At 43.1% G+C, this 287,274-nt stretch overlaps 7 protein-coding genes and 1 pseudogene across 12 annotated transcripts in view; 5 read left to right on the top strand and 3 right to left on the bottom strand.

Moving 5' to 3' along the window:
- Positions 1–108,938, top strand: part of SPTLC2 (serine palmitoyltransferase long chain base subunit 2) — a 110,987-nt gene extending 2,049 nt beyond the window's left edge. Inside the window, exons 2-12 of the mRNA XM_004055516.5 lie at positions 17,749–17,943; positions 36,099–36,253; positions 38,310–38,458; positions 44,706–44,830; positions 52,747–52,840; positions 58,103–58,208; positions 59,723–59,942; positions 62,998–63,124; positions 93,557–93,692; positions 96,789–96,918; positions 102,548–108,938. Coding sequence (XP_004055564.2) covers positions 17,749–17,943; positions 36,099–36,253; positions 38,310–38,458; positions 44,706–44,830; positions 52,747–52,840; positions 58,103–58,208; positions 59,723–59,942; positions 62,998–63,124; positions 93,557–93,692; positions 96,789–96,918; positions 102,548–102,667 — 1,557 coding nt within the window. The 3' untranslated portion in view covers positions 102,668–108,938. The remainder of the gene's footprint in view (positions 1–17,748; positions 17,944–36,098; positions 36,254–38,309; positions 38,459–44,705; positions 44,831–52,746; positions 52,841–58,102; positions 58,209–59,722; positions 59,943–62,997; positions 63,125–93,556; positions 93,693–96,788; positions 96,919–102,547) is intronic.
- A 6,969-nt stretch (positions 108,939–115,907) lies between these two features.
- Positions 115,908–141,480, top strand: ISM2 (isthmin 2). Its single transcript, XM_031001601.3, has 7 exons — positions 115,908–116,166; positions 129,889–130,131; positions 130,244–130,486; positions 132,092–132,437; positions 136,038–136,178; positions 136,428–136,511; positions 138,636–141,480. Exons 1-7 carry the CDS (start codon positions 116,026–116,028, stop codon positions 139,151–139,153), a joined length of 1,716 nt encoding a protein of 571 aa, XP_030857461.3. The 5' UTR covers positions 115,908–116,025; the 3' UTR covers positions 139,154–141,480.
- Positions 141,481–145,307: 3,827 nt separating this feature from the next.
- Positions 145,308–156,990, bottom strand: AHSA1 (activator of HSP90 ATPase activity 1). 2 transcript variants are annotated; one of them, XM_019009566.3, is made up of 9 exons: positions 156,494–156,990; positions 154,961–155,151; positions 152,524–152,606; positions 152,007–152,124; positions 150,062–150,150; positions 149,081–149,209; positions 146,590–146,691; positions 146,266–146,317; positions 145,308–145,703 (listed from the first exon to the last, which is right to left on the bottom strand). In XM_019009566.3, the coding sequence occupies exons 1-9, from the start codon at positions 156,571–156,573 to the stop codon at positions 145,531–145,533; spliced, it is 1,017 nt and encodes a 338-aa protein (XP_018865111.1). In that variant the 5' UTR covers positions 156,574–156,990; the 3' UTR covers positions 145,308–145,530. The 2 variants fall into 2 exon arrangements, with proteins under 2 accessions (XP_018865111.1, XP_018865112.1); XM_019009567.2 differs by having other exon boundaries at positions 156,781–156,901.
- On the top strand, positions 156,788–188,167 carry VIPAS39 (VPS33B interacting protein, apical-basolateral polarity regulator, spe-39 homolog). 2 transcript variants are annotated; one of them, XM_019009564.3, is made up of 20 exons: positions 156,788–157,268; positions 160,667–160,759; positions 161,369–161,471; positions 163,440–163,586; positions 165,020–165,058; positions 165,415–165,479; positions 166,222–166,278; positions 170,458–170,550; positions 171,655–171,688; positions 172,162–172,264; positions 173,731–173,758; positions 176,938–177,011; positions 178,911–178,986; positions 179,440–179,574; positions 180,531–180,572; positions 180,902–180,991; positions 185,076–185,162; positions 185,746–185,835; positions 186,368–186,472; positions 187,206–188,167. In XM_019009564.3, exons 2-20 carry the CDS (start codon positions 160,667–160,669, stop codon positions 187,224–187,226), a joined length of 1,482 nt encoding a protein of 493 aa, XP_018865109.2. In that variant the 5' UTR covers positions 156,788–157,268; the 3' UTR covers positions 187,227–188,167. The 2 variants fall into 2 exon arrangements, with proteins under 2 accessions (XP_018865109.2, XP_055217052.2); XM_055361077.2 differs by lacking the exon at positions 156,788–157,268 and adding an exon at positions 157,427–157,445.
- Positions 177,180–241,765, bottom strand: SAMD15 (sterile alpha motif domain containing 15). 3 transcript variants are annotated; one of them, XM_063698056.1, is made up of 4 exons: positions 240,074–241,765; positions 238,689–238,787; positions 227,892–228,183; positions 177,180–177,784 (listed from the first exon to the last, which is right to left on the bottom strand). In XM_063698056.1, the coding sequence occupies exons 1-4, from the start codon at positions 241,763–241,765 to the stop codon at positions 177,774–177,776; spliced, it is 2,094 nt and encodes a 697-aa protein (XP_063554126.1). In that variant the 3' UTR covers positions 177,180–177,773. The 3 variants fall into 3 exon arrangements, 2 of the variants coding, with proteins under 2 accessions (XP_063554126.1, XP_018865108.3); XM_019009563.3 differs by lacking the exon at positions 227,892–228,183; XR_010130800.1 differs by lacking the exon at positions 177,180–177,784 and having other exon boundaries at positions 228,140–228,183; positions 239,947–241,765.
- NOXRED1 (NADP dependent oxidoreductase domain containing 1) lies at positions 189,404–224,753 on the top strand. The gene is made up of 7 exons (XM_055361082.2): positions 189,404–190,680; positions 191,946–192,117; positions 202,854–203,047; positions 209,335–209,515; positions 210,105–210,256; positions 210,823–211,045; positions 224,389–224,753. The coding sequence occupies exons 2-7, from the start codon at positions 191,963–191,965 to the stop codon at positions 224,561–224,563; spliced, it is 1,080 nt and encodes a 359-aa protein (XP_055217057.2). The 5' UTR covers positions 189,404–190,680; positions 191,946–191,962; the 3' UTR covers positions 224,564–224,753.
- A 59-nt stretch (positions 241,766–241,824) lies between the features above and the next one.
- Positions 241,825–284,167, top strand: TMED8 (transmembrane p24 trafficking protein family member 8). 2 transcript variants are annotated; one of them, XM_004055503.5, is made up of 6 exons: positions 241,825–242,248; positions 267,426–267,504; positions 272,702–272,831; positions 275,342–275,468; positions 275,682–275,987; positions 277,193–284,167. In XM_004055503.5, exons 1-6 carry the CDS (start codon positions 241,825–241,827, stop codon positions 277,408–277,410), a joined length of 1,284 nt encoding a protein of 427 aa, XP_004055551.2. In that variant the 3' UTR covers positions 277,411–284,167. The 2 variants fall into 2 exon arrangements, with proteins under 2 accessions (XP_004055551.2, XP_063554127.1); XM_063698057.1 differs by having other exon boundaries at positions 242,078–242,248; positions 275,327–275,468.
- On the bottom strand, positions 259,157–259,758 carry LOC134757199 (broad substrate specificity ATP-binding cassette transporter ABCG2-like; annotated as a pseudogene).
- Positions 284,168–287,274: the final 3,107 nt, after the last annotated feature.

Genomic DNA, 287,274 nt, shown 5'->3' with positions numbered 1-287,274 from the left:
AAATTTTGTATTTTTATTAGAGATGGGGTTTCACCATGTTGGCCAGGTTGGTCTCGAACTCCTGACCTCAGGTGATCAGCCTGCCTTGGCCTCCAAAAGTGCTGGGATTACAGGCGCACCAGGCCGAGGTATGATTTTTTTGGTCTTTTTGGTTTTTTTTGAGACGGAGTCTCGCTCTGTCGCCCAGGCTGGCGCGATCTCGGCTCACTGCAAGCTCTACCTCCCAGGTTCACGCCATTCTCCCGCCTCAGCCTCCCAAGTAGCTGGGCCTACAGGCACCCGCCACCACGCCCGGCTAATTTTTTGTATTTTTAGTAGAGACGGGGTTTCACCGTGTTAGCCAGGATGGTCTCGATTTCCTGACCTCGAGATCCGCCTGCCTCGGCCTCCCAGAGTGCTGGGATTACAGGCGTGAGCCACCGCGCCTGGCCGGTATGATTTTTTAAAATGAAAAAGGAAGTCAAGAGAAAGGTGTTCACACTTCAGCGGTGCTTTGTGTTCAAATGCTTCTTTCAATCCCTATGAGTTATGTTCAGATTTAATAGGAAATCAAGGACCTTTCTCCCATAATCTCTAACAATTTAGCATTTATAGAATGATATTTCTTCGGAGCTTGCCAACTAATAAGGTGAAGAAATATCAAGGTACTAACATGACATTTTAAAATCTGTATGAATAACATTTGGTTGACTTTTGGGGACATGTTGTGTAAAAGTTTCACTCAAGGCACATTGGTGGCATTTGGAAGAACGGTCTGTTGGAATGCTGTGAGGGCTGCAGTATCCCTTCTAGAAAACTACTTCTCACCAGTATTTTTAATACAGACTTCAGATCTGGAGCTTTCTACACTCTCAGATGGAGGAATATTGTCTGTGAATATTTTTCTTTCTTATACAAAAGAGAGATCTTGGTAACTACATGAGAGCAATACAGTATCTTAACATTTTTTAAAAGTTGTTTTCATTTTTAATTAAAGCGATGTGTTTGTGCTCCAACCTCTACCTATCTTTCCCCTCTTTCTGGGGGGGAAATGTTGCCAACTGTGCCATCAAAAATACGCATACAGCTGTGTGTCATGCTTTTACTAAAATATGAATTTAGAGTATAACATGGTTGAGATGTAAATTCTTTTCCTCACATCTCCCACCATGTCTTTTAATGAACAGGAGAGAAGTCAGAAACGTCTAGGATCACTTTACACTCTCAAGAGTATGTTTCTGTGCTTGAAGGGATGAATGAATGTATATAGTAAAAGAACAACTCTTGGATTTGGGTTTAGAATTTGATGAGCTAGATGCTGTGTTAAGGAGTTATGAAACAATCACACATTGCTGTTTAGTGATGACAGTAGACACACAGTTTTCACAGTAGTAACAGTTGAACAATAGAGCAGTAATTTTTCCTCTCTGCTATACAGATGAGTGGGAGGAGCACAAGCCTTTATTTGAGGTAAGGTGTGGCAATTTGCCCAAGGGAAACTTTTACATTAGCATTGGAAAGAACCTTTGGGAGTTTATTTAATTCAGTCCTTTATCTCTTTGTAGGAGTTTATTAAAATCAGTCTTGATAGAAAATTCTATACTGTTTTTAAAGATCTCCAGGGGATTTGCAGCAAGTTTTTCTCTATAGCAAATTGGATTATTATTCCATGATCTTAATAATTTCTTCCTGTGGATTTAACATTTGATGAAATAAATGCCATGTTTTGGTTGCACCTGAAATATAGTAGTTTGTTTGTGTGTTTGTTTTTAAAACTCCACGTTAACAGCTCTTTTTAAAAGAGCTTCCATTTCTTTATAGAAGTTTTGAGATTTAGGTTTTCCTTTTACTTTCCTCAATTAGTTAATAAGTGTGAAAGAAAAAAAGTTATCTACCTTTGAGACAGTTTTGACCCTAACTTTTTCCCCTTTGGGTGTAGTTTTAATGAGATATTAGAAGGATGAGAGCTCTCTGGCTTACAGAATAAAAAATTCTATCTCAAGGAATTGGGGCAAAAGTTGTGTTCTTATGTGAAATAATAAGACAAGAAAGTAGAAAGAACAAAGTGTTAGTCTTGCTTCTTAGAAGGAGGCAAATAAATAACTAATGAAGCTGGTTTACTAAATAGCTACTAGCTTTTGTTTCCACTGAGGGAGAAACAGTAACTGGGGATTTATATGTGATAGTTAAGGAAAAGGAGACGATAGTTATGAGGCTAGAACGGTAGAAATAGTTAGAATAGTCATATATCTATTTAGATTTAGCAGGTCCTGATAAGATACCTCAGATACCCGAAGGCTTTTCAGAAATAATGTAATTTACAACTTGGAGGACAAGATTTTCATTTCAGTTTTCACTCTAAGGGGAAGCATATCTTGATTCTTACATAGCTGCATCTGAAGAATTCCAGAGTTATTTGAGGTACTCAGGAATTTTCTTTAACAGGAATTCTTGGGAAATGTGTAAGCAGCTATGTTCTTAAGATAGTATTTTAGAACTAGGATGTTCAGAAAAGTCAGACTTGCCCACTTTTTAGGGTTTGCCCATGTGCCATAGAAATTTGCACTGCTTTGAGCAAGACAGTTAATTGGTTGATTTAATTAGATTCAGTTTTTGGAAGAAAGAAGCAGTGTTTATTGGTAGAATAGGCAATTCAGAGGGATGGGTAGAGGCACTGTTTGCATTCTGAGTGGGTGTGCCATACTTGATTAAATAAATGGTTTGTGGACTCAAAGTCAGTTCCCTTCTGGGTAGTTTCTGAGAAGCTTCTGTAATATAATTCACAATTTGTGACCGATAAAAAAGTAAGTCCTTTGCACTTGACCCATTTACTGTTAGAAAATTTATCTTAAGTTTGTCTTTAAGACTGCTTTTTATTGCAAAGCTTGAGGCAGCTATTCTTCCTTTTTTAAAAAAATAATTTTTACTTCTCATTATAGAAATAATACATGTTTAATGTGGGATCATAAAGCATTGGGATAATCTCTGCGTTAGGTTTTTTTTTTTTTTTTTGAGATGGAGTCTCACTCTGTCGCCCAGGCTGGAGTGCAGTGGCGCCATTTCAGTTCACTGCAGCCTCCGCCTCCCGGGTTCAAGCAATTCTCCAGCCTCAGCCTCCCGAGTAGCTGGGAGTACAGGCATGCGCCACCACGCCTGGCTGATTTTTGCATTTGTAGTAGAGACAAGGTTTCACAGTGTTGGCCAGGCTGGTCTCGAGCTCCTGACCTCAGGTGATCCACCTGCCTCGGCCTCCCAAAGTGCTGGGATTACAGGCGTGAGCCACCACGCCTAGCCGGAGGTTTGTTTTTTAATGTGGTCTATTGTAAATCCATCTGCTACTTTCTGATAATTTCTTTTCTTTCTTTTTTTTTTTTTTTTTTTTTTTGGCGAGATAGGGTCTCGCTCCAGCCTGGCCTGCAGTAGCACAGTCATAGCTTACTGCAGCCTCAACTTCTCGGGCTCAAGCGATCCTCCCACCTCAGCCTCCCAAGTAGCTGGGTCCACAGGTGTGCACCACTACAGTGGGCTAATTTTTTTTTTTTTGAGACAGAGTCTTGCTCTGTCACCCAGGCTGGAGTGCAGTGGCGCGATCTTGGCTCACTGCAAGCTCTACTTCCCAGGTTCACACCATTCTCCTGCCTCAGCCTCCCGAGTAGCTGGGACTACAGGTGCTCGCCAACACACTCGGCTAATTTTTTTTGTATTTTTAGTAGAAACGGGGTTTCCCCATGTTAGCCAGGATGGTCTCGATCTCCTGACCTTGTAATCCGCCCGCCTCGGTCTCCCAAAGTGCTGGAATTACAGGCTTGAGCCACCATGCCTGGCCTTTTTTTTTTTTTTTTGTAAAGATGGGTCTTGCTATGTTCCCCAGGCTAGTCTCTTTTTTACTTAAAAAAACAAACAAACAAAAATAAGTAAAAATATATATATATATAAAGAGAGAGGGAGACAGAGAGAGAGGGAGAGTCTCACTATGTTGCCCAGGCTGATCTCAAACTCCTGGGTACAATCGATCCTCCCGCCTTGGCCTCCTGAAGTGCTGGGATTACAGGTGTGAGCCACCGCACCCAGCCACCCAGGCTGGTCTCAAACTCCTGACCACAAGCATCCTCCTGCTTCAGCCTACCAAAGTGCTGGGATTACAGCCACTGTACCAGACTATTTTGTGATAATTTCTAAATACAGTGAAATATGCGATTGTACTGAGACTATGGGTGTGATCCAGTCTTATTCCAAAAAATGCGTATTAAGGGCCGGGCACAGTGGCTCATACCTGTAATCCCAGCACTGAGGGAAGCCAAGGTGTAAGGATTGCTTGAGCCCAGGAGTTCAAGATCAGCCTGGGCAACGTGGCGAGACCCCATCTCTATTTAATTAAAAAATAATAAGGTATATGACCAGGTACCGTGGCTCACGCCTGTAATCCCAGCACTTTGGGAAGCCGAGATGGGCGGATCACTTGAGGTCAGGAGTTTGAGACCAGCCTGGCCAACATGGTGAAACCCCGTCTCTACTAAAAATGTAAAAATTAGCCGGGTGTGGTGGTGCGTGCCTATAATCCCAGCTACTCTGGGAGTCTGAGGTAGTAGAATCTCTTGAACCCAGGAGGTGGAAGTTGCAGTGAGCCAAGATGGTGCCACTGCACTCTAGCTTGGGCGACAGTGAGACTCTGTCTCAACAAAACAAAACAAAACAAAACCTCAGTTAGATACCATTTCACACCACTAGGATTGCTAAAATAATAAACCAGGTATTAAGCGTTCATGCGGATATAGAGAAATTAGAATCCTGATACATTGCTGGTGGGATTATAAAATGATGCAGCCACTTTAGGAAACAGTTAAACATAGAGTTAGCATGTGGCCCAGTAATTCTACTCCCAAGAAAAATGAAACATATGTTCCTGCAGAAACTTGTATATTAATTATAATAGCAGCATTGTTGATTGATTGATTGATTGATTGATTGATTGATTCAGGGTGTTACTGTTACCCAGGCTGGCAGGACATGGCTCACTGCAGCCTCCACCTCCTGGGCTCAATCAATCCTCCCACCTCAGCCTCCCAAGTATCTGGGACTACAGGCATATGCCACCATGAGTGGCAAAATTTTTTTTTTTTTTTTGAGACAGAGTCTTGCTCTGTTGCCCAGGCTGGGGTGCAGTGTGGCTCACTGCAACCTCCACCCCGCTGGTTCAAGCAGTTCTCCTGCCTCCGCCTTCCGAGTAGCTGGGACTACAGGCACGTGCCACCACGCCCAGCTAATTTTTTATATTTTTAGTAGAGATGGGGTTTCACCATGTTGGTCAGGCTGGTCTTGGACTCCTGACCTAAGTGATCCATCCGCTTCGGCCTTCCAAAGTGCTGGAATTACAGGCGTGAACCACTGTGTCTAGCCCCGCGTTATTTATAATAGCCAAAAAGTAGAAACAATCCAAATATCTATCAACTGATGAGTAGATAAAATATGGTATATCCATATAAAAGGATATTATTCAGCAATACCACTGAAGGAATGCAGTACTAATACATGCAGGAGAATACTACATTGTTCATGGCCATGTGTTTATATAGTGAAAGTATTTAAAAATACAGGGGAATGATAAACACCAAATTCCCAATTCTTCTGAGGAGGAAAGGAAATATAGCGTTTCCCCAGGACAAACTTCTTAAAAGGATTGGAGAACTACTTAAACATGTCAGATCTTGACACTGTCCTGATGGCCTCCTGTCACTAATAACAAAATACAAAATAGGGTTTACAAGGCCCACCATGAACTTTCCCATCCCTCTCTGACTTCATATCCTGCCAGGTCACTGCTTTCTAGCCAATCTGGGCTTTCTGATGTTCCCCAAACACATTGCCATCAAGCACCCCTCCCTGGGGCCTTATTATTATTATTATTATTATTTTGAGATGGAACCTCAATCTGTCACCCAGGCTGGAGTGCAGTGATGCGATCTCGGCTCACTGCAACCTCTGCCTCCAAGTTCAAATGATTCTCCTGTCTCAGCCTCCCAAAGTGCTGGAATTACAGGCGTGAGCTACCACGCCTGGGGTCCCTGGGGCTTTAGCCTTTACAGTTACCTCAGCCTGGAAAGCTTTTTCACAGAGTTCTCTTCCCTACTCCAAGTCCATCTGCTTACACCTTACCTCCACCCTGTTTAAAATGCTCTTTTTCCACGATTTTATTCTGATTGTAGCAGTGTGATCTGATACAGTATATCTATTTGCTTATCTGTTGTCTGCCTCTCTCACAGGAGTGTATTTCTAGTGCTCGGATCATGCCTAGCTCATAGCAGGGACTCAATAAGTATTGAATGAATGATAACTTTAATGTTTTATTTAATGGAAAAAAGATCTAAAGCATATAAGCTAAATCTTAAGTTTTGATAAAGCTAGATGTTGAATACAGTTTTATTTCTATTTTTTGATGATAATTACTGTGTCATATTTCATACATACTCTGCTGGTTGACAAAAACTAGCTCCCTAAAATAATGTTACAGACATAAGTAAGAAATGGATTGTGGTGACACACAAGCTGTTAAAGAAACCCATAGCCTAATTTATAGTGTGTCAGGTTTGCAAGTGGTTTAAAACAATAGCGGTTTACTGAATGTTCTTACTAGCGTGAGGGGAGAGCTTGTGAGAAGTAGGAAGAGGCCAGAGAAGGTCCTGGGGTCTGGCACACTCTGATATGCTTCATCACCTCTCCCTAAGCTCTCCCTACAGGGCAGTGGGGCCAGTGGTGACTTCTGCAGCACGCTCTCCATTGTCTTACCAAGGGCTTCAGCTGTGAGACACCGGTTGGTGCTACAAGGAAGGGGAAATGTGTCAGCTCTTTCCTCTGCTCTTTTCTCACATTGATTTCAAACGCCAAGAAGCTGGGCTGAGAAACCGGGCTTGTGATCCTGGTTGTACTGCAGTCCACCATGTGCTGGAGAGCTCTGCAGGTTGTGCTAAAGGGTAGTGTCTTTATTGCCTCCTGTATAAGGTTGACTTTTACATAGGCAAGCCAGTTATTTCCAGGACAACTAAATTAGTTGGTGCAAAACCTCATTTCCTAGAAACACATTTTCTTAGTAGAGGAAACCCATATAACCATTTGTCTCCATCTAAGTGTAGCTAATAACATGAATAACAAAAATAGCTAATTATTTAAATAGCAAAAATAAGTATGGAAGATGAATTTGAAGTAAAATTCTAATATTAAGCCACTGATTATTTTAAAACAATCAGATTAAGTTGTAGTACCTCTGAAATAATTAAAGGAAAATTTGATTCTTAGAAAATCTCAATTCATTGGAAAGCCATGGAATTAATAAAATAAAAAAAGAAAATCTCAGGCAATATAAACTAAGGAATGGCAAATGGAAAATGTATTGATTGGTGGAAAAGTAATTGCGGTTTTTGACATTGAAAGTAATTACTTTTGCCATTACTTTTAATGGCGGAAACCATTTAATGGCAATTACTTTTGCACCAGCCTATAAATAATTGGACTCTAGTTCCAACTTTGATATTTAGCTTTCCCATGACTGTTGACAAATTGCTTAATCTACTTTCCTTGATTTTGTCAGTCAAATGAAGAGGAAGAGACAGCTTGAGAAACATTTGTAAGAGAAATGCTTATTACTTTGTATATGTTTTTCATCTTACATATTAAATATAAATTCCTTTAGGTGATATTCTTTAAAATGATTTCCTTACTCCCTTTTATATTTACATCCATTTTCTCTTTAAAAAAAAACAAACAAAATACTGCACAATTCTTGAAGACAAGGATTACCTCTTACCTCTTATTTGTTTCATGAAATATAGAGTACAATTTTTTTTTTGTTTTGTTTGTTTTTTTTTTTGAGATGGGTCTTGTTCTGTCACCCAGGCTGGAATGCAGTGGCGCCATCATGGCTCACTGCAGCTTCAACCTTCTGGGCTCAGGAGATCCTCCTATCTCAGCCTCCCCAGTAGCTGGGACTACATTCGTGCACCACCACATCCAGCTAACTTTTGAAAATGTTGTGTAGAGATAGGGTTTCACTATGTTGTCCAGGCTGGTTTTAAACTCCTGGGCCCAAGCAGTCCTCCCGCCTTGGCCTCCCAAAGTGTTGGGATTACAGGCGTGAGTTCCTGTGCCCAGCCTAGAGTGCAGTTCTTGACATATAGATAGAAATTAAGTATTTGTAGAATGAGTGGAAAAAAAAATGAAATGATTATGTTGATTTTGAGTTTCTCGGTGGAATAGGGCTTTGGATTCCTAGAAGAGACTTTAATGTTGAAAAATTATTTTTGTAGTTTTGAAAATGTTAAAAAATTGAACGTGAGAAATCTCCACTTCTCTGGGCATGTGAAATTAAAGGGAGGGATGATCAAGTTGTGAGAGATTCCCTAGGCCAGCAGTGCTGATGCAAGAAGGTGAACATGTAGACTGCTATATTCTGTACCTACACACACACACACACACACACACACAGTCCCCTCCCTCCTGGGAAAGCAAAAGTTGTTGTTGTTGTTTTTTGAGACAGAGTCTCGCTCTGTTGCCCAGGCTGGAGTGCAATGGCACGCGGTTTCGGCTCACTGCAACCTTTGCCTCCTGGGTTCAAGCGGCTCTCCTGCCTCAGCCTCCCGAGTAGCTGGGATTATGGGCGTGCGCCACCATGCCTGGCAAATTTTTGTATTTTCAGTAGAGAGAGGGTTTCACCATGTTGGTCAGGCTGGTCTCGATCTCCTGACCTCATGATCAGCCTGCCTCGGCCTCCCAAAATGCTGGAACTACAGATGTGAGCCACTGCGCCAGGCAGCAGAAGTTTTTGACGATTTCTAGACAATGTGTGTAAAGACCTTTAGAGTCTAAAGTTAATGTTTGCATTTTGCAGTCTTAGACAGATACAATGAGGTATAAAACACCTCTATCCAAACAACTGAGTTGGACTGGGCTGAAGATTTAAGTCCTTCAGTTCGGTGTAGTATCCCAAGAGTGGGATCCGTTGTATGTTTGTTACAGGCCACTCCCTCTAGCTTTATCTGCTAAGCACTGTGAGATTGTGCTTAATTTCACTTTGCCTTTCTAGTTCAGGCCTCCAGCCTGGAGGTGAATGTCCTGTGTAGAAAACTGGCCATAAATTTAGGGCTGTTATGGAATTTAGTCTGTCATGCCAACCCATATAGCTGTCATAAGTTCTGCTGGTTTTTCTTTCTCTTGGAGTTCTGCCTATGGCAAGCCCCAGTTATCATCACTCACGCTAAAGCTCTACAAGTACCACAAGGAGAGAGGAAATGGCTGGCACTTTCAGCTCACCTAGAGAGGCCTCTTCTCCCTCTGGAATTTTAATTCTGCTAGTCTTCTTTGCAATGCATAGAAGACAGCTCTTCAATCTTTAAAGCCATTTATTTATTTGAATAATCTATATAGTTTTATCTAGTTGTTACTGTGAAAGCGCTAGCTTGCCTCTCTCTATTAAAGCTAACCCGGAAGTCTCATTGTTTTTTGAATTTTTGTTGCCACAAACATGACATAAGAATAAGTTTGTTCTGGGCCAGGCATGGTGGCTTATGCCTGCAATTCCAGCACTTTGGAAGGCCAAACTGGGAGGATTCCTTGAGGCCAGGAGTTCAAGACCAGCCTGGGCAACATAGGGAAACCTCATCTAAAAAAAAAAAATTAACCAGGTATGGTGGTGGGGACTTGTGTAGTCTCAGCTACTCTGGAGGCTGAAGTGAGAGGATTACATGAGCCCAGGAGTTTGAGGTTACAGTGAGCTATGGTTACACCACTCTACTCCAGCTTGGGCAGCAACAGAGTGAGACCCTGTCTCTTTAAAATAAATAAATAGGCCAAATGTTTAAAGTAGAAAGTCAAAGTGGCCAGCCATTCCACTACAAGATAACCAGTGTTTTCAATTTGATTTATAGCATTCCAGATTAGCATGTGTGTGCATGACTTTGTCATTTTACCTTTTTTTTTTTTTTTTTTTTTTGAGACAGAGTCTTGCTTTTTTGCCCAGGCTGGAATGTGGTTGCAGGATCTTGACTCACCGCAACGTCCGCCTCCCAGGTTCAAGCAGTTCTCCTGCCTCAGCCTCCCGAGTAGCTGGGATTACAGGCATGCACCACCACGCCCGGCTAATTTTGTATTTTTAGTAGAAATGAGGTTCCTCCATGTTGGTCATGCTGGTCTCAAACTCCCGACCTCAGGTGATCCGCCCGCCTTGGCCTCCCAAAGTGCTAGTATTACAGGCGTGAGCCACCGCGTCTGGCCGGGAAATATTCTTTAAAAATTTCTTGAAGCCCTTAAAGTTTACAGGCTCTGCTAACATGATAAATACCCAATAAAAATGTAGAAAATAAGTTCTAAGAGATTTTAATATAGAATCATTATCTGTTAACTGTTTTAGTTGAGAGCAACAGAAACTGAGTCTGGTTAAACTAAGCAAAGAGTGATTTATTGGAAGGATGATAGGTATACAAAAATGGGATGGGGGATGAAATTGAACACGTCTCAGAAAGGCAGGAATTGGCACAGCTCTTGGGACCTCAGTGGCAGGAGTTTGTGAACCCTTTCTTCAGGACATAGGAGACCCACTGCCCTTCAGACTCTCTCCCCATTGACATTTTAAATCCCCATAAAAGAGGGTTGTTGGATTTCTTTTGGCAGAGGTGTCTATGCTGTATCAATCAGTTATGGTCCAGGAAATATGGTCACAAAGCATACACGTGACCACCAGGGGCCCATCCCTGCATATCAGGGAGTATTCCCAGAGAAGGGAAGTTGACACAAACCGGATTGCCTCTCCAGTGGTGTGCACCACAAAACCAGATTGGAGCACGTGGTGGGGGCAGAGTGGAGGGGATGGTATTACAGGCTCAGAGCATGTCAGCAGTGGAGGAGAGCTCAGATGAAGATGCAGAATTTGTGGCAGGGCTGCATTTGTACTCCAGTCTTCAGGCTCTTGCATCTCTTACACTGCGATGCTTATCTAGAGATGGAAAAGTGTTACAGCGGAGGCTTGGGTGGCCAGTTAGTGTGATAACTCCTGGGCAGACATCAGTGCCCAGTGTGTACAGGATGCCATTGAACTGAAATGGAAATGTTCCACTCCATATATGCTTGAAGATCTCCTTTTGGGGGTTTTCAATAGGAAAATGGTAATGTCAAAATATAAATGTGTTTCACAGCTAGTTTTGGAAACATTTTTCATTCCATTCCACATGAGATACTTACTGACAAAAACTAAGGAATTTATGCTGCCTACAAGAAAAACTATGCTCTTCTACTTTTCAGAATTTCCCTGCTGAAAAAAGGAGACACTTCTGGACATACACATTCAGAGCATGGTATAGCCTATGTGATTTGTGTAAAGCTCCAAACTGTTCTCTCTAGTATGTGTGATATGCAGTAGGGAGAGGCCAGTACATTTCAGTAAAATTGCAAGGACAGTTTCAGCAGAACTGATTTTAAGGAGCAACAGAAACATAGCACTTGAAAATGAATAGAGTTCGTTTAATGGACAAAGCATGATAACAGTTCTTTGATTGCTGAAGAATAATGGGTGGTTCACATTAGACATTAAGTTTTTAAAAATAAAGTTCCAAACCATTCACCAGCTGGGCAGGTTCTGTTATCCTGCTGTAGCATGCAGCTGGAATGTGCTTATTTGCTTAAGGAAATTATGCTTTTGTGATTTTGTATTCATATCAGAAATGTGTGCTTCTGTTTCCTAATAATTACTTCACTGTTATTGGATTATAACATAGTTCTCACGCCTGTAATCCCAGCACTTTGGGAGGCCGAGGCGGGCGGATCACGAGGTCAGCAGATCGAGACCATCCTGGCTAACACAGTGAAACCCCGTCTCTACTAAAAATACAAAAAAAATTAGCCGGGCGCAGTGGCAGGCGCCTGTAGTCCCAGCTACTTGGGAGGCTGAGGCAGGAGAATGGCGTGAACCCGGGAGGCAGAGCTTGCAGTGAGCCGAGATCGAGCCACTGCACTCCAGCCCGGGCGACAGAGCGAGACTCTGTCTCAAAAAACAAAAAAAAAAAACATAGTTACTCCCTGTCCTTTCATGGGATTCTTGAAACCTTTATTCAGGATCATTTCTTCTGAGTCAGTTTACAGTGCAATAAAAACTGTTTTATTTTAATTATTTTTAAAAAATTTTCCTGAAACTTAAGAGACAGAAGGCAACATATAATCCAGGGTTTTCTTTTGCTATAGAGGATATCATTAGGACGTTTGACAAAATCTGAATAAACTTGTAGACTAGGCTGGGCACAGTGGCTCATGCCTGTAATCCCAGCAGTTTGAGAGACCAAGGCAGGAGGATAGCTTGAGCCCAGGAGTTTGAGACCAGCCTGGGCAATGTAGTGAAATCCCATCTCTACAATAAATCAGTAAATATTTATTGTATTAATCTTATGTTATCTTATGTTAATTTTATTGTGCTGTGGTCCCAGCTTCCTGGGAGGCTGAGGCCGGAGGATCACTTAAGCCTGAAAGGTAGAGGCTGCAGTAAGCCATGATCACACCACTGCACTTCATCCTGGGTGGCAGAGTGAGATGCTGTCAAGAGAAAAAAAAAAAAAGAAACAAACCTTTTCAACCTCCTTAAAATTCTCTTGTGCCCCACAGGAACCTCTTGGACTAAAGCACAGAAAGTCATTACTAATTCTATCTGGAAGCCAGAAAATAAGGTGGAGCCAAAGATGACTCCAAACTTGGGAGACTGGGTAGACTGGATGGTGATGCTGTTGACCAAAATAGGTAATAGAAGAGGAGTATCGGGTTTTAACTGAGAGGGAGGGTTAGGATGGTGAGAAGAAGTTCAGCTTTAGACTTGCTGAGTTTGAGGTGCCCATGAAGTCTAAGTGGAGCTATGTAGAAGGCAGGTGGAAATGCGAATGTGGAGTTCTGGAAAGGAATTTGGGATTGCAGTGTAGACTTGAGCTTACTTGTAGCATCTAAGGTCTAGCTGAGAACTCCTAAGTAGATGAGAATTCACTAGAGAGGCTATAGATAGTGAGGCAAGTTTAAAGAGAAGGGTAGAGACACAGAGAAGGGGGGTGGCGAGCAGCCAAAGCAGGCGTCCCCGCAGTTGACTTGCCACCAAGGGAACGTGGGTGAATGACCAAGGCAGGCGTCCCCACGGAGATCAGACACCAAAGGAACGTGGGTGAATAATCAGAGAGGCATCCCCGCAATGATTAAACACCAAGGGAAGGCTGCCTTCCCAAGTCCGTGACCGGCACCAGGGTTTTGGGTCCACGGATAAAATGTGTCTCCTCTGTCTCTATCAGAAAATGAAAGGAATTGAAATTAAGAGAAGGGAGAGATTGAAGGGTGGCGCCAAGATTGAAAGGAGAAAGAGGATGAGGGATAGTGAGAGAGGTTGGAGAAGAGAGTGGAAAGACTGCTTACCCGATTTAAAATCGGTGAGATGTTCCTCGGGCTGGTTGGTCTGAGGACCTGAGGTTGTAGGTAGATCTCTTCACGAAGTGAGGGTGAGGACAGGGGACTGGTCTCCTGAAGGAGTCCCGCTGACCCTGGTCTTTGGCACCAAATGTTTCACGTGTGCCTGTGAAGAGACCCCCCAAACAGGCTTTGTGTGAGCAACAAGGCTGTTTATTTCACCTGGGTGCAGGTGGGCTGAGTCCAAAAAAGGAGTCAGCAAAGGGTGGGAATTATCATTAGTTCTTATAGGTTTTGGGATAGGCGGTGGAGTTAGGAGCAATGTTTTGCAGGCAGCGGGTGGATCTCACAAAGTACATTGTCAAGGGTGGGGAGAATTATAAAGAACCTTCTTAAGGGTGGGGGAGATTACAAAGTACATTGATCAGTTAGGGTGGGGCAGAAACAAATCACAATGATGGAATGTCATCATTTAAGGCTATTTTCATTTCTTTTGTGGATCTTCAGTTGCTTCAGGCCAGCTAGATGTATACGTGCAGGTCACTGGGGATATGATGGCTTAGCTTGGGCTCAGAGGCCTGACAATATATACTCGTAAAAAACAAGAAAAGAAAAATCAGTTTAGAAGGTTATAAACAAAAAATATGCCATCTTGTCCCACCCCACTCCTTACCACATTTTCTTGTGTCTCCTTCCAGACAATTTTAGTCTTACGGAAACATATGTATTACACATATGGCTTATCTTTTATTATACTTTCCCATTATTGCTTTGGTTAGGAGTGCCTTTTCAGCTGCTTAATAAACATAGTTGACAGCCCACAGGCATGTGGACAAAATGGCCCATTAGTTTGATTTTTTTTCCTTCTCTTGTTCTGTAATGTGTTTTATGGTGGTGTGCTTATAGTCTTGTCGGAAAAAAATTTCTTCCTTTGCATTTTTATTTTCTTTTACATTTTCTTAAACAGTAATATTACTGTTCAAGCAAACATTTCTTGATATTCCTAAATCTTTCCTTGATTAATAATGCTAATATAGTGTCACATTCTTGTTTGCTTAATGTGAACAGACTGTGAACAGACTGATACAAAATGTTATTAAGTGTTAACTATTTATTAAGACTTCATAAATACTACCCTGGGTGCTAGACGTGCAATAATGAGCAAAACAGACCTGGTGTTTTTCCTCATGGATTATTACCTATGTATAAGAGAGTAATACCATTATTGTTTGAATCATGTGAAAGATAAGATTTAGCATCAGTTCTTAAAGGTGAAGTGATTTTGTTCTCTCAGAGTTTAAAGACTTTTCATCGTGGAGAGGCTCGCGTGTCAGTTGGCGTGCCCATCTGCCTCCCTGTATCATCAGTCACTCTGTTTTGACTGAAGCCACATTCCAAAGTCACTTCTTTTCACAGGTTCTGAAGGTGGAAAAAAAGAAACCCCAGCCACTTCTTAGTTGAACCTAAATTCTTTAAAATACATTTAATTTTGAATAAGGCTTTGGTAAAATCACACAGTTCTTCATAATGGTTTAGCATCCTCCTTCCTAGAGAGTCCAGCCTACAGTATGAATTGACCTGATCCTGCCTGTGTGGGTGTGCCTGAAATCAAGGCGGATATCTTTAAAAGAGACCCACCCATAGCATTCCTGACCTGTAAACTTGCTGCATGTTGGATTGAGACTGCGGGGGGCGGGGGGGGGGGGCGGTGCTCTGTAATTTCCAGGCTTTTTAATGATGCGTACAGTTGAGAGTAAATAGTTTAAATAATTTCATAGTTAGGGAGAGTTCAGCACTGGTATTAAACAGAGTTCTTAAGGCAAAATATTTTCAGATACAGTTTTTAAAGAGATGATCAGAATGTTAATTTTTCTTGTCTTTTAAATTGCTTTTCATTTTGCTTTGCCCAGCTTAATAACTTTTTTATATTGTTATGTTGTTAATTTTTAAACAATTTTCTGTCTTAAGATATTGGCTCAATTTTAGGTATTCTGTTCTAAACACATTACAGTCTTATTCCCGCATAAAAGTTTAAGTATTAAATATTGACACCAAACTTTTTCTCCTGTGTGGAAGAGATTGATGAAGACCCAAATGAGTTTGTGAATAGTTTTCAGAAGTTATTTAGATCATCAAGTTGAATCAGTACCAACAGATTCCATCCATCTGCCATGCCTATCTGAATGCCTGTACTTTGTCACATACAACTGTGTCTTTCCGAACTATTCCAGTTTGTAACACTGAAGCAGCTTTCCAAAACTAACATTACCGGGATAGGATATTCTAAAATATCTTTACCCCTTGGATATGTATAACAATTGATTGTATAGTTATGTAAATTTTATTAATTTGTTTTTATTTGTTTATATCGTATCTCTGATCAGATTGCCTGAGAGGGCAAGAAAGGATCTTTTAGTTCTTTGGGACTTTTCGTAATGCTTAATTGACGATATGCCCCTGGTAAATTTTGTTTAACCATCCTCACTGCAGTTGTTCCAAAGTTAAGATTAAAGTTAACACACAAACTTGTCTAGCAGATTTCTTCTATAAAGCAAGATTTCCATTAAAATTGACCAAGAAGCAAAAAGTTTTCATCTATGAGATCAAAAGTAAAGTAGCTTGGTTTTTGTATATTAAAATCCAGGTATCCCAAAGGTTAAAACAAGGGATAATCTTACAATGTTTGGGAATGAATACTTAAGATGAAGGGGGACAGAAAAATTCATGACAGTTACTAACAATTTTTCCCCTTGTTTTGGGTTTCACTTTCTTTTTACTTTTATATAATGCTGGGCCACACTTTTTTTTTTTTTTTTCTGTATCACCTAGGCTGTAGGGAAGTGGCACGATCACGGCTCGCTGCCATCTTGACCTTCTGGGCTCAGGTGATCCTCCCACCTATCTCCTGAGGACCTGGGACTACAGGCATGTGCCACCATGTCCAGCTAGTGTTTTTGTTTTTTGTTTTTGTAGAGGCAAGATTTTGCCATGTGCCCAGGCTGGTCTCAAACTCGTGGGCTCAAGTTATCTGCCCACCTTGGCCTCCCAAAGTGCTAGGATTACAGGCATGCGCCACTGCACCCAGCCTGGACCACACTTATATAAACATCTTAGTTTTTTGCATGATTACTTGTGTTATCACTACCAACAAAGGTTAATTTGAACTACGTGTTTCTACAGGGGCCTACTGCTGATAATTATTTGGAATACTATGGCTGGGTGGCTTTAAGAATGTGTGGTAGTAAAACATTTACAAGTATTTTACATTCTAATAAAGCTGAATTTACTTTTGAACTTTTGATCTCTTCATCTGTAAGCCAATATAGTACTTTTCTGGGACAGGCTTTCTCTTTGTTGATTTATATTTTTTGCTTTTTTTATTAGAACAAAAGAAATTATGCTAGCATTTTAGAATCTATTTAAGAAAATCAAATAATGATAAAAATCAGTGTTAGGTGGTGTTCTTATGCAGTCCTTCTTGCTCCCCTTCTTTTACTGTTCATCTGAAGGGCATATAATTTATAAGTTATTTCTACTGAAAACAAGTAGCCCTGCTTATCTCTTAGTTTTACATTTGACTGTTGCTTACAAAATTCTTTTTTTTTTTTTGAGATGGGGTTTCGCTCTTGTTGCCCAGGCTGGAGTGCAATGGCTTGATCTCGGCTCCCCACAACTTCCGTCTCCAAGGTTCAAGCAATTCTCCTGCCTCAGCCTCCTGAATAGCTGAGATTATAGGCATGAGCCACCACACCCGCCTAGTTTTGTATTTTTAGTAGAGATGGGGTTTCTCCATGTGATCAGGCTGGTCTCGAACTCCCAACCTCAGGTGATTCGTCCACCTCGGCCTCCCCAAGTGCTGGGATTATAGGCGTGAGCCACCGTGCCTGGCCTAAAATTCTTTTTTTTTTGTTTTTCTTGTTTCCAGTGAGGTTGGAGCTTAGAAAATTCCTTTTTTTTTTTTTTTTGACACGGAGTCTTGCTCTGTCACCCAGGCAGGAGTGCAGTGGCATGATCTTGGCTTACTGCAGCCTCCACTTCCCAGATTCAAGCAACTCTCCTCTCTCAGCCTCCCAAGTAGCTGGGATTAGAGGTGTGCACCACCAATCCTGGCTAATATTTGTATTTTTAGTAGAGACGGGGTTTCACCATGTTGACCAGGCTGGTCTTGAACTCCTGACCTCAAGTGATCTGCCCGCCTCAGCCACCCAAAGTGCTGGGATTACAGGTGTGAGCCAGTGCGCCCGGCGGAACTTAGAAAATTCTTAAGGTATAATTCAGCAAATCTCTAAGGACCTAGATTTTAGGTAGGAATGTTTTTCTTGCCATGATGGAAATAAACATTTTTAACCTCTCTTTTAGATCCATCATGTTACACAAAATGGAGGACTATATAAAAGACCGTTTAATGAAGCTTTTGAAGAAACACCAATGCTGGTTGCTGTGCTCACGTATGTGGGGTATGGCGTACTCACCCTCTTTGGATATCTTCGAGATTTCTTGAGGTATTGGAGAATTGAAAAGTGTCACCATGCAACAGAAAGAGAAGAACAAAAGGTAACTGTTAGAGAGTTTTTGATTCTGTAAATAGAAGCCTTTTATGGAAATCTTAGTATTTTTGCACAAAAGTTTTTTCTCAGAAATTTGGGTACACATTAAAATTAAACTATTCCAGATGCAGTTAAATGAAAACATTCTACAAAGAAAGCTGAAAACAAGGTTAAAGATATCAAAGCATTCATCATGGGGTTAATCAAGAAGAACCTAAGGAGGTGGGGGGCACTATCCCTGTTTTATGGATTAGAAATCAAAAAGTCACAAGTTAAACAACATTTCCCAAGATGCCAGGTGTCAGAGCTGCTGTGTGGACAGAGGACTGTGAAGTGAAAAAGCCATGCTCTTTCTGTTCATACCAGCATGCTGAATCCCAGGTTGTGTTTACCATTTTCTGAAAAGGTTGTATTTTTTGGAATTAATAATGTGTTTTCTCATAGATACATTATACATAGTTGGTTGATTCACACATCAGCTCCTCTCCCCAGACAAACAAGCTGTAATACAGAATGTGGCCAACCGATTCTATTTACAGTAAACAACACTCTTATTTTAGGAATGGCAAACGTATGAGCATGGTTGTCTGGGGAAGAGGACTTCATTCACTTCACTTTTCTCTGCATGTTCCTTTGTACCTCTGAAGGGTTTTTTGTTTGTTTGTTTGTTTGTTTGTTTGTTTTTTTGAGACAGAGTCTCGCTCTGTCAACCCAGGCTGGAGTGCAGTGGTGCAATCTCGGCTCACTGCAAGCTCTGCCTCCTGGGTTCACACCATTCTTCTGCGTCAGCCTCCCGAGTAGCTGGGACTACAGGCACCTGCCACCACGCCCGGCTAATTTTTTTTTTTTTTTTTTGAGACGAGTCTTGCTCTGTCGCCCAGGCTGGAATGCAGTGGCTCAGTCTCGGCTCACTGCAAGCTCCGCCTCCCAGGTTCACACCATTCTCCGGCCTCAGCCTCCTGAGTAGCTGGGACTACAGGCGCCTGCCACCGTGCCCGGCTAATTTTTTTTGTGTTTTTAGTAGAGACGGGGTTTTATCATGTTAGCCAGGATGGTCTCGATCTCCTGACCTTGTGATCCACCCACCTCGGCCTCCTAAAGTGCTGGGATTACAGGTGTGAGCCACTGCGCCTGGCCAGGTTTTTTGGTTTTTTTTACTTGTTATTGACTTGAAGCTCACTTCTGGAGTTGTATACATTACATATGTTTTACCTAGTCTCCATAAATAAATAAAATGAGGGTTAAAGATGCCTAATTTTACTAAAAATAAAACAAACCTGTGTGTTCTTGGCATGTCCCACATGGCGAAAGGTTGTCTTTTAGCCCAGGCAAATGTACCAGATTAGAGAAGGACTTAAGACATTAGAGGTTTTTTGTGGTTCCTGTGCGTCCGAGGAAAAGAGGCAGGTGTGGGGTGAGCAGAGTCAATGCTGAGACGAGCCAGTGAACATTGATTGTAGAAGAAACAATTATTCAGGTAATGGATAGTGGTCGTGTGCAAATGGGAAGAGTACATCACGAAAACATTGTCAGTTACTAGGAAGACAAAACCAGTCAGTAGATACATGGATTCAAAAGTGGCTCCTGGGAGAACTCAAGATTAGGCATCCTTTCTCTCTCATCTCAACCATCTTGTACTCCATCCGAGCCCCAGCACAAGTTGGCCATCCTACTCATTGCCCTGCAAGTTAATTTCACAAAGAAGGTAAATAAGTTTTTTGAATGCAAAGCCCTGCATTCAGAAGTTGGTCCAGTAACCCTAAGTAATTTTTATCTTTTAAAACCCAAACACATTTTTAACATTTTTTATTTTATTATTATTATTTTTTAGACAAGAGTCTCGCTCAGTCGCCCAGGCTGGAGTATAGTGGTGTGATCTCGGCTCACTGCAACCTCCGCCTCCCAGGTCCAAGCAATTCTCATGCCTCAGCTTCCCAAGTAGCAGGGATTACAGGCATGTGCTACCACTCCCGAGATAATTTTGTATTTTTAGTAGAAACGAGGTTTCACCATGTTGGCCAGGCTGGTCTCAAACTCCTTGACCTCAAACGATCCACCTGCCTCGGCCTCCCAAAGTGCTGGGATTACAGATGCGAGCCACTGTGCCTGGCCCACATTTTTAATACGTTTTGATCCCCCTTCTCCCCCTGAGCATGTCCACCCAGAGTGCATCTACAGTACGTTGATTTTGTATAGCCCTCAGTGACAGCTTACCATACCCTTCCTAGGTTGTACAGTATTGTAGTTCCTTGTTCACAGGCCTGTATCCTCCTACTAGACTGAGTTGATGGCAGTTATGACTGATGGTAGCTGAAGTTTTATTTAAATATTCAAACTAAAAACTCTTTATCTGCAGGGACCTCTCCTAGTGTAGATGCATAGTCGAAACTTGATAATTGACATGTATAGCTGGTGGTGAGGGAAGTGCTGATTGTGGTGCAGACAGCACATTCCTGGATGAGGGGATAGTATAGGCAAAGGCATGAAGAATGTTTGGGAGAATCTGGAATGTAGACAGAAGAGAAATTGTGTTTTGAAAATCAAAGTAAGAAGTTTGGTAGGCAATGAGGAGTAGTTTTTTTGGTTTTGTTTTTAAATAGAGACAGCGTCTCGCCATGTTGCCCAGGCTGGTCTCAAACTCCTGTGCTCAAGCGATCCTCCTGCCTTGGCCTCCCAAAGTGTTGGGATTACAGGAGTGAGCCACCATGACCCCAAGGGCAGTTTTTGATCAGGGGATTTTTCATACAGCTTGCGCAGCTGGTGCTGAAAGTGTGATGAATGAATGAAACCAACAAGATGTATCTGAATTACTTTGTGAGTACATTATCTTTGGAACTTGTTTCATGTTTACAGAAAGTAAATTGGTGGTTTAAGTGTTGGGAGCTGCCTGTGTATCCTTTGTGTGAAAGAATTAGAACACACAGATTTTATTCTTAAGTAGTTTCTAATTTTGTTGAGGAAACAAACATTTGAAAGTTATGGGCCTTTGCAAAACCATTATACAAGTAAATAATACTTAGATTATATGAAGATATAGAACAAAAAAAGTATCTGAGTAGCATAGGGTTAATCAGGAAACAATTCTTGGAGGAAGTAATACAAGGAAATGGGAGGCTGAAGAGAGCATTTGCCTCTGCAGTTTATGGAGAGGATTGTATTAAATTATTCAAATTCATTTCAATAGAATATTCCCAGTAGATAACATTAGCATTTAAAACAGCCAACTTCTGCCATTTTACAAAAATTCAGCTTTTAGAGGGAAAGGAAAAGTCATTCCTGTGATACATCATGTTTGTTTTCTAATGTTTGATTAGAAATGGGGAAAGAGGGAGGCAAATTAAGTGTTAAACTGGAAGGAGGTGAGGGAAAGTGGTTGCTTGGGATCATAAAATGCAAACATAATGTTGCTACTTCCTCATTTCACTGAGAGAGTGGTATTCATAACCACATCCTGGTTTTCTTCCTCATTTCATTATAAAAGAGAGCCCAGTTTAACTATGTTAATTCTTTGATGTAAGGAAATACCGTATGTTGCTTTGAATACAACTAAATCACATGATCATACCAATAAAGATGAGTTACCATGAGTTTGTTCTATTTTATATAAATTGCATAAAATTCTTGGAATTCTTTACCCCTTAATCCTCTGTTATTCGTGGTGTTTTGGATGAGAATGTTGTTTTTCTCAATCTATGGATTATTTCTTTGTGATGTGAGGTGAAGCTAGTGGTTCAGAAACACGTACGTGACAGATACAGCAAAAGCTTGAATTAATAAAGATGTTCTAGGCTGAGGCAGGAGGATCACTCAAGGCCAGGAGTTTGAGACCAGCTGACACAACATAATGAAACCTCGTCTCTACACAATGAAAAAATTTAATTCAGAAAAAAATATTCTAATATTTAGATAGGAAATAGCTAGGAACGTAAGGAGTAAATTATGGTAGGTAGTTACCACACACTGACAAAATTTTAAACTAACATTTTGCCTCCACAGCTTGTTCATGATCAGATATTTAAAAATGGGAGGACCAAATACCACATTCTCACTTATTTTTTTATTTTTTTAATTTTTTTTTTTTTTGAGATGGAGTCTCACTGTGTTGCCCAGGCTGGAGTACAGTGGCGTGATCTCGGCTCACTGCAATCTCCGCCTCCACGGTTCAAGTGATTCTCTTGCCTCAGCCTCCCAAGTAGCTGGAATTACAGGCATGTACCACCACGCCCAGCTAATTTTTTGTGTTTTTAGTAGAGACAAGGTTTCACCATGTTGGCCAGCCTGGTCTCAAACTCCTGACCTCAGCCTGCCTTGGCCTCCCAAAGTGCTGTGATTACAGGAGTGAGCCACCGTGCCTAGCCTGTTCTCACTTATAAGTGGGAGCTAAATGATGAGAACATATGTATACAAAGAGGAAAACGACATTTGTGGTGGGTAGGAAGAGGGAGAGGATTAGAAAAAATAACCCATTGGGTGCTAGGCTTAGTACCTGGGTGACAAAATAATCTGTACAACAAGCCATTGTGATGCGAGTTTACCTGCACAACCTGCACACGTACCCCTGAACCTAAAATAAAAGTTACAAAAAATAAGTAGATTAAAAATGGGAGGGATAGGATACGGGGAAGGGACATTATATGTTTATATCCCAATAGGCTTATTTTCAAGATACAAAAGAAAGAAAGAAATTCAAATACATTACTAGGAATTCCCAGAGGGATTTTATTCTTGACCTCCTTCAAAAAGTAGCGTACAGCCGGGTGCGATGGCTCACACCTGTAATCCCAGCACTTTGGGAGGCCGAGGTGGGTGGATCACCTGAGGTCAGGAGTTCAAGACCAGCCTGGCCAACATGATGAAACCCCATCTCTACTAAAAATACAAAAATTAGCCAGGCGTGGTGGTGGTCACCTGTAAGCCCAGCTACTTGGGAGGCTGAGGCAGGAGAATGGCTTGAACCTGGGAGGCGGAAGTTGCAGTAAGCTGAGATCTTGTCACAGCACTCCAGCCTGGGCAATAGAGACTGTCTCAAAAAAAAAAAAAAAGTAGCATACTAAGAATATTCTGGTACCTGTCATTTTGGTGCATTAAGCTAGGGGATTGATCGTTTCGTTTGTCTTCTTTAATTCTGTGTATGATTCTACATTTAAAAAGAACACAACTGGCTGGGCACGGCGGCTCACGCCTATAATCCCAGCACTTTGGGAGGCCAAGGCGGGCAGATCACCTGAAGTCAGGAGTTGAGACCAGCCTGACCAACATGGTGAAACCCCGTCTCTACTAAAAATACAAAAATTATCTGGGGCGTGGTGGCACATGCCTGTAATCCCTGCTACTTGGAAGGCTGAGGCACGAGAATTGCTTGAACCAGAGAGGTGGAGGTTGCAGTGAGCCAAGATCACACCATTGCACTCCAGCCTGGGCAACAAGAGAGAAACTCCGTCTAAAAATAAATAAATACATACACACATACATACATACATACATACATACATACATACATACATACAGAAGAGCACTACTTAGCTCCCCCAGAATCATCTGAACCTGGGAGGTGGAAGTTGCAGTGAGCTGAGATTGCACCACTGCACTCCACCCTGGACAATGGAGCGAGATTGTCTAAAAAAAAATAAGAAGAATGAAAAATAAAGAGCACTGCATTTCATTGTTTTGTGTTAGTTGCTGGGCACAGGACAGCAGTAGTCTTTTTAAATAATTGACATATCATAAAGGTTACCTATTTAAAGTGTACGATACCATGGTTTTTAGTATATCTACAGAGTTGTGCAGCCAGCACCACAATTTAATTTTGTAATGTTTTTCTCTTCTGAAAAAGAAACCATGAACCATTAGCAGTCACTCCTTCCTCATCCACCCTCCCCACCCTCGGCAGCCACTAATCTACTTTCTGTCTCTATAGATTTACTATTCGGGACTTTTCATATAAATGGACGTTTCATGTAAATGGGATCATACAGTGTATGTTCTTCTGTGTCTGGCTCCTTTCACTTGGCGTAATGTATTTGAAATTCATGTTGTAGCATGTATCGTTACTTCATTGCTTCCTATTGCTGAATAATATTTCATCATATGGAGCAGTCATCCCTACTTACTATAGGGATTTCTCACTGGTAAGAAACTATACTCAAAATAAACCTTTCAAAGAAGTTTTGTGTAGTAGGTTTACCACTGTATCTGTTTGGACTAGTGGCAGTAGGTTTACCTCTGTATCCGTTTGGACTAGTGCCAGTATTAGGTTTGCAAGAGTTTCCCTGTTACCTGTTTTCCCTGTTTTTCATGCCAGGAAAGCTTTTCCTTCAAATAGTCCCATGGCTAGTTCCCTCACTTCCATTTTATCCTCTGTTCTACCCAGGGCACCCCAGCTAATTTGCAGCATGTCTCCCCCTTTCCTTTTTGCTTTTGTTTCTGTTAGTATTTGTCACTGTCTAACATACTTTATTTATTTTTATTTTTATTTATTTTTATTTTCTTGAGACAGTGTCTTGCTCTGTTGCCCAGGCTGGAGTGCAATGGCACGATCTCGGCTTACTGCAACTTCTGTCTCCCAGGTTCAAGCAATTCTCCTGCCTCAGCCTCCAGAGTGGCTGGGACTACAGGCATGTGCAACCACACCTAACTTTTGTGTTTTTAGTAGAGACAGGGCTTTGCCATGTTGGTCCGACTGGTCTTGAACTCCTGGGCTCATGTTATCTGTCTGCCCACCTCGGCCTCCCAAAGTGCTGGGATTACAGGCGTGAGCCACTGAGCCTGGACTAGCAAACTTTGTTTTTTATATGTTTATCTCTTCCACCAGAATACAAATTCCAAGAGGGCAAGGATTATTACCTTTTTGTTTACTACTCTGTACTACAGAGTGCTTGGCACATATTAGACGCTCGGTAAATGTTTAAGATACAAGGCCAGAGGCCAGGCGTGTTAGCTCACACCTGTAATTTCAAGCACTTTGGGAGGCTGAGGTGGGAAGATAGCTTGAGCGCAGGAGTTTGAGACCAACCTGAGCAATGTAACAAGACCCTTTCTCAACAAGAAAATTAAAAAATTAGCTGGGTGTGGTGGCCCACACCCATAGTCTTAGCTACTTGGGAGACTGAGGTGGGAGGATCACTTGTACCCAGGAGTTCAAGGCTGCTGTGAGCTGTGATTGAGCCACTGCACTCTAGCCTGGGTGACAGAGTGACACCTTGTCTTTTTTTTTTTTTTGAGACAGGGTCTTGCTCTGTCATCCAGGCTGGAGTGCAATGGCATGATCTCAGCTCACTGCAACCTCTGCCTTCCGGGTTCAAGTGATTCTCATGTCTCAGCCTCCTGAGTAGCTGGGACTGCAGGTGTGCACCACCACGCCCAGCTAATTTTTTGTATTTGTGTGTGTGTGTGTGTGTGTGGAGACGGACTCTCGCTCTGTCGCCCAGGATGGAGTGCAATGGCGCAATCTTGGCTTACTGCAACTTCTGCCTCCCGGGCTCAAGCGATTCTTCTGCCTCAGTCTCCCAAGTAGCTGGGATTACAGGCATCCGCCATCACACCTGGCTAATTTTTGTATTTTTAGTAGAGACAGGGTTTCACCATGTTGGCCAGGCTTGTCTTGAACTCCTAACCCTAGGTAGTCTGCCCACCTCGGCCTCCCAAAGTACTGGGATTACGGGCGTGAGCCACCGTGCCTGGCCATTATCTCTTTAAAAAAAAAAAGAAAAGTTTAAGATATGAATGGTATTGTGAGTGGTGGTAACAGTAACAACGTAAAGTATTTTGAAGTATTTGTAGTCGAGGTGGGTGTGTACATACACACATGCACACACAAACATGCAAATGACTGTTTTAGATGTAGGAAAAACCAGTGTTTTTTTATCTTGAAATCTCATTCTACGCTTTCATGGACAGCATACAAACAGCAAGGAAGTGGCTTCCTGTTTTTAACATTAAAAACAGGAAAGGACAGACGGTGGTATGACCTATATGAACAGTAAGGAAAGTCGTTAATTAACCATGGTTGAAAGGTTTAAAAGTTGTAGTCTGAAAACCTTTCATTGAGTATTTCACCTACTTTTCTTCATTAAGTAGAGATAAAAACAGAATTATTGGTTTATAAAATACTTTTAGAATTTATAATTCTTTCCCTTTCCCTTTTCTTTTTCTTTTCTTTCTTTGTGTTTTTTGTTTTTTTTTTTTTTTTTTTTGAGACAAGGTCTTACTCTGTCACCCAGGCTGGAGTGCAGTGGCACAATCTCAGCTCACTGCAGCCTCGACCTCCCTGTGCTCAGGTGATCCTCCCACCTCAGCCTCCGGAGTTGCTGGAACTAGAGGCACGTACTACCATGCCCTGCTAATTTTTGTATTTTGTTGTAGAGACTGGGTTTTGCCCCCAGGCGGATCTTGAACTCCTGGGCTTAAGTGATCCGCCTGCTTCAGCCTCCTAAAGTGCTGGGATTATAGGCATGAGCCACTGTGCCTGGGCCAGATTTTTTTTTTTTTCTTTTCAGAGACAGGATCTTGCTCTGTTGCCCAGGGTTGAGTGCAGTGGCACAATCTCAGCTCGCTGCAACCTTCGCCTCCCATGCTCCAGTGATTCTCCCATCTCAGCTTCTTGAGTAGCTGGGACTAGAGGCGCACGCTACCACAACTGGCTAATTTTGTTTTTTGTTTTTTTTTGTAGAGACAGGGTTCCGCCTTGTTGCCCAGGTTGATCTTGAATTCCTGAGCTCAAGCGATCCACCTGCCTTGGCCTCCCAAAATCCTGGGATTATAGGCATCCACCACCGCGTCCAACTATAATGAATTTTAACTATGTGATGACTCCATTTTCAACACTTCCTCAGGTGGGAATTATTTGGGATTTAAAAATTCTTAATTTAAGTTTTGAAACAACTTTGTCATGTTTCAGTTACTTCTAAATCTATCTCATAAGGCTATTTCCTTCTTTAGTAGAAAATACATTTTCCAGCTGGGTGTGGTGGCTCATACCAATAATCCCAGCAGTTTGGGAGACTGAGGCAGGAGGATTGTTTGAGGTTAGGAGTTTAGACTGGCGTGGGCAACAGAGAGAGATCTTGTCTCTACAAAAAATTTAAAAATTAGCCAAGCATGGTGGTGTGCACCTGTATGTAGTCCTGGCTACTTGAGAGGCTGAGGTGGGGAGATAGCTTGAGTCCAAGAATTTGAGGCTGCAGTGAGCTATGATCATGCCACTTCTCTCCAGCCTGGGTTACAGAGTGAGACACTGTTTCTAACAATAACAACAACAACAACAACAACAAATATTGCCCAAATAAAAATTCAAAACGTTATAGATTTTTTTTTACTATCTTGTCTTTGATATGCAATATTATGTTTATAATGAAACGTCTTGAAATCTTTTAGTAGTACTATCATACCAGCAAACAGCATTAGTTATTATTATTATTATTTTGAGACAGAGTTTTGCTCTTGTTGCCCAGGCTGGAGTGCAATGGTGCGATCTCAGTTCACTGCAACCTCCACCTCCCAGGTTCAAGAGATCAGCCTTCCGAGTAGCTGGGATTACAGGTGCCTGCCACCACACCCGGTTAATTTTTTATATTTATAGTAGAGACGGGTTTCGCCATGTTGGCCAGGCTGGTCTCGAACTCCTGACCTCAGGTGATCCACCCGCCTCAGCCTCCCAAAGTGCTGGGATTACAGGCATGAGCCACTGTGTCTGGCCTTCCTTCATTTTAATAATAATGGATATTGAGGCTTTTTTCATTTCTTGTCAGTGATGAATAAAACTACTATAAATGTTCTGATATATGCATTTCCTGCATGTAAATATGAGTTTCTCCAGGGTTGGAATTATTGAGTTATAGAGTTATAGAGTATGCATGTCTTCAGTTTCACTAGATAGTGCCAAATTGTTTTCCAAAGTTATTGTACTGGTTTGTACACCTACCGGCTGTGTTTGAGAATTCTTTTTTTTTTTTTTGAGACTGAGTCTCGTTCTGTCACCCAGGCTGGAGGAGTGCAGTGGCATGATCTCAGCTTACTGCAAGCTCCGCCTGCTGGGTTCACGCAATTCTCCTGCCTCAGCCTCCTGAGTAGCTGGGACTACAGGCGCCCGCTACCACGCCCAGCTAATTTTGTTTTTGTATTTTTAGTACAGACGGGTTTCACTGTGTTAGCCAGGATGGTCTCGATCTCCTGACCTCGTGATCTGCCTGCCTCAGGCTCCCAAAGTGCTGGGATTACAGGTGTGAGCCACTGCACCCGGCCAAGAATTGTTCCACATCTCTTTACTAACACTCAGTATTGCCAGAATTTAAAATTTTTGCCAATTCAATTGGTATATATGTACTAGTGTCTCATTGTGGTTTTAATTTGCAATTCTCTATTGCCCAGTGAAGCCGAACAGCTTTTTATATGTTTAATGACCATTGGAAGTGCTGATTTCATGAAGTCTCTGTTCAAATCTTTTGTCCGTTTTTCTACTGGGTTTGTGTATTTTTCTAAGTGGTTTTTAGGAAATATTTATGTATCCTACAAGTATGTTGCGTCTACCATCCCTCTTTTGTGGCTTGTCTTTCGCTTAGCATAATGTTTTCAAGATTCATGTACCATTGTAGCAAGTAACAGTACTTCATTCCTATATCACTGTATACTATTCTGTTATGTGGATATACCACATTTTGTTACCACCTTTTGGCTGTTGTGAATAGTGCTTCTATGAACATTCACATACAAGTACTTGTTTGAGTATCTGTTTCCAATTGGTATGTACCTAAGAATGGAATTGCTGGGTCACATGGGAAGTCTATATTTACCTTTAAAAAAATTATTTTTTGGCTGGGTGTGACGGCTCACACCTGTAATCCCAACACTTTGGGAGGCCAAGGTGGGTGGATCACTTGAGGTCAGGAGTTTGACACCAGCCTGGTCAACATGGTGAAACCCCGTCTCTACTAAAAATACAAAAATTAGCTGGACGTGGTGGCGCACGCCTGTAATCCCAACTACTTGAGAGGCTGAGGTACGAGAATTGCTTGAACCCAGGAGGCGAATGTTGCAGTGAGTCTAGATTGCATCACTGCACTCCAGCCTGGGTAACAGAGCAAGACTCCATCTCAAAAAAAAAAAGAAAAGAGAAAAAATTTATCACGTTCATCGTTGTCAAAGCCTACATGTACCTTTGAGAAACCAACACACTTTTCCACCTTGGCTGTGCCATTTTGCATGTCCACCAGGAATGTATTAAGGTTTTTCTGAGTCTTATAGTTTTATATTTTACCTTTAGGGCTATGCTCCTTTTGAGTTAATTGTATAAGGTGTGAGGTTTAGGTCGGGTCATTTTTTTGGCCAGTGGATGTCCTAGTGAGAAAGTTTTTAAAATAAGTATGGCATTTAAAAGTAATCTGTGAAGGTCTAAATACTTTATAGTTTTGTAGATTTAAATTTTTCTCCCACTTTTTCCTTTACTTAGCAAGTTTTAAATAAAAGTAAAGCTGAAATAAATTTGTTCCTTTAAGACTGCTAGAGTTGGTTTACTTGTCCGAGTTTTTTTTCCCCTGCACTGGATGCATATAGGTCAAGGGTCGAACTTTAAATCATCCTGACCTTGAGAAGACACTGAGACAGTTCTAAGCATGTTTTCCAAGCTTTTTATCCTAACATCAAAGCAGTGATTATTTGCCTCAAATGCTCATGTTTGAGAGAAATTTTGCCTTTGTTAAATCGAGATTGGTGCCCCAGACTCTAAAATAAGTAAAAGTTATTAAATTAGAACTGACATTGAGAATTCTTAATGGAATTAGTAGTAACACTACCACTAATAGTGTTAGTTTGGAATAATACTAGTCTCAGTTTTGGCTTTGTCACTGCATTGTTATGGGACTTGGACAAAGAATTTAAATTTTATTCAGTGACTGTAAAATACATCTAATAAGTTATTAAACATCTATTTCTCAACAATAATTACAATGACCACGTTGTTGAAATTGTCACATTTTTGGTAGAGTTACCAAAAACACTGTAGGTCATTCAAGCCAACAGAGAATTAGGCATTTATGGCTTTGTGGAGGGGCGAGAGCAGTGAGGTTAGGGCCTCCCTCCCCTAACTGGGCAGCTACCCCAAACTAGGAAACTGCTCCTGCCGTGAGTACTCTGAGTGCTGGCATCACAACTGTCGCACTGCCAGAGGCTGGTGAATAGGCAGTGGCACACAGAATCGCGCTGGTGCCGATCCAGCACTGAGGTCTGCAGGGGCTTGCCTCCTACGCTGGTGCAAAGCGTGGCCCCTGCCATCCAGCTGTTGTGTGTGCTTCTCACTGGTAGACCCTACATCACATCCGCAACCCGATCACAAGGGTGTCCAGGAAATACAGTTTTTAGCCTTCCAGCTCCTAAGTGTGTGTGTGTGTGTCTGTGTGTCTTGTGGGGGGTTTGTTATGTGTGTGTTGGTCATATGCAGAACATAGGAAAAGAATGGGAAGGACAATAGCACAGTGGTCTTGAAGTGCTTTGAACGCTATCAAAGTATTTCAGATTGATTTAGTAGCATCACCAAATAAGAGGCAGTGTGGCATTGGGGTTGGGAGCACAGAGTAAAGTTAGAAGGCCTGGATCATCAGTTCCTGGCTCTGCCTCTGGCTGCTTTCCTAAGTGGGAAAACCATTTAGACTTTCTGAAAGTGTAGGAAATGATATCTTCCTTAAGAGTGTGCAGAGTATGTACATTTACATACTTACATATATAAGTATATAAATATGTGTGCATGTAAAGCACTTGGCAAGTGCCTGGTATGTCATAAATACTCAGTAGATGGGCACTCTTTCTGCTGTTGTGATTATTCATCATCTTTATCATCATCATGTAAACATATTTGACTATCTGTGTTAGACCAGAATAATGCTTAACAAAGGGACAGTTGTTAGAAAGTGGACTTCAGAAAGTGATAGCATCCAGCTTTGCCCCCTGTGTTCTTAATGCTTGTATAGGTGCTAGAATAGGTGGTACTTATGTATATTATATTAAACGATATAGGATATTTTCTAGAAGGCTTACCTTAAATAGGCTTAACCAGTAAAGGATATTTATTGGCTTCTTATTGAGATGTCCCTAGACTGCTTTTGATAAGGTCTTCATTGATCTCTAAGCAGCAAATCCAAGAGTTTGAGTTGTTCTCTTGAGTTGAGAAGGCTCTTAAGTGAGGAGTATTTCAAGCCCAGTGATCCAGCATTTAGTCGCGAGTAGGTATTGTTTTCCCTCTACTTACATGTGCTAGGATATGGGATTTGTGAGGATCTTCAGGAAGAATGTTTATGAGTATATCCTTAAGGCTGCTTGGACTTGACTTTATCATTGTCACTCCCTTATCAATTAGGTATTCACTCCTTCTCTGGACAAACACCCTTTTATAGTACTTATATATTGTATTTATTTATGTGTTTCTCCACTACACTAAGAGTTCTTAGGGAGTGTAGAGGTTGTTCTTACTCATTTTTATTCCCAGTGCCCAGTTTAGTGCCTGGAAGGTACTGCTCAGTAAATGTTCAATAACTGAGTATTAGGTCAATGATGATGAGTATTACATAAGCCTTAACTAAAGTCCCTTCACAGTGACCAAACTGAGGAGGAGGAAGAGAGTGGTGGAGATGGGGGAATGAGGGTCGGAATAGTGGGGCTATCACTCTTTGCGGAGAGAACTGTCTTGTTCTTTAACGTATCCTGAAAGTCTGGCATACAATCCAGTATGTATCGAGTACTCACTAAGATATATTTGAATGAATGAATGAAAAGATTACCCCCCTAGTTTAACTGTGGTCTTAGAATATTTAAAGTTAACCTGATATTTTTGGAAATACACTCCCATTGCCTAGAACTGGAACTGCAAGTAGTGACCCCTCCCCTCCTTTTTTTCATGGCTAAGCTGCAGGGAGTTTGGTTTGCTGCCCTTCTGATCTTTTTTAAAATTATTATTATTATTTATTTATTTATTTATTTATTTATTTATTTTTTGAGACAGCTTTTCACTCTATTGCCCAGGCTAAAGTGCAGTGGTCCGATCTTGGCTCACTACAGCCCCAACCTTCTGAGCTCAAGTGATCTGTCCACCTCAGCCTCCCACGTTGCTGGGACTACAGGCACATGCCACCACACCTGGCTAATTTTTGTATTTTTTGTAGTGACAGAGTTTCACTACATTGCCCAGGCTGGTCTCAAACTCCTGGGCTCAAGCGATCCACCCGCCTTGGCCTCCCAAAGTGCTGGGATTACGGCGTGAGCCACTGCGCCCAGCCATACCTATCAAATCTTTTTGCTGAACCTACTGACTGAGATCAGAGCTACTACCCTGGAGCTTAGCTAAGGAGTAAAGGGGAGCTGAGATTTCGGCCATAAGTCCGTCTTTCCTACCATTCTATGCCACCCACTTTTGGTCCCTAACATCTCTCGTGACAGCTTCTCCTCCTTTACCCTGTGCTACTGTGACTTAATCATTTGTTAAGGAGAGATGGAAATGCCTGACCATGGCAGGCACAATTCTTTGTTCAGGAAATTGGAACCCATTGCTTCCTTCCTAATCCCAGAGCTGTGCCTCTGGTTTTCTTTGTTTAGCCCAAGGCTGAGGGGTGAAGCTCTACTTCATTCTGGCCTGCAGTCTTTTTTCTATCTTGGGGTTTGATAATCCCTCTGGTATTTGGAGCAGACTCTAAGGTTTTTCTGTTTTATATAGTAAAACAAAAAATATTGCTTTTGTTGCTAATAAAAATTTGTCTGTAAGGAAATATTTCTCTTAATATTGGAGTTAATACTTTGAACGTTAATGTGCAGTGTTTAGAAAGGTTATAAAGAAATGAGATCAGCCTGGCGCCGTGGCTCACGCCTGTAATCTCAGCACTTTGGGAGGCTGAGGCAGGCAGATCCTTTGAGGTCAGGAGTTCAAGACCAGCCTGACCAACATGGTGAAACACTGTCTCTGCTAAAAAATACAAAAATTAGCCAGGTGTGGTGGAGTGCAGTGGCACAATCTCAGCTCACTGCAAGCTCCGCCTCCCAGGTTCACGCCATTCTCCTGCCTCAGCCTCCCGAGTAGCTGGGACTACAGGCGCCCGCTACCACGCCCGGCTAATTTTGTTTTCGTATTTTTAGTACAGACGGGTTTCACTGTGTTAGCCAGGATGGTCTCGATCTGCTGACCTCGTGATCCGCCCGCCTCGGCCTCCCAAAGTGCTGGGATTACAGGCGTGAGCCACCGTGCCCGGCCAAAATTTTTTTTTTTTAAATTAAAAAAAAGAAATGAGATAATCAGTACTGTCATTTCCTTCGTTAGAAGGGTTAGTACTGTTACGCTTTTTGACATGAATGAAAGGAAGACTACTTTTTGTTTTTTCCTTTGGGAAATAAATGCATGGATAATAACAGCCAAATAAGTTTTAATTAGAATTGGATATCTCTATTCCTATTTTCATTCAACCAGTATACTTGTTGGAAGGCTATCAAAATGGACATGCCATTTAAATGAAAAATTTCCAATTGTGATAGACATGTTATTTATGAATATTTTCTGTCCTGAGGAAAATTAACTATTAGAACCAGCTGTAAAAGAGATGGTGGCTGGGCATGGTGGCTCACACCTTTAATCCCAGCACTTCGGGAGGCGGAGGTGGGTGGATTGCCTGAGGTCAGGAGTTTGAGAGCAGCCTGGCCAACATAGTGAAACCCCGTCTTTACTAAAAATACAAAAAATACAAAAAATGGTGGCAGACGCCTGTAATACCAGCTACTCGGGAGGCTGAGGCAGGAGAATCGCTTGAACCTGGGAGGCAGAGGTTGCAGTGAGGTGAGATCACACCATGACACTCCAGCCTGGGCAACAAGAGCGAAACTCTGCCTCAAAAAAAAAAAAAAAAGAGAGATGGTATCAGGTACTGCAGATTCTTAGAGTAGCTTCTGACTTTGCTCAGCCTTATTTATAAGATTTATCTACTGGGAGGCTCATTCAATAGGCACTTGAGAGTCCGGTGTCATAGAAAGTTGTTAATTTTAGAGTTGTATGCAGCCTTCTTTAGCAATGAAAATCTTTTACAGAATAAGGCTTAAGCTTTTTCAGTGTTTTTGACTGATTTAGTTAACAGCTTAATTTATATTGGCACCAAGCCCAGATCTGATGGTTATAAACTCAGTAGTTGGCTGATACAGTAAAAACTGTAGTTTCGTTTTCTTGTTGTTTGGTTTACCCTTTACATTCAAGAGTTTAAGTAGATCTCATATGGTCTGGTCACATGTGTTCTGAGTAGTGGTCATACCTAACACCAGGCATAGCATTTCTGCTCCACTGTGACTTGATTTTTTACAGACTTAAGTTTTAGTACAACTTAATCTCTCAGAGGAAGGGTTAAGTTCCTGAGCATAGGAATTCATTTTGGGAATGTATTTTCTTTTCTTTCTTTTTAAAAATTTATTTGTAGAGACAGAGTCCCACTATGTTGCCCAGGCTGGTCTTGAACTCCTGGGCTCAAGTGATCTTCCTGCCTTAGCCTCCCAAGTGTTGGGACTACGGGCGTGAGCCACTGTGTCCTGCCTTCTTTTCTTTTTGAGACAGGTTCTCGCTCTGTTGCACAGACTGGAGTGCAGTGGTGTAGTCATAGCTTACTGTCATTTCAGATTCCTGGCCACAAGCAATCCTTCCACCTTAGCTTCCTGAAGTGTTGGGATTACAGGCATGAACCATTGTACCTGGCCTCTTTTTTTTTTTCTTTTTTAAAAAATTCCTTTCTAAAGGGAAAAGAACCTAAGGTGGGTGGCTTCCTATAACCATTTTTTTTTTTTTTTTTTGAGATGGAGTCTCATTCTGTTGCCCAGGCTGGAGTGCAGTGACCACGGCCCACTGCAACCTCTGCCTCCCGGGTTCAAGCCATTCTGCTGCCTCAATCCTCCCGAGTAGCTGGAATTACAGGCAACCGCCACCATGCCCAGCTAATTTTTGTATTTTTAGTGGAGATGGGTTTCGCCGTGTTGGCCAGGCTGGTCGTGAACTCCTGAGACTTCAAGTGATCTGCCCACCCACCCACCTCGGCCTCCCAAAGTGCTGGGATTACAGGTGTGAGCCACCACACCCGGCCCCTATATCCTATTTTATAGTGTTTCTTGTTTATTATTTTCTCTTTGGATTTGTTTCATTTTGATCCTTGAAAATATGCAAAGGATGGAATCTTAATTTTGGAATTGTTTTTCTTGGTTGAAATTGGAATTATGTGGTTTTTATGGCATTTCCCCTAATCTGTTAATGTGGGGGGAGGCTTATGGGGAGGGAAGAGCAGTCTTTTTGAGATTATTAGGGAGGGAAACCATTTAATGACAGAATTGTATGACTACATTTTATTTTTATGAGGACTACTTTGTTAATTTACATTCTTGTGCTCTACATTCATGAAGTCAGTTATTTGAAACCATGTAATATATGTCAACTATTAAAGTTAAGTGACTTTTATCTGATAAGAGTTGTGTTAAAATAATCATAGAGAATTGATGCCTTTCCAGATGTTTTCCTGATACATCAGGGTTTTTGTTGTTGTTGTTTTTGCTGTTATCCAGCCTGGAGTACAGTGGTGCCATCATAGCTCACTGCAGCCCCAGTCTACTGGGCACAAGGGATCTCCCTGCCTCAGCTTCCCGAGTAGCTGGGACTACAGGTGCACTGCACCTGGCTAATTTTTAAAATGTTTTTATTGAGACAGAGTCTCGCTATGTTGCCCAGGCTTGTCCCGAACTCCTGAGCTCAAGCAATCCTCCTGCATTGGCTTTCTAAAGTCCTGGGATTACAGACGTGAGCCACCAAGCCTGTCCTGATTTAGCAGTTAATTAAATATAAGTGGCCTCTCATTCTCAGGTGCTCTTACAGTATGAAAATGGAAGTTATAAAGTTTGTTTTTAAAGTAACTGAGTGAAATGATAGACAGTGGAGACTTGGAAGGGTGAGAGAGTGAGGGTGGATGATGAGAAATTACTTAATGGGTACCATGTGTGTTATTTGAATGACTGATACCGTAAAATCCCTGACTTGTCCATTACACAATCTTGCACGTAATGAAATTGCCCTTTTACCCCATAAATTTACATAAATAAAAGATCATGTCATCTGTTAAAAAATTTTTTAATAAAGTAACTCAGTTAAATTTATGGTATGTCACCATTTCTTGGCAGGACTTTGTGTCATTGTATCAAGATTTTGAAAACTTTTATACAAGGAATCTGTACATGAGGATAAGAGACAACTGGAATCGGCCAATCTGTAGTGTGCCTGGAGCCAGGGTGGACATCATGGAGAGACAGTCTCATGATTATAACTGGTCCTTCAAGTGAGTCTTGGTTGGGAAATTATTTCTTGACAACAATTACAAAAGGGTTTCTTCATTTGAGAAAATATGTTATTATAAATTGAGTATTCTCTCAAAATAGGAGTAGCAGCTGAGGATACAATATGATTGGTTTCCTTACATATTCTTCGTTGTTGAGCTTTTTAAGATGTATCTTTCTATTACATTTGATACTGTGTTGGATTATAGTTCAGAACAAAATTTGGCTTATTTATTTATTTATTTTTTGAGATGGAGTTTCGCTCTGTCACCCAGGCTGGAGTGCAGTGGCGTGATCTCAGCTCACTGCAACCTCCGCCTCCCAGGTTCAAGCAATTCTCCTGCCTCAGCCTCCCGAGTAGCTGGGACTACAGGCATGCACCGCCACACCTAGCTAATTTTTGTATTTGTTTTAGTAGAGATGGGGTTTCACCATGTTGGCCAGGCTGGTCTCGAATGCCTGACCTCAAGTGATCTGTCCCCCTCAGCCTCCCAAAGTGCTAGGATTACAGGCATGAGCCACCGCGCCCAGCCTGGCTTCTTTATTTTTAAAAATAACTCCTATTGATAAGAAACAGTATACAAAAGTTTAGTCTGTTTTATTTTTGGTCTTTACTTTAAAAAAAAAAAAAAAGAAAAGCTATCCTTTCCATTATGCCACTTATCAGAATCAAGTATCCAAATTTATTTCTGGATATTTTGATTTCTCAAATGATTTAAGGATGATATGTAGAGTGTTTTTACTTAAATGGATTGAATAGTTTGGAAAACTTTTTGTATTTTTAACATTGTATTTGTTTGTTTGTTTACTTATTTATTTATTTGAGTCAGAGTCTCGCTTTGTTGCCCAGGCTGGAGTGCAGTGTCACAATCTTAGCCCACTGCAACCTCCACCTCCCAAGTTCAAGTGATTCTCCCACCTTAGCCTCCCTGGTAGCTGGGACTACAGAGATGCACCACCATGCTCAGCTACTTTTTGTATTTTTAGTAGAGATGAGGTTTCACCATGTTGGCCAGGCTGGTCTCAAACTCCTGGCCTCAAGTGATCTGCCCACCTTGGCCTCCCAAAGTGTCAGAGTCTTGCTCTGTCACCCAGGCTGGAGTGCAGTGGCACCATCTTGGCTCACTGCAAGCTCTGCCTCCTGGGTTCACGCCATTCTCCTGCCTCAGCCTCCCGAGTAGCTGGGACTACAGGCTCCCGCCACCACACCCGGCTAATTTTTTGTGTTTTTCAGTAGAGACAGGGTTTCACTGTGTTAGTCAGGATGGTCTCAATCTCCTGACCTTGTGATCCACCCACCGCGGCCTCCCAAAGTGCTGGGATTACAGGCGTGAGCCACTGTGCCTGGCCTACAGCTTGCCTTCTTAGCTTGGTCAAATATTAGTGACACCCCTTCTCATGTGTATATTCACAGCAAGTTTATTATGTGTAGTGACTACATTGTATTTTACAGTATACATGTGCCATGGTGTGACAGGTTGGGCTGTGTTAATAATCTCAAAATCTCAGGGAATTAAAACAGTAACAGTTTATCCTTATCGATACTTCATGTTCATCCTAGGTTGGTGGGGCCCTTGAACCATTTTGTCCTTAGTTAGGGGCCCAGGCTGCCTCAGCTTCCATTGTATGAAATGTCACTGGTCTCTGTATCTGACGAACAGATGTGGCAAATTGTGCAGTGGCTCTCAAAGGATCCTCATGTGTATATATTCTCATGTGCGGGAGTTACTGAGTCAGAGTATGTATATCTTTTAATGGATAAGTACTGCCAAACTGCCCTCCAAAAAACAAACCTGATATTCTTATGTACAGTGTCCTGTAAGATAAGGTGACTGTCCTGGCCAACACTGGATATCATTAGTTTTAAAATCTTTGTCACTATTAATAAATGAAAATTGATTATTTTAACTTCCATTTCCATAATTGGTAGTGTGTTTGAGATTTTTTTAATATAGACTTTGTTCTCTCTGCTTCCTTTTGTGTCACCAGTTCATTTAATATTACATGTAAGTACTTTTTTGCTCATGAGTTTCACTGTTTTATGCTATTGATGCACAGGTATACAGGGAATATAATAAAAGGTGTTATAAACATGGGTTCCTACAACTATCTTGGATTTGCACGGAATACTGGATCATGTCAAGAAGCAGCCGCCAAAGTCCTAGAGGAGTATGGAGCTGGAGTGTGCAGTACTCGGCAGGAAATTGGTAAGTGAAAGCTGTATTTGGCCAGCTGCTGTTTTTGACATTGTTTTAGTCAGGGGCAAATAATAGTAATATTGACCTAGAGTATTAAATATCTACACTTTGTCATGTCATTTAGATAAGGTGAAGAATGCTTTGTTTTTCTGAAGTGTGATGGATGATTTCAATGCTTTCAACACATTTTGAGATGTGTTTATCTTTCCCAATGTGTTATACATATAGAATGTCCCTCGAAAAATCCTGCCAGTGTTTGTTTCATTTATAACTTTAATGTTGATTTCATTGGCTTTTGCAAATGTTAGTGGTTAAGAGTGCCACTTATTAGGACGTTGGGCATATGAGAGTTAATCTGCTTTCATACGGGTACATGGGGGCTAATAATAATTCCTGCCTTATAGAGCTCTTTTAAGACTTAAGTAAGCTAATCCATGTAGAGCACTTGGAACATAGTAGACAATAAATATAAACTCTTTTTATTATTGTTTTAAGTTTGTAAAATATAAAAGAGTAATAACTTTATATAAAGAGATTCAATTTATTTTAATTCAGAGGAAGATTTCAGATTGTTCCAATTTGATTCAGAGAACTGACAACCCTGGAAGTTATGAAAACTTTCCAAATACTTATTACTGTAAGCACAGTAGATTAAAAGAACAGTTCATTGTTAGTTATTTCTCAGGGTTCTAGGGATTGGCAAGCACAGTTGGGTGCTTCTTACCCAGGGTTCCTCTCACGGTTGCACTCAGTGGTGGCTGTATGGCTGGAGACATGAAGCCTTCTTCATTCACATGTTTCACCTAGGCTGCAGTGGCTGGAGCTCTGTGTGGCCTCTCCATGTTTCTAGCTTGGGTTTCTTCATACCATGGTGGTCTTGGAGAGTTGTTCATCATGCATGGCTGCAGGCCTCTAGAGCAAGCATGCAAAGATACCTGACTGAAGCCAGGCACGGAGGCTCATGCCTATAATCCCAGCACTTTGTGAGGCCAAGATAGGAAGATCAGCTGAGGCCAGGAGTTCGAGACCAGTCTGAGCAACATGGTGAGACCCGGTCTCTAAAAAAATAAAGATAAAGTAGCCGAACGTGGTGGCGCATGCTTGTGATCCTAGCCATTCAGGAGGCTGAGGCCAGAGCATCCCTCGAGCCAAGGAGTTTGAGGCTGCAGTGAGCTATGATCGTGCTACTGCACCCTAGCCCATGACAGAGTGAGACACTGTGTCAAAAAACAAAAACAAGGATACCCAGTTGAAAGTTGGAAGGCTTTTTATGCCCTAGCTGTACAGGTCCCAAAGTATCACTTATGCCTCTTCTATTGGTCAAAGCGTCGCTAAGGTCAGCCCAGATTCAAGGGTTGTGGGGATTGCCCTCCTCCACCTCCAACTGGGAAGAATAACAAAGAATTTGCATCCATATTTAATCTTCCATAGCAACTCTGTCAGCTCACGAAATTTAAAACAACATGAAGAAAGGGAAAAAAATAAAATTGTGTAGATTTTTATATCTATTTATTTAGATAGCTAGATACATGGATATATAGATAGATTGATGCATAGATGGATGCAGGGTCTCTGTTGCCCAGGCTGGAGTGGGGTGGTGCAGTCAGCTCACTTCAGCCTCAAACTTCGGTACTCCAGCCATCCTCCCACCTCAGCCTCCTAAGTAGTTAGGACTATAGGTGCACGCCACCATGCCCAGCTGATTTTTTAATGTGATTTTTGTAGAGATGGGGATTTCTTTCAAGAGGCTATGTTGCCCAGGGTGTTCTTGAAATCCTGGCCTCAAGTGATTCTCCTAACTCAGCCTTCCAGAACACTGGGATTATAGGTGTGAGTCACCATGCCTGGCCCCACCATCTAATTTTAAATATTTTCATTCCTCCTAAAAGAAACCCTATACTCAGTAGCATTCATTGGATACTGTTTCCCTTCCCCCTACAAGTCCTTGGCAACCAGTAGTCTACTTTTTGTCTTTATAGATTTGCCTATTTTGGACATTAAATATAAAAGGAATTGTATAACATTTGGTCTTTTCTGTCTGGCTTCCTTCACTAGCACAATATTTTCAAATTCATCCATGTTGTAGCGTGTAACAGCACTCCATTCTTTTCTATGACTGAATAATAATCCTTTGTGTGAGGGTGCCACGTCTTGTTTATCCACTTATCACTTGATGGTCATTTGGGTTGTTTCTACTTTTTGGCTATTGTCAGCAGTGCTGCTGTGAACGTGGGTGTACAAGTTTTTGTATGATATATTTTTGTTTCTCTTGGGTTTATACTTACTAGTGGAATTGCTAGGTCATATGGTAACTCTGTGTTTGACATTTTGAGGAACTGCTAAACTGTTTTCCAAAGAGACTGTACTGTTTTACAATCTCTCCATCAATGTATGAGGGTTCCTATTCATTTTTATATCATCTTCCAGTCATCTTGTTTGTAGCCCAACTTTAACCCTTGATTACTTTGCTGCCTGTTCCCTCCGGTTTTTAAGCTTCTCTAGGGTTCCATACAGTGAATTTACTTGGTTTTCAAAGGATTCCACTCTATAAGGGCATACATATGACCTTCTTCTAACTCTGTCATTTTCCAGTTGTATTAGTTTCCTGTGGCTGCTGTAACAAAATATCAGAACAGAGTGACTTAAAACAACAAAAATGTCTAGTCTCATAATTCTGTGGGTTATAAGTTTGGGGTCTAGGTGTCAGCAGGGCCATGCTCTCTGACGCTCTGGAGAATCCTTCCTAGCTTCTGGTGTCGACAGCAATCCATGACGTTCCCTGGCTTATAGCGCATCACTCCACCACACGGCTGTCTTCCTGTGTGTCAAACATTGTCGTCTTCTGGCTGGGCACAGTGGCTCATGCCTGTCATCTCAGCACTTTGGGAGGCCAAGGCGGGCAGATCACTTGAGGTCAGGAGTGCAAGACCAGCCTAGCCAACATGGTGAAACCCTGTCTTTACTGGAAATACAAACATTAGCTGGGCGTGATGGAAGGTGCACGCCTGTAATCCCAGCCACTCTGGAGGCTGAGGCACGAGAATCTCTTGAACCTGTGAGGCAGAAGTTGCAGTGAGCCGAGATCACACCACTGCACTCCACCTGGGCAACAGAGCGAGACTCTGTCTCAAGAAAAACAAAAAAACAGCATTGTCTTCTGTATTCCTTCTGTGCATGTCTATCTCTGTGTCCAAATTTCCCCTTTCTATAAAGACATTAGCATCCCCTTAATGGCCTCATTTTATTTATTTATTTATTTATTTAAAAAATCTTTGTAAAATTTTTTTATTGATACATAACATTTGTACGTTTGTGTGGGGTACATGTGATGTGTTGTTACATGTATAGAATGTGTATAGAATCAAGTCAAGGTATTTAGGGTACTCGTCACCCCAAGCATTTATTATTTTTATATGTTGGGATCATCAAGTCCTCTCATCTAGCTTTTTGAAATATACAATACATTGTTTTTAACTATAGTCACCCCTACTCTGCTATCAAACATTAGAACTTATTTCTTCTAACTCTATATTTGTACCCATTTACCAGCTTTTCTTCATCTCCCCCGCTCCCCCTACCTCATCTCAACACACATCCTTCCAGTATTGTTTTACTTGCTACCTCCATGAGATTAAACTTAGTGAGGAAGGCATGTTAAAAGCTGACATAGGCCAAAAGCGAGGCCTCTTACACCAAGCAATTAGCCAAGTTGTGAATGCAAAAAAAGTTCTTGAAGAAAATTAAAAGTGCTACTCCAGTGAACCCACAAATTATAAGAAAGTGAAACAGCCTTTTATTGCTGGTAGAGAGAAAGTTTTAGTGGTCTGGATAAAAGATCAAAGCAGCCACAACATTCCCTTAAACCCAAATCTAATCCAGAAGAAGATCCTAATCGCTTCAATTCTATCAAGGCTGAAAGAGGTAAGGAAGCTGCAGAAGAAAAGCTTAAGCCTAGCAGAAGTTCATTCATGAAGCTTAAGGAAAGAAGCCATCCCCACAACATAAAAGTACAAGGTGAAGCAGTGAATGCTGATAACTTCAGCAAGTTATCCAGAAGATCTAGCTGAAATAATTGATGAAGGTGTCTACAATAAATCACAGATTTTCGATGTAGATGAAATAGCTTTAAATTGAAAGAAGACACCATCTAAAACTTTCACAGCTAGAGACAAGTCAATGCCTGGTTTCAAAGCTTCAAAAGACAGGTTGACCCTACTTTTAGGTGCTAATTTTAAGTTGAAACCAATGAATGACCTCATTTTAATTTGATTACCTCTGGAAAGTTCCAGTTTCCAAAGAAGGTCACATTCTTCTGGGAATGAGGACGTCAAAATATCTTTTTTGGTGGAACACAGTGGAACCCGTAGCATCATCCTTCTGTATATCTTCCATTTTCATTAATTGTGTTCAGAATTACAGATGTCCACTAATTAATAAAAAAATTGAGCTTTTAGCTTTTATTTCTTGGTTATCCAGTTGTTTTGTGATGATTTTCAAGAGGAAGATGGGAGTAGAACATTTTTATTTCCCCCTGCCTTAAACAGAGTTTCTAACTGGCACTCCAGAAATGACAAGCCTTGTGATCTAATCCTGTGGTTAAAGGAGCATTGTGCAGTGACGACATATAGTAAGGATACATTATGCCTTTATGGCATTTGATATTTTATAAAGTGCTCGGCTGGATGCGGTGGCTCACGCCTGTAATCCCAACACTTTGGGAGGCCAAGGTGGGTGGATCTCTTGAGGTCAGGAGTTTGAGACCAGCCTGGCCAGCATGGTGAAACCCTCTCTCTACTAAAAATACAAAATAGTCAGGCGTGGTGGTCCGCACCTGTAATCCCGGCTACTTGGGAGGCTGAGGCAGGAGAATTGCTTGAACCCAGGAGGTGGAGGTTGCAGTGAGCTGAGATTGCGCCACTGCACTCCAGCCTGGGTGACAGTGCGAGACTCTCTCTCTCAAAAAAAGAAAAAAATCTCAAACATATTATCTCTTTTGATCCTCACAACAATGTCATGAGGTAGATAGGGCAAATTATTATTGCTATTTAGAAGTATTTAGCCCAGAGAGTTCCTAAGGGCTTTGATTAAGCAAGCCTTAAGGACACATGGCATCCAAGTTTAGCATTCTTCTTTCCTGCATCTTTTCTCTATGTAATGTCATTTAGTCCTTAAAGATTTGAGTACCAATATAAAATTGCAGTACAAATTTACCAGTCAGTTCACAGTGAGGGAAGAAACTTTTTTTTTTTTTTTTTGAGTCAGTCTCGCTCTGTTGCCTAGGCTGAAGTGCAGTGGTGCGATCTCAGCTCACTGCAACCTCTGCCTCCCAGGTTCAAGCGATTCTCCTGCCTCAGCCCCCGAGTAGCTGGGATTACAGGCACATGCCACCATGCCTGGCTAATTTTTGTATTTTGAGTAGAGACAAGGTTTCGCCATGTTGCCAGGCTGGTCTCAAACTCCTGACCTTAGGTGATCTGCCCTCTTCAGCCTCCCAAAGTGCTGGAATTACAGGCGTGAGCCACTGCACCCTGCCAGGAAGAAACATTTTTACCTATCTCTTGCTGTATAACAAACCATCTCAAAACTTAGTGGTTTAAAACAGCAACAGATTTATTTGCTCATGATTCTGCAATTTAGGGAGGGCCTGATGTTATCTTAGCTCCATGTGGTATTGGATAGACAATTATGACTGTGTACAGGGTATCCAAGATGTCTTAACTCACGTTTGACACCTCAGCTGGGTGGCAGGAAGGGCTAAGGGCTGGCTGGGCATCTCTGTTTCTCTTTCTCTCTGTCTCCCCCTCTCCTTACATCTTTTTCTCCTCCTTCTTCCATAGTCTCTTATCCCTCAGTTCCCATCCCCCCGCCCATGTTCTGTTTTTGCAACAGGCCAGTTAGATTGTTTTACATAGCAGCTGACTTCAAAAGTGTAAAAGCAGATTTTGCTAGGCCTCCTAAGGCCTAGACCTGGAACTAGTATGCACAAACAGGAATGGGAGAAATTTTTGGCAGCCCCCTTTGGGGAAATTCCACTGCAGGTGCTGAATCAGATTTTATTCAACTATTGTGTTCTTTATGAGCACATACTACTCTTCACAATATTATGAAGAATATTACTCTTCATAATATTGACTCCTTCATAGATCTTAGTCTGAAAAGGACACAACACATACACTATGATTTCTTTTAATAAAGTGATGAGTAATTCTTAAATTCAGGATTTTGTGATACTGACTTTATTAACTTCTTCACACAGGAAACCTGGACAAGCATGAAGAACTAGAGGAGCTTGTAGCAAGGTTCTTAGGAGTAGAAGCTGCTATGGCGTATGGCATGGGATTTGCAACGAATTCAATGAACATTCCTGCTCTTGTTGGCAAAGTAAGATACTCTGTCATTTATGAAAACTCCCTCATGTATATCTTCTTTTGTTTTGAAAAGCAGTCAGAGTGAGCCAAAAGCTGTTGTAAACTTTAGGCTAAACATAGTTTAGCCAAAGATATTTCTACCACAAATTGTTTTTCTTTTTTTTCGAGATGGAGTCTTGTTCTTTCGCCCAGGCTGGAGTGCAGTGGCGCCATCTCAGCTCACTGCAGACTCTGTCTCTTGGATTCAAGCGATTCTCCTGCCTCAGCCTCCCAAGTAGCTGGGACTACAGCTGTGTGCCACCACGCCTGGCTAATTTTTTGTATTTTTAGCAGAGGCGGGGTTTCACCATGTTGGCCAGCCTGGGCAACATAGTGAGGCCTCGTCTCAATTTGATTTTATTTTTTAAATTAAAAACAATTTGTGGCTGGGCGCAGTGGCTTTGTAATCCCAGTGGCCTGTAATCCCAGTGCTTTGGGAGGCCGAGGCAGGTGGAGTTTGAGACCAGCCTGTGTTTATATATTTTTATATATATATATAAAATATAAAATATTATATATATAATATTATATTGTATATTATACATAATGTATGTTACATATTATATATATTACATATTATATATATAATATATATATCATATTATATATATAATATATATATATATCCCCAAGTGGGTAGCGGGTGTGAGAGGGCACAGTCTGTATGTAAATGTAAATTATATTTCAGCAGATTGGTACTCTCATCCTGAAAGGCCCCTTGAGGTTATTTATTCTCATGTTTAACATGACACCTAGGAATGGTATATTGAAAACGTGGTGGATTAACTCAAGCAGGAGAATTGAGTTTTTGTTTTTTGGTTGTTTATATGGTCACACTTAGCTGTGTGACTGTGAGCATGTCAAATAATCTTTCTGATCCTCCAAGTTTCTTTTGTAAAATGAGGTGGTTGAGCTAGATTAACTCTAAAGTCCTTTTTAGTTATGCAGTGTATGGGTCTGTAAGGTACACATGGGACAAATAGAAAACAAACAGCAAGATAGGAGATTTAAACTCACCTGTGTTGATAAACATTAAATATAAATGGTTTGTACATTCCAATGAGAAGACAAAGATTGTCGGATAAAATTAAGTAGGTTTCCTAATATAAAATAGCAACCTATTTTAAATATGAAGACACAGAGGTTAAAAGGAAAAGGATAGAAAAAAATACAGCATGCAAATAATAATCAGAAGAAATGTGAAGTGCCTGTATTAATATAAACAAAGATTTCAGAGCAAGAAATATTTCTGGTGATAAAGAGGAACATTGTGTAATGATTAAGGAATTAATTCATCAAGAGGTTATAATTTTAAATGTGTAGGTGCTTATCCCATTTATACCTAATGTTCCATTATTGGAACGCTAAGCATGTGGGAGTTATTTATATCCTACTGCTCAAGGTCATCGCCAGGGTCTGATTTTGCAATTCAAAAAATTGTAACCTGTGGCATAAATGTGTTATTAACAGAGCTTCAAAGTACGTGAAGCAGAAATTGATGAAACTAAAAGAAGTAGACAAATAGAAAGTTGTAATTAGAGACATTGTAATTAGAGACATTAACCCCTCTCTCTCTCTCTTTTTTTGTTTTTTTTGAGACAGAGTCTCGCTCTGTTGCCCAGGCTGGAGTGCAGTGGTATGATTTCGGCTCACTGCAAGCTCTGCCTCCTGGGTTCACGCCATTCTCCTGCCTCAGCCTCTTGAGTAGCTGGGACTACAGGCGCCCACCACCACACCTGGCTAATATTTTATATTTTTAGTACAGACGGGGTTTCACCGTGTTAGCCAAGATGGTCTTGATCTCCTGACCTCATGATCTGCCTGCCTCGGCCTCCCAAAGTGCTGGGATTACAGGCGTGAGCCACTGTGCCCTGCCCTAACCCCTCTCTCTTAATTAACAGAAGAATGAAACAGAAAATCAGTAATGATATAGAATGTTTGGAAAACACTGTCAACCAGTTGACCTAATTGAGAGTCATGAAACACTTCACTCAACAACAGCAAAACATTTACTACCAAAGACCATATTCTAGGCCATTAAGCCAGTTTTGGTAAATTTGAAAGTATTAAAATTATTCGAAGTATGTTCTGTGATCACAGTGGAATTTAAATTAGAAATTGATAACACAAAGATATCTGGAAAACCTTTGAATATTTGAAAATTAAACAACATATTTCTAAATAACCCATGGGGCAAAGAAGAAAAAACGGGAAAATAAACATATTTTGAACTAAATGGAAATATGTAACCTATTACAGTTTGTTGGATGAAGCTAAAGCAGTGCTCAGATGGAAATGTATAGCATTAAACGTTTATACAGGTTGAGCATTCCTAATCCCCAAATCTGAAATCTAAAATGTTTCAAACTCGTAAATATTTTGAGTGTCATCATGACAGCTCAAAGAAAGTGCTTAGGGGTGCTAAACCAGTAAATATAATGCAAATAATCCAAAATCCATAAAAATCTGAACTCTGAAACACATCTGGTCCCAAGCATTTTGAATAAGGAATATTCAACCTGTATTAGAAAAAAAGTAAAGCAGCCAGACTCCGTCTCAAAAAAAAAAAGTAAAGCTTGTAGCTTAAAAAATTAGAAAAAGAAGAACAAATTAAACCCAAACTAAGCAAAAGGAAGAATATAATGATGATAAGTGCAAAAATTAATGAATTAGAAAATGGACAATAGGGAAATGAGTGAAACCGAAGCTGATTCTTTGAGAAAATGAATATAGTTGATAAATCTCTGGCCAGAATGGTCAGGATAAGAAGAGATAAGATGCGTATTACCAGTAACAGGAATGAGAGAGGGGGCATCACTACACGTCCTATGGACATTAAAGGATAATAAGGGAGTAATAAGAACAACTTCATGCCAAAATACCCAACAACTTAAATAAAATACACAAAATTCCTTGTAAGACATAAATGTATGGTTCTTTGACTTCACGTTATGGTACGTTGCTGTCCTGCATTTTGAAGTACAAGCCTGAGATTCTTGTTAGAATTTTTAACACTGGAGGATTAGAGAATCTCATCTTGCTCTTCTCTCTGTATGCTTACAAGCTCTAACAGAGGATTATCTAGAATTAGACGTTTTCTACACAGACCTGGAAGATACAACCATAAGGATTTATATTCCAGGGCCAGGCGCGGTGGCTCACGCCTGTAATCCCAGCACTTTGGGAAGCCGAGACGGGCGGAGATCGAGACCATCCTGGCTAACAGGATGAAACCCCATCTCTACTAAAAATACAAAAAATTAGCCGGGCGTGGTGGCGGGTGCCTGTAGTCCCAGCTACTCCGGAGGCTGAGGCAGGAGAATGGCGTGAACCCAGGAGGCGGAGCTTGCAGTGAGCCGAGATCGGGCCACTGCACTCCAGCCTGGGGTACAGAGCGAGACTCCGTCTCAAAAAAGATTTATATTCCAAATCAAACTATAATTGAAATATTATTAAATATTGTTTAATCTGTTAAAGACAGTAACTTATCCAGTTTTAATGATCCTTTGAATCTGATACTGAATTTCCATGTGAGGTGGTTAATTGCTCAGTTTGATGGCAGGGTGGGGCAGTATATTGATTAAGTTCTGGAAGCAGACACTTGTCTTATTTAATAATTATTTTGTGGCCGGGCGCAGTGGCTCACGCCTGTAATCCCAGGACTTTGGGAGGCCCAGGCGGGTGGATCACGAGGTCAGGAGATCGAGACCATCCTGGCTAACACGGTGAAACCCCGTCTCTACTAAAAATACAAAAAATTAGTCAGGCATAGTGGCAGGCGCCTGTGGTCCCAGCTACTCGGGAGGCTGAGGCAGGAGAATGGCGTGAACGCGGGAGGCGGAGCCTGCAGTGAGCCGAGATTGCGCCACTGCACTCCAGCCTGGGCAACAATTAGTATTGCTATTATTATTTTGTTACTGTGCTTGTGACCTTGAGCAAGATTCTAAACTCCTGAACAAGAGTTTCCTCATATGTAAAGTGGGAGTGATAATAGTGTCTGCTACATAGAATTATTGTGAGGATTAATAGTAATAATGCTTTTAAATCTTTTAACATGATACCTGAAACATTAAGCGCTTAGATGTTAACTGCTAGTATGAATATCTTTTATTTTTGAACCAAAGATTTAATAAAGCTTCAGAATAAGTTCTAAGGGAAAAAGACAGATTGATACATTGAAATGGTGAATAAGGCTGTCTAAAAAAGGCTGTCTAAAAAGAGTTCCTTTTTGCCAGAAAAAAAGAACATAATGCTTTTGCAGGTTTGCCAGAAAAATATTTAGCTGGAAAGAGGAGAAAATAAAATTTTGTGTGGAGGGGAAGGGAAGGGAGGGTTCTTTCTAAGATAGAGTTGAATGCCAAGAGTGGTAAGTAAAGAATTTGACTTGCTGAAGAGAAATCTGACTTCTCTTTATTTTCTCCCCCAGTTTCGCTTTTTCAATTTTAACACTTTTTTGAAACTTTAATTTAGACTTACAAAAAGAGTTACAAAAGAGTACAGAGAGTTCCTGTATACCATTCATTCAGCTTCCCTTTATGTTAACATCTTGCATAACAGTGGAACTGTTTCTTACAGCTAAGAAATTAACTGTGACACAATACTATAACTAAAGTACAGGACGTATTTGGTTTTCACCAGTTTTTCACTAATGTCCTTTTTCCGCTTCAGGATCCAGGTGAGGATCCACATTGTCTTTAGCTGTTGTAGCTCCTCAGTCTCCTCCAATCTGGGATAGTTCCTGTTTTTCTTTGTCTTTCATGACCTTAATACTTCTGAAGGGTACTGGTCCCTTATTTTGTAGAATGTCTCCAATTTGGGTCTGTCTGTTGTGTTGTTATGGTTTGATTGAGTCCGTGCGTTATTGAGAAAGCTACCACAGAAGTGATACCATTCTCAGTGAATCATGCGAGAGACTATGTGGTTTCGATACATATTACTGATGATGTAAATCTTAATCACTTGGCTCAGGTGTCAGCAGGGATTTTCTACTACCAACTTACTGCTTTTCCCTTTGTAATCACCATATATTGTGGCAGAGATACTTTGGGACTGTATATAGCATTTTGGATTAAACTTTCACCCACTAACTTTAGTATGCGTCTCTGATCTTGCCTGTGGCAGTTATTATCTTGGTGTTCTTTTTTTTTTTTTTTTTTTTTTTTGAGATGGAGTTTTGCTCTTGTTGCCCAGGCTGGAGTGCAATGGCGCCATCTCGGCTCATTGCAACCTCCGCCTCCTGGGTTCAAGCAATTCTCCTGCCTCAGCCTCCTGAGTAGCTGGGATTACAGGCACCCACCACCATGCCCGGCTAATTTTTTGTATTTTTTAGTAGAGATGGGGTTTCACCACGTTGGCCAGGCTGGTCTCAAACTCCTGACCTCAGGTGATCCAGCCACCTCAGCCTCCCAAAGTGCTGGGATTACAGGCGTGAGCCACCGCACCCGGCTTACCTTGGTGTTCTAATGGTGATTTTTCTATTTTTCTCATTCTTTCTATACTTACTAATTAGAATTTTTGTGTAAGGAAGAGTTCTTGCTTCTCCCTTATTTATTTCTATCGTTGTGGGTTTGTGAATATTTTTATTATTTGGCTTATAATTCAACACAATTGCTTCTTTTTTGTTCCTCGAGTTTTAGTTTTGGCCATTGGGAGCTGCTTCAGGTGGGTACCTGTGTCCTTTGAATATATAATAACTTTTTTTTTTTTAAAGCATTCTTATACTTTCTGGCATGATAAAACGCTCCAGGATCGTCTTATATTTTCCCTATCCCAGTTTTGGAGTTAACCAGTTCTCCAAGAAGCGCTGGTTCTTTTTTTTGGAGAATGATATTTAGAAACCAAGGTCTGGGAACTAGGTGTGTTTATTGCTGAAGGAGTGTCACTGCTTCTCACCTCTCAGTGACTAGAGCTAGAAAATGTATGTATATATGCGAACTCATGCATACACACACATCTGTGTGTGTGTGTGTGTGTGTGTGTGTGTGTGTGTGTATGCATGCATAAAGATTAGAAAGCCAGGAGTCTATTGATACTGCCGTCTCTAGTCTTCTCCTTTTCCTTCGTCTCCTTCTTCTCCTTCTCCTCCTTCTCCTCCTCTTCCTCCTTTTCTTCCTCTTCCTCCTCCTCCTCCTCCTTTTTTTTTTCCCCCCAGACAGAGTCTCCCTCTGTTGCCCAGGCTGGAGTGCAGCAGCACAATTTCGGCTCACTGCCTCACTGCCTCAGCCTTTTGTGTAGCGGAGATTTCAGGCGCCTGCCACCACGCCCAGCTAATTTTTTTGTGTTTTCTTTGTAGTAGAGTTGGGGTTTTGCCATGTTGGCCAGGCTGGTCTCGAACTCCTGACCTCAAGTGATCCACCCACCTTGGCCTCCCAAATTGCCAGGATTACAGGCATGAGCCACCATGCCTGGCCACTTCATTTTTAATCTATGCATTTTTAACCAGGTAGCTTTTTTATCTTAATAAATACTATGTCCATAAAAAAAATTTCAAACACAACTACTGTTACAAGTTTCTTAAGTATTCCTTTAAGAATATTCTGTAATAAATAAGCATGTGTATATATATATAGTTAACCCTTGAACAACATGGTTTGAACTATGCAGGTCCACTTACACGTGGATTTTTTTCAATCAAATATGGAGCAGAAATACAGTTTTCAGCCAGGCACAGTGTCTCACACCTGTAATCTTGGCACTTTGGGAGGCTGAGGCGGGTGGATCACCTGAGGTCAGGAGTTCAAGACCAGCCTGGCCAACATGGTGAAACCCCATCTCTACTAAAAATACAAATATTAGCTGGGCCTGGTGGTGGGCTTCTGTAATCCCAGCTAGTTGGGACGCTGAGGCAGGAGAATCGCTTGAATCTGGGAGGCAGAGGTTGCAAGTGAACCAAGATCGCACCACTGCACTCCAGCAACAAGAGCAAGACTCCATCTCACACACACACATACACACAATATAGTATTCATGGAACACAAAACCCAAGTATATGGAGGGCTTGCAGGTCCCACAGGGCCAACTGCAGGACATGAGCATGGATGGATTTGGATAAATGTGAGGGTGAGGCAGTTCTGGAACCAAGTCCTCCTGTAGACTGAGGGATGACTGTGTGTCTTTGTATCTTCTCTCTTCTTTTTATTCTCGTGGGAGCATGCTATATACTTTCTGCACCCTTTTCATCTAATTGGATATTTTGAGGCTATTTTTGACAGAGAAAAACCTGTTTCTGAGTTGAGATCTGACAGGTTGAAGGGCCCCCTGAGAGATGAAAGAGTAAGAACTGCAGTGAAAAAAAAAACAAACCGAGATCTTCAGCCTTTTGTTGCCTTAGCAGAAACTGATGTTTGTGTGTTAAAGCAAAGCTTGTTTGGGGATTTTTTAAAACAAAACTGAAGCCTACAGTCCATGCTATGTGGGGAAAAAGTTAATAAGTAGGATCTTCCCTGGACTCTGGATATGAGTAGTAGTGAGAGAATGCACCATTTCCATAGACATGACCCCATCAGCTGCAATTTCCCACAGATAAACAGAACATTATACTAAAACTACATGGAATTCTCTCACGTAAAGAAACCAAAACGTTTTAGAGACGGATGTGTCATGTTTTAGATACAAATAAAGACCTGTTGCCATATATCTGAATATTTACATCAGTCATGGGACTGAAGATATTAAATTAAAAGGCTAGAATTTTGCATCTACTTTTAAGGTGTCTTTACAAAAAACAAATGATCGTGTACACCTTTTTCCTCTTCTTAAAATTGATCACTGTGCTGTTGTGCACGATTTCCTTAATAAGATACAGCTATTAGTGTTTGTGGCATTTTGTGATTTGTGTAACTAACCCTTTCCCCTCCAGCTTCTTACCTTTCTGTTCCTGTGATGTTGCAGGGTTGCCTGATTCTGAGTGATGAACTGAACCATGCATCACTGGTTCTGGGAGCCAGACTGTCAGGAGCAACCATTAGAATCTTCAAACACAACAGTGAGTTTGCTGAAGAATTCACTGCTGGCCTTGGTTTTACTATTCTTTCGATCCATGGTGGGAGTTAACATTAGTTATATTAGCAGTTGAAAGTATAAATGAAGACAAAGTAGCAACATTTAAAATGTTCTTCCGGTCCAGTCTTTTAAAATTAGAGGTTGATGGAAGCCTCTTGTACAAATATAATACTATCCTTTTATTTGACCATGAAGTTTTCCATCCCATGTCCTTGTTTACAGATCCCTTACTCAAATACATTTACTCGATGACTGTAGTGTATCTTGCCATAAGACTAACAGTATTTAAGTGAATAAATCAAGATCTCTGACTGGTTAATGAAGAGACTTAATAGATAAGCCAGTCCTTACAATATAGTGGACAGGTGCTGAAGTACAGCTATGAATAGATGCTGTGGGAGCACAGAGGAGGGTGGCCCTGAGCCAGACCTTTCCTCCCTCAGTGGAAATATCTTTGTGTATTATTAAAATGATTATTTAGAATAAAAATGCATAACTTTCATAGTTAAAACACACACATAGGCAGAAAAGGTGACCAAACTGTATGTTAATAGCATCTTTTCCCAAAATGTGTACAGGCACAGACAAAAGTTTGGAAGAATGTATACCAAAATGTTAGGTGTGTACCCCTGGATGGAAGGATCATAGATGATAACATCATTTTTGTTTTTGTTTTTCTTTTTGTCTTGTCTAAAATGTTTTACAGTGAGAAATGAGATCTTATTAAATATCACTGTGTAACCTGTTATTTTCTTTTTTTGGGGGGGGGGCTAGAGTCTTGCTCTGTCACCCAGGCTAGAGTGCAGTGGCTCAATCTTGGCTCACTGCAACCTCTGCCTCCTGAGTTCAAGCGATTCTCCTGCCTCCGCCTCCCGAGTAGCTGGGATTACAGGGGCGCGCCACCACACCTGGCTAATTTTTAGTATTTTTAATAGGGACGGAGTTTCACTGTGTTGGCCAGACTGGTCTTGAACTCCTGACTTCAGTTGATCCTCCTGCCTTGGCCTCCCAAAGTGCTGGGATTGCAGGTGCGAGCCATCATGCCTGGCCTCTTTTTACAATACACGGTGATTGTTGTTTGTCATTACATGTAACTCTACCTCATTCTTAAATACCAGTGTGGCAGTTAGTGCCTGGGTGTGCCCTCATTTAATTGCCCCCTCAATTGGACATTGGGGCTGTTTCTAAATTTTTCTACTGGGAACAGCACTACAGTTACAGTTTTGTACAATCATCTGGTTAGTGCCTTAGGATAAATTTCCAGCAGTCTCAGAATGCATGGTTAAAAGAGTATACATTTTTAATACTTTTCCAAATTGCCTCTAAGCATTATATGAACTTTTTTTTTTTCACTTTTATTTTAGGTTCAGGGGTACATGTACAGGTTTGTTATATAGGTAAATTGCATGTCTCGGGGGTTTGTGTACAGATTATTTCGTCACCCAGGTAATCAGCATAGTACCTGATAGGTAGTTTTTCGAACCTTACCCTCCTCAACCTCTCCTGCCTCACTCTCAAGTAGACCCCAGTGTCTGTTGTTCCCTTAGTCGTGTCTGTATGTACTCAGTGTTTAGCTCCCACTTACAAGTGAGAATATGTGGTATTTGGTTTTCTGTTCCTGTGTTAGTTTGCTTAGGGTAATGGCTTCTAGCTGCATCCATGTTGCTGCAAAGGACATGATCTCATTCTTTCTTATGGCTACATAGTATTCCATGGTGTATACGTACATATATATATATATATTTATTTTTATTTTTATTTTTATTTTTGAGACAGAGTCTTGCTCTGTCTCCCAGGCTGGCATGCATTGGCATGAACTCAGCTCACTGCAACCTCTACCTCCCCAGCTCAACCGATCCTCCCATCTCAGCCACCCTAGTAGCTGGGACTACAGATGTGTTCCACCACGCCTGGCCAAGTTTTTTGTTTTTTTGTTTTTTGTGTTTTCTTTTTGTATTTTTTGTAAAGATGGGGTTTCACCATGTTGCCCAGGCTGGTCTTGAACTCCTGGGCTCAAGCAATCCACCCACCTTGGCCTCCCAGTACTGGGATTATAGGCATAAGCCACCACGCCTGGCCCACATTTTTTTAATCCAGTCTACTGTTGTGGACGTTTAGATTGATCCTGTGTCTTTGCTGTTGTGAATAGTGCTACAATGAACATACACATGCTTGCATCTTGTATGAATTTTTCCTCAACAACATGAGATTGACTGTTCCTACTCACTGGCCAACATAGGCTACAGTGAATCATTTTAAATCTTTCCAAATCTAATGAGGAAATAATATGTTAGTTTTTATTTCATTGCTTATTAGATATAGAACAACTTTTTGCATTTTTACTGTTTTTTAAACCCTACTTGTAGGCTAATGTGTTTGTATTTCTTTATAAATTGGCCATTTTCAAATTGTTTCTATTTTTTACTGATTGTAAGAGCCCTTTATATTAATTATCTTTTCCTTTATGTTGCACTATTTTATTATTATTTTTTTGAGACAGGGTCTTGCTGCGTCACCCAGGCTGGAGTGAAGTAGCAGAACCACAACTCACCACAGCCTTGACCTCCTGGGTTCAAATGATTCTCCTGCCTCAGTCTCCTGAGTAGCTAGGACTGTAGGCATGCACCACCATGCCGGACTAGTGTTTTTTATTTTTTATAGAGACAAAGTCTCGCTGTGTTGCCCAGGTTGGTCTTGAACTCTTAGGCTCAAACGATCCTCCTGTCTCAGCCTCCCAAAATGCTGGGATTACAGGAGTGATTCACCATGCCCAGACTGCACTATTTTTATATTTTTGACTTTGTTTTCAGTGTCTTCCTGTACAGACTCATGAAAATGTTTTTGTTGCCACACTTTCTGTTTTACGACTTTCGGATTTTACACAATACCCTCCTCGTTCTCAGATGATAATATTATTCTTTCATGTTTTCTTCTGGGAGTTTTGTGATATATTTTTTATTTAAATTTATGTGGAATTTGGGGGCATAACATTGGAGAGGTTGAATTTTTTTTTCTAAGTAGATAATATGGTTAAGCATTTTGCTATAGGTGTTTCTTTTTTTTGATACAGAGTCTTGCTCTGTCACCCAGGCTGGAGGGCAGTGGCGTGATCTTGGCTCACTGCAACCTCCGCCTCCTGGGTTTAAGCAATTCTCATGTCTCAGCCTCCCAAGTAGCTGGATTTACAGGTGCCCACCACCACAGCCGGCTAACTTTTTTTGTATTTTTAGTAGAGACAGGGTTTTGCCATGTTGGTCAGTCTGGTCTCGAACTCCTGACCTTAAGCGATCCACCCGCCTCGGTCTCCCAAAGTGCTAAGATTACAGGCGTGAGCCACCACACCTGGCTGATGCTTCTTTTATCTAAAATTTTGACCAGTATTATTTTTCTCCTCCTTCTATATATAAACAGAGAAAACTAAAATAATTCCTGTGTTTTTACTTGTCTTCAGCTGATCGCCATACATTGCTCTCTGCCTAAGAACTGGAGGCTTTGCAGGACTTGGGGAGGCCAAGGTGGGCGGATCACCTGAGGTCAGGAGTTCAAGACCAGCCTGGCCAAAATGGTGAAACCCCACCTCTACTAAAAATACAAAAATTAGCTGGATGTGGTGGTATGCACCTGTAATCCCAGCTACTCAGGAGGCTGAGGCTGGAGAATCACTTGAATCCAGGAGGCGGAGGTTTCAGTGAGCAGAGATCACGCCACTGCACTCCTGCCTTGGCGACAGAGCAAGACTCTGTCTCAAAAAAAAAAAACAAAAAAAAAAAAAACAAAACAAATGGAGGCTTTGAGTCAGGACGTAATTTACTTCTGTAGGGAACATCTCCTGAATCTTGATTAGGTCGTATGCAGATTTTTTTCTTAAAAATTACTGAATGTGTAAGCACAATCACAACCTTAGACTATCTTATTTGTGTTTGTGTTCTGTGTTTTTATTACCTTATTTCTTTTTCTGTCAAAATTGTTTTCTGCAAAGAGCAAAATCATGTACTTTTATAACTCCTTCCTCTAGTTACAAGCAATACAGAATACAAAATCAGATTTTATGATAGGGCCAGGCGTGGTGGCTCACGCCTGTAATCCCAGCACTTTGGGAGGCTGAGGCAGGCAGATCACCTGAGGTCAGAAGTTCAAGACAAGCCTGGCCAACATGGTGAAACCCCATCTCTACAAAAGTACAAAATTAGCCTGGCGTGATGGCGGGTGCCGGTAATCCCAGCTACTTGGGAGGCTGAGGCAGGAGAATTGCTTGAACCTTGGAGGTGGAGGCTTCAGTGAGGAGAGATCACACCATTGCACTCCAGCTTGGATGACAGAGGGAGACTCCATCTCAAAAAAAAAAAAAGATTTTATGATAGGATGTCTCCCACCCCTATTAAGTATTCCCCAGATTTAATGTTGCTGAAATTTGGGGGAGTTTTTTTTAAGGACTTCATTTCAGGGCAGGTATTTTAAGTATGAAATCTGTAGTGTGGCAACAATGGTCTTCAAAGCATTTGTCTTTAACAAGGAAATGATGATCATCATTAATGGCAGTAGCAGCCAAGTTGTTTCCAGGCCCATTAACCACCATAAGAACCAACAGAGCCACAAGAACTTGGTTGTTTATGGACAACTGATAAAGTCAAACGTGGAACAATTTCAACTGATTGTCAGGCTTGCTTAACACACAGACTTATACATGCCCCAGACGGGTGTATTTTTAACCCAGTACCAAAACTCTTTAACAAGCGTTTATTGAGTACGTCCTGGGTGAAAGGAAATGGAGCACGCACTGTGAAGTTTTTTTACGCCTTGCGTTTGTTTTTTTAGGAGGAGTATGTGTCTGTGATGGTTTATTCACACTCTCTCGCTCTTTTTTACACATTTATTTCTGAATGACTCACTGGGATTAGAGATACAGTTTGATTCTGTATTTTTCGATAAACACACAGAAGCTAACTTAATGGCAGGGTATTTAACATGAGACACTGGTCATTTTATAAGCAAGCTAATGAACTGAAGTCAACCACCACCGTCCTTTAGTCAAGTTTCGATGGTTTTGAACATTTGTTACATTTTGGATTTCAATTCAAGGTGGCAGTAATTCACCTATTTTGCCCTGCTTTTTTCTGCCCAACTCTAATTATGTCCTTTGCTATCTGAGGCATAGTTTCTGAATGAGAAATATATCTCTGCATTTCCGGAATAAAGTTAGGAAAGAGGAAGATCCAGTATAACTGTTCTTTTTTGTGCTCTGTAGATATGCAAAGCCTAGAGAAGCTATTGAAAGATGCCATTGTTTATGGTCAGCCTCGGACACGAAGGCCCTGGAAGAAAATTCTCATCCTTGTGGAAGGAATATATAGGTAATCCTGCTTTATTATTCTTACCTTTGTGACTTGGCCCCATGAAGTCATAGAATTTTTTAACTGAAGGGAACGTTAGTCTATCCCCCTCTGGAAACTAAGGAGACAGTGTTTATAAGTCGCTAAAATACCTGGAAACAGAGTCAGCATTAGAACAGAAGTCTTTTTGTCTAGTTCTTCGTTATTCTTTCCATAATACTACATGGTCACCAAATCCCCTTTCTATTTGGGTCTTTTATTTTTCTAGTTTGTAGAGGGAACCTATATGTAGGGGCAATAATTGCAATATGTATTTTAATATGTCAAAACAAATTACACACCATTTAATTTTAATAAATATTTTAGGCTGAGTGCAGTGGCTCACGCCTGTAATCCCAACACTTTGGGAGGCCAAAGTGGGAGGTCGCTCGAGGCCAGGAATTTGAGACCAGCTTGGGCAACATGGTGAGAGCCTGTCTCTATACAAAATAAATAAAAACTAAAAAGAAACATTTTGTTTTGGTTAACCTTTACAGCTTTTACACATATTTTTACCACCTAATTTTTTTTGTTCTTTTGTGTCATTTTAATTGCCTGTGCAATGTGATGCAAAGTCTCATGTTGCCTGTAATTACAAGCTTTAGAAGAATCTGCTGTGACCTTAATTATTTTTGTCGTGAATTAAGATTGCTTGTGTTTGGTGCTTGCTTTTTGTTTTTTGGTGGTTTGGGTGGCTTTTTTTTTAAGATGGAATCTCGCTGTGTCACCCAGGCTGGAGTGCAGTGGCACGATGTCGGCTCACTGCAACCTCCGCCTCCCGGTTCTCCTGCCTTAGCCTCCCGAGTAGCTGGGATTACAGGTGTGTGCCACCAAGCCCAGCTAATTTTTGTATTTTTAGTAGAGACGGGGTTTCACTGTGTTGGCCGGGCTGGTCTCGAACTCCTGACCTCAAGTGATCCGCCTACCTCAGCCCACCAAAGTGCTGGGATTACAGGTGTGAGCCACCGCACCCAGCCAGTGCTTGTTTTAAAAGTCCAGTTTTCTTTCCCCTAGTCTTTTGCCTTGCCATGGCTTCATCTACCTTTGTCAGTTTAAGCCACAGATACAGTTGTCAGACCATTTAAAACCCAATAAACTCAGCCGGGCAGGGTGGCTTATTCCTGTAACCCCAGAACTGTGGGAGGCCAAGGCGGGTGTATCACTTGAGGCCAGGAGTTCGAGACTAGCCTGGGAAACATGAAACCCTATCTCTACTGAAAATACAAACATTATCTGGGCGTGGTAGTGGCGGGCACCTCTAGTCCCAGCTACTTGGGAGGCTGAGGCACAAGAATCGCTTGAACCCAGGAGTCAGGGATTGTAGTAAGCCGAGATTATGCCACTGCACTCCAGCCTGGACAATGGAGCAAAACTCTGTCCCAAGAAAAAAAAAAAGAAGCAGTAAACTCAGTAATAATGAAGTGCCAAACTCCCAATTTTGATTTAAAAAGTCTCAGTGTATACGTGTATATATATATTTTTTCATGTTTTGCCAGCATGGAGGGATCTATTGTTCGTCTTCCTGAAGTGATTGCCCTCAAGAAGAAATACAAGGCATACTTGTATCTGGATGAGGCTCACAGCATTGGCGCCCTGGGCCCCACAGGCCGGGGTGTGGTGGAGTACTTTGGCCTGGATCCCGAGGATGTGGATGTTATGATGGGAACGTTCACAAAGAGTTTTGGTGCTTCTGGAGGATATATTGGAGGCAAGAAGGTAAATGAGCCATGAGAATGAGCGATTAGAGATAAAGTCACTGGCAATTAGATTTGGTACCTCAGGCCTAGCAGATGGGGCCCTGAACTGGGATGTCCCCAAATTTGCCTCTGGTTTAGGCTCACAATACCAGTGAGTGACTCTAATGTCTCCTCACTGAACTAAAGGCTGGTTCTGTTCATTGTTTGTTGTTTTCTTATTTGAGCTTCTTTCTAAGCTACATGCTGATCTGAGATATAGAATACCCTCTTGTGTGAAAGAACACACAGTGGTGCTCCCTGCCCGCCCCAGCCTTCTGTTGGGTTTGCATTGTGCTCACAGTTTCAAAAACAGTGGGGTTGTCATGGGAGCCCATGGGAATAGCAGGTCACCTTGCCCTTGGACACAAATATATCATGAGTGAACATGGAGACAGGAAGCAAAAAAGTTGTGCCAGCTGTGGGGTACTACAAAGCATTGTATTTTTCAATTTTTTAACTATGAAGTTGCCTTTTCTGGGTCTTTGTAGTCAGAAAAAAATCATACGGTGAATTTTGATGCAGGTAAGAATCTGTGGTGTGGTAGAAATGGTGAACCATAAAGACAGAGGCCTGGGTCTGAATATTTCTCGGCTTACTTTGTTAGACCTCAGGGAAAACATTTAACCTCCCAGTTTCCTTGTCAGTAAAATGGAGATAAATATGCCCAGCTTGTAAGATTGTAGTAAGGGTTTAAAAAGTAATATATGTCCATGCTACAACGTGGGTGCACCTTAAAAACATTATGGTAAGTGAAAAAAGTTAGTCACAAAAAGTCACATATTGCATGTTTTAAAATATGTGATACCTAGAATAAGCATAGAAACAGAAAGTAGATTAGTAGTTGCCGGAGGCGGAGGGGATAGGGAAATGGAAAGTGAATGCTAATGGGTATGAGGTTTCCTTTCAGGGTTATGGAAATGTTCTAAAATTAGTGGTAAAAGTGGCACAACTCTGGATATACTAAAAACCACTGAATTGTGCTTTAAAACGGTGAATTCTGTGGTATGTGGCTTATATCACAATGAAGCTGTTATTTTTAAACGTTGACTGCAATGTTAGGGAAAAAATGTATGTCAGGTATTTGTATATGGCACAGAGGAGGTGCTCATAAATGTTCTTAATTTTGCTTCACCACTCAATATTGGGAGTATTAAAGAATGATTATGCTGGGCACAGTAGCTCACACCTGTAATCCCAGCACTTTGAGAGGCTGAAGTGGGAGGATTACTTGAGCCCAGGAGTTCAATACCAGCTGGGCAACATAGTGAGACTTCATCTCTACAAAAAAGTAAAAAAATTAGCTGAGTGTGGTGGCACATGCCTGTAGTCCCAACTATGGGGAAGGCTGAGATGAGAGGATTGCTTGAGCCTGGGAGATCAAGGATGCAGTGAGCCGTGATTACACCACTGCATTGCAGCCTGGGCAACACAGCAAGACCCTATCACAGAAAAAAAGGTCATTCTTTTAATACTTGATTGCCTTTTAGAGAGAACTCATTTTCAGTGACTTTTAATCAGCTTTGATAGATTTTTTTTTTTTTTTTTTTGAGACCAAGCCTTACTCCATTGCCAGGCTGGAGTTCAGTGGCACAATCTTGGCTCACTGCAACCTCCGCCTCCTGGGATCAAGCAATTCTCCTGCCTCAGCCTCCCAAGTAACTGGGACTACAGGCACGTGCCACCATGCCCAGCTAATTTTTTGTATTTTTGGTAGAGACAGGGTTTCACCGTGTTGGCCAGGATGGTCTTGATCTCTTGACCTCGTGATCTGCCCGCCTCAGCCTCCCAAAGTGCTAGGATTACAGGTGTGAGCCACTGCACCTGGCCAGGTTTGATAGATTTTTATCTCAAATATTACCTTTTTGTTAATGGGACCAGGCTCACTTTGGAGAGTTGTTTTTTAGTAAGCTTTGTGGCTGTGAACCAAAGGATAGAAAAATAATACTCTGGGAGATCATTAAAGCTTTTGGTTTTTTTAGTACAATTTTTAATATTTTTGAGATAAAACTGTTTCATAGCCACATTTGTGTCCCCCTAATTTGTTCTGGTACATAAGCTTCTTGTGTGTGCATTTTAAAGATTTGGTGAAATCAAAAGATATCAGAGAATAGGGATATACAATTAAGTTTTTTTGAAATCCTTGTAAATGACAGAGTTTTACTTTATTCAGTGAGATGTCATTGGCATTTTAATAAAATACCTTGTAAATTTCTATTTCACATTTATATCATTTTATACATTTCTGCATATCTGGAGGAAGTTCTAATGCTCTTAAAGTTAATGTTAGAGAACTGTTATTTAGGGGTAGAAGGATGGGCTTTACAGGCACACAGAGCTGCAGATGACATTTTCTGTGATACTTGGAATTAAATCATTATATCTAAAAAGCAATCCAAACACCTTGTTTAATTCAGCCGTGTTCATTTATTTTTAACTTTTTTTTTTTTTTTTTAAGACGGAGTCTTACTCTGTCGCCCAGGCTGGAGTGCAATGGCGCAATCTCAGCTCACTGCAACCTCCATCTCCTAGGTTCAAGCGATTCTCCTGCCTCAGCCTCCCACGTAGCTGGGATTATAGGTGCCCGCCTCCATGCACAGCTGATTTTTGTATTTTTAGTAGAGATGGGGTTTCACCATGTTGGTCAGGCCAGTCTTGAACTCCTGACCTCAGTAGATCCACCCACCTTGGCCTCCCAAACTGCTGGGATTACAGGCATGAGCCACCATGCACAGCCATATTTCTAACTTTAAATGATACATTCTCCAAATTTAGAGGGGTTGTTTTAAAACTAGTTTTTCTCTTATGTTGTTCCATGTTTAAAAAACAAAACCAAACCTAAGAACTTTGCCATGTTTCTGACCCAGTTGTTGCCAGCGGTATGCTTCGACCATGTTGGTTGACCTTGTATCTCAGATTAGTGTCCCTATTCCAGTGCCATTGAAGTGAGGAGTCCTCTAGAACTTAGAAGGAAAGGACTGACATTGCCAGTGAATGCAAGAATTGTCTCTACTTATCTGCCTCTGTGAACTCCCCAGGAGCTGATAGACTACCTGCGAACACATTCTCATAGTGCAGTGTATGCCACGTCATTGTCTCCTCCTGTAGTGGAGCAGATCATCACCTCCATGAAGTGCATCATGGGGCAGGATGGCACCAGCCTTGGTAAGTCTTTCTTTTCTTGAAACATTGCGTAAGTCCACCTAGCAGCCAAACGTGCTGTTTTTCTTGAGCTTTTTTCCTAAAATAAATAGTCAGGTTTACTAATAGGCACAGCTGGCTGGTGTGTGGTTTCCATGGACACTTTTTTAGTGTGTTTGATACATATGCCATGAGAACGACCCTGGCTCACTTCCTACGGAATTTTCTTGTTTATAGATGGGAGGCTTTACTCTTACTATCCTACATACCCTCTTAACTCAGAGGTAATATACCTTCGAGGTTTTTCTTGAATTACATAATTTTATGTGAAGGTATAATTCACTGTTAGTGATGTTTCATTAACAGCATAGTTAAGAGCTGCTGTTTTCATAAATTAGTATTCCTGATTTAATGCCTTTTTAAAGAGTTTCTACTTTCATATATGGTAGATAATAAATGACATCCTGAATCAGTTTATTTTGTCTTTGATGGGATTTGTAGTCCCAAGTAGATGCCTTGATTTAAACATACTACTGTGAACAGTAAAGTTCAGTGTTCACTTTCTGACATTTGACTTTTATTCTGCAACACCAGAGGGCAGTATTGACTGCAGAACAGTGGTACTAAAAGGGGAGCAACTGGGTGTCTGTCTTTACTTTAAAAAATATTTTCATTGCATGTATGAGACAATAATTTCACTTGTCGCTTTTTTTTTTTTTTTTGAGACGGAGTCTCGCTCTGTCACGCAGGCTGGAGTGCAGTGGTGCGATCTTGGCTCACTGCAAGCTCTGCCTCCCGGGTTCACACCATTCTGCCTCAGCCTCCAGAGTAGCTGGGACTACAGGCGCCCGCCACCACGCCCGGCTAATTTTTTTGTATTTTTAGTAGAGACGGGATTTCACCGCATTAGCCAAGATGGTCTCGATCTCCTGACCTCGTGATCCGCCCGCCTCGGGCTCCCAAAGTGCTGGGATTACAGGCGTGAGCCACCGCACCCGGCCCAGTTGTTGCTTTTTTAATGCTTGTAAAGTCAGTTTGGCATTTGTAAAAGATTTCACATTATCAGCCATGAGCTCTCCACTCTACAGTTACGTAATACTTTATTGTAAGATTGATTTGGCTTGCATCAAATAAAGTGGCACATCTGATTTTGGTTGGTTTAAGACTGTTTTCTTCCTTTTTTTTTTTTTTTTTTTCTGGTTTTTGTTTTTGAGACAGAGTCTTGCTCTGTCTCCTGGGCTGGAGTGTAGTGGTGCGATCTCAGCTCACAGCAACCTCCGCTTCCCAGGTTCACATGATTCTCCTGTTTCAGCCTCCCGAGTAGCTGGGACCACAGGAGTCTGCCACCACACCTGGCCATTTTTTTTGTATTTTTTGTAGAGATGGGGTTTCACCATGTTGCCCAGGTTGGTCTTGAACCCCTGGGCTCAAGCAGTCTGCCTGCCTTGGCCTTCCAACGTGCTGGAATTACAGGTGTGAGCCACCACACCCAGCTGACTGTTTTCTTTTCTTTTCCTTTCCTTTTCTTTCTTTTGAGATGGAGTTTTGCTCTTGTTGCTCAGGCTGGAGTGCAATGGCATGATCTTGGCTCACCACAATCTCTGCCTCCCAGGTTCAAGCGATTCTCCTTCCTCAGCCTTCCCGAGTAGCTGGGATTACAGGCATGCGCCACCACGCCCGGCTAATTTTGTATGTTTAGTAGAGACCGGGTTTCTCCGTGTTGGTCAGGCTGGTCTCGAACTCCCGACCTCAGGTGACCTGCGTGCCTTGACTTCCCAAAGTGCTGGGATTACAGGCGTAAGCCACCGCACCCAGTCGACTGTTTTCTTAAATCAGAATTTTACCTTAACATTTTTTCTGATCTGTGCTAGATCCTTGTTATCTCTAATGAGAGATTTTTGGAAATAGTGAAATGTGATCATTTTCAGTTTTGTGAATTAATTCCTTGAAGAAGTTGTTTTATTAATGTTGCAAACACATAGTGGAGCCTGTGAATAGCTCCCTGTTAATAACAGCTATATCTCCTCTCCTTCTGATGTGGTGTTAGTGGAAACTGTGTATGAATCTGAGAGACAGACATATATACACACATATGTATACATACAGCTAGCATTTCTCTAGGTACTTCACATAGGCACACTTACCTTACTGATTCAGCACACAGGTTTAGGTGACTAAGAAATGGCTAAGAGCTATCAAAGTTAACATTGGATAATTTATTTGCCCTGTTCCAGAACATGGATCTGTGTGACACATTACCCCCAGATAAATGACTTATCTGTACTAAATGATGAAATCTGGGCTGTGCTAGTAGTGAGAAAATGAAACATGGTAATTATATATAGGCTTTGGATCAGCACAAGTTTTCTAGTTTTTGCCTCTAGCCACCCCCAAAGCTTAGTGGTGTGACACAACAGCCATCTGATTATGCTCACAGATGACACAGGTCAAGAATTCGGTCAGGGCGCAGCAGGGATGACTTGTCTTTGCTCTGTTGTCTGGGGCTGGCCTGGAAGACTCAAGTGTCTGGAAAGACTGAGATGGTTGGTGGTTGGGATCATCTGGAGGCTTTTCCACTCACATGTCACCTGGGCTGGAGTGACTTGGAGCCAGGCTTAGCTGAGGCTGTTGACCAGAGCACCTTCATGCGTGTATCTTCTCAATGTGGCTCAAGCTCCTCATGACATTGTGACTGTGTACCCAGAAAGGATGCTTCAGAGAGCAAGCATTCCAAAGAACCTGGCGGAAACCCCATGACCTTTTCTGACCTGTTGTTAACAAGCAGGTCACTAAGGCCATCCCAGATTGAAGGGGTGGGGAACTAGATGCCACCTCCCCAATTGGAGGCATGTCAAAGAATTTGTGGCTGGTTTTTTTTTTTTTTTTTTTTTGAGATGCAGTCTCAAAAATAAGGAGAAGTACCATGCTTTTTTAAACAACCAGATCTTGGGAGAACTCAGAGCGAGAACTCACTCATTACCCAAGGATGGCAGCAAGCCATTCACGAGGATCCTCCCCATGATCCACACACCTCCCACCAGGCCCTACCTCCGTCATTGGGGATCACATTCCATCCTGAGATGGACAAACATCCAAACCATGTCAGTGAATATATTACGTTTATCATTAAAACTTTGTTATTGTTGGATTCCAGAGTACATTAAGCACCTGGTATTGAAAGTAAGGCTTAAACATGTATATGTGGTTGCTTATTGTTAAATGTTTTCATCTTTTTGTGTGAAGAAATGTTGCTCTTTGGTGAGAGTACAGAGCCTTCAGAAAAGCTGCAGCATGTAAGGGAAGGTGAGATCCAGTTTCCACACGACTTTGTGAGCACTCCTTTCCCCTTCCTCCCAACTTTTTCCGCATTTCCCCTCCAGTTTCTATCCTTTTCCCAAGGAGGAACAGGACATGTGACTAGGTTGACAGATCTTGAAAGGCAACTTCACTAGGATCTCAGGTGAGATAATAATGAATGGGAATTGTGCTGCCAGGATGCCTGTACCTGGAGTGGGAATACTGAGCACAGTCCAGGGAGTAGAAAAAATGAGGCCTAGGAAATTCTGTTAAATTCCACTAGACATTTGAAATTCTAACTTTTACTTTACACATCACTAATCCATGTCCACTAATGGAAATTTAGCTGTAGTATCTACATATGAAGCAAGGCAAAGTGTTTGACCAAATCAACTAAAATTTTGCTTTTCTATTTTCCAGAGCTGTGCTTTGATGTATTTTATTTCTGTCCAAAGGTGTAGTTAACAATAACATGCATAGCACCCAGCTTAGTGTATGACATCTAGGATCCTTTCAGTAAATTTATTGAATGACTGAATGAATGCACGCATGATTGGCAATACCAGAAAATCAGTGGGTTCTTCAAGTACTTTATTGTAACATTGCTTGAATAGTTGAATGTTAAGCCAGAATGACCAAATTATGGAACCAAATTAACTAGATAGGTACATTTTAATAGATACATTTTTAAATAATGTCAGAACGCTTTATAGAGTTTTGTACTTCTTTTGAAAGGAACTGGGTCCTTGCAGGCAGCTACTGATGTAGGAGAAAAAAGACTACCCTGAGCAGATTGAGGTTTAATTAAAACTAGGTTTGGCTCATTTGAATTAATTCCAGTAATAGACTAGTTAATGAGGTGTTAAATGATCACCTTGAGAATACCGGGGAACTGTCAAAAACTAAGAGAACTGAGACACTTTAAAAAAAAAAAAAAAAAGACATTCCAGGACAATGCGGTGGCACATGCCTGGAGTCCCAGCTACTCAGGAGGCTGAGGCACGAGGATCGCTTGAGCCCAAGAGTCCTGGGCTGTAGCACACTGTGCCAGAGACGTGTCTGCACCAAGTTTAGCCATCAGTATGATGACCTCCCAGAAGTAGGGGACCACCAGGTTGCCTAAGGAGGGGTGAATTGGCCCAGGTTGGAAACGAACAGGTTAAAACTTCCCCTGCTGATCAGTAGTGGGATTACGCCTGTGAATAGCCACTGCACTCCAGCCTGGGCAACATAGCGAGACCTTGTCTCTTTAAAACAAAACAAAACAAAAAAACATTCCAAGATTCCCATGCAGAAGGGTTAGAAGTGTTGAAAAAACAGAGCCTTGCTGGGAGGGGGTCATAAAGAGAGACTTTCCTGCCTGTCTTCGGGGCTGACAGCTTTTAACCCTCCCGTCAAGCACCATACTTCCTGAGCCCAAGAACGTTTGGGTGTTGACTTTCTTCTTTGTTGTGCTTTAAAGTAATTTATTTCACTATTAGAAATTCATCGAAATAAAAATTAAGTTTTCTGGTAAGCACAGTTTTGTTCTTACGCACAGTACAGTTTAGCAGTTTATCTGATGCTGGGAATCAGACTCGCTTCCTCCTGTTTTGTGACTTTCTGCCTAGAATGCTGTTGTTTGAAAAAAAAAAAAAAAATACTTGTTTCAGCCAGGTGCGATGGTGCGATGGCTCACACCTGTAATCCCAGCACCTTGGGAGGCCGAGGCAGGCGGATCACCTGAGGTCGGGAATTCAAGACCAGTCTGACCAACATGGAGAAACCCTGTCTCTAATAAAAATATGAAAATTAGCTGGGTGTGGTGGCGCATGCCTGTAATCCCAGCACTTTGGGAGGCCGAGGCAGGCGGATCACCTGAGGTCGGGAATTCAAGACTAGCCTGACCAACATGGAGAAGCCCTGTCTCTAATAAAAATACGAAAATTAGCTGGGCGTGGTGGCGCATGCCTGTAATCTCAGCTACTTGGGAGGCTGAGGCAGAATTGCTTGAACCCAGGAGGTTGCAGTGAGCTGAGATCGCGCCATTGCACTCCAACCAGGGCAACAAGAGCGAAACTCCATCTCCAAAAAAAAAAAAAAAGTGTTTTACCATTTGTTAAACACTTATCAAGCAACAAGCAACTACTCTCTACATAGTGGTAGATATGCTGTGTGGGAGATGGAGAGTTGAACAATAGGTGATCTTTGCCTTTGAAAAAACAGTCCAGTGGTAGGGGTAAGATTCCCGGGAAGAACTAGTCTCAGAGGCACAGATAAATTCTTCCTTTGTTCAGCTTGTCTTTTCTCAATTTCCTCCTCCATTCTCTTCTACAACCTCCTCCTTCACTCACTCCCACTCCCCTAAAATCTTAAACTTCCTTAAACCAGCTAAGTTTTTGAAGCAAACTCATATTTTAGATTTCTTATATAATAACTTTCTGTGTAAATGAAATTTTTCTGTGGATACTGTCACTCTAGTAAATTATCAGCAATCAAAGAAAAATATTTTCCTTTTTTAAAGCAGCTTCTTGATTATTGAGCACAAAAGGCCTTTTAACCAATGGCTTAAGCCTTCTGAAATCAGCAAGCAATATGACCACCTTACAGGTGGAGAAATTTGAGCTCACGTATGGGACAAGTTTTCTCAATATCTTGTCTCCAACTAGAATGTAGCTTTTCTAACTCCATCTGCTTCTACTTCTGAGGTTGCGTGATGATAGTTAGCATTTTATTAAAACAGACTATTTTATAATCTGTTTCTAATTTTCTGCTAATTTTCCAAAGTTTAATTGTGAGTAATCAGCCCAACAAATGAAAGCTCTTTTGGGCATTTGCCTCCCTGTTTTCTCTCCATGGATCAGTAGCCCTTTCCCCACCTTTCTGCTTCGGAAATGGATTCTGAATACTCAAGAGCTTTTGCAACATGGTGTGTCTATTTTTTATTCCACTGCTATCTTTTTCTTCCAAATCCAAATGCTATTAAAAGTTTCTTGCAACAAGAGCATTCTCTCCTTTTGTGCCTTGTTTCAGAGTTAGTTTGAAGCTAGCAATTAGGATGCCCAGTGTCTATTGTTTGTTGAAGAATAATTCTAACTTTCTAAACCTTCACATAATTGGAATTGCTTTTCTCCCCCCAGAATTATGTCTGAGGGCTTTATTTTTCATCAAATAGACTTGATCCTAGCTGTTCCCCAACTTTATAGTAGATACTTAATATGTATAAACCAGTGACCTGATAGATGGAGTCTGCTCAAAGTAAGAACCTGATACCTGGCCGGGCACGATGGCTCACGCCTGTAATCCCAGCACTTTGGGAAGCTGAGGCCGGTGGATCACCTGAGGTCAGGAGTTTGAGACCAGCCTGACCAACATGGCGAAACCCTGTCTCTACTGAAATACAAAAATTTTAGCCAGGCATGGTGGTGCATGCCTGCAATCCCAGCTACTTGGGAGGCTGATGCAGGAGAATGGCTTGAACCTGGGAGGTGGAGATTGCAGGGAGCCGAGATCACGCCATTGCACTGCAGCCTGGGAGACAAGAGCGAAACTCCATCTCAAAAAAAAAAAGTGCCCGATACCCTTCTAAGAGCTTGCCAGATTTGAAAGCTTTCCAAAAAGGAATTGATTTTTTTTTAATTGTCACCTATAGTTTTTCTAATTATCTAAATATTTTATTTGTATCTATCTCCCTGCTATCTACTTTGGCAGTAGAGTGAGGTGTTAAAGAAAAAATTATTCCTGTCACTTGTGAAACATGATAAGGCAGACTTCCTTCAAGGGGGCCATGGTAATAAGCATAGGGATGACTGCAATGGGGTCTTCCAGTGGGGGAGAGAGGGTGGGCTGCAGTCTGACTCCAATAAGGACAGATTAGGATTTACAGCCAAGGAATAGGGTGGGAGTGAGTAGATAGAAAAATACTAAGAGGAAACATCAGGGGTAAGGGGGATGCTTGCCTTCAGCATTCTTGTTGAAGGTAGGCCAGGGTGATAAGATATCAGGGATAGTCATGTAGGGGATTTTCTCTAATCTGACTTAGCAGGATTATTGCTCAAACTGGATTCTGCAAGAATGGAGAAGGAGGCGCAACGTCAGGACTTTATCAGAAAGGACTCCAAGAGGAGCCTGACTCAAGTTTGGTCAAAGGAGAGAGTCTTTGTCAGAGGTTCAGAATGACCTCATTAACATGAACTCTTTTAAGCCCCTGTTCTCAGACTTTGTCCATGGACCACCTGCATCAGAGGTACTTTTAGTACAGTAGTTCATACCTTGCTTACACATAGGAAAGCTTAAAAAAAATAGTGCCAGTGTTAGAGACCTTCTGTAGACCCATTGAGTATCTCGAGGCAAGTCCTCCCTGCCATGGCATGGTGTTATTTAAAAGCACCCCAGATGCTTCTCATGTAAGGCCCCATTTCAGAACCACTGCTGCTTGTTAAAAATGAAGATTCTAGTTTGTTCCACCCACCCTACTGAGTCTTGGTGGATGAGGCCCTAGAATATGCATTGAAAAGAAAACCTTAGGCCGGATATGGTAATCCTGACATTTTGGGATGTAATCGTAACATTTTGGGAGGCTGAAGCTGGAGGATCACTTGAGGTCAGGAGTTTGAGACCAGTCTGAGTGACATAGTGTGAGCCTCTGTCTCTACAAAAAATTCTAAAAATTAGCCAAGTGTGGTGGTGCACGTCTGTAATCCTAGCTACTTGGGAGGCCAAGGCGGGGGAATTGCACAAACCCAGCTATGATCACACCACTGCATTCCAGCTTGGATGAGAGAGGGAAACCGTATCTCTAGAAAATAAAAAAGAGGATTGTCTTTTTGACAATCCTCTTTTTTTTCTTTTAACTTGTTTACCTCAGAACCAAAGCAGCTCTACTGATTGATGGTAATTGAAAAAGGAAAAGAAACTGGAAGTCAAGATATAAATGAGGGAGATGTTTGGTTTGTAAGATGGGCATTTGCTGGCAGAGCTAAGTTGCCATTTTTGGCTGTTTCTGGAACTCTAAATGCCTGGGATGCTGACACTCCCTTCCGAACAGCTGGTGACTCTGGCTGATTGAATCAGTGGCATAGGTGGAGAAGTTAGAAACCAGTTAGGTGCAGGAGGAAAACAGAACTAAGCATTCAGAGATCTGTGGTCATGGTTCCTAAGGCTAGTTGGAATTAATTATTTTTGTTTTACTTTTTTTGGGGGGGCTGCTTGTATTTTTATAACCTATTAATCCTCAAATTACTTAGTACATAACCTACAAATGGCCTTGCCCACTATACAGTTGTTAAAATGTTTAGTATTAATCGTTTTGTAAAACTCTGATTTTCTAATTGTATTGCCTTCTACCTCTAAAACTGTTAACTTAAATCCAAGCCAAGCCTTTACCAGAGATTACCTTTATTTGCTAGCTGTCTTCATCTGTGGGTAGATACATTACTACAGTGTTCACGTTCCTTATCTCTTTGTCTCAGAGTAGCCTGTGATATGTTCCAGCCCCAACAGAGGACAGTAGAATGGTCCATTAACACTTTCTGAGGCCAAGATGGGTGGATCACTCGAGATCAAGAGTTGGAGACCAGCCTGGCCAACATAGTAGTGAAACCCTGTCTGTACTAAAAATACAAAAATTAGCCAGGTGTGGTGGTGCACGCCTGTAGTCCCAGCTACTCAGGCGGCTGAGGCAGGAAAATCACTGGAACCCGGGAGGTGGAGGTTGCAGTGAGCTGAGATCGTGCCACTGCACTCCAGCTCAGGCAACAGAGTGAGACTTGGTCTCAAAAACAAACAAACAAAAGACTTTCTGTCCTGCCTGTGGGTTGGCACCCGTTAAAACTCAGTTCCTTGATTTTTCACAGGCACTTGGCCTCTTTTCTGCCTTTTGTGGAGGGCCCTCTGTTTCTGGCTGTGCATTAGCAGCCATTCTTTTAAACTTCTGATTATATTGAATCAGCAACTTTAAGCTTGCCCCTGCTGCTTGTCGTACATCCTGTGGCAGTCCTCAGGAAATCCTAGTTTTTGGCATTGAAATGAATTAAAGGATTAAGCCACAAGAGGGTGGGGGTGATAAACCATGCTTTTAAGAGGAATTTACTCTGCAGTACTTGGTGTTAGCAAAAGCAGTTCTAGTTCTTACAGGAAGATAGGAAACCAAGGGGCTGCTTTAGAACAGCATCCCTAGGATATGAAGACGCAGATCTGTCTGCTTTGATGTTCTTTAGCTTGACAGTGGCCCTGGCTGAGCACTTTGATATTTGTTGCCAGTCTAGCAAAATAGGGGTTGTGTCTTGGAGATGGTAAACCTAGTTCCCATTATTTTGCTTCAGTGTTAGAAAATTACTGAACTCTTGCTTCCTGGAAGTCCCTTATAAATCTCCCTTTTACAAGACTGTTCTCTGGGGCACAAAAATGCCTTTGCTTATAAAGAGCCTGTTGAAGGTCCATTTATTTTCCTTTTCTTAACAGAAAGATTTTCCAGTGCCATTTAGTTAGGACTTACGGGAAACATGTTGTTAAAATCAATCTGTCCTGTTAGCTAATATTTCTTTTATTTTCATTTTGAGCTTTTAGATAAGACTCTTTATCTTTCTCTGAGATAATGTGAAAAAAAACACAAAAGAAATAAATTCAAATACCAGTATACTCTGGTTTTTAAAAATATCTTCACTGGCTTTTTTTTTCTTTACATGCTCTACTGTCCCTTTCACCCTGCTTCCTTCTTCACTTTTCACTTGGTACTTTCAGATATTCTTTGTGGGTTTTTCTTGTTTTTTTTTTTTTTTTTTTGGACACAGAGTGTGTCTCACTTTGTTGCCCAGGCTGGAGTGCAGTGGCACAATCTTGGCTTACTGCAACCTCCGCTTCCCAGGTTCAAACCATTCTCATGCCTCAGCCTCCTGAGTAGCTGGGACTACAGGCGTGTGCCACTATGCCTGCCTACTCTTTGTATTTTTAGTAGAGACGGGGTTTCTCCATGTTGGCCAGGCTGGTGTGGAACTCCTGACCTCAGGTGATCCACCCGCCTTGGCCTCCCAAAGCACTGGGATTACAGTCTTGAGCCACTGCACCTGGCCTAGATATTCTTAGATATATTCATGATGCATCCCATCTAGATACTTGTGATGAGTATATAATTTACTGATCTGGAAAGTGTGACAAGAGTTTAAAGTGTTGTCTGCTGCCTTCTCCCCCTACTTTAGAGCTGTTCAAAGAAAGTGACCATTGATCATTTTAAAAGATGAGCGAAGGAAAGACTGCTTCTTTTTTAAAAAAGAAAATTTGATGACTTACTTTTAGAACACATTTCCACATGGACCCCCCCTTCTAAATGGGTGTATATCCAGATCATCCAGTCTGTGTGCACAGAGTCCTTGCATTTCTAAGTTCAAAATAGTAATTTAAATGAAAGTAGGCCATCATAAGGCATTGCTAGGAAGAGTTTACTCTTGATAGATGAATGTGCTGCTTTTGGTAAGAATTAGTTTGTTATTTATATTTAAATTTTGTAGGCCGGGCCTGGTGGCTCAAACCTGTAATCCTACCATTTTGGGAGGCCAAGACGGGTGGATCACTTGAGCCCAGGAGTTCAAGACCGGCTTGGGCAACATGGTGAAACCCTGTCTCTACAAAAAAATAAAATAAAATACAAAAATTAGCCAGGCATGGTGGCTCATGCCTATAGTCCCAGCTACTTGAGGTGCTGAGACAGGAGGATCACTTGAGCCTGGCAGGCGGAGATTGCAGTGAGCTGAGATCTCACCACTCCAGCCTGGGTGATAGAGTGAGTCCCTGACTCAAAATAAATAAATAAATAAATAAATAAATAAATAAATAAAATGTTTTGCAAGCATACCTTCTGAGTACAGTTACACTTTGCCTTATTCTTAGATTTTACATGTTACACATATTTTTGGTTCTGTGAACAGATTATATATGACATATTTGTAATTCTAAACTACTTCTGCAACTAAACATGCATTATATCACTCATTTCCCCTCAGTGGAACTGGTATATATGGACTTATGCCAGAATTAAATGTTAGCAATGAGAGAGATCTACCTTTAAAATAATAAAATGTGCTGGGTGCGGTGGCTCACGCCTGTAATCCCAGCACTTTGGGAGTCTAAGGTGGGTGATCGCTTGAGGTCAGGAGTTCGAGACCAGCCTGGACAACATAGCGAAACCCCATCTCTACTAAAAATACAAAAATTAGCCAGGTGTGGTGGCGGCCGTCTGTAGTCCCAGCTACTCGGGAGGCTGAGGCAAGAGAATCACTTGAACCCAGGAAGCAGAGGTTGCAGTAAGCCAAGATCACACCACTGCACTCCAGCCTGGGCAACTGAGCAAGACTCCGTCTCAAAAAATTTAAAAAATTAAAAAATTAAAGTAAAAATAAATAAAATGTATTTCAAAATCAAATGGAGACCATCTCTTGATGATCTGGGCTGCTGTGCCTTCCTCTTCCCACATATACACAGCTAATTGAGAACGTGGTGTTAAATTTGTTTTATTAGCAAATAAGAACTCTGTCCATTACATTTTTTTGTATGTTTGAGGCCTTTTAAGGCATATTATTCCTTTATTGCTATCTGATCTTCAAAACATATCCAGAGGACCTTCTTATTCCTTTTTTTTTTTTTTTTTTTTTTTTTGAGACAGAGTTTCGCTCTTGTTGCCCAGGCTGGCAGGCTGGAGTGCGATGGCACGACCTCTGCTCACCGCAACCTCCGCCTCCCAGGTTCGAGCAATTCTCCTGCCTCAGCTTCCCGAGTAGCTGGGATTACAGGCATGTGTCACCACACCTGGCTAATTTTGTATTTTTAGTAGAGAAGGGGTTTATTCCTGTTGGTCAGGCTGGTCTAGAACTCCCGACCCCAGGTGATCTGCCTGCCTCGGCCTCCCAAAGTGCTGGGATTATAGGCATGAGCCACCTTGCCTGGCTTGATTGTGTTTTTTTATTAGTTCAAGCCACAATAAGAAGTTTATTCAGTCAGCAATCTGTTTTTGACTACTTAACCACGTGCCAGCTACAAAAAAATAACATATAGCTTCAAAAGCCTCTTAAGGGGCTGGGCACAGTGGCTCACGCCTGTAATGCCAGCACTTCGGAAGGCCAAGACTGGCAGATCACTTGAGGTTAGGAGTTTGAGACCAGCCTGGCATGACAAAACCCTATCTCTGTTAAAAATATAAAAATTAGCCAGACTTGGTGGCAGGCACCTGTAATGCCAGCTACTTGAGAGGCTGTGGCAGGAGGATCACTTGAGCCCAGGAGCCAGAGGTTGCAATGAGCCGAGATCACACCACTGTACTCCAGGCTGGGCGACACAAGGAGACCCCATCTCCAAAAAAAAAAGCCTCTTAAGATAAAATTTTCATTTTTTTGAATTCTCAGAATAAACAACAGTTTCTTAGTGTTAGATTACAATCATTTCTTAATACCACTTAGATCCTTCTTTTTTTTTAATTAATTTTTTCTCTTTTTCGTATCTGAGTGGGCCTTAGAGTTAGAAAATAACTGTCTCTTGTTGGCTTGCCTTTTCTCTTTTTCCTCAAGGTCTTTAATATCTCCCTAGAAGATAAAAAGGATATATGCCCATTCGTTTCTGTTTTTTCCCAATTTGATGATAGAAGAATAGGCCTTAAAATATTATAGGTCTTGTTACAGGTAAAATAACAAAAATAGAAAATAATAATAATATAAATGATCTTACATATGTAAATATAAAATAAGTTTTTAAAGACCGTGTGTTTAAGCATTTCATTAAGTGCTTTAATGGAGTATCCCATTTTCTTAAAACAACCTTATCTAGTAGGTAGTTATCATCATCATCCTCATCCCCATTGCCATTCCCATTTTGCAGATGAAGAAACCAAACTCAGAGGTTAAGTGACTTGGCTGTAGCCGTACAGCTACTAGATGCTCAAGCCAGGATACAAACGTAGATAGTCTGACTTCAGAAGTTTATATACCACAGGCTGGGGATGGTGGCTCATGCCTGCAATCCCAGCACTTTGGGAGGCTGAGGCAGGTGGATCACCTGAGGTCAGGAGTTTGAGACCAGCCTGAGCAACATGGCGAAACCCCATCTCTACTAAAAATACAAAAATTAGCCAGGTGTGGTGACGCATGCCTGTAATCCCAGCTACGTGGGAGGCTGAGGCACAAGAATAGTTTGAACCCGGGAGGCAGAGGTAGCACTGAGCCAAGATCAAGCCACTGCACTCCAGCCTGGGCAACAGAGCAAGACTCTGTCTCAAAAAAAAAGTTTATATAGAACCAAATTAAAGCTACTAATAAGTGAAATTCAGGAAGATGGTGAAATTATTAGTTCTCTCTTTCTTTCTGAGACCTGCATTACTGCTTTGATGTATGACATCCAAAATGACTGTCTTATTATTTCAAGTTTAAAATGTCCTCCATGCAAGCATATCTCTGTGCCTATTCTAGATTATTAGATGTGAGAATAAAATTAGCTCAGGTAGAGACAGGATCCCATCCCCGTTATGATGGGGTGTGCATGAGTGGTAGTTTTCAGAAAAGGAGGGTGTCTGCTTGCCATCTTGAGCACTCAGATTTGCAAAGGTAATTTGCCTCACCTGGATGATAATTACTGGGTGATGTGATGGTAGAGGTACTCTAAATTGGAGAATAAAGGAAAACCTCAAAAGCTTTGGAAAGTTCATAGCATCGTAGAGGGTAAAATATATGAAGCTTGTGTATAAACTGTAAATCAGAGCATTAGAGAATGAAGTGATTATATGTTAGTAAAGTCAGCTGTGTCCTTGTGTTATGTGTTAAAATTTTAATAAGAGTGTGCACAGGAAATAGAAAATGGAGAACTAGAAACAACAAGGGAAGTAAGATAGTCGCTCATTTCATTTTTCAAAGTTAAGGCTAAGCCGAAGGGTCGGAACATGTTGTATGGAAGATAGGAACAGCATGATTTTAAGAGAAGAATACATGAACAAGTGAAATAACAGTGGCCGTTTATTATCTTCTTACCATGTAGTTAGCACTGTTCTAACTGCTTTTCATTAAATTCTCAGAACAAGTATTAAATGTTAGACATTATTTTCCCTCTTTTACAAAAGGAGGAAGCTGAGAGGTTAAGGAAACAAAGAGGTTAAGTTGCTTACCCAAGGACACATAGTTACTAGTGTTGGAGCCAGTTTGAACTCATGGATCCAGTTCCAGAATGCTTTTTGTGTACTAGATATTTATTAATGTATTAGATGATTGTTTGCCTTAGTGTAATTGACTATATAGGTCATTTTGCTTTGTAATTTAAATTAGTTTGAATACATAACGTGTTTTCATTTTCCCAGTGTATTTCAACTTGGCTTATCTGCTCAGTGTTCTTGGGGGAGTTACTAGGGAAAAAAATATAACAGTATTTGTCCTCAGAGTTTGCAGTTTGTTCTGGCAACACTAGACCACACATAAACGGCATAAGTACAGTAACAGGAACTTATAAACAAGAGCAAATTAATGAATTACAAAGTAGAGACATGTCTTAAAATGTGCCATAGGGAATCTTTCCATAACTTTTTTTTTTTTTTTTTTTTTTACTTCTGCCCTTTATCTTTCATAGTGCTCTTTGGTTTCTTTGGGGTTTTTCAAGATAAGAAGTACATAGGCCAGGTGCAGTGGCTCACGTCTGTAATCCTAGCACTTTGTGAGGCAGAGGCGGGTAGATCACGAGGTCAGGAGTTTATCAGCCTTGCCAAGATGGTGAAACCCCATCTCTACTAAAATTCCAAAAATTAGCTGGGTGTGGTGGCAGGCGCCTGTAGTCCCAGCTATTCAGGAGGCTGAGGCAGGAGAATCGCTTGAACCTGGGAGGCGGAGGTTGCAGTGAGCCGAGATTGCACCATTGCACTCCAGTCTGGGCAACAGAGCGAGACTTTGTCTCAAAAAAAAAAAAGGGGAGGGGGAATACATAGACATTGGTAGAAAATAACAAAAACAAAATTAAAATTTACAAATTGCTTGTATTTACTGATTTGCATGATTTTCATCTAAACTGCAGAAAATTGTCCATAGGAGTTTTCACTAGTAGTATTTTATCTTTACCACTGATCTAATGGTAGAAAAAGAAATAGAGCTCTAAGAGAGGTTTTTTTTTTCTTCTTTTTAAAAGTTATCACTTGTCTTTTGTTTACATAGAAAAGTGTGGCTTTGGAATAAATTATATTACTTGACCCACCTCCCACAAAAGTTTTGCTTAAACCCGGCCTATAGGCTGGAAGGACTAGGATGAAAAGGGGTATTGCTAATGGATACTGGTTTCTTTTTGAGTGATGAAAATATTCTAACATTTGTTGTCATAAGAGGTGCAGAACTCTATACTAAAAAACATTTAACTGTGTGCTTTAAATGGGTGAATTTTATGGCACGTGATATATCTCAATAAAGCTGTTTAAAAAATCACCTGGTGACGTGAATCCATTGGTCAAAAATAAAGAGAAAAAAAAACAAAAAATACCTGACCTACAGTGAGCAAACAGTGTCACCTATAATAAATAACTGTAAAACTTTTTTATTGTGGTAAATATATATAACAAAATTAACCATTTTTAGGTACAATTCAGTGGCATTACATATGTCCAGTGCTGTGCAACCATCACCACTATCCATTTATAGAACCTTTTCATCATCTCAGAAAATAATTTTTAATATTCTAGTTCAAGTTTGGAAGCAGTAGTCTTGACCTACTGCATTTCAAAATCTAGGCTCTAGAAATACTTGCTCCACCAAAACTGAGTTGTGTCTCCACAGTTTTTAGCCTTTTTGCTGGTTTCCCCTCAAACCAACTTTTTGTGTGTTTCCTATCTCAGGTAATGGCATCACTATTCATGAAGTTGTCCAAACAAGAAATACCTATCGTCGTTTCTCTCCTTTATCCCCTGTATTTAGTCACCAGTGCCTATGGATCATGCTTCCTTAATGTCTTTGAACCTGTCTACTTCTCCATATCTCATTGTTATTTACTTGACTTAGATTTCTGTCCACTTTCACCTGGTTTTAATAGCCAGCCAGTCATAATAGTAGAGGAATCAGTCAAGCAAAAATGCTTTGGAAGAATTAAATAAGCAATGCTGAACATCAGGAATTGTAGATATCCGTACAGAGAGTTCCAGTAAAATTTTATGAGTCCATGACCCCTTTTCTAAGCAGTCTGGTCCATGTTGGTCTCATTCCTCATGCAGGATTCATTCATTCATTAAATATTTGTTTCATACCTTGTTTGTAACACTTCTGTCTGCCTTCTAAATGTATCCTCAGTCCACTTTCTACCACTTGCTACTGTGTTCATCCAAGCCACCGTCTTCCCTTCTGTGGTGTCTCTGCTTCCCTCTTTGCATCTATTCTAAATATGGATAGCTCTCAGTGTGATCCTGATGGGAGATCATATCTATCTTCTGTTTAAGAACCCTCCCCAAAGGCCTTCTCATCCCGCCTAAAGTCAGTGAAGACCTGTGGGCCGTTGGGATCTATCCGTCTGTTGACCTCTTCTATCCCACTCTTCCCCTCACTCGCTGTTCCATATTTCTTGCATATGCTGGGTGTGCTTTTTGCTCTGGGTCTTGGCAGTTTATAGAAATAGCACTTGGGGCTGGGTGTGGTGGCTCACAGCTGTAACCCGAGGCGGGCAGATCACCTAAGATTGGGAGTTCGACACCAGCCTGACCAACATGGAGAAACCCTGTCTCTACTGAAAATACAAGATTAGCCAGGTGTGGTGGCGCATGCCTGTGATCCCAGCTACTCGGGAGGCTGAGGCAGGAGAATCGCTTGAACCCGGGAGGCGGAGGGTTGCAGTGAGCCAAGATGGCGGCATTGCACTCCAGCCTGGGCAACAAGAGCGAAACTCCATCTCAAAAAAAAAAAAAGAAAGAAATAGCACTTGGCTGCATCAGGTCTTTCCTGAAACACTTCTTTAGTGAGTATTAATTTTGTTTGTTGTCCATCTCCCACACTGGAATGTAAGCTGCATAAAGGCAGGAGTTTTGTCTGTTTCATTTGCTGCAGAATGTCCAGGGTCTAGAGCAATATCTGGTGCATCGTGAGTGCTCAGCATATGTTTTTTTGATGACGTCTGCTTCCCTAGTGCACAATGTGTTCTCCCCTTTTTGTGTAGTCTTCTGGTGAGATTTTTGCCTTTGGTGAAATAAATTTCTATCTCTTCTATGTTTAGCATGTGTGTGTGTGTGTGTGTGTGTGTGTGTGTGTGTGTGTGTGTGTATACTGAAATATGTGTAATGTTTATTATTTAATTTTATGTACCAGATTTCTGTGTTAAAAATTTTTTATATCATAAAGTTAGACTGCCCTGAGGCTTCAGAAATGTTAGTAGCCTCCTAATTTGACTTCTTTAGTGTTTAAGTTTCTTTCAGAAATCCTGAAACATATCCACAACCACTGTATGTATACAGTTTCTTTTAACACTTATTTGGTGAATTTATCAATATGAATTTGTCATGTTTCTCAAAATGAGCACTTTTTAAAATTGGTAATATTGAATTTGATGAAACCTATTATTTATATGGGGTAAATAATATGAAGTGGAACAAATTTACATGTTCCCTTTGAGACTTTTTATAGATATGCATTTGTGTGTATGTGTGTGTGTCTGTGAGAGAGAGAGAGAGAGAGAGAAAGAGAGACAGGGTCTCACTCTGTTGTCCGGGCTGTAGTGTGGCGGCATGCTCTCAGCTCACTGCAACCTCTACCACCCAGGCTCAAGCAGTCCTCCCACTTCAGCCTCCCAAGTAGTTGGGACCACAGGTGTGCGTCACCACACCTGGTAATTTTTGTATTTTTTGTAAAGATGGGGTTTTGCCATGTTGCCCAGGCTGGTCTTGAACTCCTGAGCTCAAGGGATCCTCCCGCCTCGGCCTCCCAAAAGTGCTGGGATTACAGGCATGAGCCACTGCGCCCAGCCCATATTTATTCTAAAAGAAAGAAGTAGAGGTTATAACGGGAATTCAAAATTCAGTTGGCACCAGCAGACCCCAGAGACTTAGGAATATTTTTTGTTACTTTTGCTATCAAATCTAAACGTTCATTTGCCCAACCTACTTCCCCTTTCTTGAAAGAAGTAAAAATTACTTTTGGAAATTTCCTGAATAAATGGAGTCAGGAATCCCAGCAGTTCTTACTGTTAAAGGACTTGCTTGCACACGTAAAGAAGGGTCTGTTTACCTAAGGTTTATTTAGCTCTGGAACATCGTAAGCCCTGGTGCAAGTCCAGCCTTCCCGAAACTGTCTGCTTGCATGTACACTCCCTGCTCAGCTTCACCCCTTTTAAAATGAAGTCAAAACATTCTAATTTGGTAAAGGTGTTAGGTCCTGAGACATTATTACTTTGTCAATATTACCATATTTGCTTTTCAGAATTTCAGATTCCAGTCATCCTAGAGAGCATATTATTTCTACAAAAACTGTTTTAGGAGGACTTTGTTATACATTGCTATTATACTCACCCAGAGACAGTTACTTTTTTTTTTTTTTTTTTTTTTTTTGCAACGGAGTTTCGCTCTTGTCACCCATGCTAGAGTGCAATGGCACAATCTTGGCTCACTGCAACCTCTGCCTCCTGGGTTCAAGCAATTCTTCTGACTCAACCTCCCAAGTAGCTGGAACTCCAGGCGTGCACCACCACGCCCAGCTAATTTTTGTATTTTTTTAGTAGAGACAGGGTTTCACCATGTTGGTCAGGCTGGTCTCAAACTCCGAACCGCAGGTGATCTGCCCACCTTGGCCTCCCAAAGTGCTGGGATTACAGGCGTGAGCCACTGTGCCCAGCTGACATTTAAATTTTTTAATCTGAAACTGACCTTTTCTGTTAACATGAAGCATTTGTTCATGCTTTGCTACTATGGTGGTGTCATTTTAACTTTTTCTTTGCTGAATAATTTTGTACTCCATTGTATCCTCATAATTTCAATTGTATTGTCCCATAGCCCTCCAAAAAAGGCAGTCAGAATCAGATTTTTTATTTTATTTATTTATTTATTTTTATTTTTATTTTTATTTTTTGAGACAGAGTCTCGCTCTGTTGCCCAGGCTGGAGTGCAGTGGCACTATCTCGGCTCACTGCAAGCTCCGCCTCCCAGGTTCACACCATTCTCCTGCCTCAGCCTCCCGAGTAGCTGGGACTACAGGCACCTGCCACCACACCCAGCTAATTTTTTGTATTTTTAGCAGAGATGGGCTTTCACTGTGTTAGCCAGGATGGTCTCCATCTCCTGACCTCGTGATCCACCTGCCTCGGCCTCCCAAAGTGCTGGGTTTACAGGTGTGAGCCACCGCGCCCAGCCCAGAATCAGATTTTTATATTAAGTTACTAATTTTTTGTGCCAGCCGTCCATCAGCCTCCCCATCTTGGCAGGGTATGCAGAAGAAAAACCTAATAGTAAAATATCTAGGGAAAATGTCTTCATGAGAATTAAAGCAAATGCACAGATAAAAAACGAATATTTTTATTACCAGGATTTTCTATTCTGTGTATTCATTCACGTGAGCATTTAAAGAGAGAAAGGGAAAGAAGGGAAGGCCAGCTTTCATTTCTTGCCTCAGGACATTTAAGTTTGAAGTGCTGTTTTCCTAACACTTACCCCATCTTACAATACAAATTCCCGGAATACGCAGCACCAAAAATTTCAGTATTTTTCCAGATTTGTCTTAAAACCAAAGGTTAAGAGGAGAGTTCCTGAGCCCACACATGTAATATTTAGATGGTTCTGTTTTGTTGTTGTTGTTGTTGTTTTTAAGTAAAAGGGGTATTATTAAATAGTAGTTGGCTGTATTTAAAATCATCAATAGGGAGATGAGAAATTTAACCTCAATTCCATTTTTGTTTAACTTTGGGTGATTTTCCAAGTATTTTAAATTTTATTTTTATTCTTATTGAAGTATTGACATTCATACAATGAAGTGTACAGATCTTAGACATACAGTTTTCATAAATATACTCATCTAATCACCACCCAGATTGCAGTATAAAACATTCCAGGCCGGGTGCAGTGGCTCACGCCTGTAATCCCAGCACTCTGGGAGGCCAAGGCCAGCAGATCACCTGAGGTTGGGAGTTCAAGACCAGCCTGACCAACATGGAGAAACCCCGTCTCTACTAAAAATACAAAATTAACCGAGCATGGTGGCACTTGCCTTAATCCCAGCTACTCAGGAGGCTGAGGGAGGAGAATCGTTTAAACCTGGGAGGTGGAGGTTGCGGTGGACCGAGATTGTGCCATTGCACTCCAGCCTGGGCAACAAGAGCAAAATTCCATCACAAAAAAGAAGAAGAAGAAAGTCATGGTCCCTGTGAAGAAATAACTTTCAGGGCTTATGGTAGAGAACAGTCAACCAGGAAGAGTACCATCTTCCTGAGAAGCATATGGAATAGTCTAGAGGTATTTTTGGTCACAGACTAGGTTGCTGTGGCACTGTTGGCATGCACAGCCCAGAGGCCAGTGATGCTCAATGTTGTGCAAGGCACTAAACAGCCTAAACAACGAAGAACTGTTTTGCCCAAAATGCCAATAACAGTCTTACTGAGAAACTCTGGAAATGGTTGACTGAAATTTTGCAGGGTGCCCTCTTTGGAAGATGCATGATGGCAGAAATCCTAGATTAAAATGGGAAAGGAGAATGCAGGATGGAAGGAAATCTGTGGGCACCACCTCTTTCCCTGGGATTCTGCATGATGTAGTAGACTGAAGGAGGAGCAGTGTGATGTGGCGGAGGCGATGTTAAGGAAGAATTCACAGTAGGTAGATGAGTCTCAGCAGGGTGGGCCAACGTGCATTGTTGATTATTTGTAATGCAACAAAGTTACTCACTTATTCCTCTTCTAAATTCCTATGTTAAGTACTTAACATTCCCTTTTAGTCAATCCTAGCAATACAGGAGCTAGAGTACATCACTGAGTCATTCAAAGTCCAGTCTTTGAAACCAGAAGAACCAGGGAGTCAAGTCTTGGTTTCTCTATTTTAAGATATGTAACCTCACTGGGCGTCAGTTTAGTTTCTTAGCTGTAACATAACTCTTAAATATGCCTTGCTTCTAAAAGGGAGAGGTGGAAAAGCCTACTAAGTCTGTTCTTCCTCTCAGAAGTTACTTATATGGTGTATTGAAAGATCTTGTGGTTTAGGCCTGGTGGCTCACACTTGTAATCCCAGCACTTTGGGAGGCCAAGGTTGGTGGATCACTTGAGGTCAGGAGTTTGAGACGAGCCTGGCCAATGTGGTGAAACCCTGTCTCTACTAAAAATACAAAAATTAGCTAAGTCTGGTGGCGGGCACCTGTAATCCCAGCTACTCAGGAGGCTGAGGTACGAGAATCACTTGAACCCGGGAGGTGGAGGTTGCAGTGAGCTGAGATCGTGCCGCTGCACTCCAGGCTGGGCAACAGAGCAAGACTCCATCTCAAAATAAATAAATAAATTAATTTTAAAAAAAAATCCTGTGGTTTAAATGTTGAGCATGATGGAAATTTGAAATGTTTTTAGCCCAGGTTTGCTTATCTTTTTTTGAAAGCATTACCTGATTTCATCTGAGATTTTCTACTATGCACACTATTTGGAGTTCTTGGAAATGATGTAATAACAATAGTCACTCCTGTCTCCTCCTCCACATAAGTCCAAGATACCTTCAGCTGAGATGAGATTAAGCTGTTGTTCTAACATGTGGAGTTAGCTGTAGCACCATAAATGCAAGAGAATTCTCAGTTAATTTAAATTAATATAAATCAACATATTCTTTCATTTGTTTATGATAGACTATAAAGTACCGTCTTATCAGGAGATAAGGCAGGCTAGTAGTTGACTTGATAATATTTAGAGATGTAGTAACCAAAGCAAAATGTAATATTCCCCTGCTTAGAAATTGCTTTACTGGGCCAGGCAGGTGGGTCACATTAGCCCAGGAGTTTGAGACCAGCCTGGCCAACATGGTGAAGTCCCATCTCTACTGAAAATACAAAATGAGCCAGGCATGGTGGTGCACATCTGTAATCCCAGCTACTTGGGAGGTTGAGGCACGAGAATCTCTTGAATCCAGGAGGTGGAGGTTGCAGTAGGCCAAGATTGCACCACTGTACTCCAGCCTGGGCGACAGAATGACTCTGTCTCAAAAAAAAAAAAAAAAAGAGAAAGAAATTGCTTTCCTAGAAAAAGTGAAAAAAAGCAAACATTAATTGGGCCTAGCACTGTGCTATTTTCTTTACTCACTTTGCTTAAAGGGAGTCAGTACTAAGAGCTTCCATAATTACTTTGGTAATAGCCTTTGAAAACGTAGTTTGCTTTGACTTATCTGATGTTATAAACACTTGTGTAAGAGGTCTTTAAGATATAAGTTCCAGTTTTAGATTTCAATAGAGACACACAACACAGGCAAAGTAAACATCAAGGGTATGTAAGTTTATTTCTATCAGTGGAGAACATACTTTGTCATGTCCTGGTTTAAACTGTCCCAGAAAAGGCATATTTGTTTAAAAAAAAAAAAAAAAAAAAAGTTTTCAAAGAGAAACTTCACAGGAATGAAATGTGTTCCTTCTCTCTCTACAGTATAATCCAACCAAAGTAAAATATGAGAAAAGGTATACTTCCAAATAATAAAAATAAGGCTGGGCACAGTGACTCACGCCTGTAATCCCAGCATTTTGGGAGGCTGAGGTGGGTGGATCACTTGAGGTCAGATGTTCAAGACCAGCCTGGCCAACATGGTGAAACCCTGTCTCTACTAAAAATACAAAAAAATTAACCAGGCGTGGTGGCGGGCGCCTGTAAGCTCAGCTACTCAGAAGGCTGAGGCAGGAGAATCTCTTGAACCTGGGAGGCAGAGGTTGCAACGAGCCAAGATTGCACCATTGCATACCAGCCTGGGCAACAAGAGTGAGACTCTGTCTCAAAAAACAAACAAACAAAAAATAACAAAAATAAGACCTTTGAAACAGATGATTAAAGTAAAAGATTGACAGTTAGCTTCAATTCTTATAAAAAATTGTTAAATAAAAGATATGAAATAACCACAATTTGCTATTATAGTATATATTAGAGCTAGATGATGGGTAGTATTTTTCCATATTTTATCCTGCTTTATGTCAATTAATTCCTAGTTAATGCTGAAAACTAACTGAAACCATTCTTGGAGCTATCTATTTGAGGGACCCTGAGCTGATATAGAAAACTTTTACCTGCTTTGAGAATATAACCTTTAAGAAGAAAAGGGGGGGCTGGGCGCGGTGCCTCATGCCTGTAATCCCAGCACTTTGGGAGGCCGAGGTGGGCAGATCCCCTGAGGTCAGGAGTTCGAGACCAGCCTGACCAACATGGAGAAACCCCGTCTCTACTAAAAATACAAAATTAGCCAGGCATGGTGGCACATGCCTGTAATCCCAGCTACTCGGGAGGCTGAGTCAGGAGAATCGCCTGAACCCGGGAGGCGGAGGTTGCAATGAGCTGAGATCGCGCCATTGCATTCCTACCTGGGCAACAAGAGTGAAACTCCATCTCAAAAAAAAAAGAAGAGGAAAAGGGGTGGGGAAGTTCTTCAATTTCACATTCTTTCAGTGCACTGTAATTAATTGGAAAGTATAAGTTGGAGGAGTAGCAGTAATTTTATTTTATTTTCCCCAGGAAGACAGATTATATATCAGCATATTCAGGAAATCTAAGAAGATTAGGAGCTGTGTAATGAAGTATAATATGAGTTAGGAGATCAACTCTGGCTGAACATCCTTAATATTTGTGTCCTTTATTTTGAAAGATTTCAGTTAACAACAGAAATGTTATTTTTGAAGCTGCAGGCTCAAACATGTTTTTGTTGGTTATGGTATATAAGTTGTATAAAAGCTCATCAGCTAAACTGGAAATCATATTACTACTGAAGCAGGTGAGTGTATGCTCTATTCTTTGAAGTATAATGCTAAATAGTACTAGTTTAAGACAAAAATGTCTGCTGCCTTTATATTCCTTACTTCATTACATGGATCTTTTCCTGGCTTTCAAAAAACAAAAAAAAGCAGTCTTGAGCGTTCAGAAAATTTATAGAACACTGTCTGTTCTAAGTCGCACCTATCTAGGAGGGCTTATGGAGTTTATTTCAGTAATAATATAGTAGTTCCTTCTAACCTTAAGATTGCATGCATGGCTGAGAATCTTGAGAAATTTGGATTAAGACTTGATAAAATATTCCTTTTAAAAATAACTGAAAAGCAATTGGTACACCTTAAATCTGTTTGGCAGTGATTCATATAGTTCCCTAAATCTAATTCTGTTTTGTAAACGTGATTGAAGGTTATCAATATCTAGTGGTTATCAGTAGGTAGATAATTGTGGCGCTCCTTCAACCTCTACCCTCCATCCTTTTCAAGGCCTTCTAGTTCCTTAAGAGAACTAAATCTAGGCCTGGTGTGATGGATCACTTGAGGTCAGGAGTTTTAGACCAGCCTGGCCAACAAAGTGAAGCCCTGTCTCTACTAAAAATACAAAAAATTAGCCAGGCATGGTGGCACGTGCCTGTAATCCCAGCTACTCAGGAAGCTGAGGCAGGAGAATCGCTTGAGCCTGAGAGGCAGAGATTGCAGTGAGCTGAGATCGCACCACTGCACTCCAGCCTGGGCAACAGAGTGACACTCCATCTCAATTAAAAAAAAAAAAAAGAGGCCAGGCGCGGTGGCTCACGCCTGTAATCCCAGCACTTTGGGAGGCCGAGGCAGGTGGATCATGAGGTCAGGAGATCGACATCATCCTGCCTAACATGGTGAAACCCCATCTCTACTAAAAATACAAAAAATTAGCTGGGTGTTGTGGCGGGTTGCTGCAGTCCCAGCTACTCGGGAGTCTGAGGCAGGAGAATGGCGTGAACCCAGGAGGCGGAGCCTGCAGTGAGCCAGGAGCACGCCACTGCACTCCAGCCTGGGCAACAGAGTGAGACTCTGTCTCAAAAAAAAAAAAAAAAGAACTAAATAATCTAATGATGCTGTTACAGCATATTGATCTTTTATATCTATTCCTTCCTTCCTGAGAATAAGATTTATTGTAAAGAGATTGAAGACTAAAAATGACCTATTAAAGTTATCTACATTTTCCAAGAAATTAACTACATATTTACTTTTCTGTCTCTTCCATGCCAAGCTGTAGATTTTTTTTACAGTAGAGTTCCTAAAAATAGTTTTATTCTAACAAACGATATTGAAGAAGTCCAAAAGGACAGCCACACAGTTAAGTTTATTTGTAAAATTCAAGAGTCAGTACAGATTTTTCTCCTCCAAATTGCTTTTATGCTTTTTATCACCCTTAAAAGTAAAGATTTATGTTTGAAAAGTAGGAAAGAATTCTGACCTCTTTATATTTCCATCTGTGTTCTTTCGGAGCCAAAGATAAAAACTTCTTAAGAGCAGTATTTTTTTAAACAGTGCTAAACTTTATTCTTTGTTTCAAGTCTGTATTAGACCAGATACTTGCTGAAACCCTGCAGTGAAAAATCCTTGGGACTGAGCTACTACATTGGCGTTAGATAGCAATTGGTCTTCTTGCATAACTATTAACTGCTATTTTATATGATATTCAAGTCAAAGTGGGTAACTATGTTAAGATTCAGTTTCACTTTAAGAGCAAAGGATAACTATTTTCTAACGTGTAAATGCCAGGGCTTACTGATTTGTCTACATTTATTTTACTGCTTTTATTTTCCTGTTATTCTCTTTGAAATTAATAAGTTAAACCATAAGAAATTGCCTGCTTTAAGGTCAAAAATGGTAGCATGTTGGCAGTTTGATGGTTTAGCCTAGCAATTTTAAAGGATAATAGGCCACTTTATTTTTATATATTTATTTATTTATTTGAGATGGAGTCTCACTCTGTCACCCAGGCTGGAGTGCATTGGCATAATCTCGGCTCACTGCAAGCTCCGCCTCCTGGGTTCATGCCATTCTCTCGCCCCAGCCTCCCAGGTAGCTGGGACTACAGGCGCCCACCACCACGCCCGGCTAATTTTGTTTTTGCATTTTTAGTAGAGACGGGGTTTCACCGTGTTAGCCAGGATGGTCTCGATCTCCTGACCTTGTGATCTGCCCGCTTCAGCCTCCCAAAGTGCTGGGATTACAGGCGTGAGCCACCGTGCCCAGCCCTCCTTTTTAAATTTTTTTAATTTTTCTTCTTTTTTTTCGAGACGGAGTTTCACTCTTATTGCCCAGGGCAGAGTGCAATGGCGCAATCTCGCTCACGGCAACCTCTACCTCCCAGGTTCAAGCAATTCTCCTGCCTCAGCCTCCCGAGTAGCTGGGATTACAGGCATGCACCACCACACCTGGCTAATTTTGTATTTTTGGTAGAGATGGGATTTCTCCATTTGGTCAGGCTAATCTCAAACTCCCAACCTCAGGTGATCCGCCCATCTCGGCCTCCCAAAGCGCTGGGATTACAGGCGTGAGCCACCGTGCCTGGCTCATTTTTCATAAGTGACAGAGTCTCACACTATGTTACCCAGGCTGGAGTGCAGTGGCTGTTTACAGGTGCAGTCATAGCTCACTACAGCCCCAAACTCCTGACTCAAGAGATCCTCTTGCCTCAGCCCCCCAAGTAGCCAGAATCACACCACTGTGCCTGGCTTTCCTTTTTTAAAAATTGATACATAATAATATTTATGGGGTACATATGATATTTTGATACATGCATATGGTATCAAATACTCTGATCAAATCAGAGTATTTTGGATATGCGTCACCGCAAACATTTATCATTTCTGTGTGTTTAGAACATTTCAGCTCTTCTAGCTATTTTGAAATACATGGTAAACTATTGTTAACTGTAGTCATCCTGTGCTATCAAACGCTATAATTTATTCCTCTTATCTAACTATATGTTTGTACCCATTAACCAACCTCTCTTCAATCCCCCTTTCCCTACCCTTCCCAGCCTCTGGTAACCACTGTTCTACTCTCTACCTCCATGAGATCAACTTTTTTAGCTCCCACATGAGTCAGAACATGCGATATGTGTCTTTCCGTGCCTGGCTCATTTCACTTAACATCATGACCTTCAGTCCCATCCATGTTGTGCAAATGACAGCATTTCATTCTTTTCTTGGCTGGATAGTATTCCGTTGTGTGCATCTGCCACATTTTCTTTATCCATTCATCCGCTGATACTTAGGATGATTCCGTATTTGGCTCTTGTGAATAGTGCTGCAGTAAACATAGCTGTGCACACATCCCTTTGATACACTGATTTCCTTTTATTTGGATAAACAGCAGTAGTGGGATTGCTGGATTGTATGGTAGTTCCATTTTTAGTTTGAAAAAACTTTTTTTTTTTTTTTAACAGAGGCTAGTTAATTTGTGATTAGATAGCTAAAAGGTTTGTGATTTTTTTTAAAAGGTGGTGGCTGGGCAGCATGGTGGCTCACACCTGTAATCCCATGCCACAATCAAGGTTAGAATATTTTCATCGTCCCTCCTGGAAGTTCCCTTCTGCCCCTTTGCTATCAGCCCCCTTCCCATACTTTCTGGCAACCATGAATCTGTTTTCTGTCATTACAGTATGTCTTTTTAGAGTTTCATACAAACGAATTCATACAGTGTGCAGTCTCATGTCTGGCTTATTTCAATGAACATTATATTTTGAGATTCATCAGCATCGTTGCCTTAGCAATCATTTGTTCCTTTTCATATATTTCCTTTCTCTCCTCATGTTTCTTCTACCTTTTTGAACATATAGATCATATTTATAATGGCCTTTAACATCCATATCTACTAATACTCCATTATTTTTGGTCGGTTTTTATTGACTGACTTTTCCCCTGGTTGTATGTCATATTTTCCTGTTTCTTTGAATGCCTGGGATTTTAAAATTATGTGTTGGACATTAATTTTACATTGCTAGTTTCTGTATCTTGTTGTTTTCCTTTAGGTAATGTTGGACTTTGTTCTTGGAATCAATAGGATCCTTTCAAAGCTTGCTTTTAAGGTTAGGGTGGGTTCAGACCAATTTTTAGTCTAGGGTTCATTTATCTCCACTACTAAGGTGATAGGAGTAGAGTCCCCTTCTGAGGACTCTGTTAGATAACCCACATATTAGAAGATCTTTATATTTTGGTGGACAAAAATACAAACTATTCCCAGCTCCATGTGAGTGCAGGAATTGTTTGACCTATTGCTTTCTGATGGATCTTTTCCCCAGCCTCTGCTAGTTTCTTTTCATGCGTATAGAAATCAGTACCCTTCCCAAAGTTCAAAGGGACCCTTCAGCAGATCTCTAAAGCTCTCTCATCGCACCCCACCTCCCTGCTCCTGTACACTGCCCAACAAATTCTAGCCCCCGCAGCCTCCCCAGCTCTGATCTCAACTGACCACTCTCCACTCCGATCTCAGATGTCCTCAGCTGGCAAGACTGGGCCCTCCTTCCCTGTGCAGCAGCCTGTAACCTGCCTTCAGGCAGCACAGTCTGGCATTCCCCGTGGGTCAATGTCTAAAAGTCATTGTTTATGTACTTTGTCCAGTTTCCGATTGTTTACAGCAGGAAGATAAATCCAGCCTCTAGTACTCCATGGCCAGAAGAAGTCTCATCTTCTAAATGTAAATTAAGCATGTATTGATACTTCTAGGGGGAAATTAGGGGACTTGGCTCATCAGTTCCCAACATACTTAAATATAACACACTTTAATGTCTGCTTTCTTCTTTGTAACTTAAGCAATGACATAAATGATGCTCTTCAATGCTCATACTAGGCTAATCTAAGCTTGAGTGTTTTTCTGTGATCAACTTGAAATTATCTACATAAAGAGTATTAATTTTGACTTATTTGTGGCCAACTTATATAGAGTAGCTTCCCATGAATGATGGATATGTTAGTATTCTAATTCTAAGGACATTGTTGGCTATCTGTATGTCTGGTTAATTTGTCATAAGAACTTATGTCATGTATCATGCTTGGACTTTTAAGAATATGAACTTGCTGATTTTATAATCTATATATGAAAATTACTGCAGCCTTTTCTATTCATGAGTATTTATGGTTGAGAAGATTCTAAAACAGTTCTTAGCCCTTTACAAGCGGATCTTTTAAATTTATTGCTTTGCTCTGTATAACAGAACAATTGTTTGGATATCTTTTCAAAGATTGACTTACCATAATGTCAAAACCTGCCCAAATATTTAGTCAGTTCGCAATTGCAGACAGAAACGTGTGTTTTAATCTATTTGTGTTTTAGGGAAGATGAGCAAAATAGGATTAAAGATACGATTTTATACTATTACAGATATGTTACTGTTGTCTGGTAAGAATTTTAAGGAAACAGGCCGGGCGCGGTGGCTCATGTCTGTAATCCCAGCACTTTGGGAGGCCAAGGTGGGTAGATCACTTGAGGTTAGGTGTTCGAGACCAGCCTGGCCAACATGGCGAAACCCTGTCTCTATTAAAAATACAAAAATTAGCTGGGTGTGGTGATGTGCACCCGTAACCCCAGCTATCAGGAAGCTGAGACAGGAGAATCGCTTGAACCCGGGAAGCAGAGATTGCAGTGAGCCAAGATCGTGCCGTTGCACTCTAGCCTGGGCGACAGAGCGAGACACTGTCTCAAAAAAAAAAGAAAAAGAAAAAAAGAATTGTAAGGAAACAACAAAATGAAACTCAGAAGATGAAAATTTGGGGATCTAAAGGCTTCATCTCTGGTCTTATGTGTAAAATTTATTTGCAGCACAGTTAATTTGAATGAATCTTAAAGTTAGAAGATGTAAATTCTAGTTGCAGCTATGCCACTTGCTACTTGTAATGTGCCACACTATTGTGCAACTGTAGGCATGTTACTACCTTGGTGAGAGTCTCCCGACCTATAATATGAAGATAATCATAAATATCCTACCTACTGTCAAGGGATTTGTGGAGTGCTCAGTGAGGGGGTATGGCTGAAATTCTTTGAGGATGCTAATGCTCCATTAAACGTTTTTTACATTATTATAACTTCTGCTGTTAACAGGTAGAATGACAGAATACAAAATGAGACATTTTACATTTATATTCCATACGGTTTACTGTGTAAAATATTTTATGGTGAAATGGAAAAAAACGAAACAGAACTGATTAGATAGAATGGAGATAGAGGAGATTTACTGTCTTTTTTCCATTCCTTTTTACTTAGTATTATTTTGTTTTCTCTCACCGTGACTTTCCAGGTAAAGAGTGCGTACAACAGTTAGCTGAAAACACCAGGTATTTCAGGAGACGCCTGAAAGAGATGGGCTTCATTATCTATGGAAATGAAGACTCTCCAGTAGTGCCTTTGATGCTCTACATGCCTGCCAAAATTGGGTACGTTTTGTTGCAGATCACAGACCAGTCTGTCCTTATCCTTATCTGTGATGTGAGACCAGGGCTTATGTATTTTGTTAGGGAAAATGGTCTTGTCCTTACTGTGTTAACCTTCATTTGGTACATATGCCATAGATCAAATAGTGGATTCCAAATTGTAAACTATGTTAATTTGTTCTTCTTTCATTAAACATTTGAGTTTCATGTACTCTCTAGGGGCCTGGGATAGATCAGTGAATAAAATACAAACATCTCTGTCTTTGTGGAGCTTATAGTCTAGTAGGGGGCAACAGTCAGACAGACATAATAAACAAATGAACTGTGTACGATGTTAGAAGGTGTCAAGTGCTATGGAAAAAAATAGAGCAGGACCTATATGGGGAGTTGAGAGTGCCCTGTGGGCGGGCCGATAACACTATTAAATAGGGTGGTCAGGGTAAGGAAGCCTCCTTGGGAAGGAAAATGACATCTGAGCAAAGATTTGAAGGAGCTGACAGCCACTGGAGAAAGAAGCATCTGTGCAAAGGCCACAGTACAGAAGCAAGCTTGCTTAGCCGACGGAAGAGTAGCAAAGAGGTCCCTGGAATTGGAGCACCGTGCCCCAGGGCGAGCAGTGGGCCATGAGGTCACAGAGGTTTTATCAGAGTGTGTTATTGGATACTTACCAGGTGTGCAGATTACACCAGCTTCTTTGGTTTGTATGAGGCATACATAATGGAAAGCCCTGCCCTAGGATAGCTTTCAATGTATTTGAGAAGTCCAGATGTATAATGAAACCAGAAGACATTTGAAAAGCAAATGAATGGTAATTATACTGAACAAGTTTTATTATATGCAAAGTGGCCCTGAAGATGTAGAATAAAGGAGTGACCTGCTTAGTATAGGCTCAGTAAGAAAGGCACGTCTTGTTGGATGGGTGAGTTTTGAGCTGGATCTTAAAAGCATTTCTCCAGTTTGATTGAACTCATTGAAGGAGCAATTTTTGTAAATTTTTGAATCCCCAGTGTCCACCACAGTCTCCGACACTCAGTAAATGTTTACTGAAATGAATATGGGAGAGGAAATTAAATCAGGGAACCTGGAAGTAATGTGATTCAAAGAGAATGAAAGGGAAGTAAGGAAAAGGTGCTCCCTGAGAGAAAAAGAGGAATTTGGGTTTCAACATGAAGTCATATGGGCAGTTGGTATTATGGCTTCAGAGGGGATGGGGAAGGATTTTCTTCATTCTTCTTTAAGTGGAATTCTCATAAACAAACATGAAGAGTTATCAGATCCAAAGGACTCAGTCTAGAGCTCTCTCTTTAAAGAAGGCTGTGTCTCCTTTATTCTATATAGGTGCAACTGACTGTGTACACTTTAATTAGGAAAGATTTAGAGAAGGTAAAGAATTAGAATAAGGCACTAGACAGTTTGGGAGCATGTGCTGAAGATACAGGGCACCCAGGTTCATGCTGACACAAAGGAGGTATGTTGAGGAAGATGTACTGGTACTACAGAGAGTGGGAAAAGGCTGTGAAAAGACTGGCATTAATGTAATGCCAAATGTGCAGGATCTATATTGCCCAGGCTGGAGTGCAATGGTGTGATCTCGGCTTACTGCAACCTCCACCTCCCAGGTTCAAGCAAATCTTGTGCTTCCGCCTCCCCAGTAGCTGGGATTACAGATGTGTGCCACCACACCTGGCTAATTTTTGTGTTTTTTAGTGGAGATGGGGTTTAACCATGTTGGCCAGGCTGGTCTCCCAACTCCTGACCTCAGGTGATCTGCCCGCCTTGGCCTCCCAAAGTGCTGGGATTACAGGCACGAGCCACTAGCCCGGCCACATTTTTTTATTCTCAAACAAATGCTGTAAACAGCTTAAAGGAAAAGTTGAAACATAAGGGAGGTCAACAAGAGGAAAAGACAAAAAGCAACATAATTTGGGCCGGGCACAGTGGCTCACACCTGTAATCCCAACACTTTGGGAGGCCGAGGTGGGTGGATCACAAGGTCAGGAGATCGAGACCATCCTGGCCAACATGGTGAAACCCCGTCTCTACTAAAAATACAAAAATTATCTGGGTGTGGTGGTGCACACCTGTAATCCCAGCTGCTCGGGAGGCTGAGGCAGGAGAATTGCTAGAATCTGGGAGGCGGAGGTTGTGGTGAGCCAAGATCGCGCCACTGCACTGCAACCTGGCGACAAAGCGAGAGACTCAAAAAAAAAAACCACATAATTTAGTAGACAAAATTAACTAAAAGTTAGAATGTGTTATTTAGACAAGATACAGATGTGGAGTAAGGCCACAGGGCCTCCAATTTGGCTTACGATAGGGGTGGGGGATTGTTAAACACGAATTGTGTGGTCGGAGTAATCAGCTGAAGCCAGCGGGTGAACTGGCCTGACAGACACCAAAGGAAGCCCTGAATTCTGAAGCAGTGTTTTTCCCAAGACAATTAAAGAAATGCGTGATCTGGAGAGCTCATGCCAGTCAGCCATTCTGCTAGCAGAAAAGATGTGCCGTGTTACAGCAGATCCCCCACAGCTGCAGGATCCTCAGAATTTGAGGATTAATGTTAAACTGCCAAGCTTAACATTTCAAGGACCAGATTTTAATTAAATACAGGTTCATTTTGAAGCCTCTGAACCACTATTACATATCAGGGACACTTTTTTTTTTTTTTTTGAGACAGAGCCTTGCTCTGTTGCTCAGGCTGGAGTACAGTCGTGTGATCTTGCCTTACTACAGCTTCTGCCTCCAAGCTTGGAGAGATTCTCATGCCTCAGCCTCCTGAGTAGCTGGGACTACAGGTGCATGCCACTACACATAGCTAATTTTTTGTATTTTTGGTAGAGATGGGATTTCACCATGTTGTCCAGGCTGGTTATTTCAGTTTTGTGAAGGACACCATATAGGAGAAGACTGCCTTAGGATTGACTTTAAAAGTATTTGTGAGCTGTCAATTTTAACTTTAAAAGGAGTTAAAGGAAACTCCTATTAGAAGTCTCCAATGCCTGCATCACCAAAGAGTTGAAATCATTGAGGACAGCAAGTCCTCTGTAATGAGTGCTTTCTTACTCCTCCTGGTTTCTGTTCTTGTTTTCCCCTTTGCAGCGCCTTTGGACGGGAGATGCTGAAGCGGAACATCGGTGTCGTTGTGGTTGGATTTCCTGCCACCCCAATTATTGAGTCCAGAGCCAGGTTTTGCCTGTCAGCAGCTCATACCAAAGAAATACTTGATACTGTAAGTAGGCACTTTCACCTTGATATAAATATGTCTTTTATTAAAAGGGCCTGTATGTTAGATGAAATTCATAATATATTGATCTTGATGTTCTTGTGAGCACCTAAGACAGAGGGGGTGACAGTGCTACCAAAAACATTGGCATTTACAAAAAAACTGTCACCCACCACACCTGCATCATGAGAGCTCTGGAGAATTTTCCGGCTTTGTCTTGCTCCACTGTCTCCCTCACTATGGACTCTACAATTCTCTTTCCACTCTAGCTGTTTCTACACTAAGCTTTCTCATATGTTGTTCTGTCTAAAATTTTCTCTCTTGAGCTTTCTCTCCCCTCTGCCTGGCTGACTGCCACTCATTCTTCACATCTCCATTTAAAGGAAAATTGCTCAGGGGTGCCCCACACCTTCTTGCTCTGTGTTCCCTTGGAATCCTGAGATTCTCTCTTACTAAATTCTTCACACCTATAATTATTTAATAGCAGTCTTCTCCATTAGATAAATATTGAGGATAGGAATAAGTCTGTTTTACTGATTCTATATCCCAGCACCCACCACACTGCCAGGCATCTAGTTGGGGATCATTATTACTAAGCTTAATTATTTATGATCTCAATATATTCTCATCTCTATATATTCTCTTAATATGTTATTGTTGCAAGTCTAAGATTTCAGAGTTTAAATCAGTATTGCCGTCTGGGAGTTTATAAAGCTTTAGAACATGACATTTACATAAAGTTAGTTGCTAGAGATATCCATTAATGAGTTGGAGAGCTACTAATTTTTTTTTTCTTTTTTGAGAGAGAGTTTCGCCCTTGTTGCCCAGGCTGGAGTGCAATGGCGTGATCTCAGCTCACCACATCCTCTGCCTCCTGGGTTCAAGCAATTCTGCCTCAGCCCCCTGAGTAGCTGGGATTACAGGCATGCGCCACCACGCCCAGCTGGTTTTGTATTTTTAGTAGAGACAGGGTTTCTCCATGTTGGTCAGGCTGATCGCAAACTCCCGACCTCAGGTGATCCGCCTCAGCCTCCCAAAGTGCTGGGATTGCAGGCGTGAGCCACTGCCTGGCAAGAGCTACTAATCTTAAGAACATTATGAATGCTTCTTTATAAAAGTTAATTATAACAATTTGATGGACATTTTATATTCCTGAATAGCCGAAGACTTTTGACTTTTCTTCTCTGTTTCTACACAGCAAAATTTCTACGAGTATAAGCGTATTCCCTTTTAAAAAACAAAATTGTAGTAAGAACACTTAGCATGAGATCTGTCCTCTTAACAAATTTTTCCATGTCGAATACAGTATTGTTAACTATAGGCACAGTGTTGTGAGCATATTCTTAATCACATTCTGACAATATCCAATTAGATTCAACTTTTTGATATTGTATCTTTTTTTTTCTTTATTTTGATTATGCCTGTCAGATTTTTCCAATAGATTTTTCTCATTTCTCAGAAATTTTACTGGTGAATTTCTGTGATGATTTTTTTTAACCTAGAGATTTCAGCTTTCCTTTCCTTCCTACTCTATTGATGTTTTAAGAATTTTCTTTTTTCTTTCTCATGTTCACCTGTTAACTCAGAATTTCAATGTGCCTTTAAAAAAAAGTCTGTGTAACTATAACCAGTGTCTGTGGCAGTAATCCATGCCTTCTGACCACAACTTTGACTTCTGAGAACTGTACACATTCATGAAAGAATTTAGATGTAACCAGGATATCTCCTTAGGATATCTAAGGAGATTTCTGTTGCCAACAAGTATGTTTGCCAATTGAGAGTTCTAATCCTTTTCATAAGATTCTCTTGAGGGATTGTTGGGCTTTGCCTCCCATTTAGTTTTTTAAAGCATAAAGTGCATTTTTTGAAACCATGGATTTGTTAAAGTCATTTTGTCTTATGATGTTTTATGGAACTAAACATGTACTAGACCATTATGAGATACAAATTAATTTTCATTTAATAATGGGCCTCATGACATGATTCTGTATATAGAAAGTGCTGTAAAATACACACACGCACATGCGCGCACGCACACACACACACACATACACAGCTAGAGCTCATAAATGAATTCAGCAAAGTTGCAGGGTAAAAGATCAGCACACAAAAAATTAGTGCTTTTATACACCAGCAATGAACAAATGAAAAGAAAATTTCTTTTACAATTTTCAAAAGAAGAAAATACCTAGTAATAAACTTAATCAAGAAAGCCTTTCCTGGCTGGGTGCGGTGGCTCACACCTGTAATCCCAGCACTTTGGGAGGTCAGGCGTTTGAGATCAGCCTTGCCAACATAGTGAAACCTCATCTCTACTGAAAATACAAAAAATTAGCCAGGCATGGTGGGGGGCACCTATAATCCCAGCTACTCGGGAGACTGAGGCGGAAGAACCGCTTGAACCTGGGAGGCGGAGGTTGCAGTGAGCTGAGATCGCACCACTGCACTCCAGCCCGGGCGACAGTGCGAGACTCTGTCTCAAAAAAAAAAAAAAAAAAAGCCTTTCCCTTGTACACTGGCTAATTTACACTTGTACACTGTATTTTTAGATGTGTATATTGAAAACTATAAAACTTTGCTGAAAGAAATTACAGAAGACTTAAAGAAATGGAATGACATCCTGTGTTCATGGATTGGAAGATTTAATATTGTTAAGATGGCAGTATAGCAACCTACAGATCCTGTGTTCAGCATTTCTCAGAAAAAAATGGACTGGGAGACCCTAAGCCACTGGCCCTTTTTTGCAGAAATTAAAAGGCTGGTCCTCAAATTTATATGGAACTGGCAGGGAATAGCTAAAATAGTATTGAAAAGGAAAAGCAAAGTGGGAGGACTCACACTTCTTAATTTTAAAACAAAGCTAATTACTACAAAGCTACAGTAATTACAACAGTCGAGTACTAGCATAAGGATAGACATATAGACCAGTGAAGTAGAATTCAGAGTTCAGAAATAAAGTACAAGCATCTATGGCCAATTTGTTTTCAACAAGGGAGCCAAGACCAGTCAATGGGAAAAGAATAGTCTCTTCAACAAACAGTACTAGGTCAGCTGGATGCAGAAGAGTGAAGTTTTAATCCTACAGCATGGATAAACCTTGAAAACATTAGGCTAAATGAAAGAAGCCAAAACAAAGACTACGTAACTTACAATTCCATTTATAAGAGATGTCCAGAACAGGCAAATCATAGGGTCAGAAAATAGATTGGTGGCAGCCAGCCTGAGAGGAGGGGGGAGTGAGGATTGATACAACGAGTATTGGGTTGCTTTTTAGGGTGATAAAAATACTCTAAAACTAGATAGTGACAAAAGTTGCACAACTCTGTGAATATACTTAGAAGCAATGAATTGTATACTTTAAAAGTGAATTTTGCTGAATGTGAATTGTATCTCAAAGCTATAATTTTGTTATTTTTTAAAATGGGAAGCGCAAGGATATTGGCTCAGGGGAGCGGCAGGATGGCTGTCCTAGAGGATTCGGTTACTCAGCTCTATAATAAATGCATGTTTTTCTCCTAGAAACCCACCTTACCTGTGATCTAGAGGTTCTGTGTAGACTGTTTGTTAATGAATGGTGATGCATGTACTGGCTGCCTGTCCCTAACATACCCAAATACCCCACACAAGAGTCAGCACTCATTAGAATGTCATCTTATATTCACATGACACTGATTTGTCTGAAATATTTGGAGTGGGATCAAAGGAAATCTTGTAATCTAGATCCCCTTGGGCTACTGAGGATTTCTTTTTCTATCTAATGATTACTTTTCTACATTGATGAAACAATTCTAGATTCTTCTGAAGTTTATAAATGTCCATTACTTTGTGATCTTAGTCATGTGCACTTTTGTCTTATTATTATTATTTTGAGGCAGGGTCTCAGTCACCCAGGCTGGAGTACAGTGGCATGATCTTGGCTCACTGCAGCCTCCATCTCCCAGCCTCAAGGGATCATCCCACCTCAGCCTCCAGCATAACTGGGACTATGTCTGGCAATTTTTTTTTCTTTTAAGAGACGAGGTCTTACTATGTTGCCCAGGCTGGTCTCAAACTCCTGGGCTCAAGCAGTCTGCCTGCCTTGGCCTCTCAAAGTGCTGTGATTACAGGCTTGAGCCACCGTGTTCAGCCTTGACTGTTTTTTTTTTTTTTTTGAGATGGAGTTTTGCTCTTGTTGCCCAGGCTGGAGTGCAATGGCATGAACTCAACTCACCGCAGCCTCCGCCCCCTGGGTTCAAGCGATTCTCCTGCCTCAGCCTCCCGAGTAGCTGGAATTACAGGCATGCGCCACCACGCCCAGCTAATTTTGTATTTTCAGTAGAGACAGGGTTTCTCCATGTTGGTCAGGCTGATCTCAAACTCCCGACCTCAGGTGATCTGCCCGCCTCAGCCTCCCAAAGTGCTGGAATTATACAGACATGAGCCACCGCACCCAGCCAGCTTTGACTTTTGTCTTAAATTATTACATCTTGTCACAGAGGTCAGGTGAATAAATGGTCGATGGGTTCTCCCAGCTTAATTTCAGACTTAAATTGTTTCCATATGGGGCTTTCACTTATACCTCTTCTCAGAGGTACCGCTGTTGTGATAGCACATTGAAGTTCAGCTCTTATTTGCTTTTATATTTTTCACATTTTGAAATGAAGAATATTTTTTCTTGTGCTACAATACATCAGTAATACTGGTGGTTTTCTCTCTCCAAACACTGATTTTTTAAAAAAATGAAGTTTAAGACGCCAGGTGTGGTGGCTCATGCCTGTAATCCTAACACTTTGGGAGGCAGAGGCGGGTGGGTAACTTGGTGCCAGGAGTTCGAGACTAGCCTGGCCAACATGGCAAAACCCTGTCTCGACAAAAATTAGCTGGGTGTGATGGCACGTGCCTGTAGTCCCAGCTACTCAAGAGGCTGAGGCAGAGAATCTCTTGAACCCAGGAGGCAGAGACTGCAGTGAGCCGAGATGGTGCCACTGTACTCCAGCCTGGGTAATAAAGCAAGACTCTGTCTCAAAAAAAAAAAAAAAAAAAGTTGCTGGGTTCGTTGGCTTACGCCTATAATCCCAGCACTTTGGGAGGCCAAGGTGGTGGATCACTTGAGGTTGGGAGTTCAAGACCAGCCTGGCCAACATGGTGAAACCCCATCTCTACTAAAAATACAAAAATTAGCTGAGCATGGTGGCGGGCACCTGTAATCCCAGCTACTTGGGAGGCTGTGGCAGGAGAATCACTTGAACCTGGGAAGTGGAGGTTGCAGTGAGCTCGGATGGCGCCACAGCACTCCAGCCTGAGCAACAGAGCGATACTCCATCTCAGAAACAAAAGGGAGAGATGACAAATTGTATTCGGTTTTGTAAGTTCAGAGTGCATATAACTTTTTCTACCAAGCCTATCATACTTTGAATTATAGCCTTTATTCTGCATACCTGGCTATTCACAACCCATTATTCATGGTGAGCTTGAAGGCCTTGTTCAAAAAGCAGCTCCTTCCACAGCTGTATTGTAGTCTGATCTTGTAAATGCACTAGACATAAGTCCTGCCGAAGGATAATCTTGCCATGATTGTTTTTAGCAAAGTAAAACACCAGGCATGCCTGCATCCTACTGGCTCTGACAGACCTCTACTTTGTCTTGTGTATTTTAGGCTTTAAAGGAGATAGATGAAGTTGGGGACCTATTGCAGCTGAAGTATTCCCGTCATCGGTTGGTACCTCTACTGGACAGGCCCTTTGACGAGACGACGTATGAAGAAACAGAAGACTGAGCCTTTTTGGTGCTCCCTCAGAGGAACTCTCCCTCACCCAGGACAGCCTGTGGCTTTGTGAGCCAGTTCCAGGAACCACACTTCTGTGGCCATCTCACGTGAAAGACATTGCCTCAACTACTGAAGGTGGCCACCTCCACTCTAAATGACATTTTGTAAATAGTAAAAAACTGCTTCTAATCCTTCCTTTGCTAAATCTCACCTTTAAAAACGAAGGTGACTCACTTTGCTTTTTCAGTCCATTAAAAAAAACATTTTATTTTGTAACCATTCTACTTGTGAAATCACACTGACCCTAGCCTGTCTCTGGCTAACCACACAGGCCATTCCCCTCTCCCAGCACCTTGCAGACTTGGGCCCATCAAGAGCTACTGCTGGCCTTGGCTCTGCAGCCTGGATACTTACCTGGCCCTCCTCCCTAGGCAGCAAGTGCCTTCCACTTACTTCCCATCCAGGTCTCAGAGGTGGCCAACCTTGGAATCCTTATTTAACCATTCAAGTAATCAACGGAAGTTTTCACCCTTTAATCTTAAGTTTAGCCTTTTAAGAAAAACAGTAAGCGATGACTGCTGAAAGGCTTATTGTGTAATCTCCCAGGGGTTTGGTCTTATTCCATTTTCTTCTGGTCACCAGATGATTTCTTCCTTTACCATCAAATATTTCTTCATAATGGTCACAGTCTGAGGATGTGTGCAAATTCTGGTTTTTCCCAAGCTCTAACCATAACACGTCCCACCCCCTTTTTAAAGCACCCATATCCCACCCTGGTGAGAAGGCCACTCTCACATCTGAGTGTTGGGTACAAAGCTGCTCCATAGAGTGATGTGCACTCCTGGTGGGTGAGGGGCAGGGGCAGTGGCAGTGTGGAAAGAATTGATTACTCCTTGCAGAGTCTGTGGCTTGCATTTCCTACTGCTTTCTACGTTTGAAAATTATGACAGTCTCTGGCTAGGTCTGGGTCCAGATTAGGATTTAAACTGATAAAGGAAAATGTTGGTAAATCCTCTGCTCAGAAATCATTTATCATGTTCCTATTTAAGGATTAGGTTTATTAATTTAGGCCTCTTAGAAGCTAACCCACTTAAATATTACTCTTCTGAATGCTAGTTCTCTTTTATTCTTGATGTAGTCAATTGAATCTGGCATCTGGGGCTAGGGTCTGCCTGTCTATATTTTTTTTATTTTTTTCTGAGAAATTCTGAACACATAGATCTATTTCCTAAACTGACATTTTCTATTTTGACTGTTTTCATACTATAACCAGGTAAAGGGACTTCTTTCAGAGAGCTTTATACTGCCTGACCAAAGAACAAATCTGAAAATCACCATTTTAAAGTTATTTTTTCAGTTGAACCAAAGTTTAAGTGAAGAGGACTTTTGGCATATTATACCCAGGATCAGTTTGTCTTTTTGTATCCATCAAGTATTACAGGAGAAGGATTGGGAACAGAATGGAAAAACAGTGTATGAAAGTCATGTTACATGCCGAGTGCGGTGGCTCACACCTGTAATTCTAGCACTTTGGGAGGCTGAGGCAGGTGGCTCTCTTGAGGTCAGGAATTCGAGACCAGCCTGGCCAACATGGTGAAACCCCGTCTCTACTAAAAAGACAAAAAATTAGCTGGGCGTGGTGGCGGGCACCTATAATCCCAGCTACTCGGTAGGCTGAGGCAGGAGAATCGCTTGAACCCAGGAGGCGGAGGTTGCAGTGAGACGAGATTGTGCCACTGCACTCTAGCCTGGGTGACAGAGCAAAACTGTGTCTCAAAAAAAAAGTCATGTTACACATTTAAGTTTTTGAAATTGCTTCTTTTATCGGTAAAGATTCTCAATCCAAATTCTCCTGGGTGTGTTGTCATCAGCTGTGATATGTTTGTGCACATTACGTATAGCAGAGGATGTAAGCAATATTATTGTTTCTGAAGTTTTGTTTTTAATGTCTTGAGTATGAGTTATGTTTAGTCACTGTCAGCATCTGAGAACTTTAATAAGCCCTTGAGATATTCCAGAGTTTTATTTTACTTCTTTAAAGAACAGAAAAAGATGAATGAAAGAACCAAGGAGAGATGCAGAGACTATATTTAGCATGTATAGGTTAAAGTGAGAAGGAGGTTGTGGTAACTAAATAGGAGTCCTATAAAATCAAATACATTGTCAACCTTTCCTGCACATCTAGTTTCCTACCATAGAATCCCACTGGAATACCACATAGCTTTTGCACTGCAGTTACTATTTAATAATGTAAATGTAGGGTTTGTAAAAGTCACAAACTTATAAGCAATGAACTTACCTGCTAGTCTTTTTATTTTGGCTTGCATGAAGTCACTGCAAATTCAAATGTCACTACCGGCATTTAAAATATATCTATATCACTTTGTTGGTACAAAGTTATTTCAAGATAAGTAATTTTGTTACAAGTTTATTTTGAAGAGACAAATCTCCTGTGATCTATCCAGGACCTCTGTACTTTCTAAAGAACAAAATGTTATGTAGACATTATACATGGTTGGTTGTCTCTTCTTGAAACTGTAATGTAAATCTAGGGTCCAGTCATATCTTAGGTATCATCATTTATCCACGTACTTGGAGGAATACAAGTATATATAAATACAGTCATTGAGAATAAGTCAATTTGAGGCATACAAGAATAGTTTCATACACAGTTTAACACGGCCTGATTCAAGACTCTGATTGATAGGATTCAAACAGATACCCGTTAACCATGACTACCAAAACTGATCATCTGAGTCGACTGATAGAGGTGTGACTAGTCCTTAGCACTTTTTCTCATTCCTCTTTTTATTCAGCATTGCTATTACCTATTTCAGGTTTATAAGACCTCTTTCAGCAGATCACATCAGAAGCCAGGAAATGTATAGCTAGGAGATGTCAAAAGCCCATATGAGGAGTGGACCAAGCAGCAGTGGCGGTTTCTCCTCGCATCTTTTTTTTTAAAGCTTTAACTTAGCAGGGGCGTGGACTTTATAGCACTTTTTCAACTTTTTGCTTTGCTTTGGATAAGAAATCCTTACCTTTAAAAAAAGCTTCTAGTCTCCATAACCCCCAAAGTACTGCTTATTTGTTTGAAGAATCCAGCCATCGTAGTGCTTTAGTCACTATCGTAAACATTCATGATAGGGCAAGGATTTTAAAACAGGATTCTTGCTTCTGTAGTCATCAAGGTGAACAGAAGCATCCTACACAACCACTAAGGGCTCTATGTTTGTGTCATACCTCTTCAAACACCAAGGAGTTGAACATGCTTCCAGTGATTTGTCTCCGTAATGCCTTCTTCCTTTATTTGGCCTTTCTTTCTTTCTGTACCTTCAAGTTCTTGATTTTTAAAATTCCAACTCGAGAGAAAACCAATATATGGTGGTGCTGGGCTTTGAAGATAGCATATCAGACGCCTTGGTTCTGTTTGTACACTTAGCCTTACATTTCAGGAGGAGGCTTTTCATTAGGGGCTTAAGCTAGCTCCTTTGGCTTTTTAAAAAAAATTTTTTTCAAATTTCTTCATTACCTAAGGGAGCCTGCATCTAAATTTGTCAACTAATTCAGCCTAGCTGAATTTTCTAGTGTGTAATACACTTTGCTTCCTTCTTATTGGTGAAAACCAGGGGGATGAGTGGCTTCCATGGAGAGATTTCCTGATTTCTCAGGGAGGAAAAAAGTGATGACATTTACCACTACTTTTATGTTTTTCCCCTTTTTCCAAATTGATAAGGATTTCTGGTTCCTAATGATCCGGGATTGGGCAACAGTGCAGAACTGCCAGTCATGCTGTAGGCCATGAAGAAAGAATGTGAGTAATTGTTGTTTTGCGAGGATTTGTAGGGTTATGGGCAGTTGTTTGAAGCATTGCTATGACCTAATTCCCAAGGTATCTTTCCTCTCTTGGTGTTGTAGGTAAGCCAATGAGTTTTAATCTCTACTTGCTATAACCGTGTGCTTAGAAAAAGAGGTGAGAGTAGTGGTTTTCCTTCAAACTGTCCACATTCATGAAGATTATGAATTGTTAGGACAGCCAGGGCAAGATAGACCCTGTCTCTACAAAAATTTTTTTCTAAATTAACCGGGCATGGTGGTGCCTGCCTGTAGTCCCACCTGTATGGGAGAATCACTTGAGCCTGGGAGGTCAAGGCTGCAGTGAGCCATGATTGCACCCCTGCACTCCAGCCTGGGTGACAGAGTGAGACCTTGACTCAATAAGAGGGGGAAAAAAATTGTTAGGAGCTGGGTGCAGATGCAGCCTGCAATCCCAGCTACTTGAGAGGCTGAGGCCAGAGGATTGCTTAAACCCAAGAATTTGCGCCTAGCCTGGGCAACACAGCAAGACCCCATCTAAAAAAATGTTTTTTAAATCAGCTTAGCCCAAAGGGGTTGTGAATGGGGAGGTATAAAAAGCAAAGATTATTTTTTGGCTACTAAGCCAAGAACTTACAGGGATTTTTTTTTTTCAGTCCCAGAAACTACAGATACCCTGCTACTTGCTTCACGTGGATGCTCAGTGCCCAGCAGCCATCTTAATACATTAAACCAGTTTAAAAAATACCTTCCACGTGGAGAAAAGCATGTCTTTTTCTCGCCTCAACTTTATCCACATGAAATGTGTGCCCATGGCTGGGCGCAGTGGCTCATGCCTGTAATCCCAACACTTTGGGAGGCTGAGGCAGGCAGATTGCTTGAGGCCAGGAGTTCGAGAACAGTCTGGCCAACATGGCGAAACCTCATCTCTACTAAAATTACAAAAATTAGCCAGGCATGGTGGCACATGCCTGTAATCCCAGCTACGTCAGGAGGCTGAGGCACAGGAATTGCTTGAACCCAAGAGGCAGAGGATGCAATGAGCCAAGATCGCACCACTGCACTCCAGCCTTGGCGACAGACGGAGACTCTGTCTCAAAAAAAAAAAAAAAAAAAAGGTGTGCCCAGGCCCCTAGCCATTGCCATGTGCCCAGCCAGAGAGCCAAATTAGAGGGCTGGCTTCCCTATCACACAGAAGAAATGCTAGTGCTAGCCAATGATCCCTTTGCTTTTAATGTATAGAAAATACTGTTGTTTTTCTATAGAAAATACTGTCATTTCCAGTGACATCTGTTTTCTAAGCAGCTCTTTTCTAGGGAGGAAACCAAAGGGGCTAGGTTAAGCCCCTAATAGAAATGTTTTTTCTAATCTCTGGTGAGTCTGGAAGTGTCACATTCACAGTCCACCCTTGGGAGTGGCTTGGTGGAGCTGGGGACAAGTTTTTGTTTACTACATAGTGCACATGATAAATGGCCTTAAACTGTGATTCTTTCTGGTAGGATAAGTTATAATACACTGACCCTAAAGAATGCAATGGCTTTTAAACTGCAGTTACTGTGTTCTTAATGAAGCAATACCCAAAGCTCTGTTCTTTTGGAGCACTTGAGGGGAGGTTGAATGAAAGGTGCAAATAAGAGCAGTACCTTGATCTTATGCTTTCTGAGTGTCCTGCCTTGTTGCCATCTGCATGGATGAGTGAATGCTTTTATGCACGAGGAGACTCAAGCCAACTCAGAGTCTGCTTTTTCCAATGCTATTCCCAGGTTTCTTTTGCAAAGCTTGGTCTTTTGGCCCAGGTCTTCCTGGAAAGTGGAGTACATGTCACTGACTAGGGTGGCATGGTGTCTTTACCCTTAACATTAAGTCTTGTTACCTCAGTGATGTGAAGCCAATGGTTGGAATTATAAAAAGCATCCTTGCTGGTTCTTCACAGGACACTGGAACCCACCCTGTCGATTCAGCTAGCATGTCCACACAGTCTTGATGATCCCTCTCTGTAATAGGCAGCTAACATTAAGAGAAGGGGGAAAGAGAAGAAGAGAGCAATAGCTTATGGGAGAGCTGAGATCTTATTTCGTTGACCCATATTTTTCCCCTGACCAAGTTACCTGTAAACTGGAATTTGCAAGGGGATGCTGTGATGATAACCCCTTTCTATTGCTGTAATGTTCATATAACCTGGGAAACTGAGAGAAGGGGATGTGTAAATAAAAGCTTAAACATTTTAGTAATGTGTTAAAATGTCACTCTCTCTTACCCTGTTTCCCTTTTTTGCCAGATGATGATTTTTTAATTTTTATTTTGTACTTTACTGGATGACTGTGAAGCGATGAGTATTGGGTTGGGGTAGGTGTGTTGATTTTGAGAGTGCATGTTAAGAACTGAAGGGGAACTACTTGAGATGACTTAAGAAGCATCCCATGCAAATATCTTGTTTTGCCCTAATAAAATATTCAGAAAGATATATCCGCCTTTGTTCATTCAACCAATACATATTGAGTGCTATCTCTCTGATGGGCAGCACACTGAGCTTTGTGGTTCCTACTTGCTAGTAAACAGATAAGCACATGAACATACATGTCATTTTACAAACTGTTAAGTGCTATGGAGGAAAAGTAAAGAGCTTGGTAAAAGTAACCAGGCCAGGCGCGGTGGCTCACGCCTATAATCCTAGCACTTCAGGTGGATCACTTGAGGTCAGGAGTTTGAGACCAGCCTGGCCAACATGGCGAAATCCCGTCTCTACTAAAAATACAAAAATTAACCAGGCATGGTGGCGCGTGCCTATAATTCCAGCTATTTGGGAGGCTGAGGCACGAGAATCGCTTGAACCTGGAGGCAGAGGTTACAGTGAGCTAAGATCACACCACTGCACTCCAGCCTGGGCAATAGAGCAAGACTCTGTCTCAAAAAAAAAAAAAAAAGACAGTAACCATGATCTGGTTTAGACGGGTGAGAGAGAAAACTGAGGAAGTGGAGGGTCTGAAATAAAGTACAGTTGGAGCTTGATTAAAAACTGTATGGTGAGGTGAGGTAGTGGGGAGGTGGTAGAGGCAGACTCACTGGGCTTTGTAGATCTTGGTGAGGTCTTTCTCTTATGCAGGGGGTGGGGGTCAGACTAGTGAAAGGGCTGGGTTTTTAAAAAATTTTTTAAATTATTACTTAAAGTGGAGACAGAGTTTCACTGTGTTGCCCAGTCTCGAATTCCTGGCCTCAAGCAATCCTCCCATCTCAGCTTCCTGACATACTGGGATGACAGGCATGAGCTGCCACACCCGGCCCAGTGAGGAGTTTAAAGTATGGAAACAGATAACTCTCAGCGTTTTTGTAGACATGGACAATTTGATAAAGTTTATATGGAAATCTAAAGGACCTAGAATAGTCAAAACAATTTTGGAAAAGAACTTACACTACCTGATTTCAAGACTTTCTGTAAAGCTACAGTAATCAAGACACTACCGTTGGCATTAAGATAGTCATGTAGATCAGTAAAACATACTAGAGTCCAGAAATAGACCCACACATAGAAGGTTGGTTGATTTTCAACAGAGTTGCCAAGGTAGTTCCAGTGGGGAAAGTACAGATACTTCAACTAATGGTCCCAGAACAACTAAATATCCATATGGGCAGAATTGACCTTCAACCCTTAACTCATAGATATACAATAATTAATTCAAAATAAATCACCTGAACACAAAAATTGAAACTATAAAATGTCTAGAAGAAAACAGAAGAGAAAATCTGTGACTTTAGGAATGATTTCTGAGGACACAAAAAGCATTATTGATAAGTTGGACTTGATCAAAATGAAAATTTCAAAAGACTGAAAGTGAAAAGCAAACCCCAGGCTGGAGTAAAAGATTCAGAATACATGTATTTGATAAAGGCTTTCTATACAGACTATAAAGAACCCTTAAAATTTAGTAATCTATTCATAAAAAATAGATAAAAGATGGAAAAGACATTTCACAAAAGAGGTAAACTAATGTCCCATAAGCTTATGAAAAAATGCTTAACATAATTAGTCATCAGGGAAGTGCAAATAAAAACTACAATAAGATTCTACCACCCCAGCCTGGGCAACAAAGCAAGACCCCATCTCTACTAAAAAACTGAAAAATTAGCCAAGTGATCACACCACTGCACTCCAACCTGGGAGACAGAGCAAGGCACTGTCTCAAAAAAAAAAAAAAGCCTGGCATGGTGGCTCATGCCTGTAATCCCAGCACTTTGGGAGGCTGAGGCTGGCGGATCATGAGGTCAGGAGATCAAGACTATCCTGGCTAACACAGTGAAACCCCGTCTCTACTAAAAAAAAATACAAAAAATTAGCTGGGCATGGTGGCGGATGCCTGTAGTCCCCACTAAGAAGCCTGAGGCAGGAGAATGGTGTGAACTCGGGAGGCGGAGCTTACAGTAAGTTGAGATTGCACCACTGCACTCCAGCATGGGCGACAGAGCGAGACGCCATCTCAAAAAAACAAAAAACAAAAATTCTACCACCACTCCCACCAGAATGGCTGAAATTAAAAAGAATTGCAATATCAAGTGTTGGCAAAGATGTGGAGCAACTGGAGCTCTCATCAGTTGCTGGTGGGAATACAAATGGTACATCCACGTGAGAAAATAATTTGGCAGGTTTGAGACAGCAATTCCACTCATAAATTTAAATTTTTTATTTTAAAGTATTCATCTATTTATTTTGAGACTGAGTTATGAGACTGGCTAATTTTTGTATTTTTGGTAGAGACAGGGTTTCGCCATGTTGGCCAAGCTGCTCTTGAACTACCGGGCTCAAGGGATCTGCCCACCTCAGCCTCCCAAAGTGCTGGGATTACAGGCGTGAGCCACCACATCCGGCCCACTTATAGATACTTAAGAGAAATGAAAGCATGTCTGCATGAGGACTTACACTTGAATACAGTCACTATTCATAACCAGAAACAAAAAACCATAATGGCGAATGGATAAACACATTGTAGTATGTGCATATAATGGAATATTACTCAGCAATGAAAAGGAACAAATTACTGATACCTACAAGATGGACAAATCTTGGCCACATGCTGATGCTAGTGCACGTGGTGTATGGGGGAAAGAAACATGATGAGAGAAAGAAGCCAAAGAAAAGAATACATAAATATTCCATTCATACGAAATTCTACAAAAGGCAAAACTATTCTATGGTAACAGCAGGATCAATGGTTGCCAGGAGCCAAGGGTAGAAGGAGGGAGGTAGGGATTAACTATACAAAGGGACTATTAAAATGTAATTTTCCAAAAAGCATGAATCGGCGGGGCACGGTGGCTCACACCTGTAATCTCAATGCTTTGGGAGGCCGAGGCAGGTGAATCACCTGAGTTCAGGAGTTCAAGACCAGCCTGACGAATATGGTGAAACTAAATCTACTAAAAATACAAAAATTAGCTAGGCATAGTGACGTGTGCCTGTAGTCCCAGCTACTTGGGAGGCTGAGACAGGTGAATCGCTTGAACCCTGGAGATGGAGGTTGTAGTTAGCCAAGATCAAGCCACTGCACTCCAGCATGGGTGACAGAGCAAGACTCAGTCTCAAAAAAATAAAAATAAAAAAATAAGCATGAAGTCATGTCTCTCATGGATATAAAGATGAACACATGTTAGGCCAGGCACGGAGGCTCACTCCTGTAACCCCAGCTCCTCAGGAGGCTGAGGCGGGAGAATCACTTAAACTCAGGAGCCAGAGGTTGCAGTGAGCGGAGCTTGTGCCATTGCACTCCAGCCTGGGCAACAGAGCAGATTCCATCCCGAGGAAGAAAAAAACAACACGTGTTAAAGACTTTACTTATTAATGAGGAAACTGGTAAGGGCATTAAAACCAATTCAAAGGAGATATTGAAAAACCAACATTTATAAATCAGGAATATTGAAATTAATGTCCAAATGAAGGCAAATTTGTTTCTTCCACACTGGGAGAAGGAAGTCAATCAAACTTCTACAGGACAGGACAGATTGCACGTTTCTATGGACAAGAATTTTGTTCTTGCTACCAGTTACCTACAACCTACAGAGCAGTAGTTCAAAGGCAATGAAAGACTAGAATCAAATAGCCTGGAAGCATGTACACTATGTACACAATGCAGTTTTCCACTGGTGCACAGTTTTTTTCTACAGCGCACAGAAGGAAATTGGAATGGTGGGAAGGTTCTACATCATGATTGTGGTGGTGATTACACAGATGTACACATTTGCGAAAACTAAATGATTCAATTAAAATGGGTGTGTTTTATTATATGTAAATTATATCTCAATGAAGCTTATTTTAAAAAGGAAAAATAGGCCGGCCAGGCGCAGTGGCTCACGCCTGTAATCTCAGCACTTTGGGAGGCTAAGGCGGGCGGATCACCTGAGGTCCAGAGTTCAAGACCAACCTGGCCAACATGGTGAAACCCTGTCTCTACTAAAAATACCAAAATTAGCCGGCAGTGGTGATGGGTGCCTGTTGCCTGTAATCCCAGTTACTTGGGAGGCTGAGGCAGGAGAATCGCTTGAACCTCAGATGTGGAGGTTGCAGTGAGCCAAGATTATGCCATTGCACTCCAGCTTGGGCGACAACAGTGAGACTCTGTCTCAAAAAAAAAAAAAAAAAAAGGCTAGGTGCAGTGGCTCACACCTGTAATCCCAGGCTTTGGGAGGCCGAGGTGGGTGGATCACCTGAGGTCAGGAGTTGGAGACCAGCCTGGCCAACATGGTGAAGCCCTGTTTCTACCGAAAAAAAAAAAAAGAGTTTCGTTGCGGTGGCTCACGCCTGTAATCCCAGCACTTTGGGAGGCCGAGGTGGGCAGATCACCTGAGGTCAGGAGTTCAAGACCAGCATGGCCAACATGGTGAAACCCTGTCTCTACTAAAAATACAAAATTAGGCAAGCATGGTGGGGCATGCCTGTAATCCCAGCTAGCTCGGGAGGCTGAGGCAGGAGAATCACTTGAACCCCACGAGGCGGAGGTTGCAGTGAGCCGAGATTGCACCACTGCACTCCAGCCTAGGTGACAAGAGCAAAACTCCATCTCAAAAATAAATAAATAAAAATACAAATAAACTAGCTGAGCATGGTGGTGGGTGCCTGTAATTCCAGCTACTAGGGAGGCTGAAGGCAGGAGAATCGCTTGAACCTGGGAGGCGGAGGTTGCAGTGAGCCGAGATCACGCCACTGCACTCCAGCGCGGGGCGACAGAGCGAGATTCCATCTTAAAGAAAAAAAGAAAAGATAATCAGCTTCATGGGGAGTGGGGGAGGGTAAAAACAAGAGTGGGTGCAGCAGGACCAATTAGGCTATCTATAGTTGGGGGCGTGGCTTGGAGTCCAGTGGTGATGCTCTTCATGGAGACAGGTGCTCATGAATGAATGAACTCATTGTCTTCCAAGTGTCCTTTCATCTGGTGGAAGGTGCAGGAGTGTGGTAAAAAGACAAAATAATAGGCAGGATGTAAAAATATTTATACCAAAAAAAAAAAATCCTGAAAAAGAACAAGGTGGCCTTGCCTTTAGTCTAGTAAATGCAATATCGTCTAGCAGGTGCTCATAAACAGGGTTTCTTTAGGCTAACATTTGAGTGTTTACCATGTACCAGGCACCCTATTAGGTTGCACCATATGAAATTGCCAATATTCGACCTTTTGAACAAAACATGGCAACTTCATATAGTTCATTCTAATACAAATTCTCAACATGGAAACCTGGCTTCTCATTTACTCACATTTACTTCTCATTTACTCACATTTACTTCTCATTTACTCACACTTCTCACACTTGGTGCCCAGGTGAGAGGGGTAACCCCTCCTGCTCCCGGGCCCCCACACCTTTACAGATGACAAGAGCACGAAGACGTCAAATAATTTGTCCAATAATATCACCTACTTGGTAAATGGTGAAAGATTCCAGTCCCCATGGCCGAATCCAGACCCAGGTTGTCACCCCTGTGATGCACCATTCAAAACCCTGCAGCTGTGCCCCTGGGAATAGGAGTAGTTCCAGAAAAGCACACAGTCCCCCCACAGTCTTACTCTAACTTGACCCAGACCCAGCAGTTTACACCAGTAGCTGGGCTTGCTGTTCATCCTCTCTACCACCCCTGGGGATCCACCAACCCTGCCCTGAAACTTGAGTCATCCTTTGTGCGCCCTGCTATGGCCCCTGGGTGGGCATGTCCCCAATGCCTTGTGACTGCTCCTCACCGACCTGCCCCAACCCCTCCCCCTACCTGGTGTCACTGCGTTCACATTCCCAAGCTGCCCCGTCCAGATTGGCACTGCCTCTCAAGAGTTCCTGATCTTTGCCACAAGCTAAGGTTTTGTGTCGGTTGCTCAGAGGCAGGCCATCTTGGTGACCCTCGTGGCCTACGTCAGGATCCCTGCACCAAGGGTCCCACTGGATGAAGTGGGCAGTTTCACTGTTTCACCCAGGATACAACTAGGCGACGACCAGACTCCCGGCTGTCCTTCTGGGACTTTATCCTCACATCTCAGTCTCAACTTTCTCCTGTTTTGTTTTCTGAGACAGGGTCTCACTCTGTCGCCTAGGTTGGAGTGCAATGGTGCAATCTCGGCTCACTGCAGCCTCTGCCTCCCAGGTGCAAGCGATTCTCCCACCTGTGTGTGGGCCAGGTGCGCCGGATCTCGGGGCTCCCACCCGCTGGGACTACGGGTGCGCGCTGCCATGCCCGGCTAATTTTTGTATTTTTAGTAGAGACGGGGTTTCACCTTGTTGGCCAGGCTGGTCTCAACTCCTGACCTCAAGTGATCTTCCTGCCTCGGCCTCCCAAAGTGCTGGGATTACAGGCGTGAGCCACCGGCCGGCTCTCCGGTTTTTAAAAGTGCTCTGAGAACATTCCGAGGACACTGGGTGCAGAGTGGCAGGTGCTGGCTTGTGCCTCTGCTCTGGTCTCCACCTCCGGCAGTAGACTGGGAAGAGCCCTGGGGGAGTTACTTCTAGGTTTCCTCCCCAGCAAACCTTGCTCGAGGCATAACCAAACATCTGCCCGGCATCCGAAGACTCGCGCCACTCTCCCGTCGGGCTGCGCCTCCCTCGCCCGCGCGGCACCGCCGGTCCAGGTCGCGGTTGGAGCGCGGTCGGGGAGGGCAGAGGTGGCGTCGGACCCTCAGGGCCCCGCAGGAGTCGCAGCGCAGGGCCGGAGCGCGCCGGGCCGCAGCTTCCCGCGAACAGGAATTCGCTGGGGGCTGCGACAGCGACAGCGGCGGGGACTGAGGGCGGGGAGGCGGCCAGATCAAAGAGAGCCGCCCACAGGGTCAAGACGGGTCGGGGAGCGCCGAGGGGCCCCTCGGAGGAGGGCGGGGGACGTCCAGGTGCGCGGACCCTAGAGCTGTGCGGGCGCCCACAGGAAGAGCCGGGGCCAGAGAGGCTGTGCGAGCTGCACGCCCCCGCCCCGCGCGCCCCCGTGCCCCGCGCGCCCCTCAGGATCCCCGGGTCCCGCCCCCGGAGGAGGTGAGGCGGGGCGCGACTGGGTTCGCGGCCGCGTGCAGAGGCGCAGGCAGAGCAGCTTCGGAACCGAGACGATGCGTGCGCTCCGCGACCGAGCCGGGCTCCTCCTCTGCGTGCTGCTGCTGGCGGCGCTGCTGGCGGCGGCGCGAGGGCTCCCCGTGAAGAAGCCGCGGCTCCGCAGACCACGGCCTGGGAGCCTCACGAGGCTCGCAGAGGTGAGTGGCGGCGGCACCGGGCTGCGGAGCGCGCGGTCCCTCCTCCCCAGCCCGCCGGCTCTAGCCGTGCGGGGAGCGGGACCGGGACACACACAGGCAGCGACCCCCCGATGGAGAGAGGGGCCGGGGCCGGCCGGAAGCCCCCGGACACCGGGCGTTGCCCAGGTGCGCCGGACTTCGGGGCTTCCACTCCTCGCGCGTGGCCGCGAGCCGGACTGCCGCGGACCAGCCGGGTGACAAGTTTGACTTCTGTGCGGAGTGAGGTGGCCGACACTCCACGGTGGCCGGGCTTCCTCGCCCTGAGCGAACCTCGCCTGCAGCCCCCTTTCCAGGTGCGCGCTGGCTCGGAGAGGAGTCCCGCCGGTGCGAGGAATCTGGCGCTTTGCGGAGTGGCGGGCCAGGGCCGCTGAGGTTCAAACGGTCAGGTGAGCCCCTTCCATGAGACGAGCGGAGGCACAGTGGGGCTCTCCAGCCGCCGGCAGGGGTGGCCAGCCTGAGACTGGCTCTGTCCTCGTGGCCTGTGGGTGGGCGTTGGAGTATAAAACAGGAATGAGATGGAAGAGTGGTGTTGGCCATGGAGAGAAGCCATGGTCTGTCAAACCCTGTGTCTTCCAGTCACTGAGGGGTCTACAGTCCAGCTTATTGCCCCCTGGAATGCAGCGGACGTTCATTCCCATGGGGACAAAGACAGCCAGACTTGTATTAGAGTATGCAGGAGCAGTCCTATGTGGCAGTTGGTCTTAGGTCTTGGGTCCTGGGTCCTTCCATGTACTAAGCTGTAGGAGTCCCGAATAGCTCTTCCCATCTTGCCGTTTTTCCTTCCTTCCTTCCTTCCTTCCTTCCTTCCTTCCTTCCTTCCTTCCTTCTCTCCCTCCCTCCCTCCTTCCTTCCTTCTTTTTCTTTCTCCCTCTCTTTTATTTTATTTTATTTTTGGGACAGGATCTCTCTCTGTCACCCAGGCTGGAGTGCGGTGGTGTGATGATAGCTCACTGTACCCTCAACCTCCCAGACTCAATCAATCCTCCAGCCTCAGCCTCCTGGGTACCTGGGAGCGCAGGCATGCACCACCACACTTGGCTAATTTTTTTTATTTTTTATTTTGTAGAGATGGGGGTCTCACTATGTGTCCCAGGCTGGTCTTGAACTTCTGACCTCAAGCAATCCTCCTGCCTCAGCCTCCCGTAGTGCCAGTATTACAGGCATGAGCCATGGTGCCCAGCCATTCTTCTTCTTCCTTTTTTTTTTTTTTTTTTTTTGAGACAGAGCCTCATTCTGTTGCCAAGGCTGGAGTGCGGTGGCACGATCTTGGCTCACTGCAACTTCTGCCACCCGGGTTCAAGCTATTCTCCTGCCTCAGCCTCCCAAGTAGCTGGGATAACAGGCGCCTGCCACCGCGCCTGGCTAATTTTTGTATTTTTAGTAGAGACGGGGTTTCACCATCTTGGCCAGGCCGGTCTTGAGCTCCTGAGCTCATGATCCACCTGCCTCGGCCTCCCAAAGTGCTGGGATTACAGGTGTGAGCCACTGCACCCAGCCATTCTTCCCATTTTTGAGATGACGACACTGAGGGTCCATATAGGCATGCAGGGTGTGGGAGATTGTGAGTGAGTGAGTGAGAGCCAGAACTTGTCCAGACTGCTGAAACCCTCCAAAGGCCGTGGGAAGGAATGGGGAGACTGGCTGCACTTGAGGATGTGTCTGTAGACCAGTTTTGCTACCTTTTTTTCTGCCCCCTTAAGGAGTCTTTTAGGTTTTTTTCCTGTCCCCACTCCCCATGAATTTTTTTTTTTTTTTTTTTTTTTTTTGTGAGATGGAGTCTCACTCTGTCACCCAGGCTGGAATGCGGTGGCGCGATCTTGGCTCACTGCAACCTCCGCCTCTTGGGTTCAAGCAATTCTCCTGCCTTAGCCTCCCCAGTAGCTGGGATCACAGGCTCATGCCACCACGCCCGGCTAATTTTTGTATTTTTAGTCAAGATGGGGTTTCACCATGTTGGCCAGGCTGGTCTTGAACTGGCTGGTCTCGAACTCCTGACCTCATGATCCACCTGCCTAGGCCTCCCTAAGTGCTGGGATTACAGGTGTGAGCCACCACGCCCGGCTTTTTTTTTTCCCCGAGACGGAGTTTTGCTCTTGTTGCCCAGACTGGAGTGCAATAGCGTGATCTCGGCTCACCACAACCTCCGCCTCCTGGGTTCAAGCAATTCTCCTGCCTCTGCCTCCCGAGTAGCTAGGATTACAGGCATGCACCACCACGCCCAGCTAATTTTGTATTTTTAGTAGAGATGGGGTTTCTGCATGTTGGTCAGGCTGGTCTTGAACTCCCGACGTCAGGTGACCTGCCCACCTCAGCCTCCCAAAGTGCTGGGATTACAGGCGTGAGCCACCATGCCCGGCCGAATTTTTTTTTTTTTTTTCTGACGTGGAGTATTGCTCAATCTCGGCTCGCTGCATCCTCCACCTCCCAAGTTCAAGCGATTCTCCTACCTCAGCCTCAAGAGTAGCTGGGATTACAGATGCCTGCCACCACGCCCAGCTAATTTTTGTATTTTTTTAGTAGAGATGGGGTTTCGTCATGTTGACCAGGCTGGTCTCAAATTCCTGACCTCAAGTGATCCATCTGCCTTGGCCTCCCAAAGTACTGGGCTTACAGGTATCAGCCACCATGCCCGACCTCCCCATGACATTTTAATACCATAGATACACTGTCTATGTATTATAGCCCTTTGGAATGCCACAAACCACTGTAATATCTGAAGACTTTTTGGTCCCTCACAAGATCTAGTTATTGCCCCTATTGAGAATGCATCCTTTAGACTGGCTCTTCTCAGCCTCGGCACCCTCGTCATTTTGGGGCATATAATTCTTTGTGGTAGGGGCTGTTGTCTTATGCTTCATAGAACATTTAGCAGCATTCCTGGCCTCTACCCACTAGGCGCCTGTAGCACTTGCCTCCTCACGAGGACCAGCCACTCCACATGCTTCCTGTGGGACACCCTATCCCCACTGCCCGTAGTGGAGAATGACTGTTGTAGACAGATGAGGCCTCTCGCCAGTCCCTCCTCCTACATGGAGATGACAGTGATAATAAAATTAACTAAATTGGCATTGTTTCTGCTCACTTGGCATGAGTACTTTCTATTTTAGTACTTACTGCTTTGTATTGTAATTATTTTTAGCGTGTTTGCCAAATCTTCCCCTAACAAGAACACCCTAGAGGATGAGTTATTTCAGAGCCAAAATCATATCCTCAGCTCCAGTACAAAGCCTGGCAGAGTCATCAAAAACATGTGAAAACAAATTAGTGCCACAATGAAAAAGCAGAGCTTAGAGTCTAGGGCTTGGAGTTCTGGTCCCAGTGGGTCATTAATGCATGTGTGACTCACCTCGGATGATTTCCTCACATTTAAAAAGAGGGGCCTGCGTGGTGGCTCACACCTGTAATCCCAGCACTTTGGGAGGCCAAGGTGGGAGAACCGCTTGAGCCCAGGAGTTCAAGACCAGCCTGAGCAACATGGCGAAAACCCATCTCTACCCCCCAAAAAATACAAAAATTAGCTGAGCGTGATGGTGCGCCCCCGTAGTCTCAGCTACTCTGGAGGCTGAGGCGGGAGGATCTCCTGAGCCCAGGAGGCGAGAGTTGCAGTGAGCTGAGATCGCGCCACTGCACTCCAACCTGGGTGACAAAGCGAGACCCTGTCTCAAAAATAAATAAATAAAATGAAAAAAGAGAGCTGAGAGAGCCTAAGTCATCTTTATGGTCCTGTCCAGCTCTGACATCGTTCCATGAGTCTGCATGATTTGTGTTAAAGCTGTCTATGGCAAAGGTGTTAGTTTAAGGAGTCATGTTGAGAGAATGCAGATTGCTGTTCTAGGGACTTGGGTGGTGTGTCACAAATAACTGACCAGGCTGGGTGCAGTGGCTCATACCTGTAATCTCAGCACTTTGGGAGGCTGAGGAGGGTGGATCACTTGAGGTCAGGAGTTCAAGACCAGCCTGGCCAACCTGGTGAAACCCCATCTCTACTAAAAATACAAAAATTAGCCGGGCATGGTTGTGGGCACCTGTAGTCCCAGCTTATTGGGAGGCTGAGGCAGGAGAATTGCTTGAACCCAGGAGGCAGAGGTCATAGTGAGCTGAGATTGTGCCACTGCACTCCAGCCTGGGAGACAGAGTGAGTCTCCATCTCAAAAATTTAAAAAAATTGAAAAATAAAAAAGAAATAACTGACCAGCCCAAAGACCTTAATGAAGAAGCTAAAGAACATCAAACCCCTGGATCTAAAAGTAAAGGTTGCTGAAAGGGAAGTGAGCATTCTCTGGGCTTTACAGAGTCCATATGAATTACTTAACATGAGAATATTTCATTGTTACACCACTTTGACATGGGCATGATCTCCATTTTCCAGATGAAAAGTGGAGGCACAGAAAAGTTAAGCCTAGCCAGGAGCCAGGTCTGTCATTAGAAGGAGCTATGCTGGGGACCTTATGGTACATCTTTGCATGTCATGTTCCAGTCTGCTCATCTGAAGTCTTGAAAAGAATCATAGGGCCGGGCATGGTGGCTCATGCCTATAATCCCAGCACTTTGGGAGGCTGAGGCGGGCGGATCACGAGGTCAGGAGATCAAGACCATCCTGGATAACACGGTGAAACCCCGTCTCTACTAAAAATACACACACACACACACACAAAAATTAGCTGGGCGTGGTAGCGAGCACCTGTACTCCCAGCTACTTGGGAGGCTGAGGCAGGAGAACGGCGTGAACCCGGGAGACAGAGCTTGCAGTGAGCCAAGATCGTGCCACTGCATTCCAGCCTGAGCGACAGAGCGAGACTCCATCTCAAAAAAAAAAAAAAAAAGAAAAGAAAAGAATCATTAGGCTGGCCGCGGTGGCTCACGCCTATAATCCCAGCACTTTGGGAGGCCAAGGCAGGCGGATCACTTGAGGTCAGGAGTTCGAGACCAGCCTGGCCAACGTGGAGAAACCCCATCTCCACTAACAATACAAAAATTAGCCGGGCGTGGTGGTGGGCGCCTATAATCCCAGCTACTTGGGAGGCTGAGGCAGGAGAATTGCTTGAACCGGGGAGGCAGAGGTTGCAGTGTGCTGAGATCGTGCCACTGCACTCCAGCCTGGGCGACAGAGCGAGACTCCCTCTCAAAAATAAATAAATAAATAAATAAATAATTAACCTTGTGAACAAAATGTGGCCTCTGCTTCTCTGGGCAGGCCTGTTGCTGAGCCTCAGTTTACTCCCACAGTAAAATAAGAACCCATTCTGTCAGATGCAGTGCTGGGTGAAAAAGCACCAGACACACGGATGGTGACATCATCATAAAAAGAGGCTGTGGGCCAGGCATGGTGGCTCATACCTGTAATTCCAGCACTTTGGGAAGCCAAGGCAGGTGGATCACTTGAGCTCAGGAGTTCAAGATCAGCCTGGGCAACATGGAGAAACCCTGTCTCCAAGCAGAAACCCTGTCTCCTGCCAAGCGTGATGGCATGCACCTGTAATCCCAGCTACTGGGGGCTAAAGTGGGAGAATTGCTTAAGCCCAGGTGTTTGAGGCTACAGTGAGCTGTGATTGATTGCACCACTGCAGTCCAGCCTGGGTGACAGAATGAGACCGTGTCTTTTTTTTTTTTTTTCTTTTTTTGAGATGAAGTTTCGCTCTTGTTGCCCAGGCTGGAGAGCAATGGCACAATCTTGGCTCACTGCAACCTCTGCCTCCCAGATTCAAGCGATTCTCCTGCCTCTGCTTTCCTGAGTAGCTGGGACTATAGGCATGTGCCACCATGCCCGGCTAATTTTGTATTTTTAGTAGCTATGTTGGTCAGGCTGGTCTCGAACTCCCAACCTCAGAAGATCTGTCTGCTTCAGCCTGCCAAAGTTCTGGGATTACAGGCACGAGCCACCGTGTCTCGCCGACCCTGTCTTCAAATAAATAAATTAATTAAATAAAAGAGGCTGGGCCAAGCCAGGCATGGGTGGTGCATGCCTATAGTGCTAGCTACTTGGAGGGTGGGTGGGAGGATCACTAGGAGTTTGAGGCTGCTCTGAGCTGTGAACGCACCACTGTACTCCATCCTGGGCAGTACAGCAAGACCCTGTCTTGAAAAAAACAAAAAAACAAAAAAAAAACGCTGGGGCCAGTTTGTTGAGTGCTGGACAGGCAAAGAGTGACCCAGCTCTGTCTTGGGTATTTTCTGTTCTAGTTAGGATGAGAACACCACTCAAACAGCCGCCATGTGTGTTCCTTGTCTTGTTATCATTTTAGGGATGAGAAAACTGACAGCAGGCCCAGTAACTAACCCAAGGTTAATGTGTGGTGAGCCAGGATCCCCACTCAGTTTTGCTAAATTCCAGAGCCCCTGGGCACCTAAACCTGGCACCCACCACCTCCCTGGCAGGCAAGGGAAGACCTTGGCATGGGAGAAAGAAGAGCTGGGGACTTGGTGCCACAAAGGGTCGTTGAGGGGGTTAGAATTAGGCAAGAGAGGCTGGGTGTGGTGGCTCATGCCTGTAATTCCAGCACTTTGGAAGGCCAAGGTGGGAGGATTGAGGCCAGGAGTTCACAGCTCCTGTGAGCTGTGATTGCACCAGTGCACTCCAGCCTGGACTACAGAGTGAGACTCTGTCTTTATTTAAAAAAAAAAAAAAAAAAAGGTGGGGGGCTGGGCGGTGGCTCACGCCTGTAATCCTAGCACTTTGGGAGGCTGAGGCAGGCAGATCCCCTGAGGTCAGGAGTTCAAGACCAGCCTGGCCAACATGGTGAAACCCCGTCTCTACTAAAAATACAAAAATTAGCAGGGCTTAGTGACAGGGGCCTGTAATCCCAGCTACTCGAGAGACTGAGGCATGAGAATCGCTTGAACCCAGGAGGTGAGGTTGCAGTGAGCCGAGATTGTGCCACTGCACCCCAGCCTGGGTGACAGAGTGAGACTCTATCTCAAAAAAAAAAAAAAAAAAAAAAGACCAGGCGCGGTGGCCCATGCCTGTAATCCCAGCACTTTGGGAAGCCAGGGCGGGTGGATCACCTGAGGTTAGGAGTTGGAGACCAGTCTAGCCAACATGGTGAAACCCTGTCTCTACTAAAAATACGAAAAAAATTAGCCGGGCATGGTGGCAGCCACCTGTAATCCCAGCTACTTGGGAGGCTAAGGCAGGAGAATCACTTGAGCCCGGGAGGCAGAGGTTGCGGTGAGCCGAGGTCATGCCACTGCACTCCAGCCTGAGCTGCAGAGTGAGACCCTATCTCTATTTAAAAATAAATAAATAAACAGAGGAGACCTGAGAGAGGACTGTTCTTCCAGTCTGCAAAGACTATCCCACCTGGAGCGGGATGCGGGATGGGGGTGGTTTGTGCTGCCGCAGCAGGGGTTAAATGGCCATGAAAGAAGCGCTTGTTGAGGGTATAGGCTGAGACAGAACAAAGGGCAGAGGAAGGAGCCTGGGGTCCCTGAGAAACCTGAGGCAGTGTCATGAACATGGTGGGGGTGCCCACCCAGCACTTCAGTCCCGGTCCATTGTCCAGCCAGTTGCCTGGAAGCAGGGGCTGGATTGCCGGAGATTTGCAAGGTCTCACCTGCCAGGTGGGTGGCAATGAGAAGGATGTATTTCCTAAAGGCTGATTTTATTTGGTTGTGGGGTCTTTCTAGCCCAATCAGTGAGTGAGTGCCAGGGGAGAACTAGAACCTAGGTCTGTGTGGTGCCAAGCCTGTGGCCTCACCTGCTAGCCTTCTCCTGCAGCTGGCCACCTTCCTGGACCTCAGCTATGGCCTTCCTTATCCCTCCAGACCATTCAGCCTCTAAAGGGTTGGAAAAGCCCCCAGGGAGGGGGAGAGGGAAGGACAGGAATGAGGCCTGGAAGCTTGGCTGCTCAGAGGCCTCAGGCAAGTCTCCAGCCTCTCGGATCTCAGTCTCAGGTTGTTATGAGGATCAAAGGGAAGGATGGACGTGGAGAGTTGAACATCCTGTATAGTGTTTTGTTCATCCAGCACATTCAGCACTGCAGAGCAGCAGGCGGCAAACCAGAAGGTGCAGCCACTGCCTGGAGTTAGCAAAGCACAAGGCTTAAGAGCACAGACTCCAGCCATACCACTGACATCAAATCTCACTCTGCCAGCCCCTAGCTGTGTGACTCCAGGCAAGTTACTTTACCTCTCTGATCCTTGGCTGCGTTATCTATGAAGTGAAGATGATGCTCACACCTACCTAAAGTGTTGTTGTGAGAACCCAGTGAGTCTGTACATATAGGGTGATCGGCAAGACTGGCTACGTTTTTTTGGTTTACTTTTCTTTTTCTTTCTTTTTTTATTGCCTTTACCTGGGAAAGCCAACTGGCCGCATTTTTTGTGGGGCCCAGTGCAGAATGAAAATGTGGGGCTTCTTGGCCGGGTGCGGTGGCTCACGCCTGTAATCCCAGCACTTTGGGAGGCCGAGGCGGGCGGATCACGAAGTCAGGAGATTGAGACCATCCTGGCTAACATGGTGAAACCCCATCTCTACTAAAAATACAAAAAATTAGCCGGGCGTGGTGGCTCACGCCTGTAATCCCAGCACTTTGGGAGGCCGAGGCGGGCGGATCACGAAGTCGGGAGATTGAGACCATCCTGGCTAACATGGTGAAACCCCATCTCTATTAAAAATAGAAAAAATTAGCCGGGCATGGTGGTGGGCGCCTGTAGTCCGAGCTACTCGGGAGGCTGAGGCAGGAGAATGGCGTGAACCCGGGAGGCGGAGCTTGCAGTGAGCCAAGATCGTGCCACTGCACTCCAGCCTGGGTGACAGAGCAAGACTCTGTCTCAAAAACTAAAAATAAAAAAAGAAAATATGGGGCTTCTTAGCTATTTCCAAAGGGCAACAAACAGCAGAGCGTTAAACTAAATATGGGGCTCAGTGCAAAGATACAGGTTGCACACCATGAAGCCGGCCCTGTGCGGGGAGCACTATGCTTGGTCAGCGCTACTCTTATTACAGTGAGGAGCTTTGCAGCCTCCGCTGGGTGCCAGGGTGGGTTGGCTTAGAATAGTACATACCTAATCCCAGCTACTCAGGAGGCTGAGGTGGGAGTATTATTTGAGCCCAGGAATATCGAGGCCAGTCTGGGCAACATAGCAAGACCCAGTCTTAAAAGAAAGAATAGTACTTACCAATCAGCAAGGTAGTTGAGGGAGAATGAAATCCAGCCCTATTCCTCTGCCTGTGGCTAAAGAGGCCTGACTAAAGAGTCAATTGCTATTGTAGGCAGGGTCTCAGGCCCGGCTAAAGAGGCAATTGCTGTTGTGTGCTGGGTCTCCAGCACCTCCCACCAGCATGACTTAGTGTGCAGCCTGGCTCTGTGTGGTTGGGCCTGGGCTTCAGCAGCTAGGGCTGCGGGACCTGCACTTGGTGACTGAATTTAATTATCCAGAACAAGTTTCTGACCCCTGAGGCACAAAGGAGAAGGGAGAACAGGGAACTGTGCAGGGGCTGAAACAGGTTAGCAGGCGGGCTCATGCAGTGCAGTAAGGGTCTGTGGGGATTGGGACTCTGTTGTGTTAACTGGAAACACGTGGGTCAGGAGCTGCCTGGCCAAGCCTGGGAAGGTAAGCATAGGGGTGAGAGAGAGAGAGAACTGGTAAAGATATACCTCAGGATGTATCTCTATTTGGGCAGTGACACCACCCCCCAAAAGAATGGCCTTGTGTGTTTGTACATGCATGCAACTCCACATGTAAGCTTAGAAGGTGGAGAGAGGTGGTCTTGTGAGATAGGACTGGAGTTCTTCAACAACCTGGAGTCTCAGAATTCCCCTCAGAATGCCGTGAGGATACACCTGCCGAGTGATTTTGCAGCAGTGTTCGGGGGACCTGAATGAGGTGTGAAGAACTGGCATGTTGCCTGGCGAGGGGGGTGCCCCGATGGCTCCTCTGTCTGCCTTCTGAGTACCATCTGTCGCCACCTCTGGGTAACGTTCATTGCATGCTTACCACCTACAAGGTACTATTCTAATTCAACAACCCTATGAGACAGGAGCTGGTGTTTCCCTAAATTACAGAGGAAGGAACTAAGGCAGATTAAGTAACCTGCCGGAGGTCATGCAGCTAGTAGGTGTACATGTTGGGATTGAACCCCGGTCATGTGGACTCCAGCCTGAACTCATTTCCACCACATTCAGCTGAGATGAAAGTGGAGCTGCTCTGTGAAGACAGAAGGTGGTGGCCCACAAGGGGTTACTGTCACCAGTGTCTGTCCACGCGTGCATAGTGTGCACCAGTGCGCAGGTGTTGAGATCAGGCTGGGCTGAGCTGAATCCCAGTTCTCTTATTGTAACCTTTAAGACCTTACGTAAGTCCCCTACCCTCCCTGAGCCTCCATAGCCTCATCTTTAACATAAAGGTGATCACGCTCGCCCCTCAGGGTTGCTGGTGTTCATTTGTTTACGTGGCAGTGATTTATCGAGCTCCTATAATGTATCAGGCACTGTGCTCAGCACAGTATCCCACAGTGAACAAAGCAGACACAATTCCTGTCTGCACAGAACTTACCTTTGAGTTGGAAGAAGTGACAGATGGCATGGAAATTGCCTAGGAAGGCCTGGTGTGTAAGATGTGTCCAGAGGTTGGCTATGGGCTGGGCCTCTGGGTGCCCGGCCCTGATCCCCTCAGCCCTTCTGGGAGATGTACGTGGCTCACTTGAAGTGTCTGGAGAGCAAATCCTCCCTTCTAGCCCCAGAGCCTTTAACCAGGACTGGTGGAGTTGGCAGATAAATCCCCAGCTCTCCCTGCTCGAGGGGTATCGGAGGAGCCCAGGGGGATTGGCTGCAGGTGCCCATCATGGTTGCTGCTTGACTGCATCCTTGACTGCCGCCTCCTCTTCCCTGTCTCGCTCCCCTACCCTCTTCTGGCATCTCCTGGGGCCACCTTCCAGTGGAACCACCTACACTGGAACCCTTGTCTCGGGGTAGGCTTCAAGAGAACCCAAACTAAGATGAGACATTCCCCACATCTCTTTCCACTCCCAGGAGTTCCGCAAGGGCTGACGCACAGAGAGGGAGACTCCCAAGAGCAGCTCCAGAGAGGAAAGGTGGCACGTGTGGCTGTGACACTTGGCCAGGACCTCTCTGGCCTTTGCCCACCCTATGGTCTGACTGGGCACCAGGGAGAGGAGTGGGTAGAGAGGTCTGGAAATGAACATTTTGAGCACCTACTGGGTAGCAGGGCCTGGGCTAGGCTTAGTCCTGTTGTCATTCCCATTTTGCAGATGAAGAAGCTCACAGAGGCTTCTCTCCTGCTAGGGCCCCACAGGTTAGAAGCCAGGCTGCCAGCAGAACTCAGACCAGGCAGCCCAATCTACAACATGCTTGCTTTTCTTTTCTTTTTATTATTTATTTGTTTATTTATTTATTTAAGATGGATTCTCACTCTGTTGCCCAGGCTGGAGTGCAGTGATGCAATCTTGGCTCACTGCAACTTCTGCTGCCTCAGTTCAAGCGATTCTCCTGCCTCAGCCTCCCGAGTAGCTGGGACTACAGGCACCTGCCACCATGCCCAGCTAAATTTTTTTGTATTTTTAGTAGGGACAGGATTTCACCATGTTGGCCAGGCTGGTCTCAAACTCCCGACCTCAAGTGATCCACCTGCCTCAGCCTCCCAAAGTGCTAGGATTACAGGCGTGAGCCACCGTGCCTGGCCTAGAGCATGCTTTCTTAACTACAGCACTATTCACATGTGGGTTGGATGATTCTTGTGGGATGGCCTTGTGCACTGCAGGCTATGTGGCAGCATTCCTGGCCTGTGCCTACTAGATGCTAGTAGAAACCCCCTCTAGCTGTGACAACCACAAATTTCTCCAGGCAGTGCCACATGTCCCCAGATGAGAACCACTGCATAACCACTGTACCACCTGCCCAGGCAAGCCCAGCCACCACCAGGCTAGGGTATCCCAATCAGCCAAAAGGCTGCACAACCCTGAACACCTGCTGCTCCGAGACTGCCTGTCTCTATGCCCCAGAGACTGCAGACAGTGGAGATGCTGAGCAAAGTCACAGGCACAGTTAGGGCTTTGGTGGAATTGTGGGTGGGAGCTGCTAGGAAGCCAGCACTTAGGGATGCTCCAGGCCTCCCTCATTGGTCAGTGAAGGGGCTGAGTTGTTCCATTACTCACCCTTCCACCTTCCACTCATCCACCCTGCTGTCTAGACTAGAGGGCTTTGACTCAGCAAGAGACTCCAGGCTGGGGCCGAGATGGGCCCACGGCTGCCCTGGGACCAGGCGTTTAGTGCAGGAGCCCTGGAGCCAGGTGTTTGGACACCGCAGAAGGGGAGGTTAAAGAGGGAGAGACAGAAGATTCTGAATCTGTTTCCAAACTTTCAAGAAAAAAAAGTCAGTAAGAGTGAGAAACTAGGCTGATTAAGCCCCTGATTTTTGAAGGGGATGCAATACTATCACTTTATAGCATGCAGGTTAAGAGAATGGGCTCTAGGCCCAGACTGCCTGGTTTAAATCCTGGCTTTATCGCTAAATGTCTGTGCAACCTCAGGCAGGTTACTTGCCCTCTCTGTGCCTTAGTTTCCACTGTAAGACAGGTATGACAATAAGGATGTAAGACAGGGAGGATGAAATGAGTGATGAAGTGTTTAGAATAGTGCCTGGTGTGCAGTAAATGCTGTGGAAATGTTTGATAAATAAAATTCTCACAGTCCTTGCAGGGAAGAATGATTATCTTCAATCTGCAGACGAGGATATTGTCAAGTTGAAGAAGTTAGTAAGAGGCAGAGATGGGATTTGAACCCAAGCTTATCTGACTCTCACAACCAGTGTTTGTCAGCCATACCATACTGCCCAGGTATGAGACGGGAGGGGTGGCAAGGGTGTGGCCTGAGTGAAGCAGGGTCCACAGGTGGCAGGTCCCGGAGACTCATAAGGCAGCTCTGGGAGGTGCTCCTTTTGCCCTGGCATAGAGACCTGGGCAGTGGCTATAGCCTGGAGGCAGGTGGCAGCCACTGAGCCCCTAGTGCCCCACTGTCTGGGCAGATGAATGCTGAACAGGAGTCAGAGATGACATGGATCTGCTTTTCACTTACCATCTGATCTGAAGCAAGGACTGTCCCGGTAGGACACCATGGCCAGTGGCTGTTGGAAGGGATGAACTGGCTGAGTCAGCCATGCCAGCAGCCTGGAATAGAAAACGGAGCCAGGCCCCAGGCAGGCAGGCGGAGGAACACAGCCCTCATGTGGATGGCCTGGGTGGGGCCTAGCAGACAGGAGCAGGCTGAGGGGAAAGGCCAAGGCCTGCTGCCCACTCCCCGATAGGACCAGGTGCATCCCTGGGGGCCTTTCTGCTCTGGCCTGTGAGGGCTTTGGGGAGTGGGAGGCACATTGTCTGCAAAGGACACCACCCTCTGAAACAACTCTCTCCCCTTCTTGGGCCTTGGTTTCTTCATCTGTGAAATGACCCTCCTTTTCATGCCTTACACTGGCATCCTCTGTGAAAGCGCTTTGTGGACACAGTCCACTGTCTCACCAGCTACACCCTCACTTACCCGTTGAGGGCCTTAAAGCAGGCAGTGTGGAGATTTTACACTACAGATACACACTCCAGAGAGGTGTAAGTCACAGGGTGAGTTTATGACCCGGTCAGACCCCAGGGCTCCTGGATCTGCCTGGCCAGCCTTTTCCGGATCCCCGTGGGGTGAGCCCTGACCTGTTACCTTACCTTTCCTCTCTCTCCCTCAGGTCTCAGCCTCCCCAGGTCCTAGGCCTCTGAAGGAAGAGGAGGAGGCACCACTGCTCCCCAGAGCCCACCTGCAGGCAGAGCCACACCAACATGGACGCTGGACTGTCACTGAGCCAGCAGCCATGACCCCAGGCAATGCCACCCCTCCCAGGACGCCAGAGGTTACTCCGTTGCGGCTGGAGCTGCAGAAGCTTCCGGGATTGGCCAACACAACCTTGAGTACCCCTAACCCTGATACCCAGGTGAGAGCTACAGAAGGGGCCAGCAGCTCCTGGATCTGCCTGGCCAGCCTTTTCTGGGTCCCTGTTGGGTAAGCCCTGACCTGTTACCTCACCTTCCCTCTCTCTTCCTCAGGCTTCAGCCTCCCCAGATCCTAGGCCTCTGAGGGAAGAGGAGGAGGCACGACTGCTCCCCAGAACCCACCTGCAGGCAGAGCTACACCAACATGGATGTTGGACTGTCACTGAGCCAGCAGCCCTGACCCCAGGGAATGCCACGCCTACCAGGACCCAGGAGGTTACTCCCTTGCTGCTGGAGCTGCAGAAGCTGCCAGAATTGGTCCACGCAACCTTGAGTACCCCTAACCCTGATAACCAGGTGAGAGCTACAGAAGGGCCAGCAGCCCTGCAGACACCCGGAGAGGAGTGGGGCTGACAAGGTGGGCTCAGGATACCCTACATCCTGGATTCCGTGGAGGGTGGGGCTGCTGTGTGGGGTCAGAGGGCAGGCTCCCCATGCTCTCCCCGTGGTGTAGGGGGCAGAGGACCTGCCCCTCTACTTTCTAGCTGTGGGCCTTGGGCAAGTCTTTTGACTCTTTGAGCCTATGTTCTCTAGACCATGGCAAGAGACAAACAGCACCAACCCAGCAGGGCTATGTGAGCACCAGTGAGTGGGAAGTGCTTTGTAGGCTACAAGGGATTCCAGGAATCTAAGGAGGCCTCCTGGAAAAGACCTGCAGGTCTGATCCCCTAAAGAAGGGGTTCAGTATGGAATGGAGTAGGCTGGTGGCATGGGGGACAGCCACCTGAAGGGCTTTATAGGAGAGGAAATTAGAGCAGCTGGCAGAATTCTAGTTTCAGGCTCCACTGCCTGGCATGAGTCCTTCATGATAATAATTCCGCATGTTTGTGTAGCAGCTACAGTTTACAAAACACTTTCCCCAGAAGGGGAAAAAAGACCATAAAAGTATAAAACACAATTCTAAAATTATTTAAAAGTGTCTCTCTTCTTTTCTCTACTTACCTACACACACACACACACACACACACACATGCACACAAGCAAAAAACTGGAGGGTTTTCTGTCAGCGATAGAATATAGGTGATATTCTTTTTTCTTTTTTTTTTTTTTTGAGATGGAGTTTCGCTCTGTTGCACAGGCTGGAATGCAATGGCATGATCTCAGCTCACTGCAACCTCTGCCGCCTGGGTTCAATAAATTTTCCTGCCTCAGGCTCCCAAGTAGCTGGGTGCACCAACATGCCCGGCTAATTTTTGTATTTTTAGTAGAGACGGGGTTTCACCATGTTGGCCAGGCTGGTCTCAAACTCTTGACCTCGTGATCTGCCCACCTCGGCCTCCCAAAGTGCTGGGATTACAGGCGTGAGCCACTGAGCCCAGCCAGAATATAGGCGATTTTCATTTTCTTCTTCAGTTTGCTGTTTTTTTCCAAATTTTGTTCAGTGAACCTCATGTTACTTTATTGAATAGCCAAAAATAATGTTTCCGAAGTTCAGTTTCACATAAATGATTTTCGTTTACTTATTTTCCATCCATAATGTGGTGCAAGAGAGTTCCTCCGAGGGCTGCTGTGTCGGGAGCGCTCAGCTTCCAGCCCTACCATGAGGAATTGGAGGCTCAGAGCTGCCCAGGCCCAGCAGATGCATGCTGGCAGAGCCGAGATTCAAAGCCAGCTTCTCTTAAGCTAGTGAGTGTATCCCCAGCCCAGACCAGTTCAGTCCATACCTGGCATCTGCATATTAGGAGTCCCCAGGTGATTCTAATGCACCTCCAGGACATAAGCTGTGATTCTTGTGCCCTAAGAGGCCAGGAAGGTTAGCCAAAAATGTCAGCCAAGAGAAGACAGCTGGTTTGAAGGAAAGGTTGGGCCTCTCATCTCTGACCCTGACCCCATCATCCCTCGTCTCTTTGGAATGCAGCTCTAAGACCTCCTTCACTGGCCGGCCTGGCCTGTCTCCTGCAGGTGACCATCAAGGTGGTGGAGGACCCCCAGGCCGAGGTGTCGATAGACCTGTTGGCTGAGCCCAGCAATCCCCCGCCCCAGGATACCCTTAGCTGGCTGCCCGCCCTCTGGTCCTTCCTCTGGGGAGACTACAAAGGAGAGGAAAAAGACAGGGCCCCAGGAGAGAAGCGGGAGGAAAAGGAGGAAGACGAGGACTATCCTTCAGAGGAAATCGAGGGTGAGGATCAAGAGGACAAAGAGGAAGATGAGGAAGAGCAGGCGCTCTGGTTCAATGGAACTACAGACAACTGGGACCAGGGCTGGCTGGCCCCCAGGGATTGGGTCTTCAAGGATTCTGTCAGCTACGGTGAGCACCCCCATCTTGGCATCCCCAGCCTGCTCCCCTATAGGTACTGAGTGGAAATGGGGGTGAGGGAGAGGGTGGAGGCTTCCCAGGCAAGACCATTGAGGAAGCCAGGAGCTTAGGCCTTGTTCAAACACCATCATCAACTCAAAAGTAACATTGCCAATAGCTTGCAGAGTTTTTCCTGTTTTTTTTTTTTTTTTTTAATTTTTTAATTTGAGATTGGGTCTCGCTCTGTTACCCAGGCTGGAGTGCAGTGGCATGATCATGGTTCACTGCAGCCTCAAACTCCTGGGCTCAAGCGATCCTCCCACCTTAGCCTCCGAATAGCTGGAACCACAGGTGCATACCACCAGGGCAGGCTAATTTTTTTATTTTTAGTAGAGATGAGGTCTCCCTATGTTGCAGAGGCTGGTCTCAAACTCCTGGGCTCAAGCAGTCCTCCCACCTCGGCCTCCCAAAGTGCTGGGATTACAGGCATGAGCCACTGTGCCCAGCCTTTTTTTTTTTTCTTTTTTTCTGAACAACATTTGACCCTCACAAAAATCTCTGATATCCCCTAAGCAAAAGACATTTGTTACTATTATATTTATTTACATCTGTGAGTTTCCAAGGATTGAGAAATTATAAATTCCATCACTCATGACTGACCTTATTTTCAGATTGTGTGTGTGACTTTGACTCCTGACTGTGTTGCTTACCAGCTGAATGACCTTGGGCAAGATTCTTCAACTCTCTGTGCCTCAGTTCCTTCCTCTATAGAATGGGGAATGGTATAATCTTTACTACATGGAGTTGGCTGTAGAGAGTATTAAGTGAGTTAAGACATATACAGTGCCAGCATGGAGTAAAGAAAGTATTGGCTATTTTTATTATTTTTGTTAGAAAAAGACATAACAGCAGTACAAACTGTTCAGAAAATATTACCTTAAGCCTACCAGCCTCTCATGATGACAGATTTTTTTTTTAATTTTTTTGAGGTGGAGTCTCACTCTGTTGCCCAGGCTGGAGTGCAGTGGCACAATCTCAGCTCACTGCAACCTCCACCTCCCAGGTTCAGACGATTCTCATGCCTCAGCCTCCCAAGTAGCTGAGATTACAGGTGTGGACCACCACGCCTGGCTAATTTTTGTAGTTTTAGTAGAGATGGGGTTTCACCAACTTGGCCAGGCTGATCTTGAACTCCTGACCTCAAGTGATCTGCCTGCCTTGGCCTCCCAAAGTGCTGGAATTACACGCATGAGCCACCGTGCCCGGCCATGATGATGATTTTTATTTTTGCATATTGTGGTTCAGGTTTCCTCTGGGTGCAGACATGTTTTATGCATAGTTGCAGCCATTTCCCTTGGAGCCCTGGTGTCTTGTCAATGGACAGAGGTGCCTATGGTTAAGACTAAGTTGTGACAGGCTCTTCCCAATTCACTAAAATAATGTAAACTCACAGAAAATTTTCATGACAGCCGGGCATGGTGGCTCATGCCTTGTAATCCCAGCACTTTGGGAGGCCAAGGCAGGTGGACTGCTTGAGCTCAGGAGTTTGTGATCAGCCTGGGCAACATGTTGAAACCCTGTCTCTACAAAAAACACAAAAATTAGTTGGGCATAGCGGCGCCTGCCTGTAGTCCCAGCTACTCGGGAGGCTGAAGTGGAAGGATCACTTGAGCCTGGGAGGTCAAGGCTGCAGTGAGCCGTGATTACATCACTGCACTCCAGCCTGGGTGACAGAGCGAGACCCTGTCTCTAAAAAAAAAAAAAAAAAAAAAAAAGGAAAAATTTCCGTGTTTTTCAGCTTTTCTCCCATTAATTTTCCTTAAACTCTTGGCGCCAGTGCTGGCCTGTCTGTGAAGTGTAGAACCAGCTCTCAGTATTTTGGGGGTTTCACAGAAAGCACTGGGTCTCAGGCCCTGCACAGCATGAGGATTTGGGCCCAGCCACAGTGTATTTCAGCTCCCTCAGATCAGAAGTGGGTCCCTAATATGGGTAGCAGGGAAATTCTTTTTTTTTTTTTTTTTTGAGACAGGGTCTCACTGTGTCTGGAGTGAGACACAGTGGCTGTGGCTGGAGTGCAGTGGCATGATCACAGCTCACTGCTGCCTCAACCTCCCTGGCTCAGATGATCCTCCTGCCTCAGCCTCCTCAGTAGCTTTTTAAACATTTTTTGTAGAGATGGGGTTTTGCCATATTTCCCAGGCTGGTCTCGAACTCCTGAGTTTAAGTGATCTGTCTGCCTCAGCCTCCCGAAGTGCTGGGATTATAGGCATGAGCCACCATGCCCAGCCTGGGAAATTATTAAATATCTCCAGTGCAAGGGAAATATTGTCACCCTTGGTTTTGATTGACATAGAAACTATAGCTCAGGCCAGGTGGGTGGCTCACACCTGTAATCCCAGCATTTTGGGAGGCTGAGGCTGGAGGATCGCTTGAGCCCAGGAGTTCAAGACCAGCCTGGGCAACATGGCGAAACCCCGTCTCTACAAAAAATTTAAAAATTAGCCAGGCTTAGCTGGGTGCAGTGGCTCATGCCTGTAATCCCAGTACTTTGGGAGGCCAAGGCAGGCAGATCACTTGAGGTCAGGAGTTCGAGACCAGCCTGGCCAACATGGTGAAACGCCGTCTCTACTAAAAATACAAAAATTAGCCATGCAGTGGCTCAAGCCTGTAATCCCAGCACCTTGGGAGGCCAAGGCAGGTGGATCATGAGGTCAGGGGTTCGAGACCAGCCTGACCAACTTGGTGAAACACTGTCTCTACTAAAAATACAAAAATTAGCTGGGCGTGGTGGCAGGCACCTGTAATCCCAGCTACTCAGGAGGCTGAGGCAGGAGTATTGCTTGAACCCGGGAGGCAGAGGTTGCAGTGAGCCGAGATCACGCCACTGCACTCCAGCCTGGGCGACAGAGCGAGACTCCGTCTCAAAAGAAAAAAAAAAAAAAATTAGCCAGGCATGGTGGCGCATGCCTGTAATTCCAGCTACATGGGAGGCTGAGGCAGGAGAATCACTTGAACCCGGGAGGCGAAGGTACAGTGAGCTGAAATCGCGCCACTGCACTCTAGCCTGGGTGACAGAGTCTCAAAAAAAGAAAAATTAGCCAGGCCTAGTGACACGTGCCTGTAGTCCCAGTTACTAGGGAGGCTGAGGTGGGGGAATTGCTTGAGCCCAGGAAGTCAAGGCTGCAGTGAGCTATGATCACACCATTGCACTCCAGCCTGGGCAACAGGGTAAGACCCTGACACAGAAAAGAAATAAAAAAACCTATAGCTCAGAGATGTAGGGGGACTTGCCCAAGGTCACACCAATAGTGGTCAGATAGCTCCCAGCCCCAGGTATCATTTCCTCTTTATGCTGTGTTGGCACAGAGCAAGTGGCTAGGCGTTATACTGTCTTTTCAGGGCCACCTGATATATTTGCACAGGTTATTCACTGCAGAAGGGAATCCAGTTGAGGGAGCAGGTGGAAGCTGAAATCCAGCCCAGCTTCATTTGTGAGGCTGGAAACCCTGGCATGGGCTGCATCCACCTGAGGAAAGGGTGCCCTGTGCTGATTTGTACCAATTTGCCCTGTGAGCTATATGCACTCACCCCCAACTCCCTGTCTTAACCCAGACTATGAGCCTCAGAAGGAGTGGAGTCCCTGGTCTCCCTGCAGTGGGAACTGCAGCACTGGCAAGCAGCAGAGGACTCGGCCCTGTGGCTATGGCTGCACTGCCACCGAGACCCGTACCTGTGACCTGCCCTCCTGTCCTGGTGAGATGAGCCCCTACCCCTGCATAGGAGTGGCTGGTGCGGCTTAGGCTGGAGGCTTGGTCTCCTGGGAATGTGGGTGGGCTTGGGAGATGGGATGCAGGAAGCTCACAAACATGGTGGTCCTGCCTTGTCCCAGGCCTATTTTGGCTGCTGTGGGCACTGAGAGCCTATTGAGGTGGGGGGGTTTCCCCATCAGCGGCACTAAGGTGGCCTGCGGAGCCACCAGCCTGGCCTCCTTTCCTCCCAAAGGAACTGAGGACAAGGACACCTTGAGCCTCCCCAGTGAGGAGTGGAAGCTCCTGGCCCGCAATGCTACGGACATGCATGACCAAGGTGAGTGAGGGGCTAGGCTTGCCCCTGGTGGTTTGGGGAACGAGCTCTCAGGGGAGGGTGGGGTATTATTCCACGGCAGGAACCTGGCTTCTATCCACGAGGCAGAGAGCACAGCTTCCATCTGGAAGGTTTGCTTCCCCAAGAAGGGGCCCTGGCATTTCTGAGCCAGCCCATTGGCCTTTCTCAGACTGGTATTCCTACTGGGAAGGTCTTAATGGGAGCGGCAGAGCTTAGAGATCATCTGGTGGGGGCATATCCTATCCTCCCTGGCAGCAGGATGGGGTGGGGACGTTCTGACTTCCATTCCTTGGTTACTCTTGGGAGGCTCCTGGGCAGGCTCTGTCTGGAGAGGGGGATGCAGTGCAGTCAGAAATGGGTCAGTGTGCAGAACTCCAGCATTGCTCCTCCAGGCAGCTGGGCGTGGACCAGGCTTCTACCTGCACACTCTGAGTCTGTGTCTGTTGGTCTTACTTGCACCCTGCAAGGAAGGCAGGGAGACCAACCTTGCAGATAAGGGTTGCAGTCAGCGCAGCAAGAGCCTACTGAGCCTGCATCATGTGCCTGGCCACGGTGCTGGCGCAGGGGATGTCAGCAGCCTGAGGCTTGGTCCATGTCCTCAAGGAGCTCAGGTCCCATGGGGGAAAGACACACATAACCCATGTGAGCACTGCACTGCAAAGAAGGCCCTAAAGATTTGGGAGCAGAGAGGAAGGAGCAGTTTGTTTTCCGGTACAGGGGTGGGCCTGGGAAATGTGTGTCTCTTCCCCTCTCCTGTGTTACCATTTCCCAGGCTCCTCCTTCACTCCCAGTCAAAACCCAAATCCCAGCGTCTGGATCCTGGGGAAGGTTCCAGTCCCTTGGAGATGTGCAGGGCCTCAAACTATCAAAGTCAGTCCCCCAGTGTCGGGGGCTGGACAGCTCATCCCATTAGGATGAGGGCTCAGAAGGGAAAATGAGAAACAAGACCCAGTTAACAGCATCCACTCAGGCAGATTCTGGGGAGTGAGGAGCAAGGTTCTGCGCATTCCCACGTGGCCAGCCGCCCAAGGCCATTTTTCTTCTTTCTGCTGTTCCCTGGTGACTGCAGTGTTTTCCCCTTCCCTGCTCGCTGCAGGGCTCTGGTGAGTCTGGGGGGCACCTCTTTCTGGTTTATGAAGGCTCCTGGCCTCTGCTGCACTGTGCCATGGGGACCGGGTGAAATGGTGAGACAGAGTCTTGCTCTGTCACCCAGGCTGGAGTGCAGTGGTGTGATCTCAGCTCACTGCAACCTCCACCTCCTGGGTTCAAGTGATTCTCGTGTCTCAGCCTCCCGAGTAGCTGGGATTACAGGCATGCGCCACCAAGCCCAGCTAATTTCTGTATTTTTTGTAGAGACGGGACTTTGCCATGTTGGCCAGGCTGGTCTTGAGCTCCTACCTCCTGCCTTGGCCTCCAAAAGTGCTGAGATTACAGGCGTGAGCCATCGTGCCTGGCCCTATTCTACTTAAGAGAACCTCAGTCAGATGTACTTTAGCCTCAGGTTTTTGTTTTGAGGGATATAATTTATTTTAAAATTAAATAAAAATATAGTTAAAAAAAAAGGCCACGTTTCCCGAGGTGGAGATGGGGAGGAGAGCAGCATAGACAGAGGGGGCCACAGGAGGCCCAAAGTGGCCAAATGACTCACCCCAGGCCAGACCGCCTGAGAAAGGCAGCGTTCAGAATAAGAATGGGCCAGTGGCTAAAATAATGAAACCTTCTTACCAGTTGGTGAAAAGCTGCTGTCCCTGTCTCCACTCACCCCAGATCCTTTTCCAAGATCTCAGGATCTTTCCCACCATTCAGCACATGACACCTAAACCTTTCCCACCATTCAGCATGTGACATATGGCACCGCAGAGGACATCTGGGTCATTGCTCCAGCCCCTTGGCCTGTGTCTATTCTGAGCAAGAGCTTCTTGCTTCAGGTTGTCTGGATGGTGTGGGGTAGCCTCTTTCCGTCCCCAAGGCCCTACCAAGCCACGCCTTTGCACCAGCTGGGGCCTGGGCCTTCTCTCCCCATGCACTGGCCCTTAATCAGTCCCCGCCCCACACGGGCCTGGCTCTGTCACTGGCTTCCCTCCTGCACTTTGCGGCCCTTTGCAGATGTGGACAGCTGTGAGAAGTGGCTGAACTGCAAGAGCGACTTCCTAATCAAGTATCTGAGCCAGATGCTGCGGGACCTGCCCAGCTGCCCGTGTGCCTACCCACTGGAGGCCATGGACAGCCCTGTGAGCCTACAGGACGAACACCAGGGCCGCAGCTTCCGGTGGAGGGATGCCAGTGGCCCTCGCGAGCGCCTGGACATCTACCAGCCCACGGCGCGCTTCTGCCTGCGTTCCATGCTGTCTGGGGAGAGCAGCACACTGGCCGCCCAGCACTGCTGCTATGACGAGGACAGCCGGCTGCTGACCCGTGGCAAGGGCGCCGGCATGCCCAACCTCATCAGCACCGACTTCTCACCTAAGCTGCACTTCAAGTTCGACACGACGCCCTGGATCCTGTGCAAGGGGGACTGGAGCCGCCTCCACGCTGTGCTCCCCCCCAACAACGGCCGAGCCTGCACCGACAACCCCCTGGAGGAGGAGTACCTGGCACAGTTGCAGGAGGCCAAGGAGTACTAGTGACGGGGTTGCTGAACAGACACTGCAGGGAGAGGGCAGGCGGCTGCTGCTGTTGCACGGGAGAACTTTCCTGGTAGGGCCCTCACCCGCCCCTGCCCAGACAGGGTGAGGAAAGGGCTCCCCCAGTGAGGTTGGTCCGAGGCTGTGTGCCCTCTGCCAGCGACCCCGAAGCAGATATCTCAGTGGGGTTAGTGAGAAGGTTGAAGGGTATGTAGGGCCCAGGGTGGGTGTCCCTGGGAGCCCTGGAAATGTGCATATGTGTATGTGTCTGCCGGGGCCTCCCTCTGCTGCCTGCTGGGACCCTGGCCACTCATTTTTCTCCTCCTTGGGAGCTGGGCTCTTCTGCCCTGGCTCTGCACATAAGTGTTAGCCAGCAGCTCCAGAAAAATCCCGATTCCCGGGATCTGCCACGAGTCACTCCTACTCTACCCTGATGGCCAGCAGAGGAAGGGCCACTCTTCTCATGGGCACAGCCATCCTTTGCCAGGGGGGGCATCCAGCCCGGGTGGCCACCCCTCCTTATCTCTGGGTGGTGTACATGCCCTTCTTTCCCCACTCCCTGCCACGAGCCACTGCACAGGAGGCTATCTGTAGCCCCAAGCTGCCTTTCTGTTGGACACCAACTTTAGTCTTGGGCTGCAAGCCAGCCCAGCTGAGGCGAAGTGGACTCCAGGCAGGGAATGGGTTGCCCAATTCTGGTCCCTTTCCTTTGCTCAGCCCTCTCTGTTCTGCTGATTGTAGGGATGTGCAGGGCTGGGAGTTGGCACTCCCCCCGAGTGGGGAGGTGACAGCTTGTCACAGTAGCCAGGCTTGGGTGGGTTCATTACTAGCTCAGGACAGTGTGTCACACGTCTATAGTAAACCAGTTCTCTGGGAGGGGAAAAAAGCCCTGATTTATTGCATTTGGGCAGCTTCTGTGGTGTAAATTCTCCCAGCAGTGTCCCATGTCATGCTCCCAGCATCACTGAATGCACTGAATTCAGAGTTGGGAAGAGATGCACATAATCGCTCTCCCGGCACACCTCATGCCTCTTCCCTGCCTCCCCATCCCCCCGGCTGCACTTCCTTGCCTTCTATGGGGTTGAAATGTTGAAGTCTCAACTGTCTCTGTTCACAAGAGCCACCAAAAGGTAGGGGACTTCAGTCCTAGCCCCCAGATGGCCGCCCTGAAGCTCTCTGGGCTCCTCAGCAATAAAGCACTTTATTTTCAAATTCTGCCTGATGAAGACTTTCGGGCCCCGGCAGAGCGGAGGAGTGTAAGGAACCCTTGCTTATGGTCCAAGTCAAACTCCCATGGGTGTGCTTGTAATTTACCTAACCCACAGCAGGTTCCTTTTCATTTCCTGGACCAGCTGGGCAGGCAGAGCTTGTGGCATGCAGGAGTTAGACTCTAAATATCAGTTATCCTTATTCACACTGCCTAGGAGATGGACGAGGAGCTGGCTGGACCTCAGGGGCACATTCACTCTGAGCTTTGTCAGAGAGGTAAATCACTTTTACTCCACCAGGAAGTAATTTGCCGTCAGGGGATCCAACAAAGAGTTGCTCAAAGAACTACAGCTCTAAGGTGAGAGGTGGATCCGTGCTCTGCCTCAGTGGGCACCCCAACTAGACACTCCACTGTCACTCCTGACGTGGGGAAGGACAGGGATATATCAGAAAGCACAGTAAAGGAAGGTGTGTCCAGAGCCACCACTGGAGACACTCGGAGAGTCAGACATTTCCAATGACCATCACTCCCGGAGGTAAGTTTATTAGTCTGTCCTGAACCATAGTTTAAAAATGCTCTACCTGCAACTAGAAATATGAGAGGGTTAGAGAGGGCAGTGTCTCAGGCCGCCAGACAGGAGCCATGCTCACTCCCTTTCTCTTGTCTGAGGAATTCAGTAAGATTAGCACAGGCTAATTATTATTATTTTTTTGAGACAGGGTCTCCCTCTGTCACCCAGGCTGGAGTGCAGTGGCGCGATATCGGCTCACTGTAACCTCTGCCTCCCGGTCTCAAGTGACCCTCCCACCTCAGCCTCCCAAGTAGCTGGGACCACAGGCCCACGCCACCACAGCCCGCTAATTTTTTTTGTATTTTTGGTGGAGATGGGGTTTCGCCCTGTTGCCCAGGCTGGTCTCAAACACCTGAGCTCAAGCAGCCCACCCACCTTGGCCTCCTGAAGTGCTGGGATTACAGGCATGAGCCACTGCGCCCAGTTCGAGGCTAATTATTTTTCAGCAGAAACTTTTAAAAGTAACAAGACAGAGTAATCCCAGAGTCTGCTTTCTAAGGAAACTGCTAATTCCCCTCCTTTCTAATATAACTCACTTTGGCACTTAAACGTACTGTCTTAATCTATGTCTAATGGTTTTCTATTACCCATACTGAATTTAGCCAACCCCATTTTAAATCTGTACATTTAAAGTGGCATGCTAAATTGCTACCATGCCAGGCCACAGATGAGAGAAACTAAACAAAAGGGGCTGGGGAGTGGGTCGGCTATGAAATTAGGTTTATTTGAGCAATGCAAAGGAGAAAGACACTGCGCAGGTGGCTGCAGGCTTTAGGAGCACCTGTGTGTGAGGAGCAGTGCCAACGGCGGGAGCAGTGAGCCTGATGAAGGGAGGGTTTCCAGAGCAGCTGGTATCAGAGCCCAGAGGAAGCCCATGAAACCAGAGGGTCCCTCCACTCCGTTCTGTTCCAGTGTCAGTCACAGCACTGGCTTGACTAGCTGTTCTTCCTGTCCCCAACACCAGGAGTTCATCCATGGCCATGAATCCAGCATGAACACAACTGACTGTTTCTACCTTAACAGCTACCCCAGCAACCAAGATGGTTTTGCCCAATTTTACCCCCTCTGGTTTGCCTCACAAATGGCCCTAGGCTAGGCAAGACTGGTCAGATTGAATGCTTCCTAGAGTTTTAGGTAACCAGCAGTATAGAGTCTGCTGACCTCTGTCAAGAGGTCTTTAAAGAGAAAGATAGAATGATTAGATCCTTTGCCCCATTAGTCACAAAAGGGACCCAAATGTGCTGCTGTGGCTCCTTTACAATGAGGTTTTGTTAATATGTTGAGATGCTTCTCAAAGTGCATCCCTGATATTAGAATCACCTGGGGTATTTATTAAACTCTGTTTATGGGCCACACCCCACACCCACTGAGTAAGAATCTCTAGGAGTGGAGTCCACTTTTGTGCATTGTTCTTCCTCTCAGGCATGGAGAGCTCTTAGCCCAAGATATGCAATTTGGATTAAAATTAGCCAGCTTTTCAAAATAGCATTCTGGCTTAAGGGCAAACACTTGGGCTTTTGAATGGATTCAGCAGGGACTATTTGCTAAATGACACCAGGTGCCAGCGTTTCTACATGTATCATCTCGAACGCTCTCACAAGACATATGCACATTCTACAGATAAGGATATTCACCCAATTTGTTAGGAAGTGGAAGTTTTACTATTCAAACACAAAGTCGAAGTCCACAGTTTTATTTCTAGCTATGCCATTTGCTTTTTAGGTTCAGAGGGCTTACCAAAATGTTATCAGTAAAATGGCAATGGTAAGAATTGAATAGCCATCAATACTGGCACGTAATGGCAACTGCACATGTCACATGGCAGGCACTTAGCCTGGTGCCTTGGGTTTAATGAACGTATTGGTCATCTCTACTTGATTGATTCTAAGTGTTCTGGAACTGGTAACTTTCCAGCCAGGTGTGTGTGAAAAGGCTCACTTTTTCTTTTTCTTTTTTTTTTTTTTTTTTTGTTTTTGTTTTTTGAGTCGGAGTCTTGCTCAGTCACCCAGGCTGGAATGCAATCAATGGCGTGATCTTGGCTCACTGTAACCTCTGTGTCCCAGGTCCAAGCAATTCTCCCACTCAGCCTCCTGAGTAGCTGGGATTACAGGCACCTGCCATTATGCCCAGCTAATTTTTGTATTTTTAGTAGAGATGGGGTTTCACCATGTTGGCCAGGCTGGTCTCGAATCCCTGACCTCAGGTGTCTGCCCACCTTGGCCTCCCAAAATGCTGGGATTACAGGCGTGAGCCACTGCGCCTGGCCGAAAGGGCTCATTTGTTTGTTTGTTTGTTTTGAGACAGAGTCTCCATCTGTCGCCCAGGCTGGAGTGCAGTGGCTTGGTCTCGGTTCGCTGCAACCTCTGCCTCCCAGGTTCAAGTGATTCTCCTGCCTCAGCCTCCCGAGTAGCTAGGATTACAAGTGCCCGCCACTACACCCGGCTAATTTTTGTATTTTTAGTAGAGACAGGGTTTTGCGATGTTGGCCAGGCTGGTCTCGAACTCCTGACCTTGTGATCCGCCTGCCTCGGCCTCCCAAAGTGCTAGGATTACAAGCGTGACCCACCGCTCCCAGCCAAAGTATCATTTTTTTAATTAAAATTTTTTTTTTTATTATTGTTTTTGAGCCGGAGTCTCGCTCTGTCGTCCAGGCTGGAGTGCAGTGGCATGATCTCGGCTCACTGCAAGCTCCGCCTCCCAGGTTCACGCCGTTCTCCTGCCTCAGCCTCCCGAGTAGCTGGGACTACAGGTGCCCACTACCACGCCCAGCTGATTTTTTGTATTTTTAGTAGAGACGGGGTTTCACCGTGTTAGCCAGGATGGTCTCGATCTCCTGCCCTTGTGATCCGCCCGCCTCGGCCTCCCAAAGTGCTGGGATTACAGGCGTGAGCCACCGTGCCCGGCCCAAAGTCTCATTTTTTTAATCGTCTCTGTTAGGAGTCTGTTGGGAAGGGCCTGTTGATTTGATTCAAGCTAGACTCCAGGTTCTTCATCAAAAGGCATCATTTTGCACCCCTAGGAGGCAGATGTAATGTCAAACTAGATGTGGATTAGTTCAGCCCAGCACTCGTTAGTAATTCAAGCCAAAGATGGCTTTGGGAAGTGTAAATGAACCAGATCTTGAACTCTGCTTTAACCAGTTTTAGCCTGCAAGGTCTTGCTGCCACCCGATAAAACAGGCAATAAACAGACGAAGGAAATAGCTGTAGCTGCAGGAGGTAGCGTCTGGCTTAGAGGGCACTGACTCACGCTGGGGTGCAGGAAGTCAGGGCCAGGCTTGTCCAGGAGTGACTCTCCCTGTTCAGGTACTGTTACCTCTTCCTGCAATGTGGCAGTCTGAACCCACTATATCCCCAACACTTGGCTCATGGTCAGTGCCCAGCAAACTTAATGGTACCACATATTGTTAAATTAAGACAACAATTTCCTGAGTATGGGCTCTGCAGTTACAGTCCTTGTTGCAGTTATAGTCCTTGTTGCAAATCTCAACTCTGTTTGTTGGATCTGGGTGTTAAGAAATCCAAGGCTCACCTGTAGCAAATATGTATGTAAAATACTTATTTTTCAAGACAGTCTTATTCTGTCACCCAGGCTTGAGTACAGTGGTGCAATCTTGGCTCACACCTTCTGGGCTCAAGCAATTCTTGTGCCTCAGCCTCCTGAGTGGCTGGGATTACAGGCATGTGCCACCACATCAGTTAATTTTTGTATTTTTAGTAGAGATGGGGTTTCGCCATGTTGGCCAGGCTGGTCTCAAACTCCTGGCCTCAAGTGATCTACCTGCCTCAGCCTCCCAAAGTGCTGGGATTATAGACCTGAGCCACTGCGCCTGGCTATATGTAAAATACATGTATTTAAAAGCCAAGGCTTAAGTTCTTGTAAAACAAATGACAACAGTACCTACTGCGTATTATAGAGATCAACTGAGTTAATGCAAGTAAACAGTGTAGTGTCTGGTACTCAGTAACTGTGCAATGTAACAACAGAAGCTGCCACAAGTTAGGAATCTCCCACCTTCCCATATCCCAAACCAGCATCTGGTGATCACTTATCTTTGCAAGAGGGTGAGAGGCCATGGGCAGTGCAAAGTGAGAAGTCAACTGCACTGGCAGTAGAGGCATAGTGTTAGCACTCCCTACCCAAGTACCAACCCTCCCCTACTTTTATGGGTAAAAAGGCAGAAACTATTTACTAGTAAGAAAGACTAGCTCAGGAATGCCTGGTAGTGAGAAGCAAGCTCTGTGCCTCTTAATTACCTACACTTACCCAGAATAGAGACAAGGCTGTCCACCCCGTCCTTCTTTTTTGAATTCAAAACCTTCAAGGGAGCTCTCAATACCAGCCACTCAATCAACATAGGTTCCAGACACACATGTTTTTTAAATTATGTTTATTTAGCATATGTACACATAAAAGAGAAATTGCCCTCTGAACCCACCCAGCAGAAAACATGCACAAACCCAAGGTATATGTGGAGGGGAGGGGCCCCGGCCCCAAGTTAGCAGCTGGGACGATGCAATCCTGTGAGTCGCAAGCCCCAGTCAGGAGAGAGCTGGACTGAAGTGTCCAGCAGGCCGGAGTCCCCTGCCGCTGGCCCTAAAATAAGCGTGCGCCATAGCCAAAGGTCTGTTTAATGCCCTCAAAGTAGTACCGCTGCCAGCCCTGTCGCGTCCGCTCTTCCTCAGGAGCAGGGATGCCTCGACCTTCCATGCACAGCTCAGTCTCTCCGTTCTTGTCGATGAAGGTCAAGGTGATGGTGGCAAAGTGCCCTGGGAAAGGCAGAGGGGACGGAGGTTTCATATCTAGGGTTTCCATCTGAGTTTAAGACTGGGGCAACCTGGCTGGGCGTGGTGGCTCACACCTGTAATCCCAGCACTTTGGCAGGCTGAGGTGGGTGGATCACCAGAGGTCAGGAGTTCCAGACCAGCCTGGCTAACATGGTGAAACTCCATCTCTACTAAAATTACGTGGGCGTGGTGGCATGCACCTGTAATCCCAGCACTTTGGGAGGCTGAGGCAGGAGGATCACTTGAGCCCAGGAGTTCGAGACTAGCCTGGACAACGTAGTAGGACCCCATCTCTACAAAAAAAGTAAAAAAGTAAAAAAAAAAAAAAAAAAAGCTGGCATGGTGGCACACGTAGTCTCAGCTACTTGGGAAGCTGAAGCAGGAGGATCATTTGGGTCTGGGAGGTTAAGGCTGCAGTTTGCTGTGATTATGCCACTGCGCTCTAGCCTGGGTGACAGTGAGACCCTGTTTCCAAAAAAAAAAAAAAAAATTACAGCAAAGAGAAAAAGTTCTGGGGGTAATGGCAATAAATATGTTTACTTACCCTCTGGCCAAGATTTAAACCTCCACTTCATCACAATATGTTTCTCAGGGACCTAAAATAATCAAACAGCTCAGTCTATATTATATACTACAATGTACCCAGTCCTAGCTAGGATCAGTCATCTGCCCTTCATACGGAGTCTACCATCTGTGCAATTATATTACTTGCAAGAGAGTTCAAATCACAGCCTTTTTTTGAAAAACAAAATGTTTTATTAACAAAGAGATTAAAGCCTTACATTTTACCTATAGAGCTGAGAAAAAGAGAAATGTCACTCATCTGACCAAAGGCAACAACCTGAGTCTAGGGCCGGCAGGTACTCACCAGATCAGTAAATTCCCCAGAGACATTGCCATCTACCATGTGGAACTTTCCACCTCTGTCTGCTTCTAATGTTGCAGGAGCATGGGTAAAGGCCTGCACCAGCTGCAGGGAAAAAAAAAAAAGAGGCAGAACATACATGGCTTTCAGTGGGACCCAAGGACAAATGCCAGCTGAAGGCTGCATGCCTCAACTCTCATTTCCACCAGTCTGCCCCACAGGCGGGTCCAGGGTGTCCCTCTATTCTGTTTTAATACCAGCCAGGACTTGACTTCGGGAATTCTTTCTGATCTGATGATGCCATTACTTTGGACCCATTTACTTTTATTTATTTGAAATTGTATATGGTTCAGAAAGATATAAGAATGAGCTTATGAAAGAAAATTCTCAAGTAAATGTTTGAGACTTCTATTATCATTTCTGAGAACATGTCCCAAAATAGATCTATTCCATCTTTTATTTTATTTTATTTTTTTATTTATTGAGACGGAGTCTCACTTTGTTGCCCAGGCTGGAGTGCAGTGGCGCGATCTCGGCTCACTGCAACCTCTGCCCGTCCAGGTTTTAAGCAATTCTCTGCTTCAGCCTCTGGAGTAGCTGGGATTACAGGCGCATGCCACCATGCCTGGCTAACTTTTTGTATTTTTTAGTAGAGATGGGGTTTCACCATCTTGGCCAGGCTGGTCTTGAACTCCTGACCTCGTGATCCACCCACCTCGGCCTCCCAAAGTGCTGGGATTACAGGCGTGAGCCACCGCACCCAGCCCTTTTATTTTTTTTGAGATAGGTCTTGCTCTGTTGCCCAGGCCAAAGTGCAGTGGCATGATCATGGCTCACTGCAGCCCCGACCTCCTAAGCTTAGGTGATCCTCCCACCTCAGCTTCCTGAGGAGCTGGGACTACAGGCGCATACCACCATACCTGGCTAATTTTTGTATTTTTTGTAGAGACAGGGCTTCACCGTGTTGGCCAGGCTGGTCTCAAACTCCTGGGCTCAAGTAATTCACCCACCTCAGCCCCTCAAAGTGCTGGGATTAGAGATGTGAGCCACTGTGCCTGGCCTACTCCATATATATCAAATCAGTATCATTTTGCTGTGTTCGATTACCCAACAGTGCCGCTTTTACTTTTAAAAAGACTTTACTATTTTTTAAAGTAGGTAATACGAATACATGGTACAAAATTAAAAATAAACAGAAGGTTAAAAATGTTAGGAATCCTCCCATACAAAAGTATTTTAAAACTCTGAAAACTTTAGCTAGTTTGGAAGCAGAGATTCAACTGAAGTCTGTGTTGAAGTGCTAAATTCAATTCAAATGAAGACCACAGCTATGCTGCTAAGTCCTTCAAGGCAGCAGGCACAAAGCAGAACCAAGTTAGCCATCGAACGCAGTCTTTGGCATAGCCAGGTCATAACACATCTCCGGAGTCAACTAAGATAACTTTCTGAAGTACAGTACAATTTTGTTTATACACATCTTTTTAAATTTCTAGAAAACCCAGTCAATTGCTTCTCCAGTTCTTGGTTTTCTAAGGGGGAGAGAACTTATCACGAGAGTATTTTGGGTGCAGGCGCACAGACATACTAACACCCGTATACTACCTGGTACCTCTTAATTTATGGCTGTATTTACATTTTTGTTTAAAAAACAAGATCTTGATATTTTGTCCCACAGTATGTGGGAACTTCCACGTATCCTAACCGCCTTTACTATCAGATAATAAAGCTGAATACAGTCATGTTTCTCAACTCCACACTATAGCAGCAGAATGGCACAAGTCAGCTGTGCAACACAAAGAAGCCAGGAATTCTTCTGTGCTACAGAGTAACCAAGAATGGCCATTCACTTTTCTAGTAAGATTCACTCAGTGGTTTCTACTTATATGACCCAAAACTAGAACAGGCACGGTAGTGTGCACCTGTAGTCCCAGCTACTCAGGAGGCTGAGGAAGGAGGATCACTTGAGCCCAGAAGTTCAAGGTTAGTCTGGGCAACATAGCAAGACCAGGTCTTTTGTTTTTAAAATAAATAAATATGGCCGAGCACAGTGGTTTGCACCTGTAATCCCAGCACTTTGGGAGGCTGAGGCAGGCAGATCACTTGAGGTCAGGAGTTTCAGACCAGCCCATCTCTACTAAAAAATATGGTGAAACCCCATCTCTACTAAAAAACATAAAAATTAGCTAGGCGTGATGGCGTGTGCCTATAGTACCAGCTGTTCAGGACGCTGAGGCAGGAGAATCGCTTGAACCTGGGAGGCAGAGGTTGCAGTGAGCCAAGATCGTGCCACTGCACTCCAGCCTGGGCAGGTGACAGAGCAAGACTCCGTCTCAAAAAAAAAAGAGAATAGAGGGAGGGAAAAATTCACTTTGATGAAGTCCTCATGGCTCCAGTTCTGAGTACCTCTTCTGTACACTGCTGAAGGGATATGCCCCCAACTCAAGTCACCTAGAAGGGCAGATGGCATGAGGCCTGAAGGACAAGACTGACTTACCTCTTGGGTGGTAAACACTCTATAGAGCTCCTCTGGTGACGTCAGGAAGGTTTCCTTAAGAGTGATCTTACAAGTGGGGATTTTGACTCCAACAGGTCTGGCCTGGGTTTTTGAAGGAGCAGGCTTAGCCTGTGAAGGTGGCAGTGAAAATGATCAATACAGAGTAATGATACAACCTCAATCAACGTGGCTTCAGAGACAGTTGTACCATTCATTCTCATAAAAATGTTCACCTCCAAGGGTAATTATTCCAAGGGGTTTGAAGGGAATTTGAGTGTGTAGCTGTTTCAGTCATGAGGGTAATGATTCTGGAAACCTCCTCAATTCCCAGTAAAAATAACCACTCTACAAGGAAGACCCTGATAGTCAAATAACAAATCAAATCATTGAGATATTTTTGAAGAGCTCAGTGTAATTCTCAAACAATTTCTATGTTTAAATAGCTGGAAGCGGTTTTCTCCCCACTTCCAGAGTATCCACTTCACTATGCTGACAAAAGAGCAACAGGGCTCTAAACCAAGTGCTGAGCTTGAACCACAAAGTTCCATCTCTAGATAAAGTACTTGCTCACCCTGAAAATTGGGGAGATTGGGTGAAGACAGGGATGTAACTCCATTTCTTGATGGGACCTCTAATATCAAAGTATGAAATATCAACACACCAATTAGACTGAAGACTTATATAGGTGAAGACCATCCTTTGTTCATAACCTCCTAACTGGTGCTAAATGCAATCAAGAGTCAGACTTTTAACTGTCTGATAGCTCCTACTTGCTCTAGGGGTCTGCGATAAGTGAATTAAAACCAGGTTAAAGATGGGTGAATGAATGCATATTGCAGGCGCTCTGAAAAAGCACCATGAGCAGATCACAAGCTGGTCTGGCTTAGAGGTTAGGGACACAGAGAGCTGATACGTGGAATTAAGAAGGCGGTCTCTCAAGTTCCTTTGCAGACAGTCTCCCACCCCAGGAAAACCATTTACCTTGCGCTCCTCAGTTTTCAGTGCTGGCTGCCCCACTGGGTCTACTGACTCTCCATTCATTGTAGGTAAGATCATGCCCTGGGTGAACTCTGAAAAGATAAAATTCCAGCTCATGGAAGTTACTTCTTAGTAGCTGAGATCTGGAGTTTCATTACAGCTTGACAAACACAGCCATCCTACCACAGAATGAGGTTATGACCAGAAAAGGAAGAGGCTATTTTTACATCTTTACTTTTGGTCTATGCCAGACTGGTATCTGGGTATATGCCATAGAATATAGTATGTTCACTGGGATTATCTTTTTTTTTTTTTTTTGAGACGGAGTCTTGCTCTGTCGCCAGGCTGGAGTGCAGCCTGCACTCCAACTCACTGCAACCTCTGACTCCCTGGTTCAAGCTATTCTCCTGCCGCAGCCTCCTGAGTAGCTCGGATTATAGGCATGCACCACCATGCCCAGCTAATTTTTGTATTTTTAGTAGAGACGGGGTTTCATCATGTTGGCCAGGATGGTCTCGATCTCCTGACCTTGTGATCTACTGGCCTCGGCCTCCCAAAGTGCTGGGATTACAGGTGTGAGCCGCTGCACCTGGCCACTGGGATTATTTTTAAAAGCTTATCCTCCTGACTCAACTGGAAACATTATAACATATTAAGTGCATGTGAGGTCTACTATGGAAGGATGGCGTGAATGCCGTGGCACTTTGATGACTTCAAGAGTGGGTAATCTACCCAGCACCTATGGATGCATGGTTAGTGCCTTTCCTCCACTCTGCCTTACCTCTGCAGAAAAGCCACAACTAGTTATGGCACTGGTGTACTGGTCCTCCCCAAAAAGGTGTCTATCACCTTCCATCACCTTCTTTGATGGTTATTATACATATTCCAACACCAAGATCAGAATACACTGGCAGAAATGGAATCCCAGGGGAAAGCTGAGCTGACTTCTATTCTAAGCATCTAAATATCCCTGGAGAGTGATATCTTTGATATCAAAGATAGTCCAGACTGTATTCAAGTAATGAGTCCAGAGATGCCAAGTCTTTAGATTAGCGCTGTCCATTAGAAATATAATGTGAGCCTCAAATACAGTTTTTTGTTTTTTTGTTTTTTTTTTTTTTTGAGATGGAGTCTCCCTCTGTCACCCAGGCTGGAGTGCAATGGCGCGTTCTTGGCTCACCGCAACCTTCACCTCCTGGGTTCAAGCAATTCTCCTGCCTCAGCCTCTTGAGTAGCTGGGATTACAGGCATGCACCACCACACCCGGCTAATTTTGTATTTTTAGTAGAGATGGGGTTTCTCTATTGGTCAGGCTGGTCTCGAACTCCCGACCTCAGGTGATCCGCCCACCTCGGCTTCCCAAAGGGCTGGGATTATAGGCGTGAGCCACTGCACCCAGCCCATAGTGTAATTTATACTCACAGCACATCTCTTGTGTTTTTTGGTCATCCAGGCTGGAGTGCAGTGGCATGATCTCAGCTCATTGCAACCTCCCTGCCTCCTGGGCTCAAGCCACTCTCCCACCTCAGCCTCCCGAGTAGCTGGGATTACAGGCACGGGCCACCACATCCAGCTAATTTTTGTATTTTTTGTAGAGACAGGGTTTCACCATGTTGCCCAGGCTGGTCTCAAATTCCTGAGCTCAGGCAATCAGCCCACCTCAGCCTCCAACAGTGCTGGGATTACAAGTGTGAGCCACCGCGCCGGGCCCTCACAGCACATCTCAGTTTGGTCTAGCCACATCTAAAATGCTCAACCATCAATATTAGACAACACAGCTCCAGATCTTTCTCTTACTCCGAGCTTATGGACTGACTTTAAGATGAAATAAGCCCCCTCCCCCCAAATCTTTACCCATTTGCCAAAGAAAGGACTGTCCAGGCCCTTAACCAGAGTCTAACAGGTGGAAACTACCTCCTTAAGGCACACAGAACTACTCAAGGGATACCTGTTTTGAGGGTGCTGATGTAAATTCCCATTGCTTCTCTTAGAAGTTTCACCCCTTCTTCCTTCATTAAGGCCACGAGATTTGTGTCAGGCTCATCTTTGGCAAGGCTCACACTAATCTGGGTGAAAGATGAGAAGTAGGTGGTAAATAACTTGAGGGGCACCCTCATTATGGAATGTGGGGGCTGAGCAATCAGGTAACTGCTGACATTTCCAAAGGAAATGCATGAGTACTGCGGTATTCGTACAATCCCCATTAGTGTTCCTTCTTGAGTCCTCTCTGTCAAGTGGCTAATGTTAGTTAGAACCCATGTCACTAGCTAAAGTGAAGAAATTAAAGGAGTGCAAATTGCTCTAGAAGTTTCCAATGGCACCATATGCCTAGAAAATTATCTGCAGACTAGGGTTCTGAATGCTTGGACCAAGCCTGGGCTATGAATCCTGAATGACAGGTCACTTTTCTCATCTGAGAATAAGAGGATATAGAGGACTCGGATTAGGAGTTATGAAGCACGAACCTCCACTTCATCCACGCTGTTTTCATCAGACAAATTGGGGATCTCCACATGTCCTTTGTACTGTACTCCTGACTTAGAAGTACCTGTCAAAACCAATGCAATGTCATTAGTCCACTCCTTGGCAGGAAAGGTCTCTGCTCCAGGGTCCTAACTGCTACCTCACTTCTGCTGCTTTTGGATGGCTGAACTGATCCTCTTTATTCTGAGAATGCCACATGCCAGATGCAATCAACACCCACACCCCCAAAAGAAATGTCTTTCCTCACCAGGTTACTGGAAACCAACTATGTTATTACAATGTGGGACAAAGAGCTACAGATTTGGTACTAGCATGAGTTATACCATGAGAACTTGGGTCAAAAGCCAGTAGTTCTGCTAGAATACTTGTTTTGAAAATATCAATTTATTTCAGTGCAACTGAAATATTAGGGAACAATTTGATTATAATGAGAAGTTCATGTTTGCTTCTATGTGACTCCATCCATGAGAAACACTAGGTGAATACGGAAAGCCTCACCCAGCTACATAGGATACATAAAACACACACATCTCAAACACCTATCTGCCAATGACCTCAGTTTACAGCGTGTGTTGTGAGCCATACCCATCCTCAACTAGTGTAATGTTCCTTCTGATTGTGGATGACTCTCCTTCTACCATTCCATAGTAGTCCTCAAGCTGCAACCCTTCTGATGCCCACTTCCCCCCCCCTCCCCAAGACAGAGTCTTGCTCTGTTGCTCAGGCTGGAGTGCAGTGGCATGATCTTGGCTCATTGCAACCTCCACCTCCCAGGTTCAAGCAATTCTTCTGCCTCAGCCTCCCAAGTAGCTGGGATTACAGGTGCGTGCCACTACGCACAGCTAATTTTTGTATTTTTTAGTAGAGATGGGGTTTCACCATGTTGGCCAGGTGTGTCTCCAATTCCTGACCTCGTGATCCACCTGCCTCAGTCTCCCAAAGTGCTGAGATTACAGGCGTGAGCCGCCGCACCTGGCTTTGATGCCCACTTTCACAAATAAACTTCAGGTCTTTTCCATGGTAAAGCACCATATTTATTGTAGTATTCACCTATTTTTTATTTTTTTTGAGATGGAGTCTCACTCTGTTGCCCAGGCTGGAGTGCAACAGTGTGATCCCAGCTCACTGCAACCTCCGCCTCCTGGGTTCAAGCGATTCTCCTGCCTCAGCCTCCCAAGTAGCTGGGACTACAGGCACATGCCACCACGCCTGGCTAATTTTTTGTATTTTTAGTAGAGACGGGGTTTCACTGTGTCAGCCAGGATGGTCTTGATCTCCTGACCTCGTGATCCGCCCACCTTGGCCTCCCAAAGTGCTGGGATTACAGGCGTTAGCCACCACGCCCGGCCTATATTTATCTATTTCTTACCATTTAATGTGCACAAAACTATGCTACCAATTTTTAGTCCCTATATTAAAAAAAAAATTGTCGGCCAGACACAGTTCGAGACCAGCCTGGCCAACATGGTGAAACCCATCTCCAATAAAAATACAAAATTAGCCGGTCGTGGTGGCGGGCACCTGTAATCCTACTTGGGAGGCTGAGGCAGGAGAACTGGTTAAACCCGGGAAGTGAAGGTTGCAGTGAGCCAAGATCGCGCCACTGCACTCCAGCCTGGGTGACGAGCAAAACTCTGTCTAGAAAAAAAAAAGGAGGTCTCAGCAAGATGACACCGAAGATTCCTTCCATACTACTATGCTTCAAGTGTGCTTTAAAAACAAATTAACAAAAATCATGGACAGATAGATCTACTTTCACCCTTCTTTATGATATGACTATTCACTTCGGAAATGTTTATCAAAGCACAAATTTCATGCTTTGCCCCATACACAGACAGTAGCTATCTCATACTCCCTTAGCTTTAGTGCCTTTTTACATTCAGGCTCCCGACAGTCAGGACTGTCCAAAACGGTCATACGCATGACCTCAATTTTTTCCTAATGTCATACACAAGGGACATAAAACTAGAAGATAGATAAAACAGCCCCAAATTACTGTCACACACAAGCTTCATTAGCGCAGTGGTTTAATCTGTTAAGATTCACACTGAAGACAGTGCAAAAAGATCAAGACCAAAAAAATCCTCTCCTTCCTCCTTTTAAATCATTCACAAGATACATGTAGCTAGTCTGAAGAAATATCATCGTAGGTGTCCCAACAAAGACCAAGGCCCAAAGATGCAGTGGCCCGGCCACTTCATGGATGGGACTTATGAGACCCAGACACAGGAAATCCATTTAGCATCCCACAATGGCAAAGAAATTCCAGGACTCGATACTGCTTTACATAGGACTCCAAAGCAGCAACATCTGCCTTCTCCCTTCAAGGTCTGTAACTCCTCAAAACTGTTCTCTCCAGCTACTTAACAGGTTAAACAAAACACAGTTAATCTCTCTGACAGCCCAGCTTAGACTTACCTGTCCAGTTTAGTTTGACGCTCCATTCATAAAAGAAGATGAGTTTCCCTTTGCGATTGTTAATGGATGCCTCTCCATCAAGCTTACTCACTTCCGTCACCTCACACTTGCCTTCTTCATTTTGAACCTGCACTGCCAGGAACAGTGTTTTCAGCTTATCCGTGGACCAATTTGAAGCATCTCTCTCCGTCCTGCAAAGCAGAAACAAAGCTATGAACCAGCAGTCAAACGGAGGATACGCTGCTCTATGCAAGAGAATACGAGGTTAAAGGAGGCCTGACAAATAGTTTGAAAAGAACACAAAAACTCCCAGTCCCACTCCAGTATGTCCACAAACATGTCATTCTTTTTTAGGAAGACAAGGGGTTGCACACTGTCAACAAAGACAGCTGCTGTAGAAAATGGTATAAACTCAATGGAAAATTATGCTCTCCTTTCTCTGCATGATGGTGCGGGGGAATACTCGATACTTTAACATGGCGCCCCCATTTGACCAAGTGGAAAACTGCACATATTGCTGAGATCAGGAACACAGACTGGACCATGAAAGAACAGTACTTAGCTAAAAGGCCCAGAAAGGATTAAACCAATAACCCTGACCTCATTGGCACAGTGTTCTGACCTATCAGATTCGCACTTGTATTATAAACTTCCTACACATTCACTGCCCCCTAGATGGCCACAAAAACGTTAAGTCCAGGGCTTCAAAACAAACAACAAAAATTAGGTCAAGTACTCTGCATGTTAAGAAGAGAGAATACAAAGTGAGATATGGAAAAGAAACATCACTATCTGCCTTCCTACTTATCAACTATTAGAGAAAACAACAGCAAAAAAAGCTGCAACAAAGTAACGGTACAATACAAACACTACGAACAAAGTTCAGTGGAATTCAAAAATAAGGAAACATTACTTTGGGAAGATTTCATGAAGCAGGGCAGTTATTTTAAGAACGGTCAGGTTATAAAACCACGGCTGCTCGGCAACCTGGAGTTCCAACACACCCGACCTGATAGTTCCGGGTGAGAGGCCGCAGCTATCTGAGCTCCGAGCACCTGCACAACACGTTCTCAATCTCCCGCGGGACCGCTACAGCGGTCCCCTATGAATGACTTTTAATTTTACCGCAGGCCGCAAAATAGGAATTACAGACCCCTGGCCTTAGGCCTTTCACAGCTATCTCCCAACACAATCAAAGGAGGTTCCAGTCTCAGTGACTCCTCTGGCCACGTGCAGTAAGCACCTCCCTGCTCGGGCTGGATGCAGCAGCCAGGGCGTTATCCCCTAGTCTTTCTGACAACCCTCCTCTGGGGCGCAGCCCTCCACGTCCATCTCCCTCCCCTCAAACACTAAGAAGGTGACTGCGGAGTGGAGAGGCCTGGGGCTACGGACCCCTGCCATAGGAAGGACCCACCCCCATCTCCGGACACGGCTACCTCAGCCCCAGCTCTGTCCGGGCCGAGGTTCTAGGAACCCTGAAACCCTGGCCCGGCCGCAGGTCTCCCAAGGCCGGCCTGCTTTGCTGGCCCTCACCAGTGCCAGTTGTTGACGTTGGTGGCGTCCGCCCGCTCCTCCACGATCCAGCGTGGGTCTCCCTCACCCCACTTGGCCATCGGCTCTCCTATCGCGGCGCCACCAGCTCCGGAGCAGCCGTAGCCACAGCCTCAGGACCGCTTAGTGCCAGCCGCCCGGCAGCGCCTGGAAACTACTAGAAGCGGCCGCAAGCACCTCCTGGCTTGCTTTTCCCTCCACCCCCTCCCCGCCTTAACTTCCGGCTCCTCCCCACGCCCACCGGTTACTTCCGTCCCAACTCGCCGCACCGTGGGTTCCGCGTGATTTAGAGATCCTTCAGACTCCCTCGGGTTCTCCCCAAAAAGCGTCCCGAAACCCAACTGCTCATACAACCATTCCTCACCCATAGGAAAACAAAGAACACGTCTCATTGCTTCCCTGGACCCTAAATCGCCCTTGCTGAGCCTCATGGGAATTGTAGTCTTGTTACGTGACCCGCTGGATAACCGCGGAAGGTCGTGCGGAAAGGAGAGGAAATGACCTAGCACGGTGCTTGGGGTTTCTGGGGGCTGTAGTCAAGAAGCCTTGTGGTTCGTCGGGACAGCGCCTGACAGCAGAGGCAGAAGAAACTACGACTTCCAGCATGCCCTGCGGTCTCGTTATTTGTGTTTTCTCTCCGCCCTACGATTATTCCCTTCCGCCCCCTTCTCTAAGCTGCACAGCCTGAATAGAAGGGCTGGTCCAGCGGCGGCGGAGGCTGGCGCTGTCCTGAGAGGGAGGGCTCTGTGCGGAAGAGGTGAGGGTGTCCCAAGCCCCTTGGGTCGCGTATCTGGCTGAGTCCAGCCTCTCCGCATCTTGATCTTTTCCCCTCTTCTAGGGGGCATGCCTACACCCTACGACTACAGGCCTGATTGTCTTCTTTCAGTCAGGGCGACCCTTGGGCGCTGGAGTACGCTTGGGATTGGGGCTGCGAGTGAGCACCAGCGATTGGTTCGGAAGCGGACATTTGGTTCAGAACGAGCATTTAACTCTGCCAGGGATCCGCTGGGCTCTGACGACTGCGGTAGATCCATGGCTTCCTGGACGTTCACCCGTAGAGTCATCCTAGCTTAACTCTTGTTCCCTGGTCTCAGTTCACAAGCCTCACCTGTATCTTCCTGGCTCGGAAGATAATTGAAACCAAGTCTGACTTGTCAGTAGCTGGTTTTTGGAGTTTTCTGAGGCAGGGAGCATGTTGTGGTTTTCTTGCTGATTCTTCTGTTTTCCTTTGTAAAGTTCGTGTTCTCCCCTGAGGTCTCTCACCCTGCCTTGTGGGCTGTCAGTAATCAAGAGACGATAAAGACAAACCTCTGAAGTATTTTAAATCATGTTGAAGCACCTGTCACTCTTAAGAGTGACAATCGTACCTGATTACTTTATAACTCTAGAGCCACTAGATCATTATCTATACTTGCCAAGTAAACCTAGCTTCTCATTTGGCGTTATAAATACAAATTGATGGCAGTTGTCTACTGCCCTTGCATGGTTAAAAAGATTCCAGAAATCCTCTGGCAGATTATTGTGTTTGTTAGACACATTCTGTGTCTATCTGTAGATAACTACTATAGTGAAGGAATGATCTCTAGTTTTCTGGAAAGTGAAAAATAGGTAGAAGGACCATGCAAGACACTAGAAATGGTCTAGGAGCCAGAAAGCCTGGATTGTAATTTGAAATAGGAGCACTTAACAAAGTGGCTTTGATACTGAACTCTTTTGTGCCTCACTTTCCCCATGAGTAACATGGAAATGGAATCTCCCAGGCCTACCTTACAAGATTGTTCTGAGGATCAAACGAATGACAGAGTGATTTATGAACTGACATGTGTGCCAGAGACATTTATATGTTCTATACACATCTTCAGCATTTGTGGCTACTCAGAATTTTTGTATTTTTTTTAATCTTTAGGATTGCTAAAAAATATTTTCTTTTTTAGCTTTTCCCAAGGTACCAGGATGATGTATTAATAATAAAAGTTACTATTGAGTGTTAATTTTGGGTCAGGCACTAAGCACTTTACATGTATTAACTGGTTTACTCCTCATAACCATTTCTAAGGTAGGTCATCTGTTATGCCCATTTAACAGACGGGAAAACCAAGACAGAAAAATGTCAGTATGATATTCCACATTAAGAGGAAATAACATTTAGTATTTACTTTCTGCTAGACACTTTTATAGATGTTCCCTGCAACCCTGTGAGATAGGATATAATTTTCTCCAAGGCTTAGAAGTAAAGTCATTTATCCACTTTGCTCAGAATTAAGAGAAACCAGGATCTGAACTCAAGGTTGCCTGACTACAATGTCTGTGTGGGATGATTTCATGGTGTCTGCCAGCATTTTTGGTTTATCTCCCTAAAATTAAATGCAGAAAAGGATTTTTAGACAACCCTGTTCCAGTAGAAATCAATAAGTGATGTCTGCCATGAGAAGGGACCAGATAGTAGAAAATTCCCACAATACCCTTGCTATCCCTATATCCCCTGAGTTGAAAACAGAGTCAGGAAGTAACAGTAGAGTATCTTTAAGGGCTATCAAAAGCCTCAACAGGACTACCATGACAAGGCTTTTCTCAAGCTTTTATTGATGAAGGTGCTATTAAAAGGAAAAGCAAGTGGTTCTTTTAGAACTTGATGCTGTTTAGCCTTTACAGTTATTTTTGGTGCTGTGGGAGTTTTATACCCAGTCCTTGGCTTAAATCATAGTTTTCATTCTAATCCTGTTGACATTGATAGTTTAGTTTGTAATTCTGTTTCCTTATTTGGAGATAGGGAGGGTCTCACTGTGTCACCCAGGCTGGAGTGCAGTGGTGTAATCTCAGCTCATAGCAGCCTCGACGTCCCAAGCTCAGGTGATCCTCCCACCTTAGCCTCCCAAGCAGCTGGGACTACGTCACCATGTCCAGCTAGTTTTTTGTTTTGTTTTTTAAATTTTTTTGTAGAGACAGTTTTACAATGTTGCCCAGGCTAGTCTTGAACTTGGGCTCAGGCGATCTTCCCACCTCAGTCTCCCAAAGTGCTGAGATTACAGATATGAGCCACTGTGCCCTGCCTAGTTTGTAATTCTAGGGCAAAACTTGTTTTTGCAGGGCAAAATTGAATTTTATAGTAGTTGTAACAGGGACTTGTGGTCTTTTGACTACTTCTTTATATACTTGCTTTTCTTGGCCATCCCCTCATTTCTCAAATTTTGGCTAACAGTTGTTAATAAAATAGTCATAATTTGAAGATTTAGGTGAGATAATTCTGCTTCTTTTAATTGCTTTGCTTTCCATTCTTTCAGGCATTTAAAAAGCATACATGAGGGTGGAATATTTGTCAGTTTCATTCACTGTAGTATTCCCAGAGCCTAGAACAGTGCCTCAGAGATGGTGCTCAATAAGTATTTGTTGAAAATGTGAATACAATTTTTGTCTGTTTTGTGCATGTTCTGATTGCTCTTCCTTGTGTATTCAGCAAAGTTTTTTGATAGGTTCTTATAGCATTTGCCTTCTTGCACTGTTGCTTTTAATACATACCTATGCTGAATGCCCTAGCTCTGTTGTAGGGTCCCCACGTCTGACACTTTTTTTTTTTTTTTTTTTGGAGACGGAGTTTCGCTCTTGTTGCCCAGGCTGGAGTGCAATGGTGCGATCTCTGCTCACCGCAACCTCTGCCTCCCAGGTTCAAGCGATTCTCCTGCCTCAGCCTCCTGAGTAGCTGGGATTACAGGCATGCGCAACCATGCCAGGCTAATTTTGTATTTTTAGTAGAGACGGGGTTTCTCCATGTTGGTCAGGCTGGTCTCGAACTCCTGACCTCAGGTGTTCTGCCTGCCTCGGCCTCCCAAAGTGCTGGGATTAAAGGCCTGAGCCACTGCACCCAGCCTCTGGCACTTTTTTATATACCTTACAACACCTGAGAGAGTGCCCTGGACAAAGTGGATGCTCTTAAGAATGGATGACTACTTATGGGTAATTAGAAGATTAGAAGTATGATTTGATCAGTTGGAGACCCAAGAATCTGGTTTTATATGGCAGGTTCAGTATTTGTTTTACCAGATTCTTTTCTGCATCCTTGATTTTTGGGATCAGTTAGTGGTGCAGGAAACTAAGGCTTTTGGAACTCTTTAGGGAGAGACCCAGAAAGGGGCAATGTATGTTTTCCTGTCACTGTAGATGAATCGGACAAAGGGTGATGAGGAGGAGTATTGGAACAGCTCCAAGTTCAAGGCTTTTACCTTTGACGATGAAGATGATGAGCTTTCACAGGTAGGTCAACTGCTGAAGTGTGTACTCTTCTCCACAGTGCCACTCTAAAATTCCTTCCTCTTGCATTCTGGGTAACTAGGCTTTTGACCATGTATGTCTTCATTAGGCCTCAGGAAAGAGCCAGAAGGATTGTAAAATCCAGCTCACTGCCTTTCTTACTTTACCTTTTTAAGATGATTTATTCCTACAGGTTTTTTTTTCTTTTGAAGAACCCCAAGTCTTTTATTTATGTGATATATATTTTTTTATTTTTGAAAGGTGAACTGGATTGGAAGATTTATCTTCGTTGTGTCTATTTTGCAGTTGAGGAATCATTTATTTTTAGAGAGGTGAATAAATTCACTCAGGTTTACATAGCAAGTCACTGCCAGGAATATGATGAGAATTCAAAAGTGACTTTGATTCCTCCTAACTCTTTTATCACTGGACTGTAGTGTTGGCTAAAAATCAGTTTGTTTTCTTGGCAAATATGTAGTACGCTAGGCTTTCGATTGCACAGGGTGAGTGTTGGCCACCTTCAGGCCCCAATTCCTCAGCCTTCTTGATTGTCAGAAGAGAGGTGGGAAATGATGATTTGCCTGAGCACCCTAGCCTTGTGTCCCTCTGCAGTTAAAGGAGTCCAAGCGGGCGGTGAACAGCCTCCGAGACTTCGTGGATGATGATGACGATGATGACCTGGAGCGAGTCAGCTGGAGTGGGGAACCTGTGGGAAGTAAGTAGAAGAGTCCCTAGGCGGGGATAGATGTTGAGGATTCTTATCACTGATGAAGGCTCTACTTGTTTGTTTCTTCAATGCTAGTTAGGAGAGGGACTAGGATAAGACTATTTTCAGATAAGCATACATCTGGAAACTTAACTCCAGGAGAAGATACTTGGGAAATCCAGCAGGAGTTCCCACATGGCTATATAGGTCTGCTCTTCAGGGGTTGACGCTTGGCTGGCTATTTCATTCTCATTTGGGGTGCTTGTTAAAATGACATACTCCTAGGCTTTATCCCGGAGATTCTGTTCATTAGGTCTTCTGCGGAGTAGAGGGGGTCTCAAATTTTAATAAACACTGCAGGTGATTCTGATATGTAGCCATATTTGGGACCTACTGACTTGACTCAGTATACTAGTAACTGATTGACAGAACGGACTTCCTTACCCACCAAGTCTCACAGCTTAGCTGTATCTGATACCACTTAATACTTTTTCAGAGTCCATTTGATTTTTTTTTTTTTTTTTTTTTTTTGAGATGGAGTCTTACTCTGTTGCCTAGTCTGGAGTGCAATGGCGCGATCCTGACTCACTGCAACCTCCGCCTCCCAGGTTCAAGCGATTCTCATGCTTCAGCCTCCCTAGTAGCTGGGATTAAAGGCGCCAACCACCATGCCTGGCTAATTTTTGTGTTTTTAGTAGAGATGGAGTTTTACCATGTTGGCCAGGCTGGTCTTGAACTCCTGACCTCAAGTGATCCGCCTGCCTTGGCCTCCCAAATGCTGGGATTATAGGTATGAGCCACCATCCCTGGTCCCCATCTGATTTTTAAGAAATATTTTTAATTGAAAGTTTTTAAAAAATAGGCCATGCTATAATGTGACTAAAGATTTAAAAAAAATTAAAGGTCTACAGTGAAAAGTTTCCGTTCCATATTGTTATGTATCTTCTGAGTTTTCAGTTCACGTCCTCCCAAAAAACAATCGTTGCTTGGTTCCTGTGTATTCATCTAAAGACTCTTTTTGCATCTGGAAAAGTATACAGAAACATGTATTCTTATCCCATTTTTACACAAGCAGTAGCATACTTCATACCTTGCTCTTTTTATGTGTTAATATAGCTTGGAGATCTTTCCATGTCAGTATATAAAGAGTGTTCTCATTTTCTCTTTCTTTTTTTAAATAGCAGCATAGTATTAAATTGTATGGATTTACCATCATTTATTTAGCCAGCCCACTGTTGAATTTTAGATTTTTCAATCTTTTGCTCTTTATATTTCTATCATTGACTTTATATTCTGACCATAGATGCATAAATGAAAGAGCAATTCTTAGAGTGGAATTACTCACATAGGGTGTTTGCATCTGTATTGGGTAGATATTGCCAAATTGACCTCCACAGGGGTTGTACCAATTCGTACTACCACCAGCAATGGAGGAGGGTTCCAGTTTCCCTATAGCCTGGCTAACACAGGGTATTATCAAGCTTTTGGATCTTTCCCCATCTTATAGGGGACTAATGGTTTCTCATTATATTTTTAATTTGTAGTACTCTTAGCAAAGCTGGGGGCAGGTGGTGTGTGCCTCTGGAGGGTAGTGGCGATGGATGGCTTGAGGCCAGGAGTTGAGGCTGACGTGAGACATGACTGTGAGATATGATTGTGAATAGCCACTGTACTCCAGAGCTCCAGCAACGTAGTGAGACCCTGTCTCTAAAAAAAAAAAAAAAAGAGAGAAAAAAGAGTAAGGTTGAGCATCTTTTCATATGTTGAAGAGCCATTTGAATTTTCTGTGATCCACTTATTCATGTCCTTGGTCCATTTTTCTGCTGATTAGTCTATTTGAGTCTATCTTTTCTCCCTGCCCCAAGTTGGCCAAGGGACCAGGGCTTCTGGTGAAAAGCTTTTAGAGTTTGTTGAATGTTGGATGTCAAGGCTTTATTGTGGATGAGAATTGCTGATGTAGTTCTTACTATCTCGCAGGTATCTCATGGTCCATCAGAGAGACTGCTGGTAATAGCGGCTCAACCCACGAGGGGCGTGAACAGCTAAAGAGCCGAAACAGCTTCTCCTCCTATGCACAACTACCCAAGCCTACTTCTACCTACTCCCTGAGCAGCTTTTTTAGAGGTAAAGAGAGATGCTTTAATGGATAGGGAAGTCCTTCTCTTTTTTCAGAAAAATCTTAGGCCATAATTTTCATTTACTTTGTAAGAAAAAGATTATTGAAGGATAAAGCATTCTCATTGGAGGTGGCAGCTGGGTGTTAGGAGTGAGATAAATGAGAGAAATTCAGAGGAGTTGGACTGGTTTTCTAGAGCATGATGAATGAAATTGACATTAACCCTGTGACTGGTACTGAAAAAATTTGCCTAGATCAAAATTCCTCCCTACTCCTTGCGCATTGCTGTTGGAAAACCTTGTTGGTGGGAATGCCAAATGGTGCAGCCACCGTGGAAGACAGTATGGTGGTTTTTCAAAAAAAATTAAACAGTAAACATATAACTGGCTAGGCGTGGTGGCTCATGCCTGTAATCCCAGCACTTTTGGGAGGCTGAGGCAGGTGGATCACCTGAGGTCAAGAGTTCTAGACCAGCCTACCAATATGGTGAAACCACGTCTCTACTAAAAATACAAAAATTAGCCGGGCATGGTGGGGGCTTCTGTAATCCCAGCTGCTCAGGAGGCTGAGGGAGGCAGATTGCTAGAACCTGGGAGGCAAAGGTTGTAGTGAACCGAGATTGCACTACTGCAGTCTAGCCTGGGTGACAGAGCAAAACTCCATCTCAATAAATAAATAAATAACATATGATCTAGCAATTTTACTTCTGGGTATATATCAAAAAGAATGGAAAGCAGGTACTTGAACAGATATTTGTACCTCCATGTCGATAGTAGCATTATTCACAATAGCCAAAAGATGGAAACAACCCAAATGTCCATTGATGGATGAATGGATAAACAAATGTGCCATATACATGCAGCAGAATGTTACTCAGCATTAAAGAAGAACGACATTCCCATACATGCTGCCACATGGATGATCCTTGAGGATGTGATGCTAAATAAAATAAGGCACAAAGGGACAAATATTGTATGACTCCATTTACGTATGACCTAGAATAGTCAGATTCATAGAGACAGAAAGTAGAATGGTGGTTACCAAGAGCTGGGGCGGAGGGAATGGAGAGTTATTGTTTAAAGGGTATAGAGTTGGTTAAAGGGTAGAGAGTCTCAGTTTGGGATGATGAAAAAGTTCTGGAGATGGATAGTGGTGATGGTTGTACAACAGTGTGAATGTACTTAATGCTACTGACTTATACGCTTAAAAATGGTTAAAATGGTAAATTTTGTTATGTATATTTTACCATAATTAAAAAAAATTTTCTCCCTGCTCCATTTTTTAATGGCACTTCAGATTTCTACAGATGAATAAAACCTTTTTTAAGCGTTAAGTTCCTATATTGCATTATAGAGTTCGTTACACATTGTGTCTTTAACCAAGCCTGGATGGCTCTGATTGAAACTGTTGACCTTTTCCCTCTTGTGTTCTTTACCTTTAGGTAGAACTAGACCTGGAAGTTTCCAGTCCCTTTCTGATGGTAGGCATTGAACCCTCTTTTAATTGCTGTGGGAAATGTTGCTGATCTGGTACAGTCTGAGGAGTTATGGGGACAGGTAGTAATTAGATGACAAGATGAACTTTCTTCTGCATCTACTGTCGTTATTAGAGGAATTTTCTGATACCGACTAAGGAGGTAGAAATCATTCTAGCTACAGGGGCAAAGGTGACTTCTAGGGATGCTGTCTTTGGGGAAGAACGGAGATCTGCTTTTGGCCATAAAGTTAACATTGGGAGCCCACAAGTCAAAAAAATGTGAGAAGGAAGAAGTAGAGGGAAGGAATGACAAGCAGGATTCATGGTGCCCTTCTGAACCAGCTGCTTATTCTTTTTCAGCTCTGTCAGACACACCCACCAAAAGCTATGCTCCGGAGCTGGGGAGACCCAAAGGGGAGTATAGGGTGAGTTACAGCATACACTGGTGTGACACTTTCCACAGTACAAAGTACCTTGACATATGTTACCTGGCTCGATTTTCCCAACTATTTGAGTAGATATTTTTTTAACCCTGTTTTATAGATAAGAAAACTGGGTTTCTAAACATGAGGGCTTACCTGGGGTCTCAGAGCTAGGAAAGGGTGCAACTTAGACTTATAATCTCTATATTCTGACTCAGTTCTGCCATACTTTGCTTACTCATTATGCTCCCACTTGAAGGCTGTACTTTGAAACCCAGTGATCATCACTGCAGTCTGGAAGCTTGGTAGAGCTCATATTCCCATGAAGCAAATAAAGCAAATTGATTCATAAGGAAGAAACCATAACCTAAGGTCAGAAAAGGAACATGTCTCCAACATCTCTCTCTTTCCTTCTGTTGGCCAAAGGCATTAATTGTTAGAATCCTAAAACGTGATTCTAATTCATCTAGAGGTTGCAGTCCTGAACTGGTAGGCATGGGGCTACTGGCTTTGTCAATTGGCTCCTCCCTCTTTGATCCATCTCCTCCTATCTATATTGCCCCTGCTCTAGTTCCTTCAGAAACTCAAAATAAAACCGTCCCATTTCTTCATTTTTTTCACATCCATTCCCTCCCACAAAGTATTTCCCCCTTAGACACTAAGACTGAGTTTGAGTTGAGGAGTGGGTATGCTGATAAATTTGATTCCTTAACTTCCTGGGATTCACGTATTGCTAATATTCCAGGATTACAGCAATGACTGGAGCCCCAGTGATACAGTGCGACGTCTCCGGAAGGGCAAGGTAAGGACAGAGAATTTTTGTGAGGTTCTTTGGGAAGCTGGGCAGCTTGTTCACACAGGGAAGATTTCTTGACCTCTCTTCAGTTCTCATTTGTTCAGTGAATTTCAGGGGGAAAATAAATCCACTAAGGTTGAAAGTCAGTGGCAAAATTTCTGATTCTCCATTACTGTTGCTTTGATGGGGTAGTGGGGAAAGAGTGATGGATGAGAGGGAAAAGTACATTTAAGAGTGAGAGGCCAGGGCCAGGGGCGGTGGCTCACGCCTGTAATCCCAGCACTTTGGGAGGCCGAGGCGGGTGGATCACGAGGTCAAGAGCTCAAGACCATCCTGGCCAACATGGTGAAACCCCATCTGTACTAAAAATATAAAAAATTAGCCGGGCGTGGTGGCAGGCACCTGTAGTCCCAGCTACTCGGGAGGCTGAGGCAGGAGAATCACTTGAACCCAGGAGGTGGAGGTTGCAGTGAGCTGAGATTGCACCACCGCATTTCAGCCTGGCGAGTGAGACTCCGTCTCAAAAAAAAAAAAAAAAAAAAAAAGACAAGCCGGGCATGGTGGCTCACGCCTGTAATCCCAGCACTTTGGGAGGCCAAGGCAGGCAGTAATCACCTGAGGTCAGGAGTTCTAGACCAGCCTGGCCAACATGGTGAAACCCCATCTCTACTAAAAATACAAAAAATTAGGCGGGTCTGGTGGCGTGCACCTGTAATCCCAGCTACTCGGGAGGGTGAGGCAGGAGAATCACTTGAATCTGGGAAGTGGAGGTTGTAGTGAGCTGAGATTGTGCCACTGCACTCCAGTCTGGGCAACAAGAGTGAAACTCCGCCCCCCCCGCCCAAAAAAAGAGAGTGAGAACAATCTTTTATGTTAGATCTGTGATTCATTGAGTTCATTTTTGCATATGGTGTGATGTAAGGGTTTGAGTTTAATTGTTTTCCCCATGTAGATCTCCATTTGTTCCAGCACTATTTGTTGAAAAAACTATCCTTTCCCCATTGAATTATCCTGCTGATGCTTTTGTTGAAAATCAGGCCAGTCACAGTGGCTCATGCCTGTAATCCCAGAACTTGGGGAGGCCAAGGTGGGAGGATCTGTCGAGCCCAGGAGTTCAAGACTAGGCTGGGCAACATAGTGAGACTGTGTCTCTATAAATGATTAAAAAAAAAAAATTAGCCAGGTGTGCGGCCGGGCGCGGTGGTTCATGCCTGTAATCCCAGCACTTTGGAAGGCCAAGACAGGCAGATCACCTGAGGTTGGGAGTTTAAGACCAGCCTGACTAACATGGAGAAACCCCATCTCTACTAAAAATACAAAATTAGCTGGGCGTGGTGGCACATGCCTGTAATCCCAGCTTCTCAGGAGGCTGAGGCAAGAGAATCGTTTGAATCTGGTGGCCGAGATTGTGCAATTGCACTCCAGCCTGGGCAACAAGAGCGAAACTCCATCTTTAAAAAAAAAAAAGCCAGGTGTGGCTAATTTATAATATAAATGTATATTATAATTTATAATTATAAATATATAAATGTAACTTATAATCTTATAGCAGGATATGTTTTTAGTCACAGTTGCTTGAGAGGCTGAGATGGAAGGATTGCTTGAGCCCTGAAGGTTGAGGCTGCAATGAGCCGAGATTGTGCCACTCCATTCCAGCTTAGGCAACAGAGCAAGACCCTGTCTCAAGAAGAAAAAAATAAGAAGAAAATTAATGATCATATATGTGTAGGCCTATTTCTGGACTCTTTATTCTAGTTCATTGGATTATTTATCCTTAAGCTAATACTACAGTCTTGATTATTATATAAATGTTGAAATCAAGATACTTCAACTTTGTTGAAGCTTTCAACCTTCAACGTTGTTCTTCTCTTCCAAAACTGTTTTGGCTGTTGTAGATCCTTTATACTTCCATATCGATTTTAGTAGCAGCTTGGCAGTGTCTACAAAAGAGTTGTTGAGATTTTTATTGGGATTGCCTTGAATGTACAGATCAATTTTGGTAGAATTGGCAATGATCATAATAATTAATGGATCAAAATGGATCATAATGCCAGGTGTGGTGGCTTGTGCCTATAATCCTAGCTACTCAGGAGGCTGAGGCAGGAAGATCAATTGAGCCCTGGAGGCTGAGGCTGCAGTGAGCTGTGATTGCATCACTGCACTCCAACCTGGGCGAGAGAGCGAGACCCTCTCTCTAAAAAAAAAAAAGCAGATAAAGTGGATTATACTTCACAGGTTCTAAGGATTGGGAATGAAAAAATAAATAAATAAAATGGATTATAGACCTAAATGTAAATTAAGTGTTAAAGCTATAAAACTTCTAGAAGAAAATATAGATGAAAATCTTTATGATCTTGACTTAGGCAAAGATTTATTACCTAGGACACAAAAAGCATGAACCATAAATGAAAAAATTGATGAAATGGACTTCATCAAAATTTAAAACTTTTATTTTTTTTTTAGAAACCACTGTTAAAGCCATGAAAGGACCACCATAGCTCAGAGAAAGTAGTTTCAAAACACATGTATTATAAAGGACTTTCATCCAGAATATATATAAAACTTTTTTTTTTTTTTTTGAGATGGAGTCTCCTTCTGTCGCCCGGGCTGGAGTGCAGTGGTGCGATCTCAGCTCACTGCAACCTACGCCTCCCAGGTTCAAGTGATTCTCCTGCTTCAGCCTCCTGAGTAGCTGGAATTAACAGGTGTGTGCCACCATGCCTGGCTAATTTTTGTATTTTTAGTAGAGAGGAGGTTTCACCATGTTGGCCAGACTGGTCTCAAACTCCTGACCTCAGGTGATCTGCCTGCCTTGGCCTCCCAAAGTGCTGGGATTATATGCGTGAACCACTGTACTTGGCCAGAATATATATAAAACTTTTATTAAACCTGGCAATATAGCAAGACCCCATCTCTACAAAATAAAAATTAGCCAGGTGTGATGGCACTTACCTATGGTCCCAGCTACTCAGGAGGCTTGAGGTGGGAGGATTGCTTGAGCCCAGGAAGTCGAGGCTGCACTGAGCCATGATCATGCCACTGCACTCCAGCCTGGGCAATACAGTGAGACCCTGTCTCAGATAAAACAACAACAACAACAACAAAACTCTTAGCTTAGTGATAAGTACAGTCTGATTAAAAAATTGGCACAAGAGTTGACCAGACACATCACAAAAGAAGATACATGAATGACCAATAATCACTTTAAAATATACTTAAAATTATAGTTATCAAGAAAATGTGAGTTAAAACTATGAGATACTGGCTGGGCATGGTGGCTCATGCCTGTAATCCCAGCACCTTGGGAGGCCAAGGCAGGCAGATCACGGGGTCAGGAGATCAAGACCATCCTGGCTAACGTGGTGAAACCCTGTCTGTACTAAAAATACAAAAAAATTAGCCGGGTATGGTGGCAGGTGCCCGTAGTCCCAGCTACTCGGGAGGCTGAGGCAGGAGAATGGTGTGAACCCGGGAGGCGGAGCTTGCAGTGAGCCAAGATTGCGCCACTGCACTCCAACCTGGGCGACAGAGCGAGACTCCGTCTCAAAAAAAAAAAAAAAAAAATCACTGAACTATATACTTAAATAGGGTATGTTTTACTGTATGTAAATTATGAATAAGGGTTCTTAAAAAAGAACAAGTGATTGGCCGGGCGCAGTGGCTCATGCCTGTAATCCCAGCACTTTGGGAGGCTGAGGCGGGCGGATGACAAGGTCAGGAGATCGAGACCATCCTGGCTAACACAGTGAAACCCCGTCTCTACTAAAAATTAAATTACTAAAAAAAAATTAGCCGGGCATGGTGGCGGGCACCTCTAGTCCCAGCTACTCAGGACGCTGAGGCAGGAGAATGGTGTGAACCCGGGAGGCGGAGCTTGCAGTGAGCCGAGATTGAGCCACTGCACTCAGCCTGGGTGACAGAGCAAGACTCCGTCTCAAAAAGAACAAGTGATTTCTGTTGACTTTATCAAGACTTCAGGACATTAGCATCTTATAGGGCAGCAGGCTGAACTAGAGAGGGTGGTGGGAGCCAACTGTTTTATAAGTGCTGGGGACCATAGTGTAAAAATAAAGAGACTCTCCTTGGGGACATTTTGTTTCATTATTGCTCATTCTTTAGTATCCAGCAACAAAGGAATAAAGAAAACTGTCTTCTTGTGTACTAATTCTAGTGTTATTCTGCCAGGTTTGCTCACTAGAGAGATTCCGCTCCTTACAGGACAAACTACAACTCCTAGAAGAGGCAGTAAGCATGCATGATGGAAACGTCATTACTGCAGTGAGTTGTCGGATTTGTTGTTGTTTGTTTAATTATTGTTTTCACTAGTTTCTGAAAATCCAATCAAATAGACTAACATTTTGTGTTAAATGTTAAGTAAAGATCCTGGATTCCCCTTGGAGGTGTAGGATTCTAAGTAATCTGTGCTTTAAGGGCTTAGCTGGTGCCACATGCACTAAGCGTGGAACCCTGTGTTTTTTTTTTTTTTTTTGGAGACAGGGTCTTGCTCTGTTGCCCAGGTTGAAGTGCAGTGGTGTGATGATGGCTCGCTGTAGCCTCAACCTCCTGAGCTTAAGTGATCCTCTCACCTCAGGTTCCCGAGTAGCTGGGACCACAGGTGCATACCACCATGCCTGGCTAGTTTTTTTTTTTTTTTTTTTTTTTGAGATGGAGTCTCACTCTGTCGCCCAGGCTAGTGTGCAGTAGCACAATCTTGGCTCACTGTGTGATACTCCTGCCTCAGCCTCCCAAGTAGTTGGGATTACAGGCGTGGGCCACCATGCCCAGCTAATTTTTGTATTTTTAGTGGATATGGGGTTTCACTACATTGGCTGGGCTGGTCTCAAACTCCTGACCTCAGGTGATGCACCAGCCTCGGCCTCCCAAAGAGCTGGGATTATAGGCGTGAGCCACCACGCTTGGCCTTGCCTGGCTAATTTTTAAATTTTTTTGTAGAGACAGGGTCTTGCTATGTTGCCCAAGCTGATCTCACACTCCTGGGCTCAAGTAATCTCCCTGCCTTAGCCTCCCAAAGTGTTGGAATTATGGGCATGAGTCACCATGCCCAGCCTATGTGAAACCCTTGATTGTAACCAAGACACAGAAGGTTGGCTACTATGTGTTATATAAAACAATCTGAGGGAGAAGAGATGTGAGCGTATCCTCTTTCAGAGGGAGGTGTCTCTCAGCAGCATGGGCACGGGTGTGTGGACTCTCAAGACACAGCTCAGTTCCAGATAGCCATTGGCTTTCCTTGCATCACATACAGAGCTGTTGGCTATACCTGCAGAGATTGCTAATGAGTTGCTGGCCCCATGTCTGTAGTGCTCAGGGCATGACTCTGTGTTGGAAAGTTTGCACAGTCTTTGTTCTTTTTTCCTATAGGTTCTGATTTTCCTGAAGAGGACACTGAGCAAAGGTGAGAATGGCTTGCAGGAAATCTTCAGTCAGCAAGGTGTCTGCCACATTCGAGGGGAGAATAACATGTGCCTTTCATACCAGAATTCATTAGTCAAGTCTATTTCAGAGACAACTGGGGTGGCCTGAGACTTCAGAGCACAAATCACATCTCTGAGGGCGTCCTTTAGGGTGATAACTACATTAACCACAGAGCCCCCTCAGATGGCTGTGTTGGTTTGAAGAAGTCAGAGTCCGTGCTAAGTGCCTGCTGTTTGGGTTGGTGTGAAATGAAAAGCTGATTTAATGGCTATGAGCTGCCCAAGACCATAGAGTGTGTTGATGGTGAATTAAGACATAGGGGTAAACCATTCTTAGCTTTTGTTTGGGTTTGATGAGATAATGTTTGAGATAATGTTGTGAGTAGGGAGACCAATTTCATACTTGACTAATTGGCTTTAATCTTTCTCAACTTAACTCCTGACTGTCTGACAGAGATCCTCTTCCGAGAGCTGGAGGTGCGACAGGTTGCCCTGAGACATCTTATTCACTTCCTTAAGGAAATAGGGGATCAAAAGTTGCTTTTAGACCTCTTCAGGTAAGAACTGATCATCTGGTCTATAAAGTTTAGTAAGTACTTGTTTCAAAGCACTCTGAGGGATACAAAGGAATAGAAGACGCCAACTGCCCTTTTCCTGGAAGTACTTGGAAGACAAGCTATTGAAGTGTGAGGGGATAACTAGCAGTACAGCATAGCTTATGATAAGGTGCAAGTTGGTTAAGAACCAGGCTTTGGAGTCACATGCACTTGGGTTGAATGCTATTATAGGTCTCCCACATCATTCATCGAGTGACCTTGGCCAAGTTATCAATCCTCTTCATGAGTTTTTCACATCTATCAAATGGAGATGATGACACCTACCCACAGGGTTATTATGAAGATGAAGGGCTAGTATGTGAGCCAGCACTTAGCATAATACCTAGTTTGTAGTATTAGTATTTATTAAGTGTTTTCTTATAAAAGACCTAGAATAAAGGTATCTTTTATTACTTGATTGTAAGTGATACCAGTGGGAAGTACAGTAGAAGAGAAGAAGAAAATATTTTCAGTCAGGATACCCAGGGAAAGCCTCATGGAAGTGATTAGGATTTGCATGGGCCTATGAAACTAGGTAGGATTCTGACAGGTGAGAGGTAGGCATGTCTGCTGGGGGTAAAGAGGGCTGAGGTCTTCTATCATGTTTTTCTTCCCTCTAATTCCAGTCAGTGGGGACTATTTCCCACCTTTGGATTAAAATATGTGCACATGATGTCCTTTCTTCAGTGTCAGAGAAAGGGTTAGAACCTCTGTTTAGACTGACATGTGGCCCAAGGTGACTGATTATCCAGTGACTCCAGCACAGCAATGAGCTCCCCAAAAGACTGAGGTGGGGAAAAGCAGGTTACCTGGTTAGGGTCAAGATTGCAGGTGTTAGCCAGGAATTTGCAAAAGAAGACATGGTCACAGAGGCTGGCTGCTTCCTCCCTCCTTCCTTCCCTGCCTTCCTCTTTCCCAACCAACAAGGCTTTATCAGGCATCACCTCCATGCCAAAATGGTAATGTTAATTATGGTGGTCTATTCAGAGTAAAGAAGAATCAGAAGACAAAAGTCTTGGTGCTCCAAGGTCTGGGGGAGACAAAACACATTGTACTCTGCCCATGAAAACAGTAAAGAACAATATAGAAAATCTGTTTTCAAGATTGTATTGACAGAGGATAGTGCTTTAATCTTAGGAAAAAAAAAACAACAACCAAGTTTTCTGTGGGCTAGAGTAGGTGGCTCTGAGCCTCCCTGTCAGAACTGTTAACAAAGTTATTAGTTCCTTGCAGTACCTTCTTGTCCTTGCTTTTTGTTCAGCCAGAGAGACCAGGGGAACAATGATATCTGATCAACCATTTATCTTGTGTATAGAGGGAAATGAGTTTGAATTGTGTTTCTCCTAGAGGAGGCACTCGATTTTGTGAGGTTATACTGCCACACATCAATAGATACAAATGCCCTGCTCCCTTCTGCTTCTTCCCAGGTTCCTAGATAGAACAGAAGAGCTTGCGGTAAGTGTGGCCTTTGTTTCAGTTGGGTACCTGTTTAACAGAAATCTAGGCTGGGCACAGTGGCTCACGCCTGTAATCCCAGCACTTTGGGAGGCCGAGATGGGTGGATCACCTGAGGTCAGGAGTTCAAGACCAGCCTGGCCAACATGGTGAAACCCTGTCTCTACTAAAAATACAAAAATTAGCTGGGTGTGGTGGCGCACACCTGTAATCCCAGCTACTTGGGAGGCTGAGGCAGGAGAATTGCTTGAACCTGGGACGGGGAGGTTGCAGTGATCTGAGATCGTGCCATTGCACTCCAGCCTGGGCAACAGAGTGAGACTCTGTCTCACAAACCCAGAAATCTAAGCCAAACCCCCGCCTCCAAGATCCCAGACTGATTGAACTATTTCCTTTGATACTGATTATATACAGAAGAGAGAGGCACCTGGAAAACCTGAAAACTTAATCCAAATGATGTATTCTTTCTTTTTATATGCTCTTTTGGTTGGGCTTATGAATAAATTTTAAAAAATAAATATGTGAAAATTGGCCTGGTCAATTTGTAATTTGTTTTTCAGTTGTTTTCAGGTCCTGGTTGTTAGGAGTTTTGGGGTTTTGGCTTCTCACAAAGAAAATGTTGAAGGCTAAGAGGATAAGAAACCAGATATAGGTCAAGAAGGAAGATAGGTCAAGTTGATGATACACCCAATACACGTTTTGGCTGAGAATTCAATGGCCAGGCGTTAAGATTAAATTTTGGCAGATTTTCACAATCATAGAATGAACTCCTGGAATACAAGAATAAATCTGAAATTTTACCAAAAACTCAATTGTATTATTAAAACTTCAGCAATTCATGTTAAAAAAAAAAAAAAAACTTGGCAGGAATAAGAATTTCCAGCCAAGCACGGTGGCTTATGCCTGTAATGCCAGCACTTGGGAGGCTGAGGTGGGAGGAACACTAGAGTCCAGGAGTTGGAGACCAGCCTGGGCAACATAGTGAGATCCCATCTCTAAAAAAAATTTAAAAAATTAGCAAAGCATGGTGGCGCATACCTGTAGTCCCAGCTACCTGGGAAGCTGAGGTGGGAGAATCACTTAAGTCTGGGAGGTCATGTCTGGGTGAAAGAATGAGACCTTGTCTCAAAGAATTTCTCAGCACTGTCGATGGCAGGATTGCTTTTTTAGTTATTGTACAACACATTTGTGATATCTATACAGACATTCAGTTGGCACATTAAATATTGTTAACCTTTGAACAGCATAATTATATATATAATACTGAAAATGCTTTTCAGAAACATGGTTCTTTTTTTTCGAGACAGGCTGGAGTACAGTGGTGCGTGATCATATAGTTTACTGCAGACTCTCAATTCCTGGCTCAAGCCTCAGGCTCCCAAGTAGCTGGGACTACAGGTGCACACGACCACACCTGACTAATTTTTAAAAATCTTTTTGTGGAGACGGGGGTCTCACTTTGTTTGCCAGGCTGGTCTCGAACTCCTAGCCTCAAGCTATCCTCCCACCTTGGCCTCCCAAAGTTCTGGGATTACAGATGTGAACCACCTCACCTGGCTCAGTAACATGTTTTCTGAAAGGAACTTGTACTTAATATTCAAAGCATGAGAGAATCTGAAAAATCCATTTTCTTAATCCACTAAAAATGATTGGCAGCCTGTAGTAATCATTTGAAAAGCTGTTTGTTTATATTTTTAAATCTCTGTAAGTTCAAAACTATAAGGATTTTTCTTCTTACAGCATTCTTATAAAGTTTTTTGTTTTGAATTTCATTAGTGAGAATAAATGTGTTTTGGGTAACTCATTTTTATCTAAAACTTTATTTTCTTTATACTCATTATGTTTGAATTGAAGATGATTTTTCATGCATGTTGTTGTATATAGATTTTGAGTTTTTCAACCTTGTAAACTTTGGAAGTGGCAAAGCTGATAGTACACTTTTAGTGTATGCCCACAGAATATGAAGGTTTCCCATGTAGAACTTTTCTTGAAAGAGCTAAGGATGAAATGGAATTGAATAACAAAAAATTAACTATAGCTCTTAAAGGTTACTTTCTTTAATATTAGGAATGATTGTATACCAACTATTTTATATGAACTATTTTACGAAGATTGGATTACGATATGTAATTTCTGTTATTCTGTCTTATGTTATTTACATTTTTACATTTACATTTTTATATACATTTACATTTTTATATACATCTGTTGGCTCAATCTGAGAATATTTATAAACAGTGAGTCAGAATGACATGCCCTATTTATATTACTGATGTTAATTGTTAGATATTTACATGATCATACTACCATTGATCATGTACATGGTCAAGGATGCCAAAAATAACACTGAAATAGGTATTTAGCTCTTGGACTTTTCAAAATCTAAAGCTGAAGCAAAATATTCATTTTTGGTTAAATACTGAGGCTAAAGTGAAACTTAAAGGTAAAGCTCGGTACTCTATCTACTCAGTGCTTCATTATAGGTCAGCACTGGCCAATAGAAGTTTCTACAATGATAGAAATATTCCATATTTGGGCCGGGCACGGTGGCTCATGCCTGTAATCCCAGCACACTGGGAGACCAATTTGGGCAGGTCACCTGAGGTCTGGAGTTCGAGACCAGCCTGGCCATCATGGTGAAACCCTGCCTCTACTAAAAATACAAAAATTAGCCAGGCATGGTGGTGGGCACCTGTAATCCCAGCTACTTGGGAGGCTGAGGCAGGAGAATCGCTTGAACCTGGGAGGCAGAGGTTGCAATGAGCTGAGATTGTGCCATTGCACTCCAGCCTGGGCAACAAGAGTGAGACTTCGTCTCAAAAAAAAAAAAAAAAAAAATTTCCATATTTGTGTTGTCCAATATAGTAGCTCCTAGTCACATGTAGCTGTTGAGTTCTTTAAAAGTCGTTAGTGTTAACTAAGGAGGTGAATTTTTACATTAATTAATTTAAATTTAAAGAAACAGTTGTAGCTAGTGGCTATTGTATCGTACAGTGCAGTTATAGATAAACCTACTGATATTTAGTCACTCTTTGCCTATCCCCCCACCCGCCTCCAATAACCATCTATACCCAGAAATGAAGAACTTGTTTTTTTAAAGCATGGGAAGTTCAGTTACTCAGCTATCTCCCTCATCTAAGGAGACAAAATACCTCAAAGCCTTTTTCTGCTTTTTGTAGCTATCTCATTATCGAGAGCATTTGAACATTCAGGACCCTGACAAACGAAAAGAATTTCTTAAAACCTGTGTTGGGTAAGTATGGGGGAAAAATGATTTTAAGTATAAATACCTTTACCCAGAAGGAATGAAGAAAATTAAAAAGGGTGGAATGGATAGGCAGGAAGGGGAGGGCTAACAGTGAATCATACCAGCATCATTCAGGGTCGCCTCATGCAGTGGTGTTCACACACTAGTCCCCAGCAGAGTTTCCACTGCTTGATGGTAAACTGAGGAAAAAAAAAGAGACAAATGTAGAGAGATTTTTTTTCCTAAAGCTAAATTTATTTAATTTGAAAGGTTATCTTTTATTGTAGGATTTTGTTCTCTTCTCTTCTTCTTTGGTACTAAAATGAGCTGTACCTTTTTTTATGACCTTAGGTAATAAAAAGATAGCAATACTTTAGGGACCTGATGCATTTTTTCAGTGTTACTGGTCCTTGAAACCCCAAAGTCCAAGAACCACTGATCCAGGGCAAGCTTTCATCCAGAATTTAACTTATTACAAAACCCAGCTCCACATATTCCTGTGATAGGGTGCCCGTTGCTCTTGAAACAGCTCAGTTTGTTTTTGAACAGCCTTCGTTATCGGAAAGTGCTTCCTTATGTTAAGCTGAAACTTGCTTCCCTGTATCTTTCAAGACAGGTGTGGAGTCTACCCAGTAGTCCTTGCTTCTTCAGGTTCAGTACTCATGGTTGTTTCAACCATTCCTCATGTGACATGATTTCCCGGCTTCATGTTTAGAAATTTGATTATATCGGTGAAATCCATTTAATGTTACCAAATACTGAGATATGTTATATGGCCTCTGGAAAACAAGGAGAAAAGTTAAAATAGTGAAGTAACTAGAATTTTTAGCATCTCTCTTTATCTCTTCTAAAAATTCACTATGGCTAAAACTTACCTGGAATAGTGTAATTAAAACTCAGAATTCTTCCTGGAGTGAGCAGAGTATGGGGAATAATGCAGCACTTTCTAAAAGATAGATCTGTGAACTGGGCATTTAAAATCTGGCTTCTATTCTTGGCCTTCCCCATTGACCACATGACTTTTTGGCAAGACTGGCAAGACGCCGTCCCTCAGCATCTTCATGTATAACAATAAGGTGGCCGGGCGCAGCAGCTCACGCCTGTAATCCCAGCGCTTTGGGAGGTTGAGGCAGGAGGATCACGAGGTTAGGAGATCAAGACCGTCCTGGTGAACATGGTGAAACCCTGTCTCTACTAAAAATACAAAAATAAGCTGGGCGTGGCAGCATACGCCTGTAGTCCCAGCTACTCTGGAAGCTGAGGCAGGAGAATTGCTTGAACTCAGGAGGTGGAGGTTGTAGTGAGCCAAGATCATGCCACTGCACTCCAGCCTGGGTGACACAGAGAGACTCCATCTCAAAACAAGCAGACAAACAAAAAACATAATGCAGTGTTGAAGATGGGACCCTTGACATTTGTGATATTTGCTGATCTATAAACATACCACCATGGCATGTAATTTAATTTACCTTTTGTACTCTGCCATAAAAAAATGGCTAACAAATCTAGGTGTCCCCTCAGTAAGTTAAGCACAAGCCACAGAATTTCACTGGGATGTGGATGATGGGCAGTTGCCTAGGCTCACTCATTAGCTTTGTGACTCATTCACCAAATATTCCAACTCCCAAAATGAGAGGATTCTAATTCATTTATCAGCAAAATTATGAGTGGCTATAAGTATTTTGTGGACTCTCAGGATCCCTCTTGAATTGGCAAAACCTTTAATATGAAATTCACGCCATTCATGCGATGTCTTTCTTCCTTTAAGGGACGCTCTAAAGGTGAACTGAGATCAGACTTGTGAGGCACCATGAACCTCTTATACTTACGCTGGTGATTTGGTTTACTTGGGTTTGTTTCCTTGTTTGAATAGAGAAAGGTACTAACCTTCTGGCACTCTACCAGTTTGCCATTTTCAGCAGAAGATTCCGCACACATACAGGACCATTACACGCTCCTGGAACGTCAGATCATTATTGAGGTTAGACTCTTCATCTCTATATCTTTTGCTTCAGTGCCAAGGCTCAGTGCCGTTCAGCATCTAGGAGATTTCTATGCTCTGCACATGGGTCATTTCTTACTGGTTTCTAAAAGCCTTTCATTTTCTGCCTGTACACAATAGCCCCCTTCCTCCATTGTTTTTAGGATCCTTTTTCCTCTTACCAGCTGTTAACCTGGAAGTATTTCTTCTTCATCCCGAATCTCCCATGTCATCCCCACTTCTATTTGTTTCCATCCAATGTGGATTCATGATCATTTTATGGATTTTAAACTACTCTGGGGATATCTTAGGCAATTTCTTTCTTTTTCTGTTCTTTGTTTCACTCCTAGGGTGGGAAACACAACTGCTGTAGTATTAAAAGATTTTTCTCCTGCCTCTACTCCATGGACATTGTTTTTTTTTTTTTTTTTCACTTGGCTCACTCCACCACAGGCAAATGATCGCCATCTAGAATCAGCAGGACAGACTGAGATCTTCCGAAAGCACCCCCGCAAAGCCTCCATCCTCAACATGCCACTAGTGACAACGCTTTTCTACTCCTGCTTCTATCACTACACAGAGGCTGAGGTACAGGCAAAATATGGAAGATTCCACAAACTCTCATTGCACAAAAAGAAGATAGTTCAAATCCAGTACTTTTATGTACTCTATTAATAATGGGTATGTATAGTTCTCAGAAATCCACCTGGAAGCTTTCCTGGCCCTCACCAGGGGTAAGAGGGCCTCATCTGGCCAGGAGGGAAAAGAGGTTTGTAAGGTTTGTAGCTTCAAGTGAGCTGGCATGCTAGCATAGCAAGTTCTCTCCCTGGTGCTGTTACCTGTAGAAGTCTCTGTTCAAAGGTCCACAATATCAAATGGATTAGCATGATGTGGAGAAAAGCGGCAGGGTGACAAGTAGCTATGGATACTTTTTTTTTTTTTTTCTCTGAGATGGAGTCTTGCTCTGTCGCCCAGGCTGGAGTGCAGTGGTGCGATCTTGGCTCACTGTAACCTCGGCCTCCTGGGTTCAAGCAATTCTCCTGCCTCAGCCTCCCGAGTAGCTGGGATTACAGGTGTGCGCCACCACTCCCCGCTAATTTTTTTTTTTTTTTGTATTTTTAGTAGAGACAGGGTTTCACCATGTTGGCCAGGCTGGTCTTGAACTCCTGACCTCGTGATCCACCCGCCTCAGCCTCCCAAAGTGCTGGGATTATAGGTGAGAGCCACCGCGCCTGGCCACTCTTTTTTCTTTCTAAATTTTTCAAAGAAGTATGGATTCCATGATAACAGGCAGACATTTTCTCCTTATTTGGATTAGCAGAAAATGGGAAAAGGCACCATACTTATTACTCCAGTTCTTGATAAGCCAGCTTATAGTGGTATCTGACTATTCCCAATGGAGCTTTTCCCTGAAATTAATTTCTATGTTTAAATGGCAGCAGAGTAAGATGTAGAAAGTCTCTGTAGTGGGAAAGAAAATGAGAGCTTGGGTGGTACTTGGGAAAGTCAATATCACTAAAGTTCCTTTTTCACTTTCATCCTAGGGGACATTCAGCAGTCCCATCAACCTGAAGAAGACATTTAAGGTAGATACAAATTGGTCAGTGTTATGAAACTAGTGATCAGGGTAACTACATGGAGTGGATGTTGCTTTGTAACCCTGTACAGTGTGTCCTTTGATATTCAAGGTTAAAGGTGGAAAGGAATGAGTTTGGGAAAGTGAGAGAAGACCTAATGGCCTATAGCAGTGCTGGGGCTTGGGAATTAAGAAGTTCTTGAACTGAGAAATTTTTTGATTTTAAGGGGCAGAGTCAATATCAGGAAATATTTAATGTCTGTCTTTTCTAAAATTCTTAAGCACCCCCATTGATGTATTTCTACTTCCCCTTAATTTTTCTTGGTCTCTGCTTTCCAGATCCCAGATAAACAGTATGTGCTGACAGCCCTGGCTGCTCGTGCCAAGCTTCGAGCCTGGAATGATGTAGATGCCCTATTCACCACAAAGGTGTGTGCCCTGGCCCTGTGCTGCTGAGGCCTTGGGAGACAGAAGGGTTCTATCATGTTATAAGTTCTAGTTACCGGTTTACATTTTTCCTCCAACTTTTTATTTTCCAAAATTTCAAACCTAAAGAAAAGTTGAAAGAATGAATTTTATAGTTCATATAATAATCAAATATATACTATAATAGTATAATAGTCTTTATCCACATCACTAATTTATTAACAATTTTGCCATGTATGCTTTCTCTTTTTCTATACCTATGTGTTTTTCTTTTCTGAATCATTTGAAAGTAAGTTGTAGACATCTTAACACCTCTCCTTTAATACTACATAAGCACAATATTGGGCTGGGTGCGGTGGCTCACGCCTATAATCCCAGCACTTTGGGAGGCCGAGGCGGGTGGATCACCTGAGGTCAGGAGTTTGAGACCATCCTGGGCAACATGGTGAAACCCCGTCTCTACTGAAAATACAAAAATTAGCTGGGTGTGGTGGTGTGCACCTGTAATCCCAGCTACTCAGGAGGCTGAGGCGAGAGAATTGCTTGAATCCAGGAGGCGGAGGTTGCAGTGAGCCAAGATTGCACCATTGCACTCCAGCCTGGGCAACAAGAGCAAAACCCTGTCTCAAAAAAAAAAGAAGCACAATATAATTATCACTAAAAAAATTTAACATTAATATAATAATACATATTTAATCATGGTCCATATTTAAATTAGTTATTTATAGCTAGTTTTGGTTTGCTTCTATATTTTTTTCTATCAGGATCCAATCAAAGACCTTGGATTGAGTTTGGTTGTCATGTCTTTACTGATTTACCTTTTTTTAAATTAATTTTTATTGTATATATTTAAGGTACAACATAATGTTTTGATCTACATATACATAGTGAAATGATTATACAGTCACGCCAATTAACCCATCATCTCACAGTTAGCCATTTTGTGGGAGTGTGGTAAGAACCCCTAAAATTCACTCTCTTAGCAAATTTCCAGTATACACTACACTATTATTAACTGTATTGGTCATGCTGTACATTAGATTTCTAGATTTATTCATCCTGCATAACTACAACTTTGTATCCTTTGACCTACTTTTTTCCCCCTCTGGAAACTATTTTCTATGTGTTTGACTTTTTTAGATCCTACATGAGTGAGATCATGAGGTTATTTTCTTTTCTGTGTCTGGCTTATTTCACTTAGCGTAATGTCCTCCAGGTTCATCCATGCTGTCACATGTCAGGATCTCCTTATTTTTTAAGTTCTGAATATATTCCATTGTATATATGTACCACAATTTCTTTATCCATTCATCCATCAATGGACACTTAGGTTGTTTCCATATCTTGGCTCTTGTGAATAATGACACAATAAACATGGGAGTGTAGATGTCTCTGTGAGATGCTGATTGCATTTCCTTTGGATTTATATGCAGTAGTGGGATTGCTGGATCATATGGTAATTCTGTTTAAACATTTTTGAGGAATGCCTATACTGTTTTTCATGATGGCTGCACTAATTTATATTCCCACCGACAACAGTGTACCAGGGTCCCTTTTCTCTACACCCTTGCCAACACTTGTTATCTTTCTTCTTTTTTTAAGATAAATATTATTATATATTGTATATATTTAAGTTATACAATAAGATGTTATGAGATACATGTAGATAGTAAAATGGTTACTACAGTGAAGCAAATTAACATATCTATCATCTCAAATTATTTTTTTGTGGCAAAAACAGCTAAAATCTACTCATTTAGCAAAACTCCTGATTACAGTACAGTATTATTAACTACAGTCCTCATCTTGTAATTAGATCTCTAAAGCTAATATTCCAGCGTGTATGTATATATATATACCATAGTTCCATAGTTTCTGTATCCATTTGTCTGTCAATGGACACTTAAGTTGTTTCCTTATCTTGGCTATTTTTTAGGGGGAGGGAATTATTTATTTGTTTATTATTTTTGTAAGTTACAGATATTTAAATTCTCAGCAATAATTTATAATAGTTACATTTCATGAATAGTTAACATCTCATAAATAGTGTTACAATGAATGTGGAAATGCAAGTATCTTTATGAGGTGATGATTTCATTTATTTTGGGCATATACCCAAAAGAAAGATTGATTACTGGGTCATATGATAGTTCTATTTTTAATTTTTTTTTTTTTTTTTGAGAGAGGGTCTCACTCTGTCACCCAGGCTGAAGTGCAGTGGCATGACTGTAGCTCACAGCAGCCTGTTTTCCACATTGGCTGCACCAATCTACATTCCCACCAACAGGGTACAAGAGTTCCCTTTCCCCACACCCTTGCTAACACATCATTTGTCTTTTTGATAACAGCCATCTTAACAGATGTGAGGTGATATCTTATTGTAGTTTTGATTTGCATTTCCCTGATGTTTAGTGATACTGATCACCTTTTCATGTACTTCTTGGCCATTTCCATGTCTTCTTTGGAGAAATGTCCATTCAGGTCTTTTGCCCATTTTTAAATCTGGTAATTTTTGTTTCTGCTATTGCGTTGTGTGAGTTCTTTATATGTTTTAGATACTAATCCCTTATCAGATATGTGGTTTACAAATATTTTCTTCTAATCCATAGGCTGCCTTTCATTTTGATTGTTTCCTTTGCCATGTGCAGCTTTTTAGTTTGATGTAATCCCATTTATTTTTGCTTTTGTAGCCTGAGCCTTTGGTGTGATATCCAAAAAAATCATTGCCAAGGCCAATGTCAGGGAGCTTTTTCCTATGTTTTCTTCTAGGAGTTTTATGGCTTCAGGTCTTATGCTTAGGTATATTATCCATTTTGAGTTGATTTTTGTGTATGGTGTAAGATAAAGGTCTAATTTCATTCTTTTGCATGTGGAAATCCAGTTTTCCCAGCACCACTCGTTGAAGAGACTATCCTTTCCCCATTGGGTCCTCTTGGTGCTTTTGTTGAAAATTAGCTGACCATATATGCTTGAGTTTATTTCTAAGCTCTCTATTCTATTCCACTGGTCTATGTGTTTGTTTTTATGCCAGCCCCGTACTGTTTTGATTAATATATATAACTTTGCAATATATTTTGAAATCATGAAGCATGTTGCCTCCTACCCCTACCCCTTTTTTTTTTTTTTTTTTTTTTGAGACAGAGTCTTGCTCTGTCACCCAGGCTGGAGTGCAGTGGTGCAATCTCAGCTCACTGCAACCTCTGCCTCCAGGGTTCCAGTGAATCTCCTGCCTCAACCTCCCGAGTAGCTGGGATTAAAGGCATGCGCCACCCTGCCCGGCTGATTTTTGTATTTTTAGTAAAGATGGGGTTTCACCATGTTGGCCAGGCTGGTCTCGAACTCCTGGCCTCAAGTGATCCGCCCACCTCAGCCTCCAAAAGTGCTGGGATTACAGACATGAGCCACCGCACCTGGCCTCCATTTTGTTTTTCTTTAACATTGATTACTTTGGCTATGTGGGATCTCTGGTGGTTCCATATGAATTAGTTTACGTTTTAAATATCTGTTTTTCCATTATGGGTTTAAAAATTTTCTGTTTTTCCTATTTGTTAATTATTTAACTAGTTATATTAACTAACAAAGCAATACGTGTCTGTTGTCAAAATCAAACACTGTATTAAACTATAGAAAGAGTGAAGTTCCTTTTTCATTTTCTACCTACTCCTATCTCACCCCCTTTCTCAAGGCAAACACTGTTAAAAGTTTAATGGGTAGCTTTCCAGACCTTCCCTCATGAATTTGCAAATAAACATCTGTACTTATAAAGATATGGAAGATGGAATTATTTTCTACATTGATAAGTTCATACTACAAATATTAAATAAGTTACTTATCCCATTTAGTAGTATTTCAAGACTTTTCCCTGCATTCGTTTCTATAGATCTAAGAAGTTATTTCAAACCTGATTCATTTCCACTCTCTCAAATCCCTTGATTTTTCTGAAAAATTCATTTCTCATTATTTCTGTATCCCTCAGCACCCCCACTCACCCACCACGTTATTCTGGTCTGATCGTAAAACATAGACTAACCTAGAATGTGTTGAGTGTGCCTGGCCTACCTGCCGCTACCCCATCTTCCTCTTTCAGAACTGGCTGGGCTATACCAAGAAGAGAGCACCCATTGGCTTCCATCGGGTTGTTGAAATTTTGCACAAGAACAATGCCCCTGTTCAGGTAAATGGGTCCTGAAGAGAGTTGGATACAGGATATTCTCGGAGACCTAACTTTAAGCCTCTTACTGGTCAGTGATGGGAGACCCGATCTGCTCTTGTTTTCCCTTAAAGGCAGCACAATGGCTGCAATAGGCCTCAAGACAGAAAAGGCCAGGGAGTAAAATTCTCTCCCTTTCTCCCCTTTAGAAACAATTCCAAACTGTCCTCTCTGAGTAGCATCTACTGTGTTAGCCCAAGTGGAATACTGATGTACTGTTCAAATGATAGAAAAGGAGAACTCGTGGAGAAAAGACATCAGGGAGAAATGAGCAGAGCACTGGATCACAGCTAGAGCACTCATTGCTGGCATGTGTATCTGGCTCGAGGATCAGGAGAAGTGTGCTCTTTCCTGCTTACTGAGGCAGCATGGAAGTACTGTGTAGCGTTACCTCATTCCCATTGCAGAACTAGTCCTGTGGTTGATGATGGGAACTGGAAACAGCTATTGAACTCTTTTGCCTTCTTCAGGACTTTCTTTTCTACCTTGTAGAGCTCTGTGCCTTATGGGTGTTTGAATCATTAATCGGAAGTACCTCTTCCCACAGATATTACAGGAGTATGTCAATCTGGTGGAAGATGTGGACACAAAGTTGAACTTAGCCACTAAGTTCAAGTGCCATGATGTCGTCATTGATGTGAGTCCCCAAGAAATGGGAGTCCTCCGTTAGATCCTCAGTGGCGAAGCAGGGTGGGGATTATAATATTCTCTGTCCAAGATCCTGAGGTGCTCCCACCAGGTTTGACTGAATGGACAGAATAATCTGGCAAGAGTTCGTTTGGAGACCAGCACTCCTGTATTATTTTCCCAGCCCTCTGACTGCTTTCTCTGTGTTTTTATAAACTTGTCGTACTTGGAGAATTCATAGAACTAAATCAAGCTATACAAGCTGTGTAGTCTTCTCTCCAACATGGAGTTCTGTGGGCACTGGACCCCACCGTTATCCCACTATAGCCTTTTAGCCTCTCCTTGAGCGCTGGGTCAAAGTGATAATGACAAAAAGAAATAAGCCCTCATGTGTACCCAGTAGCACACACCGGTAGTTCCAGCTACTCAGGAGCCTGAGGAGAGAGGATTGCTTGAGCCCAGGAGTTTTGAGACCATCCTGGGCAAAAAGAACCCTGTACAGAGGCTGATTGGAGGTTTGTATTGTTTGTTTTGATGCACAGACCTACCGGGACCTGAAGGATCGTCAACAGTTGCTAGCATACAGGAGTAAGGTAGATAAAGGATCAGCAGAGGAGGAGAAGATTGATGCTCTTCTCAGCAGCTCGGTGAGCAGTTACAGTTTACCCCTCCAGCAGGCTCAGGAGACAGACAGTTCACAAAATAGTACCAAATGTATGTTCCCAAGGTCTGGAAGGATTGCAGTTGGCTAAGCCACATGGATGTAAGGCTCTCCTCTGGCCACAATGTCAAAAGCACTGCTTTGAATAGCAGAAATTACTCCTGAGATGCCGTATGATAGGGGGGTAATCTGGGGACCTCAAGCTAAGACTTAACTGTAATGCTGTGATAATAGTTAAACCTAGCAGGTAGGAGAAACTAAATATTGAAAGTATGAAAACATGTTACAGATTCAGAATATCCAAACTGTATGGTCTCATGGGGGTGGATGGGACCTACCAGTTGAAAATAAGAAGTGGGTGAAATAGATGTTAGCTATCTGGGGAGCACAGCTGGTTCATCTCTCACAGCAGGAAATTACTGAGCTCTTTGTTAATATGAAAGTTAGTTCCCTGTTAGGTATTTTGGAACCTACCTTAGGGTCAAATGACCAAAATTAGGCTTGTAAAATACAAAATAGGTGTTTAATGCATCTTTGAATAAATGAACTCCCCCATATATTTTTAAAAATTTCTCAACATCCCCCACCTCCTGATCTGATTCTACTTTTTCTTTTCCTTACATTATCTAGCTGAGCCTTGTTTTGTTGCATTTTCTCTGCCTTGCTGTAGGGATAAGTGAAAACTGATCACACACTTTCATTGTTTCCTCTTTCCACAGCAAATTCGATGGAAGAATTAAGTGGCATTGACTACCTTGAAGCCTGCCTCATTTCCTCCTCTCCTGCCTGTGAAAGCAGAGAGAGCTCTTCTTTGGGAGAGCTGCGGCATCACATCGCTTGGGCCCATCACCCACGGGCAGTGCCAGCTACTCTTGACACAGATAACTTCAGACTGATCTTCTGTCCGAGGAACATCATCTGAGGATCGAGATCTAAAGCTTTGAGTCATGAGAATGATTCTCTCCACCTGGTGCTCATATGAAGGTGGGAGTGATTTCCAGATTGGGCCCCTACTGGGTAAGATCTCACTTGGTCTGAGAAAAGTGACTGCTCCAGAAAGGAAGAGGTATGGGAGTCATAGGGTGGCTACTGCATTCCACTCAGCTAATTATGATCCAGGACTTGGCGCTGGACATTGGCAGTTCTGCTCTGAATGAAGTCAGAACAGAACCAAAATGGCCTCAGGAAGGAATGCCAGTGTTTCCCAAGACCTCCTGGAGATGCACTCACACCAGACTGCACAGACCCCTCCACATTATGCCACACACGGCCTAGACATTGTGTTTCCTCAGCCATTTTCCCTCTGCTGCCCCAGTTTACTCTGTCCAAAACCCTAAGGTTCTTCTCTCACTTGAACACAGATGACCTTGCTTGGGTGATGAGACATCCCCTTTATCTCTTCCTCTACTGCTAGCCAAGACCCGTCACTTTATAAGAAGCTCAGATGCAGCAGTGCTGGAGAGCTCTCTCTTTATGCAAAAATCTCATTTCACCAGGAGCTTTCAGAAGTTTCACCTGGGCTAAATTCAGCAGCATTTCTGTTAGGATATTTAGATGGAGGTTTTATTTTCACACTTGGATTCTTGCTCTGTACCAATATTTGCCTCCTTTTCTGTGACTGAACTGGGTTTTTCTGACATGCCTAGACTCCTAATAAAGGTATTTCTTCCTTGGTGCCTTCTCTCCCGCTCCTGGTGGTTTTGTGCAGAATGATGAAATAATTGCTCAGGATCTTAGGATCATTACAAGTCTTCCTCAGTGACTGCATTCAGCAGCCTGTCAGCACATGTCAGGTTATAGAGTAACAGTGCTATGGCAAAGCAGGGCTGTGTGGTTAACAGAAACAGCACGGTGCTGGGAGACACAAGACCTGACTTTTTCCAGCTCTACCACTAACTAGTTATGTGATGCTGGGTGAGTCCCTTTCTTTCTCTGGATTCATTAGATAATCTAAAATTTTGTAGAGTTTGTTTGTTTGTGAGATGGTGTCTCGCTCTGTCGCCCAGGCTGGAGTGCAGTGGCGCTCTCAGCTCACTGCAACCTCCACCTCCCAGGTTCAGATGATTCTCCTGCCTCAGCCTCCCAAGTAGCTGGGATTACAGGCACCTGCCACCATGCCCAGCTAATTTTTGTATTTTTAGTAGAGACAGGGTTTCACCATGTTGGCCAGGCTGGTCTCAAACTCCTGACCTCACGTGATCCGCCTGCCTTGGCCTCCCAAAGTGCTGGGATTACAGGCATGAGCCACCACACCCGGCCTGTTTTTTTAAATAGACATGGTCTGTCACCCAGGCTGGAGTGCAGCGGCACCGTCATGGCTCACTGCAGCCTTGACATCCCAGACTCAAGCAATCTTCCCGCTTCAGCCTCCTGAGTAGCTGGGACTACAGGCGCGTGCCACCACACCCAGCTAACATTTTGTAGAGTTCTGTGCTCCTGTGACTGTGGAGTGGGTGAAGTCATAGAAGGCAAAGAGAAGATGCTCCTACAGAGGCACATGCCATGCCTTAAGGCAATATGGTTCTCAACTGGAGGCAGTTTTGCCCCTCAAGAGACATTTGGCAATGTTCGAAGTTGCTTTCTGTTGCCACACTAGGCGTGCTACTGGCATCCAGTGGGTAGAGGTCAGGGATGCTGCTAAACGCCCTACAATCCACAGGACAGCCCCACAACAAAGGATTATCCTGCCCACATGTTAGTAACACCAGTGTTGAGAAACTGCTTTAAGGGGATCAGACTCCATCTTTTGCTCCTCCACTTTGCAATTCCAGGTAACCTCATATTTAGTTCCTTTCTTGATCATCCTTCTTGCTATTGAAGAAACAAGAGTTTAATTTGCTAGACTGTACTAAAATTATTGGTTCATCTTCAAACAAACAGTGGTTACTTTATTAACTAGTATATTGGTTAGGGTTCATTTAGAGAAGCAGAACCACTAGGCATATATATGCATTATCTAATCTAATCTAATCTAATCTAATCTAATCTATATCTGCAGTTTGTTAGAGAAATTTGACCTTTCTCTGACCTGTTTAGAGAAATTGGATGAGAAGTACTGAGGAGTAGAGTCTGTCTTTTCTGTTTGAGTACTTCCACTCAAGTATGGCAGCTGGAGGGTGTGTTTAAGGTAGTTGTCTTCATGTCCAGTGGTAGAGCTTGAAATCCATAGGGAAGGCCGTGAAGAAGGGAAGATCATTATAAAGTGAGTGAGCAGGGACAAGCTAGAAACCATGAGAAGGGACTGGGACCCATGTCAGTTCTCACAGCCTCAAACCTTGATGAGGTGGGTGTCCCGCTGCTGGAAAAGCTAGTGGCCTTTGTCACGGAAATGAAGAACACCTGGCCCAGGAGTGAGCAACTGAAGAAGGAACCAGGGAAGATGTAGCAGTTACAGGCCCAACTGTTGCCCCTCACCAACAAGGTACTCAGCAGATAAACAACAACATGTGTGAACTACAAAAGTACTTCCCCTGATTATGCACACTGAAACACAGACTGGTTGCTGTTCATTTCCACCCTCCTGATCTTGCATAGAAATATCTCTGGTGGTCCACCTTAACTGGAAACATACAGGGAAGGGAATTCTGGAAATTGCAGTTCAGCCTAGCCAAGGTGACATAATACAAAATATAACAACTGATCCCCACTTTTGAGAATGCATAAGTAAAGGATAGGCCTAGAATTCATGTCTGTACAACTTGTATGCTGCATTGGTCATGCTAATCTAGGTTTTGAGCTTCTTTTTCCTTCGGAGCAGGAAGCATTACTTGGCAACATTAGGATGACCTACTGACTGTTTTGGTGTAAGAAAATGTTTCTTAGGTCTGATGAGAACATCCATGCCCCTCATTTCAAGTGCAGAGACTTTGCTTTTATTTTATTTTATTTTTTATTTTTTTGAGATGGAGTCTCCCTCTGCCACCCAGGCTGGAGTACAATGGCGCAATCTCGGCTCACTGCAACCAACGTCCATCTCCCAGGTTCAAGCAATTCTCCTGCCTCAGCCTCCTGAGTAGCCGAGATTACAGACGTGCCACCACGCCCAGCTAATAAGTAGCTGCCACCATGCCCAGCTTTTTAGTGGAGATGGGGTTTCACCGTGTTAGTCAGGCTGGTCAACTCCTGACCTCAAGTGATCCGCCTGCCTCAGCCTCCCAAAGTGCTGCGATTACAGGCGTGAGCCACCACGCCCGGGTGAGACTTTGCTTTTAAAGAGATGGTGTCGTCATATAACAGCCTTCCTATAAAAGGGATTAGAGAAGCCAGACACAAAAGGTCACATATTGTATGATTCCATTTATATAAAATATCTGGAATAGGTAAATCCATTCAGACAGAAAGCAGATTGGTGGTTCCAGAGGCTGAGGGTGGGGAGGGATAGGGAGTAACTGCTTAATGGGTGTAGGCGTTCCTTTTGGGAATATGAAAGTATTTTGCAACAAGATAGAGGTGGTGGCACAACATTCTGAATGTACTGATGAATTGTTCACTTTAAAATGGCTAATTTTATGTTATGTGGATTTCACCTGAAAAAATTTTATTGGTTTCTTGAACACAAAAAGAAGGAGTTGTAAACTAACTCAAGTAGTGCTAAGATCTGTAAGATATTCTAGTCTGCAAAAAAAACCCCTAGAAATCCAGAATCTTCTGTTGGGAAAAGGAGGGTCTCATACTGCTCTAGTGTAGTACTCCTAGAAATAGTGGAAGGAATTCATGTCCTGATACACAGCTCAGGAAAACCTCTAAGTGGGGCTGGCCTCTTTAAGACTTAGAGACTGTAATCTGGTAGTTAAGGAGTCATAATCACAAGTTTCTTGGGTAATTCTCCTTAGAAATGTAGTTCTTACCTTCCAGGATCAGAAGTACTGAGGAGCAGAGCCAATCTTCTCTGTTTGGTGATAGATATATGTAGGTGGGTTTATATGACTTTGAGTTTAGTTTGTAAAATCTAGATGTCCCTGCCCTAGACAGGGGACAATGATATTTAGTTTGGGTTATTTTGTACCCTGTGGAGAACAGAGTTTAGTGAAAGGGAAGCATTTCTTTGAAATGTGGTTCTGTGTGTTCAGTCCTATTTCCAAAACGCAGGAGGGAATGGAAGGGAAAACATCCTGGCCCAAGAATACCTGTAAAACTCAATTGCTGTTGTAAATTCATCTGCCGAAAACAGTGCCTGTAACCTGTGTGGAGAAACAATACTTTGGGTTTCTGTACAGGTTTTTCATGAGTCCAGGATTCATGGGCAGCCAGTGATTAGGAATCCTCAAACACTCACACTCTAGAGTGTGAATTCAAGAGAGGTGAATTCCAAATTCAGAATCTGGGAGTAGAGAGGTGCTGAAGCCCATCATCATGAGTGCTTGTGACCTGGGCACACACACCATCATACACACACCTCCTACATAGACCCCTCTTCTACCGGGACAGGGAGCCAAATTGATTAGTGTCTATCACTGCAGGAAATAGTGGCTTGGAAATGGACATGCTCCAGGACCTTGAGTCCCTGCAGTTTGAGTATGGGGTTCCAGAGGAAGATCGTATCTGGCTGTATTTGCAGGGCCGTTCTCGGGGACTGATGATCGAGGCTTGTGCCCATGCAACCTTCTTCTGCAGACTATTATATAATTTGAGGTAAGCCGAGTATCCAAATTCAGGAAGATGGACAAGAATCTCACTGCTGAGAATTCAAATGTCTTAAATTTTTTTTATATTGGAGGGTAAGTTTGGCTGGTGGATTGTCATCCTATCTTTTCCAACCCAGAGTCAATGACTCCTGGTCTAAAAGGACAGGAAAATCTATACCAGGGTCCCCTGGCTGTGGTTACACAATAAAGCATGGATTAGTAGTGATTACCTTTTAGTGGATGGATTGATTAAATGATCATTTATTCATCCATTCACTCAGTCATCATGACCACCAGCTTGCCCTCCACAGTTGCTAATGTCTAGCCATTCCTTATCTATTGGCAAGGAATGCAAATGGAATCAGTTCTTTCTTTTGGGGCTGAGGTAATAGTGGAATGCTCCCTTACAGGAAGGCTACCCGGGACTTCACAGGCCCTGTGCCAGTGACTTCCTTGAAACCAGGAATATTGATTTGCAGAAAAGCTGTCAGTCCAGTCTTGATTCTGATATCTTTCTACAATATGGCTTCAGACACTTAAATAGGAAATGTGTGTGAAGCAGGTACCTATAATTAGGCTCCTGAATTCTGCAACTCCAGGTCACTCTGGGAGCATATGTCACCTCCTCACTCTACTTCTTAGTTTTTCTCTGAAGTTAGATTAATTCCTAGATGGTGGGACCAAATTTGAATTGAACATGTTTATAGATACAGCATACGTCCAAGGAGGCAGGCTTCTCAGTGAATTTACTGACTGGCTTACTGATAAGGAGATAAGGATGCATAAACCTATTAGTGGTACTCAATATGACTGGGAGAAAACAATATTTGAAACTTGCAGGTGGCATTTTATATTTGGAAGGATCAGGCACTAAGAGAAAGTGCTCTTTCAACCAGGAGAGAAGGCTTAAATAGAGTGTGACTTATGTTGCTTAGAAGCAAAATCCAGAGCTTTAAGACACTGGTTTTTATAGAAATACAGAACAAATATAAGGCTGTCATATAGCAACGAAAGTATACCTTATGTATTCAGAAGTCTGACTTTGTTAATCTTGCGCCAAGGAAACACATCCAGCACCAACAGTAAGTGAACCTGTGGAAATAGTGGTCTGAAATCTTCATCCTTAGTTTCTCAGTTCTGTTCTTTTTTGTTTTGTTTTTGTAGTTTAAAGTTGTACCCTGAATGAACGCTGTTTTGTTTTTATAAACCATTTATGTTTATAAGTCATAACCTTCCCCATCTGGTTTCTCAAGTCTGCAGATTTGAAATAGCAAACTAGAAAGAGTGGGTGTATCTTACGAAAGGAATGCACTCACATCTAATAGCAATAAAAATTGACATCTGTCTCAGATTGGTATCAGTAAGATGAAGAAATAGGAAGCTCCAGACTTTGTAACCTCGAGACACTAACTTAACAACAATATATGGTCCAAAAAGCCTTTATGAAACCTCCAGCAAGCACTTAAGAAATTGTAGTGCCCTGGAGAGGTACAAATCCAAGAACAGCTGTATTTACAGTGGTAAGAAAAGCCATTGCAGTTCACCTAAGATATCCCTTTCCCCAAGCCAGCCTCAGGTGATCAGGAGAAAATACCTAATTTGTGGCTTCTCCTTTGGAGGGAAAAAGAAAAATGGAATGTTTGTCCACTGTTCTGCCTTTTTGGGGGCTGCCTGAGGGATTGGTTTCTGTCTCACATGACTTGGAGCGCTGATGAGGAACCAACATATTTTGGATGAAAACAAAGGATCACTCAGTGGCTTGTTGCAGTACAGAGAACCTGCAGTACTGCAGATAGATACCAAAGTGAGGAAAAGATTATCAGCCCCTGCAATAGAAACAGGCAAAACTCTTTAATTGGGAAATTCCAAACTCAAGCCCAGAGAAGACACATTCCTGGAAAGATTTGACAGGCCTCAGAATCTCTAGCTGGGCTGATTGGGAAAGATCTTCCCCTGTATGGTGCCAGTCTGTAAAGATTGGGAGAGGCCTGACTGTTTTTTCAAATGCCCAAATTCCACCAAAAATTAAAAAGGCAATATTGCTCAACCATAAGAACAAACTACTGCAGAAACCAGCCCTAAAGAAACAGATCTGTGAGTTACCTAACAAAGAATTCAAAGTAATAATCTTAAAGAGGCTCAATGAGCTACAAAACACAGAAAAACAACTAGGCTGGGCAAAGTTTACATATTACAGATTACAGGCCTGTAATTTGTAATTAAAAATTACAAATTTGTAATTGTGTATTACAAATTACAGGCCTGTAATCCCACCAGTTTGGGATGCTGAGGTGGGAGGATTATTTGAGCCCAGGAGTTTGAGACCAGCCTGGGCAACATAGTGAGACCCTGTCTCTGAAGAAAAAAAAAAAAACAACTGATGAAATCAGGAAAACAATACATGAATAAAATAATATCATAAAGAGAAACTAAGAACCAAAATTTGGAGCTGGAGAGCACAATAATTTAATTGAAACAACTCACTAGAGTGGTTCAACATTAGACTTGATCACACAGAAGAAAGAATCAGCAAATTTGAAGACCAGTTATTTGAAATTATGAAATCAGAAGAGCAAAAAGAAAATTAAGAAAAGTGAAGAAAATCTAGAGGACTTACAGGATACTATCAAGTGGGTCAATATATGCCTTATGGGAATGTCAGAAGGAGAAGAGAGGCAGAGCAAGGTGCAAAGAGCTTATTTGAAGAAATAATGGCCAAAAACATCCCAGATCTGAGGAAGGAAATGGACATCCAAATTCAAGAAGCTCAGAGGACTCCAATTTGGATGAACCCAAAGAGGACCACACAGAGACACGTTATAATCAAACCATCAAAAGTCAAAGACAAAGAATACTGAAAGCTGCAAAGAAAAAGCAACTTATCATACACAAGGGAGTTCCCAGAAGACTACTGGTGGCTTCTCAGCAGAAACATTACAGGCCAGAAGGGAGTGCTTGATATATTCAAAGTGCTGAAATGGGAAAAAAAAAAAAAACCTGTTGGTCAGGCGCGGTGGCTCACGCCTGTAATCCCAGCACTTTGGGAGGCCGAGGCAGGCGGATCACGAGGTCAGGACATCGAGACCATCCTGGCTAACATGGTGAAACCCCGTCTCTACTGAAAATACAAAAAATTAGCCGGGCATGGTGGCGGGTGCCTGTAGTACCAGCTACTTGGGAGGCTGAGGCAGGAGAATGGCGTGAACCCGGGAGGCGGAGGTAGCAGTGAGCCAAGATCGCACCACTGCAGTCCAGCCTGGGCGAAAGAGCGAGACTCTGTCTCAAAAAAAAAAAAAAAAAAGAAAAAAGAAAAAAAAACTGTCAACCAAGAATACTATCTCTTGCAAACCTGTGCTTCAAAAACTAAGGAGAAGCTGGGCATGGTGGCTCACATCTGTGACCCCAGCACTTTGGGAGGCCGAGGCGGGCAGATCTCCTGAGGTCAGGAGTTCAAGACCAGCCTAGCCAACATGGTGAAACCCTGTCTCTACTAAAAATACAAAAATTAGCTGGGCATGGTGGCAGGTACCTGTAATCCCAGATAATTGGGAGGCTGAGGCAGGAGAATTGCTTGAACCCAGGGAGGCAGAGGTTGCAGTGATCTGAGATTGCACCACTGCACTTCAGCCTGGGTGACAATAGCAAAACTCCATCTCAAGAAAAAAAAAAAAAAAAAAGAGAAAGAAAGAGCTTCCCAGATAAACAACAATAAAAAACCTCATCACTCCTGGACCTGCCTTACAACTAATGCTGAAGGGAATCCTTAAGTTGAAATGAAAACATGCTAGTCAACAACACAAAAGTATACAAAAATAAAAAGCTCTCTGGCAAAGCTGAATATATAGCCATATACATAATACTGTGATGAGTGGTACATAAATCATTTTTAATTGTGGTATAGTATTTAAAGATAAAAGCTGGCCAAGTGTGATGGCTCACACCTGTAATCTCAGCACTTTGGGAGGCCAAGGCAGGAGAATTGCTTGGGCTTAGGTGTTTGAGACTAGCCTGGGCAACATAGGGAGACAACATCTCTTAAAAAAAAAAACAATTAGCTGGGCATAGTGGCACACACCTGTGGTCTCAGGTACGTGGTAGTCTGATGTGGGAGGATTGCTTGAGCCTGGAAAGTTGAGGCTGCAGTGAGCAATGATCATGTCACTGCACTCTAACCTGGGTGACAGAGCGAGACCCTGTCTCATAAATAGATAAATAAAATGTATATAAAAATGTAAATATAGAAATAATAAAATGTATAAAATAAAATTATAAATATCAATAAGTATAAATATAAATAAATAATAAAAATTAAAAATAGGCTTGGCACGGTGGCTTACGACTGTAATCCAGCACTTTGGGAGGCTGAGGCAGGCGGATCGCTTGATTCCAGAAGTTCGAGACCAACCTAGGCAATGTGGTAAAACCCTGTCTCTACTAGAAATAACAAAAATTAGTCAAGTATGGTGGTATGTGCCTGTAGTCCCAGCTACCTGGGAGGCTGAGGCGGGAGGATCACCTGAGCCCAGGAGATCAAGGCTGAAGTGAGCTGTGTTCACGCCACTGTACTCTAGCCTGGGCCACAGGGTGAGACCCTGTCTCAAAAATAAAAATACTAAAAAAAAAACTATTACTATAAAACCATGCTAATGGATACAAAATATCCAAAAGATATAATTTGTGAGATAAATAACAAAAAGCAGGGGTAGGGGAAGATGAAGTAGAGTTTTTGTATATGATTGACATTATCATCTTAAAATAGGTTGTTACAACTATTTTTATGATTTTTATGCAATTTCCTACGGTAACTACAAAGAAAATACCAACAACAAAAAGAAAATAATGTCATTACAAAAAAAAATCAGTGAAATACAAAAGAAAGCAGCAAGAGAGGAAAAGAAGAACAAAACTGCAACACAGAGAAAAAAACAAAATGGCAGTGATAAGTCCTTCCCTATCAGTAATTATTTTAAATGTAAATGGATTAAACCCATCAATCAAAAGATACCAAGTGGCTGAATGGATAAAAAACAAAAACAAAAACAAGATCCAACGTATATCTTGTCTTCAAGAGACTCACTTTAGATGTTAGGACACATATAGGCTGAAAGTCAGAGCATAGAGAAAGATAATTCCACATAAATGGTAACCAAAAAAGAACAGGAGTAGTCATACTTGTATCAGACAAAATAGATTTTAAGTCAAAAACTGTCATGAGAGACAAAGAATGACATGATGATAAAAAGACCAATTCACCAGGAAGATACAACAATTATATATGTACTTAACATCAGAACATCCACATATATGAGGCAAATATTGACATAACTGAAGGTATACAATTATAGTAGGAGATTTTAATACCCAACTTTCAATAATGGATAGAACAACCAGACAAAAGGTTAGTAAGGAAACAGAAGACTTGAACAACACGATACACCAATTAGAACCTAATGGACAAGTACATAACACTCCACTCAACAGCAGCAGAATACACGTTCTTTTCAAGTGCACATGGAACATTTTCCAGGATAGATCACGTTAGGTCACAAAACAAGTCCTAACAAATTTAAGAAGATTCAAATCATACCAACCGTCTTTTTTTTTTTTTGACTATAATAGAATGATACTAGAAATAGCAGAAGAAAAACTAGAAAATTCACAAATATGTGGAAGTCAACACAACTCTTGAACAACCAGTGAATCAAACAGGAAATCACAAGGAAAATTTGAAAATATCTTAAGTGAAAATGAAAACAACATACCAAAACTTATGGGTTGCAACAAAAGCAGTACTATGAGCAAACTTTATAGGGGTAAATGCCTACATTAAAAATAAGAAAGATCTCAAATCAACAACCTAACCTTTTATACTTCAAAGAACTACAAAAAGAACAAACTAAACCCAAAGTAAGCAAAAGGAAGCACATAATTAGATTAGAATAGAAATAAACAAAATAAGACTATAAAAACAATGGGGAAAAAAGAACAAAAATAAGAGCTAACAGCCCTTTCCTAGACTAACTGGTAGAGAAGAGAGAAGAATAAAATAAAATCAGAAATGAAAGAGGAAACATTAAAACTGATGCCACAGACCAGCTCACGCCTGTAATCCCAGCCTGGGAAACAAAGCAACGCCTTGTCTCTACAAAAAAAAACTGATGCCATCAAAGTAAAAAGGATCTTAAGAGTAAGAGTCTACTATGAACAATTATATGCCAACAAATTGGATAACTTCAAAGAAATAGAAAAACTCCTAGAAACATACAACCTACAAAGACTGAATCATGAAGAAATTTTAAAAATCTGAAGAGAACTATAACTAGTAAGATTGACTCAATAATAATAATAATAAACTCCAAAGAAAAGCCCCAGGCCTGATGACTTGACTGGAAAATTCTACCAAACATTTATTTTTATTTTTTACATATATTTAGACGGAGTCTTGCTCTCTCACCCAGGCTGGAGTGCAGTAGTGCGATCTTGGCTCACTCCAACCTCCACCTTCCGGGTTCAAGCGAGTCTTCTGCCTCGGTCTCCCGAGTAGCTGGGATTACATGTGCCTGCCACCATGCCTGGCTAATTTTTGTATTTTTCGTAGAGACTGGGTTTCACCATATTGGCCAGGGTGATTTCGAACTCATGACCTCAGATGATCCGCCTGCCTTGGCTTCCCAAAGTGCTGGGATTATAGGCATGAGCCACCATACCTGGCCTTAACAAACATTTAACAAGAATGAACACTAATCCTTCTCAAACTCTTCCAAAAAAATTGAAGATGAAGGAACACTTCTGAACTCATTTTATGAGGCCAGCATTACCCTGATACCAAAACCAGACAAAAAATAATAGAACTACAGACCAATACCCATGATTCCTCAATAAAATACTACCAAACTGAGTCCGATAGCCTATTAAAAGATTTATATGGCAAGTGCAATGGTTCATGCTTGTTGAATTGCAACACTTTGGGAGGGCGAGGTGGGAGAATCACTTGAGCCCAGGAGTTTGAGACCAGCCTGGGCAACAACATGGTGAGATTTTGTCTCTACAAAAAAGTTTAAACGTTAGCTAGGCATAGTAGTGTACACCTGTAATCCCAGCTACTTGGGAGGTTGAGGTGGGTGAATTGCCTGAGCCTGGGAGGTCAAGGCTGCAGTGAGCTGTGATTGTGCTACCACACTCCAGCCTGGGTGACCAAGCGAGACTCTGTCCCAGAAAAAAAGAGAAAGGATTATACACCATGACCAAGTGGGATTTATTTCTGGAATGCAACAATGATTCAACATGCAAAATGAATCAACATAATACATCACATCAACAAAATGAAGAACAGAAATCACATGATTATTTTAATTGATGCAGAAAAGGTGTTTGACAAAATTCAACACCTTTTCATGATAAGAACTCTCAGCAAACTAGGAATAGAAGGAAATTACCCCAATATAATAAAGGCTATATATGAAAGGCCCACAGGTAACATCATATTCAATGGTACAAAACTAAAAGCTTGCTGGGCATGGTGGCTCATGCCTGTAATCCCAGCACTTTGGGAGGCCGAGGCGGGTGGATCACGAGATCAGGAGATCGAGACCATCCTGGTCTCGTCTCTACTAAAAATATAAAAAGTTAGCTGGGCGTGGTAGTGGGCACCTGTAGTCCCAGCTACTCGGGAGGCTGAGGCAGGAGAATGGCGTGAACCCGGGAGGCGGAGGTTGTAGTGAGCCGAGATCACACCACTGCACTGCAGCCTGGACGACAAAGTGAGACTCTGTCTCAAAAAAAAAAAAAAAACTAAAAGCTTTTCCTCTAAGATCAGAAATAAGGCAAAGATGCCTACTCTTACCACTTCTATTTAAGTACTATAAGTCCTAGTCAGAGCAATTAGGCAAGAAAAACAAATAAAAGACATCCAAATTGGAAAGCAAGAAATAAAACGGTCTCTGTTCACAGATGACATGTTTTTTTGTTTGTTTGTTTGTTTGTTTGTTTTTGAGACAAAGTCTTGCTCTGTCACCCAGGCTGGAGTGCAATGGCATGAGCATAGCTCACTATAACCTTGAACTCCTGGGCTCAAGTGACTCTCCTGCCTCAGCCTCCTGAATAACGAGGACTACAGGTGCACACCACCACACCCAGCTAACTTTTAATTTTTTTGTAGAGACAGTGTCCTGCTATGTTGCCCAGACTAATCTTTAACTCCTACCTTCAAGCAGTCCTCCCACCATGGCTTCCCAAAGTGCTGGGATTGCAGGCATGAGCCACTGTGCCCAGGCTGACATGATCTTACATGTAGAAAACCCTAAAGATTCCATTAAGAAAAAAACTGTTAGAAATAGTAAACAAATTCAGCAAAGCTGCAGGATACAAAATCAACATACTAAAATTAGTTGCATTTCTGTACACTAATGAACAACCTGAAAAAGAAATTATGAAAGTCACATTTACAATAGCCTCCAGTAGAATAAAATACTTAGTAATAAACTTAACAAGGGCATGAAAGATTTCTACACTGAAAACTACAAAACATTGCTAAAAGAAATTAAGGAAGACACAAATAAATGGAAAGACATCCCATGTTTATGGATTGGAAGACTTCGTTTTAAAATGTCCATACTATCTAAAGCTGTCTACAGATGCACTGCAATCCTTATCAAAATCCCAATGACATTTTTCATGAAGATAGAAAAAAAATCCGAAAATTGATATGGATGAAGCTTGAGGACATTATGCTAAGTGAAATTAGCCATGTACAAAAAGACAATACTGCATAATTCTACTTATATGAGGTATCTAAAGTAGTGGAACAGAAAGTAGAATGGTAGTTTCCAGGGGCTGGGGAGAGAGAAAAATTGTATAGAGTTTCAGGTCGGGTGTGGTGGCTCATGCCTATAATCCTAGCACTTTGGGAGGCGGAGGTGGGCGGATCACTTGAGGTGGGGAGTTCGAGACCAGCCTGGCCAACATGGAGAACCTCATCTCTACTAAAAATACAAAAATTAGCTGGGCGTGGGGTGTGGTGACACGCGCCTGTAATCCCAACTAGTCAGTAGGCTGAGGCAGAGAATTGCTTGAATGTGAGAGGTGGAGGTTGCAGTGAGCTGAGATTGTGCCGCTGCACTCCAGCTCAGGCAATGGAGGGCGACTGTCTCGGGAAAAAAAAAAAAAAAAAAAAGCATATAGAGTTCCAGTTTTGCAAGATGGAAAGGTTCTAAAGAGCTGTTGCACAACTATATCTATATCTGTCTGTCTGTCTATCTATCTATCTATCTATCTATCTATCTATCTATCTATCTATATGTATTTTCTTTTTTTGAGATCAAGTCTTGCTCTGTTGCCCAGGCTGGAGTGCAGTAGTGGATTTTGGCTCACTGCAACCTCCACCTCCCGGGTTCAAGAGATTCTCCTGCCTCAGCCTCCTGAGTAGCAGAGACTACAGGTTTACACCATCATGCTGGGCTAATTTTTATATTTTTAATAGAGATGGGGTTTCACCATGTTGGCCAGGCTGGTCTTAAACTTTTGACCTCAAGTGGTCCACACGCCTTGGCCTCCCAAAGTGCTGGGATTACAGGCATCAGCTACCATGCCTAGCCACAATGTGCATATAATTAACACAACTGTACTGTGTACTTTAAAAATGGTTATGATGGTAAAGTTCATGCTGTGTGTGTGTGTGTGTGTGTGTGTGTGTGTGTGTTTTCCTGAGACAGGGTCTTGCTCTGTCACTCAGGCTGGAGTACAGTGGCACGAGCACAGCTCACTGCAGCCTCAAACTCCTGGGCTCAAGCAATCCTCCCACCTCAGCCTCCTGGGTAGCTGGGACTACAGGTGTGCACCACCATACCTGGCTAATTCTTGTATTTTTTGTAGAGACGAGGTCTTACATGTTGCCCAGGCTGGTCTCAAACTCCTGAGCTCAAGTGATCTGCCTGCCTTGGCCTCTCAAAGTGCTGGGATTATAGATGTGAGCCACCGTACCCAGCCTGTGTTTTTTAACCACGATTAAAAAAAAAAATTGAAAGCTGTCTGCACAGAAACAAACAAAACATGAGGGGACTGGCCCACAATGTGTTATAGACATTACAGTATGCTGTATAATAGTGGCTGTTCACAATGGTGTCCTGAGCCAGTGAAATGATTAAATATTCAGACTGTTTAACCAGGCAAGCATAATACATGTAACAAAGTATGTTCATTTAAAACATTTTAAATTTTGGTCCCTTGAAAACGGTTATACTTTTGTTTCTGGAAAATTAACTCAGGAGGAACATTTCATTCCCTAGTGAGACTGGATAAATGACACACAGTTGAAATGTCTTATCTCCGAAGTACTTAAGGTGCCACCAAGCACCTTAAATGACAAAGCAGAAAATGTCAGAGACTGACAGTTAAGAAGAACTAGGCCGGGTGCGGTGGCTTTCGCCTGTAATCCCAGCACTTTGGGAGGCCAACACGGGCGGGTCACAAGGTCAGGAGATGGAGACCATCCTGGCTAATATGGTGAAACCCCATTTCTACTAAAAATACAAAAAATTAGCCGGGAGTGGTGGCAGGCACCTGTAGTCCCAGCTACTCGGGAGACAGGCAGGAGAATGGCGTGAACCTGGGAGGCGGAGCTTGCGGTGAGTCGAGATCACCCCATTGCACTCTAACCTGGGCGACAAAGCGAGACTCTGTCTCAAAAAAAAAGAAGAACTAGTGTGTGCATGTATTTATGTCCGTGTCTGTGTGTTCATTCTCCAGAGCATCATTAAATGAGAATCAAAGTTCCAGACATCTCTCAATTGGCTCACTTAATTCAGCCACTCCTGAAGAGTTTAAGGTGGGCATCATTGGAGGTGGCCACCTTGGGAAGCAGCTGGCTGGCACACTGCTGCAGCTTGGCCCCATCCCTGCTGAAAGCCTGCGGATCTCCACTCGGAGGCCAGAGACTCTAGGTGAGGAGCAGTGTGTGGTAGAAAGGGGGCTTGGTTGTGCTGTGTAGGTGTCAACAAAGCCATTTTGAAAGGGTCCTCCAAAGAGGAATCCTTGCATACAGCGTGTGGAGTTCTCAGCTTGCTAGTCCTAAGGAAGGTTAGAAGCATGGCTTTTTCTCCTGTTCTTTAAAGCAACTTTTTTTCTCCATGTATATGTTTTATATCCATGTCTCCTCCCTGTGCCCTTGGTGGTGAAGTATCTTTCCGGATCTTTGATACAGGGAAGCTTTCCATACAGAGTTCAGATCTTGTAACTGAATCAGTTAGGGTCTGGTTGGGTGTTATACAGTTCCAGGCATTTGCAGTTGGCCTTATATTTTTTAAAATGACATTTACTGACTTTAAAAAAATGTTTTGTGGTCGGGCGCGGTGGCTCACGCCTGTAATCGCAGCACTTTGGGAGGCCAAGGCGGGCAGATGACGAGGTCAAGAGATTGAGACCATCCTGGCCAACATAGTGAAACCCTGTCTCTACTAAAAATACAAAAATTAGCTGGGCATGATGGTGCATGCCTGTAGTCCCAGCTACTCAGGAGGCTGACGCAGGAGAATTGCTTGAACCCGGGAGGCAGAGGTTGCAGTGAGCTGAGATCACACCACTGCACTCCAGCCTGGCGACAGAGTAAGACTCCGTCTCAAAAAAAAAAAAAAAAAAGTTTTGTAATGATTCCATTTATGGTGATAGAAATCAGAACAATGATTTCTTCTGGGGAGATAGACTGAGAAAGTCCCAAAGCAACTTTTTCTGGGGAGATGAAAATGTTTTATATCTTGAGAGAGGTATGGGTTAAAAGGGTATATGCTTTTGTCAAAACTGATCAAACTGTACACTTCATATCTGTGTTTTGCATTATATGTAAATTATACTTCAATAATAAAAAATGTAAAATAATATGCATATTGTAGAAAATTTGTCTATAAGGAAGGATACAACTACCTATAATCTACTCGGGTTATCATTTCCTCCCCGTGTTTTTTTTTCTCTAATTATATCAGTAATTGACACTGTATATAGTTGTTTGTATTCTGTTTTTTTTACATAATGTATCATGAGCATATTCTCGTATCGTTTAACATTTTTTGAAATAACGATTTGCCCACACCTGTAATCCCAGTACTTTGGGAGGCCAAGGTGGGCAGATCACCTGAGGTCAGGAGTTTGAGACCAGCCTGGCCAACATGGTGAAACCCAGTCTCTACTAAAAATACAAAAATTAGCCAGGTGTAGTGGTGGGTGCCTGTAGTCCCAGCTACTCAGGCGGCTGAGGCAGGCAAATCACTTGAACCCAGGAGGCGGAGCTTGCAGTGAGGTGAGATCACATCATTGCACTCCAGCCTCAGCAACAGAGTGAGACTCTGTCTCAATCAATCAATCAATAAGAAATAATGATGTTAAGCCCCTCCACTTTCCCACAGTAGAAGGTTACCCCAGCAGGCTTTGAGCACAGTCCCTTGTATCTCCCTAGCAGGGTGTGCTTGCTGTACCTGGTGTTTGGATGCACAGACTATGTAGTTGTGCCCAGCAGTGGCTAAGACCACTAGACACCCTACACCATTCTTCCTTTCTCTGTTTTCATCTCAGGATTTAAAATTTTAATTATATTAGTAAGAGATTAATGTAAAAAAAAGATTTTAAGGTTGTATAATATCCCAAATATGGATGTACCATAATTTATGTAACTATGCCTTATTTAGTTGAACTTCCTTGTACATAATTTTCCAAATAAAGTTATTAGGCCAAAGAATTGGTACAGCTTTATTAAAATTTTTTTTTTTTTTTTTAGACTGAGTCTCGCTCTGTCACCTAGGCTGGAGTGCAGATCGTGGAGAGCACGATCTCGGCTCACTGCAACCTCTGCCTCCCGGGTTCAAGCGATTCTCCCGCCTCAGCCTCCTGAGTAGCTGGAATTACAGGCATATGACACCACACCCAGCTAAATTTTTTTGCATTTTTAGTAGAGGCGGGGTTTCACCATGTTAGCCAGGCTGGTCTTGTACTCCTGACCTCAGGTGATCTGCCTGCCTCGGCCTCCCAAAGTGCCGGGATTACAGGCGTGAGCCACTGCGCCTGGCCCTAAAATATTATTTCTATACAATAAATGGCACACAGTTAAAAGAGTACAATTTGATGTTTTGACACGTATACAACTATGAAACCATCACAAGGTAATGAACGTATCCCATCACCCCCAAAAGTTGCCACTTGTCTTTGGTAATCCCTTTCTGTCCACTTCCCTGAAGCTCTCCACCCATGAAACCAACAATCTGATTTCTGTCACCATAGATTAGTGTGCATTTTCTAGAATTTTATCTAAATGGAATCATACAGTTTGTAGTGTTTTTTTAGTCTAACTTCTTTCACACTGCATAATTTGTTTGAAATATATCCAAGTTTTTTTTTTTTTTTTTGAGACAGAGTCTCACTCTGTCACCCAGGCTGGAGTACAGTGGTGTGATCTCGGCTCACTGCAACCTCAGCCTCCCGGGTTCAAGCGATTCTCCTGCCCCAGCCTCCCAAGTAGTTAGGATTACATGCGCTCACCACCATGCCCAGCTAATTTTTTGTATTTTTAATAGAGATGGGGTTTCATCATGTTGGCCAGGCTGGTCTCCAACTCCTGACCTCAAGTGATCCTCCCACCTCAGCCTCCCAAAGTGCTGGGATTACAAGCATGAGCCACCATGCCCAGCTGAAATATATCCACGTTTTTAATGTATCAATATCCTTTTTTATTTCTGAGTAGTATTTCCCTGCATGATTATTCCACAGTTTATTTATTTGGTTGACTTAGGCTGTTTGCAGTTTCTGGCTATTACAAATAAAGCTGCCATGAATACATGTATATAAGTGTTCATGTAGGCAACTACTTTCATTTTTCTTGGGTAAATATGTGGCAGTGAAATGGCTGGGTCATGTGGTAGGTATATCTTTAAAATTTAAAGAAACTTCTAATGTATTTTTTCAAATTGACCTCCCAAAAGGTTTTCAGGTATACTTTTTTACCAACATTGCATAAGAACACCCATTTCACTACACACAGGTCAGTGCTGGGATCATTTTTAACATCACCATTTTAATATATTTTAAATTATTTTCTTGTTTTAGTATGTCTTTCATTAATCAATAGAAGAGTTTTATTTTCTTAGGTTTATTACTATGTCATTTTTTCTGAGGTGCTTCTGACCATTTTTCCTGTTGGAGTGCCTGTATTTTTCTTACTTACTTTATTTATGTATTTATTTATGTATATATGTATTTATTTATTTTGAGATAGAGTCTCACTTTGTCACCCAGGCTGGAGTGTAGTGGCATGATCTCGGCTCACTACAACCTCCCTGCCTCCCAAGCTCAAGTGATTCTCATGCCTCAGCCCCTCACATACCTGGGATTACAGGCACACACCACCATGCCCAGCTAATTTTTGTATAATATTTTAGTAGAGACAGGGTTTTGCCATGTTGGCCAGGCTGGTCTCGAACTCCTGGCCTCAAGTGATCCATTTGCCTTAGCCTCCCAAAGTGCTGGGATATAGGTGTGAGCCACAGTGCCCAGGTTTATTTTTCTTATTGATTTTTAATGTTTTTTTCTTTTTTTCTTTTTTTCTTTTGGTTTATAAATAGAGACAGGGTGTCACTCTAATGCCGAGGCTAGTCTTAAACTGCTAGGCTCAACCAGTCCTCCCACTTCACCCTCTGAAAGTGCTGGTATTGCAGGAGTAAGTCACCACACCTGGCCATTTTTTTTTTCCTATATTCCTAAGGAAACTAAAAAAAAAATCTTACCAACTGGGCGTGGTGGCTCATGCCGGTAATCCCAGCACTCTGAGAGACTGAGTCAGCTGCATCACTTGAGGCCAGGAGTTTGAGACCAGCCTGGCCAACATGATGAAACCCCATCTCTGCTAAAAATACAAAACTTAGCCAGGCATGATGGCACATACCTTCGAATCCCAGCTACAGGGGAGGAATGAGAATTGCTTGAACCCAGGAGGCAGAAGTTGCAGTGAGCCAAAATTGTACCACGCACTCCAGCCTGGATGACAGAGCAAGACTCTGTCTCAAAAAAAAAAAATCTTACCACTCAAGGTATATATCTTTATCCCATCAATAGGACTAATATATGTGATATTTCAACAAAGTATATATATTCTTTGAAAAGCAATATATTTATTAGAATAAAATTATAGTTGTAAAATATCACTATGTGTTGTGTAAGGAAACAAGAATTCAAAATGCTCAACATCAGCTTCTATGCACATGAAAAGAATGAGAACAACGCAGGAGAGAATGATAGATAGGCCTGTTTTCTAAACTTTGTCCTGTTGTATTAGTCTGTTTTCACACTGCTATAAAGATACTGTCTGAGACTGGGTAATTTATAAACAAAAGAGGTTTAATTGACTCACAGTTCTGCATGGCTGTGAAGGCCTCAGGAAACTTACAATCATGGTGGAAGGTGAAGCAGAAGCAGGCACCTTCTTCACAAGGTGGCAGGAGAGAGCACACAGGGGAAAGTGCCATGTTTAAACCATCAGCTCTCATGAGAACTCCCTCACTATCAGGAGAACAGCATGGGGGAAACTGCCCCCATGATCCAATCACCTCACACCAGGTCCCTCCCTCAACACGTAGGGATTACAATTCGAGATGATATTTGGGTGGGGGCACAGAGCCAAACCAAATCATCTGTCTTTCTTCCAGGTTTATCAGTATCTAGATAACCTTAGTATTACATTTGCCATGTACTCTCAGTGGTTAACATAAGAAGTCACTCTCCAATGTCTGTTATATTCTGTTTTCCAATGACATTTATGACATACCACCAGATGTGAGTGTACACTTTAGGTTTATACTTTTGAAAATCCATATTGCCTCATGCCCATAATCCCAGCACTTTGGAAGGCTATGGCAGGGGGATCACTTGAAGCCAGGAGTTGGAAACCAGCCTGGATAACAGTGAGATCCAATCTCTAGCCAAAAAAAAAAAAAAATTAACTACCAGTGAGTGTTTTTATGCAACTACATGAGTTATCAGTCTTTCTTCATTTATAGATATCCTAATAAAATTAATTTGTATATACTTTACAGACACCGTTAAATCTTTGCAAACCCCTCTCAGCCTCTGATTTATACCTTCCACTCTCCTAGTCTTTTCCACCACCTCAAGCCAGCAGCTCTGTAACTTTGGACAAGTCATATAACTTCTTGAATCCTCAGTCTTATCTGTAAAATGGGACTGCTACTCGTTTCTGCTTCATAAGGTCCTTGTGGGGGTTACACCTTAGAAGTCCTTTGTACATTATCTGTACATTATCTGACACATGGTTATCCTGCAGTACATTGGAGTAAAAGACTTCTCTGAGATTTTTTTTCTTCCTAAAAAAAAAAGTCTGGGCAGCACATAGGGCTCATGCCTGTAATCCCAGGGCTTTGGGAGGCGGAGGTGGGAGGATCACTTGAGTCCTGGGGTTTGAGGCCAACCTAGGCAACATAGTGAGACCTTGTCTCTACATAAAATAAAAAAATTAGCTGGGCATGGTCACACTCACCAGTGGTCCCAGCTACTTGGGAGGCTGAGGCGGGAGGATCCCTTGAGCTCAGGAAGTTGAGGCTATAGTAAGCCATGATCACACCACAGGTGACAAAGCAAGACCCTGTCTTAAAAAAAAAATTGGAAAAATTCCAGCACTTGATCTAAAAGTAAGATAACGATGAATTATAGGCCAGGCATGGTGGCTCACGCCTGTAATCCCTGCACTTTGGGCGGATGAGATGGGTGGATCATCTGAGGTTGGGAATTTGAGACCAGCCTGGCCAACATAGTGAAACCCCGTCTCTACTAAAAATACAAAGACTAACTGGGCATGGTGGCGCATGCCTGTAATCTCAGCTACTTGAGCAGCTGAGGCAGGAGAATCGCTTGAACCCGGGAGGCGGAGGTTGCAGTGAGCCGAGATTACGCTAGTGTACTGCAGCCTGGGCGTCAGAGTGAGACTCCGTCTCAAAAAAAAAAAAAAAAAAAAAAAGATGAATTATAATTTCAAGTACTACTGCTGCTTTAGTAATAGAGTTAGGGCATTGCTGCATGGCTTTTAGAAGGTCTGTAGGAAGGAATATCTTCTGATTTATGGAGCAATAAGATGGGTTGATTTACTGAGCTAAAATAATGATCACCCTCTCCCCATAGTTGATGTTCAGGTCAAACTCCTTAGTACTGTGCTCTTCCTGTCTTCCTTTATCCCTCCCAGGTGAGCTCCAGAAGCTGGGAATCAAATGCTTTTACCATAACGCTGGTCTGGTGAGTTGGGCCAACGTGATATTCCTCTGCTGCTTGCCGTCTCAGCTGCCTAATATCTGCGTAGAAATTTACACCAGCCTTGAAAAGACCAGCATTGTGTACAGCTTTGTAGCTGCCATCCCACTACCCAGGTATCTTGTTAGGGTGAGAACGGAACTGGCACAACTGCTCTGTCTCCTTATCTCTGACTTCTGCCTCCCACCTCCACTGCAGCCCCTATCTCTTAGAGTTGGTTGTTTCCAGTAATAAGGAGGAAGCCGCTTTATCTGTAGAAGAACATAGTTAGCCAATCTTTCTCGTAACTTCCCTACCTACCCACAAATAGTAACCACAAACCATTTTTGTTGCTGTACAAAGGTTTAAAATTGCAATAGAACATTTATTCCCATTACTTGAACACTGAAGTATTCTCCTTGTGCATCAATGAAAAGAGAAACCATCGGTCAATAACATGAAAAGTTACTGAAAGTATGTGTCAAATATTATTTCTGCACACTTAGTTTCTAGCCCAGTGCCTAGCACATAACATTCAATAAGTAAGGATTTGTTAGGTGGATGAACAGTCCAGTTAATTAGTGCTCTCAGCACAGACCCAGACCCGCATTTATCTCTGAGCTGTGCGGGGGAGTCTGTTGATGGGGTTGGATATAAACACAGTGGGTTATGTCGTCATTTATTCCAGTCCTGGCATTGCACTCCCTGTCTTGGCTTTACTTCCAGGCTGAAACTACTGTTGAACCACACCAATATCTTGCGGCCTCAGTATCAGTATGGTGAAGATTCTGTCAGCGTCTGGGGGGCCAATAAGGGAGTCATAGCTGCTCTCCAAGATCCTACGATTCTTCAAGCTACCTGTCCCTACAGTCCTGCTGGTCATGGCTCAACATATTTCTGGCATTCTTTTGAAAATTACTTTCCTGTTGGCCCATTGCTATCTTATTAAATCAATCTGTGTGTGTGTGTGTGTGTGTGTGTGTTTGTGTAAGGCACAAGGTACTGCAGGAGAGCTACTTAGGAAGAGCTGAGAAGCTTGATTATTTGGACTTCCTAAGGACAAATTAAAACCAAAAGAGGAGATAGCTTATTTCAATAGGAGGATGTAATGTTGGACTAAAATGGCTTTTCCCTGTTCTAATCTTGTAGTTTTCCCCAGTTCCTTCTCCATATTAGCAACGACTATTCCAGAGACACTTTTTGCCATTAGCAATGTCTACATTAGTTGTATCTGTCCACCTTTGGGATGGTCAACACATGATGTGTTATAAAGGGCACAAGTAGCGCTTGTGGCTCAGGAAGGAATGTTTGCTTATCTCGTGGTTCATATTACCAATCTGTCTTGGAAAAAAGGTGGCTATTCACTGTCAGGGGTTTATTCTAGGTTCTCTGCAACTCATTTTTGGTGGTGCTAACTGGTATTTACCTTCTCATTGATGTGTAGGGGGAATAATCCTCAATATCAAGTGGTTGGAGGGAGTGTTCTATGCGGCCCTAAACATATGCACAGCAAGAAACATGGCCCACTCCCAGGTGCTGCAGCTTCTGAGTGAACTCTTCCTCTCCGTGCACTTTGAAGACTGTGGGAAAGACACAGCATCTTGCCCAAAGTTTCAATTAACAGATTTTGTCAGCAAAGCCTATGGCAAGAACTTGTCTCAGGAAAGGTAAGGGCATTGGACAGCTGGCCATTCTCATTTCTCCCAGACTCTTCTCTTAGTTAATGCTTTTTTTCTTTTATCCTTTCATGTTCTCTTTAAACATTGATAAAAATTATACCTTTTTGTAAAGAATTTCAACTAGTGGAAAAGTAAATGCCATCCTTTGCCTTCCAAATCCCGTTTCATAGATTTCACCTCTAACAGTTTTTATATTTTTATCTATGCATTTACAAACATTTATATTGTTATATTATAATGTATATGCATATCTATTCCTATATATACAGTGTTAGACACATGGGAACTATATATTCTGCTTTTTTACTTACTGTATCACAGCTACCATTCTATGTTAGTACAATCATAGCTACTTCATTTATGAGCAGCTACCTAGGTGTCCACCGGACACATTTATTTCATTAAATTTATTCACTCTGTTTCCACTTGATAGAGATGTAGTTCCTCCTCTCATCCCCAATTTTGCATTACGGGCTGCTTTGACATTCTTTATTTTATTTTATTTTGTGAGACAGTCTTGCTCTGTCACCCAGGCTGGAGTGCAGTGGCACGATCTCGGCTCACTGCAACCTCTGCCTCCCGGCTTTAAGTGATTCAAGTGCCTCAGCCTCCCGAGTAGCTGGGATTACAGGCATGTGCCATCATGCCTGGCTAAGTTTTGTATTTTTAGTAGATACAGGGTTTCGCCATGTTGGCCAGGCTGGTCTCCAACTCTTGACCTCAAGTGATCCGCCCACCTTGGCCTACCAAAGTGCTGGGATTACAGGTGTGAGCCAGTGCGCCTGGCCTGCTTTGAACATTCTTGTACTTTGCCCACTTGTACCAGTATTTCGGTGGCATATGTGAAAGAAGCTCTGGGTCAAAGTTTATGCATATTTTATATTTGATAGGTGTTCCCAAATTGCTTATAAAAAATGTGGTACTTGTTTACATTTCTACCAACAGCATATGAGGGTGCCACTTCTTTAATATCTGATAACTATCAAATAAATATTTTTGATCTTTGATAATCTAATATGCAAAGATTATTGCTCTTATTACTAGTGACTTCCGTGTCACTAGATCCACTGGATGCTTTAAACTCTTTTTCTTCCTTAATTATTGAACATGCCATCCTTCTTGAAGCAGTCTCTTCTCTAGGCTGTCATGATCCCTCCCATTCTCCTCATTTTCTTCCTGACTCCCCGGCCCCTCCTTGGCTAGCTCCTCCTCTGCCTCACCCTTAAATCTGGGTGTTTTCAGGGCTCTATCCTAGGCCCTTTTCTTTTCATGCTATACTTCTTTTCATTCTATACTTTGTTCCTGGTGATCTTTTCCACTTTGGGGACTTAGGTTCCCATCTTTACACTGACAGCATATAACTCTATATCTCTAGCCTAAATGTCAATGCTGTGCCTAGGTAACTGTGTATTCACCATCTCCACTCAAACTCACCATGTCCAAAAACATACCTGCTCTTAAACCTGCTCTTCTGATGTTTCTTACCTAATTATATGCTGCTTCACCAAGTTGTTCAAGTCAGAACCCTAGACGTAATCCTAGATTCTTCTTCCTCTCTTATCTTTTGTATTCCAATCAATCATCAATGGACAGTTTATTCTCTATGCCTGTGATTCACATTTGGTTTGGAGATTTTTCTTCTTCATTATCCCAGGGATTCCCCTCACTTTTCTGTTGTATTGGATCTCTTGTTTCCTGTCATGGAAACATCTCTTGTTTCTCTCTCATGAATTTCTTCTTAATTTGGGGGGAACATGTCCTGTAGTACCTTCCTGAGAAAGGGTGCATTGAAATAATTTTCAGAGACTCTTTGAGATGTTTTTATTCTAGCCTTCTATTTTATTGAGAACATAGCCAGGTATAGAATTGCAGGTTGGAAATAATTTTCCCTTAGAATTTTGAGGGATTGCATCTACAGCCATACCACCCTGAATGTGCCTGATATCATCTGATCTCAGAAGCTAAGCAGGGTCGAGCCTGGTTAGTACTTGGATGGAAGAATTTTGAGGCATTGGTTCATTGTCTTTCAGCTTCTAGAGTTGCTACTGAGAGTTACAGTGCCATTCTAATTCTTAATCCTTTGTCTGAAACCTGTTTCTTTCCTTTCTGGAAGCTTATGAGATCTTTTGACCTCAGTATCTTGAAATTTTATGATGTGCCATGATGTAGGTCTATTTTAATTAAATGTTGAGCACTTGGTGGGCCTGTTATTTCCATTAACTTTTTTGTTTATATTTTTATTTTTATTTTTTTGATAGAGGGTCTTACTGTGCTGCCCAGGCTGGAATGCAGTGGTGTGTAATGTTGGCTCACTGCAACCTCCACCTCCTGGGCTCACGTGATCGTCCCACCTCAGCCTCCCGAGTAGCTGGGACTACAGGCACACACCACCACGCCTGGCTAATTTTTGTATTTTTAGTGATAAGTCTATCGAGCGATATAGTGTCTGGGATTGCCTTCAAAATAATCCAATAGATGGGGGTAAAGGAGTAGGGGTGGGGTTTTGTATGAGAAAAGATTAGCTATAAATTGATAATTGTTAAATCTGAGTGATAGGCATATGGAGTTTCATTATACTATTTTTTGTTATATTCTTTTTTACTTAATACTATTCTATGTTTCATTCTATTTTGTTTTAAAATTTCCATAATAAAAACAAAAGGTTTCCTTCTAGTAGTTTGTCAACCCTAATTTACTCATCCTAATTTTACTCTTCTCAAGTTTTAGGAAAATCTATTTCAAATTTTATCAGTTTCCCTTTTAAGCATTTAATGAGATTTTTGTTTCTCCTCTCCTTTAAGATTATAATATTTAATTAATGTTGTAAACTATATAGTTTTCCTGTCAAATTTTCCTTGTATTCTTTTTTTTTTTGAGATGGAGTTTCACTTTTGTTGCCCAAGCTGGAGTGCAATGGTGTGATCTCGGCTCACTGCAATCTCTGCCTCCTGGGTTCAAGTGATTCTCCTGCCTCAGCCTCCCAAGTAGCTGGGATTACAGGCGTGCGCCACCACACCTGGCTAATTTTTTGTGTTTTTAGTAGAAATGGGGTTTCACCATGTTAGCAGGCTGGTCTCAAACTCCTGACCTCAGGTGATGCCCACCTTGGCCTCCCAAAATACTGGGATTACAGGCATGAGCCACCATGCCTGGCCTGATGTGTAGCATCTTTTCATATGCTTATTGACCATTTGTATATTGTCTTTGGTGAAGTGTCTGTTAAGGTCTCTGGCCCATTTTTAAATTGGTTTGTGTTCCTATTGTTGAATTTTTTTGAGACGGAGTTTTGCTCTTGTTGCCCAGGCTAGAGTGCAATGGCACGATCTCGGCTCACCACAACCTCTGCCTCCCAGGTTCAAGCGATTCTCCTGCCTCAGCCCCCCGAGTAGCTGGGATTACAGGCATGCACCACCATGGCTGGCTAATTTTTGTATGTATATTTTTTTAACAGAGATGAGGTTTCTCCATGTTAGTCAGGCTGGTCTTGAACTCCCGACCTCAGGTGATCCGCTCACCTCGGCCTCCCAAAGTGCTGGGATTACAGGCGTGAGCCATGGCGCCTGGCTCCTATTGTTGAATTTTAAGAGTTCTTTGTATGTTTTGGAAAACAGTCCTTTATCTGTCGTCTGCAAATATTTTCTCTAGTCTGTGGCTTGTGTTTTCATTCTCTTGACAGTGTCTTTCACAAAACAGAGGCTTTTAGTTTTAGTTATTTAAATTCTTTAATTATGTCCACCTTGTCAATTGTTTTTTTCATGGATCATGCCTTTGGTGTTAACAACTATAAAGTCACTGCCAAACCCAAGATCATCTAGATTTTCTCCTATGTTATCTTCCAGGAGTTTTATAGTTCTGCATGTGACACATTTTGACTTAACTTCTGTGAAGGGTGTAAGGTTTGTGTCTAGATTCATTTTTTCTTTTTTGCATGTAGATGTCCAAGTGCTTCAGTACCATTTGTGAAGAGACTGTCTTTTCTCCATTATATTGCTTTTGCTCCTTTGTCAAAGAGCAGTTAACTATATTTATGCGGGTATATTTCTGGGCTTTCTATTCTATTCCACTCTATTTGTCTTTCACCAATACCGCACTGTCATGATTATTGTAGCTTTAAAGGATGTCTTGAAGTTGGGTAGTGTTACTCCTCTGACTTTGTTCTTCCATTTCAATACTGAGTTGGCTATTCTGAGTCTTGTTTGTTGTTGAGACAAGGTCTTGCTCTGCTGCCCCAGCTGGGGTGCAGTGGCACGATCATGGCTCACTGCATCCTCAACCTTCTGGGCTCAAGCAATCCTCCCACTTCAGCTTCCTGAGTAGCTAGAACTACAGAACTACAGGTGCACACCATTGTGCCCAGCTGACTTTTTATATTTTTTTGTAGAGATGGGATCTTGCTATGTTGCCCAGGCTGGTCTCAAGCTCCTGGCCTCAAGTGATCCTCCTGCCTCAGCCTCCCAAAGTGCTGGAATTACAGGCATGAGCCATCACACCCAGCCTGTTCTGAGTCTTTTGCTCTTCCACTTAACCTTTTTTTTTTTGAGGTGGAGTCTTGTTCTGTTGCCCATGCTGGAGTGCAGTGGCGCCATCTTGGCTCACTGCAACCTCTGCTTCCTGGGTTCAAGCAATTCTCCTGCCTCAGCCTCCCTAGTAGCTGGGATTACAGGCACCCGCCACCATGCCCAGCTAATTTTTGTATTTTAGTAGAGATGGGGTTTCACCATGTTGGCCAGGCTGGTCTCAAACTCCTGACCTCATGATCCACCCACCTCGGCCTCCCAAAGTGCTGGGATTACAGGCATGAGCTGCTGCACCTGGCCCCATTTAAACTATAGAGTCAATTTTTCAGTATCCACAAAATCATTTCCTGGGATTTTGATTGGCATTGCGTTGAATGTGTAGTTCAGTTGGGAAGAACTGGCATCTTTATAGTATTGAGTCTTCTTCTCCATGAACATGAAATCTCTATATTTATTTTGTTGTTTTTTGACTTCTCTCATCAGTTTCATAGTTTTCCTTATGTAGATCTTGCACATATTTTGTTTGATTTGTACCTAAGTATTTCATTTTGGGGGTGCTAATATAAATGGTAATGTGTTTTTAATTTTAAATTCCACTTGTTCATTGCTGGTATATAGAAAAGACACTAACGTTTGCATATTAATCTTGTATCCTACAACTTTGCAACATACATTTAAACATTTGCCCTATTGCTTCACTAAGCCATTCTAAGTCATAAGAGACTATTCCTGTAAATTGTGTGTTCAGTGAAAGGCTCATCAAAAACTCAAAAGAATAAAACCGTTTGTCTCTTTTTTTTTTTTTTTTTATTGATCATTCTTGGGTGTTTCTCGCAGAGGGGGATTTGGTAGGGTTACAGGACAATAGTGGAGGGAAGGTCAGCAGATAAGCAAGTGAACAAAGTTCTCTGGTTTTCCTAGGCAGAGGACCCTGCGGCCTTCCGCAGTGTTTGTGTCCCTGGGTACTTGAGATTAGGGAGTGGTGATGGCTCTTAACGAGCATGCTGCCTTCAAGCATCTGTTTAACAAAGCACATCTTGCACCGCCCTTAATCCATTCAACCCTGAGTGGATACAGCACATGTTTCAGAGAGCACAGGGTTGGGGGTAGGGTCACAGATCAACAGGATCCCAAGGCAGAAGAATTTTTTCTTAGTACAGAACAAAATGAAAAGTCTCCCATGTCTACCTCTTTCTACACAGACACGGCAACCATCCGATTTCTCAATCTTTTCCCCACCTTTCCCCCCTTTCCATTGCACAAAACCGCCATTGTCATCATGGCCCGTTCTCAATGAGCTGTTGGGTACACCTCCAAGCCGGGGTGGTGGCCGGGCAGAGGGGCTCCTCACTTCCCAGTAGGGGCGGCCGGGCAGAGGCGCCCCTCACCTCCCGGACGGGGCGGCTGGCCGGGCGGGGGGCTGACCCCCCCACCTCCCTCCCGGACGGGGCGGCTGGCCGGGCGGGGGGGCTCCTCACTTCCCAGTAGGGGCGGCCGGGCAGAGGTGCCCCTCACCTCCCGGACGGGGCGGCTGGCCAGGCGGGGGGCTGACCCCCCCACCTCCCTCCCGGACGGGGCGGCTGGCCGGGCGGGGGGTTGACCCCCCCACCTCCCTTCCGGACGGGGTGGCTGGCCGGGCGGGGGGCTGACCCCCCCACCTCCCTCCCGGACAGAGCGGCTGGCCGGGCAGAGGGGCTCCTCACTTCCCAGTAGGGGCGGCCGGGCAGAGGCGCCCCTCACCTCTCGGACCGGGTGGCCGGCCAGGCGGGGGGCCGAACCCCCACCTCCCTCCCGGACAGGGCGGCAGGCTGGGCGGTGGGCTAACCCCCCCACCTCCCTCCCGGACGGGGCGGCTGGCCGGGCGGGGGACTGACCCCCCCCACCTCCCTCCTGGACGGGTTGGCTGGCCGGGCAGGGGGCTGACCCCCCCACCTCCCTCCCGGACGGAGCGGCTGGCTGGGCAGAGGGGCTCCTCACTTCCCAGTAGGGGTGGCCGGGCAGAGGCGCCCCTCACCTCCCGGACAGGGTGGCTGGCCGGGCGGGGGGCTGATCCCTCCACCTCCATCCCGGACGGGGTGGCTGGCCGGGTGGGGGGCTGACCCCCCCCACCTCCCTCCCGGACGAGGTGGCTGCCGGGCGGAGACGCTCCTCACTTCCCAGACGGGGTGGCTGCTGGGCGGAGGGGCTCCTCACTTCTCGGGCGGGGCGGCTGCCGGGCGGAGGGGCTCCTCACTTCTCAGACGGGGCGGTTGCCAGGCAGAGGGTCTCCTCACTTCTCAGACGGGGCGGCCGGGCAGAGACACTCCTCACATCCCGGACTGGGCGGCAGGGCAGAGGTGCTCCCCACATCTCAGACGATGGGCGGCCAGGCAGAGACGCTCCTCACTTCCCAGATGTGATGGCCGGGAAGAGGCGCTCCTTGTTTCCTAGATGGGATGGCGGCCGGGCAGAGACGCTCCTCACTTTCCAGACTGGGCAGGCAGGCAGAGGGGCTCCTCACATCCCGGACGATGGGCGGCCAGGTGGAGACGCTCCTCACTTCCCAGACGGGGCGGCAGCCGGGCAGAGGCTGCAATCTCGGCACTTTGGGAGGCCAAGGCAGGCGGCTGGGAGGTGGTTGTAGCGGGCCGAGATCACGCCACTGCACTCCAGCCTGGGCACCATTGAGCACTGAGTTAACCAGACTCTGTCTGCAATCCCGGCACCTCGGGAGGCCGAGGCTGGCAGATCACTCGCGGTTAGGAGCTGGAGACCAGCCCAGCCAACACAGCGAAACCCCGTCTCCACCAAAAAAATACGAAAACCAGTCAGGCGGGGCGGCGCGCGCCTGCAATCGCAGGCACTCGGCAGGCTGAGGCAGGAGAATCAGGCAGGGAGGTTGCAGTGAGCTGAGATGGCAGCAGTACCGTCCAGCTTCGGCTCGGCATCAGAGGGAGACCGTGGAAAGAGGGGAGAGGGGAGAGGGAGAGGGAGAGGGAGAGGGAGAGGGAGAGCCGTTTGTCTCTTATCTACCTATGACCTGGAAACCCCCGCCCCACTTGAAGTTGTCCCACCTTTCCAGACCAAACCAATGTACATCTTACATATAGTGACTGATGTCTCCTGTATTCCTAAAATGTATAAAACCATGCTGTGCCCCGACTACCTTGGGCACATGTCATCAGAACCTCCTGAGGCTGTGTCACGGGCACATAGCCACAACCTCGGCAAAATAAACTTTCTAAATTGACTGATGCTTGTCTCAGATACTTTCTGGTTTACAGTGTTATCTGTTAGATCAGTTAGGAGTAAGAAAAACTAAAGTTATCTTCACTTGTTCCTTCTTCAGTGCTCTTCTTTTCTTTATGTAGATCCGTGTTTCTGACCTATATCATTTTCCTCCTAAGGAACTTCTTTGAACATTTCTTGCAAGACAGGTCTACTGGCAACAAATTCCCTCAATTTTTGTTTGGTAAAGTCTTTATTTCTCCTTCACTTTAGAAGGATAACTTTGCACAGAGTTCTAGGTTAGTGATTTTTTTTCTTCCTGCACTTTAAATATTTCACTGCACTCTCTCCTTGCTTGCATGATCCTAAAAATCAGCTTTCTTATCTTTGTTTTTCTATGGGTATGGTGTTTTTTTCCCTCTGGCTTATCTCAAGATTTTTTATTTTTGTTTTTCTGTAGTCTCAAAATCATATGTTTAGGTTTAGTTTCTTGTTTGTTTTTGTTATTTATCCTGCTTGGTGTCTTCTTGAGCTTCCTCGATCTGTGGTTTGGTGTCTGACATTAATTTGGGGGAAATTCTCAGTCATTATTGTTTCAAATATTTCTTGTGTCCTTTCTCTCCTCCTTCTAGTCTCATTATGTGCATGTTACATCTTTTGTAGTTGTCCCACAGTCCTTGGATATTTTGTTCTGTATTTTTCGTCTTTGTTTTCTTTGCTTTTCAGTTTTGGAGGTTTCTGTTGAGATATCCTCAGATTCAGAGATTATTTCCTTGGCCATGAACAGTCTACTAATAGGGGCCTCAAAGACATTCTTCATATCTGTCACAGTGTTTTTAATGAGTAGTATTTATTTTTGGTTCCTGGAACTTCCATCTTTCTGCTTCCGTAGTCTGCTGTCTACTTTATCCATTAGATCCTTTAGCATATTAGTCATAGTTATTTTATTTTTTGAGACAGGGTCTTGCTCTGTTACCCAGGCCGGAGTGCAGTGGCATGATCACTGCTCACTGCAGCTACAATCTCCCGATCTCAAGTGATCCTCCCACCTCTCCCGAGTAGCTGGACCACAGGCACATGCCACCATGCTTGGCTAGTTTTTTTTATTATGTGTAGAGACTGGGGTCTCACTTTGTTGCCCAAGCTTGAATTCCTGGGCTCAAACAATCCTCCCACCTCGGCCTCCCAGATTGCTGGGATTACAGGAGTCACCTCGCCTGGCCTCAGTCACAGTTATTTTAAATTCCCAGTATGATTATTCCAGTATTCCTCTCATATGTGGTTCTGATGCTTGTTCTACCTTTCCAAATTGTGGGTTTTGGTGGTTTTTTGTTTTTTGGCTTTTAGTATGCCTGTTAACTTTTTCTGGATAGTCAGACATGATGTACCAGGTAAAAAGAACTGCTGTAAACAGACTTTTTTTTGTTTGTTTTTGAGACGGAGTCTTGCCCTGTTGCCCAGGCTGGAGTGCAATAGCGCGATCTTGGCTCACTGGAACCTCCGCCTCCTGAGTTCAAACGATTCTCCTGCCTCAGCCTCCTGAGTAGCTGGGATTACAGGTGCCCGCCACCACACCCAGCTAATTTTTGTATTTTTAGTAGAGATGGGGTTTCACCATGTTGGCCAGGCTGGTTTCGAACTCCTGACACCATGATCTGCCCGCCTCGGCCTCCCAAAATGCTGGGATTACAGGCATGGGCCATCGCACCCGGCCTGTAAATAGGTCTTTAATAATGTAGTAAGGAGTTGAGGAGAGGAAGTGTTCTATAGTCCTACGAGTAGGTCTCAGTCTTTGAGTGAGCCTGTACTCTGGACTGTGAACTTCACAAGTGTTTCTCAGGATTTTTCTCCTTCTTCAGTGGAACAGGATGGCTAAAGTGGGCTGGAGTTGAGGAGCCCATTCCTCCTTCCATGTGGAAGGGTAGACCTGACTGGAACTGGCTATTTCTCTTCCCCCAGGTCAGTTAGGCTCAGATAAAATCCCAGAAGGTTTGGCTCTGGTTAAATAGTTTCTCCCAAGGGCAGACCTTGCTAAGAACAGAATGCTCTGCCATATTTCAAAATGGTTTCTTTTCCTCTCCCTTTGATAGAAGCACAAGGGGATTTTTCTCAGATATCACTGAGAACCTGGTTGAGCTCCTAGAGGTAAAAATCATAAGTGTGAGGGTCCCCAGTGATTGGGTCCCCCAAGTCTGACATTTTTATTCTCAGACTTGTCCACTCTGAACCTCCAGCAATTTGTCAGTTACAGTTCCGGGTTCCCTATCTTGGCACTGGGTTCCCATAGAGGTTTCAGCTCATGGGTTTCTCCTCCAGCAAGCTACTTCTGAGCATTTGTGTTCTGGTCCCTGCAGTCTTAGGGAGAGTAGTTTGCCCTTGACCCTACCTCTCTTACACATCTAAAAGAGTTATTGATTTTTTAGTTCAGCTTTTTAATTATTGTTAGGATAGAGTGGCAACTTCTAGCTTCTTACATGTCAGACCAGAAACTGGAATTCAAGTTTTTTTTTTTTTTTTTTGAGACGGAGTTTTAGCTCTGTCACCCAGGCTGGAGTGAGTGGTGCAATCTCGGCTAACTGCAACCTCCGCTTCCCAGGTTCAAACAATTCTCCTGCCTCCGCCTCCTGAGTAGCTAGGATTACAGCCAGTAAGCCTGGCTGACTTTTTTGTATTTTTAGTAGAGACAGGGTTTCACCATGTTGGCCAGCCTGGTCTTGAACTCCTGACCTCAAATGATCCGCCTGCCTTGGCCTCCCAAAGTGCTGGGATTACAGGTGTGAGCCACCGCACCCAGCCAAGATAATTTTTTTCTTTATTTTGAGATAAATATGGAGTCACATGAAATTGTTAAGAAATAATAGTGAAATCTCATGTACCCATTTACCCATTTTCCATCAATGGAAATAGATATTGCAAAACTGTAGCACAATATCACAGCCAGGATACTGACATTGATACAGTTAAGATATAGAACAGTTCTTTCACTAACGAATTCTTCATGTTGCCTCCTCACAGCTGCAAACTTGGTAACTACTAATGTGTTCTTCATTCCTATAATTTTGTCATTTCAAGAATGTTATATAAGTGGAATCATATGTATGCCACCTTTTGAAACTGGCCTTTTTCATTCAGCAAGTCTCTGGAGATTCATCCAAGTTGTTATGTGTATTAATAGTTGGCTTTTATTGCTGAATAATATTCCACGGCATGGCTGTATCACAATTTGTTTAACCATTCACCTGTTGAAGGACATCTGGGTTGATTCCAGTTTTTGGCTATTATGAATAAGGGTGTTATGAACATTCATGTACAGGCTTTTGTGTGAACATAAGTGTCCACTTACCTGGAATGAATGACCAGGAGTGTAATTATTGTCATTTGGTAGTTGCATATTTATTTTTTTAAGACACTGCCAAATTGTTTTTCACAGCAGTACCAGTTTATATTATCACTAGCAATGTATAATCCAGTTTCTCTGCATCCTCACCAGCAACTGGTGTTGGCAATAATTTTTATTTTATGATTACATCTATAGATCAATTTTTGGAAAACTGACATCTTAATTTTGTTGAGTTTTCCCACTCATTAATATAGTATGTTTCTCTAGATATTCTTTGCTTTCATCAGCATTTTATAGTTTTTATTATGCAAGTCTTGTACATGTTTTATTGGATTTACATCTAAGTATATCATTTTTTGGAGTGACAATAAATGAAAAAACATTTTCAATTTTGGTGTCCACATGTTTATCACTATTATATATAAATACAATTGATATTTGTATGTTTATTTTGTATCCTGCAACCTTGCTGAATTCATTAGTTCTAGGAGGTTTTAAAAATAGATTCCTTGGGCTGGGTGCGGTGGCTCATGCCTGTAGTCCCAGCACTTTGGGAGGCTGAGGCAGGTGAATCACCTGAGGTCGGGAGTTCCAGACTAGCCTGACGAACATGGAGAAACCCCATCTCTATTAAAAATACAAAATTAGCCAGGCATGGTGGTGCATGCCTGTAATCCCAGCTACTTGGGAGGCTGAGGCAGGAGAATCACTTGAACCCAGGAGGTGGAGGTTGTGGTGAGCTAAGATCGCACCATCGCACTGCAGCCTGGGCAACAAGAGCGAAACTCCATTTCAAAAAAAAAAAAAAAAAGATTCCTTGGAGTTTTCTACATAGATAATAATGTCATGTATAAATAGAGACAGTTTCATTTCTTCCTTTCCAATGTCCATGCCTTCTAATTTCCTTTTCTTGCCTTATTGCATTGCCTAGAACTTCTAGTACTATTCTGTATAAGACTGGTGAGAGCAGGTATCTTTGCCTTAGCCTTACTCTTGATTTTTTTTTTAACAGACAGGATCTCACTATGTTGCCCAGGCTGGCCTTGAACTCCTGGGCTCAAGCAATCCTCTTCTCTCAGCCTCCTGAGTAGCTGGGACTACAGGTGCGCACCATCATGCCTGTCTCTCCTGATCTTTTGAAAAATATCGAAACCCTATGTCTTAAGGCTTTTTAACTTGAATTACACTATAGACTAATACTTAGTGTTGCCCCGTTAGGTATTCATTTGAATATTAACTTTCCTCTCTGTTTTTTTTAGAGATGAGGGTCTCACTCTGTAGCCCAGGCTAGAGTGCAGTGGTGTGATCATAGCTCACTGCAGCCTCGACCTGCTGGGCTCAAGCAATTTCCCACCTCAGCCTCCTGAGTAGCTGGGACTACAGGTGTGTCCCTCCACATCCAGCTAATTTTTTTTTTAATTTGTACAGATGAGGTCTCACTATGTTGTCCAGGCTGGTCTCAAACTCCTGACTTCAAGTGATCCTGCTGCCTTGGCCTCCCAAAGTGCTAGGATTACAGGCATGAGTCACTGCGCCCAGCCTACTTTTTAATCTGTACAGCTAAGAGGATATCTTAAAAGCAATTAGACTTCTTCCTTGCTTAATGTCCACGATCTTATACATGTTCTTTCTAAATTCGAGAAAAATATTCTGCAGCCGGGCGCGGTGGCTCACGCCTGTAATCCCAGCACTTTGGGAGGCCGAGACGGGCAGATCACAAGGTCAGGAGATTGAGACCATCCTGGCTAACACGGTGAAACCCCGTATCTACCAAAAATACAAAAAAATTGGCTGGGCATAGTGGCAGGCGCCTGTAGTCCCAGCTACTCGGGAGGCTGAGGCAGGAGAATGGCGTGAACCTGGGAGGTAGAGCTTGCAGTGAGCCAAGATCGCGCCACTGCACTCCAGCCTGGACGACAGAGCAAGACTCCATCTCAAAAAAAAAAAAAAAAAAAAAAAAAAAAAGAAAGAAAAAAGAAAAATTTTCTGCAAAGGGTGTCAACGTCAATATTATAATAATTCTTTAACAATGAATTCCTCTCCAAATGCACTTACAGAAATGTACATAAGTGTGAGAAATCACCATGAAGTACACTTAAATCTACACATTGACTAGTTCTAGCTGAATTTCTAGTTTATGAAAAGGTATTAATATTTCTAGTTTATGAAAAGGTAATGAGGAAAACTTTCTTTAAAAGATGTGTTTAACAGCCAAATCAGATATACTGAACAGACATAAAAAAGTAACAATATTTTTTTCACCTCAGGCCTTTCCCCTGGTTTGATCTGACTGCTGTGCAACTCAAGGAAACTCCATTTAGCCAGCATCTCTCAAGTAGTCCTGTTCTCCAAGACCACCTTACCCATCTATACTGTGCTTCATTTGGCATCTCCCTAACCAAAGAACAGCCAGTCATTTCCACAGGCTTTCCATCCCAATAAGAGAACTCAGGAATCAGGATTTTTTCCCACTCACAGATTTTCCCTATAATAGTTGTGCCCTGATTATCACAATTGACTGTGGGAGTCTTGTGGCTGTATTGTGTTTGCCACATGATAGACATCAGGAATTATAAAACTGTACTGATGACTCTTTAAAATGTAGAATAAAACAAGTGGTCCTATCCATCAATATGTATCTGGCTTTCAGAAGCAACTAGTGAAACTACACAACCTAACTTAAGTAAGCTGCTCCCGCAGAAAAGTCTTGTTAATACAAATTATTTCTCTTCTAAAATTAAAGAAGTTAAAATGTTATAAGTTTTAGACAATTACATACTGCAGCTTCTTTTCCAATAAATCAAGTTTCAATCCATTTGCTAGCAGTAGGTAGCTGGAAAAAGATACAGTTTGATTTTCTCACAATTTTGGATAGAGAAGTGAAGGTATGGTAAATCATCTTAATTGAATTATGGCTTGTATCATGCTTATTTTGACTATATATGACTGTTCTGGTACTATCTTATTTACAGCTGTTCCCATTTAAACCATTTAAAAAACTGGTATTTAATGGCTAAAACTAATTTTGCAAAATATAGACCTATACTGCAAATTTGTTGATTTCCTTTATGTTTTGCAAATACTTTTTGTCAATTATAAGAGTTGAAAACAACAGGGATGTCACTATGCTCTGTCATAGAACATAACTACTGTTTGCTAAATGCTAAAGGGCTTTTGAACAAAACCATTCACTATATATGTAAATCACTATGGTCTTAGGTTAATCATTTACCTTTTGTTTTTTTACATAATCGTGAGCCAGGCAAATGCAATGGTATGGTGTTAGAATGGTTTCTGATACAATTTTGTTAGTCCAATTTGGGAAAATATTAGGTTCATCATCAAATATTAACACTTGGCATGAATATTCATTTGAGGCACTCTTGCTTCTCTCAGTGGAAAAACAGAAAAACATCTTTTACTATTCATTCTGGTGTAGGGAACTGGAGGTTCATCACTGTCCTTCAGGACTGTGTTAGCCCATGGTTGTTTTCAGGATTAAAATATGAGTCCAGGAAGAGAATGAGCAGTTAAATCTGTAAAACTAGAGGGGAACTGGAGCCATTCAGGTAACGAGAAATATTTTATAATTTCTTTTTTTATTTTTATTTATTTATTTATTTTGAGATGGAGTCTCGCTCTGTTGCCCAGGCTGGAGTGCAATGGCGCAATCTTGGCTCACTGCAACCTCCACCTCCCGGGTTCAGGTGATTATCCTGCCTCAGCCTTCCAAACAGCTGGGATTACAGGCGCACACCACCACACCTGGCTAATTTTTGTATTTTTAGTAGAGACGGAGTTTCATCACATTGGCCAGGCTGGTTTCAAACTCCTGACCTCAAGTGATCCACCTGCCTCGGCCTCCCAAAGTGCTGGGATTACAGGCATGATCCACTGCACCCGGCCTATAATTTCTTTTGAGAAGTGCAGTCATGGGTAGACTCTAGCCTAAATTTTGTATTATAAAGACCTGGAAAGTACCACATAAAAAAGCCTGTAAGCAAACCACAGAACCTATTTCATAGTGGTAAACCATGTTTAGATATTTACATATTTAGATACACACATATCTAAAAAAATTTTTTTCTTTTAAATTTTTCCTGATGCCAAAAGGAAGAGAGAACTTCCCCACTTTTTTTTTTGTAAAACATTTCCTTTAGGCCGGGCGCAGTGGCTCACGCCTGTAATCTCCCCACTTTGGGAGGCCGAGGCAGGCAGATCTCTTGAGGCCAGGAGTTTGAGACCAGCCTGGCCAACATGGTGAAACCCCGTCTGTACTAAAAATACAAAAAAAATTAGCTGGGAGTGGTAGCTCATGCCTGTAATCCCAGCTATTCAGGAGGCTGAGGCAGGAGAATCACTTGAACCCGGGAGGTGGAGGTTGCAGTGAGCTGAGATCACACCATTGCACTCCAGCCTGGGCAACAGAGTGAGACTCCATCTCAAAAAAATAAACAAAAAACCACCATTTCCTTTAAAGAACCTGTCACTGTAAATCCTTTTACTATGTCTTTGAGATGTATGTAAATCTTTTAAAAAGCTGAATAAGTCTCTAGCCATTTTATACCTCAGGACAGTCTCTTTTTTGGAGGCCACGGAGACATCTCTTTGAAATGTGAGCACTGAGGAGGTTGGTACCTTGTCTCCCTGTCTCTGTGGGAGTTTAGCTTAGGTACCTGGCTCCAAGTAGTAACTTCTGTCTGTTGTCAAGATAGAAGTTTTATTTTTCCTTTGGACACAGATAATTAACATGTATGTCGTGTATTGTATCTGCTCTGCCATCTACAAGGGTGAGATTTGTCTTTGCAATCTCTTTAGCAGCTTGCCTGTGATGTGCATCACAGTTTAATGCTTATTCAAGAATAAAAATATTTCTCTTCTGCATCTGTGGAAAGAATTATCTCTCCGGAGTTGGCAGGAGATTTTATTTTTAATTATATTTCCCCAACATGTTCCTACTACAAGGTGCATTACTAGAATTTTTCTGGAATTTTGTTTTGCTTTGTTTTGTTTGTTTGTTTTAGACAGAGTCTCACTCTGTCACCCAGGCTGGAGTCCAGTGGCACCATCTCAGCTCACTACAACCTCTGCTTCCTGGGTTCAAATGATTCTTCTGCCTCAGCCTCCTGAGTAGCTGGGACTACAGGCATGTGCCACCATGCCCAGCTAATTTTTGTATTTTTACTAGAGACAGGGCTTCACCTTGTTGGCCAGGCTGGTCTTGAACTCCTGACCTCAGGTGATCTGCCCGCCTCAGCCACCCAAAGAGCTAGGATTACAGGTGTGAGCCACCTTGCCCGGCTCAGGAATTCTTATAATTACCCAGAAAGATAAGCGTGACTATCTTTGTTTTAACAAGGGGTTAAATTGCAAAAAGAAAGGGAGGGCACCATAAGTCAGAGACACAACTAGGAATGAAGCCAGCAGTTCTAACTGATCCTTAATGAAAAGGAGAAAAAGGGCCAGGTGCGGTAGGTCACGCTTGTAATCCCAGCACTTTGGGACGCCACGGCGGGCAGATCAACTGTTAGGAGTTTCAGACCAGCCTGGCCAACATGGTGAAACATCATATCTACTAAAAATACAAAAATTAGCTGGGCATGATGGCGGATGCCTGTAATCCCAGCTACTCGGGAGGCTGAGGCAGGAGAATCGCAAGGTTGCAGTGAGCTGAGACTGTGCCATTGCACTCCAGCCTGGGTGACAGAGCAAGACTCTGTCTCAAAAAAAAAAAAAAAAAGGAGAAAAAGAAAACCAAAAAAGACCATACCTCTTCCCTCAAGTAATTTAGTTTGATCTTTCAAGCTTTGTGAAGTGGATTTCCCCTGTGGTTCAGTGCAAGGTAATTCCTCATTCTCTTCAGGGGCAGTTATTTCTGGAGCATAATCCTGTAATCCTGCTGCTTTGACAAATTCAGATAAAGTCAAGGAATCATATTTTATCCCAGTATGACCTTTTTGCTCTAAATATAAGCCGATAATATCCCTATAGGGAAGGCTGATGGAGCGTTTGAATAATGGCTCTTCAATTTCCAGGAGCTCCCGCGTATGCCGAGAAATTGCCTGAAACGCAAGGATAATTTTTTAATTAGACTAACCTGAAAACACAACCAAATCAAAGAAGGTTTATTTAGTTTTCTAAGCCTCTTGAATATTAACTCCTTCTTTCTTTTTTTTGAGACGAAGTCTTGCTCTGTCGCCCAGGCTGGAGTGCAGTGGCACGATCTTGGCTCACTGCCACCTCTGCCTCCTGGATTCAAGCAATTCTCTTGCCTCAGCCTCCTGAGTAGCTGGGATTACAGGCGCGCACCACCACGCCTGGCTAATTTTTGTATTTTTAGTAGAGATGGGGTTTCACCATGTCGGCTAGGCTGGTCTCGAACTTTTGACTTCAGGTGATCCGCCCACCTTGGCCTCCCAAAGTGCTGGGATTGCAGGTGTGAGCCACTGCACCCTGCCAATTCCTTATTTCTATGGGGAAATAAAATAATGAAACAAATTCACAGGCTTACTAGCCTAACCTTACCAAAACCAATTTCTTAAATGTCATGATTATCCTTTTCAAAGTACCATTTAAGACATTTCTAGGCCCTTGCATCAGATGGCCATGGATGGGTTCATTTCTTTGTTTTTGCTGAGCAATCTGACCAAGCATAAGAGCAGATAATATGTTCAGATTAGGAGCCATGACTGTCTCTGGGAAGGTTATTAAATAACTTGTCTATATGGGGCTCAGTTAATGTGTAACTAAGAAAAAAAAATTATAACTCAGGGCCGAGCATGGTGGCTCAAGCCTGTAATCCCAGCACTTTGGGAGGCAGAGGCGGGCAGATCACCTGAAGTCAGGAGTTCGAGAACAGTCTGGCCAACATGGTGAAACCCCGTCTCTACTAAAAATACAAAAATTAGCCAGGAGTGGTGGCAGACGCCTGTGATCCCAGCTACCCAGGAGACTGAGGCAGGAGAATCACTTGAACCTGGGAGATGGAGGTTGCAGTGAGCCAAGATGATGCCATTGCATTCCAGCCTGGGCAACAAGAGCGAAACTCCATCAAAAAAAAAAAAATCATAACAGATAGTTACTTCATTTGTTTAACTAAAAAACTCAAACACTAAAAAGCAGACATTAAAGTTCGAGCTGTTTTATTAGTACTTATACTTGTGTATTCTAAAATATCTTTTGCTACAATTTTCAGCATCTGTAAAACAAAATTTGTATTCATTGAGCACCATGCCACTTGATATCCTAGCTTAAATTGTGATTGCTGGCCGGGCCGTGGCTCACGCCACACCTGTAATCCCAGCACTTTGGGAGGCCGAGGCAGGCAGATCACGAGGTCAGGAGATCGAGACTACCCTCGCTAACATGGTGAAACCCCATCTCTACTAAAAATACAAAAATTAGCCAGGTGTGGTGGCATGCTCCTGTAATCCTAGCTACTTGGGAGGCTGAGGCAGGAGAATCACTTGAACCTGGGAGGCGGAGGCTGCAGTGAGCCGAGATCACACCACTGTACTCCCGCCTAGGTGACAGAGAGAGACTCTGTCTCAAAAAAAAAAAAAAAAAAAAAATTGTGATTGCCTTTTCAAATTCTAGTTTTAATCCTAGGTCAGTTATAATACCACTGTTTGAATTCATATTCTGCCTCTGGATGAGACGACAGTCCATGGAATTGCTGCTAGAACACGGCCAAAGGGTATTTGGAATGGACTTTTTTTTTTGTTTTTTTTTTTTAATTTAAAGCTACTGGTCAGAGTTATAAGACTGTAAAATTTGTGCCACAGACAATGCTAAACCTGATATAAAACTGCCCATTAGCAATGCCTTTTAGATAGGCAAGATGCCATGTTTCTCAGATCTTACTTGAACTGGTTTTGTTGACTCTAGAGATGATTTATGGGTATAGTTGCCTTGGCATTCCGAGTAAGGAGTCTGTTTTTTTTTGTTTTTTTGTTTTTTGTTTTGTTTTGTTTTGTTTTAGAGATGGGGTCTTGCTGTGTTACCCAGGCTGGAGTGCAGTGGATATGCAAAAGCACAATTATAGTGTACTACAGCCTTGAACAACTGGGTTCAAGCCATCCTCCTGCCTCAGCCTCCTGAGTTGTCCAGTGAGAATTCTAATTGAGATCTTTATCAGTTGGGGCTTCTAAGAACTGAGATCCAAGTTACTACAAAGGCCAGGTGAGGTGGCTTATGTCTCTGGGAGGCCGAGGCAGGTGGATCACCTGAGGTCAGGAGTTTGAGACCAACCTGGCCAACATGGCAAAATCCTGTCTTTACTAAAATTACAAAATTAGCTGGACGTGGTGGTGCACGCCTGTAGTCCCAGCTACTCGGGAGGTTGAGGCAGGAGAGTCACTTGAACCTGGGAGGCAGAGGTTCCAGTGAGCTGAGATCGCACCACTGCACTCCAACCTGGGTGATGCAGAGAGATTCCATCTCAAAAAACAAACAAACAAAAAAAACAAATTGCTACAGAAAAAAAAAAGCCAGTCGTGAAGTTGCATGCCTGTAGTCCCAGCTACTTGGGAGGCTGAAGTAGGAGGATCCTTTGAGCCCAGGAGTTTGAGACTGCAGTGAGGAGCCATGATCATGCCACTGCACGGCGGCCTGGGTAACAGACCTGTCTCCAAAAGCAAACAAACACACACACACACATACACACACATGAACAGGTGGCTTCTAAGACTTCTTGTTTGTGATGCATGCTTCTACGTGTGCACCTTGTTTGGTAGGCATCTCACCCTGATTCTCTTTTAGTATATGTGCTGCCAAAGCAAGTACCCTGATTCTCCTTTCCAATGCCCCGAATAGAAAAGGTTATTTCACAAATTCCCTAAGGTTCACAGATTGTATTCCCAGGAGGTACACTGCAGTCATATACACATTATTAACAAAAAGAGCTGTGTGCCCACTGTGGGCTGAGAGGGTTCACTACTGTTTTGCACAGTATTGTAATGCAGAAATTAAAAGTGTTCCCTACACATTCGTGTGTATTTATTTATCAAGACAGGAAGGTCTTGCTCTGTCATGCAGGCTGGAGTACAGTGGTGTGATCATAGCTCTCTGCAGCCTTGAACTCCTAGGCTCAAGCCATCTTCCTGCCTCGGCCTCCCAAGTAGCTGGGACAACAGATGCATGACAACATACCCTGCTTTTTTTTTGGTAGAGATGGGGTTTTGCCATGTTCCCCAGCTGGTCTCAAACTCCTGGATTCAAGTGATCCTCTTACCTCAGCCTCCAAAGTGCTAAGATTACAGGTGTGAGCCAGCTGCTCAGCCACATTCATGTGTTTTTGGAATTTTTCTTTGTTTTGGGAAGGGAGTATATATATATAATCTACTCATATTCCCTCTGTGGGCTATAACAGCAAATGATACGGGTTTTTTTTATGGCTCTTGGTGCTTAGGGGTTTCTTAATAAAAATAATAATTTCATTAAAAAAGCAATTCATTACACTTAGCACTGAAATCAACAAATACAATCTGACTATCTCTCCTCCTATTCAGTGATTTTTAAAAGTGTGTCTGAAGTTCATCAATGAAACAAGAAGTCCTCTGACAGGTGAAAGATTGAACTAAAACTGCAATTTCTTTCTTTAGTTATTTTTCTTTTTGAGACAGGGTCTCGCTCTGTCAATCAGGCTGGTGTGCAGTGGCATGATCATAGCTCACTGCAGCCTTGACCTCCTGGGTTCAAGTGATCCTCCCACCTCAGCATGCTGAGTAGCTGGGACTACAAGTATGTGCCACCACACCTGGCTAACTTTTAAAATATTTTTTATCGAGCTGGGGTTTCACTATATTGCCCAGGCTGGTCTCGAATTCCTAGGCTCAAGCGATCCTCCTACCTCAGCCTCCCAAAGTGCCGGGATTATAGGCGTGAGCTACTGTGCCCAGCCTCTCTAGTTCTGATGAACAAACAACAAGCAGTAGACTTTATTTTTGCCTATGACTTAGAGCAACTTACTGGCAAATTACTTGAGTTAGTAAGGATTATTGGAAATAGGTATTTGTGAGGATGATTAGTTTTCTAAGGATTCATAATCCTACATTCTAAGGTGGTAGCTTATACTTAGTGCGTGGCATCACGGCAGAACACCTACTTCACATGGCCTCAACCAGTTACCTGCAATGCCTGTGGTTTTCAAGAAGACAATTATTACTATATTATCATTGTAACTTGTGTTGATCATTGTTTTCAAAGGCTGCTGTTCTTTTATTTGTAAACTACTGATGGTTTTGCTTCATCACCAATTTATTGTGTATTGGTTATTACCTCATAGTATGTAACTATGCATATTTGTATAATTGGAATCTATAATTTATATGATCTAAACCTAAAGACAAAGACATAATTGTTGTGGTTAAAATATGAACCATCTATACCACTATTATTATTATTATTTCAGAGATGAGGTCTCCCTCTGTTGCCCAGGCTGGAGTGCAGTGGCATGACCATAGCTCACTGCAGCCTCAAACTCCTGGGCTCAGGCATTCCTCCCACCTCAGCCTCTGGAGTAGCTGAGATTACAGGTCTAAGCCACTGCAGCCAGCCTATACCAGCATTATTAAAGCAGATGTATAGTCTCCTTAACATCTGCTTGTTGATTCATCTAACAACATGGATTAATCTTAAATGCATTTTGCTAAGGAAAGGAAGCCGGACCCAAAGAATGTGCATTATTTGATTCCACTTATGTGACATCAAAAACAGATTAGGGATTACGGTAAAGGGATGGGCTGACTGCAGAGGGAAATTCTAGAGTGACAGAATTGTTCTGTATGGTTCTTTGGTGGTGGATACATGAGTGCATGCATTTGTCAAAACCCACAGAACTACACACAACAAAGAATGGTTTTACTGCATGCAAACTTTTAAAAAGCCAGGAAGAGAGGCCAGGCGCAGTGGTTCATGCCTGTAATCCCAGCACTTTGAGAGGCCAAGGTGGGTGGATTGCTTGAGCTCAGGAGTTTAAGACCAGCCTGGGCAATATGGCGAAACCCCATCTCTATCTCCTCAAAAAAGTACAAAAAATTAGACGGGTGTGGTGGCATGTGGCTGTAGTCCCAGCTACCCGGGAGGCTGAAGTGGGAGGATTATTTGAGCCCAGGAGGTGGAGGTTGCACTGAGCTGAGATTGCACCACTGCACACCATCCTGGGTGACAGAGCAAGACCTTGCCTCAAAAAAAAAAAAAAAAAAAATCCAGGATGTTGGGGTGGAATAAAGGCTGTGGACAAATGAATCTAACTGTATTATAGAGTAAGACATAATCTCACTGAAGGGGGTGGGGAAGAAAGGTGCTGACCTGTAACTTTAAGAAAACAGTGCTTTGTCTAGATACTGTAAGGCGAGAGACAGAAACAGCTGTACACAAACACTGAACTCTATTGGGTAAATCTGTTTTTCATAGGGAAACATATTTACATATAAGGAGAGCCAAGTTTCTCAATGTCAGAAAAAGTAGTTATAAACAGGCAAGGGGGTATAATCCCAGCACTTTGGGAGGCCAAGACAGTCGGATCACCTGAGGTCAGGAGTTTGAAACCAGCCTGGCCAACATGACGAAACCCCGTCTCTACTAAAAATACAAAAAAATTGGCCAGGTACAGTGGTGGGCGCCTGTAATCCCAGCTACTCAGGAGGCTGAGGCAGAAGAATTGCTTGAACCCGGGAGGCAGAGGTTGCAGTGAGCCGAGATCGCGCCATTGCACTCCAGCCTGAGTGACAGAGTGAGACTCTATCTCAAAAAAAAAGAAAAAAGAAAAAAAAAGGCAAGTGGGGTTGGGGATAGGAAGGATGGGAAGGAAGGCTAGAATGAACTCTGTGATGTTAGATTAGAGATATCAGAGAGATCAATCTTTTTTTTGAGATGGAGTTTCACTCTGTCATCCAGGCTAGAGTGCAGTGGTATGATCTCAGCTCACTGCAACCTCTGCCTTCCGGGTTCAAGGGATTCTCCTGCCTCTGCCTCCCTAGTAGCTGGGATTACAGGTGCGCACAACCAGGCCCGGCTAATTTTTTGTATTTTTAGTAGAGACAGGGTTTCACCATGTTGGTCAGGTGGTCTTGAACTCCTGACCTCAGGTGATCCACCCGCCTGAGCCTCCCAAAGTGCTGGCATTACAGGCATGAGCCACCACGCCCGGCCCCCATGCTTATTTTAATACATATGTATATACACAGATAGATACAGAAATAAGATAGATATTTGTGTACACATGGGTTAGTATATATACATTTATTTCCTAGATCTTTCTGTTAAGAGTGCATAGAAGCAGTGACACTCAGTAGCAACAAGCACAACTAGTGTCCACGTCTTGGTTTCTAAATACCATCCTCTGATAAAATCAACCAGGGCTCCTTAGAAACATGGCTGATTCTGGGGCTGCAGCAGGAAAAATATAAGATGAGCCTGAAGCAACTTATATTGCCAGAAGGTAAGGAGATGCTTTAAAAAAAAAAGGGAGGACATGTCAAAAGGCCACAGGAGCCAATTTAAAAGAGCTCCCAATGGTGAAAGATGGCACAATTTGAGCAACAAAATAAATAGCAATAGAACTGGGTTATAACCCCAAAAATAAATATCCATAAGTCCACACTAATATCAATGACTGAATGGATTAAAAAATGGGAGAGAGGGGACAATTAAATGTAGAAGAATTCCTTACAGAAGAATTCCAATTAAACATAGAAGGGCTGAGAAGATAACAGAAAATGGCCATAAATTAACTGCAAGGCTTGTAGAGGAGGTGCACAGTGGCAATGTTGTTCAGATTCTTAGCAGCATGTCCAGAATTCCACACTCTCAAGCAATCTGCTCGCTCTTCCTTCCTTCTATTCTCCCAAAAGTCCATAAATGATGATATGGGAGACTCAGCATGAAAAAGATAACTATACTATTTAACTGTTGTTATGGGATAAATTGTGGGTGAACTAGGTGCTGTAAGTACAATGGAGACATTTTAAAAGCTGTGTATATCAGTAAGGAAGACAGCTACAGCATGTATGACCTCCTAGAAGTTATCCTGTGTCTTAGAGCATAATCAGGTTTTTGTTTTTTTTTTTGAGACTGAGTCTTGCTCTGTCACCCAGGCTGGAGTGCAGTTCATGGAGAGCACGATCTTGGCTCACTATAACCTCCGCCTCCCAGGTTCAAGCTATTCGCCTGCTTCAGCCTCCCAAGTAGCTAGGACTACAGGCATGCAACATGCCAAGCTAATTTTTTTATTTTGTATTTTTAGTAGAGAAGAAGTTTCACCATGTTGGCCAGGCGAACTGCCAACCTCAGGTGATCCACCTGCCTTGGCCTCCCAAAGTGCTGGGATTACAGGCGTGAGCCACCAGGCCTGGCCATAATCAGCTTTTTCATGTGGGTCTAAGTGTCAAGCAAAGCTTATCTAACGTAACCTTTGAATGTCTTGGTCTTTATGTTACTCTAGTGACCTCAAGGGAAGGCCACATTTGTCTGAGGTGACTGTGATAATGAGTATCTCAAAGTTTGCTTATTCAAATTTCTTAGATAAAAGGACAGACCACTGGATTCATGATTTACTCTTGAGGATTTCAGAAGATTTTTAAAACCTCTTGTGTCTCGCAAGATAAGAAAAACTATAATTAGAATTTTTATTACTGCATGTTGATATTGTACTTTTGGAATTAGAATACCAAGGGAGCTGAATGAATTGTCTGACTCTTAAAAATGCCTTCTCATGATAAAAAGCTGAAATTCTTGGTACTTAAATGTTCCAGGAATTTGACAGGTTACTATTTTGCTAATTCTGTTCCTTATTATTATTTTTTTTTAAGCGAAAGCAAGTTTATTAAGAAAGTCAAGGACTATGGCTGCTCCATAGGCAGAGCAGCCTGTTCCTTATTTTTATCTAGAAAATTCATTATACCTTAAGTAGAAATTAGAGTTCATAAAAACAGCTGTATTATCTTTGAACATAAAAAGAACAAGATATTTATCTGGCAGTAGTTGGTAGTTAAGCGAGGGCATGGTTGGAAATACAAGTATATAATAAATGATCCAGGCCGGGCATGGTTCATGCCTATAATCCCAGCACTTTGGGAGGCTGAGGCGGGTGGATCACCTGAGGTCAGGAGGTCGAGACCAGCATGGCCAACATGGTGAAACCCCGGCTCCACTAAAAATACAAAAATTAGCCAGACATGGTGGCACGTGCCTGTAATCCCAGCTATTTGGGAGGATGAGGCAGGAGGATTATTTGAACCTGGGAGGCAGAGGTTGCCATGAGCTGAAATCGAGCCACTGCACTCCAGCCTGGGTGATAGAGCAAGACTCTGTCTCAAAAAAAATAAATAAAATAAATAAAGGATCATTTCCACATCATAATGTTTATAGTACATGGAAGTTTATGGTAACAAAAATGTTCACTTAGAGAGGCAATACAGTTAAATAGAACATGGATTGGGAAGTCACACAAGATGGACTTAAATCCTGGCTCTTAAACTTGTTATCTGAATATAAGTCGGGCGTGGTGGCTCATGCCTATAATCCCAGCACTTCTGGGAGGCCAAGGCCGGCAGATCACTTAAGGTCAGGAGTTTGAGACCAGCCTGGCCAATATCATGAAACCCTGTCTCTATTAAAAATACAAAAATTAGGCTAGGCGCGGTGGCTCACGCCTGTAGTCCCAGCATTTTGAGAGGCCGAGGCAGGCAGAGCACGAGGTCAAGAAATCAAGACCATCCTGGCTAACACGGTGAAACCCCATCTCTACTAAAAATACAAAAATTAGCTGGGCGTGGTGGCACGCGCCTGTAGTCCCAGCTACTTGGGAGGCTGAGGCACGAAAATCGCTTGAACCCGGGAGGTGGAGGTTGCAATGAGCTGAGATCGCACCACTGCACTCCAGCCTGGGCAACAGAGTGAGACTCTGTCTCAAAAAAAAAAAACCCAAAAAAACAGCTAGAAGAAAAAATTAGCTGGGCATGGTGGCGCACACCTGTAGTCCCAGCTACTTGGGAGGCTGAGGCAGGAGAATCGCTTAAACCCAGGAGATGGAGGTTGAAGTGAGCCAAGGTTACACCACTGCACTCCAGCCTGGGTGACAGAGCGAGACCCTGTCTCAAAAAAAACAAAGACAAAAAACAGAAAAAACGTATTATCTGAATAGCTTGTTGTTTCACCTTTCTGGGCCCCAGTTTTCTATAAAATGGGAATTAGTGAAATAATACATATAAGAGGCCCCAAACACAGTAAGCTCTCAGCAAAGCATAGCTATTAGCAGAATTTAAGAAAGTAAACGCTCAGTTAGGACTATATGTTTAATAATTTAAAAAGTTTCATTATATCTTCTTGCTAGTAAAAGGACTCAGGTATTAACAAGCGTAGTTTTCTTATTTCTAAACCATATGACTTATGGAATTATAGGGTTATAAGGCCTGTTGAAGAGTCATCTAGGGAAGAGATTCCAGGGCCTACCCAGCCCTAATGAATCAAAATCTCTGGAGGATGAAGCCTAGGAATGTATCTTTTTCAAAAAATCTCATTTGATTCTGAAGACGACCCAAGTTTGGAAACCACTGAGGTGGTACATTTCTGGGCATGGGTGTGCTGAGCAAAACCATGGTTATGCCAAGAACTGTCCATTCTTGGAGGGTTATTGGGGTGGGGTACTAAAGGAGAGGTTACACGTGAGATTGTTTGTGATGCTTTGTAAATTGCAAAGCACTACAAATGGAGGGTACTGTTATGCAAAGGAGAATAATCATGAACTGTTGGTGCTGGAGATTTTAGAAAATTGATGCTCAGAGTGGTTAATGTAGCTTGTTTCAAAGTTAGGCAGCAAAGCAGGCAAAATACATATGGTGTTATATAAGTGCCAAATGGGTGTCAGAGACACGAAATGTCATGAGAACTCGGGATGGGGGCTACTGTGGGCTGGGAATGTTACAAAAGACTTCTTGGGGAGATGCAAATGAGGAATTGGTCTTGAAGGATGATTAAGATTCATATTAGTAATACAGAGGATTGGGGAACTGAGCAAAGACATAGAGAGAAGAATGCACCAGGCAGGTTTGCGAAGGTGTGAGTTAGACCTGGTGGTAGGCTGGAGCACAAAATTCATGTGGAGGAGTGGTAGGGGAGAGAACTTGTGGAGGGCCCTAAATTCTAAACTAGGGAGTGGAGACTATCTTGGTAAGCAGAAGGGATCCAAAGAAGGTTTCTGAATAGTACATAAGTAGGTGGAAAGTGAGAGCATAAAAGCAGGGCCCTTGAATCCAAAGGGTCCATTGAGACAGGCTAAAAGCGGGAGGCTACTGTGGTGTTCTAGGCATGAGGCCATAAGGTCTGAAAAGTGGGAATGAAAAAAGCCAGACGGTGTTAAGTGCCACAGGAGCAATGGACAGTTCTTGGAATATTTATGGGGATCAAAGGAGAAAGAGGAGGCAACCACCGTGAGCCTGAGGAACTGGAATTATGATGACACCATTGACAGAAGTGGGAGGCCAGGCTGGAGGAAAAAAAGGTTGGTTTGAGACAGATGGTGGCACTGTTAACAGTGCTCTGTAGGGAAACTTTGGACACAACTCACCTTCATGTCCTCAAAGTTTGTTATCCCCATCTGAGGGAGGTTTGAGCAGTTGACGTGAATGAGTTTTCGGCCACTGATGAAGTTTGTGATAAAACACTCCTGTCAATACAACAAGGACATCACTTAAAAAATGTACTGCAAATAGAAGGAAGAAAGGGAGGGAAGGGGGAGGAAGGGAAGAAGTCATGTTTGTTCTACCCTGAGAAAAAAAATATTATTTTCTTTTGTTTTTTCTTTTTTAGAGACAGGGTCTCACTCTGTCATCCAGGCGGGAGTGCAGTGCCGCAGTCATAGCTCACTGCAGCCTCGAACTCCTGGACTCAAGCAGTCCTCCCGCCCCAGCCTCCTGAGTAGCTTAAATTTACTTTCTATCCCAATAATGGCACAATTTTTCCATGTAAGCTCTTTATTAAATTTTACACTGCTCTTTAACTGTTTTTTTGGGCATGGTACAACCAGTGCTTCTTCATGTCTCAATTACATTTGTAAGTATAGTAGGTACAAAAGGTGTCAGATCTTGTACTGTTTTGTGGTAGCCTTAAACCTAGTTGGCATCAGTGAAACAAGAGGTTTACACTGTCTTTTTACTAAAACTAGTTTTGGTTAACTGGCTAACTTGAATTAATACACTTAAGTGCTCATGATACAGGTGACATATTTGGGGCAGACACTTTAAAAAGTAATAGCACAAGTTCAAAGCAAGGGAGCTGCCACTAAAATAACTTGACAAAGTACCAAAAAGCCTACCTTGAACAAAATCTACTTAAAAATACAGTTTTCTATGAAAGGAGGTCTAAGGCCGGGTGCGGTGGCTCACGCCTGTAATCCCAGCACTTTGGGAGGCTGAGGCTGGCGGATCACGAGGTCAGGAGATGGAGACCATCCTGGCTAACACAGTGAAACCCCGTCTCTACTAAAAATACAAAAAATTAGCTGGGCATGGTGGCGGGCGCCTGTAGTCCCAGTCCCAGCTACTCAGGAGGTTGAGGCAGGAGAATGGCGTGAACCTGGGGAAGGTGGAGCTTGCAGTAAGCCGAGATCGTGCCACTGCACTCCAACCTTGGCAAGAGTGAGATTGTGTCTCAAAAAAAAAAAAAAAAAAGAAAGGAGGTCTATATACTCCTCTTGGTCTTTTATTCAAGGATTGCAGAGAAGTGTAATCACTAGAAGAGGAAAAACAAACCGATGTGACCCTCCCTTCCTCTCCCAAAATACAAATATACATCAGTGGCAAGGCCAAAATTAAAATCCAAGTTACCTCTACCACAGTCCAGGACTTTTTGATACTCCTTCCGGTAAAGAGGTAAGAGCTCAGGCCAGGTTAGAAGGAATAAGAAGTAGACGGATGACAGCATGTGATTTCAAAACATCTTATTTTTGTATACCTTGTATTGAGGGAAGCCTAGCTGGCTAATCCACTCTGCAACTTCCTCTGGATCCCAATTAAGATGCTCAAATTGTAACTCAGTCCCTTTTTCTGGCTGGGTTTCATCATCTTCAGAGACCCGTTCCTTCAACTCTTGGGACAAATCTACAACTTCCTTTTCATGAATGAACTCACTTAATTCTGTCTGAGACTCTGAGGGATCTGAGTATGAGCATTCTTCACTGACATTAAGCAATTTTTGGAGTGGTTGCAAAAACTCATCATGTGTACCAATTGATTCTTCACTTTCTCTGAGAGATCCTAATGCATAATATTCTTTTCTAAATTCGTCACTTAGTGACAACTTTCCTCTTTTAGGCTCACGGTGCTCTAGCTCATCGTTTCCTACAGAATACTTAGACTTTATTGGTTCTGGCCTGTCTTCCTTGGAAAATTCTACATGTGTCTCTCTTGGTTTGGTTTCATCTGGTAACTCTAGAATTTTCTCCTCAGTTGGCTTTGTTTGTGTTTTCTCTTCAACTTGTGGGTTGATCTCCTGTGGTAGCACTGGACCAGTCTCCTCTGGTGGCTGTGGATTTTTTTTTTCATTTGACTTTCTTATCTCTTCTGGACTTTCTGGTTTCATCATTTCTGATTGTTCTAGAATTGTTTCCTCATTTGGTTTTCTTGATTCTTCCTCAGGAAACTCTAATTTGATCTCTTCTAGTGGCTCAGGAACGTTCTCATCAGTAGACTTTCTTGGCTTGTGGTCTGGAAAGTCTGGTTTAGTCCGCTCAGGTAGTTCTGTCCCTTTCTCTTCAGTTGCCTTTCTTTGCATCTCCTCTCGAACCTCTGGTTGAGTCTCTTCTGGAGGCTCTAGACCTGCCTCCTCACTAGACTTTCTTGGTTCCTTCTCCGGAAATTCCAGTCTAGCCTGCTTGGGTGGCTCTGTCCTTTTCTTCTCAGTTGACTCTCTTTGTGTCTCCTCTGGAATCTCTGGTTTGGTCATCTTTGGTGGCTGAAGATCTGTCTCTTCAAGTGATTCTCCTGGTTTCTCACTTGGAAAATCTGGTTTGGTCTGCTCTGGAGGCTCTAGACCTGTCTCTTCATGTTGCACTCTAAGTGATTCCTCTGGAACCCCCGGTTCAGTCTCCTCCTCTAGTAATTCTAAATTTATCTCTGTGACTGTGGCCCCCGAAACCTCAGACATGGTTTCCGTTGGTGGCACTGGATCTGGATCTGTTTCCATAGCTGACTCTAGGAACACATCCTCTGTAACATTTGGTTTAGCCTCCTCTGGTGGCTCTAGGTCTGACTCTTTATGCGTTTCATCCATAGGGGCCTCCAAATCTTTGAAAAACTCTCCCATCTCTCTGGATGTTTCCGACTTTACCTCTTGGTGTATCCCTGGTTCAGTTTCGCTTGGTACGTCTCTCTTGGACTCCTTGGCAATTCCTTCCTGGGACGTCCCGCCAGGTTTCAGCTGCACGTTCTTAGCACTGTCTGGCTCCCCCTCTTTGAAGTCCTCTTCCTCGGTCTCTGGCTGTGGCTCTTGGTAAATCTCTGCTGGTAGCTTCGAGTCTGCCTTTGCCATGGTGTCTGGTTCGGCATTTTCATACAATTTATGAAGTCCAGGCAGTTCAGGCCTCTCAGGCTCCGGCTCTCCATCTTCATCTGGGCCGGAATCATAGTCCTCCGGGACTTCAGCCATTTGCAGCTTAGCAGACGCGCCACGGCTTCCTAGCAACCCCAACTTCCGATAGCGTCTCTATGGATACCACGATTTCCGGCAGTGTCTTCCTGACTCTTCCCCAGGTTTTGTTTGTTCTTTCAAGCCCTGACTTTAAAAATCGTCTGTCAGAAGCACGCAGTAACCCTCCCTGCGGCCTCATAGCCAGCCTCGGCGGGCCAGAGCTCCTGTGGCCGCCCCTGGGTCAGCTAGCTTTTCAAGCGGCCGCCGCGCCGCTTCTTCCGGCCTGCAGGCTGCGCTCGGCTGTGCTCGGCGCTCGCTCGGCCTTCGGCTGTTTCCGGAGCCACTCGCGGCTGGCAGCGGAGAGCTCCGTGCGCGGGCTGCAGATGTCTGACCTGCAGGCGGCTGAGGGGCCGGGCTCCTGGAGCCCCACAGCCCGCCCAGGGTCGGCTGGCGGCGTCGGGGACTGCCAGGGAGTGGAGGGGAGCCAGGCGGCCGCCTCAGGTACGCAAGGCCGGGGCGCTGGCGGGTGGGTGCCGCCCGGCCTCAGGGCCCCGCACCACGGCGCGAGCCTCCGCCGCGCTCTGTCCTGGGCTTCCCCGCGGAGCGGACCCACTTCGGCAGCCCCTTCGCTCGCGGGGCCCCTTCCCCGCCGCTGCCACCACCCGGGCCCTGGGCTCGAGGTTATTTTCTACTCACTCCTGTTTCGAAATGCCTTGATTCCTGCCCCGCTTCCTTTCTGAGATCTGCCCAAATGGTAGTGACAGGGTGGCTCTGCCCCTGGCGCCTCTTCAGCTTCAGTTTCAGCTTCAGCCGGGGTTCGGGTCCCACCTCCGTCTGCTAATCACATCTAGACTGCCGACCCGAACCCTACTGGCCTCGCCGCCCCCTGCTTCTGGCTCCCCACCCTATCCCCATCTCAGTCCCCTGCCCCAGCCTTCCCACGCGCCTCTCGGCCCCCACCCGGGTTGGCAGCCTTGCCTTCCTCTGCCAGAAGCCCACTTCGCCCTAGCCTTCCTGCACATAGGCCCCCTGGCCTTGCTGCCATCCTCTCCATCGCTTAGAGTGGGAAAAATGAAAAGCGGAGTTGAAATAGGTAGTGTCTGGGGTCTTTTGCTTGAACACAGTAGCCAAAGCAAGAGCAGGAATTAAAAATTTGGCCTACCTCCCTCATTCTCAAGACCCTCATCCTCTTCTTGTCCAGGACGACGTCTCCATTTCTACTAACGTGAGTTCCTCCGTGTGTATTATTTCAGTGTCCAAAGACAAAAGAGTCCATCCATCACACTTTCTTCTTTCAGCCTCCTGAACACCACACACGATGCAACTGAAAGGATGCTCTTTTGAAATACGAAAGGGTAGAGGGGAGAGAACTGGTCTTATTTAAGTAGCAAATATAAATTAATTTTCTAGGTCTGAAATTAAAATAGACACCATAAAGTATAATGGTTGAGGCACTACTGTGGAGCCAGGGTGCCTGGATTGGAGTCTGAAACCTCAGTTTCCTCATCTGTAAAATGTGATTACTAAAAATATCTGCCTCATAGGATTATTGTGAGGATTACTTGAGCTGCTTTGTCTAAGGCATTTGGTGTATAGCCCATGGTACACACTACACTCGTCTCAACCATTGTGACAGTAAGGTCTCTTTTTGTTCAGTTGAACTTCCTGTGCCGCCAGAGGTGTTCTTGGATGTATGGCTTCCAACATGGTGCCTTTTTCTGTCTTCTACTCCGATCCCAAGTATCTTCCCTCTCATAATGCTGCCTTATTCAAACACACACACAACTCACCCAGCTCTTTCCCATGACTTTATATTCTTTTACTTTAAAACACCTGACAAATTTTGCCTTTTTTTCTTACGAACTCTGCTTTGTATTAAATTAAAAATCGTTGGCATATATTTAACATAGCAGTAGAAATTCTAAGCATAATGTCTAAAAGACTAAGCAAGTAAACACAGAAAGGTAAGTCTTATAACACTTGTCCCTTGCATGCGCCAGTATTTACAAATTAAGCATGTTTTTACTTCCCCTTTAGGTTCTCATGTGTTTATGGCAAACATACCCACGCGTTTTAGACAGATGAGTGTGTTTTTTTCCCCCTGACATCTGATTCATTCCTGCATTCACTTCCTCCCAGGACATTGGTAGAGATGCTTACTTTCCTTCCTCTTACCCTCAGAATGCAGGGTGATAGTTTTTTTTTTTTTTTTAATGTCATGTAGGGGTTTATTATAGTAGCCCAGAGCAAGCTCTTCCTCTTGAGGTAGGATTTGTTGCTAATAAAATAATAGTAATGATAACCTACAGATATTGAATGCTTATTCTGTGCCAGAGGTGGAAAAAAATTTACGTATATTTTCTGATTTAGTCATGTCAACAATCATTTTCTTCCCATTTTACAGAGGAACAAACTACAGCTGAGAAAGGTTAACTTACCTGTTCAAGTTAGCGCAAGTTTTTACTGTCTGTATGAGATTGTCATCTTGTTATGATGAAGTCTATAATTGTTTGTTTTTATTGGCCATGAATCAAGTATTGGTACTCGCAGACAGGTTATGGTCTTTGTCCTCAAGGTGTTTTCAGTTTGATGAGATGAGAGATCCATTTCAGGGAGAAACAATTAACAATTCAAAACATTATATAATTGGGCGTCTTTTATTACAATTCTTTATCTACTAAGAAACCTGCTTGGAGTTAGGAACGGAATCTCTCTTGCTTGTTTATTTATCTAGAGCCCTTGATATTGTGTTTTAGAGGTTTCGCAAATATTTGCTGAGTTTGATGGTGAGAGAAAGTCTGAATGCAGAGATTTGGATGAGCATCTAATGAATGTGAAGAATTAGGGTTGAGATAACCAAGAATGTTCCTTGGGTTAGAGCAATGGTTCTCAACCAGGTACGATTTTGTATCCCCAGGGCATGGCAATGTTTGGAAACATTTTTGCTCGTCACAACTGGTGGCAGCTATTGCTGACATCTAGTGAGGATAGGCTAGGGATGTTTGCTAAACATCCTGCAAGGCACAGGGCAATCCCCATAATGAGGTATCTGGCTCCAGATGTCAGTGGTGCTGCTTTTGGGAACACTGTGTTAGAGTTAAGCTGGGCTTCCAAAGCAGTTTGGAAATATTATATTTGGCCTGGACCAGAGGCTTGGGCGTAAACCCCAAAAAACTGCTTTAAACTTGGAATTTGTTTGATTGTATCCTTCTGCCATCTTCCTCTAGAAAATGATACAATGAGTAAGCAATAGAGCTCTAAGAAAGAATGAAATTTAATGAGATTTCTCTCACCCTTTCAGAGAGAAAACAGCGGTAAGAAATGGAATTGGATATTCAGGTGTTCTGTTAGTCCATTTAGAATACCTGAGACTGAGTAATTTATAAGAAAAGAGTTTTAATTGGCTCATGGTATTGCAGGGTGTACAGGAAGTGTGGTGTTGGTATCTGTTTCTGGTGAGGGCCTCAAGAAGCTTAGAATCATACTGAAAGGGGGAGCAGGTATGTCACATGGCGAGAGTTGGGAGTGAGAGAGAGAGAGACGGGAGGAGGTCCCAGACTCTTTTAAACAACCATATCTCAGGTGAACTAACTGAGTGAGAACTCACTTATCATCAAGAGGATGATGCCAAATCATTCATGAGGGATTCATCTCCACGATCCAGTCACCTCCCACCAGACCTCACCTCTAACATTGGAAATCACATTTCAGCGTGAGATTTGGAGGGGACAAACATCCAAGCCATATCAGGTATTGTTGAGTTAAGGGTTTTGGTTTTTCGGTGTATCTTATTCCTTCAAAGCAGGAATGTGTCATTATCCAGAATAACCATAACTTGTTTTTTAAAAGTGTTCTCTGCAGAGAATACCTATTGAGTGTCTTCATGTTTGTTAGCTGAGGTTTTGGTGAAAAGGAAGGAAAGGATTTATGTTCTTATGAACTAAGCTCTCCAGTGGTCATGGTGTTCTTATTGTTTTATACATTGTAATTGTTTTTAATAGTCTTTTATTTGAGGCACCTGGGTTCTTCAGTTCCCCAGAGGAGAGATAAATCATTCTTTAATTATGAAACTCTCTGAGGCATACTTGTTGCATCACTTAAAGGCAGGTTTTTTTGTTTTTGTTTTTGTTTTTGTTTTTAAGTTTAAAGGAAAATAAAACTCTATTGTGATCCTGAAGTCAGCAGTAGAACTTAGTTTGGTGTGTATGTCCCCCAGAGCTATCAATACATTTAGATGTTGAGGATGGAAACAGGTCAGGTAAACTTGTTCATGGTTCTAAGGTAGAAGTTAGAATATTACAATAAGTCTTTTTGCAGTGATGAAAATATTTCATATCTGTCCCAGCTACTCAGGAGGCAGAGGCAGGAGAATCACTTGAACCCAGGGCGCGGAGGTTGCAATGAGCCGAGATTGCACCACTGCACTCCAGCCTGGGCGACAGAGGGAGACGCTGTCTCAAAAAAAAAAAAAAAAAAAAAAAAAATATATATATATATATATATATATATATAAAATATCTGTGGCTATTTCAATGTGCATGAATTAAAATTCAAAATTTGGTGGCTACCATGTTGAATAGTAAGAATAATAGGGAGTCTATGACAAACAGCCTTGATGTTTTTTAGTTTTCTATTGTGGTTTTATGTCAAAATGTTAACATTTTGTCTGCCTGTGGTTTTCTTTTTCTTACAGTGGTTGTGTTTTTAGTGTCCAGATAGTCGATTAGTCAGATAGTTGATTATTCATGTCGTGATTCAGTCTAAACAGTATAACCAAAGGTGCACAATCTGAGTGACCTCTCAGGAGCATGTCCCACTCAAGGGCTGAAGAGAAATTGGATCACATGGTCACTAGATTTGGTTGGAACATAAACTCACTTAATTTGTTTTCGTTTAAGCCTCTTGAGTGTGTAACCACATAGCCTGCTTTTAGTTCTTCTGCACTGGAATCTAAAATGACAGGCTAATTATCTCTTTGCAGCCTGTTTACTGAGGGGGAAATCCTCTGAGGCCTGTTCTAAAGAACCCTGACCTGATATTCAAATGCTTTTGAAAAAAACCTGCTTTTTGGTTTTCCTTGTAGGGAAAGTATGAAGTACACAGTAAGTTTGAATCCCTAGCATGATCAGAATGTCTGAAACCAGACCCTTTGGTAATGCAGAAAGAAAATGCACATTTAAAAAGTTGTCAAATATAAAATAAGTTATTTTAAGGAAGTTCCTTTTTTCTCTCTCACCTTTGCTTTAGTGGCCATCAATGATAAATTAAGTTATTGTTAAGCTTCCAATTTTCCTCCTCCGTTCATTGTTTCCGAGATTTTGGCCACTGAGGAACCATGGTAATGACTTTGCCACACTGGAGAATACCGTTACAGTATTAGTTATTTACTATTTTTTCTTGACATTGACATTTAATTGACATTTTAATTGACACTTAAAAGTTTCATTCTAAATAATACCTACGATATTACTAGTTTGATATATCCATTTTTCTTAATATATACTAGAATACATATTTTTAAAAATAAAAAACATTTCCCCACATACCATCTAAATTTGCAAAGTCTGGCCTGATTTCTCTGATCTCTTCTAGGAATACTTTCAGAATTGGGTTATATTTGGCTAATATAATAAAAGCTATACTGTAGGAAAATTGGCTTTTTCTTCTGCATAGTGGCTTAAATTTCACTGAAGAACTTCAGGAAACCTAAAAGGCTGTGCTCATAATTCTCTCTCACTGAAACAGCGCTGCATCTCCCACACTTTATACTTCTGGAAATAAAGTTATGTTTTTTTTTCTCCTTTTCTTACTTCCTGCCTCTCTGAATCCAATTATAAGTTGTTTTACCAGTAGTTCTTATGTAATTTAGGGCATTCTTTAAAATTAAAAATAATTTAGGGCATTCCTTTAAAGTTAAAAATCAAAAGCTCAACTCCTTATGGGATGGAAAGAAAAAAAATCAAAAGCATATTTTTTTTCCAGTATACATTAAGTTGTTAAAATGCTATGAGAAGTGGTGCTTACCATGTGAAAAATGCTCAACCTAACTCATAATAAGGGAATTGGAAATCCTAACTACACTTGGTAGTTTGCTAACTCACTTTGTCGGTCGGTGTGCAAAAGCAGACACTCTCATGCTTTGCTAATGAGATTGTAAATTGGTACAGATTCTATGGAGGGCAACTTGTCAATATCCATCAGAATTACAATATATGCCCCTTTGACTCATTCTTTCCAGGAATTATAGATTTATTTATTCTCCGGTTTAATGACATAGATACAAGGTTATTATGGCATTGTTTGTAATGGTAATACATTATGGAATATTCACCCAATGAAACACTAATCAGCTGTAGAAAAGAATGAGGAAGCTTTTCATGTGCAGTTATGGAAAGGTCTTTGAGATATAAGTGGAAAGAACAAAGTACACAGTAGTATGTCCAGCATGCTCCCCGCCACCTTTTTTTTTTTCTGAGACAGAGTCTCGCTCTGTTGCCCAGGCTGGAGTGCAATGGCGTGATCTTAGCTCACTGCAACCTCCGCCTCCCGGGTTCAAGCGATTCTCCTGCATCAGCCTCCCAAGTAGCTGGGATTACAGGCACGCACCACCATGCCTAAGCATGCCCATTTTTTGTGTAAAAAAGTGAAAAAGTATATATACACACATACACACACACATACTTTTTTTATATGCATAAAACATCTTTGGAAGACTACACAAAACCAAATAACATTGATTGCTTTTGGAGATAGGGACTGACATGGGAGGAAATTTTTCACTGTATACTTATATGCTTTTTGAGTTTTGAATAATGTGGATAAATTATTCAGAAATAGTTAATAAAAATAGTCTTTAAAATATATAAATATATGTGTACATAGATAGACACACACACAAACTTGGCATGAGACTTCACTATGTCTATATCCTAAATAAGAGCCTTTCTATAGGTCTGTATTCTGTTTCTGCTCATCAGGAACTGACATTTTCTAGACCTTTTTCTCTCAGTGAATTTTTTATAAAATAAAGGTTATAAGTCTCCTTAGAGATTAATTGTATGTTATTCTTTAAATCCACTACTGTCTTTCATTATTTTTGTGCTAGTTTCATTTCTGTCTAAAAATTTAACCTTTTTGAAGTCTTCATTACGATCCAAAGGACAGGATAAGCCAAAGGGGGATAGACATAGTAGATAAACTGATATTATTAATCAATGACAGAGAGAGGGCAGAATTTTTTTTTTTTTTTTTTTTTTTGAGACAGAGTCTCGCTCTGTCGCCTTGACTGGAGTGCAGTGGTGTGATCTCGGCTCACTGCAACCTCCGCCTTCTGGGTTCAAGCGATTCTCCTGCCTCAGCCTCCAGAGTAGCTGGGATTACAGGCATGTGCCACCACGCCCGGCTAATTTTTGTATTTTTAGTAGAGATGGGGTTTCACCATGCTGGCCAGGTTGGTCTCGAACTCCTGACCTTGTGATCTGCCCGCCTCGGCCCTCCCGCCTCCGCCTCCCTTACAGGCATGAGCCACCCTGCCCGGCAGAGGGCAGAACTATTTTTGTTTCTATTTTATTCACTAAGGTATATTCAGATTGATATGGGTAAATAGGCAATATGGGTTTCTGTTTTCAGTAATAGCAGACTAGGTAATTATCTCTCATCGGGGACAATTAGAAAATATGGGTGAAATATAAACATCTGCTGGAAGATACTGGAGAGATAGAAAGATCATGAAGAATTACCTAGCTGTGATCCATGTGAGAGCTATAGAGATCCAAGGACAAGAGTCTATTTTGGGGCTCTTTTGTCTCCTGAGGGTACATGCTGGATTCCTGAGTGGGGAAGCTGAGTGACAAGGTCATGAAAAGTGCCTCTTTGAACTAAAGTAACAGGAAATGGATTAGTGTTCAGGACCCATCAAGTAAGGGGGAGCCTGGTGAACTCCATTTCCTTTGGGTTAGGGCCATGAAAGGCCATGCCCTAAAAGTAGGTCGTTGCAGGGAGTGCAGCTCAGCTTCAGAAACAGCTAAGTTCATGAATTCGGATTTTTGGGTGGCTTTGACAAGCTGGTTCTAAAATACATATAGAAATAGAAGGCCACAAATAGCAAAGACACTCTTGAATAAGAACAACAGGGAAAGATTTGTTCCATCCAACATCAAGACTTATTTTAAAGTTTTTAAAGAGTAGTCAGACTCTAGGAATAGAATCAAAAGCTTAGAAACATGTTTATACGGACACTTGCTTTGCAACAAAGATTGTTAACATAGAGCAGTGGGTAAGGTAAGGTAAATGTTTCTGGGACAATTGAATATTCTAAGAGAAAGGAAAGTAAAGAAACGTAATCTTTACCTCACACATCATACACAAAAAATCAACTCGGTAGATTATAGAACAGTATGTGAAAGGTAGTATATAAGCACCTACCTATAGGATACGGGAGAATATTTTCGGATCTCAATATAGTGAAAGACATCTTAGACAGGACATACAAAGACTAAGGAAGGCAAATTTGATAAATTTTGAGTACACAAAAGTACTTTGGTTCATCAAAGGCCACCATTAAATGGGAAAAGTCATGTCACAGAGTGGAAGCAGGTAATTATAATACATATACCTGACAAAAGGTTTGTATCTAAAACTCCTATAAATAATAAAAGGGGACTGGGCTTGGTGGCTCATGCCTGTAATCCCAGCACTTTGGGAGGCCGAGGTGGGCGGATCATGAGGTCAGGAGTTCGAGAACAGCCTGGCCAATATGGTGAAACCCTGTCTCTACTAAAATACAAAAATTAGCTGGGTGTGGTGGCACGTGCCTGTAGTCCCAGCTGCTAGGGAGGCTGAGGCCGAAGAATCTCTTGAACCCAGGAGGCGGAGGTTGCAGTGAGCCGAGACCATGCCACTGCATTCCAACTTGGGTGACAGAGTGAGACTCCGTCTCAAAAATAAATAAATAAATAAATAATAAAAAGGACAATCCAGTAATAAAATTGGCAAGAGACTTGGAGAGGCACTTCACAAAAGAAGATTTTTAAATTGCCAAGAAATACGAGTCATCAGTGAAATACAAACTAAATTAGCATACATCTACCAGAATGGCCCCCCCAAAAAATTTTAACATGACCAAGTGTCAGAGAAGGTCCAGAGTAATGAAAATGATGCTACAATGCTGGTAGCATTATATTTGGTACAACCCCTTTAGAAAATAGTTCGGCATTATCTACTGAAATTTAACATTCAAATTTCTATGACTTAACCGTTTCCATTCTGACATATATATCCAACATAAATGCATGCAGTGTAGCCAAGACACAAGAATATTCATAGCAGCATTATTCATAATAGCCCCAAACTGGAGTTAACCTAAGTATCATCAACAATAGATAGATAGCTCATGGTGGATTCATGGAATAATGTACAGCAATGACAGTGAACAAACTGGCTGGGTGCGGTGGCTCATGCCTGTAATCCCAGTAGTTTGGGAGGCTGAGGAAGGCAGATCACCTGAGCTCAGGATTTCGAGACCAACCTGGCCAACATGGTGAAACCCCGTCTCTACTAAAAATACAAAAATTAGTTGGGCGTGGTGGTGGGCGCCTGTAGTCCCAGCTGCTCAGGAGGCTGAGGCAGGAGAATCGCTTGAAGCGAGGAGGTGGAGGTTGCAGTGAGCCGAGATTGCACCATTGCACTCCAGCCTGGGGAACAAGAGTGAGATTCTGTCTCAGAAAAAAAAAAAAAAAAAAAGAAAGTTAACAAACCTACCTACAATTACATGGGTGCATCTTTTGATGCAGATTTTGATGGATGCATCAATCAAAATAATGACTGAAATAAGCAAGACCCAAAAGAAAACATTCTTTTTCATTTTCCTTTATATGGAATTCAGAAAACAGGCCCAGTGAAGCAACAGTGTTTAGGAATGCTTACTTAGGTGGCCCAGCTATAAAGAAAGCAAGGAAATAATGTCCATAGTTGGGATAGCGATTTTCTTACCTTAAGGAGGAAAGGATCAGGTAATGATTGGGAAGGTCATGAGTGGTGCTTCTGGAGTGTTAGAAGTGTTCTATTTCTTGGCCTGGGTGGTGTTTGTGATAATTTATTGAGGTATACACTTTTGTGTACTCTTCTACATTTGCGTTATATTTCACAATAGAAAAGATTTAAAAAGTTTTTTGTTTTTTTTTTTTTTTAGACAGAGTCTTGCTCTGTCACCCAGGCTGGAGTGCAGTGGTGTGATCTTGGCTCACTGCAACCTCTGCCTCCCAGGTTCAAGCGATTCTCCTGCCCCAGCCTCCCAAGTAGCTGGGATTAGACACACACCACCATGCCTGGCTAATTTTGTATTTTTAGTAGAGGCGGGGTTTTACCATGTTGGCCAGGCTGCTCTGGAACTCCTGACCTCAAGCCATCTGCCTGCCTCGGGCTCCCAAAGTGCTGGAGTTACAGGTATAAGCCACTGCACCCAGCCTAGAAAAGGTTTTTAAAAGAGTCAGTGTATAATGTAGTTAGTAAGAATGCTGACTTTGATCTTGGATTGCCTGAGTGCATATCACTTCTATTTGTATTTGCTGGTCATCTTGGGCATCATGATTTCTCCGAGCTTCAATTTCTTAAACTATAGAAAGTGAGTAATGATAGCATCAACTTCAGTGGTTCTATAATTCAGTGCAATTCAGTGACTATTCAATATGATGATGCCTACAAAAAACTTAGAAAATAATTGACATATAGTAAGTGGCCACTGAGTCTTGGTTATAATAACAAAGATGATCGGAATAAAGGTAGAATAGCTAGGTACTTTAATTAAGTTCAGATTTCTGGACCCAGTGAAATTCTATCCAGGAATTTTGGTCAGAGTTCTTTTTACAAGCCATATAAGTTAATTCTGGCTGTCTTAAGCAGAAAGAGGATTTATTAGAAGGAAAAAGGAGGCTCACTAAATTGTTAGAAGGCTGGAGGACTCCAGAGGCTAAGCAGGAAGAACAACTTGGCTGTTTGGCTGCCACTAGATGAATTCTGTCTCTCGTTTGTCCCACTCCTGTTTCACCTTTTCCAGGTGGGAATATTTTAGGTTATGTGCTTGTTCCCTGACTTCCTGGTACTGCCAAGAGAAGGATCTTCCATTTTGACTTCCACTGAGTACTATTGTCAGTGACAGTTCTCCCCAAGGAGGAAAAGGTTGAGTATTTTTGAAAGCCAGAAGATTGACAGATGACTGCTACGTCTGGGGTCCTGAAATAACTTGCAGATATACTTGTGCACCATCTTTGAGGGATGTCGGGGACTAGAAATGGACATACCTAGTTATCCTGAAGGGAAAGAATATAATCCAGAATTTGGAGACCATTAAACTTGATCCAGATTTTCAGTAGAATATGTCATTTGAATGTAAAGAAAATAAGTGTTGCTAGGAGCCAGCATGGGCGAACTAAAAACACATTTGACTAATTATTTTCTAATTATAGCCTTTCTAGTCTTTCATTACTAGTTAGGTCCTTTCTCTCTCTCATGGACTTCTGCAGAGGCCTCCTATCTGATCTCGTAAAATCCATCCTACCTATGGCTGCCATAGAATTGTACCAAAAAAATACAGGTTTGACCATGTCATTTACTAGCTTAAAATTATTCATCACCTTTGGGACAAAGGACCTTCACACACTTTTTCCTGCTAGATTGAAAGCATCATGAGAGCCAGAACTGTGTCTGCTTTGGATATTCTCTCCAGTACCTAGGATGTGGCCAGGCACTTACTAGGAATTTGGTTAAGTATCAAGTTAAATCACTGGGACCTGTGGCTCTCATCTCATCTCTCTGCATTGGTGCAGTGGCCTCCAGCCACACTGAGCTGCCACGGTGGTATTTTTTTGTGTTCTTGGTTTTGTTCATTCAGCCTCCTTTGCCTGCAGTGCCCTTTTCCACTTGACTTGGCCAAGTCCTGGTCATTTTTGAATTCAGTGCAATTGTCATCTCTTTCAGGAAACCTCCTTTGATACTTTTATTCCCTAAATTAGTTAACTATATGTGTATCTGTGACATCTAGTGCATAATTCTGTCCTAAAGGATACCACACTTATATTACAACTGTCTGTTTATGAGTTTATCTTCCTCACTAGGCTGAGTTCCTTGAGGGCACAAATCATGTCTAATTTAACTGTATATTCCCTTACATGGAATATACTGCCTGACATATAGCAGGGGTCCAGTAAAGTTCTGTTGAATTTAGGCAAAGTCATTAACTCAAATTTCCCTTTTTCATGTGGTTGCTGTATATATAGTATATTTTGATTTTGGCAAAATATTTGGCTGAGTGATATCTGAAGGAGATTCAGTGGGCTGCTTTAAATGGATAAATATCATTGTTGAGTGGAAAAGGTAGGTTAAGTAGTATGTGTGGTCAGAATTCCCTTATTAAACAACAAAAAAGGCAACTGATTTTTATGCGTAAAAGAGCTTGTTTCAGCCATATGAGCTATTAAAGGATGACAAATTAAAACAGTAGTGTTTCATCGTGTTCTATCTATAGAATGGCAGCAGTTATAAGGAATGATTATATCTAGTGTTAGTGAGAATGTGGGGAAATGGTTACACTCGGATATCCACTCCTAGTAGAAGTGAATTTTGGAGAGAAATTGGGCAATGTGTATAAAAGTGTTAATGTGTAGACCTTGACAAGGTTTTTCAGTTCTGGGGACTTGTCCTATAGAAATGAAGTAAAAAAAGGCTTAAATAACAAAATGCAAGTTGGGGGTGGTGAGGGTGCCTGTATTCTCAGCTACTTGGGAGGCTGAGGCAGGAGGATCACTTGAGCCCAAAAGTTTGAGGCTGCAGTGAGCTCTGATTATGCCACCAGACTCCAGCCTGGGCCACACAGTGAGACCCCATCTTAAAAAAAATATCATGGCTCATGCCTGTAATCCTAACACTATGGATGGCCCGTGTGGGAGGATTGCTTGAGCCTAGGAGTTTGAGACAAGCCTGGGCGTCATAGGGAAACCCTGTCTCTACAGAAAAATTTAAAAATTAGCCAGATGTGGTGATGCATGCCTGTGGTCCTAGCCTCAGCCCCCTGAGTAGCTAGGAGCTACTCGAGAGGTTAAGGCTGCAGTGAGCTGTGATTGCAAAACTACACTTGAGCCCTAGAGGTCAAGGCTGCAGTGAGCTGTGATCACAACACTACACTCCAGCCTGGGTGACAGAGCAAGATCCTGTCTCAAAAAAAAGAAGAAGAAGAAAAAAAAGAAAGTGGTCTAATGCATTAAAAGATAAGAGAAGTGCAAATTAAAATTAATATGCTATTCTTCACATATCAAGTTCTGCCAATTTTCTAACAGTTTGACAACATACTCTGATGTGCCAGGTGTGGGGAAACGGGCACTCATATATTGATGCAGTGAATGTAAAATAGATGATCCTTGTGGAGAATTTGGTTCAGAAATTCCACTCTCAGGAATCTATCCCAAAGATACACTAGCAAAAATATGAAATATGCACAAGACATTGTAGCACAGTTTGCAATATTAATAGACCGGAAATAACCCTGATGTCTATCAGTAGGGACATGAGTATGGTGTACATCCGCACAGTCAAGTATGCCAGTTTAAAAAGTAATAAGCCAGCTGTGGTGGCATGCACCTGAATCCTAGCAACTCAGGAGACTGAGGCAGGAGGAATGCTTGAGCCCAGGAGTTTGAGTACATCCTAGGCAACATTAAGAAAAAAAGAGGAATAATGTTAGGCTATTTATTTGAGATATTATTATTATGATTATTATTTTAGAGACTGGGTCTGACTCTGTCACCCAGGCTGGAGTGCAGTGGCATGATTATGGCTCACTGCAGCCTGGAACTCAAGTGATCCTCCTGTCTCAGCTTCCCAAAGTACTGGGATTACAGACCTGAGCCACCATGCCTGGCCTCTTCTTTTTTAATGTAAGAATTTATTGCTATCAACATTCTTCTTAGAACTGATTTTGCTTTCGTTGCATCCCCTAGGTTTTAGTATGTTATATTTCCATTCTCTTTTGTCTCAAGATACATTTTCTCTTTTGATTTCTTCTCTAATCTATTGGTTGTTCAGGAGCGGGTTGTTTAATTTCCACATCTTTGTGATTTTTCCCTGAATTCCCTCTGTTACTGATTTCTAGTTTTTTTACCATTGTGGTTGGAAATAATACTTGTTATGATTTCAGTTATAAATTTGTTAAGACTTGTTTTGTGGCCTAACATCTGATCTATTCTGGAGAATGTTACATATGCAATGGAGAAGAATGTATATTCTGCTACTGTTGTATGGAAAATTCTGTATATGTCTGTTGGGCCCATTTGGTCCTAAGTGTAGTTCAAGTCTAGTATTTCCTTATTACTTTTCTGCCTAGTTGATCTATCCATTGTTGAAAATGGGATATTGAGGTCCCCTACTATTCTTATATTGCTATCTATTTTCCCCCTTCACGTCTGTTAAAATTTGGTTTATACCTTTAGGTGCTCTGATGTTGAGTGCATATGTATTTATAATTGTTATGTCCTCTTGATGGCTTGACCCGTTTATCATCAAATAATGGCCTTCTTTGTTTCGTGTGACAGTTTTTAGACTTTATTTTGTCTAAGTACAGCCACCTCTGCTCTTTCTTGGTTACTGTTTACATGGAATATCTTTTTCAATTCTTCCACTTTCAGCCTGTATGTATTCTTAAAGCTAAAATGAGTCTCTTGTGGGCAGCATATAGGTTGGATCTTAGTTTTTTTTAATCCATTCACCCACTCAGTGTCTCCTAATTGGAGAACTTAATCCATTTACATTCAAGCTTATTATTGATAGGGAAGGACTTACTTCTGCTATTTTGTTAATTGTTTTCTGGTTGTTTTGTAGAGCCCTTGTTCCTTTCTTACTCTTGTTTTCCTTTGTGATTTGGTGATTTTCTATAATGCTGAGCTTTGATTCCTTTCTCTTTATTATTTGTTTATCTGGGGTGGTTTTTTGCTGTGTGGTTACCATGAGGCTTATATAGAATAAATTATAGTTAGAATAGCTTATTTTAAACTGGCAACAACTTTAGATGTAGAAAGAAATTTACTCAACGTAATAAAGACTGCTTATGAAAAACCCAAAGCCAGTGTCATAATCAGTGTGGAAAAATGAAAACTTTTTCTCTATGATCTGGCACAAGGCAAGGATGACCACTCTCACCACTTCTATTCAACATAGTAATGGAAGTGCTAGCAAGAGCAAGCAGACAAGAAAAAAAAAGGCATACAATTAGCTGAATGGTAGAAGTTATGTCCATTTGCAGATGACATGATCTTATATGTAAATAACCCCAAAAACTCTACAAAAAAATCTTAGAATTAATAAATGATATCAATAAAGTTGCAGGATAAAAAATCAGTGTACAAAAATCAGTTGCATTTCTGTACACAGTAACAACCTATCCAAAAAATCAAGAAAATAATCCCAATTTACAGTAGCATAAAGAATACTTAATAAATTAGCCTAGTGTGGTAGCCCATGCCTGTTGTCCCAGCTACTCTGGAGGCTGAGGTGGGAGGATTGCTTGAGCCATGGAGGTCGAGGCTGCAGTGAGCTGTGATTGTGCCACTGCACTCCAGCATGGCTTACAGAGACCCTGTCTCAAGAAAAAAAATACTTATGAATAAACTTAACCAGAAAGATCTGGACACTTAAGACTATAAAACACTGATGAAAGAAATTAAGAGACACAAACAAATGGGAAGATATCCTGTGTTCATGATTTGGAAAAATTAATATTGTTCAAATGTTCATACTACCCAAAACAATATGCAGATTTAACACAATCCCAATCCAAATTCTAATGACATTCTTCACAGAAGTAGAAAAAACAATTCTAAAATTTGTATGTAACCACAAATACCCTGAATATACAAGCAATCCTAAGAAAGAAAACATTGAGGCATCACACTTTCTGATTTCAAATTCTATTAAAAGCTATAGTAATTAAAACAGTATGGTGCTAGTATAAAAACAGCAGATCAGAATTGAGAGCCTAGAAACAAACCCAAGCATATATGACCAACTAATTTTTGACAAAGGCACTAAGAGGACACAGTGGGGAAAACATAGTCTCTTCAATAAATGGTTCTGGGAAAACTGGATTTCCACATGCAAAAGAATGGAAATGGGCCGGGCGTGGTGGCTCATGCCTGTAATCCCAGCACTTTGGGAGGCCAAGGTGGGCAGATCACTTGAAGTCAGAAGTTTGAGACCAGCCTGGTCAACATGGTGAAACCCCGTCTCTACTGAAAATACAAAAAAATTAGCTGGGCATGGTGGCATGCACCTGTAATCCCAGCTACCTGGGAGCCTGAGGCAGGAGAATCACTTGAACCTGGGAGACAGAGGTTGTTGCAGTGAGCCGAGATTGTGTCACTGCACTCCAGCCTGGGTGACAGAGTGAGACTCCGTCTGAAAAAAAAAAAAAAAAAAAAAGGCAAAGGATCTGAATGGGTGTTTTTCCAAAGAAGACGTAAAAATGGCCAACAGGTACATGAAAAGATGTTCAACATCAGTAGTCACAAGGGAAACGCAAATTAAAACCACAATGAGATATATCACCTCATGCCTGTTAGGATGACTTCTCTTTGGTAAGAGATAACAACTGTTGGTACAAATGTAGATGATGCAGCCATTGTGAAAAATAGTATGGAAATTCCTAAATAAAAGTAGAACTACCACATGACCCAGTAACCCCTATTCTGAATATATACCCAAAGGAAGTGAAATCACCGCCTCAGATATCTTTTCATTGTCGCATTATTCACAATAGCCAAGATATGAAAACAATCTATGTGTCCGTTGACAGACAAATGAATAAAGAAGCTGTGGTGTGCATACATACACAGAGAGGAATATTATTTAGCCTTATAAAAGAAGGAGAGCTTGCCATTTGCCACACATGGATGAGCCTGGATGACATTATATTAAGTAAAATAAGCCAGACACAAAAAGAAAAATACTGCTCGATCTCTCTTATATATGTAATCTAAAAAAAAAAAAGTCAAGTACACAGAAACAGGATAAAATAGTGGTTACTAGAGGAGGTGGTGGTGGTGGTGATGGTAGAGGAAAGGGGGAGGTGTAGGTCAAAGGATACAAAGTAGAGATACATAGGATGAACAAGTCTAGAGATCTAATGTACAATATGAGAACTATGGTTAATAATATTTTGCTTGGGAATTTTACTAAAAGGAAATTTTAGGTACTCTTGCCACATACAATGGCCAACAGGTATATAAAAAGATGTTCAACATCACAAAAAGAGAGGATAGCTGTGGGATGATGGATTTGTTGATTTGCTTGATATGGTAACCATTTCACCATCTATATGTATATCAAAACATTATGTTGTACACCTTAAACATATACAATTTAAAAATTTTAAGTAATGAGGAAGATCTGTGTAATCTTTTCCAGACACACCATGAATGGAGTTCCAATCTTGGAATGCCACTTTTTCTGGACCTAACTCTTGAATGAACATGTTAATTCATTCAATTTTTTTTCTATTATTTGTCATAATTGTTGAAAGCCAAAGAGCTGCTGAGGACTGTAAATTTTTTCTCACTGTCAGAGTGCCCATGATGATATCATCCTGTACCACAGAATGTGAATTACATTTGAAATTGGCAGATTGAGGTACTCCATTTATCAAAACATCTCCAGATAATCATGTGGATCTTTTCTTTGCAGCTCAGACATCTAACAACCAAGGTTTGCCTCCACCTGTGTGTACCAGAATGGCGTTGAGGCCAGGTTTCATTACTCCTTTGATATTCATTAATATTTCTTTTTAAACTGTTTTTTGATCAAGTAGAAAGCCACTCTTCAGTTTTACTTGATAGCAGATATTATGAAAACAATACAGCTCCCCAGTAAATGTCTTCAGGTCGTTGTAGGTTGTCTTGGGTAGGTCATGTTGTTTCATCATTGGTATTTCTTTGTGACACTGGGATAAAAACTTGGACATTACTGGGAGACATCTGGAGAATTTCTGCCTGTGTTTATATAATAAACCAGTGTTTATTATAAAGGATAAACAGCCAGATGAAGAGGTAAATAGGGCGAGGCCTGGAAGGGTCCTGAGTGCAGGAGCTTCCGTCTGCGTGGAGTTGGGTTGCACCACTGAATGTGGATAAATTCACCAACTTGAAAGCTCTTTTAGGCTGTGTTGTTAAGTGATAAAAACAAGTTGTAGCTGGGCGCAGTGGCTCATGCCTGTAATCCTACCACTTTGGGAGTCCGGGGTGGGCATATTGCTTGAGCTCAGGAGTTTGAGATCAGCCTGGGCTACATGGCGAAACCCCATCTCTACAGAAAATTTAAAAAATTAGCCAGGTGTGGTGGCGTGGGACTGTGGTTCCGGCTACTTGGGAGCCTGAGGCAGGAGAATCGCTTAAGCCAGGGAGGTTGAGATTGCATTGAGCTGTGATCACACCACTGTACTCCAGCCTGGGTGACACAGCAAGACCCTGTCTCAAAAACAAACAAACAAAAAAGTTGCAGAAGAAGAATGTGTATTTTTTTCTAAGATGGGGGCAACATACAACTATATGTATATGTATTTCCTTATGTTTTCAAAAACAAATAATGGAAGGTTAAAAGCTAAGGAGAAGAATGTTATAATATCCATATCCTTAGTTATACTGTTATTCGTTTAAAACTATTATATTTACATTGTAGAAGAAAGCAAATATGTATATATGTGAATATTATTAAGATCCAGGATTTTCCACAACAAGACCGAAAAATACAAATATAGAATTAAAGTTAGGTTAAAATCTTGTAATCTGGGCCGGGCGTGGTGGCTCACGCCTGTAATCCCAGGACTTTGGGAGGCTGAGGCGGGCGGATCACGAGGTCAGGAGTTTGAGACCAGCCTGACCAACATGGTGAAACCCTTTCTCTACTAAAAATACAAAAATTAGCTGGGCGTGGTGGCATGTGCCTGTAATCCTAGCTACTTAGGAGGCTAAGGCAGAATTACTTGAACCCGGGAGGCGGAGGTTGCAATGAGCAGAGATTGCGCCACTGCACTCTAGCCTGGGCGACAGAGCAAGACTCCGTCTCAAAAAAAAAAAAGAAAAATCCTGTAATCTGAATTAGAAGTATTTGCATGAATTCATTTTACATGTATATTTTTATATGTGATATTAATATATGACATTTAGGATATATATTTATTCGTGTGTGTGTGTGTGATATATGTGTAATATTTTACATTGATTGTGGTCTTTAAATACAATTTCTTTTTTTTTCTTTTTTTTTTTTTGGATACAGAGTCTCACTCCATCACCCAGGCTGGAGTGCCTTGGCACGATCTCAGCTCACTGCAACCTCCGCCTCCTAGGTTCCAGCGATTCTCATGCCTCAGCCTCCCAAGTACCTAGGATTACAGATGTGTGCCACCATGCCCAGCTAATTTTGTATTTTCGGTAGAGACGGGGTTTCACCATGTTGGCCAGGCTGGTCTCCATCTCCTGACCTCAGGTGATCCACCTGCCTCAGCCTCCCAAAGTGTTGGGATTACAGGTGTGAGCTACCATGCCCAGCCTTTAAAGACAATTTCTAATGAAAAAGAACCAGGACTCCTTAGAGAAATAGTTGATTCCAAGTGTGGGACAGGCATTTATAAGATTTTAAAGCTCAGAACTTATGCTATAAGCAAGACCACTGGTGTCATCTTAGAAGGACACAAGAGCCAACTTTGAGGAGCTCCCACGGGCCAAAATTAGGAAAACTTGAAGCACATAAAATATGCTAAAATTCATGTGTTTCTAACAATACTTCAAAGAACAAATCATTGGTTACCTTTGGAGGTTGTTATGATTCTAACTCAGTTGGTGAAGGATCAAGTCTTTATCCTGCTTTTCTCTTATGACTGTGTCAGAGTAGCCAAATAGTTGATGAGGGGAAATTTTGTTTTTAGTAGAATTCCAACTAAGAACAACTGTAGAAAGTGCTAGAATTGGAAAAGTCATTTTCTAGTTTTTAATGAAATCCTGTATCTATTTTAGACAATGATCATGAATGCCTGCTAAAGCCACTAGGTGCAGGGTTAATGAGGAGCTTGATGGTGGATTAGGCTGAAAACATGAACCTAATCTTTTTATCATTAAACTTGTAATAACCATAGATTATGTGCCTCTTAATGTAATACAATAGGAATTACATATGTTACTTCTGGAATATTCTTGCAAGAACAAAACTGAACCTGAATTGAGTCAAGTCTCTAGATCAACACAGTCCAATAGAATTGCTTTGATGGTGAAAATGTGCTCCCTGGCAACAGTAGCCACTGGCAACTCATGGCTATTGAGTACTTGAAATGTGGCTAGTTGAGATGGGTGGACCGAATTTTAAATTCTTTTAAATTTAAATTTAGCTACGTGTACTAGTAATTACTATACTGGACAGTGAAGCTCTACATCTATGACCGGTTTATAGGAAATATAGTGCATAAAATAATCTGTTAAGTGATACCATGAAAAGGCAGTCAGCCAAATTCAGAATGTTTGAAAAGTCTGCAGATCAGTTTTTAAAAATGTCAACAAATATATTGTATACAGACCCATGGTGGTGAGGATTGATGTAGATTAAGAGATTATAAGGTAAATTTAGTGTGTGAACTTTATTTGGATTCTGATTCAAACAAACCAGCTCCTAAGAAGAAATTCTGGGAGACAACTTGGAGAAATTTGATCATGGGCTGGGTATGAGATGATATTGAGGAATTGCCAATTTTGTAGGAGTGATAATGTTGTTGTACCTGTGTTGAAAGTCTTCTTCTTTAGAGATTTGTTCTAAATGAATGTAATGGTAGATACAATGATGTCTGGGCTTTGTTTGAAATAATCTGTTGGTGGGTGGGGCAAGAAGGTAGGGCATGGAGGAAACCAGGCCAAGTAAAATCTTGTTGAAAACATAGGTAGGGTGCATGAGTCTTCATTCTACTGTGATCTAATTTTATGATTTTGTATATGTTTAACATTTTCTACAATAAAGGTTTTTAAACAGCAGTAATTAGTTAAAATATATAAAGAATAGCAAGGAATAATTTACTCAGAATTTGGAACAGGGAATATAGGATAGGAAAGGGCATTGGGTAGGGGAATTCTAAAGTACTAATAATTCACCTAGTTAGTAGGTATGCAGGTATTTGTATTATTAATATTTTAGCTCTGTATCTTCTTTTCATTCAGTCTTTCATATGTGTGGTTTATTTCACAATAAAAAGAAAAAAAGAGCTCATTGTTACTATGTAAGGCCTCTTACAGACTCCAGTTGGAGGAGCACACTTGAACCTCATGGTGTTACAAAGTAGCCTCTCTGGTCTGTTTCTCTCCTAGACTCAGAGGTCCCCTTGTTTTTCTTTCCCTTTACTTGAATGCATCATTGTACTCTCTGAAAATTATCTTCTCTGCTTAGTCATCTGCTTTTATGTGGCCTGTGAAGGCTTCTCCCAAAAGGCAGGCTCAGCTCCTAAACTGACAAAGTTCTCCACAGTCTGTTTCCATCCTGGATACCAACTCCAGATTTTACGGAAGAGAATTGGACTGACTTTTGGGCAGGTGCTCACCGGAAACCAATGAACTATGGCCAACACAGTATACCTTGATCATAGGAACTGCCACTTCCAAGGCTGTTGACGGGGGAGGTTCTTAAGAAAGTGTTGTAGATAATGCCGATAGAACATCATTATCTCTAACAGTCTATAACAATCTGTAATTGTTATAGACAGCATCATTGCCTGTAACAATGAAAGATTTGGAATAAGCACTAGCTCTACCAGTAGAAGGTTAAGAATTGGTGGGGCAACGTATGGGATAATATGTAGCCGTTTAAAATTATGATATAGCCCTATCTTTATTGACTCTGAAAAATGTTCATTAAAAGTGTTTATTGGCCGTGGTGGGTCACGCCTGTAATCCCAGCACTTTGGGAGGCCGAGGCGGGTGGATCACCTGAGGTCAGGAGTTTGAGACCAGCTTGGACAACGTGGTGAAAACCCATCTCTACTAAAAATACAAAAAAGTAGCCGGGTGTGGTGGTGTGTGCCTGTAATTCCAGCTACTCAGGAGGCTGAGGCAGGAGAATCGCTTGAACTTGGAGACAGAGGTTGCAGTGAGCCGAGATCATGCCATTGCACTCCAGCCTGGGCAACAGAGCAAGACTATGTCTCAAAAAAAAAAAAAAAAAGTGTTTAGTGCATGTCCTTTCAGAAACACACATACACACACACAATACATATACATTTGTATTTGTATGCATATATGTATAAATGTATTTCTCAAGGGATATACATCAAAATGTTAACAGTTGGCCAGATGCTGTGCTGTAACCCCAGCACTTTGGGAGGGGGAGGTGGGAGGACCGCTTGAGCCCAAGATATCAAGACTAGCTTGGGCAACATAAAGAAACCTCTTGTCTTTTTTTTTTTTTTTGAGACAGAGTTCTTCCTTCGTCACCCAGGCTGGAGTACAGTGGTGCAATCTTACCTCACTGCAACCTCTTCCTCCAGGGTTCAAGTGATTCTCCTGCCTCAGCCTCCCGAGTAGCTGGGATTACAGGTGCTCGCCACCACGCCTACCTAATTTTGGTATTTTCTAGTAGGACAGGGTTTTGCCGTGTTGGCCGGGCTGGTCTTGAACTCCTGACCTCAGGTGATCCACCCTCCTCGGCCTCCCAAAGTGCTGGGATTACAGGCATGAGCCACTGCACCCAGCCAACCTTGTGTCTTTTTTTAAAAAGTTAACAGTGGTAATCTTTGGTTAGTGGGGTTACGGTTAGTTTGTTGTTGTTTTGCTTATCTGTATTTCCTGATTTATTTTTTTTTACAGTGAACAATGGATTATCTGTATATTAAAAATTATTTTAAAGGAAATAAAGTCTGGAAGGGTAGATGCAAAATGTTTTCTTATCTGTACTTTTTTCTACAATGAACAAAGCATTATTAGTATAATTTCAAAAAGTTAATTTGAAATAAGTAATAGGGTATATAAAGTCCTGGTTTTAAGTTAAAAAATCAATTATTTTCCAAAAGTCTGTTTTAAAAATAGAGCATAGGAGAGAGTGGGCTTAGAAAAAGTTTATTTTTATAAGCCCTGGAGATCTTGATTGACTTATTTAGGCCAACAGTAAGTTTGCAGTTAAGAAATCTAGTGCCTGGTTAAGGTATTATGTCAAGAAATATTGTGTCCTTTTTAAGAGGTTATTGTCAGTGTAGTCTGCACGGATTGGAACACACCTGGAAAAGTTGTTCATTTTGGCTCCTTTCTTTAAATGGAACAAACTAAGTGGAGCGGCTAAAGGGGGCCAGCATGGTCACAGGCTGTATAGTGTGAAGATGACCAGCCTGAGGAGAAGGAACTTATGGAAATGTGACAGCCAGCTGTCAATATCGGAAAGGATATTGTCGGGAGTAGTGGTCAAAGAGTAGAATTTATTAGAAAGCACACTTCACTTAGGTCAACAGAGGGGAGAACTTTCTCTTTGCATTTTCCCTCAGTGAATGGGCCTCTTTACAGAGTGGCAGAGACTGGGGAACAGTGTTTCTTTGTTGGGAGAAAAATTAGATGGCAGGAGCTCTAAGGTCTTTCTGCCTGTGAGACTGAATTGACCCAAAGAAAAATAGATCTTGGATGGGCACAAAGGCTCACGCCTGTAATCTCAGCACTTTGGGAGGCTGAGGTGGGAGGATCACTTGAGCCCAGGAATTCAAGACAAGCCTGCCTGGGCAACATAGTGAGACCCCCGTCTCTACAAAAAAAAAAAAAGAAAAAAATTAGTCTGGCATGGTGGGGTGTGCCTGTGGTCCCAGCTACTCAGGAGGCTGAGGTGAGAGGATCGCTTGAACCTGGAAGGTTGAGGTTGCCAAGAGGCCGAGAGTCATAATTGTGTCACTGCACTCCAGCCTGGGTGATAGAGGGAGACCCTGTCCACCTCCAAAAAAAAAAAAAAAAAAAAAAACAAAAGAAAAGAAAAATAGATCTTGTTCACATATAAAACATGAGACTAAATTAAGCTTGGATTAAAAATTTTGCCTGTCATTTTCACTTTGAGTTTGCTACCAAACTCTGAAACTTTCAATGTTTGAAGTTTACTTAAGTTGCATTTTGTATTGAGAAGTAAACTTCAGTCTTCAGTGTCTTGTTGTCTTACACAGAGGGAGTTTAATGAGGGGCTGTCTAAATGCACTAAACCATATGCTATCTGGGTGTTCAAGGAAAGGCTAAATGAATAACCCACAAAACTAAGTAGCATCTGATGGTTAAGGGCACAACTGCCTGGGTTTGAATCCTGTCTCTATGCCTTAAGTTCCTTACTGCAAAAATGGCTGTGATAAGACCAGCCATACATAGGCTTCTTTTGAGCTTGAGAACATGGCCTTCATTATGCATTTCACCTATATACTCCTTGAGGGCACCTAGTTATTCAGTAAATCATTGGTAAATGAGTGATTGAATAAATAAATGAAAATACAAAAGTCCTTTACCTGACCTTGGGTACATTGATCTGAGCTTATTGAATGTAGAAGTGACACTTTATACTTTGATGCTAAATTCAGTTTATCTTACATCCCACTCTGCCCTCTATGTTCTGCCTAATTTAACCATCTGCTTTCTGAGGAATATGATTTCTTTCTTTTTATTAATTTTTTTTAATTGAGTTGGAGTCTCGCTCTGTTGCCCAGGCTGGAGTGCAGTGGTGTGATCTCAGCTCACTGCAACCTCCACCTCCTGGGTTCAAGTGACTCTCCTGCCTCAGCCTCCTGAGTAGCTGGGATTACAGCTGCGTGCCACCATGCCCGGCTAATTTTTATATTTTTAGTAGAGACGTGGTTTCGCCATGTTGGCCAGGCTGGTCTCGAACTCCTGACCTCAAGTGATCCGCCCACCTCGGCCTCCCAAAGTGCTGGGATTACAAGTGTGAGCCACCGTGCCTGGCCCTATTTTTTTTTTAATTTTTAAAATTTATTATTATTTTTGAGACAGAGTTTTGCTGTTGTTGCCCAGGCTGGAGTGCAATGGTGTGATCTCTGCTCACTGCAACCTCCGCCTCCCGGGTTCAAGTGATTCTTCTGCCTCAGCCTACCAACTAGCTGGGATTACAGGTGTGCACCATCATGCCTGGCTAATTTTGTATTTTTAGTAGAGATGGGGTTTCACTGTGTTGATCAGGCTGGTCTTGAACTCCTGACTCACCTCAGCCTCCCAAAGTGCTGGGATTACAGGCATGAACCACTGCATCTGGCCTTAATTTTTTTTAGAGACAGGGTCTTGCTCCGTTGCCCAGGCTGCTTTTGAACTCCTGGTCTCAAGCAATCCTCCTGCCTTGGCCTCCCAAAGTGTTGGGATTATAGGTGTGAGCCACTTCACCTGGCAGAAATATGATTCTTAAATTAGGATTAATTTTTACAGCCTTGTTTTAGAAATGATTTATTTTTTATGAATGAGTTATGACTGTCTGAGAATACTTGGATGTGATGACTTGAATAATTTATGTGTTGGGCCTCTGAGAGTATAAAGTTCATAGCAGAATATTTTTGGGAAGAATTTGGTTGAAATTGCTAGATTTTTTTAAAGGTACAAGATAATTATGATTGTATTCCCTCTCAGATATTGAATTCTTTCTTTCTATGGTTTTCTAGAGAATGAAGATCTAGAAAACAAGGATACCTCTCTATTGGCTTCTGCCACCGATCCAGAACCCTGTTCCTCACCCCACAGGTAACCACTTTGGATAGAATGCTTTCACAGGTTTTATCTTCTGAGATGAGGAATTGGTGAAAGAAATAGGTAGTGACTTTAAGCGGGGAGGCAAGTTAAAGTAAAGAATGTGGGCCGGGCGCAGTGGCTCACGCCTGTAATCCCAGCACTTTGGGAGGCCAAGGCGGGTGGATCACGAGGTCAGGAGATCGAGACCATCCTGGCTAGCACAGTGAAACCCCGTCTCTACTAAAAATACAAAAAAAAAAAAAAAAAAAAAAATTAGCGGGGCGTGGTGGCAGACTACACACCTGTAGTAGCTGGGACTACAGGCGCGCGCCACCACGCCCGGCTAATTTTTGTATTTTTTAGTAGAGACGGGGTTTCATCATATTGGACAGGCTGGTCTCGAACTCCTGACCTTGTGATCCGCCCACCTCGGCCTCCCAAAGTGCTGGGATTACAGGCGTGAGCCACCGCGCTGGGCCAGGGATTTAATTTTTAACTTTTGTTTCTAACATTTGCTGAGTGAAGATAAAAATCCAGTGAATGTGATGCCTGAGGCTTACTTCTTATGCTTATGTGTCTATTGGAAATGGAAACGGCACAACTTTCTATCTTTTCTAGTGAGGCTGGCTTGCCGGCCAGGCTCTCCCCTTCCTTTGAGATGGCCTCCCTGCTCCAGGTCAGTACAAACCAGAAGCTTAAAGCAGAGGCTTTTCCTTTATGTGGCTTATCACCAGCATCAAGTAATTTGAAATTAATCTTTCCCCAAATGCCCTTTTCTAATTCTCCAGAGCATAAAATGCTAATGTGAATATTAAATTTATGTGGGTGGCACATATCCTGTTTAACATAATTTTATTATTTAATTATTTCTTGAGACAGAGTCTTGCTTTGTTGCCCAGGCTGGAGCACGGTAGGCAGTCATAACTCACTGCAGCCTCAAGCTCCTGGACCATGCAACCCTCCCCCCTCAGCCTTGTGAGTAGCTAGGACCACAGGCATGAGCCACCACACCGAGCCTTAAAATATGTTTTTTAAATAAGCAGAACCATGTTTTTTCAGAGTAGCATGCACAAAGACAAAGAGACAATTTTAGATGTCACACACAGTAAGTCAAGCTAATGATTCAGATAGCCTGTTGTAGTCTCACCTTTCCAATATTATAAATGATAGTCTGATCCAGAATTTCTCTTTTATTCCCAAGCAAAAATTAACTTATTCATTTTTTATTCAACAAATATTTTGGGGCTAATATTTATTCAACAGATGTTTGTTGGGAGCCTACCATGTACCTGATACTGTTCTAGGTACTAAAGAAACCACAAATGAACAAAATAGTCCATCACTGCTCTCAGGGAGCTTATGTTCTAGTGGGGGAAGTGGACAGAAAACAATTACACATCATACTTCACAGACTCTTAAGTTGCCGTCAACTGTAAGATGTGCTTTCACGTCCCACCAAGAGAGGAAGAAATGCTTAAGATGGATCATCTAATAGACCTCCCATATGCAACTGGGATACAAAAAACCTGCACCTTCAGTGAAAATATAAAGACAAAAATCCCCCACACAGAAAAGGACAGCAAGGAAGCTTGATTGTCTCAAACTTGACCCTGTGTCATAGGAGGAAAAAATATCTCCCCTGAGAATAGGAACCACCAGTTGGTATTAGCCAGTGTCTTGTCTAAATTCACTCTGCCAGGAGGATTAAACAAAACCCTAAACAGAGAACTTAATTTCAAGAAGTCTCAGATTGGTAGCATTCCTAAGTACTGGCAGAAGCAAATGCAAATCTCTCGTGGAAAGAGTTGATGTCAGTCCAGGCCCACGGCACTTTTAAGATATCATCAATTTTTAAGACATCCTATCTTTCAGTTGTGTTAAAATCTAAAAGCCAGTGTGCATCTTGCAATCAACAAAATATGCTCCATATCATGTCAGGCAGTAATAGGTGCAGTGAAGAAAAATGAAGCTGGGTAAGGGCAGAAACAGTGACAAGGCCAGGAAGGGGCACACATTTTATATACAGACCTCTGAGAAACCTCTCAGCAGAAAACCTGCAGGAAGGAAGTCTTCAGTTAACTAAAGAAGAGTTAATGTCCTAGACGAGTATTCTAGGCAGAGGTTACAGCAAATGCAAAAGCTCTCAAGTGGGAGAGTACTTGGGGTGTTTGAGGACTATCAAGGATTGAAGAGGCTGTTGTGGCTGGAGGGACCAGGGCAGAGTGAGGATTCTGAGAGGTGAGGTCAGAGTGCAAAGGGCCTTAGGGCTGGGCGAGGTGGCTCACGCCTGTAATCCCAGCACTTTGGGAGGCAGAGGCGGGTGGATCATCTGAGGTCAGAAGTTTGAGACCACCCTGGCCAACATGGTGAAACCCCGTCTCTATTAAAAATACAAAAAATTAGCCAGGCATGGTGGTGCACACCTGTAGTCCCAGCTACTCGGGAGGCTGAGGCAAGAGAATTGCTTGAACCAGGGAGGCAGAGTTGCAGTGAGCCGAGATCATGCCACTACACCCCAGCTTGGGCGACAGAGCAAGACTCTGTCTCCAAAAAAAAAAAAAAAAAAAAGGGCCTTAGAGTTCCAGGTGGCAGGCTTGGTTCCCAGTGCCGTGCATACAGAGGCAGTGAGACCCAGTGCCTGCCACCAAGCTTACTTTCTAGTAGAGGAGGCAGATGATACACAGTGTCAAGAAACAGAAATGGACTATAATTTCTGGGTTGAAGAGCATTAAAATAGACCCACAGCCTAGGCCAGTTTACAGCTTACACTGAATTACCCAAGTGAACCTATAAAGATCAACAGAATCCCACAGCTCTGATTCTTGGAGTGACCTCCTCTTGTCCGTCCTGAGGTAGGTTGGAGTAATTTTGGATATTCCAAAAGATGGCTCTGTTTTATCTGAAGGAGTGATTCTTCTTGTTTATGTTAAAAAGGAAAAGAAATAAACTAATAAACTCTAAAATGAAGCCTCCGTTTCCCCCATGAGGTGTATACTACCATTTTCCAGTCATTTACTCAACCTCTTTGAGGAAATGATGCCCTCAAGCAGGGATTCTCAGACCTTTATACTCTTAAAAATTATTAAGGACCCAAAGAATTTTTGTTTGTGTGGGTTATATCTATCAATATTTACTATATTAGAAATTAAAACAGCCGGGTGCGGTGGCTCATGCCTGTAATCCCAGCACTTTGGGAGGCCGAGGTGGGTGGATCACGAGGTCAGGAGATCGAAACCATCCTGGCTAACATGGTGAAACCACGTCTCTACTAAAAATACAAAAAAATTAGCTGGGTGTGGTGGCCGGCGCCTGTAGTCCCAGCTACTCGGGAGGGTGAGGCAGGAGAACGGAGTGAACCCGGGAGGCGGAGCTTGCAGTGAGCTGTGATCGCGCCACTGCACTCCAGCCTGGGCGACAGAGTGAGACTCCGTCTCAAAAAAAAAAAAAAAAAAAAAAAAGAAATTAAAGCTGAAAAATTAGAATATGGTTATTTGTTCATTTAAAAATAATAACTCATGACATGCTATATATAAAACATGTTTTTACTTAAAAACAACTAATTTTCAAAGCAAAGAATGTAGTACAAAGAGAGACATTGTAAATCTCTTTAATGTTTGGCTTAATAAAAGGCAGTTGGATTCTCAGCTCTGCTTCTGAGTTCATTCTATTGCGGTATCACATGTCATATAGTCTCTGGAAAATTCCACTGCACACTCTTGAGAAAATGAGAATGAAAAAAGGGAAATAACATTTTAGTGTTATTATGAAACAGTTTGAACTTCATAGACTCCCCCGAAGGGCCCCTAGACCATACTTGGATAACTGCCATTCAAAAAAATCCATGTCACCTTTTATCAGCAACAGATTCCCAAAAGGCCTGGGTTATTTTGCTACAACTGTGGCACTAATTTTCTAGTTTTTGTGAGGCCAGGGGAAATGGAAGAGAGCATAAATCATTCCATTGCATCTTTATAATCAACTATTCATGGCTGAGCACGGTGGCTCACGCCTGTAATCCTAGTACTTTGGGAGGCCGAGGCAGGCAGATCACCTGAGGTCGGGAGTTCAAGACCAGCCTGACCAACAACATGGAGAAACATGTCTCTAGTAAAAATACAAAATTAGCCGGGTGTGGTGGCACACGCCTATGATCCCAGCTACTCGGGAGGCTGAGGCAGGAGAATTGCTTGAGGTTGTGGTGAGATGCATCACTGGTGCACTCCGCCAAAAAACAAACAACTATTCACATAGCTGTGTTTGAAGCCATTGGGATTGTTGATTAATGTGCTTTAAAAAGGAGAGAAAGTGATGACCCCTAGCACTGAACGGGGACAGGGTATGAAACGGATCTGCTGAAAGACTGCCTCAGGGATAACTGCAGAGAGGGTTGCCTTGATCATCACTTTGTACTTTGTTTTGGTGCCCAGTCTCCCTTAGGCAGGCCTCCTCCTTTTGCTTCTAGCCAGTGGCTTTGTGTGTAGAACTGAACTGAGATTCTACCAATTCCTCGGTTAAAATTCTATGGGCCCTGTGGGCCGCAGAGTGAGGAATAACATTGGAACTCACAGAAGCCGAGGGCAGGATGGTGGTTAATAGGTGTTGGGGCCAGGGGGTGGGATGGGGAGATGTTGGTCAAGTGGTATAAGGTGTTAGAAGGAGGAACAAGTTCTGGAGATCTTTATACAACATGGTGACAATAGTTAATAACAATGTATACTTGAAAATTGCTAAGACAGTAGATTTTAAATGTTCTCACCACAAAAAGGAGTATGTGAGGGGATGGATATGTTAATTAGCTCAATTTAATCATTTTACAATGTGTACATATATCAAAACAGCACATTGTACACCATAAATATATACACTTTGTCAACTAAAATAAATAAATAAAAGAAACAACAATGACAAAAAAAAAAAAAAAACAAAAAACAACCAGACCAACAGTCCATCTCAGATGATGGAGCTGTGTGTTTTCCATGGTTCTCCTAGCCTTTGACCTGGCCTTGTTAGTCTTTGTTTTCACACTGTCAACACTTTACTGTGGACCAATTCAGCCCTGGGCAGTGGTCAGCTAAGGTGACAGCAGAGCTAAATGCCAGGGGCAGGTGGGGCAGGGGTATCTCGAATGTTGTTTTATTTCAAAGTTTCTCCAGGATGATTGAGTCTTTTCAAAGAGTCCTTGAATTAACATGCTCTCTTCCTCTGAGAGGCCACAGATGGTATCTCCAGTGAGTAAGGATGCCACGGAAGATCTGCGGAAAGCAACTGGTCCTTTGGAGGCTCAGGCCTTGGTGAAACAGGATTTGCTGCCTGCAGACCAGGCCCAGGTCCTCAATGAGGTAGGGGGCAGATTCTGGCTCTTTCTTATGAAAGGAGGCACTAGAATGTGGACACATAGTGGTTGGGTTGGAATTAGAAAGCACTGCGAGGGTGGCTCCCGGAATTCTCTCTTTGCCCTCTAATTTAGGGCATCTTGGTCTTCATTATTATTTGGAGAATGATTATTTGTATCTTCCACAGGGCCCATCATTGTACTGGCACCCAGTAGGCACCAATTCAGAAAACGAAGTGTTAGAGTGAATGTTCATGTGTTCTCTAAAATCCTCTTCATTGAGGAGCCTGAAGTCATTGGACTATTTTGCTCTTGCTTTTCTTGTGGTAGATCTATTTAGTATTTATGATAAAGATTCCACAGAAGCATTTTTTTTTTTTTTTTGAGACAGGGTCTCCCTCTGTCGCCCAGGCTGGAGTGCAGTGGCACGATCTTGGCTCACTGCAACCTCCGCCTCCCGGGTTCAAGTGATTGTCCCACCTCGCCTCCCGAGTAGCTGGGATTACAGGCACATGCCACCACGCCCGGCTAATTTTTGTATTTTTAGTAGAGGCAGGGCTTCACCACATTGGTCAGGCTAGTCTCGAACTCCTGACCTCAGGTGATCCACCCGCCTTGACCTCCCAAAGTGCTGTGATTACAGATGTGAGCCACTGTGCCTGGCCTTGATTTTTTTTTTTTTTGAGACAAAGGTCTCACTCTGTCACCCGGCTTCAGTGCGACGGTGCAGTCATGGCTCACTGCAGCCTCAAACTCCTGGGCTCAAGTGATCCTCCTGCCTCAGCCTTCCAAGTAGCTGTATGGAAGTGATGGTGTAGTGGTGCCCCTGCCATGGAGGGTTGGGGGGGTGGGGTTGTTTCTATCATTTATTAGCATATGTGTTAGAATAATGGTTGGTATTAGTGTCAATGAAGACACCACCAGGCGTTATAATTAGATTTGTATAATACTTTACAGTTTACAAGCATTTGTATCTGTAACACTTCATTTACTCCAGAGAACAACCTTGTCAGATAGGTGCCATTGTGTCTCCATTTAAGAAATGAGGAAACTGGCTGGGCACGGTGGCTCATGCCTGTAATCCCAGCACTTTGGGAGGCTGAGGCAGGCAGATCACCTGAGGTCAGGGGTTCGAGACCAGCCTGACCAACATGGAAAAACCCCATCTCTACTAAAAATACAAAATTAGCTGGGCGTGTTGGCAGGTGTCTGTAATCCCAGCTACTCGGGAGGCTGAGGCAGGAGAATTGCTTGAACCTGGGAGGTGGAGGTTGCAGTGAGCTGAGATCGTGCCATTGCACTCCAGCCTGGGCAACAAGAGCAAAACTCTGTCTCAAAAGGAATGAAAGAAAGAAATGAGGAAACTGAGGCTGAGGGCTGTTAGAGACTTTACTAAGGCTATGTAGCTAATATGTTGCAACCTAATCCTTTATTTAGCATTTTAGAAAAGGAAGGATTTATTTAAGCACGCTAGCCAAAGTCTGATTCATTTCAGTTAGCAAAGGAGATGAGAACTGGAGGGCTTATTCTCCAGAAACAGATATTGTGAGAATACAGCCTGGGAGGATTACAAACTTGATTTATTTATTTCTCACAAATACAATTCCAGCCTCTTAACTGGATTGCTGACTCACTGACGTGCTCTCCCCTGTGGGCAATAGGTATAGATTTCTTGTTGAGTTGCCTGCCAACTGTTTGGAGAAGGGGCAGGAAATTAAGGTATAATAGCATGAAACCAGGAACACTAATCTGAGTGATTTGAAGGGAAACTCACCAGGGAGACATTGTAAGCTCCCACGTGGGTTAATGAGGGCTTTGAGTATCAAATGCCATTTGCATTCTTCCATGTAAGTCAGACGTCTGGCAGCAAATGTACTGTTTAAATGCAAGTCCTGGGGCTGGTCTAAGGTGAAATTGTAACTATTGATAGAACACTGTTAGTGACTTCAAGACTGAGACAATCTGTAGCCCGAGGTGGGCTGTGGATGAGAGAGAAAGACTATAAACCAGATTCTGTCTCTGCAGTGCTTTGGAGAGCTGATTGACAGTAATGTAGAAGTAACCCTTGAGTGGGAATTGTAGCAGGAGGATGTGTGGCAGAGTGGGAGTCAAACTAAACCCTAGGAGCAAGAGCTATTAATGAGAGGAGCCACAGGGAGGTACTGTGCAGGTGAGGTAAGACCAAGGCATGGCCCAGAATCACAGTCAATGCAAATACTGTCAACAACCTGCGAGGGTGTTGGCGGACAAGGACCTTATAAAGGGTTTGGAGCAGGAAAGTTGCAAAAGGTAGGAAACAGTCTTTAAACAATGGAATATTTTGATGGCTTTAAAAAATTAGTAGAATTTATTAGCAACTCCTATTTGGAAGAAAGAGAAGGAACATTGACTAGTGCATTAAGCTTTGAATGGGGATAGTGGAGATAATAGAGCAGGGGTGGGGCAGCCTTCATGCAAAAAGAGATTAATTAGAATCTGCCACTCGAATACTCCTTTAACCAGAGTTCTGTTGTGCAGATGGCCAAGTATCAAGTTCCACAGAGGTCTGGGGACATCGTTATGATCCAGTCTGAACATACAGGAGCTATAGATGTTCTTTCCGCTGATTTGGAATCTACAGATCTTCTGGGGGACCACAGGAAAGGTGAGACCTTTGGGAGTAAAGGAGGTGGTTTGTTTCCAGTAGATACTCAAAGAAAGGCAGGCAGACAGACAAATGGAAGGAAAGAAAATGACTTGTGAAAGGAAGTCAAGCCAGTAGAAAGAATGTCTGACTGTGCCAACCTCTCTTAGCAAAATGCCCGGGGTACTCATGTTTCCTCATGGTTTCTCAGTGCTAAGCTGCTTGTCCTTTCAGTCTCCCCACCTCTGATGGCTCCTCCATGCATCTGGACCTTTGCCAAGGTGAAGGAATTCAAAAGCAAGCTGGGCAAAGAGAAGAACAGCCGTCTGGTGGTGAAGCGTGGTGAGGTGGTGACCATCCGGGTACCTACTCATCCAGAGGGGAAGCGTGTCTGCTGGGAGTTTGCGACCGATGACTATGACATTGGCTTTGGAGTTTATTTTGACTGGACCCCTGTAACTAGCACTGACATAACTGTGCAGGTCAGTGATTCCAGTGACGATGAGGATGAAGAAGAGGAAGAGGAGGAAGAGATTGAAGGTAAATTTAATTTTAACCTAATTTGCAGTTTTCTGGCTTAACCTGATTTCTGGTGACCATTTCGTGGGTTGTACCAGTCCTCCTCTTCCTTTGAATGCAGTTGAGGAACTCAGCATTACAAGCTAAGCTGAGTGGTACAGGCCAAAGAGAACATTCTGGTGGGGTTGATACTGCTGCCTTAGTTGAAAGAAAGCCTCTTTTCCTTTATCGGTACCTCATTGTTTTCCCAACACCTTCCTGGGGGCAGGGATGGGGCAGGAGCAGAGAGAGGGTGAGTTATGCGGCAGTTTAGAGGGATGGTCATTCAGGTCGCATGTAAGCCAGAGATTATTTTACATCTCTCTCTTAGTTTGTAGATATTTATTCTTGGCCTGGAACCAAAGTGAGTGATTACAGTTTGCTAAAGGTATCCATTCTCTCCTTATCCCAAACTCTCATAGCTGGCTATTGGTTACTTCTTTACTTCATGCCCAGACAAGTTTTAAAAGGGTCTCCGGGCTCCATTCCAGCTGTTATTTGTAGTGTCTACACACTACACAAAGGATGGCCCAGAGGCATTTTTTCAGGTAACGTAAGAATAGGTCCTAAGCATTAGTCTTATTCCTCTTATTCCTTGATTTTCTTATATAATCTTAAAGTCAATCCCTTAACGTGCTTCTTCATAGAAAAGCAAGCGTGCAGGGAAATCTACAGGTATTTGGGAAAGTGGAGAACCTTGTATCTTATTTGCTGCTTTTCAGGAAGCCAGGTAAAGATCCTAGGGTCACTTTATAGCATGTTTATCTGCAATTCCTATCTTCATTAGCGAGTCCTTTCACCTACTAAATGAAAGAATATCGGGATCTTTCCTTCTAAATATCTCTTTCTCCCTCTCAGAAATGTCCAGACACTTCTGAAGCTAGGAAGGCTCCTCTCAGGCTAAATCATTGTTTCTCAGTGGAGACATTATTGGCATTTGTGATGGGACACTTGTTTGTTGTGTAGGTACTATCCTGATTTTAGCACTCCTGGACCCTTGGGTACTAAATGCAGATATCACCTAATAGTCACTGTGATGACCAAAAGATCACCAGACATTTCCAAATGTCTGTAGGAGGGCAATAACCTCCCCGCTCTGTGAAAGCCACTGGGTCACCTGGTCCTTCCGCTCACCTTCAGGCAGGACTTACGCAGTCTCTGAACACTTTGCCATTTTGCTCATGCAGAACCCGTTCCAGCTGGAGATGTGGAAAGAGGCTCCAGGAGCTCCTTGCGGGGTCGCTATGGGGAGGTCATGCCTGTGTACCGGCGGGACAGCCACCGAGACGTGCAGGCTGGCAGCCATGACTACCCTGGTGAGGGCATCTACCTGCTCAAGTTCGACAACTCCTACTCCCTGCTGCGCAACAAGACACTCTACTTCCACATCTACTATACCAGCTGAAGGACTGCTGGGACGGGGGCAGGCTGTATTTGCTGGCTGAAGCAGGCTGCCAGCTGGTGCCTCTTGTTTGGGATAGGCAAGAGCCAAAGGTTCATGGGGGGCTGCTGAGCCTCACACCGTGTCTGGAGTGCCTGACTGTTGGCCCACGTAGCTTTTTCCCCTTCTTGGCTTCTGCAGGTGGTGGTGTAGTGCCCCTGTTCTGTAGTCCCTGACTCATACCCTTCTTGCTTCAGACTCCAGCAAATTCCCTCTTGAAGGCACCTATGGGGCACAAGCCTAAAAGGAAGCAGGGCGTTGTTTTTTAAAAATAGATTCATCTTGGCACAGGTTTATCATTCAGATTGCTGCCCTCTCCTCTCCCACAGCCCTTATTGCCAGTGCATTTAGTGGCACCCACTCTTTTCAGTTGTTGAGGTGCCAGAAGGGGGAAAAAGCACATTGCCCATGAAGGAGCCCAATCTTTTGGTTGGAGAAAGCTCTATCCAGCCTGTCACCACTGCCATATTCCTGCCTGCTGGTTATTCTTGGTCTCTGCATAGCTGGGAGACCACACTGCCTTTGGAGGGCTATTACTATTCCTGATGGTAGACGCCTCCTCCTTTCTCTTTCCTAAGTCTATGTTTTTGCCATTACAGCAAGAACATTCATGCAATCTCAAGTGATGATCAATGTAACCTAAGATCTTGTGGGAAGAAAAACTGCCCCCATTATTTCCTATTCCAAGAGCTGGTTTCCCTTACTATGGGCACTGGCAGTCAAAGTGGAGAGAGTGGAAATTAGGTACTGAATTGATGTCAGAACCCACATATTTGAAAGTCAAGTGTTACTTTTTTTTTTTTTTTTTGGTATAATCAAAGAAGGAATGGTATCATCTGACAGAGAAGATGAAAAACAAAAAACACTCCAGAGTCCCCACCACTTTTTTTTGTCTTTAGAGTAGGAGTGCTGTTTAGAAATGTTGCTTTGGAATCAAATGCAGTGAAACCCAATCAGGTTTCCAAAGTTTCTGCATTTAGCTTTCTTGCATTGAGGGCTTAAAGCTTTTGGTGTTCAAAGTCCCTTAGTTTAGGTGATAATGAAGCTTCACTATTGCTGCTGATTGTATTTGTTCTTTACCTGACCAAAGCTTGCATTTCCCTGGTGACAGCATTTCCTACTGTGTCACCCCTGAGGCTCAGGAGTGCCACAGAGTGCAGGTAGTGCTGCAGCCAGTGGTCACCAGAGCACCAGCTGCTGGGCCCCCAGGCAGAGGAGGAGACGGAGGTGAGATGGGACCTCAGCAGTCTCTGTGTTTGTACCTCCCTGTCTCTTACTCCTCGTGTTATGTCTGTTACTGCCTACGAATTCTGAAGAATAATTAGATTTATTTATTACTGTATTTATTTTTTTAGCACATTTCATTTTGCCTTTGAAACAGTTTCCATCTGTTTCTCAGAAGGCTTCCCATCTGTTCTGAGCCACTGAAGCCCCCTCTTTTATGGAGTTAAAGATGATATTTTTAGGAGAATTTGGGAAGCGATGATGTTTTATTTCTGTAGGTCAGTCCTGTGACGGCTTTGCGAGGAGTATGGCCCTTCAGAGATGGATGATGCCACCTTACTCCATGTTTGGGGTACAGTCCAGCACTCCCCGTGAAAAATTCTAAGTTGTGAGGGAATCTGCCCATTTGCTGGAGATTGAGTGCAGAGGAATTCCCTAACCAATCAGAGATATCCCGTGATTCCAGGATTTCAGAGTCCTTTGTCTCCTCTGAGGTGTCACCTTCTTTGTGATGTTTCCTTTGACTCACTCCTTCATTGTTGGATTCCTCACACCAAGGGTCTATCCGTACAGTAGCATAACTCAAGGAATGGGACTCTTCCCAGTGGGTCCCTAGTAGCATCTACATCACATCAAAGGGCAATATATCCTGCACCTGCTTTTCCCCTCGGAGCAAAGCCCCAAGCGGGATAGGATGTTGGGGACTGCCAGAGCATTCCCATTCTCTGAGCAGCATCATACCTCCATTATTTTATATTTGCAAATGTGTTTTGTAGAGGATTACACTGGCCAAAATTTATATACCTTTAAAGAAATTATTTTAGTGACTGTCTGTTGAGGCAGTGAAGAGCTGATTTGCTGTGTGTCATCCCATTGGATAGCTGAGTGACCGCTCTTGCATCATTGAAGTTGAATCATGCCTTAGCTAACTGAATATAATCTTTGTAAAATAATTTTCTACTGAGCTGTTTTCTAGTCAGCTAAAGCCTTGCTTATTTTTCCTGTTTATTATTAACTTCTGCCTTTCTCTCAAATTGAAACAGGCCATACACAGCAAGCTCCCAAGGATAACACTTGTTATTATTTATTTTCACCATGAGATTCTCTGCTTATTTTCTTTGGAATCCTAGTTCTGTTGCATCAGGGAAGCCTAAGGGACTTGTTCCCCTCACCTCTGTGTGCCTGTTAGGGTCTGGTCACTTTTGAAGTCCTGGGCATGGTTACATTTCATTCATACTGGTTTTTCACCAACTGTCAGGGTTTCTGTGTTCCATTAGCACAAAATAGCTAAAAGAAGATATTTTCACTGTCTAATTCACTATTTTCACGTTACATTTCTGAAATAATTGAACTTTAGGGGCAAGATACTACTTACTGAAGCACAGGTAATTACTGAGAACCCACAGCCCAGCAAATTCTAAGAGACAGTCATTTCCTCAGCCCCTCCCAGTCCAAATTTATAGACCCAAACAATGAAATGAAAACTGTTTGCTTTGATCCTCACCCTGTTCTCTAGAGCACAAACAAATATTAACAAACAATTGAAAGAAAGTGCTTCATAGTAGGAGAGAGATTGGAATTCTCTATAGAGAGTGACTGAGTTCTTAAATTTCTTTAGTTTTAGTTTTGCCACTTTGTTGAGAGATGGGCCTTTTAGAAAGGAAGACATATTTAAAGTATTGATTTTTTTCCCCCAGTGTTTTATTGTGAAAAAATTTCAGCAAACAGCTTAAAAGAAATATAAATATATTGTAAACCAAAAAGTATCTGAGACAGGTCTCAATATATTTAGAGGTTTATTTTGCCAAGGTTCAGAGCCCGTGACGGGGCCTCAGGAGGTTCTTAGAACATGTGCCCGAGGTAGTCGGATTACAGTTTTATACATTTGAGGGAGACAGAAGGTCCAGGCAAAGCCATAAATCAATACATGTAAGGTATATACACTGGTTTGGCCTGGAAAGGCAGGACATCTTGAAGATGGGGGTTTCCAGGTCAGAGGTAGATCAAAGAGTTCCTGACTGGCAATTGGTTGAGAGTTAAACTTTACCTGAAAAGATGAAGTCAGCTTAAGTTAAAGTAAGGGAGGCTTGGCTTAAGTCATGTAGATGAAGCCTCCAGGTAGCAGGCTTCAGAGAGAACAGATGATGAATATTTCTTTTTAGGCCTTAAAAGGTGTCAGACTCTCCAGAAAAGACCTAATAAGAGAAGGAGATTCTCTACAGAATGCAGTTTCCCCCACAAGAGACAGCTTTGTAGGGCCATTTCAAAATACGTCAAATAAATATATTGGGGGGTAAATTTCCTTTGGGGCCTGCTGTCATGTGATGCTATACCAGAGTCAGGTTGGGATTTGGTATTTTATTGCCACAAAGAGTCTGTTTGGTTAGTCTTAAGATCTCTGTTTTAATGTTAATGCTGGTCAGTTGTATTTAAATTCCAAAGGGAAGAGGGTAATATGAGGCACCCTGTAATATGACCATAATATGAGGCACCCTGTCTTCCCATCATGGACTAGTTTTTCAGGTTCCTTTGAGATCCCCTGGGCCAAGACAGGGGTCCATTCAGCCGGTTGGGGGATTTAGAATTTTATTTTTGGTTTGCTGTATATATATGTATACACACAGTCCCCACATAAATGTAAAAATTTTAAACTACCAATTCCTAGGCAAAGATGATTCTAACATTCTGTTCCTTTTGACAAGTGTCCAATTAGAGAATGCTGAGAATGTCCCCTGCATATCCGCTCTGTTGGAGAGCCCCTGATTTTTAGCAGACCTGTTTCATTCAACATGGGTTACCCAGGAGGTGGTCTTCATAAAAATGTTTCTTGGAGGCCAGGCGCCGTGGCCCACGCCTGTAATCCCATCACTTTGGGAGGCCAAGGTGGGCAGACCACCTTAGGCCAGGAGTTTGAGACCAGCCTGGCCAACACAGTGAAACTCCGTCGCTACTAAAAATACAAAAAATTAGCTGGGCGTGGTGGCGGGCATCTGTAATCCCAGCTACTCTGGAGGCAGAGGCAGGGAGAATTTCTTGAGCCCAGGAGGCAGAGGTTGCAGTGAGTCGAGATCATGCCACTGCACTCCAGACTGGGCAACAGAGCAAGATTCCGTCTTAAAAAAAAAAAAAATTGTTTCTTGGTCTCCATCTTTCAAAACCTGTGCTGTATTTTCCCCTTCTCTCAGGCCATGATCTCTGCTGTTTTCCTTACTAACTGGCATGTCAGTACAAGAGTGATTGTGAAGCTGCTCCGGAAGGGCTTTATGCTAACCTCTGTTGCTTGATGACATGTCCTCAGGACTCTGATATTAAAACTCAATCCTTAGATAACAGGTAGCTTTATCATGGAAGTAGGTAGCAATTTGGAATTAGACCGTTCTTAGTTATTTTTTTCTTAATGAATTGATACATGCACTTTAAAAAATATTTTTGTTATTTTGGGAAGAAAAACTCAGACTTTTAAAAAAGTGTATATTGTCCCATTATAATATATATATGGAAGAGTGAAATCTGAACGCTGTCTTATATTAAGCAGTAGAATTAGGTATTATCATAAAATGTCTTAATCTATAGGAAATATGAGTTTATGTTTATGAGTCCTGCTCAGTCCCTCTTTGAGAGAATTAGTTGAAACCCAGACTCTAAAGTCTGCTTTTATATTTGTTTGTTAAGACCACTTATCTGCAAAAGGTTGCCTTTTAACCCCAGTGGTTCTAAGGTGTGGAATTGAGTGACCCTAATATTTACATAAGAGACTTGTTTTAGTGGAGCATAAGGGAGGGGCATAAGTTACACCGTTTTGTGCTGCTTGAGAACTGTCTTTTAAAATTGATCACGACGAGGGAAAACAAAATAAAATTAGGGGGCAAAGGGTAGGAGTATGGGGGGAGGGGAGAGCAAACCTATCGAATATATCTTAGAATTTTGCTCAGAAATCACTGCTGCCTCTCAAGTGTTGCATTGTCCCTGCCTAAACCAAGAAGGCTAAACAAAGCCCCTCCTGTTTGAATTCTTAAGGTAAGAAATTTCTAAGCTAAGAAAACACTATTGCCTAAAGCCAATGATAGTGGAGCTCATTTACAAATAGGCATGCCTCACACACTGAGTCCAAAGGCAAGACACTGGCTTTGAAATTAGGCTCATGATGTGATTCCTATTATATGTACCTGATTTTTTTAGGCCCCAGGTATGTGGACCAGAGTTAATGTCATGACTCTTCAAAGATATGATGAAAAGTTGCCCTAGAAATCTAGAGATGCATGTTTATTTAATTCCATAGTTTAAAAAAAAATTTAAGCAGGTAGTTGTGGCTTATCTGGGGGCAAAATAATATATGTGAAATTGCTTCCGGAGGACAAAGTATATTTTCTAAAGTCCTGAAATAGGATCATGAACCCTTCTGAAGTTTTGGTTTGAAATATTATAGTATATGATATTACCAAAGAGCCCTTAATTCAGAGTTTAAGGGGCTCTCTTCCTGAACTCTCTTCATCACTCAGGGTTGAATGTGTAATGTTCCTTGCTATTGATTGTTATTGTTGATTCTTAGGATCAGGCCAAGAATCATCTGGAAAACATTATCTTAATTCCGTCTCTCATATCCTAAACAGTACATTTTACTAAGAAATTCCATATGAAAAACTCCACTCATGTCTCCTGAGATTATCCTGTAAGTGAAGTAGCTTTCATTTAAGCAAGCTAAATTATTTCCATTTAGCCATGTTAAAGAGAAGCCAAGTCTGGAGAAAGGAATCCTGTAACCCATGAATCTGGTTTACCCATTTTCCCTTAACGTAACGGGAAGTGTTTTGAAATTCCCAGAAGAGAGCTGTTTTGTAATCAAAGTGATGGATTATAAGAAAGCCAGACTTTGGAAAAGGATAATTGGAATAAAGGGAGGTGCTTGAAGATTTTCCAAACTACTTTATACCATTTAGCTTCTATTTTCTGAAGGGCTTTCTTTGGTGCCATGTACTCAGATCAGTCAGTTGACTGAAAGATGATCATGTTTTCTTTGTAAAGATTTAAGCAATTGGCAACTACAAAGACATTATTTTCTTACTGTTCTATATCATGTACTGTTGCTGACATTACAAAAAGGGTCTGGAAGGGAAACCGTGTCACTGTTTTATCTTTTTTCTTTAAAATACAAAAGTATCCCAACTAATCATTTATTATGGTCAGCTTGTTTTACATGTCCCCTATCATGAGAAATGCTATCAACATCTGTGATTTCTAAGAGCTCTTACCAAATTGTTACTTTAATTCTTGTGTCCTGCTGAGTGGTTTTTCTTTTAAAATACCATTTTTATCACCCTGTGGCACTGGGTGTGTTACTGCGATTACACTGATGATTCTGAGCTGTGCTTCTTCAAATAGCTCAGTTCTTGTGTTTTATATTAGGTAACAGTTTTGTGATGCTTTTGTGCATTCTTTGTCATCTCTTCCGAGTTTTCGAATCTGTCATAAATAAACTTTTTCACTATGCACCTGGTAACATCTGAGTTATATTTTAATGAACCTGATTTACATTTTAAATTCTTTGTCTTTCATGTATCTTCCTTAAGAAAGGTATTCTATAAGCCCATATGAATTATTTCATAATCTATTAAGATTGTGAAAGTTAAGAAAAACTAAAAAGAAAAAAAATTGAGAATAAGATTAATAATAGATCTTTCATCTGCATTTAAATTCATGGCAGAGTATCATGACCTGGGAACTGGGATTGGAAAAACTGGGTTTATAGTGATGATTAATAAGTTCTGAGTTTTATGTCAGCATTTGGTCCCAGTGAGGCCCGTTTCCCCATGAAGATATTCTGTTCAAATTTGGAACCTCGACTTCGGATACCAGGCCAATCATTAACGTAATCTGGGTGATATGAATTCAGCCTATTTTCATTTACAAAAAGTGACACCATAATATATCTTTGCTATCTTTTAAAACACTGCCTCTCCACATCCCTAGTGTCTGTTGCAGAATAAGGACTCACATCTGAGCAGGGAAGGGTGGCATTTAAATATTTCCTTCAGTGATATCTGTGATGCTAAAATGAACCTGTTAGATCATTCTCTGCTTTCTGTTGCCACATATTTTAGAGGTTGAAGCATAAAAGAGAAGGGATCTGAAACAATTCAGTTAAATGAATGTAATCACCAAACTACCCTACAACTAACAAAAAGCCCAGGCAGATTCCATGTAGCTGGAGATCATTAATGATTCATGTTTGGGTATGCTGGATGTAATATGTCACTGTGAACACATAATATATTTATTATTATTTTTTGAGATGGAGTCTCACTTTGTCACCAGGCTGGAGTGCAGTGGCATGATCTCGGCTTACTGCAACCTCCGCCTCCCTGGTTCAAGCAATTCTCCTGTCTCAGCCTCCTGAGTAGCTGGAATTACAGGCACATGCCACCATGCCCAGCTAATTTTTTGTATTTTAGTAGAGACAGGGTTTCACCATGTTGCCCAGGCTGGTCTTGAACTCCTGAGCTCAGGCAATCCACCCGCCTCAGCCTCCCAAAGTGCTAGGATTACAGGTGTGAGCCACCGCACCTGGCCTTAAGATTATTTTTTAACTTTTAAAAGCATTCATATGTGTCATATCATTGATCTTGACATAGCTCAGGATTACAAAAGGCAGCTCACACATTACAGCTCTTGACATTCAGCCTTGATGTTCTTTAACCTGTGCACTTCTGGCTTAAACTCAGCAGCTATCCTTAGTTCAAAGTATTCTCTGAAAGTAGAATTGCTGTGACCTTGGAAGCAAGAGCTAAATAAGTTATGTTTAGAAGTAAGAGCTGGCCCAGCTACTTGGGAGGCTGAGGCGGGAGGATCAAGATCAGCCTGGGCAACACGGTGAGACTCCATCTCTAAAAAAATTTTTTTTAAATAAAATATCTAGGCCGGGCATGGTGGCTCACACCTGTAATCCCAGCACTTTGGGAGACCGAGGCAGGTGGATCACAAGGTCAAGAGATCAAGACCATTCTGGCCAACATGGTGAAACCCTGTCTCTACTAAAAATACAAAAATTAGCTGGGTGTGGTGGCATGGGCCTGTAGTCCCAGCTACTTGGGAAGCTGAGGCAGGAGAATCCCTTGAACCTGGGAGGCGGAGGTTACAGTGAACCGAGATCGCTCCACTGCACTCCAGCCTGGCGAGAGAGTGAGACTCTGTCTCCAAAAAAAAAAAAAAAAAAAAAAACACTAAAAGTTAGGAGGAGCCATATCTTGGCCAGGCATGGTGGCTCACGCCTGTAATCCCAGCACTTTGGGAGGCCGAAGTGGGCAGATCACCTGAGGTCAGGAGTTCGAGACCAGCTTAACCAACGCACCTGTAATCCCAGTACTCGGAAGGCTGAGGCAGGAGAATCACTTGAACCCAGGAGGTGGAAAGTTGCAATGAACCTGAGCTCTTACCACTGCACTCCAGCCTGGGCATGACAGAGCAAGACTCCATCACAAAAAAATAAATAAATAAATAAAAATAAAAAAAAAATAGTATCTTATGAGTATGTGTATCACCTGTTTATCCAGTAAGTTTGCCAGTTTCCTTAATGGATATGTAAAATTTCTGAGGAACACAGCCTATAATTTTTGCTTTGTTCTCAGGTATTTCCTGATAGCACCTCCCTACTGCTTTCCTCCTTCTGAAGTATTTCTGGGGACTTGTTACTTCCATAGAGTTGGAATTACCAGTATCAGGCCCCTCCATCATTGTTCTTCCTTCACTGTGGCCACTCCCACTCTGGGAAGACCACGTACATATCTAGTCTCCCTGTGCCTCTAGCATATCAGGATCAGGTGTCTGCTAAGTGTGATATGGAAAGGAAGGACTTGACTTACCACTCATCCGTTTGAGAGAAGCCCCTACTGGAAAATGTCCTGTAAAAAGGTGATGGTCTTTGCTACGATTTAAATGTTTATGTCCCCTCTAAAATTCATGTTGAAACTTAATCTCCAATACAACAGTATTCAGAGGTGGGGCCTTCAAGAGGTAAAGCTCCTAAAAAGTCATCTCATTTCATCCCCAGAAGCTACCCCAATCTCTGTACGGCATCTCTGCCCAGAGGTGGTCCTGGTTCTGCCTGAACACTGCCAAGCATGGGGACTTGCTCCCTCCAGGGCAGCCTGTGGTACATTGCTACCTGCTTGGTCTCCTAAGCTGGCCTGGTCAGTAGCTGCTCACACTGCCCACGGGGGAGCCTGCCTCCCATTCCCAGCACCATTTGTGACTGGATTTACCTCGAGTGCCTAATCCTGGGACTGGTCTGGAGAATGCTGGCCCTGAAGACGAGGGACTGGTTGAGAGGGCCAAATGGCCTCTCAGTGCTGGAGTGGAATATGTTTTTTTTTTTTTTTTTTTTTTTAGATGGAGTCTCACTCTGTCTCCCAAGCTGGAGTGCACTGGTGCAATCTCGGCTCACTGCAACCTCCACCTCCCAGGTTCAAGCCATTCTCCCACCTCAGCTGGGACTACAGGCACCTGCCACTACACCCGGCTAATTTTTGTATTTTTAGTAGAGTCGGGGTTTCACCATGTTGGCCAGGCTGGTCTTGAACTCCTGACCTCAAGTGATCCACCTGCCTCGGC

Source organism: Gorilla gorilla, chromosome 15, assembly GCF_029281585.2.
Source record: "Gorilla gorilla gorilla isolate KB3781 chromosome 15, NHGRI_mGorGor1-v2.1_pri, whole genome shotgun sequence".
Taxonomy (NCBI): domain Eukaryota; kingdom Metazoa; phylum Chordata; class Mammalia; order Primates; family Hominidae; genus Gorilla; species Gorilla gorilla.
The sequence above is the reverse complement of the archived record's forward strand: the minus strand, read 5'-3'. Positions and strand labels throughout refer to the sequence as shown.

Coding starts and splice junctions, on each gene's coding strand:
- SAMD15 (XM_063698056.1), bottom strand. CDS start 241,765: ATGGCTGAAGTCCCGGAGGACTATGATTCCGGCCCAGATGAAGATGGA. Junction 238,788..240,073: donor TAGGCTTCCCTCAATACAAG/GTATACAAAAAT, acceptor TTGTATTGACAG/GAGTGTTTTATCACAAACTT. Junction 228,184..238,688: donor CAAACTTTGAGGACATGAAG/GTGAGTTGTGTC, acceptor CTTGCGTTTCAG/GCAATTTCTCGGCATACGCG.
- NOXRED1 (XM_055361082.2), top strand. CDS start 191,963: ATGGACATGCTCCAGGACCTTGAGTCCCTGCAGTTTGAGTATGGGGTT. Junction 203,048..209,334: donor TCGGAGGCCAGAGACTCTAG/GTGAGGAGCAGT, acceptor TATCCCTCCCAG/GTGAGCTCCAGAAGCTGGGA. Junction 210,257..210,822: donor CTGTCCCTACAGTCCTGCTG/GTCATGGCTCAA, acceptor ATTGATGTGTAG/GGGGAATAATCCTCAATATC.
- AHSA1 (XM_019009566.3), bottom strand. CDS start 156,573: ATGGCCAAGTGGGGTGAGGGAGACCCACGCTGGATCGTGGAGGAGCGG. Junction 155,152..156,493: donor AACGTCAACAACTGGCACTG/GTGAGGGCCAGC, acceptor TCTGCTTTGCAG/GACGGAGAGAGATGCTTCAA. Junction 145,704..146,265: donor GTTTAAATCTTGGCCAGAGG/GTAAGTAAACAT, acceptor TGCCTTTCCCAG/GGCACTTTGCCACCATCACC.
- TMED8 (XM_004055503.5), top strand. CDS start 241,825: ATGGATACCACGATTTCCGGCAGTGTCTTCCTGACTCTTCCCCAGGTT. Junction 242,249..267,425: donor GAGCCAGGCGGCCGCCTCAG/GTACGCAAGGCC, acceptor ATGGTTTTCTAG/AGAATGAAGATCTAGAAAAC. Junction 275,988..277,192: donor AGAGGAGGAAGAGATTGAAG/GTAAATTTAATT, acceptor TTGCTCATGCAG/AACCCGTTCCAGCTGGAGAT.
- ISM2 (XM_031001601.3), top strand. CDS start 116,026: ATGCGTGCGCTCCGCGACCGAGCCGGGCTCCTCCTCTGCGTGCTGCTG. Junction 132,438..136,037: donor CAAGGATTCTGTCAGCTACG/GTGAGCACCCCC, acceptor GTCTTAACCCAG/ACTATGAGCCTCAGAAGGAG. Junction 136,179..136,427: donor TGACCTGCCCTCCTGTCCTG/GTGAGATGAGCC, acceptor TTCCTCCCAAAG/GAACTGAGGACAAGGACACC.
- VIPAS39 (XM_019009564.3), top strand. CDS start 160,667: ATGAATCGGACAAAGGGTGATGAGGAGGAGTATTGGAACAGCTCCAAG. Junction 161,472..163,439: donor GAGTGGGGAACCTGTGGGAA/GTAAGTAGAAGA, acceptor ACTATCTCGCAG/GTATCTCATGGTCCATCAGA. Junction 170,551..171,654: donor ATGGAAACGTCATTACTGCA/GTGAGTTGTCGG, acceptor TTTTTCCTATAG/GTTCTGATTTTCCTGAAGAG.